Raw genomic sequence first — 288,358 nt, forward strand, 5'->3', positions numbered from 1 at the left:
CCTGAGTTATGTTAGTTATACATTAACTGATACAAGATCCCAGATAATTTGTTACTACCGCTTTGCACAAGCCTTGACCAAAAGCATAGTAGTTTAGTTTTGATATTAATTTTAATGGAAATCTGCCAGTTTCCTCATATACCATATAGTTTGGTATTGTTGATCTAACATTCAAGACTCTTTTTAGGAAACTCAAGTGCACCTTTTCAATCATGTCAACATTTTCATAACCCCAGATTTCCGACCCATAAAGTAAAATTGGAGCGACCATACAATCAAATAGTCGAAACTGCAGATCGGAAGGGATGTTTATATTTCTTAACTTATAGTATAATGCATACAGTGCTTTTTGTGATTGTTCAACAAGTTCTTTCTTTGATAAATTAAAATTACAATTGTATCTTATTAATAATCCCTGGTTATTATAACTTGGTGAGCTGTAACTCCTCGCCCCTTAGCATGAATCTCATATTTCTTTTACGCTTCGCCTTCTCAAACACCATTACTTTTATCTTTAATCAATGTTTACATTTAGTTTCCAGTCAGTACAGTATTCATCAAACTTGTTTAACATTATTTGTAAATCGTTAGCTGATTCTGCCAATAATATTGTATCATCAGCATATAAAAACAAGAAAATTCGAATATAAATGCCTAGTTCATTTAGACAGTATTCATTTACCTTTTCTAAACCTGTTATATCATGCTGAACAAAATAGATTTTAAGATCATTAAGGAAAAGAGAAAAAAGAAAGGATGATAAGTTTTCACCTTGCCTAACTCCAACTTCGCACGGAAAGAAATTTGAACAACTCGAGTTATGTCTTATACATGATTTGACATTAGAATAGAGGTTATAAATAGAGTTAAATATTTTGCCGGTTATGTTACTAGAAATAAGCTTTTGCCACAGTCCTACCCTCCATACAGTATCAAAGGCTTTCTTGAAATCTACAAATGTACAGAATAAACGTTTTCCAGAGAGTAAATAAATTTGAATCAAACAGTATAAACTAAATATATTATCAAGTGTGGAGTACCCTTTCCTAAATCCCGCTTGGCATTTTGAAAGTAATTCTACTTCTTGTGCAAACTTGTCTAGTCTGTTATTTAGTATAGCTGTAAATACTTTACCTAAACATGATACCAGTTTAATACCTCGATACGAGTCAGGATCGTTAAGAGCTCCCTTATTCTTATAAATGGAATTAATAATTCTCATTGACCAGATTTCGGGTATAATCCCTGTGTCGAATACAAAATTGAACAATTTTACGTAAAGAGGTAAACATACAGACATGGAATTTTTAATAAACTCGTTTCTTATTCCATCATATCCAGCGGCTTTGTTATTTTTTAAATTTTTAATGAATTTGATAGTTTCTTCCTCGGTAATAGGCCCATTTAAAATTTCGTCGAACTCATTTAACTCTAGGTTAGGTAATTGAAACTCTTCCTCCTCATTTGACACACTTTCGTTAAGCTTCTTAAAATGTGCATACATTTCTTCTAGTGAAATTGGACTTTCCTTTTTTTTGTTTCGGAGAGAATCTATTCAAAACTTTCCAAAATTCTTTCGGGTTATTTGTTGATATATTACGACGTATGACGTCCGTTATCACGGAACTAGTAAATACATTTTTGTTTAGGGGCCAGCTGAAGCACGCATCCGGGTTTGGGAGTTTCTCGTTGCATTAAAGACCCATTGTTATTCAGGTAAAACGTTTAAATACGGTGTATATACATTATATCAACATGATACAACATGAAATCAACATACCCAGACAAAGTTCGCTATCTTTTTGCATATTTAGATTTTTCTTCATGTCGGGTTATATAACTATCGGCTGACTTCGAAGGAGGTAGTTCCGAAAAAAGAAAAATCACAAGAAAACTGAACTCCGAAGAAAATTCAAAAAGGAAAGTCCCTAATCAAATGGCAAAATCAAAAGCTCAAACACATCAAACGAATGAATAACAACTGTCATATTCATGACTTGGTGCAGGCAATTTCTTATGAAGAAAAGGGTTTTAAAGCCATGGATAATTAGAGGTATCTGGTTAGTTATACTCACGAAATGCTGATACATAACAGCGAATCCATGCAGTTTGAATTGTTTCTTTTTGACTTTTTGTAATTTTGATATTCGTTTTGTAATAGGTAAAATAACAGAATTAGGGTCAAATCGGTGATCATGAGTTTGACAGAAAATGCCCCTTCATGAATTATCAATCACCGGCCAAAAAGTTCAAAATAAGACTTGAATAAAATATTGACAAAACTATTCTTTTACAAATGTAGAAAAGAGTTTGAATACCAATATTTTCGCCAATAACTTTTTTAATGTCGACTCCAAAATACACTTCAGATCTTATTCAGTGCAAACACTTGAAAGTTCCTGTCTGGTTTCCTTGATCAGTTGTTGATTTAAGAATTGTTATATTGTAGTCAAACTTTCATTTCAAAACTAAATTTCTTTACAAATTTTTAAAAGATTAAGCACAAATCCATAACAAAAGAGCTATGGGACATTGATTAAATCTCTGGTATATTTTTCTTTGATTAACTGTTCACCGTAGATATTGTAAAATTGCGCAGAAATAAAAGAGTAAGGGTTTGACAAATTCATATTTGAACCAAACTATACGGTACTTTGTGAATGGTAATTAATTTGTCAATAAAATCAGCTTTTGTGTTTTAAGGATAAAGTTTACATTGATTTAATCGATTTCAACACAAACATTTAACGGTTAAACTATACAATAGGAAACGGAAAGTAAAAAGACTTAAGTTAATTCTGCTCGCCGCTTCTGTTTACATAAGGGTCCATAACTCTACAGGATATATAGCGGTGTGGCGAGAAGTGTGTCGGAATTGTCATCTGGTATTAGTCAACTTTAAGCTACTATATAATATAAGTATTGTTATATTAAATCAATTTATTTGTCCAAGAGTCTTGAATTATGAAAATCTATGCCAAATAACATTATTATTATTAAAATCGGTCTCTTGCAAAGTCAAAAATCAAATTCTTTAGACATCGGACTAAGTATATCAAACACAAAGATACAAAATTAAGTGTATAACACCACAGCTGTCAATCACTATAGATTGTATACAATGCCACTATCTATCAATACATTACTTAGTTTAAGGCCACTTGCAAATTACTAAATCATATAGAACGCCACTTTCAATCACTAAACTGATATGCTAGATTGTATCCATCACACTTTCTATCACTCATTTTTACACAATATGAAATAAGAAGATGTCTTGATTGTCAATGAGACCATTTTCCACCAGTGAAAGGAGAAAGAAGATTTAAATAACCATAGGTCATCGTAATTATAATCTTTGTCAATGAGCAAAATTGATACCGATATTCCGATATGACAACATGGTGAAACAATTCAAACGAAAAACAATCCGGCTTAAATTATGACAAGTTATAAACGGGAACAAAAACAAGTATGACAAACAGCAACAAACACTTTAGTACAGTCTCCCTATTTCGTCAGACAGAAGGGCTGATCAGACCAAAAAGACCTAAAGTATAGACAAATCAGGACAAGTAATAAGAGCTGTGCACGAAGGAGACATATCCATTGATTTAAAAATTATTTACAATATCTCATAACAGGAAATTTCAATCAAACATTTCCTATATTTACATGCAAATATCGAAGTACTGGTTACTGGGCTGGTTAAACAAACTCATCAAAGATACAACTTTTATTTTTCAGAAACACCAAAAAAACGCGTTTCGTTAATTATAGTTTAATGTAAGATTATAAGATGCACTAGAAAAAAGTCAAACGGCCAAAACAATTAGAAAGCACTGAAAACCAAAAATTCCAAAAGGTTTTACATAACATAGAAAGTTTATTTATGCTTTGAAGGACACACATTTGCCTCGGGTTATTCCTAATATTTATTTAGTCAAAATTGACGGCATAAATGAAAATTGCAATTGCAAGAGTGCAACTACTTTACTGTTTATAACTGCTGGGACGAAGCGTCCACTAGCAGTGGCATCGACCCAGTGGTTGTAAAATCTTATCAAAGATACATATCATTTAGGACATCATACTCGTGTTACATCTACATTAGGACTCATCAGTGGAGCTCGAAAAATTCGGTAAGGGTTTTTCTCCTTGTTGTAGGCCATATGATTGCCTGTAATTGCTTACATTTACTGTATTTGAGCTCAGCTGGATATTTGTCTCATTGGCAATCATACCCCATCTCCTTAATCATATAAGGTCATGTGTGTCCTAGGGTAAAACAGTGTTACCAATGCTTTTAGAACTTAACGAATGTTGTGAATGACCAGATCAATGATAATAATATCGTCAGAGTGCTGACTACTGGACTGGTTATACCATTGGATACCAAACGTCTATCAGACGTATCATTGAATCAGAGCATGTAAAAACTCATCAACATATTAAGTTCTTCAATATAGCACGTCAGCCACACATTTCGATAGTGGCTCTGGAATAAAAACAACCCAATGCCTATTACTAATATAAAACTTGTGTTATATAAATTTGCAAAATTAAATTTCTACCGGTATCTAGGATATCACTGACAACTTTATATGGTTCCCGTTTTTTTTTTATCCTAAAATTGTTTATTTCAATAAAATAATTCAGATGATAATGGACAAGTTATAAAACAGAATCAATGACAATAATATACAATTTTGAATCTTTGTTCAGACTGTACGTAAATCAACAAAAAAATCTTCTCAATTATGATTTAAAATACGGGTAACTACCTTACAGAAAGTCCTATTTATTGATTTTAAATTATCGATACTGCTTTGTTATTTAGGGTTAGGGTTAGGGTGAAGGCAATTCTTTACTTCAGTGGGTATGTGTCATTGTGTTTTTTAAATATATTTTTTTAATTATTTTTTTTGTGCTGGAGAGTTTTGGGCTTCATCTGTTCTGATATTCATTTTATCTCTGAATGTCCTTTTCTGTATCAAAAAAATCAATGTGGTATTTATCAAAAGAAAGAAAGAAGATACCAAAGGAACATTCAAACTCTAAACTGTCGATATTAAGCTGACAACGCCATGGCTAAAAGAAAAGACAAACAGACAAACACAAAACATAACATAGAAAAGTAAAGACCAAGTATCACGAAGACAACCAAAAACTGGAGGTGATCCCTGGTGCTCCGGAAGTGTTATTGTGTCACCCGTCATGTTCATGTAAATACAACACGGTGATAAGTATAATTTGATGTGTCACATTCGGGGAAATTGGCACTTTGTTATAGTTACGACAATTGGAATATATTCGTCGTCATCTTTTAAACAGATATTCCATAACCTACTCGTGATGGCGTTCTTGAAATATACGTAGGGATGATTTCAACTACACCACTTGTAACTTTTGTTTTTTATCGTCCTTATGAGCAGCAATCCTCTATCAAGGAAATCATGCTAGGAAATATCAACCCAACCCTGGAATATCAACTTGGAGATTTATACTCCGTATGCAGGCGCTGATGGATTGTTTCAACATAGAAATGGAAAGTTCAACATTTGGAAGCTGAAATTATCTCAATTGTCGAACAGTTTTGTTTCCAACCGACCCTCATTGTCAACTTGTGGATATTAGTCAAGATATGACGCATATAACGGTATCAGTTTTCTCAAGTTCGATTTGATAGATGCGATCAACAAAGTCACCAAATTATATTTTCAGTACGGTGACCTATAGTTGTTAATGTCTGTGTCATTTTGGTCTTTTGTGGATAGTTGTCTCATTGGCAATCATACCACATCTTCTTTTTTATATCATCTACTTGACGTCATAAGTGGAAAATGCAGTTAAAGTTTCAAACTATAAAAGAAAGGATTATGTTGGAGAAGAGTCAATGTTGTATCAAATATCTACGAAATTTAAGCTGAATAAAAATCATAAACCTTTTGGAATATAAAAGGTTGGTGGTACTCTTCCAATTACGTATGAAAGACAATGTAAATGTGTTTTGTCTTCTTCGTTTTAATGGAAAATTAATAAATATTTATTTTGTTTTTGCATGGAAGCGCTTTTCTGGATTCAACTAAATCAAGAATGCTCAAACATAAACATTGAAAGCCAGGGCTGTACAAATATGTAGAAACGATTGGACCAACATGGATATAAAAATAATAGCCAAGGTTATCTATCAAAGTCAGCTTTGCCTGAGGGAGTTGCAACCATAGTTTCTTAACCATCTATATATATTAATTATAAATTATTCTTATAAACAGGGAATTTTAAAAACGAATAGGTGGGTATTATTAATCATGCCACTACTGCAGCAATGAATACTGAACTAATGATACACTCGGTAATAACACTCTTACTGGGGCTAACAAGAATAACTGTGCATCAACTCGATTTTACATTCATTTAGAACGCTTAAGCATAAACTATTAAAAAAAATAAGGTAATCATTCCTATTTCTAATAAAAATTAAGTCCCATTTTGTACTAGAAAGTGACCTGATCACACTGTATTATTATTTGTACTAAAACATATATACTTTTATTGGTTCTGTTCTTTAACCGTCTATATTTCATTTATTCACAAACAACCAAATTTTAAAACTATTTAAAGCTTTATATTTGAATCAATACCTAACTTTCGTTGATTTTGTTTTCAGTTTTCAATAAACAGTCGTGACTATATTTTCCATTTAGTATTGACACGTTTGACTTTTATACCCTTTATATACGAAAGCATTTCTCTGTTCTAATTGAAAGAATTGGTTCTGCTTTGTTTTATAAAAATGTATGGCCAACGTAGCTTTTCGTAAGGAGGGCTAGATCCATCTGATTCAAGCAAAACATTCTCTGAATGTGACATTATCAAATGCTAAAATTCTTTATTGTTAACATATTTTTTACGATTGGAGGACATTTTTCAACAAACAATCGGCTTCTTATGATAATCAACTATTCTTCTCTTTTTCTGACTTGTTCCTTTATTCATATAAGTTTGATTTCACAAGGTGCTTCTTGTATATTCAGTTTCACAATGTTTTTGTCTAATGATATTATCCTTTTGCCTCTCTTTTGTTAACATTATGAAGTAGCGAGCACATTTTGATCCTGTTTTCCTAATCATATGAAGTGTGTCATTTCCTTGTTGAATTCAGTGGCTATTCTGTAGTTAGCTGTACTGTGCATATTTGTCATGTATTGTAACGACTGTATGCTGAACTCTAGTTTTCGTCTTATTTCGGATTAGTGTCTCTTTTTCGTTTCTTTTTATTTATACTCAATATGTTAATATAGCACAGCGCACCGTGCTAGCGAAATATGATTGGTCGACGTTCCATTGACGTGAGAAGGCTATGGTTAGAAGTTCCTTCCTGCTTTTTCTTTTTTTCATTTAAAACCATCCACAAAAACAATGACTTGTCTGATCAATAGGTAAACATGTATTGATTGGTTAATTATTCCAATAAGTGCATGTTAAACTTACAAATGCATTAACTAGTATGTGAATCAGCAGTAAATAGAAATATATTTCTAAATAATTAATTTTTTATTTTTTTTTTAAACTTAAGGAATATATCCCCCATTCAAAACTCTGATTCCTTATCCTGATTTGGATATACTTTAGGGCCATTGGTTTGAATAGCTCTTGAATGTGTGTAACATGTGTATTATGTTTGGATTTTCAAATATTTCGGGCTCGTGTAATAAAATTGTACAATAAAATTTATTAACAATATAACTGACATTAATTGTCATGCAAAGTTTAATATTAAGTAATAAATTACAATGGATCAACAATGATAACTTAGAATCAATGTTGGTATAATATGAACACATTTAGAAAGAAGAACATCGCCCTAATTTATTCCTTTGATTGACTTTAATTAAATTCGTTTGATTCGCTGATAAATTTGTATCATTGTTTAACTATGATATCTATTTCTATACTAATAAAAAAAAAATGAAAATTTTAAATAAATTTCTTTCTTATTGGTATATATGATCATTGTAAATGCATAATAAGAATTTAAACATTTTTGAAACACATTTTAGAACAGTATTTTATTATGATTTAGCAATTTTACGTGATAATGGACATGAAATTTAGTGGAAATTCAACTCACGACAATGACTTGTATGAAATCTTCAAATTTCCCTTGTTCCTATCAATCAATGTTATAAACAATTAATGCCTTCGGCACTTTTGTGTTCTCTCAGTTATGACGGTTAAAATGCATGCAAGTACGACACCTTTTTACGTCATAGTAAACATTCTATTTCCTTATATCCGATTTTGTGTTTTTGATTGTATATAATAAGAGAAATGTTTTACAAAATTTAATTTTTCAATAACATATTCGGAATTTCAAATTCAAAACTATGAAGCGAGGTAAGTCATTAAATGTTTGATCGAGAATAAAATATTTAAAAGTATAATGAAGTATATCTATATACAATAAAGCTAGCATAATTCTTTTGAAAAGACCCCTGACTCTACAAACTTATCATTGATTTACAAAATCCATCTGTTTATAAACGGCGAAATAGATAAGACAACTATGCAACACTATGGTTTAGCTTCTTGATTTTACACCGTTGAAAAGTCGTTATTTGTCAAGCTCAAAATCTATAAGTTTGCCTTTAAAATTGTTCTTTTTACTATATTATTCTTTATTGTTCTTATTGGTGCCGTAATCATTTACATACTCCCCCTTTTTTAATAATGTCTCGTTGCCATTTAGACAACAACAAAAAAGATGCAGGGCCTATTTATTCGTTATAAATATTAATCCAACTTGGCTTAAAGGGTCAAATCTCAAAATTGTCAATTACTAGTAGAAATTGAATCTTAAAAGTCCATATCATACTTTTAAAATCATGTTTCAATTATTCAACGTATTTCGATCAGACCACAAATGTTATTCAGCACTTCATACTGCTTTTGAAAAAACAATTTATACAGAACTGCATATTTAACATGTATTTGCATCGAATGACGCCTCTGAAACAACATTCATGCTATGTATAGAAGAGAAAAAAAGATCCTTGGTAGATTAAGGTAAATCTGGCTACAGTTTTACAGACTCGGTGAATATTAGAAGTACACAGAACTATGATTATCACATCTTTAATAAGAGGCTCCTTTTCTTTCTTCTTATTTATAACATCAAATTTTATTTCAAATATTCTGATATAAATGTTTTTTATTATTTCAGAAATAATGATTGTTCCGTTTGTGTATTTAATCACCTTCCTGCCAGCATTAGGTAAGTCAATAGATAGAATCGGTAAGAATTCATATTGAAATGTCACTCATTTCAACTAATAAAGTTTCAGCTTAAAATAATTATAAGCTAATAGGAGATTCATACATATAAATCAAATTCATAAAGGGTTCTGCGGAACCATGCGTCTCGCCTGCGATCGCTGTTGCTAGAGTAAAATAGCTATGTTGATCGACAAAATTGATACCATATATGGAGGTGTGGTATGAAAGCCAATGAGACAATTATCCACATAAGACCAACTGACTTAGATGTTTGCATAAACTTATAGATGGCGATTTTTTTTTGTAAATTCTTTTATTTCGAAGAAACTTATTTCCATGTTTCTAAACTTTCCATGAATGTTTAACAAAAGAGGGACGAAAGATACCAAAGGGACAGTCAAACTCATAAATCTAAAACAAACTGACAACGCCATGGCTAAAAATAAAAAAGACAAACAGAAAAACAATAGTACACACGACACAACATAGAAAACTAAAGAATAAACAACACGAACCCCACCAAAAACTAGGGGTGATCTCAGGTGCTCCGGAAGGGTAAGCAGATCCTGCTCCACATGTGGCACCCGTCGTGTTGCTTAAGTGATTACAAATCCGGTAAATAGTCTAATTCGGTAGGTCATATTCATGAAAGGGAAGGGGATTGTAGTTACGACGTAAGGAACATATCCGATATCATTTGTGAAACGGTTATTCCATAACGGTCAACCAACTCGTGATGGCGTCCGTAAAATTTACGAAGGGATGATTTCAACTTCACCATTTGGAACTCTTGGTTTAATAGCTTCCTTGTGAGCAGCAAACCTCTATCAAGAAAATCATGATAGGAAATGCAAGCACGGGAATATCGTATCAATTGGGAGATATATACCCCGTATGCAGGTGCTGCTGGAATGTTGCTACTTAGAAATGGAAAATTCACAATTGGAAAGCTGAAATCATCTCTTTTGTCGTAAAGTTTTGTTTTCAACCGACCCTCATTGTCAATTTCTAGATGTAAGTCAAGATATGAAGCCGACTTAACTGTATCTGTAGTATCCTTTATCTCTAGTTCGATTGGATAGATGCGTTCCACATAGTCACCAAATTTTTAATTGTTTAGTGAAAGAACATCATCTATATAGCGGAAAGTAGAGTTAAAGGATATTGCTAACTTCTTATCGATGACTAAGTCATAAAACCCGAACTGTAGGTAATATTTATTCAAAGCCGGGTAAACAATTAAAAATAGAACATACTCTTTGAAGAGCTTTTAAACGATAAACATAAACATGATCAACACAAGACATAACACAGAAAAAAATCATGTATGTACAATACGTATTTGTTTCCTGCAAAACAAACTCAGTCAGTTTATCATGAAAATACAGAAGCATGACACAAGTTTATTTTCTCAAAATTTACTCTAGATACTGTCTTCTGATCATAAGTTTCACAAATGTCCTCGTAGGGTTGACAAGGTAATTGATGACTTAAAACATAAACCAAAAACTGAACTTAAGTTTTGATTCCGCCGTAGACAAAATGAAAGATCGCTTTGTCTCGCTTATGCGACAACATTTTCCAGACAGAAATAAACAAAAACAGTATAGCATTTCTTTTTGGCGCATTTAAACAATGAGAAATAGAAAATATCAAAACTGAAAATAAGTGTTCCAGACCTGGGCCGGCGTTAGAAAAGAGTTAAATGTACTTTAGATCCTATTAATTTAGTTTTACTGTATCTCGCGTCTTTACAAAATGAAAAAAAGGAAAAAGTTTTAACATTCAATAATGCAACATCTGTATTTATGTTTTAGCCGAAAACTCACACATATAACGACGAAGCATCTCAATTGAACTTTTACTTTTCAGCTGCAAATATTATACCCCTCGATGCTCCTATACCAACGTCTCCAAACAGCGACAGTACAAGAATTGTAGCATCGTCTTTCGATCACCCGCCTCTTTGGATAGATCCATTAGCTTCTGGTACCTTTTCTCAGTCAAAAACTCCATTTTTCAACTGGGAATCTCTTATGTCATCAAGTAATATAAACAATTTTCCACAGACTGGGGGAGATATAACCACTTTTCAGCTCGGGGAAGGTATACCGATGGACAGCGTTCAGGTTGTTGAGAATGTTGGGCAGATCACACAGGAGATAAGTGCAGCTGTTCAAACGGATACTAAAATCGCTCAACAAAAAGCTTCCTTAAACAATTTGTCTAATATGAATAATGTAAATAAACCTTTACATGAAATCTTGGATCTAACAAACCCCACAAGTTCTGTTGGAATGTTAGATCAGGATGCAACAAGGTTTAAGAATGATATGGGTATAGATCCTAGATTAATGTCTTCGGATAATCCAGCAGCAGTAAATCCTAATCTACTTTCACCAGACAATCCTACTCATGCTGATCTGATCGACTTTATGATTGCAAAAGATATGGCACAGGGAACAGAGAATGTTATACAACAAAAACCAACTGAAAAAGATCCATTCGCTGTAAATCCAGAACATGAAAATATCTTCGAAAAAGTTCCTTCACATGATGTTTTACCTCGCATCGAAACAAGCTCCAGTCGTTCGTCGCCTCCTGATATTACTCCAATAGGACAGGAAAATAAAAACACAAAAAAACAACAGAGACAAATGAAACAAAAGCAACGCAAAGCAGAGAACAAAGAGAGGAGAAAAATGCAACAGCAGCAACGGAAATCTAAACAATTAGAACGTCAGCAACTGCGACAGATACAACAACAAGAAAGAAAACAACTTCGCAAACAACAAAGACAAGAAAGAAATAAAAAAACAGTTGCTGAAAAATTAGCATTACGGCAACAAAAACAAAAAGCGAGAATACAACAGAAAATAGAAAATCAAATAAAGAAACTGGAAAATTTAGAAAAAGTTGGTCTTAATCAACAGAAAGCTGGTGTTGATAATCAAGCTTTTCGTGTAAACAATAAAATCAAAAGACTTAAGTCACGTAGAGCCCCGAAAGGTTCAAAAGGAAAATTCAAAAGAGGAAAAAGGACAAAAGGTGCCGTAAAAAAGAAATCAAAGGGAAAGGGAAAGCCAAAAAATTAAACAAGTATATGAAATAGACGTTTTATCATTACATTAAATGCTATTGTATAATATATGTACTTGTCTTGAAATCCAAAATGAAACATATTCGTTTGATCAGGTGATAAAAATGAATTGTATAAACTTATAACAAATTGTTTCAACACAATTTACAGTAATTGCGTGTTTATTTAATTCTTTTTTAAATTATTAAATTATTATGAGATTTCCATACATGTTTATTGTCGTTATTTTTCAATACATTGCAGAACTGAATAAATTATTTGAATATCCCGGTTTATGTATAATTGGATTTCTCTAATTATATCAATCGATCTATACTGGAATATCGTTTATGTATTTGGTATTGTTATCTTCTATAAATTATTATTTCTATATTATTTTAGACTATTGTTTTATCTATTTAGACCGTGTTGTTAATATTAGCATGTGCCAAAATTTCCGTACATGATAATTGTTAATCACATGTGTACCGTTACATTAGATTGTATAATGTCATAAAAACAAATGTCAAGGAATGATATACTCAATGTATAATCAAAATGTTTACCAACATTGAACACTCATAAATGAAGGACGAAAGATTCCAGAGGGACAGTCAAACAATTAATGTCATTCAGAACTCCATAATAAGCTTCTGTTTTCAAAAACAGTATATCTTTATATTTTTCTAAAAATAAGTACTAAAATATTTGAAGTATAAAGTAAAATCACAAAAATACTGAACTTAGAGAAAAATCTAATCGGAAAGTCCATAATCGCATGGCAAAATCAAATAACAAAACACATCAAAAACGAATGGACAAACATTGTCATATTCCTGACTTGGTACAGGCATTTTCAAATGTAGAAAATCATGTGGATTAAACCTGGTTTTATAGCGCTAACCCTTTCACTTTGATGACAGTCCCATCAAATTCCGTTATATTTACAATGATGCGTATATTTCATTACTAAAGTACTTATAATGTAAAAATAGAAATGTTTTAGATTGAATATAAATAAAAAACATGGTTTTTAAATCACATAAATGAAACACCTATCTACGATTGATATTATTTTTACTTTGCAACCATTTTCATTTAAAATTTGACTTGCAGGGAAAATCTTGGTTTCTGTCTCTGTTCTAAATCACGTTCAGACAGCTGCTCTTATTGCTTCATTTTGAACTGTTATTTAGAACAGTCCTTGGACAAATATATCATAATGTGCTTACGGTTCTATTGTAGAACTGTTGTAAAACTTCTCTATGCTAGAATATTTCTGACAATTGCTGTTATAACTTATCCTAATTGTACAATATCATTATGTATAACCTGTTTTAGTCCATACGCAAAAATTATATATTTAGAAATTATATAATTGTTGTTTACATTAATTTTTACAGCCCTTGATAGATACCGCTGCTGGTGGACTACCAGTACCCAATGGTATTATCACATCAGTAGTCCGTAATTTGGTTTAACAAGAACAAGACTTGTGGCAATAATAAATTGCTTAAATCTGCTATAAATCATGGAAAATTTTGGGCAAAAACTGACGTAACAACACAAATAATACAAAATAAAGGGATCTTTACTTCGTAATTTATAATGTGCCAAAATTTATCTAAAAAAAAAATATTATATTATAACTATTTTTATGTGATTTGTAGTATATCCGGCCAATTTTAACATCCCTACGTGCATCTACCACTTTGCTAATATACTGTATCATTCCATCGCGTTAAAAGTAAAATCACAAAAATACTGAACTACGAGGAAAATTCAATCGGTAAGTCCCTAATCACATGCAAATGACAAAACACATCAAATGAATGGACAACAACTGTCATATTCCTGATTTGGTACAGGCATTTTCAATTATAAAAAAACGCATTATCTAAAAAAAAAAAAAAAAAAGAAAAGGGAGAAATTAAAAAAAAACAAACTTGAAGGACTTTGTAATTTACAGTTGGCATTTAAAGTACATTTAAATTGGAACCAGGCCAATAACAACTAACCATACTAATTTGAAAGCAACAGAGACTCATTTTGACAATTAATGTCATTAAGTACTCCAGGCCAAAATATCTTTATTCCCTGGGTTCAGAGTTATTAGAAAATCCGTACTGAAGTTTTTCGGTGTTTTTATTTAAGCACTTATGTAAATCAACAGTTATCATTTTAAAGATCGACTTACAAAAAACATTGTAAGTTCAAGTCCTCATTCTGCAGCAGAAGCAACAAAAAACATAAAGCTGTGGCCTTTGAATTCGGGATTCACTAGCCAAAAGAAAAGTACCGATTTCGTAGATTTAATCCGGAAAAAACAAATTATTTTAAAGGCACACCACATTTCCGGCTGTGGGCACTGCAGATGAAATAGTTAACACAGTTGACATCTGCTGTACACGATCGCAAAATCCATTGTCTTGTGATCGAATAAGGAAACGTTGACAATAATCTGCAGCAAACGATAGCTAAAGCAATTGTGTTAATGGCAGTCGGCAACACAGATTATTTTGTTTCAGCCGTACAGAGAGAGGTAATTGAATGTGTAAGAAAACGATGACGGATTAAATATGTATAAAATAAGTAGATGCAGTGTATTTGCGAAAATGGGGACAACTGTCCACCAAATTAGAAAAGAGGTAAAATTAAGCAATCATAAGAAACCATATATGGCCTTCAACAGGGAGAAAATCCATACTGTATTGGCGACAATAAAAGACCCCGACATTAACATATGAAACATTTCAATTGAGAAAACAAACGGCCTAATTTACAACAAAACAGACTGTAGCTCAGCAAATCGCTACAACGACTGAACTGCAGGCTCCTGACTTGGGACAGGCACATAACGAATGACGCAGTGTTAAACATGTTGCTGGGACAGTGATGTTACAGTACAACATATAAGAACAAACTATAAAAATCAGTTAAAAAAGGCTTATCAGATGGATACATGTAGAAATACATCTAACAAAACCATAAAGTGGACGTCAATGGGTACTTGTACATCCCAAAAGCAAAAATATCTGAAAGTACTCGCAGTTGATGACATCTAGTTTAAAGCCAATAAAAACTAATGAAAACAAATCCTTTATCTAAGACTGAATATTAATGAGTACTCCTTTGTTTTCTTTTTAATGACAACTTAAAGGAACGTCATTATTATATAAAAAAAAAATGACATGTTCATGTTTATTGGAAGAAAAAATCTGGTTAGTAATGGTTGACCATTTATGAAAATTCGCTATGCGGTACATGCGGTATAATAAATTGAAATATTATGAATATACAACACAACTCTTGACTATGGTGATGCGTAATATCTATGTGAGAACGAGACATATTAGAAACAGAACAATACATCAATAAAAATATTTGTTTAGCTAAAAAAAAACATGTATGATTAAGCATGACTTTTTTTAAAATCTTGTACTTTTAATTTACATGTTATGACGCCTATCAAAAATAGTAGGATAATTACTAAAATGTTTCGAGAAGGTGTTTGGAATGACTGGTCATATTACGTAGTAGATTTTAAAACATGTTCTTGTAGAATAAATCATTTGAATATTAAGTAAGTTATTGTTTACATAACCAGCATTTACTATTATGTAATATGGATGTTGCATAATTTCACAAATTCAAAAATACAAAAGCATTTACTGAATTATAGCATGATCGAAATATATGAATTTTTTTGAAAAGTTATTAAGGACTCCATATCTATATGCAGTATGGCTGAAAAAATATCCTCATCTTCCTGTCCTAATTTAGCATTTTTATAGAATGGTTTTGGGGTCTTTGTCATGCTAGAAGCGATAGTTGAACGGTAGCCCATGCATATTTTGGTATAAAAGTTAGACGATGTGGTATGATTGCCACCTAGACAATCCTCCATCGTAGTTGTTTAATCAGATTTCTAACAATCTTTTCAGTATTTAGTGTTGTGCTATCTTTAGTTTGTCTTTCTTCTTTTATTTATCATGGCTTTTTCTGTTTTTTACAATTTTTGATTGCCCTTTTAGTATCTTCCCTCACTTCTTTCTGGTATCTACTCATATTTCAGAGTATTTTTTTATTTCTAGAATGAACCGAAAGAGTCTTTTCTTACATAGATATAGCTATAAAAACCTTATTTTATCTAACACAACATGAAAAAGTCAAAATCATCATTGCAAGATCCCTTATAACATGTATAACAAGTATAAATCCGTAGAATCTTCTAACATGTCACAAAGTTCAATTAAAGTTCAAGGAGAAATCGGATATTTATAATCTGTCTTTTTAGAAGCTTAAAGAATCGATATTACGAAAATGTTTATTGTGGGGTCTTTTAGTCCATTAATTGCATGAAAGAGGGGCGAAAGATACCAGAGGGACAGTCAAACTTATAAATCGAAAATAAACTGACAACGCCATGGCATGTGCCATTTTAATATCGTATATTGCATTATGCATTCATCTATTCTTACTATCTGCGTATCTGAAAGCACTTTTTAGTTTTCTTGAATTACTTTTCTGTTCCTTTGTAGATTTGCAGCCTTCTAGTCTTCTGTCTGAATTGCTTGCTAAAAATTGGCGTCCGTTAATTTAGTTCACTCGGTCAAACGACGGCTAGATAGTGAAACGCCGCACAAACCCACCTTAAAGATGACATCAAATCAAATCCTGATTGGACAGTTCATCATTGGCCTACCGACAATTAACGATTCAAACCGAGAATACAACATTTTCCCGGTATTCTTAGCGAAACGCATGAAAATATAATTATCTTCACTAATTCTTAAAAGTGAAACATAACACTTATGAAGTGTTTTCTTGTTAAAGGAAGACCACTCGAGTTTGTTAATTTACAATGTACAGTAAGTTTGTGAACGTTTTACATATAGATAGATATACAAGATAAAGTGTTGCTACTTTCGTTTTAGCAATTCCTTGATAGAATATCAAATTTTCAACCCAATTGGAAATTAATTAAGCACTACTAGACAAATTAATGTAACTACAAATTTTACCAAGCTGAATTATCAGTGCTTTCAGATGAAGTCAAAGCAAATAAAAATTATTTCCGGAAATATTTTGATGTCATGTAAAAATCAAGACGTGAGAAACCTATAAATTTTAAAACAATAGTTTTATACAGTAGTGATAAAACAAACATAATTTCGGGTATTTTGAAATCTTTTTAAATACCTTGGAAAATAGGTAAAGGTGTTGTTGTTTGTTTGTTTTTTGTTGTTTTTTTTTTTTTTTTTATCAAAACACATTATTCACAAAACATTATCAATAAGGTTAAAATGAATGCAAAATCATATAAAGGAGAAGGGTTTATTTTTGTATGCCAATTTTGAGATGGAACACAATTTTTAAATCACCACGAAATAGAGGGATATTTATTTGCCATGGATAATTATGCTAACAATATTTGTAATGAAGTCGTCTTTTTTTATTTAAATAACGTTATTGCTGATATCATGTTTTTTTTTTAACAACAACAAAAAGATATTACCCTGGTAACATATTATCATCTACATTTTTTTAAAGCCATACTTGTCGGACAAAGCGAACAATTTAAAATAAAATAAGACCCATATACCGTAACTTGATTATATCTAAACAAAGTAAAACCTATCAATATTAAACATATGCAATGTATTGTAATGTATTAACAATGTAACAACAATGTAATAACAAGTATAATCGAATAGCAAGACTGAGAAACTCCCAAAGATATATCACTTCTAATTTATATACTTAAAGAATGTTTGGTTGGTCTCACAGAAAATTAAACTTGCAGTTATATTTTTATTTATTGTATTCACCATGTGTTATTCTAAGTAAACTCCATTCGTGCACGGAAACTAATTCGTTAGCCGAGGATATATAAGAACCGAATTAGTTGAAGCACTATATGACAAAATATGACCTTAAAATAGCCAATATAAAAAGATAGTCAGCAAGCATAGATATCGACCTAGTGCTGTAAAATAATGAAAACAACAAGTTCAATCATTTCATACATCCGATGCGCTTTTCTTCAATAAACTGTTTGATTTTGTCGCATGAGCTACTTATACAAAAGGGACGAGAGTAAAGAAACATCTTAATAAAATTAAATGGAGACCTTACGAAAAGAACTTGTTCTCTTATAGTTGAAAATTAAAGTATATTTTGATTGAAACCAGACAAATAACAACTAACGGTACCAATTTGAATTCACACGAGACAATTATTATCCTTTCAGCACTTAAGGCCAGAATATTTTAAATTCCCTGGGCTTAGAGTTATCAGTAGATTCTCTGTGAAAGTATTATGGTATTTAGTTAAAAGCAAAACATAATGTTAAATGGTGGAAAAAGACAAATTTACCATTTGCATTTTGAAAATCGACTAACAAAAATCATTTTGCAAAGTTTACGTAATCACAAGTCCTAATTCTTCAGCAGTAACAAAAGCATATGCCTGTAGCCTATGAACTCGGGGTTCCCTAACTAGAAGAAAAACAACAATTTCATAGTTTAAGAAAAAGAAATAATTTAAAAGGCATACCATTTAACCGGCTATGAATTTAGTACCACAGTAAGCATCTGCTGTACACGATTAAAAAATCCAACGCATTGTAATCGCAATCGGAAATGTTGACAATAATCTGCAGTTCAAGATTGTTAAAACAAGTATTTTAATGGTCATCAGCAACATATATATAATATAATGTATCAGCCGTACAGATAGATGGTTAAAGGATTTGAAAACTATGACAGATTCAAAAATAATTTGTTTTCTTAAGGATCACAACTTTAAGGAAAGTCACAATAGAAATCTCATTTTCATGTGAATTGGAAGGAAAACAATCTGGTTGAATATGGTAAAATCTTTTAGGAAAATATGTTATGCGGTACAATAAATTGAAATGAAATAGTTTTAATATTCTACTACGCGATGCTTACATTTTTTTATGCCTTATATCTAGGCGATAACGCAACATATTAAATATAAATCAATATAAAAAATCCTTGAGATGAAAATAACCTGTATGACTAACCATGACATTCAGCAATTAAATTTATTTAAAGACGACCATCAAAAATAGTAGGGTAATTATAAAAATGTGTCGACAATGATTTTGACTGTGAAAATGACTTACTAGTATGACGTAGTAGATTTAAACACGTTATTGTCACATACATCATTTGTTTTAAATATTGCTTAAGTCAAGGTCTATATGACAGTAATATGTAGTTACGTCACCAGTATCAGCTGATATGAAATGTGTATTTAATAGTTTATACTGCAATAAAAACAAGGGGATAAGCTGAATCATGTGTGACTGTCGTCTGCTTATCTGACAGCACTTTTTGGTTGTCTTCAGCGGTATTCTTTTCTGGAATTCCTCAAGATGTGTATTACATAACTTATTCATGTTTTCAACAAATGATCCTATGTAGACTTTAAGTTTCTTTCTGTACTTCAGTCAGAATTACTTGCTACAAATGGACGTCCATTAGCTTACTCCAACAAACGACTGCTAGAGAAAGTGAAACTTTCACAGAAAACCATCTTAAAGATGTCATCCAACCAGTCCCCTAATGGGACAGTTCGACATCAAACTACTGAAAATTAACGATTGCATACCGAGAAAACACTTATACTGATCGCAACGCGGGAAAATATTATTTTCTTTTCTAATACATAGCACTTTTGATTATATTTCTTGTTAAAGGAAGACCACTCGATTTTGTATTAAAACTGATAACAAATGCATAGTACGTTTGTTTTCGTTTTCAGATAAAAAAAGTGTTGCTTCCTCCTTTTTTGCAATTCTATAATATCCAAATTTTTAACTCAAAAGATTAATCTATCAATACGAGACAATTAAATGTAACTTCAAATTTTCACATGGTTAAAGGGAAATTCCGCGATTTTTTACTTATCATCTAATTATGTTCATCTTAACATAAAAAACACATTTGCAAAGTTTTAAATTTATATTCCTTCTAATAACGGAGAAAATCAAGTATTTGTAACTTTTTTGGTTGAATTCTCGAGTGGGTCGTGACGTATTAGCCCGATTTATTGAATTCTGGGAAAAAATAAAATCTGTTTAACTCTTATAGCTTATCGACAATATACGTAATTAAAAGCGCACAGCTGACGAATGGTCGAAGTTATAAACCACAATATAAGAATGAACGAAAGTGAATATGCATATATATACCGTTTTGTATTGATTGAATTAAACTCCTATAAAATTATCTCTAGTAAATGTTTTTGAATAAATTTAATTAATTATTGTTGAGATTTTTTTCATAAAATATTTATTGAACATTTTTACTGATATTGAACTGAAAATATTTCAGTTCTATTTACCGTTATTGTTTTGATAATCATTTCAATGCAACTAATGTGTGAGCAGAGTGTGTATATTATTTTGTAAAGGTCACTGTATATTTCTCGGCTTAAGGTCAATTCGTTTACCTTGTAGCTATTTAGCCGCAGGTGTGAGTTCAAGCGTACACAGGTATAAATGTTGTTATTTGGAAAGGATAAATAGAAAGGATTAGAGTATATGCTGTCATGATGTTAATACACTAAGATTAAATACACGATGAGAATAAAGATACAATAATTAAATTGTGTAAATTAATTGAAAATAAAATTCAGATTCGTAATTCCGAAAGTGTATAAAAATAAAAGGAAACAATTTTTGATTACTTTCTTAGCGGCAATTGGCGTAAAGATTCAAATATGAAGCAAAAAATAGTAGTTTTAATCTTTAATAAAAACTAAATGCAATATTACCCAATTTGATATACCATTGTACATCTGTTTGATATCATTGACTTTACCGGAATTTCTTAACTTGTATTCAAATCTGGCTGTGTTTAAATGCTAATAAAACTATTGCAATTTTAAAGTTTTTAATTGAAAAAAAATACAACATACAACATGCATAATTTTTTTTTAGTTTCTTTTTAACATTTTATTCTTACATAATTAAATTCATTTGACAATCATTTACACGAACTTTTTGTGAAAAGAATACTAATTATCTAAGCTAAGGCATTATATCTTTTGAGGATTTTTGAGGATTTTTTTTTAAAATTCTATGATAATAGTTGTGCAATGTTGAACATGATAGCCGTCATTAATCCAAATAAGTAATACAGTTGTTGTAATAAAAGTTATACTTTAGTCATGCATTACAGATATTGACGAATTTATAATAGTTCGTTCATACATCGTTGTTCATGAAACAATCATTATTAGTATACATGTAAGTTTCCTGACGTATAAGAGCCATTGAGGATGAGCTCCAGAAAAATCAGACTAGTTGCGTTTCGTTCGTTTGTTTGTTGGGAAAGGAGAGGAAATGCAACCGCTTGTACAGATAAACGACAGAATTACCATACAAGCATTTATAGTCAACACAATCAGAAAGAGTTCCCATCGTTAGACGGGGAATATGAAGGCTTCCAAGAATGAACAAGTGACATGTCTAACTCTGAACAGTTAGAGAACAGACTATCGACATCGAACGCTTGTTCTTGATATTTGAAACTGTATGCATATATATACGTATACGTTTATGATATAGTGATGAGTTCTGACAAAAACTAAATTCCTTCATGGTTATATCTTGCCATACGTTTATATTGGTTTGTAAGGTGATTACTCAAAATCGTTATTTGAAAATCCTGTTTGTGAGATGTAGATTCATTTCAATACAGAAATTTCGTCTATATATTTCACAAGTGTATAACACGGAGAAGCTCTGAAGGTTCATTACTCCCATTTTGTTTGGGTGTGAACCATCGATGTTTACAGCAATATCAAGGAATAAGGTGATGATGGTAGAAAGAACTATGGGCGTCATGTGGCAAATATTACATGCATATCGGACAATGAGTTGTCAATCTGTATGAAAAGTTTTCCAATACAACCATATTATTGAGAAGGAATGTTTACATGCTATACTCTCGTACTAGTATTACAGGGTTCTTGTGGCGTTCACCTTAGACACACATCGTTTTAACGATGTTTAAAAAAAGACAGAACCAATTTAATGTCATATTTCCCTATTTTTTAAATATAACTAAAATTCTTTTATCTGACAAGAATATCCCTATTTAGCGAACAAGTAATTTATTCTTTTTTCGGTTATTGAATACCAAGAAAGAAAATAAATCCCGAAATTAATTTGAAACTTTGATACTCAAAAGTTTCCCAGCAAAATATTCACATCCCCTGGGGATAATTAGTGTTCGTCCAGTGGCATATATAACAATTGTGATGACGAATTCCTTCCATTGTTTGAGAACAATCTTATTGAAATATAAATCTGTGATTTTCCTAGGTCCACAGCTTCAATGAACCAAAGCAAAAGTTATACATCGACCTGTATTTAAATCAAATTGGTTCTCTTCTTCTTTTGGTATACAACTGTAGTCTATCGACATTCGATGATTACATACTGTTGGCATACGTTGGCTAGTCTATTTACAACACTTTTACCCCTATTTATTCAAAATATATGTTTTTTTCTTATGTTCAATGTATACACGTATATATTTTAAATTGCGCTATAGTTCCGTAACTTTATATCCAGTCGTATAAACGAATCGTCGGCAAGTGCGTACATTTTTTTAAATCAATATTTCTGGTCTGTTCCAATCTGTCCTTCACTATTGACAATGACTATATATTACATTTTCCCAAATTCACCCTTGGAAAAAATATTTAAATAGATTTTAATTTCATCAAATCTTATTTTTTGGGTATTATTTATATATTATGAATTATATTCTTTACACCAGAAATGTTATTTATAAACAAGCGTATGAGTTTAGTAATGACAAGTAAGACAGAGTTGTATATTATACATCTGATAGTTCAAAATGGAAAGTTATAAGTTATAAGTTATCAGCCGTGTACACTGATCAATACCTGCAGAAGTGAAACGATGCATGAACTTGCAAGCCCGACAGGAAATCGCTTGAATACCTGGACGTGTCACCTCACACCCCTCACAATACCTTTGGAAGTAATACCTTTAGCCATGCTGGTGATCAGATAAGGGAAGATCAAAATATATTTGAAAAAAGTTTATTACTTTAAAGAATTATGAACAAATTAGATTTTCGAAAACAATTTTCACGGAACACTTATTTATGATTTCAACTTTGACTTTTCACCTAATTCCAATATCAACAGTTTAAAAACAACAGACCATGGTAATTTAAAAAAAAGTAAGAATATTTTCCGTATCAAGTTAGTTAGTCGTATTAAACAACCGTACGATTGACAAGATATCGACACGCAATTACGACTACATCGGTTACTGTAGTTTTGTTTCTTTGTGGTTTATAGACATATCGTTTTTATTCATCGGGAAAGAAGACAAGATGGCGGATCTCGGAGAATTGATACTCTAAATTTAAAATCGATGGTGATCGCTTATCTAGCGGAATAAAACTTTAATATCTATGAATTTGAACATTTTTATACAGAATGAACATAATATCAATTTTTGATTTTTTTGCGAAGTTTCCCTTTAAGTATCAGTGATTTCAGACGAAGAAATAGAAAATACAACTTATTTCGGTGTCATGTAAAATTTAAAGATTTTAGAAACCTATAAATTTTCAATTAGTTATTTGTATCTTAAAATTATTTTAAATACCTTGGAAAATTATTTACCATTGTTTTTTTGTTTTTTTTTGTTTTTTTTTTATCAAAACACATTACTTTTCAAAGCAGTGTATCAATTAAGGTTAAAATGAATGCAAACTCAAATGAATGAAAAGGGTTTATTTTTGTATACCAATTTCGAGATCGAACACAATGTTGCAAGTGCATGAAACATTGAAATGACGAAGCGGACTGATATTTATTTGCCATGGATATGTAAATAATATTTGTAATCAAGTTGTATTTTCTAATTTCTACAATGTTTGAACGCCAAACTTGCCGTACAAAACGAATATTTTAACATAAAATGTGACCCATACCTTTACTAGATTATATTTCAAATAAAGTATCAAATCTCAAACATGTATGTAATGTATTGAAACAATGTATTAACGATGTTATACCAAGTATTATCTAATAGAAAAACTGACAAACTCCCAAAGATATATTTCACTGCTAATTTACACACTTAAAGGATGTTTGGCGGTGTCACAGATAATTCAACTTGCAGTGATATTTTCAATTTATTGTATTCACCATGAGTAAACTAAATTCGTGTACCAGAAACTTATCTTAAATATGATACCATGTTAGTGGAGCATACGTATATCATTTTAAGGAAAATTCACTCAAGTCGATAAGAATCTAAAAGATAAAAAATGAAAACAACCAATTGAATAATTAAATGTGTACAACGCGCTTTTCTGGATTTACCGTCATCAGGAAAGCTCAAAGCCGAATATTTGAAAGCCGAGGATGTATAGGGAACGAAACAGTTGAAGAGTTATATGAGATGAAAATGCCTATAAAGTAACCTAATCCATCTAAAGTCAACCTTGCCTGTGGGAGTTGAAAACTTAGATTCTTAAAATAAGTTCAATAATATGAACGGATAATTTTAGAATACTGTCATAAACCCATATACATTCAGGATCCTACTTCGTCAAAATTATCTCCCCATTACGCCAGTTCATTTTCACAATCGTAAAAATGGAAGCCATTGTAGCGATGACGCGCTACCAATTTTGCTCTTGGAAACCGATAAATTTATCCACATTGCACCAATACGATCCTTATATGTCAGTTATATTTTAAAAGACAAATGTATCAACTAGCTAATGAGCATCAGTTAATGATATTGTCTGCATTGATTCAACTTAAAACTATTGTCTGATCGGTTGTTAGGTGGAATTTTCGAAAAATCATAAACATTTAAAAAAAATCTAATTAAATATTTCGTGGAAGGGCAGACTAGATTTTTTAGTGGTTGAAGACTATAAACCCTAGTTATCACACACAAAAAATTAGAATTTTTCGAAGATATGCATTTTCATCATCCAACTTGTAAGACTGTCGTCAAGTACTTTCAGTAAAAAAAAATAGCTATTCGAACACACCTTCCCTGTTTTTGTGACTCATTAGATAGGTATTTCACTTGACCCATATATTTCATCTTTTAGTACTGTTATTGTTTTGTGTTATAAAGTCAACCTGTAGCTTTAATATATAAAAATGATAGAATCTGAAGCGAGACGATGTATAAAATATTCTTACTTTGAACGATATCAAGACAAAATACTCAACTCAAACACGCCCTAACATAAAAAGGTGCACTCGATTTTCTCTTTTCGATACAATTGTTACCTATTTTTTGGAATTTTTTCTTCAGTCACATAATAGAAGGGCAGACACGAAAATTACTGAACTAATAGATTGATATCTTTTCCGTCCGTGGTAATTTTTTCAAAAAAATCGGGGGTTATGCATTTTTGTCATCCAACTTGAAAGATACCCATGTCGTCGACTTGATATCTAATTGTTCTGCTTAACTATGTACTAGATAAATTGAAAACTTATGCAAATGGTGTTTTTGAAATAAAACACCTCGTAATTGAGAAGAAAATTGCAGTTTTGTTTGTTTCTATTAACTTTTTAAAAATTTGTCACTATAGTAAACAATACAGTAAACATTTATCGCCTTCTCTAATAGAGAGCCTCGATTCTTTTGTTTTATTTCAACCTGGTTTCCGACTGTATACTGAGCTGATTGTTCCCTCGGAAACTGATAGTCCATCAGCAGAGATATCGACCCAGTGGTATAAAAAATGAAACACGTCAAAAAACGTCATGCGTTCGAAAAGCTTTTCTGTCTTTTATTTTGTGACATGAACATTGAATAGGGCCAAGAGCGATGTAACATTTGATATTTTAACTGTAAACAGCATAATATTCTTCATTTTTACAAGTACAGTCTGCCTAAGTTGTTTTACTGTTCTTACTTTTTTTTTTACCTTAAAGTACGAGGAGACAAGCTTTGACTTTTTGAAATCGTTGCTTGAACGTGTTGTGTCCAGTTATATCCCCTACTTGTTAATGATTTGAATAGATTTTCTTGTTTGGCCTAAGTCAGTATGAGGGGATTAACCACGTTGTATAAATCGCAAAGAAGCAACTGCTTCGTGCTGAAAACATCAAAACGTTTGAAAGATCTATTGGCTGAATACTTCTACTGAGTATTTGGTTCAATAAGAAGTTTCATCTTTTAATTAATCTCATCATGTTTACTTTAATTGAACACATTTATAGATTTCAATCTCGGTTATGACAGTTTTAATGTAAATTTCAAGCTTGTCGATAAAATAAAGAAAAACACTTGAAATTTGATATGAAAATTTTTAGAGAGTGAAGAATATTCATAGGTTGATTTGAATAGTTATTTTTTTGTGATGATCACGATGGTGTATTGTTTCGATCATTCAGACGCTTTGTATAAATGAAACGTGCTCAGCAATATTAGCTCTGCATCATTGGTCTGTAAAAGAATGTATTTCACCAATAATTAACTTACGTTGATAGGTGATATCCACTGGGAAAAGTGACGAAATTCACCTTAGATTTAATCTGTCATTTTCTATTTTTAATTTCACTTTTACGCTATGTGGCAATAAATGCAGCACACCAGAAACTACTAATAGTGCTAGTGTAAGACTTTTTACCAAAGCAAGACCAAAACAAGACCAAGTACTGTACTAAGGTAGACCCTAGTACTAGTAATAGTTGTAACAAGCGACCTAATTTATATATTTTTTTACGAAAAACAAATATAACAGACATGACATGCCCTTATGTTGTGCTGTTACAACACTGTTCCATGTTTGGAAAGGGTTTAGCGTTCACAAACTTTTTGACCCCGACTCAGTCTGTATGTGCCTGGCTGAAGTCAGAAACCTGTATGTTTTGTTGTCGTTGGTTGCTTTCTTTTATATTAGTTATTCTTTTATATAAGTTATTCTTTTATGTTAGTTATTCTTTTTTATTAGTTATTCTTTTATATTAGTTATTCTTTTATATTAGTTATTCTTTTATATTAGTTATTCGTTTATTGTTTTTTTTGTATATAAACGAGGCCGGTGTTTTTTTCGAATGATTTTTTTCTTCTTCACATTTTGCAGTATAATAGACTGTTATAGCTGACTATTCGCTTTGCTCATTGTTGTAAGCCATAATGAGACCGATACACGCTGTATTTGGACAGTATTCTGTGTACCTTAAAAATGGAGATTTAATGCTTACAAAATACAAAACAACTTTTTTGTTATCCAAAATCTTATAATGATTGTGGTTTAAACGTGTTGTTCACTATTTTTTTGATTTTCCGAAAGACAAACAGTATGAAAATATTGTACATGTGTCCAACAACTGCTCTTCTCCGGTACAACTTACTTTTTCATATTTCAAATATCTTAACGTTTTTATATTTAAAATCCAGATTTATGGTAATCTAAGTATTTACATTTAAGTCATTGGTCCCAGATGACTAATATTGAGCGTGAAATGTGTCAAAGATACAACAACCCGACTAAGAGCAGAAAATACCCAACACCACCGATTGAAAGTGTCCTAACTGTCAATCATACCACATATTCTTATAAGTATTTCAACAATTTGACACAGACCAATCAGTAGATATATATAGGAAGATGTGGTATGAGTGCTAATGAGACAACTCTCCATCCAAGTTACAATTTATAAAAGTAAACCATTATAATATCAGGATCATTTAGTGTATTTGTATTACAACAGAATGGAGGTTGGATGATCAGACTTTGTATTACAACAGAATGGAGGTTGAACGATCAGACTTTGTATTACAACAGAATGGAGGTTGGACGATCAGACTTTGTATTACAACAGAATGGAGGTTGGACGATCAGACTTTGTATTACAACAGAATGGAGGTTGGACGATCAGACTTTGTATTACAACAGAATGGAGGTTGGACGATCAGACTTTGTATTTTGCCGGACAGGCCTTATCATTCTCAACATACATCGCCTAGTTTTACCACATGAACAAGTATAGAATTTTAATAAAAGGGTATGTTTGGTATGCATATACGAAACAGCAACCAACCAAAACTAAAATTCACAAAAAATCTTTGGCTAACTATGGTTTTCAACAATCAAATTTGTTTGTTATAACTGTTAAGCTCAAAACGCAACGATGCTCAACAAGATATGAATAAGATTTGATAGACATGCAGTGCATGTACCATATATCTGCCGTCAACACTTTACAATTATTTTTTAATCATATCATTATTTTTGTATATTTTTGAAAAATTGAATAAGATTCCATGATATTCATTTATGGACACATATTATTTAACCCTTAAAGTTAGTAACACATAATGAAAATATTCCGCTGGAAGATTTCTAAAAGAATAGTTCCAAACTGAACAAAAGGAAAAGAGAATTTACTACCACAGCACAAATAAACGTCATTTCTAAACAATTCAATTTCACAGTAATGGGCTCACCACAAAGAAGAGTTGCATCGCAATCACTTCATTCTCTTCGAACAAAAATAACAGTTATTTACGATCATTACTTGTATCAAAAACCAAGAAATAGTACATTCCTGCAAGTGTTCAAATGGTATAGTTTCTAGAAATAAATATCCACTTCTTACATCCTCATAGCATTGAAAAGAAAGGGGAATCCGTGCTTCACTACGTGAAAGATTTGTAAATGTTGTGAAGACGAGGATAATCACAAAGATAGGTTACGAAATGACCAATCAAACGTCTACATAGTATGTTACTTTCAACACATTTTTTGGTATTTTTTTGTTTTTAATAATAGAGTAACAAGTAATAAATAAAACAATAACTTAAATGTATATGTCATGTTCTACATTTTCCATGAAGAAAACCCACCGTCACGACACTGTGTACAAGTCTAAGTAGGCCTGTCAATTTGTAACTGTATGTCAATTCATTCCACCATAATAAATTAGCATTAATCAATTAGTATATTATGTTAGTGATTGAATTGTATAATTCGTACTTCCTTGATTTATCTTTATATATTAATTACGAATAATTTAAACAACAGTAGAAGAAATAAGCAGAACTTTTTACATCACTAGTGATTAAATATAGACTGGATTTAACTTACATGTTGTTAACATTTTAATCTAAAAGGATCTGGAGAAAATGAAAATTACCGAATTAAACGGTGAGTCTTTTTTGTTTCTTAACATAAGTAAATGTTTTCACATTTTTGTTTGGTGGAGTTGTTTTTATTGTGATTTTTTTGTTGTTGGTTGAAATGTCAGATATAAGTTATTTCAGTTTATTTCAAAGTTCTCAATTTTCTAACTATCTTATAATAATTTTTATATTGTATTCCAATTCTATTTATCTGCAACAAAAAGAACCGAAAAAAACACAAACACACTCAGTTGTATTTTGATACAGAAAAGATGTCTAGAGCGTAAAATAGAAATTGAATACGAACACAGTTTTAAAAAGACATCATTGACAAATGACAAAAGTAACTTTAAAGAAATCACTTTGATCAAAACAGAATGCAACAATACAAACATTTGTCCATATACATAAATATGTATAGTATTCAGAAAACGAACCTACAGATTGAGCAAAATCTGCACTGAAAACATATACCGATTTGACCTCTTGTCACCTGGTAGCATGAACTTTTTCTACACCCATCATGATCCTGTTTTGGAATGTTATTTTTCACACCATTTGGTGTTGGTAAATAGATAGAAATAGTAGAACAATCAGTTGTTGAACCCAATGACACACTTGCGTATCAGGGTGATCATATTTGTTAAAACAGATTTTGGGTAAATATCACATAGAAAGAAATCCAACAGCTAAAGGTATAACAAATAATAACGAGAGGTCAGTTAAATGAGCATTAACAATAACCAGACGACCAAATATAATATATGAATAAGATAAACGAGCAGCAGATGAATAATAACCGATAGATTCATAGTAATTTAAAACCTCTTACACAGTTCAAGATTTGAAACAAATAAACAACTATAAAATGTGTTTTGTACCTACTCAATTCCATCTTAATCTTGCTGGTTATTATCTGAAACATTTTTCGAGGATTGGAGTAATTCTAATCTCATGAAATTTCGTTATTTTGTGTTTTATAAGTAACAAATTGTATATGCCCGTTTTATGAAGATACAGGTCACTGATAATTCAAAGTAAACAATGCAATTAGGTTTTCTTGTTTTACTAAACATTGCTCAATAGACCTATCAAATTACCGACTCGGCTTTGATTTGATTTACAAAGGGCCAAAATATGTGATCCCTACACATTAAAAGGATTTTGCAGTAGTATGGTGTATTATCTAAGATATGACCCCACCCTCCCCCTCCCCCCCCCCCCCCAAAAAAAAAAGAAATTAAACTGACACTGCCAGTTCGTAATTTTTTTTATTGTAAAGAGGATATTTCGAATTGTTGATATTGAATTGAATTGAAAATTTATAGCTTTTCATACATCAAAACATGCTTCTTCGTTCGTAATGGTTGCTTTGACGAACCGTAACTTTGTCAAATATTCTTAAATTTGCGAGTCGGTAATAATGAAATAATTTTTTTCGCATTAGTAATACAAATTAAAATAAAACGAATATATTTGATTGATTTGTTTACCATATTGACATTTATGTAACTTAAGGTGTATGCAAATTAGATTTTGTGACACGAAATATGTCATCATGATACAATATGCATTCTGTTAAGATTTATCAAAATCAAACTTCTATTTATTCAGAAAAATCTTTACCGACAGTTATTAATATTTTTATGATGAAAGTATGTCAAATAATAGACAGGAAATATAGCTCTATTTCGTCTTTTCGTGTCTAACCGAGAAAGTAAAAAATCAGAGGACAAAGGACTAAAAACACATACCATTTGGGACAATGGTACAGACACATTCTTAATGTTATTGATGTTTTTGCAAATGAGACAATGAGACAACTCTTCATCCAAGTCACAATTTGTGAAAGAAAAACCTTCAAATGTCAAAGTACAGTCTTCAACATGGATCCTTGGCTCACCCCGAACTGCAAGCTTCAATGTACAAAGGGCCTCAATAATAACTAGTATAAAATCATTCCAACGGGAAAACCAACGGTCTTGTCTACGGTCTTGTCTATATAAAAAACGAGAAACGAGAAACATTTATGAACCACATCAACAAACGACAAATACTGTACATCAGGTTCCTGCCTTAGGACAGGTGCAAACAAATGCAACGCGGGTTAAAAAGCTTAAATAGGTACCAACCTTTACCCTTACCTGAAAAAATAGAGTAACATCACAACATGGAAAGCACATTGTAAAATATCAATTGAAATGGCTTGACGCAATCAAAAGACATATTAACATAAGTGAACATATACTGAGCGAATAAATTTGATCTATGACACAATATAAATACAAAATCAATAAAATAAGGGCTGATATGTTAAATAATTTCAGAAAGTCATGCATGTTTTTCATTCGACTATATGGAACTATGCCCCCAATATCACCACACATACACTCTGGACAGGGTTGACACTCGCAAAATAATTTAAGTAGTTGGTGTTTTTTTTCAAAGATGCAATAGAAGAGCAAATTAACCGATGTATTTATTCTCAGAATGTTCATTTTAAAATATCCTTGGTTGATTAATCCCCATGAAATCCAAACATGTCATCTTTGCTAGCCAAGGGTTACGATTCGGTCCCCTTTTGAAGAGAAGGGTTTTGTATCGTAACCCTTGGCTAGCTGAGGAGAAGGGTACTGGATCGTAACCCTTGGCTAGCGAAGATTCAAACATAAACACTTTTAGTGTTCTCGGTTAAAGCCCGTCAAACATGGCCACCACCATTACTTAATAATAATTAGGAAGTAAGTAAGTAAGTAAATTTTATTTAGAGTCGGGCATGATATGTACAATTCAACAAGGTAAACATGAGCTCTGTAGAGCTCTTACCCGACTTGATATTTAAAACAAATAACAAATTATAAGCACATTTGACAAACTACACATACAAATAAAACACATGCATACTATAATAGCAAAGCAAACATGCATAAATCAAAGCATGCAAGCTAAACAGAAAGGAAAAGCAAAGTTTGCTTTAACTGGCACACAAACAAAAGCTTAGCAAATAAATAAAATAAAAGCAAACAATAAACAGAACACGGGGCCAGAAGATTCCAGCTCTGAAACAGCAAAGTTATTGTCTACATGAGCTACAGAAGCAGTTTTCTGAAGAATACCATGTAGAAATAAAGTGTTTGAACTGTTCCAAAGTTGAGATGCTCCGTGCATAAAATGTGTTTTAAATATGTGTTATAGTCCCTATGTTGGTTATGTATGTTTCTATCTGATTTTCTAAATCAATTTTCACATTTCTTTTTTATTTCAGATATTCTAATACAAAGGGCGACTCTTTTCATAATATTGACATTCGTAAAAGGTAAGAAATATTTGTGTATATCTATGCTGAGATAGTTGTATTAAAGGCATGCCCGTAACAGTGTTTACATCCCAGCTCCTTTGTTCTAACAGGTATGATCTGAGCCGGATCACCCTTGCCAGATCACCCTAGTTTGAGTTTCTTTGTTATGCATGCTTTCCTTTGTTCTGTAACATTTTGGCGGGAATGTCAAATCCACTATAAAACTTATAATTAATTCTACGGAAAAGACTATCTATCAAAATTCACGTAGAAAAAATCCAGTAGATATGCTGGGATTCGAACTCAAGACCTTTAGCATATCAAGCCAAGACACATACCACTACACCAGGACGACTTGATACGAAATAATAGTAATTTGACATACTTAAAGGAAGCAAGATATTTTTATAAGTGGGGCGAGTTGTCAAATCTTTATTCAGTGGGGTTTTAACCTTTTACGTTAATTTGTGAGTTTTCAGACTGATTGTTCAGTTTGATTTTACACTTTTTCAAAGTGGGGCAAGTCGGTAAACAAGATTGGGACGATATTTTTATAAAGTGGCGATATAGTGTGGGCCGATTGGCAAGTGGGACGAGTTGACATTGTTTGATATCTACTCATCGTGTTTGGGGGTCAAAAAGGGTATACATCATATAGCAATATATAAAGTATATTGTGATGGTTGTGTGGCGTTCTAAACTAGATTTTATGAATTGTAAATGGTTTTTCGTCTAATCTAAAACAGCTGGGATGTAAAATAGTTATCCCAGTCGGACTTGGTGTGTCAGTGTTAGATCACCCTCTGGCCTCCGGCCATCGGGGTGATCTTACACTGACACACCGCGTCCTTATGGGATAACTATTAAGGACATCTGAAATACCTATGTGGGTAATCATACTGAATTATTTACCTTTAACTTGTGTTTTTTTGTGATGTTACACTCACTCAGTCTGTCAGAGGCCTTCCATTGGAAATTTAAATAGAATTGAAGAGTAAAGGACATGCATGTGCACGAGAATAAAAAAATGTTAACATGTATTCAACATGTATTCAACATTAAAATCAACACAAAAGGTTAAGTCCTCTGCTAGTTATTCGTTTTATTTGATTTAGGCATTTAGGACCTTTGGCGACCCCACAGTTTAAATGTCAATTACAAGTACGACGTGATAAGTGGACGTTACAGACGAACGTTTACCTAATCTGACCCAGTCAATTGACAACATGAGCACGCAAAGAATTCCAATTTTTTTTATTTTTTATTATGTTTCGGTTTCATTTTCTTGTTAAAGTTAGTGGTTATTCTACTGGTAGATGAACTGTACAGGTTTTTAAATATATGTTTAAGGAACCATGGATATATGGACCTTCTTGCTATAAAGGAATCCACTGCACTATGGAATATATTTAAATATATGACCTTCTTTCTTTAAAGTAATTCATTGCAATAACGAAGATACTAAAAGATACGGTCTTCGTACCGTTAAGGAATCCATTGCTATATGAGATAAAATGCACAATTTGACCTTACCATAAAGGAATCAATTGCTATATGAGATAAAATGCACAATTTGACCTTACCATAAAGGAATCCATTGCTATATGAGATAAAATGCACAATTTGACCTTACCATAAAGGAATCAATTGCTATATGAGATAAAATGCACAATTTGACCTTACCATAAAGGAATCAATTGCAAAATGAAATATACAGAAAGTAATGACTTACTTATTCATTATGAAAATCCTTCTGCTTTTTGAAAAATATCAACAAAATGTATCCACTAAAGACCTTTATGACGTAGATGTAAGATACTTCAGTAACATGTATGCACTTCCATAATGAACAAAAACCTATACCGCATAGCAAGCTGTACAATTCAAAAGGATAAAATCTAGTTTCTCATTTCTGTAAAACAACAACAAAAACAAATATGATATATACAGTAACAAACGACAACCCCTAAATACAGGTTTCTGACTTAGAACTGAAAAATACAGCGGGTGAAGGGGTTACACAACGTTACGATTCGACATTTATCGCAGTTACAAAAGTTCATTCAATTAGCAACTTTTTATTCCTTTTGGCATTCAGTTGTATCGAACTTAAAAGTCATTAAGATTAAATCGGGGAGAAAAGCCGACAATAGTGCAATCAATAAGACCAGATCTAAGGTCTTTTTTCAAACCACTGACATTATAATGGAATTGTCTACAGAGGGAGATTTTAAAAATGTGCACTATAAAGCGTTAGTGTGTCAACGATTAACACAATCTTCACATGATTGGGCATACAGTCATGTCGACTAGGTACGTTTTCTGTGATTGGGCACATTAGCGGAGAGGGATATATTTATGAAAGTTGCATAGATATAAGAAGGTGTGGTATGAGTGCCAATGAGACAACTCTCCATTCAAGTCACAATTTGTAAAAGTAAATCATTATAGGTCAAAGTACGGTGTTCAACAATACATGTTTAATCCTGTTTCATCAGAAGGTGGACCTAACATTTACTTAATTATATGTATTCTGATCTAATTCACTACATTCTGGAGTAAGTTCTTTCTTAGATAAAATAGTATTAACAAAAAGAATGTTATAGTTATTGATTTCAATGGTTATAGTAGTTATTTAATGGTATATTTATTCGTTTTTTTTTTCTCTTTCTTATATAACAATGCAAATTATTCAGCACTGTTGAACTTTATAGTATGTTCTGCATACACTTGACTTTAGTACAAAAAACATGTTAAATAACAAAAATATCGAATGCCTATAAAATTCCAAAACAGAAAGTCCGTAATCAAACGGCAAAATAAAAAGCGCAAACTATTCAATGGAATTTTTCCAGTTCGATTTTTTTTATACAATGCTTGTGCTGGTTTTTTTTAATTATTGTGTTATGATTTCATAATTCAGTGGATGTTTGCTTTCTATTTCAGTTGAAAAAATTTCAGCACAAAGAGAACAATTTAGAGTATTTAGAATAGAATCGAATCCACAACTACAAAGGCCCGAGCCGTTTTACTTTAGGCCTTCAGGTCAAAAAAATACACTTCACTTTAATGGTGGTTCCTTCAGAGTTGAAGGTGCTGTACCTCGTGAAATAAGCCAAGGACAGTCAGACCCAGGTCGATCATTTCAATCAAATCGTGCTAATGAATTACAAGGATTTGATAGACAAGTATCAATACCTATAGATCCATGGGGACAGATTGTGGCAGATGTTTTGCCTGATCATATGCGACAAAATGTGAGGTTGGAAAAAATAGCCCAACCAGATAATAGTCCGTCTGCAGTCTTACCTGATCATTTACGATCTACATCTAACAAGGAAAATAAACAAAGTTCGCAAATAAAGGAAAACCATAGACAAACAGGCCAACACAATGTTGATAATCAAAATATGCCTAGTAAGAACGCACATAACCCTAAGGAGCCAATGAATGCAAATATTGGGATTTTTGATGTGTTGATTGATCCCCAACAATCAAGACTGAATGGTGTTACACAGTCACCTTATGACACTTTCCAACCAACACCGACTCCTGCTGCATTTAATCCTGAAGGATATGTTCCCGTTTTATTCCCATTTTCTGGGGATAGGGAATTCGATCCAAGAGATTTCCTTATGCAGTCGGACCCACTGTTTATAGATGTAGGAATGGGCAATCCACAGCAAAACAACCAACAAAGTCAAACACAGTCCGGGAATAAACAGGGAATTGTGGCAAATAAAAATCAAAAGACACAATATATCGATTCTCAACTGAACAATCAACAAGATCAATCTAAAAGTACTGCTTTATTAGTGAATGCCATGCTTCAAAATACTAGGTTTATGGATGCGATGGAAGAAATACAACATATTTCTAGGTTGTCTAAACCAATTTTGAGACAATCAAATCAAAATCAATTCGTGACAGAAACACCCTTATATAATAATGCAAGACTTCAGGAATCACAGGTAAAAGATTCAAAGTCTCTTTTCCCACAAACACAAACCGAGAAACAGCCAAAAGAAATCAGAAATAAAAAATTGAACAACGCAAAACCAGAGAAGAAAGTTATTCAGCTTAATAAAAGTCCAAAACATGTTGCTGAAAGTATAAGGAATCAAGTAATGAATTTCGGAGATCCAAGAGCACCAAAAGTTGTAGAAATACAAATCGAGTCAGAAAGGCCCGAGTTAACAAAAAGTCTGTTGATGAATCTGCTTTCAGACCCTAATGTTCAGTTTTCGAATGGTCAATCTCAGAACAATATTGAGAGCAATGGAAACAAAAATTCAGCTACAACCTCCCTTTTATCTTTACTCTCTGGCCAGCAACAACCTCATCTACAATTTTCAGCAGGAATACCAAGCTCTTATTATACTCAGGAAATAATAACCCAACAAGTAACTAAACCCATATTTAAACCGCGGTTTAGAGCAGGAGTTCCAATTTCTCATTTTCCGGATAAACAATTTATAAAATCAGTTAAGCAAAATTCACAATTATTTGAAAAAAATGTAAAAGCATTGATTCCTAAGTCGCTAAAACCGAAATTCCAATATTCACCAAAGCAGAGTGAACCAACACAGAAAATAGATAAAATGAAAGCAGCACGATCAGATATGCGTATAATACCAACAAAGCAGATAGTTAATCAAATCGAAAATCATAAACAAAGAAAACATAAGGATCAAATTGAATTGCCTAATATATTTGTACCAACTATGAATGGCAACAATCAAGAGGTGTATGTCTCTGCTATACCATCATTTTCGATCTATCAAGGAAAACGAAAATTACCTGTACGCAAAATGCAAAATGTTCCACTAAATCATAACTTTGTTGTTAAAGGTAATGAGAGACAAAATGCATATGTACAGCCACCTGGTTTAAAGACAATAAGTCCAGTTAAAACTGTAAAAGAACAATTTGATTCTGGTGTACCAAAAAGTGTACCTGTACGCAAAATACAAAATGATCCAGTTAATCATAAGTTTATTGTAAAAGGTAATGAGAGACAAAATGCATATGTACAGCCACCGGGTTTAAAGACAATAAGTCCAGTTAAAACTGTAAAAGAACAATTTGATTCTGGTGTACCAAACATTTTACCTGTACGCAAAATACAAAATGATCAAATAAATCATAAATTTGATGTCAAAGGAAATGAGAGAGAAAATGCATATCTACAGCCTTCTGGTTTAAAGACAATTAGTCCAGTTACAACTGTAAAAGAACCATTTGATACTGGTGTATCTAAAATTAACCAAAGAGCTGAATCCGAAGCCTCAGTAAATATGCCACTAAATAAAGCACAACCAGAAGATCATGTACCTTTATTTAATGAAAATATTGGACAAAACATTAAATCTAAAGTCGAAAAAACAAAAAAGAACAAAGTAAGTCAGGAAGCTAGTTCTAAAACGATAACACCAGCTTCTGAAGTTGTTTCCGCCATTCGAAAGGATAAAAGTAGCAACGCTGAAATTTCCAATAAAGAGTTAGTATCCTCAAGCATTATTACGACGGATGCAAAAAAAGACATAAAGTTAAGAGAAAATGTGAAAAATGAAAAGAAGGAGAAAACGAAAGAATTGTCAAATAAAAAGGAGGATTCAAAGAGTAAAAAGAAGTCAAAAAGCAGAAAATCAAAAAAATCAAAAAAAAGTAAAAGTAAAAAGAAGTCAAGGAAAAGTAAGAAGAAATCGAAGAAGAGTAGTGCCAAATCAAAACAAGGAACCAATAAGGTGTAAATAAAAACACCACAAAACAAACAATCCAGAGAAAACACAAAAACCTACGAAGATGTATTCAACATTCACGATCCGGTTCCAGTTATTGCCCTTATGCCATACGAAGTGAATTTGAAATAGAACAAGAATATAACATGGCAATTAACATATATCTACGTTTAAAGTCTGCTGTAACATTACTCAAAGATTAGCGCATCACAATATTTACATAAAGTCAGCCTATGACATGACATGACATTTTGAACAGCGGTATACTACTGTTGCCTTTATTTGTATATGAAGGTATCTTCAGTCTCTGATATTATAAAATGGCTCAGCATCGACAGTCTTTTGTCTTTACATTAACATCTCTAATATTATAAATTGGCTCAGCATCGACAGTCTTTTGTCTTTACATTAACACTAGCCTCATGAATCTTGGTCAGAAGATTTTATGTCGCTAATCTTTTATTTGATATGAATGTAGAAAGATATACAATGCATTTATTTGAAAAGGATGGGAATATCAGCAATTGTACTGAATTAAACTAACAATTATTCATGATTAAATAGCTTTTTATTCAAGCTTATTTTTGTGGTTCGTCAGGTTTAAATTTCTGAATAAATAATAAGTTCTTTTTTATGAAGGGTTTACTATGTATATGGATCATTCGACCTTGAAATGGGTTTTTGAATGTATTACGGTTTATTTTGTTTCTGGGTTTTTTTTCACGAATACCTCAAAACTCTGTTTATTCACTCGAGAATGATGCAACCTATATAATCTTAAACGCTTTTTCGGTTTTTGTTTGTTTTTCTCACGAATACCTCAAAACTCCTATATGGTCTATATCAAGTAGCAAATGCCTCGTTTGTGTATATTTATGTTCATCGACATCCACATTTGAACTCTTGTGTATTCTAATAAAAGGAAGGGGCAATGTGATTTATGAAAAACCTCTGAAATTTTGTCAGAAAAGCAATCTCGGTTAATATCGTCAAGATGATCCTTTTTCGTTCGTCAATTTTAAAACTTGATGAAACGTAACAAAGGATGTTAGTCGCCATTACGTCTGCTTAGTTTATATGTTTATATTTTTTTACTAGAATTTTATTGTTTATTTACTTGTAATTTTACTGTACATATACATAACATGTAAATAAAGTATTCCTTTTATACATACGGTTGTTTCTTATTTTTATTACTATCTTACACAAGTAAACAGATGAGATGCTATGATGGAATGATAATCCATTTGGAATTATCTCTATTCGACAATATGCAGAGTGTTCTCCAATGTTGTTCCGAATGAATAGGTTTCCGTTCAACGATAGAATTAATCTTTGAAACCATTCGAACGCATGAAATTCATTACGTATTGTTTTTTTTTTTGTTTTTTTTTTGGAAAATAGAAACGATATTAAAAACATATTATTTAACTAAGCGCCTATCTATGCAATTTGGCATCAACTAAGAGTATCATTTTGCATACGTATTAGACGTTATTATTATTCTCATAATACTAACTGTCAGCTACATGAGTATAAAAATAATATCAAAATATGAATTGTTTTGTTAAAATAGATATAGGAAGATGTGGTGTGAGTGCCAATGAGACAACTCTCCATACAAATAACAATTTAAAAAGTAAACCATTATAGGTTAAAGTACGGCCTTCAACACGGAGCTTTGGCTCACACCGAACAACAAGCTATAAAGGGCCCCAAAATTACTAGTGTAAAACCATTCAAACGGGAAAACCAACGGTCTAATCTATATAAACAAAACGAGAAACGAGAAACACGTATATATTACATAAACAAACGACAACTACTGTACATCAGATTCCTGACTTAGGACAGGTGCAAACATTTGCAGCGGGATTAAACGTTTTAATGGATCCAAACCTTCTCCCTTTTTCTGAAACAATAGCATAACATCACAACAAAGAAAAACATACGATAAAATATCAATTGGCAGACTTAACTCAATCAAAAAACGTATGATTAAACAATGAACGAATAAATTTGATCTGCGATATCTGAATACAAATGCACAGTTAATTAAATATTAGAGACAAACATTCATGACCAAAAAGCTAACAAACAAATTCAAACGCAGGACATTTTGTTGCACTTTAGTGTTTCTGTTGTTTGGTTGTTTTCTTCTTATAGTTGATGTGTTTACCTCAGTTTTAGGTTGTAACTCGGATTTGTTTTCTCTCAATCGTTTTATGACTTTCGAACAGCGGAATACTACTGTTGCCTTTATTTAACTATAAAACCGAAGATGCATACCATTCTTCAATTCTTTTACATTCTAAACTAAAAAACAAGTTGAAAGAGTTGGTTCTATTCAGTTTCATGAAAAAGAAAGGCCAACATAGATACAAGTATCTTGTCATTCGGAAGAGATAAATCGTACTTTGTAAAAAAGGGAATAACCCAGATTCAAACAAAAATTATCTGAAACTGACATAAACAAGATGCTTGATTTCTCGATTGATATCATACCGGTATTTGTTACGTTTGAAGAACGTGTTTATCAACAAACAATCGGCACTCCCATGAGAAACAACTATGCTCCTTTTCTAGTCAACATTATTCATTTATTCATATGGACTGATGTTAAACGGGAGATTCTTCTGAAAAATGAAATGAAACATACATTATCCTTTAATTTCACTTTCCGCTGTATAGATGATGTCACATCGCTAAATAATTCCAAATTTTAGTGACTATGTTGAACGCATCTATCCAAACGAACATAAAATAAAGAATACAGAAGATACAGTTAAGTCATATCTTGACTTACATCTACAAATTGACACTAAGGGTAGGTTGAGAACAAAACTTTACGACAAAAGAGATGATTCACAATTGTAAACTTTCCATTTCTATGTAGCAAATTTCCAGCGGCGCCAACATATAAGGTATATATTTCCTAGGGCTTGCGTTTTCTATCACATGGAAGCTTTTAAACCAAGATTTCCAAGTGGTGAAGTTGAATCATCCATAAAAATTAGCCGGACGCCATCAAATTTTGTTTGCAAGCTTACGATAGATTAGAATTTGTAGTAGATGTTTTGGAATGTGTATTGGTTTTTATTTCAGAATAAAGAGAATGAAAAGCAAGACTGAGAGGAAAAACACAAGTTTTTCGAATATCTGTGTCACAGCTGACCACGACTTTGTTCCATTGGTTGTACCAACAAGTCCGTTCTATTTAATCATTTACGTCAATGATGAGTTATATGTAGACGAAACGCGCGTATGGCGTATAAAATAATAAGCCTGATACCTTTGATAACTATTTACACTACTCGGTCGATGTAACTGCTGGTGGACGTTTCGTCCCCGAGGGTATCACCAGCCCAGTTGTCATCACTTCGGTGTTGACATGAACATCCATTATATGGTCACTTTTATAAATGTTTTCAAAAGTATGGAATATTGGAAATACTTAGGATTTTCTTACCCAAGGCATAGATTACCTTAGCCGCATTTGGCACAACTTTTTTTTATTTTTTTTTATCTTCAATGCTCTTCAACTTTATACTTGTTAGGCTTTCTAACTATTTGAGCGTCACTGATGAGTCTTATGTAGACGAAACGCGCGTCTGGCGTATCTATACTATTCAACGAGAAGATCCCATTTTGTGTGTCGCTTCTCTTCCTTCCAAAATAAATTAATCATCATGACTCTTTCGGTGTTCTTTAGGTAACATGCATAGTCGCATTTGTTATTCATTCTTATGATTATTCAGCTTGAGTTATTTTGGGAGAAAAACGAAAAAATAGGTGTCCGGATATTGTTTCCGTTATCAGAATGACTTTTAGTCATAGATAGGACTTCCAGTTTTAAACAACCAATCGTATGATAGATTACAAAAATGAAAAATAAATAAGCCAATCAGAGCGTTCTCCATATCATGGTTTTTAGATAGCAAGAACCACAACTATTATACCTCCTTAGAGACAATTATGTTTTCGCGTTAATCCACCTGTAAACTACGATTCATACTACTATAATATACAGAGACTCTCTGTAGTCTAGCTTTTTTCCCTGAAATATTTACTATCTAAGGGTTCATACCAGTTGCATATATATTGAAATAAGTAAAACATGTGGAAACAAGAATGTATCTATAGTATACGGATGCCACATCGGCACTATCATTTACTATGTTTAGTGGACCGTGAAATGGGGTAAAATCTCTAATTTGGCATTAAAATTAGAAAGATCATATCATAAGGAACATATTTACTAAGTTTCGAGTCGATTGGACTTCAACTTCATCAAAACTACCTCGAAAAAACTTTAACCTGAAGCGGGACAGACGGACGGACGGACGAACGAACGAACGGACGAAAAGACTAGAAAACATAATTCCAATAAATAGGGCATACAAATTTATTGTTGAAAGTGAAAGTAGTGATTTAGCCAAAATGAAAGTAGGGTATACATTAGAGGGAGGCAGGACTTATTCGGGACGTCGGGATCGGGTGTTTTTAAGCTAGGGATTTCTGGATTGATCTGTACGGGATGCGGAAATATTTTTTTTTAATATCGGGATCGTTAAAATACGCACCTCGGGATTTCATGTTTTTAAGCCCGGGATTTCGGGATCAGGGCCCCTCAGACCACCCCTCAAATGAGCTTTAGTCATTTGAATACGAGATTCAAATGCTACCATTGTCATGTTAATAAGGCTCTCAAAAGGAAAAGCACTGATGGATTGTCCTAGAAGCACATTTTATTAGAATAATAATGGTCTACAAGCAGTTTCATTTATTTCATGTTTGGAGCGGTGCAAATTTTTAATTACATTTGACTTTTACCAAAAAATGCATTGTAGCAAAGGGGAAGAATAATTGTGGTATTAGGCCAGAAACACGAAAAATAATTGAATTTAACAGAAAGGAAACACATAACGGACTTTGGAAAAAAGGGAGTGGGCTTTTGATACTTTATATGAAATTCTCCAGTCATAATATCTTTTACAAAAATCCATCCTACAACAGTTTACTAGCTTTTTATGCCCGCGATTTCGCGGGTGTGTTCTAGTCAAATTATAATCCTGGAACCTTTGATAACTAATTACGGAAAATAAAATGCAACGTATTGCTAGTTTTTATTTGCAATGAGCAGAAATATGATGCCACTAGAGGAGCAGAAACTATTACCTTTTTAAAGCTCTTGAGTTACTGCTTTTCTTTTTAAAATGGTTTATTATGAGTTTGTTTTTGTTTTCTGTATTGGGTGCTAAATAATGTTGAAATATCTGTTTGTGCAAATTACGGTACTAGTATTAACAATAAGAAATGAGTTTTTATATCAAACTTCAAATTTGGACATGTTTTAGGGTTGCATGAAGTACATATACATATAGTTTATTTATTTTGTGATGTTAAAGACACTGAAAAGTGTTAGATACCAGACATTTACCAAGTTTCTAGTTCATGTCGCGTTATGATTTGAAAGGATTCATCAACAGAGCAACTAATATTGTCCTGGGATTTCGTAGGGGTTTGTGTTTTTCAATCTTTTTTTTCTAATTTTTGTTTGTTTGTCGTTCAGGCCTCTTTTTTTGCCATGTTGATACATCTTCTATCATCTTAAACTTTTTACCCATATAAAAGTCTGTTGCGTCTACCTGGAATAAAAGTTAGACCTTTGCCTATTGCATAGACACCTGTTTATGTTGCCATCGGAATGCCGTATGTTTTGTGTCGTTTTGGAAGTTGTACCATTTATGTGAAACTCTGGTTTTATTCACATTATACACAAAGACACTTTTTCCCTTGTTATAACATATTGTCATCAGATAAAGGAGAAATTTGGACTTAAGAATTTTGCAATGCTCATCATGAGATATTTGTACAGGGGTAAATTCATTGCAGTAATTTACGAATTTACAGTATTGTTTGTAGGAGAAAATTGTAAAACTGCATTAAAAGAATTTTGATAATCTGAAAACAGAATTGTAAATTGTCAGTTCACAAAATGGAGTTTAGATAACGGCAATACAATTTACATTTCAATGGGGAAACAAAAGGAAACAAATATAATGTTCAACTTTTTAATGTCATATCTCCATAACAAATAAAGTATAAACCTGTTATTATTCCTATAGTAATTTTTATATTCTGACATGATAATATCATAAACCAGACATAACTTTTTTTAACAACTGTAAATACTATACTATAACATATTGTACTACATTATTGTGTTAATTTAAACACTAATTTCTATAAAGATTGAAAATCATTTTTCCTACTTTCTAAACAATTTATTTGCACATGTGTACATTTCGAGATGGATTTTTGCCGGCATTAAAAGACTAAAATAACAATCGCCATTCTTATAGACCATTTAAAGTAGTATGAGATTTAAAATAATCAAATGTTGTCCGTCCATGGCTAATTTGTATTTGACAAATTGTGAAACAGGCACACATTGCAAGGGTTAACAAGGGAAAAGCCCTGTAAAACACTAGAAAGAAAACTAAATGATATTTTTTTTAATATCTGCTTTTTGGTCGGAATGTTGTCTCTTTGACACATTCCTTATTGAGAAAAAATGTTAACATACTCGCTTTATTATTCTATCTTAAAACAGATACATGTATATTAGAATCATTCATAAAAAAACGTTACCTCCCTTAAAAAGCAAACAATCAAAAGGTTTCTGTGTATGTATTTGTACACAAATTCTTTAATTAAAGATTTTTTTTTACTTCTAAAATCCAGCAAGTAAAGTAATTTCTCAAATATCTGGATCGATCTTATGCGATAGTGTGCGATCCAGGATTGCGGAAAACTTCCATACTACTTTAAACAAGTACATGTTTCCTCTCTTGTTTTGTAGACATTTTTACCCCAAAAGAGGATTTTTTTTGTTTGCTGGGAAAATGTCATTCAGACGAGATTAGTTTTAAAAACTTTAAAGTAAAGAAGATTTTTTTCTTCCATCTTTCAATGATTTTTTCAACATATTTCTCCTATAAATAATAGCACTTCTTAACAGTTACATGCATTTTGTTATGAAATGCGACAGTTCCCCTACTTTAATGAAACCTCTACTGTTTTAACCTTAACAAACTTGAATTACCGTTTGTAAGATGTTGAAAATAAAGAAATGAATGGTTTACATGAGATAAAAGTATCTAGGAAAATAATCACGAAGTGACATTTTGAACGGCTTTTTCAAACTCTTTGACTTAAATATCAAGAAATGCTTGTTTCACCTAATTGTGGTATTTCTGTTCTTCAAACACTTTAAAAGTAGGCGTTCAGCAACAAAAAATACTGAGTCCTCTAAAAATGTCTTAGTGTTTGACGAATCAGAGTACAGTAATTCAAGGCTACATCTAGAACAACATATCATTTATCTATCTTATAGAAAATAGAAAAGTATTGGTAAAAATATGGTGAAGCAAGCAAATCAGGCTTTGAACAAATATAACCACCACTTACCGTCCAAATTATACAATGTGATTACTTCCCTTGAATATAAATTACGGATCTTCAGAATGATAACAAAATAAAGACACTACGCACGATGCTTACAATACATTACCATTGCTAGCTAGACCTTGAAATGATTGAATCAGTAAAGTATTTCAAATCTAAATCGAACATTTATTTGTTCTCTATATTTAATCGAATTTGATCATAGTTAAAATAATTCAAAGTAGTTTCCTGACCCCCCCCCCCCCCCCCCCTTAAATGTTTAAGTCATTTTTTATGTACTCTTTAAGGGGCAAACGATTACCACCAAGGAATTTATCAGAATTTACGTTTAAAAAACATATTGATGATTGACTTCCAGGGAAAGGTGATTTATTCTGCAAACTTACTGACATCGTTTGCTTGGTAGACTAAGTAAGCCTCGATTGTTGCGAGTTGCATAACAAATCTTCACATCTAAGGTCTAAACTAAAATATCGGAAACCCAGAGGTATAAAAATATATGAGGAACTGAATTATCAGATTGGGTTTTAAATTATGTTAATTCTATTTTATAAGTATCTGGTGTTATGTAGATTAACTTTGTATTGAGAAAATCGATTTTAAAGTACGCATATTCTACAAATGTATGTCTCATCTCCCCCCTCCCTTATGCGTTATTTCTCATATTTTTCATATAACTAGTCTTGCTGCAATAAATCTCAATATGTCTTTATTTTACCGTCAATCTGGTGAATAATAAAATTGAGTTGAATGTGACGTTTTACATGATTAAACTATTGGAAAATGACATATAAAAATATTTTAAATTTATAAACTTAAAACATCTAAATAATCTAACATATTCAACATATAACTTCTCGTTTAATATATGTACATTCTGTAAAAAACAAATCCAGCAGAATCGTCAAAAACTTAAAACATCACAGTCATTATCACTTGACTGATATAAAAAGATATTTTATTGAGTTATACATGTAAATCAGATCAAGTTTGTTCATGGAAGTTTCACAAATTTTGTATTTACAAAACGTACATTGTGCGTTTGTGTAAACCTAAATGATAGATTCTCTATTGACAGGTTCTAACCTTTCTTGTCGATCATCCTGGCTGGTCGTACTGGCAATGCTTGAGCTAGGACACATGTGCATTTCTAGTTCAGATAACCTATTCTCAACGTCCCATTGCTGTTGATTAAGTTTTGATGTCATCGTTGCGTTTTCTGCTTCAAGTGTAGCTAGTCTTTCTCTTAATGTTGTAATTTCTTGTAATAATACATCCTGCGATGTCTCGTATGAAAACGAGGCCGGACTCCCCGATGGAACATTTGAAGGAATACCCGGTGATATCGAAACAACGGAATGCTGTGTTTGATAAAATGGACTCTGATACGTTTGGTTTTGAGGTGATGCTAAATTATTTTGCGATGATGCAAGATTGTCAGATCTTGTCAGTGCAAGACTTTGTGTTGACGGCATGTGTAAGGTATTTGAGGCACAATATGGGGACAGAAGATTCATTGGAGACTGTTGAGTTGATTGATATGAATACATTTGAGGAAACGGAAAATGAACTGGTGATACAGGTAATTGAGCGGATATTGTAGACGGAATGTCTGCTGGTTGAACGTCACGAGGTGACATCGGCGGACTTATCGTAAATTTTGCATCTGAAAATGAAGTAGATTTATGTGACGGTGATGGAACGGTAAATGATTTCATACTAGACACAGTTTGTGATTTTGAAAGAATTCCTGTGTTTTGTTCTTGAACTGGTGTATCATGTGTATTGGGAGGTAACATTTCAGCAGGTTGACACTCGGTTAATTCCAAATTATTGCCATCGAACTCTCCTTCGTGATTTAGAGTTTGTGCTTCTGGAGCCACCTTTTGTATTGGAAGACCAGCCGGAAGAGTATGATGTCGCGTCATAAACATAGCTTCCAGAGGCACTTTTCCTTGAGACTCGACCAGTCCTGGTGTACTCTTACTGCGGGACATAGCAGCTGAAATAGAGATACTGATAATAATTTTTAAAAATAACTCCGTTTCATTTATGAAAGTATATATTTCCCTATATATGTGTCTTTGTCATTCATTCAGTAATGATTCAATATTTTCTTTACGTTATGTCATTGTCATGTAAACTACAATGACAAAAACTTAAGTCTACTTGTCAACAACTGTCTAGGAAACTCAATTTTACAAATAACTTGTTCTCCATTGTTCTTGTAGTTTTTGTCTCGAAGTGCAAATATCTGAATCTAAAAAAACATGTTAGTACATGTTTAAACGTTCTACAAAGTTTCAAGTGGGAGGAATTTATGTACATCAATGTAAAAATATCGGAAATTGATGAGACTGTCATTAAAGTGAGAGGGTTAGCGCTATAGAACCAGGTTTAATCCACCATTTTCTACATTTGAAAATGCCTGTACCAAGTCAGGAATATGACAGTTCTTGTCCATTCGTTTTTGATGCGTTTTGTTATTTGATTTTGCCATGTTATTATGGACTTTCCCAATTGATCTTCCTCTAAGTTCAGTTTTTTTGTGATTTTACTTTTTACACACCAATTAATATCACATTTTAAAAAATTTTGTTGAAAAAATATTTACGTTCTAAATAATGGTTCTGTCTTTTGTTAATATTGCTTAAAATGACTTAGTTTTTGGGTGTTTTATTTTCTATGATATAAAATATAGCGTAGGCACATTTATAAAGGATGCTTGCAATTATTCTTGTGTGATACAAATGTATGTTACGTCTTATTTACAAATGTTATATATAGATATTTAATCTGTGTCATTGCGTCCCGACTATGTATTCTTATATCAACGAAATAGCTCTGGAAGAGTTCATGATTTTTTTTTTTTTTGGCATAATATTTATTGCATTTTGACATTTGGTCTTGAGCTTTCGTTGCTTTCCAAATATTTGACATTCAGCTTTCTGTGCTGCCCAGACATTTTGTCTCGAGCTTTGTTTGCGTCTTAGACACTGGTCTTGGGTTGTCTTTGCATCCGAAACAGTTGTTCTCTAGCATGGTTTGCTTCCAAGACATTTTTTTTCGAGATTTATTTGCTTCAAAGATATTTTATTTTTATATTTCTTTGCTTCCCAGACATAAGGTCCCGAGCTTTGCGTACTTCCAAGAAATTAAGTCTCTTTTTGGTTTGCTTTCAAGACATTTGGTCTCAGCTTTCTCTGCTTTACAGACATTTAGTCTTGAGCTTTGTTTTTTCCGTAGACATTTTGCCACGAACAAACCATATGATAGCTGTCAAGTCAATAATCCAAGTAAGAAGTTGATTCGTAAGAGGTTTGTTTTAATGAAAATTCCTTTCTACCTGGCTTTAAGAAATAAAATTTCGAAGCTTTAAAAAGATTAAAGCACACCACAATAGCTGCATCCCGAATATCAACGACCAGTAAATTTCGTTTTAAAAATATAAAGTGAATTCTAGCCACCGAACATGGTTCATCTTGTAAAGATGATCTATAACCAGGGTTATTCGTTTTCCCTATGAAAGGTTGTAGTGACTATGTTTATATATATATTTTTTTCATTTGGAAAACGTGTAACATTATATGAACAAAAGGTAATATGTGGTATATGGCAGAGAGACAATTATTGAGGAATTTTTCCTGGTGGTACACTCAAAATACTTCAGAAACGTTTCCTTACAAGATATTATTAGTGTGAAGATAATATCGATTGAACCTGATTTTTTTGGCCGAGTTGAATGAAGTACAAAACCTGCTATTATGAAATAGTTTCATGATTAGTTTTCTGACTTTGAAATTAATTATTTTGCATAAACAATTCATAATAGACAGTAACTATTTTTTAATTCCTCCTACTCATGCTTCAGATCTACCTGTACCAATAGGTTCCTTGCATTTTTTAATCATAATTTGCATGTTTTTTTCATTAAATTCAGTATAATAAATCACAACGTCTACTTTTGATTTTAATTTGGTATGATACATTACAACCTTATTTTTCATTCATTTTTTATGATGTGGTATGAATTATGTTATGATTTTTGTATGTGGATTAACTTGTTTAAGACTTTGTTTTGGGTAATGCTATCCGAAATATTTCCGAACTTGATATTTACAAATAATTATCTGTCTTCTTATTGCAGAATAGAAAAAAATATATATAATATAAGTTGTGTAGAGAGATTGAAAAGTGACAGTAACTGTTCCTCGTAACCATAAAACATTACATCAATGTCCTATCACTAGTGCTTTGTTTCCATAAATATAAAACATGTTGGACTATAGAGGTTAAAAGAGACAGTCTTTGGCCTTCCTAACCAATAAAATGTATACCATTGCCCTATCACTAGTAATTTGCTTCCATAAATCTAAATCACGTGGGCCTAAAGAGGTACAAAAGTGATATTAACTGGTCATCCTAACCATTAAACCTTATACCATTGCCCTATCACTAGTGATTTTTCTTCCGTAAATATAAAACATTTGGACCTATAGAGGTTCAAGAGTGACAGTGACTGGTCCTCTTAACCCTTTAACAGTGCAACAATGCCCCATCACTAGTGATTTGTTTTCGTAAACATGTGGGCCTATAGAGGTTCAATAGCGACAGTGACTGGTCCTCTTAACCCTTTAAAAGTGCACCGATGCCCCATCACTAGTAATTTGTTTCCGTAAACATGTGGGCCTATAGAGCTTCAATAGCGACAGTGACTGGTCCTCTTAACCCTTTAACAGTTCACCGATGCCCCATCACTAGTGATTTGTTTCCGTAAACATGTGAGCCTATAGAGGTTCAATAGCGACAGTGACTGGTCATCTTTACCATTTAACAGTGCACCAATGTCCCATCACTAGTGATTTGTTTTCGTAAACATGTGGGCCTATAGAGCTTCAATAGCGACAGTGAATGGTCCCCTTAACCTTATTAACAGTGCGCCATTGCCCAATCACTAGTGATTTGTTTCCGTAAACATGTGGGCCTATAGATGTTCAATAGCGATAGTGATTGGTCCTCTTAATCCTTTAACAGTCCACCAATGTCCCAGCACTAGTGATTTGTTTTCGTAAACATGTAGGCTATAGAAGTTCAATAGTGACAGTAACTGGTCCTCTTAACCATAAAAGTTTAGACCGATGTCCCATCACTAGTGATTTGCTTCCGTAATACTTATAATAAAACATGTGGGCTTATAGAGGTACAAAAGTGACAGTGATTTGTCATCCTAAAATGAACAATCACATTATGCAATACCACCACACACTATATATAGGGAAAATCTTTTTGAAATTTTAATATTGTTTGTATATACATTGAACGACAAATATGTGTGACGTATAAAATTTTCTGACGTCAGACACGCGAATCAATGAATGTGTTTGTAGATAGAAAAGGGACGAAAGATACCAGAGGGACAGTCAAACTCATAAATCGAAAATAAACTGACAACGCCATGGCTAAAAATGAAAAGGACAAACAGACAAACAATAGTACACATGACACAACATAGAAAACTAAAGAATAAACAACACGAACCCAAACCAAAAACTAGGGGTTATCTCAGGTGCTCCGGAAGGGTAAGCAGATCCTGCTCCACATGTGGCACCCGGCGTGTTGCTTATATTATAACAAATCCGGTAAATAGTCTAATTCGGTAGGTAACATTCATGAAAGGGAAGGGGATTGAAGTTACGACGTAAGGAACATATCCGATATCATTTGTGAAACGGTTATACCATAACGGTCAACCAACTTGTGATGGCGTCCGTAAAATTTACGAAGAGATGATTTCAACTTCACCATTTGGAACTCTTGATTTAATAGCTTCCTTGTGAGCAGCAACCCTCTATCAAGAAAATCATGATAGGAAATGCAAGCACAGGAATATCGTAGCAATTGGGAGATATATACACCGTATGCAGGTGCTGCTGGAATGTTGCTAGATGTTTTTGTGTTCTGTGAAATTGTTCCTTTTAAAATTGTTACACGATGATGACTGATGTACCCATATTTTGACTATTTTATTTATTATGTCTGTTTAGTTCACGCATCATTGTAAATATAACGGAATTTGATAAGACTGTCATCAAAGAGAGAGGTTTAGCGCAAAAAAAAAAACCCAGGTTTAATCCTACATTTTCTACATTTGAAAATGTCTGTACCGAAGTCAGGAATATTACAGTTCTTGTCCATTCGTTTGTGATGTGTTTTGTCATTTGATTTTGCCATGTGATTATAGACTTTCCGATTAGATTTTCCTCCGAGTTCAGTATTTTCGTGATTTTACTTTTTGTTGATAAATTATATTTAATGGTAACAATCTATAAAAAATTATGTAACAAGAGTACTAGTATCCCATTTTTGTTCAATAGTTTTTAAATCTGGACATACAGACGTTCAAATAAGACAGTGACTAAGTCTTTGTAATTATTACATAATACACCAATGTTCCAATACTAGTGATTTGCTTCCGTATAAAACATGTGGACCTTAAGACGTTCTAAAGTGTCAGGTATTGGTCCTCGTAACCATTAAACAGTACACCAATGCCCCATCACTAGTGAATTCCTTCCTTATTTATAAAACATGTAGACCAATGGAGGTTCAAAAGTGACAGTTACTTGTCTTCGTAAACATAAAATATTATACCAATGCCCCATCAGCAGTGATTTGTTTCCGTAATAATAAAACATGTAGACAAAAAAAGGTTCAAAATTGACAGCAACTGGTCCTCGTAACCATTAAACATAACACCATTGTCCCATCACCAGTGATTTTGTTCCGTAATAATAAATCATGTGGGCCTATCGAGGTAAAAAAGTGACAGTTACTGGTCTTCGTAAACATAAAATATTACACCATTGTCCCATCACCAGTGATTTTCTTCAGTAATAATAAAACATTGTGGGCCTATCGAGGTTAAAAAGTGACAGTAACTGGTCCCCGTAACCGTTAAACATTAGACCAATGCTCCATCACTGGTGATTTGCATCCGTAAATATAAAACATGTGGGTCTATAGAGGTTCAAAAGTGACAGTAAGTGGTCCTCGTTTCCAAAAAACATTCACCAATGCTATATCACTAGTGATTTGTTTCCGTAGATATAAATAAACTCATCATAGATACCAGGATAAAATTTTGTATTTACGCCATACGCGCGTTTCGTCTACAAAAGACTCATCAGTGACGCTCGAATACAAAAAAGTTAAAAAGGCCAAATAAAGCACGGAGGAACAAAATTCCTAAAAGTTTTGCAAAATACAGCTATGGTATTTATTCCTGAGGTAGAAAAAAACTTTGCATTTCAAAAATTCAAAAGTTTTGTAAACAGATAATTTATAAATATGACCATATCAATGATAATTCATGTCAGCACAGAAGTGCTGATTACCAGGCTGGTAATACCCTCGGGGAATTAAAACTCAACAAGCAGTGGTATCGACCCAGTGGTTGTAAATAAATTCATCATAGATACCAGGACTAAATTTTGTTTTTACGCCATACGCGCGTTTCGTCTAAAAAAGACTCATCAGTGACGCTCGAATCCAAAAAAGTTAAAAAGGCCAAATAAAGCACGGAGGACCAAAATTCCTAAAAGTTTTTCAAAATACAGCTACGGTATTTATTCCTGAGGTAGAAAAAACTTAGCATTTCAAAAATTCAAAAGTTTTGTAAACAGATAATTTATAAATATGACCATATCAATGATAATTCATGTCAGCACCGAAGTGCTGATTACCAGGCTGGTAATACCCTCTGGGAATTAAAACTCAACAAGCAGTGGCATCGACCCAGTGGTTGTAAATAAATTCATCATAGATACCAGGACTAAATTTTGTTTTTACGCCATACGCGCGTTTCGTCTACAAAAGACTCATCAGTGACACTCGAATCCAAAAAAGTTAAAAAGGCCAAATAAAGCACAAAATTGAAGACCATTGAGGACCAAAATTCCTAAACGTTTTACCAAATGCAGCTTATTTAATCTATTCCTGAGGTAATAAAACGCGTGGACCTACAGAGGTTCAAAAGTGACATTAACTGGTCTGTGTTACCATAAAACATTAGACCAATGCCCCATCACTAGTGATTTGCTTCCGTAAATATGAAACATTTGGGCCTAAAGAGGTTCAAAAGTGATAGTCACTGGCCTTTCTTACCAATAAAAACATTCCACCAATATCCCCACCACAAGTGATTTGCTTCCGTAAATAGACATATAGAGGTACAACAAGTACAGTAAGTGGTCCTCGTAACAATGATCTATCACATTATGCAGTACCACCACCACACACTATATATAGGGAAAATATTTTTGTTGATGAATTATAGTCAATAGTACTTAACCCATCTTCGCTAGACAAGGGTTACGATCCACTCCCGCTCTCTTCACCCTTGGCTGATTGAGATAAATTTTCGGAGACACAAGGTAAGGATTTTTATTGGTTGCAGTCAAAACTCGCTGCATCCAATCAAAAAGCGCCTATAACATGATCACATGTAAATGTAGAAATTGTTTGTAAACAATTACCACGTGTTTATTGTACAAGTCTTCACATCCCTAAAAATACGACTATTTAGTGACAACTTGAATGTTTTTAATCAACCAATAGAAGTTCCTGTGTATGTTTCATGCACAAATGCATGAATGTTGACGTATATTTTCATTTCCGGCTTTATCAAGTGTGTAGAATCTAGACGCTACCGTGTTTTTACCTCAAAATGGAAGAGTTCAAGTGCTACCATTGGTCAATAATAATGTATTCGGAATGGGCGTGATTTTTATCTTTCGATAGATGGCGCAACATTGTTATCACAAATGTTGGCTCAATCCGCCAAGGGTGAAAAGAGAGGGGGTGGATCGTAACCCTTTGCTAGCGAAGATGTACTTAACCGTACTTCTGGTAACAATCTATAATAATTTATGTAACACGAGTGCTAGTATCCCATTTCTGTTCAATAATATTCAAAAACACTATGAAATTCTGAGGGAAGATTTTAATCATGTTTAAGATTCTTTGCCCCCATATACTGTGGCGTTATCATGTTTTAACTTGCTAGTATTTGACCCTAGATATTGCGGTGTTTAAATCAAGTTTTAGATTTTTTGCCCCCATATACGGTGGAGTTTTATCGTGATTTAGATTCTTTGCCCTCATATACTGTGTAGTTTAATCGTGTTTAGTACCTATAGGTTGCACTTTGTAAATACAGCTGTTTCTCAAAACACGCCTCTTGTGGGGAGTAATTGAATATTCATAGAAAACTAATTTTGTTTACATACTGGTTACCAGTTATGCTTTCTGTGTTCCATATCGCAGAGACAGAACTTGGGAATGTTACCAGTAAATAAATACGTGCATATTGTTTACATTGAAATCTGTGGTAACCTTTCATTCGAGGTAGGGGTAGTTAAGAAAATTAGTGTAAGTTTAAACTCTGAGAAGTTCAGGACATATAAACGTTGAAAATATGCCGCACAGCCCTATATTTTGACCTTTGAAAAAAATTGTGGTGCATATGAACTTTCAATTCTAGGATAAGATTTTTTTCAAAACTTCATAGTAAAAGTGGTACAGTTTTAACCGTAAAAGGAAATTGCATTGTCAATATTTACAGAAATGAAACCTATATAGGGTGAATAAGGAGAACATTCAGAATTTAACCAAATTTGCTTTATTTCACAGATTTTAAAGAAATTAACTCAAATAAAAAGTTTTATAAATATTTAATGAAGATTGATAGAATCATGGGCCTTAAATATGATGACTCAGCATAAATTCACAGTTTACAGTATGCATAGTTTACTTAAAGTCCTGGATACAAAATTAAATCATAATATTTGCATATTTGTAAGTTAAATTGTTAAGAAGTGCTTATATTTACTCTTCGCAGTCATTGAAACTCATAGATCCTTCCTGAATATTATTTATGGGGTATTTGTGTCCTTTCGATAACCCAAAAGTAAGCCGCAACGCCTAAATCTGCTTTTTTGTCACCATGGCAAAATAAATACAAGCTAGAGAAACAAAAATATCTCAAGAAAACTTACAATAGTGTGTTCTATCCGGAATATGTACTAAATATTCCAAATTGCTAGAAACAGCAGAATAATTTAGGAAATTTGAGGCCCCAGGGGCAAAAAACATAGAAAATTGCCTACCCCCTGGGTCATAAAACAAATAATTTAACTTGTAAATGCTATGATTTTATGATTTTAAAGTTCTTGATATAGAAAACAATAACTATGCTTGGAAGTTATGCAAAAATCAGATGTTTGCAGTCATTTCTACAACATTTTAAGTGAATTTATATCTCAGACTGGTATCTGCATACATACAACTATTGCAAATATGGCTGTGTTTGAACACTTCTAGTACATATAGTAGCTAAATTGTGTCAGATATATGGTTACAGATGATACTGTTGTGACAAGAATTCTAAATTGACCATTTGAGGCAGAAAATGTGTTCTTTAATTGACAAATAGGCATACAGTAAGATGTGGACTGGAGATAGAGGCTGGATTGGATACTTTATATAATCTTGAATGTTGTAATGATTGACTGCTAAACATTACATTTATGATATTCTGATATGCTTTCAATATGTTATCAAAACAGTTTTTTTTTACAGAAATGCAACCTATAAATATATATTATTTAGATTTTTGACTTCATTCAAATAAGAAATTTTTAAAATGTTGATTTATATAGATTTTCTTTTATTATTACTCAGGGTCACCTCACTATTGACATTCAAATCTAGACCACATAGGACTTATTTGCCTTAACAAGAGAAATTGGATAGCTCTTAACCTTAGCAGAGAAGTATGCATCATTCCCATAATGACAGATGATATACTGTCATTCAAAGGCCTAAATGACAAATCCAAACTCATGAGACCAATTACAAATCATACTCAATTAATTAATTTTACAAAGTCATGGCAGAGGTTTCAATAAATAAATGAAATGTACACGTTATGTTGAAAATGAAGGTCAGAATCATTGATCTTGTTTGATATTTGATTATTTGTACAAAAATAAAACCCACAAAATATAGAAGTGTGTAGCGTAAAATTATGTGAAAACGAGTTATGTGAGAATTATTGTAACTAGACTCCAGACTAATGTCTGGAATGAACAATAATAACTAAATCTAAATGTAAGAAAAGTTAGACTATATGGATTGAACAATAGAAACCATTCTAGTTTTGTTAAAAGCTTATACCTCACTCTTGTTATTTCAACTTGAATCCATCGCTCATAGGTTATCTTAGCTGTATTTGGCATAATAATTTTGGTCCTTAATGCTCTTCAACTTCGTACTTTATTTGGCCTTTTTAACTTTTTTGGATTCGAGCGTCACTGATGAGTCTTTTGTAGACGAAACGCGCGTCTGGCGTATATACAAAATTTAGTCCTGGTATCTATGATGAGTTTATTTTCAATAAAACTAACCTTATATACTGATAACAGTAATCCTATAATATAAGACTTCGAAGGTTCATATCATTTACATTCAACGTTTTATATCGGATATTTTTTTTTGCTATCAATGTTGAACTTCGAACCTCGCTAAAACTTGTATTCTAGTAAATTAAATAAACACAAAAATAGCAAATCATTTGCAGGGAATAATTTGCATATAGACATGAAACACTTTTAGAATCCCCTGTCTTTTAAACTCACAAATACACTTATTGAATGCTTGGCTGTCAATACGTACCTTTCTCAAGTGGCATTTTTGCCGTCTTTTCCAATCGTTTAACAGCAATCGCTTCCAATTTGACTCTTGCAGTAGGATATTCTTTGAGGACGTCCCATAAGTCTTGCTTTGATAAACGGAATAAATCAGAATAGCCAACAGATCTTACGGAAGCAGTCCTTCTGTTACCGGAAGTGCCCATATTTAAAATACTAATTTCACCGAAATAACTTCCTGGTTTTAATGTTGCCAGAACTGTTTTGCCATTATCTGCTACCACATGCAACCTTCCTCTGTTAACTATATACATTTCTTTTCCTACTTCACCTATAATGGAAAAAAACCTACATTGAAATTTTGATATTAGATAACTTCAGTTCAATGTTCTTAAAAATAAATATGATAGTATGTATATACATATAAGGGTACTTTAGTAGAACAATATTTTGTCAAAATAGGTATTCAATTGTCGAGTGTGAGCAAGGGCTTTTTATTTTAGAAAGCAACATTCCGGGTACATCCAAAAAGGTTTGCGTAAACATAATTTAACAACGCAATCGTCCTTTTATAAATTTGTCAAGGGTCCCCTGATCCAGGATAACCAACCGGATAAGTCAAATAATGCCAGACGCGCGTTTCGGAATTAAAACTCCATCAGCAGTGGCATCGACCTAGTGGTTGTAAATAAACTCATCATAGATACAAGGATTAATTTTTTTAATTTACGCCAGACGCACGTTTCGTCTACAAAGGATAGCATACACATTATTTCCGGTTTACACATCAACTATAAGAGGAAAACAACGAAACAACTGAAACACTGAAGTGCAACAAATACAAACGACAATGCAATATACATAGAACCGACAGTCGTATCGGTTTCTGCTTTATTTTCATGAAGCTATATTTTTAGTTTTCTCGACAAGAATCTATAAAATTATAGCGAAATTCTGGTTAAAACTCTGAGTTCATGGACAAATTTTGTTATCTAGATATCTAGAAAATCGCCACAATTCAAGGACGACTTCGAATATAACAGTCACATTTAAATCTTTCAAGGATAGAAAAAAAGAAGATTTTAAAAAGAATTTAGTAGTTGAAAATGTAAAATATTAATTCAGAATTATGGTAAAAACAAACTCTGGAGATTTCCCTTTCTTGTCAAGCAATTTATTGATTTAATGTCTAGCAACCAATCAGATTTTACATAACAATTAATCCCGGTGGTTTATCCCATCTACAGAATTTCTTTCCTGATGTCAAGTCAAATATTTTTTTTTGCTTTAATCAATTTCTTTGTTGCATAATTTTACAAGCAAAGCTAGTATATTGAGTTCAACATTATCGGAAAAATGGGACGATATCATAGTAATGATTATGTCGTAATGACCTTGACAGGAAAAACATGATTTCTGAGAATATGGACTTTAAATCTTGATTAGAACATATTAGAATTTTCTTTAAACATCTTGAACTGCTTACACATTGACAAAACCCCCATCTGTAAATTACGGTTTTATTAGTTTTCGATCTTTACGGATGAAGAATCAAACACAACACTATTTCTTCCTAGTTCTTTGTTGAGGTATAAGTATTTTACGTGACAGATGAACTCTAAATCAGTGCCAGGTTTGAAGAACTGCCAGCCTGTCATATCAAACGAATTTGCTTTTGGTGAATTTGTTTTTGATGTGCTTTTGATATCATAGATAATTCATTGAAATTATGTGAAAAAATGAACCTTTTCTTGTTGTTTTATACATGTATAAACTTAATGAAATTTCTTCATTTTAGGCTGAAGCCTTCTAAGCTTTAGGCAACAACACATTCGTTCAATCATTCATTCACTAGAAGGGGCTACTCATGCACATTTAAGTGGAAAGGGATTGATATAAGTTGCAAAACTTGTTTCCCTGTCAACTATAAATAAATATGTTTAAACTAAACTAAGAGATTTATAAGTATTGTTATGCGTTTACTTTTCTACATTGGCTAGAGGTATAGGGGGAGGGTTGAGATCTCACAAACATGTTTAACCCCGCCGCATTTTTGCGCCTGTCCCAAGTCAGGAGCCTCTGGCCTTTGTTAGTCTTGTATTATTTTAATTTTAGTTTTTTGTGTACAATTTGGAAATTAGTATGGCGTTTATTATCACTGAACTAGTATATATTTGTTTAGGGGCCAGCTGAAGGACGCCTCCGGGTGCGGGAATTTTTCGCTACATTGAAGACCTGTTGGTGACCTTCTGCTGTTGTTTTTTTTTTCTATGGTCGGGTTGTTGTCTCTTTGGCACATTCCCCATTTCCATTCTCAATTTTATTGTATATTTACATATGTGTCGCAAACACGTATCTGACTTAACTATAAGGACTGCTTCAGGACTGTAATACAAGTGAGAGGTTTAGCTAGCTATAAAACCAGGTTCAATCCACCATTTTCTATATAAAAAAATGCCTCCACCAAGGCAGGAATATGACATTTGTTATCCATTCGTTTGATGTGTTTGAGCTTTTGATTTTGCCATTTGATTAGGGACTTACCGTTTTGAATTTCCCTCGGAGTTTAGTATTTTTGTGATTTAACTTTTTATTATTAGAACTTTCAATATTTTGCCAAAAAGTTGGAAAGTGCTATGACAAAAGTAAGATATGACTCTTTATTGCTTCTCTGTCAATTTTAAAAAGAAATTAGTGACAGCAGATTAAAATTTTGTTAAAAGAAAATAATTATACGTGCTATTGACGGAATGATATTAGAAGCAAATATGTCTATACATTTACTAAACCCTAAATGAGAATTTAAAAAAATGGGTTTCCACCCACCACTTCTTGTCTGAAATAAAGTAAGTTAAAATTATTACTTGTCCTAGTAGACACTATGTCAGATTTAAAAGTGCAAAACTAAAGTACAAAGAAAATGATCAATTAGGGTGGTCATTAAGATGAAACAGGAATAAATTACATAGACGTTTCATAAGGATTCTTTCATTTTGATCGGAAAAAAACTTGGTTTAATTTTGAATTGATATTCTATTTCCAAATAAATGTTACAAAATGAACTTCCTTTGGCTTATTTAATTTACAAGCATTTTTGAAATTATGAATGTCTTTTGCTTGTCTTTTGTCGTTGTGTTGCTGTCAAATTGACGTATACCACACCTATTTGGTATTCATCCTTATTATCTTTATTATGCAAAAATCATATTTATATATAACAGTCGATTTTGTTTTAACGGTACAACGGAATTTAAGTATATTTAACCTCTTAACCTGGTTCAAACCCTCATTAAAATTGGTTGTTTCTATGGTGACACAAAATGTTTGCTTACGTCATTCGAAATTACAGATTTAAGAAGAAGAGCGAAACACCAGAATCAGTTATAAGCCAATTTCATTTTACTTGACTTGATAGAAAATCCGAAAGAATGTTATTTTATCGATGTGAACAGCATTCTTTTTTTTAGTTAACAATGCCGGATTTTGCCAGGATCATAGTATTTTATATCTGCAAGCAGATGGACTTATAAAACCAACCTGTTTCAACACACGATTTTCATTTGAAAAAGTCTACTTAGTAAGGACTGACTTTCAGAACTAGCCAGTCGCAAACTGTTTAAATACCGATCATTTGAAGAGATTCCAAAACAGTAGCTAGTTCATACATTTGTATGTGATAATACAATGATGGTTAAAATGCATTTCCTTTTTTGTTCTCTATTCAACATAGAGAAATACAGATCTTGCATAAACATTAAGTTCTGAATAGACACAAAAAAAGGTCAAAGAAAGACATAAAGAAGGCACTGACAAGCTTCTTTACTTAGGGAGACAGACAGACTTACATTCTCGATTTAATAAGCTAACGTTTCTGGACAAATGGCTTCATTCGATTAATGATATAATAGTCTTCATCAAGTTTTACTTGAAACACACATTAAGGAAATATTGAGATAAGTAACTACACAGTACATACCGCTGTTTTAGGACTCAATGACGGGGATATTGAGATAAGTAACTACACAGTACATACCGTCGTGGCTGTTTTAGGACTCAATGACGGGGATATTGAGATAAGTAACTACACAGTACATACCGTCGTGGCTGTTTTAGGACTCAATGACGGGGATATTCCAAATAAGAATAACTGTACAGTACATACCGTCGTGGCTGTTTTAGGACTCAATGACGGGGATATTGAGATAAGTAACTACACAGTACATACCGTCGTGGCTGTTTTAGGACTCAATGACGGGGATATTCCAAACAAGAATAACATGCTGTATGTATTATATAATACATGTACATTCTCCTCAAATCAGGATTGCATATTCGTATCATTGTTTCAAATTCATATTTTAGAACAGTTGAACGTAAGGTATACAGCTTTTATAAAACGGCTGCAGTCGTGTTTTAGAAACTATATTTTCATGAATCTGTTCATGCCTGATAATTTAACAAAACTGACTCGTTTGGGATGACTGTAAGCTTGTTTTAAAATGATTAACGAAAAGTTTTGTGCAGTTTAAGTTCAGAAATAAAAGTGAGGACAATAATATTAGTATAGCATGTGCGGATATAGTGACTTTAAATGGGAGAAAGGAGAAGGTGTCACCGACAAGACAACGTTACGTCGTTTAGGAGTTGACTTTGTAAAACGTATACTCAGTAACCACAGTTTAATAAAAGGTTTCATCAGAACCATGACCCTTTAATCCGCCTCTGTATAGTGCATTTTAACTTTATTTTGATTCAGACGCGCCAACGATAAACGATTTTCAAGCGAGAGAAAATGGCTGATTACTATCTAAACTCACTATCTAAACAGCAAACGTCCGTGTATTACGGCGAATTTTAAGATTAATTAGATTAACGGTTGTTAAATAACATTTCAAGCCATTAAATCGAAAAATCGGGATACAATGCATGTCAGCCGAGTAAAATTACATTCATAACCGGTATTATCTTTAAATTATCTAATCCTATGAGTATTGGCCACCATTAGCTTGTAAAATGTTTCCTAGTTCAGTTTATTTCTTCTTAAAAGCAATTCTGACATAAATCTAACAATCGTGTTCTGATACTACTTGTACTACATGAAATATTGTATTATCCAATGGCATTGCAATAAAACGCTGATCAGTTGATCTGCAGACATTTTAACATGTTCACATTTTAACTCTATCGACGCACCTTTCAATCAAGAGAGGTTCTCTACGAAAAACGGACATTTTTAACATGTTCGCATTTTCACTCTATCGACACACCTTTCAGTCAAGAGAGGTTTTATACGAAAAACAGACATTCTAACATGATTAACTGTATTGACGAACGAGTTTTTGTCGTAATTTTAATCTGGGAGAGGGTTTATTATATGTGTTATTTTACGAAATAGCAAGACCCGACAGAAATGACACTTACAAATATTTGCAACTTCTTAATTTGCACATTGATCGTTCACATCATTATATTGAAATGAGTATCAATTAAGAATGAAACGTCAAGATAACTTGCAAGATTGAAAAACATGTGGTATCCCAACTATAATTGAGTTTGCATTATGTTACAAAATTTGAAAAATCGTAGCTGTATCGTTGGTATTTTATGTTATTGTTTTTCTTGTCCCACAACCGATAAAGGTGCGACAAACTTTATTGGTCTCTTTTCCCTTAATTTTTTTTGTCTTGTTTTCTAATGAAAAAAGCTGGTTTGGGTCTGTATATCATAGTTCTAGCGGTGTATATTGTTTATCAAGATTGTTTTCTTCTTTCGCAATGATCAAGCTGGTTCGGCACATATTACTACTACCGGTCACATTCTTTCTTTCGAATTACTTTCTTTCCACATTATATTAGACATAACTAGTTTGGCTAATAATACTTCCAACCGTCTCTTCTATTCTACCAACTTTGTTCTGTTGGGCCCATTGAAAAAGCTGGTTCCATACATCTTTCTCCAAACTGTCTCAATTTTCTTTCTTTTTTTTCTTGCCATGTTTTTAAGCTTGCTGATAGAGATTGTTCGGTATAACTTGATTTTGGCTATCTTCTCTTGATTTTGTTTTCTTGTTTACCGTTGACATGTATAGCTGGAACGATACACCTGTATGAATTACATAGGCAAACATCTAGTATAAATGTTTCGTGATGTGTTGAAGACCCATTGGTTGCCTTGAGCTGTATTATGCACTTTTGTCGACTTGTTGCACCTTTGCCATTTTCGCCGTTTCAATGTTATCAATGTCATTTTAAATGTTTCCGTTTGTGCATATATATGTCCAATCATTTGAATGCTATCAATTTGCGCAAAAAAGTCGTCTAAATAATGTTCTACTTCAATATTGGAAAACACTGTCTGAAGATAAAGTATTATTTTCGGACATTGGTTTTAACGTCCGTCATTCTAATAACTTAATTTACATATTTTTGTCATAAAAACGACCTGTGATTAACGAATGTCGGTATTCATGACAGCTCAAATGAGAATATAATTGATAAAAACATTTAAAAAGTTGTAAAGCAAGTCATTAGGTGAAAATATTCCGAACCAGTTTTAGCGGACATTATTTTGCTGAGTGAACCTTTTGTTCAATACATTAATTTCAAACCTAAAAGTATCATCTTTTGATGTAAATTTTATTTGCTATGACATAAATATCGACATGTACGCAAAAAAAAAAATGTTTTTATCGATCATTTATCTTTATTTTAAGCATTGAATTATTCAACACATTTGATGCCATTGTAGTGCAATTCAGTAATTTGTGAAAAATATGCACCAAATATGCCGAGTTATTTAAAAGTTAATTTCATGATTTGTTTGTTTGTTTTGCCTAGCTACTATTTAAAACAAAAACCAAAAGGAAGGTGTACTAAGATCGGCCATACGTTCGACTCGTCACTTTTTGTACCAAATTAACCTTATTTTGCAGTGATGTGCGCTGTGAAACTAGGAATTATGAAATGGAAGCATTGATGGCATACATATTTTGAAGACTTGGATGGAAAGTTGTCTCATTTGCACTGGTACCACATTTTCTTATATCTATATATTCCGACAACGTTAAAACAATACATACGAAACATAAGAATGCACTCCGTTTAAGTAAGCCTGATTACTCTGTTAGCTTATAAACTGATCATTATAGATCATAGTTAAAAAAACACTGAAAAACTTTCCTTTTCGTTAATTAACCTTGTCTATAGTTTCTTACTATCAATTGCTGACTATTACTACATTAAGACTGTTGCGTTCATTGTTTTAGGATTCCCCTGTAACTATATGTTTCTATTTGTTAAACCTTCCCTTCTATATTAGAAATGGAGATAATTGAAATAGTTCAACATGGAGACTTTCGAGCACAATAAATTAGCAATCAGTAGGACTGTGAGTATCTCTCGAGTACGAAAGAGGGACGAAGATACCAGAGGGACATTGAAACTCATAGATCGAAATGAATTGACAATGACATGGCCCTTCATAGCTTGCTGTTCGGTGTGAGCCAGGCTCCGTGTTGAAGACCGTACTTTGACCTATAATGGTTTTTCTTTTACAAATCAATATATTGTGACTTGGATGGAGAGTTGTCTTATTGGCACTCATACCATATCTTCTTACATCTAGATAATAGTACACAAGACACAACGATGATTGACCCCTCAGAAGCACTGTCAAGACCTGTCGAGTTCAATCAATGACGTCTCACTAGCCCTGTTAGAACCTCTCGAGTACAATGAATGACCACTCAGTAGCACTGATAAGACCTCTTGAGTACAATGAATTACCCCTCAATTGCACTGATAGTGCTCTCGAGTACAACGAATGACCCATCATAATCAAGTTTCAATGACCCATCAGTACATGTAGTATGTTAATTTACATGATTTCTGATTACTGTTTTTCATTATAAAACAACTTTGACATTGTCTCGATGTCTTATTAATATTTTTTACATAAAACCTATTGCCATTGTCATAAAACAAAATAAACAGAGTTTGTCTGACACGTTGTCATAAAGACACAACATAAAGCATATATTTAGAATGGAGTTAATGAGAAGATAAAAAAGATACTTTCGATATGTAAGGATACTATTGAACGAGAGGTTGAAGGTATTTATAGTCAATGTTACGCAGTTAAAACAAATACTGGTTACGAGATAATAAAAAAAAAACAAGTATATTCGTACATTCAGAAAGTGTATGGAATAAAGACTGAACACGTAAAGAAATAATATCGTATACTAATCGTTATTGCAACAATTTGTGATTGACAGACGGCATTAATTCAATTCATATCTAGTGATTGTTAACACTTTCTCAAAATGTTTACTGTCAAAGATAACTTTTTCTGTGGCTATAAAAATGCCTTGAGGAATCGGAATTGAACGTGAATAAAAGAAAATGATCGTGAGCCAAATGAATTATTTGTTATGCACCCTCCTTGTACTCATAGATATAGGAAGTGTGCTATGAGTGCCAATGAAACAACTCTCCATTTATGTCACAATTTATAAAAGTAAACCATTACAGGTCAAGGTACGGTCTTTAACATGGAGCCTAGGCTCACACCGAACAGTAAGCTATAAAGGGCCCCAAAAATTACTAGTGTAAAACCATTCAAACGGGAAACCCAACGGTCTAATCTATATAAAAAACGAGAAACGAGAAACACGTATGAACCACATAAACAGACGACAACCATTGAACATATAATTGCGGTCTATTCAGATTCCTGACTAAGGTCAGGTGCAAACAATTGCAGCGGGATTAAACGTTTTAATGGTACCAAACCTTCTCCCTTTTCTGAAACAGTAGTATAACGTCACAATCTAGAAAGACACAATATAAAATATCAATTGGAATGACTTAACTCAATAAAAAAAATGAAGTGACATAAATAAACACACAATGAACGAATAAATTTGATCTGTTACGGTAATACAATGTAAGTACAGAGTAAATGCATATTTACATTTATTTCAACCTTGGTCAAAGGCGATATCATTTTAGACATAAACAAAATGTTATTAGCATTGTTTATAATCAGTCAAATCATTTCACCGTTTCTGACAGCAAAAACAATATAAAGATGTAGCAGAACACAATTTTCTTTTGGAATTGACATAGTAAAAATGCAACCAAAAATGTATTCGTCAGGTAAGATGTTCTAAATTAGCCCAAACATAATGGAATGTATCACCAGATTATAAAAGTTCATGGTACTTAAATTATCCAAAATTAACTACTGAACTGAAGGGTTACGGAAATCAAAATCGCAATTTGTTGTCTTGTATAAGGTGAAATAGCAAAAATACCGAACGAGGAATATTCACAACAGAAAGCGTACCTAATCAAACGGCAAATCAAAAGCTCAAACACATCAAACGAATTGGTAACAACTGTCATACTCCTTACTTAGCACAGCATTTTTCTTGTATAGAAAAGGGTGGATTGAACCTGGTATTTTTCAATAAATATTACTTATTTCCTAGAAGTAACAGACTAATGCAAAGATATCATCTTTCAAGTGAATAATTCATTAGCGATGTTCAGCCTATATTACAAAATTAAACTAAACTGGATGCTACATACGAATTATTATTCACTCTTTCACTTTAATTATTGATTGAACAAAAAATATCATATTTTTTTTTTATATATCTCCTTTAAGGCGTTATTGTGACAATTTCTTGCGACAATCGTTGATCATTTAAAAACCTTAATATTTCAATTCTCGCAATTATTGTCGACCATTTTAAGGCCTCGACATTACAAGTTTTCACGATAATCGTTGTCAATTTCAATGCCAAGCTCAAATTGTTGAAAGTAAAACATGTATAAAAAAGAAAGACTTTCCACTGATGGAACTAAAAAGGGAAGGGATGCGTACAAATTGAAACTAGTTCATAATACAACCCGTCTCAAACATCTAAAACGTGTCTGTCGGGTGTCGAAAGAACTTACTGAAGATGATCTATTAAGTTTTAGCACACTTTCGATATCTGTTATACACAGATCGTCCCTTATAGGATATAAGTGTTCTTTATTTAAGAAATAATTGATGCAAGCTATACTTTATTGTAGTTTTAACATGGGTAGGCATTATATTTGTGATTATTTTTGCCCGAGCGATAGTGAGGGCTTAAATATCGCTCGGGCAAAAATAATCACGAATATAGTGCCTACCCATGTTAAAACTACAATAAAGTATAGCTTGCATCAATTATTTCGATTCTAAATAGAACAATTAAGGTAAGTTTCATGTCCGATAAGTATAAGTGTAAAAGCGTTCGTGTAGGCTCTTCCATGAACCTCCCTGTTTTGTTCGTAAAGAAGCAAACGGCTGACACTGCAATTTTTCAGAGGGAGGAGTTTGAACAGCCACCTTGAACGGTTGGCGTATCTAGGTCAAATATGTGAGTTTCGGAATGCAACACATTACAGCCGTAATAAATGAATTAGTAACATCATGTGCACCATTTAAGAGTTTGAAAGTGTTTTAAAGTTAAGGAAATATATTAAGTGCATGATAATTTGATAAAATTCATTATTCTGAAGAAGTCAATATACGCCTGTGCAAACACATTTTATTGGATTTAGAGCATGGGTTTGTTCACAAAGCGAAAGAAGCACATCATATTAGAATTACCACCATTCGATCTAATTCTCAGATCGCTTCATAATTTATCTAAATTCTATTTTTTTTTCACTTGAATAAATATGTGCGTACCATTTACTAGTATTATCAATGCATAATTATTGTTCTCTGAAATAAAAAGTAAGTAATTTTCAGCATAATCCTAATGCATTGGACGGACATTCAGTCATCTACAAAAGATTATATGTTGTTCGTTTTATCATCCGGCATCTGTCATAGGCTAAACAAAACGGCTTTATAAATTAGCTGCTTCGTCAAAGACGCACGTTCCTTCCCATCAAATGTGACAGTACGGGGAATAGGGCATAGATAAATTTTCAGTTGTCATGGCAACAAGGATATTGTTTCCATAAATATTGAACATTTTAAGCAAAGTGAAGAGGTATGAATTTTATAGAAGGATTTACATGATAACGTTAATACATTCAATATAGTTTATTTGTTTTCCGTATTTAATAGATATATTTTGACAGAAAAGTCCATATTTGAGTATCAAAGCGAACTGCAGTCGATACAATTAGTTTTGTTTATGCATTATATTTTAAAATGTGGATGTTTATCGAAGATAAGTTAGGGATTAAAAAGTCGATAATAAACAGGTTTGAATGATTTGACAATAGTTTTTGGGGCCCTTTATAACATGCTATTCAGTGTGATCAAGGGTTCCATGTTGGAGGCCGTACTATGACCTATAATGGTTTACTTCAAGTTACAAATTATTACATGGATAGATAGTTGTCTTATTGGCACTCATACCGCATCTTCTTATATCTAGGTAGTGTAAAACTAGTTAAGTCAAAGAGTACTGTTACATATGGCTCCTAGTCTCTCTCTCTCTCTTTTATGCACTCACGAAGTCAACTTCCGCAAGTTTATTAAACCTAGCATAATTTAATATTGACGAGTCTGGAAAAAAATACTTGAACTACTGACACAATTTTCCATATTTCAATAAATTAAATGATGTTCTGCGCTTTTTATTGCTTTTGAAAACATAGATGATAAAATAATGGAAATTCTACATATTTTTTAAAATTTAGCACGAAAGGACAAATTCTACTAAACTAAAGGAGTCTGAATTAGAGTACATATAGCCTTATTTCTGGTAGAATTTTTTAAAGAACGCCCTTCTCCAACAATTATTTAATAAATAGTTCGTAATATGCTCTGCCTAAACCGAACGAAATTTCTTGTTTGCAACATTTTTAGGTATTTATGGTAATGCTTCATGAAATAGAAGATGCTTTCTTATAAAAAAAAATGCACTATGTGAACCTGATTGACTGTTTAAAGACTGTACAATTAGAAATATAATCATGTTTTAATCTTATTTAATTACAAAAAGAAAATTGACCTGGATTTTTGATTAAACTGTTCAAAACTAAATAAATTAAAGTTTTATTTGAAAAGAAGTGCATTTATCATACAGAGGTTATCTTTTTGATTACTGAGGACGAATTTGTGTGAAACTAGTTTGAGTTTTGAAATGGTTTATTACAGAATTTGTTTGTTTTTTGTAAACTAGTTTGAATTTAATGCAACAATTTTATTCTTATTTGTTTATCCCTTTGAAAATCAACAAACCATACTGAACAGTTTGATCATTGACTATCCATATAAGATATGTTCGGTAAAAAGTAAATTAGCACGGCCCTAAAAGGCTTCCGTAAAAATCTTAGTTTTGAATCATATCTTTTTATTTTTCACCCGTGGTTTTTTTTCAGAGAAAATAATTGTACGGATGTTTCGTCCATTTTTTACAGTCACGTGTGAAATAATATACAAATTGCCAAGCACTCAGTATAAATGACAGTAATTTTTTTTTCCGGGCAGATTGTCGAAACGTAAAATACGGATAAAAAAATTCAGTAAAACGATCTTACCGCTAAATCGTCGATCTAAAGTAACATATAAAAAAACGCTAAAACACATCCAATGACTTGAATACAACTATCTTTAAAAAATTAAACATTGAAATGCATTTAAACAGCAATGCTTTTCCATTACTTTACTTCTTTTAGCAATGTCTTGTTGAATATTATTCGTAGTTGCAATTATTTTAAACTTGGCATAATGAAAAATTATATCAATCACAAGCATATTCAACATAGCCAAATTTTTTATTTGTCTGTCCCAAGTCAGATTGATGTAATTCAGTGGTAATCGTTGGTTGTTGTCTACCATGTTGTAAGTCAACTCTTGGAATTTGATTGATACTTTTCTGATTGACAATCATAACACGTCTCCTCATTTTATACTGTTTTTCGTCTTCTGGTTTATGCGTAAATCAAGCCTTTTGTTTTCTCTTTTAAACAGGTTTTGAATATTTCCATATCAGGTACAACCAACAACGGAAGTGCGATGAATAATTTTGCATTTAGAAACATATAGCTATTCTGCATAAGGAAATATCGAGGCCAATCAACCACATCATACATATATACGTCTGTTACTCTTTGAATACGCATTTCCTGGCGTGTTATTTTTTTACATTTTCTTCCTCTTTGCATATTCCTGTTTCTGTTTGTATACATCTGCATGTTTTGTTAGAATACGTTTGTTTCTGTCAACGTATGTGTTTTACTTTGTTTACTTCTGCTTGTATATGTTTATTCCTGATTTTTTTTTATATCGATTTCTATTTGTATAGGTACTTCGAATTCACTTATTAATGTGACAAAATCGATATCTTCCGCCTGCTATTCTGACAACTTTCAACTATAAACTGTTATACATATTGTATCTGCAAGGACGGAATGAAGACATTTCTAGTAGTGTCTTTACAGATTTTAATTTTGTACTTTTTTCACTTATCATATAATGTTTACATTTATCACATATGTATGACACACGCGGAAAGTACTGCATGTCTTTTAACAGCCATGTTGTCTGTCGTCAACAGAACTCAAAGTCGATTTGAATAAATTGATTCTGTGTTGATAATCCTCTGGTATAAACCAAAGCTTTATAGAAAAAATCTTTGAACTTATATGTGCGATTGATATGTTCGTTAGTCTCTCACAAAATAACTCATTAAAATTCTTATCTTGTTTTCAGTTTATTATGAATTGTTTCCACAATGTGAGTTTCTATTGAAGTAAAATAAAAAGCGACATTTACAGAAAAATTCATGACTCTTCTGACATGTTGTAATAGAATTTTACAGCTTCGCTGCACATCTCAAATATTTGATGTGAGCTGAATTTTAAAACTTTGAAGATAAGTGGTTCTCGAAAACTCATTAATATAGTAGTTTTCAATCATGATACGGATATGGGTACAATTAGATAAACGAATATGTGTGGCAGCGAATATGGTAGAGAGTTCATTTGAGTAACCGACCAATATTAATTACCTCTTTCTACACGATATCGCAAAAACGTATAAGTGTATGAAGGTAATGCTTACAGTCGGAAACCAGGTTGAAATAGAACAAAAGAATCGAAGCTCTCTATTAGAGAAGGCGATAAATGTTTACTGTATTGTTTACTATAGTGACAAATTTTTAAAAAGTTAATAGAAACAAACAAAACTGCAATTTTCTTCTCAATTACGAGGTGTTTTATTTCAAAAACACCATTTGCATAAGTTTTCAATTTATATAGTACATAGTTAAGCAGAACAATTAGATATCAAGTCGACGACATGGGTACCTTTCAAGTTGGATGACAAAAATGCATAACCTCCGATTTTTTTTTAAAAATTACCATGAACGGAAAAGATATCAATCTATTAGTTCAGTAATTTACGTGTCTGCCCTTCCATCATGTGACTGAAGAAAAAATTCCAAAAAATAGGTAACAATTGTGTCGAAAAGAGAAAATCGAGTGCACCTTTTTATGTTAGGGCGTGTTTGAGTTGAGTATTTTGTCTTGATATCGTTCAAAGTAAGAATATTTCATACATCGTCTCGCTTCAGATTCTATCATTTTTATATATTAAAGCTACAGGTTGACTTTATAACACAAAAAAATAACAGTACTAAAAGATGAAATATATGGGTCAAGTGAAATACCTATCTAATGAGTCACAAAAACAGGGAAGGTGTGTTCGAATAGCTATTTTTTTACTGAAAGTACTTGACGACAGTCTTACAAGTTGGATGATGAAAATGCATATCTTCGAAAAATTCTAATTTTTTGTGTGTGATAACTAGGGTTTATAGTCTTCAACCACTAAAAAAATCTAGTCTGCCCTTCCACGAAATATTTAATTAGATTTTTTTTAAATGTTTATGATTTTTCGAAAATTCCACCTAACAACCGATCAGACAATAGTTTTAAGTTGAATCAATGCAGACAATATCATTAACTGATGCTCATTAGCTAGTTGATACATTTGTCTTTTAAAATATAACTGACATATAAGGATCGTATTGGTGCAATGTGGATAAATTTATCGGTTTCCAAGAGCAAAATTGGTAGCGCGTCATCGCTACAATGGCTTCCATTTTTACGATTGTGAAAATGAACTGGCGTAATGGGGAGATAATTTTGACGAAGTAGGATCCTGACTGCTTAAAATAGTAAACACGATGAAATATAATCCCTATATTTAGAGATAAAAACTCGAAAGGAATACACGGAAGTAGTAAATATTAACAAAAATGTTTATACGCAGTGTTTCCATTTTCGAAAGATTCCTATAAACGTAATTTTAATCCGACCTACCTATATATTTCCTTGATTTATTACAGGATCAAAATGATAGCAACCAATTCTGGATAAAATGTAAGTTAATAGCAGCTTGGGGAAAAGTTCAACAGCACAGTGTTAATCATTCTCTGAGAAATGTTTTAATTACGAAAATAGAACATCTGTCAACGTGCATCAAATAAAAAGCAAACATTATTCGTTATGAGGTCCTATAGTAATATAATATTTGTGGATTTAATCCTTTAATTTCTTGATTGATGGATTATGCTTAAACTCATGTTTTCTTTCTTTGTTTGTTCTTTGTTACTTTTTCAAATACAACGAAAACTAAAATGTTAAACACAAACCGCTAAAGAACAGTGAAATGCACAACTGAAGAAAGGTACAATATGTCACTAAAGGTAGGCAAAAAAGGCTACCCAAAAAAGATAAATCATACCACTAAAAAGATATATCATACCACTAAAAAGGTTAGAATATAATTATCACCGAAGAAAGATAAAATATTCCACTAAAGAAAAGTAAAATATAGTTTTTTTTACCACAAATGAAAAGTAAAATATACCACAAATGAAAGGTAGAATATACCACTTATGAAAAGTATAATATACAACTGAAGAAAGCTAAACTATGCCACTGATGATAGGGCAAATATATCAGCGAATACAGGTCAAATATGCGAAAGAAAATATGTCATTGAAGAAAGGTAAAATATGTCATCGAAGACAGATCAAATATGCCACTAAAAAAAAATTATGCTATTGAAAAATAATTTAATATACCACTAAAGAAAGCTCAAATATGCCACTGAAAAAAAGGTTAAACATGCCACCTAAGAAAGCACATAAAATATATCATTAAAGGAAGGTAAAATAGATCTATGTCAACTAAAACAGCTAAAATATACCACTGACAGTCTGACGGTAAAATATGTCTTTCAAAAAATGTGAAATATGTCACTGAAGAAAAGAAATATTTCACAAAGGAAGGGTGAAATATGTTACTGAAAAAAGATAAAATTATGCCACTGAAGAAAGGTAAAATACGCCACTGAAAAAGAGAAAAAAAATATACAACTGAAGAAAGCTAAACTATGCCACTGATGATAGGGCAAATATATCAGCGAATACAGGTCAAATATGCGAAAGAAAATATGTCATTGAAGAAAGGTAAAATATGTCATCGAAGACAGATCAAATATGCCACTAAAAAAAAATTATGCTATTGAAAAATAATTTAATATACCACTAAAGAAAGCTCAAATATGCCACTGAAAAAAAGGTTAAACATGCCACCTAAGAAAGTACATAAAATATATCATTAAAGGAAGGTAAAATAGATCTATGTCAACTAAAACAGCTAAAATATACCACTGACAGTCTGACGGTAAAATATGTCTTTCAAAAAATGTGAAATATGTCACTGAAGAAAAGAAATATTTCACAAAGGAAGGGTGAAATATGTTACTGAAAAAAGATAAAATTATGCCACTGAAGAAAGGTAAAATACGCCACTGAAAAAGAGAAAAAAAATATGCCACTGAAGAAAGGTAAAATATGCCACTGACGAAAGGTAAAATATTTCACCGAAGAAAGGTAAAATATGTCACTGAATATGCCACTGATGACAGGTAAAATATCATTCGCATTCATTGGTAGTAGTAGTAAATACACACTTAAAACATCACAATGATGATATTACAAATAAATGAGTGGACATAAATTGTGCATCAGATATATATTTATATTGCATTAAAATAGGAAAACTATAGAAAGGTCACCTTGCTTTTGCATGTGGCTTCATATGAATAGCAATACATGTGTCTTCTGTCTGGCGACTAATTTTCAATTCTTGGCGATATATTTACTAGAAGTTGAAAAAATATAAATGATTTGGCATATAATATCTGTTAGAAATTCCAGTTGCCAAAGTTGGATCCGCTACCGGACGCCCCTGTGGCGTAAATTTTACCGTTTGTTTGTGTACTAAAACCAAGTTTTGTTTAACGCTGAAAAATGTCAAAGGAAATCAATGAAATTAAAAATCATGGTCAGGAAGAAGCAAACATACTACCGGTATTTATTATAGATTGTAACATTGTCAAAGGATGGGAAAAGTGCCAAGAACTTCAGGAAAATGAGACTACAAGAATTATGAAATACACGAGCGTTGATACTTAATGAAAATAAGGCGCCATCGCTAAACTTAACAGAGTCTGAATATCAAATACAAAATAAAATAATTATGATTCTTCATCAATAAGTTTAACCAATTGATTCTTCATCATTAAGTTTAACCAATTCATCCAAAAAGACAAGTATATTTGTACTAATATTCGAAATGTTTTGCTTAATCACAATCATATGTTCAATGAAGTATAACGACAGTCTGTGTTAAGAACCAAAAATGTTTCAAGCAATGATATACAAGTGTCATTTAACAAAGAAGGAGCTATTAAATTGTCAGCTAACTGGGTTTTCTGCTTTTTTTAAAAGGCGCTTACAGGCTATTTTTAACCTTCTATATGATATGCCAACTTTCTAATCTATTAGTATCAGGAAACATTACATGAACAGCAATTATTATACACATAATCGACGATTTTAAACTTGAACTCTGTTTCTTTATAAGTTACAACAAGGATTTATATAGTAAGTATATCAATCTTTGGCAACATCTTATATATAAATCTAAGAGCATTCACGGTTGAACAGACATAAGTAATTGCACTGAAATGACTTACAATTCCGTTTTTCAGTCTATCGAGAACCATAACTCATTGACAGCAAAGGTCAAAATCATCAATATTTAATTTGTCAATGATTTTAGGTTTTTCGTAAGTAACAACACATTATTTTTTAAAAACAAAATTTTAAAAGCACTGGTCAAGTGTTTTATAATAAATTGCATGGAAACGACAAAAGGTGCCATTTTCCAAAGATGGAGGACCTTTACTCCTGAACGGTTAAAGTGAATATCGTCTTTTTTATATAACTTGACCTCAATTTTGTTCTCAATAACAGCATACTTATAATCATTTTCCAATATATCAAAAACCACAACATATATAAACGTTAAGGTAAACATCGTCAATATCGAACTTGAACTCCATTCTATCATTAGTAACAATATTTTAAGATTTGAAAGTAATTGGTTGAATAGTTCATAAGTTATTGCACAGAAACTGTTGGCAAGCGCCCGCCGCCCACCGTTCTTCACCAAATTAATATTTTGTTCTCTCTCGGAAAAATCAAAATGTGGTCCAAACAAGAAAAAAGGAACCATAGATCACTTATAATCTATTTTTAAAAAAAGAATGCTACATATTTGGCTTTGAGTGTAAATTAAGAACATTTATAAAGTTTTCATTTATTTTACAAGTATTGATACGTCTAGCAATTCAGTAGACGCTTGCAATGGTTTAGAAATAGAAAGTTCAAATGGCGATGTGTTTATTACCATTAAATGAGTGAATTAAATGATTGAAAAAGAAAAAAAGAAATCAAAGCAAAGCAACCAAGTTGCTATTTTAAACATTTTATACAATTTGAAAATTCTATGTCTATCAAAAAACGTTTGATTTGTATGTTGCATAACATTTGCACTTTATTTACCGTTTTTATGTTGTTATTTTTAGCATTGGTCAATACTTAGTACGCAGTATTGTATTAAATCATACATTTAACTAAATTGCAGTTCCAATAAACTCTTTTTACATTAGACGAATTTAGCTATCTTTAAAGGCCCTTTATAGATATATTCTTTAATATTTGTTCCAACCATTGTCAGTGAGAACATCATTATCAAATAATTTAAATGCGCATCGTAGGAAGCAAAAACAGTATATTATTATTGGATACTATAATTGTCCTTTAGTGCACGCAAGGATTTATGATGATTTCATAAATAAAAAGCAAGCGAGATATTTTTTCTTTGATTGCGTGTTATTCCATTGATTTGGTGTCAAAAATTCCCCAACCATATGTTTTTGGTAAAAAAAAAGTTTAATTCTATTGTTTAACGTGAAAGGATATGCTAGGGATTGATGTAACAACATTTTATAAGAAATTTCTACCTATCTCGGGGCAAATAGAAATAACAAATAATCTTGAAAGTTTATTTGAACTAATTTGGATGGTTGTCTCAATTGAGAATCTCCTTATTTTATATAGAATGCTTTGTAATTTCCATCCATTGAATTTGATTTTAGATTATTGATACAATGTAAATATCTTTAACTATTTCAATATAAATTAAATGACCTTTAATTGTTTGTTGCTTTTGTCCTTTTGTTTTAATGAATAGTCTTAATGGCAATCATATCACATCTCCTTATCTGTATATTGAAAGTGGGTGTTGTTGTTAGCGGTGGATGGCTCTGTACCATTATTTTTTTATACAGATAAAAGATTAAATCATTTTTAGAAATAGTTCTTATTACATCCTCAATGGTTTACAATAACGGTCACCTTGACCTTTTCCGCTGAGTAAAGCTGTTTTACTGCGTGGATGTGTATAAATATACGTCCGGTTCGTATGGTGATCTAAATTCTGGGGATCTGCTTAGATGTGTAAATATACGTCTGGTCGGTATTGGGATCGGATTTCTGGTATTTGGAGAGTGTCATATTCTCTGCAAATACAAGATTTTTAAGCTTGTAAAATCTTGGATGGTCGGTCGGTAACAATAGTGATGGAATGTAGCTGCCCATACCAAATATTATAAATAATTGTTGCTCAGTCTTTAGTTTTCTGTTTTGTGCACTTTTGTTTGCCTGTTTGACTTTTTCTTCTTTTTACCCATAACCTTGTCAGTTTATTTTCGACTTATGACTTTGAATACACTTTGGCGTCTTTTGCCTCTCTTTTATTGCCATCTTCACCTTACACATTGGAAATCCACCTAGCTTTCAAGTGAAGTGAAAAGAAACTGGACTGACAACTTTTACCAAATTGAAGATTTCCATGATAAATCTTTTTGAAGGATATAATCAAAATCCATATCGATCGCAAAAAGGGTATTTTCTAAGTAATCAACTGAGTGCTTTATTAAAATTTAGTCTTACTGCTTTCACCTTTTTGCACTTTCTATTACTTACTTTAGTTCCTTTATATGCCATTATATGTCTATGTTATTTTTGAAACGTAAATTGTTGTATAAAAATAACTATTGAAAACAGACAATTCAACTTGAAACCGGAATGCACAAACAGATAGTATAAATAATTACGCACGCCTCTACGACACCTAACGTTTCTATTGTTAAAACATTGAAAACAGAAATACGAATTACATTATCTGAATTTGTGTTTACTATTTTCTTCATGTCAAACATTCTGCGACTCCCTATAGTATAATCAGAAAGTTTGTTCAAACGGAAATCAAAAATAGCTGCACGATTTCTAAAAAATAGTTTATGACATTCATTGATTCTTCAAATAAATACAATCATTTATATCAACAATTAATAAATTAAACGTTCCTATTAATTGTAATACAATTTAATGTGTATTTAGAAATGAATATTATTGTAATGATTTCCCTTAATACCATCAACCCATTAATCGTACTACGCCAAAAATAATTTTAGTTTAATATTTTTTTTTCAAAGATTTTTGTTATTATTATCTTACTGTGAGTATTCATCTCTCCCTTTACCACCATTACAATCGATGAAAGAGCAATGCACTACAAAAATTAATCAGGAAATATCGTTTAATTTGTTTAAATGGTGTATTACAGACGCACATAATAATGGTGATTTACGACGTGGGTAGCAATCAAATGCCATTAGTTGGATAAAATTGTCTACACTATAACCAAAAGAAAAACAACGAAACGACAAATAAACAGAACACGTTAAAACCCACATATATCAAGCATCACACACCTACAAATGTAAGTGTACAAATGTATTCCGATTTGCTCAGAAAAGGTCAGCATTGCATACTGTATACTGTGTCGATGTGTTACATCGTGTGATAAAGCATCATTCTTAAGCGAATTGGTTAAATAACTTGCGTCGAACCATCAAATTCATAAACCATCAGTACATGTATCTAACCTTAAACTTGACCAACGATGGGAAGGATTTGAAACGAAAACAAGGGTATTAACACAAGGAATATACAAAACTGTTTCGGTTGAAGAAATCACCAAGACGTATAAAACAAAAATAAAAACAAAAACAGTGAAATATTAAAATAAAAACGTCTATGATAATCTTGGTAATGTCACGATCGTGCAAAAGAGCGTGGGAATGTGACTACAGCAACTAGTCTAAGAACATATCCTCCTCCTACCTCTTGAGTATTTTGAAAGAATATTACAACTTAATATTTACAACAGTATCAAAACAATATCTATCAATTGGTGTTTCGTTGGGCCCATATATCAATATGAATTAAAGAAAAGTCTGGCAAAGACTTGTGATTCATGCCGTTGTATATAAACAAGAGTGCACACGCTGAAATGTCTCGCCTTCTATACTAATCATTGATATTATGTTGATAGTCCTAAGTATAAAGCTAAGCTTTATTACAACTGTCACATAAACTTAACATTAACCAAGATAACTCAACAAAGACCAATGAACCTTGAAAATGAGGTCAAGGTCAGATGAACCATGCCAGGCAGACATGTACAGCTAACAATGCTTCTATACAACATATATAGTTGACCCATTACTTATAGTTTAAGAAAAATAGACCAAAACACAAAAACTGAACACTGTGCAATGAACTGTGAAAATGAGGTCACGGTCAAATAAAACCTTCGCGACTGACATAAAGATCATTAAATATTTCCATACACCAAATATAGTTGACCTATGGCATATAGTATTAGGTAAAAAGACCAAAACTCACAAACTTAACTTTGACCACTGAACCATGAAAATGAGGTCAAGGTCACATGACATCTGCCCGCTAGACATGTACACCTTACAATCATTCCATACAACAAGTATAGTAGACCTATTGCATATAGTATGAGAAAAACACACCAAAACACTGAACCATGAAAATGAGGTCAAGGTCAGATGACACCTGCCAGTTGGACATCTACACCTTACAGTCCTTCCATACACTGAATATACTAGCCCTATTGCTTATAGTATCTGAGATATGGACTTGACCACCAAAACTTAACCTTGTTCACTGATCCATGAAATGAGGTCGAGGTCAAGTGAAAACTGTCTGACAGACACGAGGACCTTGCAAGGTACGCACATATCAAATATAGTTATCCTATTACTTATAATAAGAGAGAATTCAACATTACAAAAATTTTTCAAGTAGTCACTGAACCATGAAAATGAGGTCAAGTTTATTGGACATGTGACTGACGGAAACTTCGTAACATGAAGCATCTATATACAAAGTATGAAGCATCCAGGTCTTCCACCTTCTAAAATATAAAGCTTTTAAGAAGTGAGCTAACACCGCCGCCGCCGCCGCCGGATCACTATCCCTATGTCGAGCTTTCTGCAACAAAAGTTGCAGGCTCGACAATAAAAATGATATTGAACGGGGTTACCCGCTTATATGGTCTTGTGGTCACGCGTTCTAAGAACATGGGTTCAATACCCGTCAATTCAAAAGAAAACCTTTGTATTTTTCTGAATTTACAATTAATATTTGCCGCTGGACTTAACTCAAGCATATCATAGGGGTTCTATAATTGATATCATTTAGCTTTGATATATCCCCATTCCCTTGTGATATGGCTGATAATATATATGCTACATAAGGTTAGGTTAAAAAATTGGTTGAATCAAGTTTAGTTTTAAATGATTAAGATATCAGCTTTACCGTCCAGTGGCAGATATTTCATGAATATTGAAGACGACACTTAGATGGACAAATATGAATTAAATAATTAAATATTTGTCTTTTATGTGTAGATAACCTTCTTGTCCGATGTTTCATGTGGGAAAAGTCATATTTCTGTCTTTTTATTTTTAATGAATAATTGGCAATAATACACATCTCCTCATTTTTTTATTTCTTTGTCTTAGCAATTAGCCAGTTTTTATATTTGATTGTGTGATAATGCCAAATGGTTAGTATATAACACGGTAGATATCGAGATATCAAGTTTGCAAAAAAACAAACCATAGAGAACGGAATACATTACTTATCAACCAACAAAAGTCAGGATCCTTATATAAAATGTATTCGTTTAATAGATTAATAACCTTTATACAAAACAATGTTTACGCCATAGCAAACAAGCAATACAAATAGATTTTACAAGGAAAAAACGATAAAGCTGCTTGTAAAGAAAACCTTCCAGCCAAGACTAGCGACGAAAAAATAACCAAAATTAAACAAACAATTAACCTTACCAAGAGAAAACAACTTATTGCTGTTATGTTTAGCCTTAATAAGAATGTTAAATTTTTCATTCCCTTTTTTCTCAGAGACAGAAATTTCTACTAGATTCACAGCCAATGAGTTAATTTTAAGGTCTGGCGTAACAAATTATAAGCCTGGTATCATTGATAACTAATTATATCTCAATAAAAAAAATAGTCAAATTTGAACGACCAAACATAGAATAATGATTTCCATATATTTCAAATTTGTTTAGTTTGTAGTTTTTCAGTGAACTACAAGGAGACGAAATCAATTATCAAGGATTGTAGACAGAAAGCATGTCGTGACAGTCTAAGTAAATAAATACCTTTTGTTCAATATATGGTCGTCATTTTTGAAATTATATACGTCTCTTGACTTCATGCTAAGCTAAGAATTGCAACAGTTTATAGAAATGTTACCCACATTTGTACACATTGTCCTTTTAGGAATTACGACCTCACAATCTACTTTGATATATTCATTTACCTTTGTTCTTTCCCACGGACAACTTGTGTTATATTGTCTGTAATTACTTAAACACAAGCTGGATTACATAATTTTTATGAGTTTCTGGGTTTTTATTGTAAACAGTGCACAACAAATTCGTTACAAATTGAGAGCAAAAGGTTTTGTTACCTATAAGAATATCCCATTTCAACACAACTTACATAAAAAATGTTTAGCTGCAGAGAAAAGGAGTTGAGCGGAAGTACCGTCGAATTGATAAATAGCAGAAACGTATTTCAAAACTATGTTAACTTGATATGTAGAATTACAGTATGTTCAATATGTATCAAAACAGTTACTTCAATAACCATCAATACGTCTGCTGTATTTAAACCAAATAACATAGTCATCGTTGTGAAATAGCTGCAATTCTGTTTTCATTCATATCACATATAAATTCATTAAGTTTGATCAGCTGTCGCCCAATACACCGATCAGTTGATATTGTTATTAAGTCACAAAATGAATGATTTCATTGAATAATCATATTTCATAATCAAAGAATATCGATAATAAACCAGACATCTGATTATAAGATCACAATTTAGCATCGAATACATTTAAGAACCTCTGTTTGAATCAGTACAGTGTGGATTGATTGTATCAATATAATTAATGTGTATAACCTGTTGCAGCACAGTACATAGATGCGTCGACCGATTATCATGCAACTTCTGTGTATCAAAAAGCATAAAGAATCACGACCAGGAGACAATGCCCCGTTCGCCCTACTTGATTTCTAGGTTAAGTGAACAACGAAATATGGATCAAACCTTTTGACTTGAAACATTAGTTAAATAAATAGGTTTTATATGATGTAAACCCTTGAATATATATACCAAAGTTGACGTGAGCCACACACTCAAAGTAAACTATCTTAACCCTTAACTTTAACATGAAACATTGCAAAAACAAGGATGACATTTACACTGAGGTCAAATACTGACAAATGTTTAAAAAACTGTTTAACACATGATTGATATGTTGTTAAAACTGTCTATTAATATCATGTAATAGAGTTATAACTTTGCTGATATAAAAAAAATTAAGAAAAAAAATCCTAGTTGTAGAACACTAAAAGTTATATGTTTAGACGTTATCCACGTTACGGAAAACATTACCATTGTAAAGAGGCTTTGAATTTTCTTGAGAGGGTCCGAAAAATTGTACACAATAAAGAAATGAAGCAGTAAGAATATCTTAAAGTCGTCAGCGACTTATTCCCTTTTTTTCTAATCCTGGTTCATCTGTGAGTATGAAATATTGTATGGAATAACTTTCATCAGGTATTAAGTTATGACCTAAAGTTTTGTTAGACAAACATATAACACTCCATTAGAGGGAGTTGCAACTTTCGTTTTATATATACATTGAGAAATTCATTAAAAAAACTAAAAATCTATTCAAATAAAGTACACTGTGTGTCATTTTAATCATGAAGGTACCAATGGAAACCAGACGAATGTACCGATTTCAGTGTGCACGACACGTGTCTGTACTCAATTTTTATCTGGTGATTTTCAAAAAGTTTGAAAAGTAATATACGTAAAACGTTTAAAATTATCAAAACCCATAGAAAGGGATAACAGTCGAACCCGTTTAAGGTCAACTTCTCTTGATGGACTGAGATTACAAATCCTTATTACACAAATCCTTATCTACCCAAAACATTATAGATAACAGCAAATGAATTGAATCGAAGCCACAGCTAATGAATTGAATCCGTCGAACAGTCGAACCCGTGTAAGGTTACCTTCACTTGATGGAACTGCGATTACAAATCCTTCGTACATACTTCATCCATCTACCCAAAACATCATAGATAACAGCAAATGAATTGAATCGAAGCCACAGAAAAATGTCCCCGCTGTCTTTTGGTTAACCAGATTACACAAGAAACTTTATACATTCTTGCATCCAGTAAATGTTCAATTACAAATATTTATGCTTTGACGAATGCTACATAGACAGCTAAGGAACTCTAATTGCATCAAAGCTTATGTTAATAGCTGTATACATTGTTTCTGGGTTTTGAGTTAGCTTCAATCGTTTATCCTTTGTTCATTGGCTGCAAGTTGCCTCGGTTGACATTTATACTGTCAATTATCTGTACGTATTGCAGAATATTTTGTGTCAAAATCAATATTTCTTATGTAATGAATTAGTCTTTCGATAGATTTGTGTGTATATTTGTTGTGAAAAAATATTCATAAAAGTAAAAATATACACTTATTATATATGCTTCTGGTATTATTCGGAACAAGTAAATAGTTCTTTTGTTGTTCTGCTTTAAAATAAATGCAATTTACACACTATCGTGTCTTCATGTAATATTTTTGACGTTGTTTTTTTAAATCTCTAGATCACTGTCTCATTTACGTAGGTCCGAATCTCCTTTTATTTATAGTAATATGTTTATGTTTGGCTTTAGAATGCACTATAAATAATTGCAAATACTTTGATATATTATCATCAGAATAAGTAAATCAATGTTACAACCAATTTAACCCAATGATTCATTAATAATTCAATGTTTATTTTAAATTTGCCATGCCATTAAATCAAAAAGGTTGTAGATAACTTCACATTTTGGTTTCAATTCCTTGTAGAAGCAATGAAACTATCAACCTAAACACGATTGTGAAATTTTTCACAAATATAGTAATGAAGAGAACATTACTCGTGTATTTTGTTTTGGTAATATACAATTGATCTACGTGAAATTCATAATACATTGAACGTTTGATGGCATTTTATTCCTTTTTGAGTCTTGATATTTAAAAATTGAAAAGATTGTCTACCAAAAATAACGACAATGGAACGATATCTCCTTTCCTATCGTTTATTTTTCTTTCCTGTATGATGAAATCCATGGTCACTTTCCATGGTGTTCACATTTTTCAATAGATGTTAGATGTCTACAATATAATGCATTTGTAAATTTGAAGCTATTTAAGGATCATTTATCTTCTTTTGTCTTGTGCAAGTTATTCTGTGCAAACTTCATTCAAAAAAGGAATATACTATCGGACATGATAGGTTGTTCAACTCAAAAGAAAGTAGTTGAAACAAATGAAAGTTTCCTCTTACTAGCTTCCAGTCCATACCACTCCTTTGTTATGAAATTCCATGGCAATTGTTGTCTGAGAGTCATTTGATACCATGTTACATTTTGTTTTCTGTTAATACTAGTCTGGTTCTTTTTAAACTTCCTCAATATTTACATATATTCAAACATGGATCGGCAAACCAGCTAAATGATTTGCAGTTTTGATTTTCCACCGATGTTTGATCAGAGATAACCACCATTTGAATTTTACGTGCGTGATTCTGGTAAATAAGTTATTTCCCCTTCTTTTTTAAAAGCTTTATTTTTTTCTACAAAATGCTCTTAATCAATGAATTGCAGATGTTAGTAGAGATCTACAACTGCTTGATTTTTGGTAAATACTTTGAATATATACATTTAATTTAAAAAACTTACCTTTCCTGCATATATAATCCCCGGGAGAAAATAATACTGGTTTAAGACGCAACACTAATTCACATAAAAATCCTGATTCAGTATTTTGGAAGATCTCTACTCTTTTTAATGTATCCAAATGAACATGAATTGCTATTTCCGCTTTGAGCTTATCCGGAAGTAAACTGAGCGTTTTTTCTTCGTCAGTCGATTTATTACAATACCACAAATAATCGAACCATTTGATGACTCGATCCTGTAGTCTCATTGGTACCCGTCTTAGTGACATGTAAGTTTTTACTCCATCGAGTTTAGCTGAAATACAAAAAGAAAGTTGTAAATAGAAACTATATAATTAGCATCTGGCTTTATTATTTTATCCTAGATAGTGAATCATGCATCAAAAAAATCTACTTTTGGCACATTCGTCTATCAAGTAAAATGAACACAGGGGGTTTAACTCGAACAAATCATAGCATTGCAAACTTTGATGTCTATTGGTCGTTTACTCCTTTCTCCCGTTTTATATTTATTATGTCTCTTTAGTTCACGCAGCATTGAAATATAACTGAATTTGATGAGACTGTCAACAAAGTGAGAGGTTTAGCGCTATAAAAACCAGGTTTAATCCACCATTTTGTACATTTGAAAATGCCTGTATCAAGTCGGGAATATGACAGTTCTTGTCCATTCGTTTTTTATGTGTTTTGTCATTCGATTTTGCCATGTGATTAGGGACTTTCCGATTTGATTTTCCTCTAAGTTCAGTATTTTTGTGATTTTACTTTTTATACATATCAATAAGATGAAACAAAAAGAAAACAAAGACAACAAAAAGTAAACTCACAAAACACTGAACTCCTAGGAAAATTCAAAAAGTCCCTAATCAAATGGCAAAATCAAAAGCCCAAACACATCAAACGATTGGATAACAACTGCATTATTTCTGACTTGGTACAGGCATTTACTTATGTAGAAAAAGAGGGACTCAAGAACTACAACTTAAAAAAATCTTACAACATCATGCAAAAAAAAAAGAAAACCACAAATAGCTATAATAGACAAACAAGCTTACAAAACGCTTATTAAAAGCTCGATAAATATTAACCCAACCCAAATACTGGGGTGAACTTAGGTGATTGTTGTAAGTAGTTCCTTCCTTTAATGACATCTGTTGTTTTGTTCAATGCAGTGGAAAACGGGGGAACAACTTGTTCGGTGATGTCATATTCAAGAAAAAGAGGTTGGGATTGTTACAACGACAAATCTTGTAATCTTTGATACAGTTGCACGCGTCTGTAAATTTTTACCATTTGAAACCCTTGGTTTAAACGCTTCTATGTTAGCTAATGATTTATATGGAAATGTTTCAAAGGTTTTATGAAATTAAAAAAAAAGGATTTGCCGAATATCATAAAAATGTCTTCAAATCTGCATGCAGTTTCCACTTAAAAAATCGCAGTTCTCAATGAATAAATAGTACTTCTTTCATTTAAATTTTGAGTTATTTAAATAGAATTTAAAACCGGAATTATGTTCCCTGATTCGCCAACCCTCAGTTTTGCAATACTTTGTCGTTAAAATATATAGGGAGAGTTAACGTTCTTACATCGAAGAATAAGTTTTAAAACTAACTTAAAACTAAACTTTAAGATCAAGGGTGACTTGTCGTCGTGTTTTGAATATAATTAGTAATATGACTGTCAATCAAATGTTTCATGGTCAGAGCTTTTCTAATCAATTTGCTTATCAATTCAAAGACTTTTCATATCTATTATTAATAACTATTCCTGTCAAATATGAAGTCTTCAAATCAATATTTTTTATAGTTTTCCAATACTTATTTTAAAGGGCTAGACTATCGCCACGCCATGGACGACGTCCTAATTACATTTGACTTCATGAATAACTCTTATTTATAATAGCTCATTAAAAATTAAAAAATGACTTTACAGATGATATAGACAACATCAGTTGTATAGTTTCTTCTAAAATAACTCATCGATGTCCGCTTGATTTCGATCATAAGCAGAAGCTCCTTCAAAATATGATTTATTGTCATGCTTGAGATTTTCCTGAACCATTTTTCATGTAATACAAATAAAAGCTGCATTCGTTTCCCTAGACAGACAATGTATGTTCCAGTAAAAGGCAACAGTATAGTAATGTGCGTTTACCATATGATGTTCGTCATTTTTGTATAAATTTCTTACTCTGATCAAGATAACTAGTTCAGTAAATTGTATTGTAATATCCCATAATATACAGGGTCAAAACGTTCAGTTATAATTTTTTTTTCGTTCCGAATTATAACATATTCTAAAGACAAAATAACCGCATGTAATATCATTTCATTTTTAAACGAAGTAATGCGGACACTGGCAAAGGGAAAAATAATTGTCCATGGTGATATTAACAATAATAGTACTAAAGTACTGAACATCGGATGATCACAAGTTCTTGGGGATGGTCACAAGAACTTGTCTTTAAAAAAATCTTATCTCTTTACCTAAAAACTGACAACGCCATGGCTCAAAATGCTAAAGACAAACAGACAAATAATAGTACACAAGAAACAACATATAAAGTGAGGTTAATGTACAGATATATGTTGGGTTTTTTTCGTGCGTGGATGATGAATAAATGACAGGGAATTCAACCTCACCGTAATAACTATTATATTGTAGTGATACAAATCAGTCTACTCTGGTTTGTTTTTGTATATATTATATTAATAATTATATATAACAGTTACATGAATACATAATTTTCATCCATTTGTATATCATTATAGTCTTCTATTCTTATAATAGTGTAGTGCAAGTGCATGGTTGATGGTGGACACTCTTCTGAGAAGGGATTCATATTATCTGCAAAACGTTCTTGAAATATTCTTCCGCATGCGTAAACACATTTTTTTTGTACGTGTGCATTGATATTTTAAAATGATTATTTACTGATATATATTTCTAACGTTCATGTGATTAAATTATGTTCTAAAAACATATTTTAGGAATATTCATTGAAGAAATTAATTTATAACAAGCGATCATGAATTTTACTTGCACTCGATAATGTCCGCGTATTTATAAATCGGTTACCAGTCAAAAACGAAAGTAACGTAATTAGAAATCTCTGTGGCAACAATGCACCGGAATGCCCTAACGGTCATTGCGATGTAAAATGGGATGTGAAAGGATTGGAATAATCTGTTCGCTGTCTTTTTTTCTCAAGATTTTATTTGCTTACTTTCTTTTCAATAAACCTATAAGATTTCGAAAAATTCTCAAACAACAATATTGTCGTATGAAATTACATACTTATCCAACATATAACTGTGAAAGGTCCTAGCTCGTGTCACAAATCATTTGCTTGTGCACATCATGTAGCGTTTTTCGAATGAAATCATTTCATTTTTAATAGATGGTATTTTCAGTTATTATGTTTCCTTGCTCATAGGTAAATAGTCCTAATAAAAGGATTTTTTTTATATTTTTTGTCACACTTTGAACTAAAGGAATTTATCTATTTTTTAGTAAAACAACATTTATGGTCACACATTGAGCATATGTTTTACATAAATGTCTTGATGTTCCATTCTAAATAAATAAAGTACGACTTTTATTAGACTTGAACAAACACCATTACACTAATAACCTATTTTTATTGTTCATTACTTGTCATTGAAGGACGCAATGTCCATAACCAATTAAATCAACCAGAATAGGTAAATAGTCCTCCTTTCATTATACTTTGTTCATTACATTAGAACAAGGCGCCTTTAGACCATGCTTGATTTCAAGCAAACTACGTTTTCTTTTCTTTTTTTCTAAAACAGTAATAACAACAGTTTTGAAAGAAGGAAAGAAACCATAAACGAACAGGCAAACAAAAAAAAAATACGATAAATCAATTCAAGCATATGTGTTTGTTAATTATGTGTTTGACTTTTATACTCAGCTGGTTTTATAAGTTCATCAAACTTATTGGATAGGATTATTGGAACTGTTGGAATACTTTGTTTTGCTTTCGTTCAACTTTTCATAAATTTCTGCACCTTTTTATGCAGCCTTGCCTAGGCGAGTTTCATTGTTTATCATTTGAATCCCACAATTTTTAAGTGTCAAAACAATGGCATTGTCATTTAAAGAAGAAATTCGTTATTCAGGATCTCCCTATAATTTTATTCGTTTTTGCATCAATTGAAACAAATAAATGCTTAGATTTGTAAAGGCGAATCGAATTCTTAATTTTAATCCAATAAAACTGTAAAGCCTTTATGTTTCCCGATAAAATATGATGTTTTCAAGGCACATATTCATTGTTTAAAAAATATGTATATACTTTATTCTATATCCTGACTGTTGTTTCTATAATAGCTGGCGACAACTTGACACTGATAGTAAATTTATGCATACATGTATACATCAAAGATCTATTCAAAAGTTGGTACATATGATAAAAACATTTAACATAGACTGTTAACCCATCACCTTCGTTATTGCATATTGTTTAACAATATAAGTTGGTACGGTAAGCGAAATGAAAACTTATCATCTTATCATCTAAAATCACGGACGTACATTTTATTCATAAAAGTAATATAAATTCTTGCTATAAAATTAAAGTTTTCGAAAAAATTCCAAATCAAACAATCTTAAAAATAATGCCATAAAACAGATAAATGGGTTTTTTCTAAAGGACACAAGGAGGTCAGCTACAAAAATTCGTATTAAGTAATTTTAAATGTAAAAACAAAACACTTTAACTACGCCTTGCATGAAAGTGTATTAATAATTTCTACGAGAATTGATTATAAGATTGATTTTAATTTCTTAAAGTACAATGCAACAAAAGATTTCATATGAAAACATGTAAGTTATATTATTTCTGACAAGTATTGACTTTGTGTTTTATCATACTGAAGATGGCTTCCATTTTATGGCAGAAGACATGCTAATTATACATAAATCTTAATAGTATCCATGTACATTTCACATCCCTAATGTAGACACTCACACAGGCAATTGGATGGATGTCATTTTCGAAGTATATCTTGGCGCCAAATGTCCCTATATTTTATTAATTACTAATAAATCTACACTTTTTCTAGAAATTAAAATAGATAAGGTCATTTTATTGATTTTGTACGTGTATTTAATTTCACAACGTCAGCATTATTTTCCATTAATTCATCTATAAATGTAACCTTATATTTCATATTTTTTTTCAAACATCAATTTTGCATGTTAAAGGTACAATTTATATGTATTTTAGACAAAGATTTAAAGCAATTAGATGTTTTCGAATTACCAAGGGTCTTTTAAGACATTAAACAGAAGAGAAAATATTGAAAAGAAGAATAGGTTATACCATGGAGAACTCTTGGAAGGTCAGCAGTTTATTATCCGCATATGGCCCCCCGCCTAGTTTTTTTATTTTTACAGTGAATATTTTCTATTTTCAATACATTAGAGATTGCATCAAACAATTTCCAAACATTGATGCCTACATTCTACTTTGATATTTTGCAATATCAGTAAAAAGTTAAATCAAATTTATTCAAATATCACAGAAAAATTTACATGTTATCACTATGTGTTTTGAAACGTAAAATTTACTAATTGTATTTCAATGTTCGCAATTCTTTTGTGCATAATTATTCAAAACCATCAAAATTTAATTATGTCCTGTTCAAATGACAAAAACGTTGATGTCCATCAAGAGAATGTTTATAATTAATGCTTTATCTACATAATCATGCAGTTGAGGTAAAACTGACGCACTTTTATAGCAGTGGTAAATTTTCCACATGGTAAACCAACTGCTTGAATTTTGAATACCATGTATAATTTACATTAACATATATTTGTTTAAAAGTACAAGTATAAACTTAGATTAAGTCTGGTCGATCCGTATACGTACTAAAGCAAAAATAATTATTGGGGGAAATCTAACTTATACTTGGCTGGACCCTTTTTAAAGCCGAACATAAATAAATGAATTCGGAGGATATGTCAATTGGTTAGCAACACTTTAAATAATCAAAATATCAATGCCGTTGATTTATCAATATAAGGTCACCAAGAACAGACTTTAAACAGAACAATTATTTGAAACCGTATAGCAAGTTTTAAATACTAGCTAGTAGCTCCAAGTCTCAAAACGTTCTGAAGGAATACTGCCAATATCTACATCATCTTCAAAGAATAATCATTTACAAAAACTAAAAATGAAAAAGCAAGATGATATGGTGAATAGTTATCAAAGGTACCAGGATTAGGATTATAATTTAATACGCCAGACACGCATTTCATCTTCATCAGCGGCGCTTATGCCGGCGTCACACATTGGCGTATAGACCGGCGTGCACCAAACGTACAGAGAAAATTGACAAAGTCGGTATACGTTAGTTGCACGCCAGAGGAACGCTAAGCAATCGTTAAACGCGCGCTGCATAAGTTTGAAGTACGTCGAAATATAAAGGTATATGCTTGGTGAACGCTACAACTCGTGGAAATTTTAATGCAGCATAAAAAATTTCATCCAGCTCAAGCGTGTGTCTAGCGTATACATGTACGCTACACGCACGTTATACATACGCTTCAAGCGCGTTTAACGCGCTACATATAAGTTTCAGACACGTTTAAGGCACGTTGTGCACGCTTCAAGATCGTTCGACTTTAACTAAAACGTATGCGGGTGTGTTTGTAACAAACACCCATACAAACACCAAATAATAGAACGTCCAAGACACGATCGGGACGCGTCTCAAATACGTTCAAGAAAGTTTTTTTCGTCGTAGCGTGCATTCCATTTACGTTAGACAAACGCCAGGCATACGTCAACATACGTTTCTTGAACCCCGATAAACGCTTAGGTACGCTTCTCGTACGCCAAATACACGCTTAAACCTCGATGTGTACACGTTATAGATATAATTGACAGGTTGAATGCATCCAAAATTACTAGCGTATTGGCAGCGTACATGTTTTTTTTTTAACTCGACAAAGAATGGTATAACATTTTTCTAATATTACAGCCAGTTCAAAGCACTGAATTTAATCTGCTGGTAAAGAAATCGCATAGATTTCGTTGGTTTACCTGAAGAACAACAAAGGATATTTGTTTAGATTTACAACTCTTTTTAAATCGCAACAAAGTAAAACTGCACGCATTCAAACTATCTGGGCCATGCGTTTTCGATCTTTTTTCCTTTTTAATACGGATAATTATATAACAGGAATCATCAAAATATCACACAGTTCAAAGTGAGGTGATTGTCTTATCTCATAGAGTTCCCACCCAAAACTGTTCGTAAATAATAAGTCTATTTGGTCCCGTTACTGTGGCTACAGTTTCCTACCCTACCTAACTCTTTCTGTCTCGACACATTTTTCCCAATTTTTTTCCAATCATCCTATATTTTTTTTTTCATGATAATTTTATATAATCTTTTACTTTTTTATTGGCTTGAAATCCGTTCTTGTGCTGTGTTGAGCTAACCAATCAATTAATCAATCATATACAAAGATTAAAAAAATTATGAAATATTTGATTTCATTTTAAACTATCCCCATGCCTACATGGCAGATGTAAATTGTTTTTGATCGCAAAATGTACACAGCTGTCCATGGAGTGGTTATACATTGTATTTATTTTTTTGGATGACCCACATAAACTGAGTACTTATGGCAATAAAACTTAGATCATGAACTTTTCATGACAGTTTCTGACTAGTATTTACAAAATGAAATAATGAAAGCATTGTCTGCAAAGATCATGTCTAACATGTTAAATTAACGAAAGTGTCAATATTAATTTCAATTGATGTGAAACAGACAACTTTATATAACTGCATATCAGTCAAAGCAATCGTCCTTCTCACGTCTGTAATAATGTATTAACACCAGAGCTCCCAAGAGGTGGGGGAATAATTTGGCCAGTACCTTTGATAATTTGACCAGTAGACGTTGAGAGGATTTTGCTTCGAATTATTCCATAAACTTTTATGACAAATTGCTTGTTCATTCTAAGCACCTCGACAGTACCAAATGTATCATAAACCGTACAATTTTTCCCCACAAAGTTGCAACAATCATCAAGATCATTTGTTTGCTTCAAATTATTCCATGACCTTTTAAGACAAATTGCTTGTTCATTCAAAGCACCTCGATAGTACCGAATGCCGTACAATTTTGTTCTCTCACCAAGTTGCAGCAAACATCAAGATCATTTTTAGGCTTTTGCCAATGACAGACCAACAAAAACAAAACAACCGATTGACAAACCAATAGAATTACCGCTGATTGACAAACCCTGTATATGAATTTAATTTGCCACCCTCTATCCATCATCCTTGTACAAAAAATCAGAGCCAAAAAAAATTATGCTACTAATCGATCTTGATCTTCGTATCACTTTTACCACCATGTAAACTAGCAAGCAAGCTATTATGATTCTTGTATGTTAACTGCTATAAAAACTAATATAAAATTATATTAAAACAAGTTCACTAAACTAATAGATCCCTCATGTTATAATGTGTCCTTGGTTTGTATATATTATCCTTAGCTGTGTTTGGACACTTTTAGAATTCTGCAGTAAATGTTGAGTTCTGAATTATATTACTTCCTTCTAAGATTTTTCTACTACAATCACAAAATTAAACTACAAACAAAATACTGAGTCAATCAAATAATATAAAAAAAAAACCATGTTCGTTACTTTTCCTTTTAATATCTTCAAGCACAACATGACGGAAGGCTTGTTTCTCCCTATTTCTGATATGTGAAATCGTCTTCTTGTTTAGCCAGTTCTTATTAGTGACATGTTCGAAAAACAACTATTGTTTAGAGACGTTAAATCAGAAAGTATTACTGCATGTATTTGAAACTATGCCAATCTGAATAAGACATTGACAAAAATCTTTGCTTATTTCAATTTAGTCTTCCAAAAATGGTAATGTGGGCTGTAACAATTACAAAATAACTGTGTACATCATGCATGCTTTACACTAACAATATGTTCTTAGGGTTGTCGACAGTCGTTGTAACGTTTGATTTTTAGGTGCCATTACTGGTATAAGCTATTATATGGTAGTGAATAACTTCTACAATACTCTAGTTTACTACCACTTAGACCATCTACCATTCATAAAATATGCAAGTCATTTAATAATTTACTGCTTAAATGTAGTTGAACAATTTTTAACATTAAATATATACTCAATGTATACGACAAAGATAAATGTACCAAACATTAGTTGAGAAAGAGGTATTGTAAGCTGTAAGTTACTGTAGTCTGTCGACGTTTTTGTGCATTTCTTTGGACGTACAAAACTAAAATGAAAACCAATCTTTTTCCAGACAAGTCAAAACAGTGTAAATTATTCGATTATATGTTTTTCTTCGTTTCCTTTGCATATTATCATTATATTTTTTGATACAGGAAAATAAGGTAATAAACAACAAAAAGATACACTGCAACAATACCCGACTGAAAAAAAATGATACAATTGGTTTGACCGTTTTTACACCAAAGAAACTGATGTTATTATAGACTAGTATAATGCACCATCTTTATTGTTTCAAAATTGATATAGATATTACTAGTATATAAAGATAAGTATATTTTTGTATGTTACTGTAATAGTATTTGAAACTTATTTTCATTTTATTTCGATTATTCCTTTTCCTGTATGATATTTAATCAATTAAGAGGAAATAAAGACATGAATGAATGATACTTTTGTCGTTAGACAGAAACAGAGAGTTCACAATTGGACAATCAACCTTTCCCTCGTTTAGTTTTATCGTTTGCTCTCGTTTGCCAATAAATGAATCCATGTTTAAGTAGGAGTATGAATTATTATTAACTTGATCACTGAGTAAGAAGTGTGTAAGCAAACAAGATTTGTCCAGACAGCACAACAATGTTTAAGTTTCGATGGACAATATTACAGTTAGTAACTACTTCCGTCTGGATGAGACACATATTTAAGCACAGTATTTGCGTGTATTGTACCAAACCAATTCACCATGATCCCTAACCATATTACAGAAACGATAAGAAATATGACAAGATATGCACTATTATTTCTATGCCACAGAAAGTGTTTCTGTACTTTGCATTTAACGTTCACTTTTCTTGAACTTTATGCCATTTTAAATCTATTATTTGGTAGTTAACATTGAGAGATCAATTATTGTTGGAATTTCAAGCTCGTTTTTATATAAAGTACATCTTTATTAAATAGGAGACATATTGTTCTTTATATTTGCCTAGAAATGATTTAAAAATAAAAAATAGAAAATTTATAGAGCAGAAATTTTGGTTATAATAAATGTCCTTGTAAATGAATATAAGTTTTAAAACTAGAAATATTGATTTCCTTCGTACCTTAACGGCTTATATAAATTACCCCTTCAGGTGCAAATGCGTACACTTAATCCGTGTTAAAAAGATGTTTCAGTAATACACACAATTTGTGGAACTTAACTTCCTTATAACTGATTTCTATGTGCAAATTACAAGTTACCAGTACACAAAACGCATATAAAGTCTCAGTAATATTAATATTTACTGCAAGCATTCCTATAGATGATCAGTGTAAGATTACCATTCATATAACCCATTCAGGATGATCAGTGTAAGGTTACCATTTATAGACTTACCATAGACTATCGTATTTTATTAATATCTACTGCGAAGCTTTTGCATTTTATCTATGATTTTTTATTTGAATTATTTTGAAGCAAAAACTACAGTATACATAGATATATGCAGATGTGATATGAGTGCCAATGAGACAACTCTCCATCCAAGTAACAATTTATAAAAAGTAAACCATTGTAGGTCAAGGTACGACCTTCAACTTGGAGACTTGGCTTCCACCGAACAGCAAGTAATAAAGGGCCAAAAAAATACTAGTGTAAAACCATTCAAATGGGGAAATCAACGGTCTAATCTAATATATAAAAAAAAAGAAAAAAGAAAATTACGTATTAACTACATATATATATAGTCATCAAAGGTACCAGGATTATAAATTGATTTGATTATAAATTGATTATAAATTGATTTTCCTCTAAGTTCAGTATTTTTGTGATTTTACTTTTTACTACGCCAGACGCGCGTTTCGTCTACATTAGACTCATCAGTGACGCTCATGAATAATCAAAATATTTATAAAGCCAAACAAGTACAAAATTGAAGAACATTGAGGATCCAAAATTCAAAAAGGTTGTGCCAAATACGGCTAAGGTAATCTATGCCTGGGATAAGAAAATCCTTAGTTTTTCGAAAAATTCAAAGTTTTGTAAACCGGAAATTTATAAAAATGACCACATTATTGATTTTCATGTCAACACCGAAATGTTGACTACTGGGCTGGTGATACCCTCGGGGACGAAACGTCCACCAGCAGTGGCATCGACCCAGTGGTGTAAATAGTTATCAAAGGTACCAGGATTATAATTTAGTACGCCATACGCGCGTTTCGTCTACATAAGACTCATCAGTGACGCTCATATCAAAATATTTATAAAGCCAAACAAGTACAAAATTGAAGAGCATTGAGCAGAGGACAACCTCTGTACATCCAATTTCTGAGTTTGGACAGGTGCAAACATTTGCAGCGGGATATATATTATCTATATTATTATTTAAAGTGTAATTTTAAATAAAAATGAAATGGTTTACCAAAATAATGTTGAATTCTTCTTCTGGGTTTTTTTTTTGCCTTCCTTTGCATTTGGTTCATTTTTGCCAAGGCCATATTTCATGGGATGTAACATATTTTTTTCTTTATATTTAATCCTATAAAAGATGTGCAATCTCAAAGAAAACTATAAAACAAAAGAAATCTGGAAGTAACTGAAAGCAAGTATAGAATACTTAATATTTTGATATGAAAATCTTAACGTCTGACACTCTAAAATGATGAAGGACTCCTCACGGCAGCGACAATAATAGCATATATATATATATAGCTACAACTTTCTAAAATGTATTGGGTCGTGTTTACCAAACGAATACATAAAGTACCAAATTTTGATAATATTTATCGATATCGATAGCATAAATAAATTATTAACAATATTGCTTTCCATGTATTGCCATTTCTTTAAGCATGATGAAAATTCTACGAATCTTTTTACATATATGGTAATGTTAAATGAACTTTTTCTCATTGTTTAGTCCTTTCAAACATTGTTCTACATTATCTTTCTTCGATATACGATATTTATTTATCAATGCAACACCTGTTTGACCAATTAAACTTGTCGATATGATAAGTTCAAACATTACTATACATTAATTATGTAGATATGCAGCAAATGGTGTTCAAATGATGAAAACTTGTGTCATGAAAAATATTCCTTTTTCTATCTTTTAAAATATCTTGAAAACCCAGAGCGTTATGTTTTATTCTCGTGTATTTCATTTTGAATGAATTTAATGTTTAATCTCATTTGGTACACATCTTCTCTTCAGAATAATGTGAAAGACATTTCCTATAACCACTGAATTGATTTATACAGAAATTTGGTGTTGAAGGTAGATTTTGTAGTCTCTATTTATAAGTGGGGGATTAGCCAGCTATAAAACCAGGTTTAACCCACAAACTTCTATAGACAATGAATGTACCAAGTCAGGGAAATGAGAGTTGTTTTTCATTCGGAACAAGTTTTTATTAACTGCCACATTTTTTAATTTACCCTGGAGTTGGGTATTTTTATTATGTTTTTTCCCAAAAATTCAGAAGATTTGTTGTTACGATTATCTGGTCACAAAGGCTAAGACAGTCAGACAAACCAGAAAGCTTAGGGATATTTAAAGTACTCAACCCAACATACGTACAGATCTTCACAACAAAAAAAAAAGAAATACTAAATTAGTAATGCAAAAGAATTGTAAAGAAAGTTTCTCCAACCTTTGTAAGTGATATGAACAAACATGAATTGTTATGAATAAATGCAACAGTAGTATACCGCTGTTCAAACTCATAAATCCATGGACATTCACATTGCGATAAGATATGTCACGGTACTTGTCTATCCCAAATTCATATATTTGGTTTTGATGTTATATTTGTTATTCTCGTGGGACAACCACTGTACATCCGATTCCTGACTTTGGATAGGTGCAAACATTTGCAGCGGGATGTATATTATCTATTTTTACATTTAAAGTGTAATTTTAAATAAAAATGAAATGGTTTACCAAAATAATGTTGAGGTGTTCTTCTGAGTTTTTTTTTCGCCTTCCTTTGCATTTGGTTCATTTTTGCCAAGGCCATATTTCATTGGATGTAACATTTTTTTTTCTTTATATTTAATCCTATAAAAGATGTGCAATCTCAAAGAAAACTATAAAACAAAATAAATCTGGAAGTAACTGAAAGCAAGTATAGAATACTTAATATTTTGATATGAAAATCTTAACGTCTGACACTCTAAAATGATGAAGGACTCCTCACGGCAGCGACAATAATAGCATATATATACATATAGCTACAACTTTCTAAAATGTATTGGGTCGTGTTTACCAAACGAATACATAAAGTACAAAATTTCAATATCGATAGCATAAATAAATTATCAACAATGTTGCTTTCAATGTATTGCCATTTCTTTAAGCATGATGAAAATTCTACGAATCTTTTTACATATATGGTAATGTTAAATGAACTTTTTCTCATTGTTTAGTCCTTTCAAACATTGCTCTACATTATCTTTCTTTGATATAAGATATTTATTTATCTATGCAACACCTGTTTGACCAATTAAACTTGTCAATATGATCAGTTCAAACATTACTATATATTAATTATGTAGATATGCAGCAAATGGTGTTCAAATGATAAAAACTTGTGTCATGAAAAATATTCCTTTTTCTATCTTTAAAAAAAAAAACCAGAGCGTTATGTTTTATTCTCGTGTATTTCATTTTTGAATGAATTTAATGTTTAATCTCATTTTGTACACATCTTCTCTTCAGAATAATGTGAAAGACATTTCCTATAACCACTGAATTGATTTATACAGAAATTTGGTGTTGAAGGTAGATTTTGTAGTCTCTATTTATAAGTTGGGATTAGCCAGCTATAAAACCAGGTTTAACCCACAAGCTTCTATAGAAAATGAATGTACCAAGTCAGGGAAATGACAGTTGTTTTTCATTCGGAACATTTTTTTTATAAGTTTTTATGAACTGCCACTTTTTTTTCATTTACCCTGGAGTTGGGTATTTTTATTATGTTTTTTCCCAAAAATTTAGTAGATTTGTTGTTACGATTATCAGGTCACAAAGGCTAAGACAGTCAGACAAACCAGAAAGCTTAGGGATATTTAAAGTACTCAACCCAACATACGTACAGATCTTCACAAAAAAAAAAAAAAGACTAAATTAGTAATGCAAAAGAATTGTAAAGAAAGTTTCTCCAACCTTTGTAAGTGATATGAACAAACATGAATTGTTATGAATAAATGCAACAGTAGTATACCGCTGTTCAAACTCATAAATCCATGGACATTCACATTGCGATAAGATATGTCACGGTACTTGTCTATCCCAAATTCATATATGTGGTTTTGATGTTATATTTGTTATTCTCGTGGGACAACCACTGTACATCCGATTCCTGACTTTGGATAGGTGCAAACATTTGCAGCGGGCTGTATATTATCTATTTTTACATTTAAAGTGTAATTTTAAATAAAAATGAAATGGTTTACCAAAATAATGTTGAGTTGTTCTTCTGGGTTTTTTTTTCGCCTTCCTTTGCATTTGGTTCATTTTTGCCAAGGCCATATTTCATTGGATGTAACATATTTTTTTTCTTTATATTTAATCCTATAAAAGATGTGCAATCTCAAAGAAAACTATAAAACAAAATAAATTTGGAAGTAACTGAAAGCAAGTATAGAATACTTAATATTTTGATATGAAAATCTTAACGTCTGACACTCTAAAATGATGAAGGACTCCTCACGGCAGCGACAATAATAGCATATATATACATATAGCTACAACTTTCTAAAATGTATTGGGTCGTGTTTACCAAACGAATACATAAAGTACAAAATTTCAATATCGATAGCATAAATAAATTATCAACAATGTTGCTTTCAATGTATTGCCATTTCTTTAAGCATGATGAAAATTCTACGAATCTTTTTACATATATGGTAATGTTAAATGAACTTTTTCTCATTGTTTAGTCCTTTCAAACATTGCTCTACATTATCTTTCTTTGATATAAGATATTTATTTATCTATGCAACACCTGTTTGACCAATTAAACTTGTCAATATGATCAGTTCAAACATTACTATACATTAATTATGTAGATATGCAGCAAATGGTGTTCAAATGATAAAAACTTGTGTCATGAAAAATATTCCTTTTTCTATCTTTAAAAAAAAAAACCAGAGCGTTATGTTTTATTCTCGTGTATTTCATTTTTGAATGAATTTAATGTTTAATCTCATTTTGTACACATCTTCTCTTCAGAATAATGTGAAAGACATTTCCTTTAACCACTGAATTGATTTATACAGAAATTTGGTGTTGAAGGTAGATTTTGTAGTCTCTATTTATAAGTTGGGATTAGCCAGCTATAAAACCAGGTTTAACCCACAAGCTTCTATAGACAATGAATGTACCAAGTCAGGGAAATGACAGTTGTTTTTCATTCGGAACATTTTTTTTATAAGTTTTTATGAACTGCCACTTTTTTTCATTTACCCTGGAGTTGGGTATTTTTATTATGTTTTTTCTCAAAAATTCAAAAGATTTGTTGTTACGATTATCAGGTCACAAAGTCTAAGACAGTCAGACAAACAAGAAAGCTTACGAATATTTAAAGTACTCAACCCAACATACGTACAGATCTTTACAACAAAAGTAAGAAATACTTAATTAGTAATGCAAAACGATTGTAAAGAAAGTTTCTCCAACCTTTGTAAGTGATATGAACAAACATGAAATGTTATGACCTTGATATAAAACATGGTACAGGAAAAATATTATGTTGTAGTTACTACGAATAAAGTCTGCAATAACAGCATTGGCGGTGCCAATTTGTATTCAACAGAAACGCATTTCGACAATAAATGTCTCTTCGTGTTGATGTCATGCTCGAGGCCAAAATATTTAAAATTCAAAAAATGATACACAAAATGAAGAGCTAATCAAACAAAAAAGGACCTGAAATATAGTAAAATCAGGACAAATGAATGATTGATATATTGGTGTATTGGTATTTGCTTAGCGTCTTTGATGGCAAAAATTTCATTCATATTCAGATCTAGTTCAAATAATTATGACGTCTTGCAAGGCTATTTTTTTTTCTGGGACGTCTTCCTACCTACTAAGGCGTCCCAGAAAAAAAAATAGCCTTGCCAGACGTCGTCCCAGAAAAGAAAAAAAATAGCCTTGCCAGACGTCGTCCCAGAAAAAAAATAAAATAGCCTTGCCAGACATCATAATTATTTGGACTAATTCAGATCGAGGAAATGTAGGGCAACTGTACGTTTCGCTATCGGTTTTAGTCAATACTGGTTACACGTACTGGGAAAGACCAATGAAATGTTCGCTATCGGTTTTAGTCAATACTGGTTACACGTACTGGGAAAGACCAATGAAATGTTCGCTATCGGTTTTAGTCAATACTGGTTACACGTACTTGGAAAGACCAATGAAACAACCAGTGTATAGGAATAAGTAAATTAATAGAACAATATTTAAAAAGAAATAAACATTATATTAGCAATGCAATAAATCATTACATTGGAGCCAATTACGATTGACCCAATATTCCCAAGGAAATAGATTAAGGGAAACAAATATATCGGATTGCAATAAATAAAAGATTTGCCGTACGTATTCATTTATCAATGACTAATCCATAGCCTTTTTTTCTTACTTAAAGCAAAAGTACATTATCGCAATACATGGTAAATCACGGTAGAATCTTTTTAAGACTGGTTCCATATTTGTGTAAAGTTAATTTACAGACACAGTTTTGGATTTAAAATAAACATTAACTTTATTCGCTAATAATTCAAAATAATTGTTAATGAATTTTTTTTCTTTTAAATGACGAAAACCCCGAAAAATGTAAGTATACTTATTACTGATGCCGGGGCCATGGATAGTTTTTATTGCAATTAGGACAATAGATATTTTCAATAATACAAACAGCTGTTGGACGAATACTGCTGCCCTTCAACAATAAAAATCAGAAACAACACACATATCAGTTGACACCAACATATCTAATAGCGTTGTTAATATGACAGTATTTTTGAGAAAACAGTAAATATTAAAAAAATGTCAGATGACCATTAGAAGAAAGAACAATTTCAACCAAATTAGTAAATATAATGTATATTGTCCTGTTTTGTTGAAGAATGTACTAACTATCCTATATAAAACTAAGTAGATCACGTATGAATTGACCACGGACTAAATGACTTAAAGCAAACACGCAAGAAACAATTCAAAAATATAAATATCATACTGCTAGTTTGCTTGAATTACAAAAAAAAAACTGAGATAATTTGGAAGTTTACCATTATTTTCGGATATTGAACCAGGTTGATATGCAGTAATGTTTAAAGAATGCTGTTATGTACATTTCTTATTTTTTGTTTTCAATTGTCTTAATTCGTTTTAATAACTGTTTCTGTTGGTTTTATTTACATATTTTTCAACTTTAATTTGCTTTTGTTTTGATATGTGTATTTTCAAATTCAATATTATGATGCAATATGATGTTCTCGACTTAGAAAACAGAATCAGACCAAAATTTCCTTAAAATCATAATGTCACCACCAGTATTGGAATGGGTGGTATTTGTATCCTATAATTAACGCTTGTCCTAATATAAAGTATCATAGTATAAGTGACCTTGTACAACAATCCGTGGTACCTAATGATCCGATTTTTATTTCTTATTTTTACGTACTAATTATTACTTTTGATTGCCTATTATGAATATTGAATTTTTCTATCTACAAAAATATTATTTAGATTAACAACTTCCAATCACATTTGCAAAATGAAATGATGAACTTTAAATCTCAAATTTGAAATTGAAGACAATAAATTTTGAGTCCTCACGAATTCGGATATCAAAACTGTCTTAAAAAGTAAATCAATCATCTTTTCAGTTCAATATAAAGATTTGCAACAAAATTCTAAAATATTGTTTAAAATTTAATTACAGAAAGATGATATTTTTATAATAGTAAGTACTTTTTTGTTGTAAATAAGCCAGCTGTCGACTAGGTAATCATTTGTAATGCTAACTAATGACGAGAACATGTGGTACTGAGATGTTTTAAAGATTCTATTTCGTTACTTAATTTCTACATTGATTCTTTAATCATTTAACAATCTATAATAGTGACAGAAAAACAAAAGTTTGTCGTCGCTTAAGGAAAATCGTCCAAAAGAAAATAAAGATTTCTCCCTACGGGATACTACAGTTGTTTCTGTGAAATTATATCATTCGTTACCCAAAGGCATTCGGATTTTTTCGATAATTGTCCTGTCAAAAACAGGCGTGAGATATGGCGGCAGCTTTGGCACTTAAGGCGCTAGCATTAATGATCATATTTATTCAAATTTATTTTCGTAAAAAGAAGAATTGGTATTTGTCGAAGACAAAATTGGAAGAAATCGTTTTCTGTTTATTGCCGTTCTGGAACGTTAAAACGACAGACGATAATAAACAAAAGATATATATTCCAATTAATGTAGATTACATTAGATTTTGAAAACATCTTGAGATGCAAAAAGAAGTTTTGTTTTGAAGTTTTAATGAAGACTGATTTAAATGTTTGATATTGATTCTCCAAGTTATTTTTTTGTAAATTAAGGTTGAAATGACAATAGGGGAAGATGCGTCGCATCTAAATTGTAAAACCTATGGTTAAGCATAATGAAATTAAAACCATCTCCATTGATATAAAGTGTAATCAAACAGATATACCATATTCAGGAGGAATATAGGATATCAAATAGCAGTCTTAGTATTTAATATATATATTTATGTCTAAATAAAGGCAACAGTAGTATACCGCTGTTCAAAACTCATAAATCCATGGACAAAAAACAAAATCGGGGTAACAAACTAAAACCGAGGGAAAAGCATTAAATATAAGAGGAGAACAACGACATAACACTAAAATGTAACACACATAGACAAAATCCCACGAGAATAACAAATATAACATATATATATATATATATAACATCAAAACCAAATACATGAATTTGGGATAGACAAGTAGCGTGACACGTCTTATCGCAATGTGAATTTACACTCAAAAATAAGAAAAAACAAACGACACAACGTTATAATGTAATACACGTGACCAGTGTTATAAATGTATATCAAATCTGAGAATACAAAATACAGAAAGCAGATTACGCACCAAAAAGTGTACACAAACAAAAATTCAATATTTCCTTTTATTGTATAGCAATATAATATTTCCCACAGAAAGTAACCAAAAGTTAGCGTGCAAAAAATTCTAATATTGCACTAGTGCAATAAATCTTCAAAATTCATGACGTCACCAACGACCAAATTTTAGTTTAAAACAATTTTTACTTTCAAATATTATATTGCTATACAATAAAAGGGTTATTGCATGAATATTTGGGAATATTGTCCCTCGTAGAACATATATTGCACTCGCAAGCTCGTGCAATATAAAATTCTACTCGAGACAATATTCCGCAATATTCATGCAAAAACCCTATAATATTAAAAATTATTTCGGATGATACATATCGTTCATCAGTACCCTTTATAACAGACTTTTCTTCCGCAGGCTTTTGTAAGTGTTGTGTCTCTGACATACAAGCAAATATGTCATAACCATTCTTTACCCCCTCCACCCTTTCCATTTTCACTAATAAACCATATTTGTAATTTTTCTTGCAAGACTACAAATACGGAGCATTTCAACAGTGTGTTGGTGAATTAGATCACCGTTGAAAAAAACTTATGAACGGCATCGCAGTGCCATACCTTCTTCCCAGTCGACATTTGAGATTCTCTTTGCCACGTTATGGCAGATCTCAATCAACCTAGTATTACCATCATTGATCATAATACTGCTTGGTCTAGTTGAGAATCAGTAGGCAAAGATTCTGGCAAACGTTTGCACCATATAGGATCAATAAAAATGAGTTGTTTAAATTTCACAGTGCTTACAACAGCAGTCGGATGTGTTCTATATTAAGAACACAACTTTACGTGTGAACTTCCGAGATTTTAGAATTTTACAAAGGTGGTTCGGTTTTTAATGTATTACTTTTAAGATTGTTTTTGTAAAATCAGCATAGATATTGACAATATTCATTTTACTTCATACTGATGAAGGATATCTATTATCTAAAATATAAAGTTTGGCTTCATTCGTGACATGCTTAATAAGATTTGGTGTTTTGGTTATGTTGCTGTGATGAATAATTATCTTTCACTTATGTCTGATGGGTCAAGGCACCATTATAGTAGTAATAGAATTGTATCAAACAAGTTGACAAAATGTCGATATCTGAAACAATATAAAAATCAGTAAGTCTAAAAGTTCATTTCTGTGTTTCTGTCATTCAAACATAAGAGCTTATAGTGTCTGATAGACAGATTGTTTAATGATATCTAAGTTATCAGATAAAATAAGTACTTTATAAATTCAAAATGACATTGAAAAATTATAAATAATTTTATTTCATTAAAAAGAACTGATTCTTAGATCCTGGGATACAATGTCAAGTATAAAATACGAATAATCTAATTTGTTAAACAATGCATGCATTTAATTTAATATGATTCTGTATTTAGATGGACGATGTTAACAGTTTGAACATGTCAAATCAAACTAGTAATGCAAACTCAATAAATATTTACTGTCAAATACATGCAATATATAAAAACACTCTGTTATTATATATGCGTTGTCTGGGTTTTCAGATATTTTCTACTGTAAACTTTATGTCAAGACATCTAGAAAGGTCGGTTATTTAATCGATTATTCAACAGTTGGTGTTATTATGAAAACAAAGATAAACATACAGATTTCACCGTGTTTGTATGCTTTATCTGTATTTATCTATCTATATAATTCTCCAGTAGGAACACGGTCAATGGTTTGGAAAGCAAATATATGTATACAAATAAAAAGAGCAATATATATAAATGTATTTTAACATATTCATAAAAATCGTATAAAGTTGGGTTTTTTTTTGTTGTTGTTTTGTAAGAATTGGACAAAACTTTATGTTTCGCCAATAGATAATAGCCATCATTGAAACACTGACTACTGGTTGGATAAAACACATGTAATATTGACCACGTGTTCGTTCACTCAGGTTGAACAACAGTGGCATCAATCACGTGGGTTTACCAGGTTTCAACATCAGTGACGATGTGATAGTACCAATGATATTGACAATGTGATACCCAAAGTAACCTGGGATACAAACACACAAAGTCCACGTTCTGTCATGTTGAACTTGAAGGTTAATTTAATAACACTTTAACTTATTTTTCAACTGAGAAGCACTTATACTCATTTACAAAGTTTATTTTAAGGTAGCACAATACAAAGATTTTTTTTACTTCCAATCACTAACCTTTAAAATGGTGTAACTTTCTAATGAATGCATAAAAAATAATAAAAGAGGTATATATAGATAGATAAAAGATTAATCTTTTAAATGGATGCAATATTTTTATTATGCAATTATTATGTAATCAATTATTACGTAATTAGTGGCAAAATCTTGGTCAGTTCACTTGAATGAATTTAGCTCTATCATATCTTTAACTATACAGAAAATTTTAACGAAATCTTAATCAACACATCATGGGCTTCAAAAGGGTGTCTCAATTGTCCCTATGGTATTCCATTCTCTCATAAATCTCTAATTAGTGTAAACATCCTTACCACATAAAAGAAGATAATGTTCAATTAGGTGTAAAATTTGTTCTATACATTCTATCTTAAATCTGAGACACCCTTTTGTAGATAATGGCCATAGGAACAACATATAATAAAATCAACCCTCTAGGAATACCTATGCAGAAGCTAATTTCAATTGAAAGTGTAAATTTGGTGAAAAATATTTTAGACACAGTTTACATTATAATTGGTTTCATAATTGTTGCATAATACTAACATTGCATTAATTTGAAAGAGTAATCTATTAACTATCCATAACTACCACTGTTATAAATTTCCAAGCATTATTAAGAAAGTTACAGCATTTTAAAACTTGGGAGTTGGAGTTATAAAATCTTTGTATTGTGCTACCTTAAATCACAGTAATGCACAGCTCTACAATGAACTCATAATAGATACCAGGACTAAAGTTGGTTTCTTCGTTTTATAGTTCTGCTTAGTACTGCTGCAAAAGTTGGTCTATTACTTTGATTTATGATATAAATGATCTAAATCCTATATTCCTGTAAGTTTAAATCATGTGCAAAATGATTGCTTATAAATAAATGTATGAATTTTACAGATCGGTGCTAGTTATACTTAAAAATTAAAAAAGAAAAACAGTACTTTTTCAATACACGAATTTAGAATTTGGTGCATTTGCAATTGAAGGATTTTTTTAAATAACAAAATATATAGCTGTAGATGCTATTTTAACTGATATTTCACCAAAAATAGTGACCAGTGTAATGACCTGTAAAAAAATCGTATCTTCATTAGAATTTAAAAATATAAATATCTACTCAGCAACTATCAAGTGCAATTAACGTAAATCGTTTCCGGTATATTGTCTCCTGCAGTTTTCAATTGTGTTCTCCATAATTTCAACTTGCTGGTAATCGATGAATTCGCAATCCGGTCCGTATCTAATTAAAGGTGTACTTGAATAATAAAGGCAATATAGATTTTTTTCACTGATGTTATTAAGCTTTTTTAAATATCTGACCTAATTGTAAGAAAAATCTCACATATTTTATTGTGTAAAGCAGCTGATTCCGAAACCATTGTATGAATGATTCTTGTTGACAAATTATTTAACAGTTATTTGTATGTGCAATTTACGCTAAAGTGGCACAAAGATTTTTTTATCACTTAGTATCAAGAACAAATTATAAAATGATATGAACATGATTTTGTTTACCTCTAGTAAAATTATGAATTGATGCCCCAACAGAGAGCTTGTCCTATTTGATTCTAGATATATTTGATGAATTATGTTTTAATGGTGCTGATCTTATAAGTCAATTTCCTATATATTTTGGCCCCTGATAGATAGTTTTCTAATTGGCAATCATAACACTTCTCCTTATTGTTATATTTGAATTTGGGGATACCATAGACATTTAATAATCTTTTCAAAATCTATATTTTTTACTTACAAACCAACCTTGATGGATAATTAGAGTGATGAATTATGAAAAATGAAATTATTCGTGTTTTCCATTACAGTTTTTACTTCGAATATCTGCAAAGTTACTAACCAGCTGCGCAGCCTATGTTGTTTATTTATCATTTGAAACAATATGCCACATCATCTTTTTTATCATTGTGGCGAGTCATTTTAAGGAGGTAAATGACCATACATTCTTCAATAAATTCATAAGAGCCATTGAAATTTCGTTGATTGGTTCAGCTCATCAGTTGATAATATAACCTCTAAATACATCCATTAAAATCTTGCAGAGAATCCTATATTTCTACGATGATCCATCTGTTAAAATCCGTCGAGAATTAAAATTTAAGACGGAAGAAATGACATGAGTTTCATAATGTGTACTTTCCCTTGGAAAAGCAACGTTCAAGTAAAATTTATATATCCTGGTTGATTAGTCATTCCAGGGCTTGATATCACGATAAACTTGATCATGAATTTTGAAAAAAGGTCAACATTACACCATTATTCTTCAAGTCAAGTTAAATTTGCTTATTTTGTTTGTTCCCTAAAATATCTTATTCTTTTATCAAATTGTAGCCTTTTGCCTTGATGCCTTGATTTGAAATGTGCTCCAACATATGACTTTGTTTATACAGGCGTAGAAAGCCTGTGATGTTTTAGCACATGACATCACTGCTTTCAGAGCTAATACCAAAACGGAATATGTCCATTCCCTTGATTGTCTGTATTATACTGGGTCTAACTTATTTTAACCTGATGAAATATCTCTGAGTGTGTGTTTAATAATTTCAGGAACGTTACTAGTATGGCTTTATACAGTAAATATTACGGCAATATTCAGCCGGAGAATATAGTTTAAAAAGTAAGAAGTTCTCATTAGAAGGTAGACGTTCTAAATGAATGTACATAAATCAATTGACTTGTTAATCCTTATAAAAACATGTTATGTAAAAAAAAAATTAACTTTCTTTAAATTTTCTCCATGCTCATCTATAATCAGTTGAATTATTTTATTTCAAAATAGCACATGTTTGTTTTGTTAACGCATCGTTGTCAATATAACGGAAGTTGATGCGACTGTCATACAAGTGAGAGGTTTAGCTAGCTATAAAACCAGGTTCGATCCACCATTTTTTACATAAGAAATGAACGTATACCAAGTCAGGAATATGGCAGTTGATATCCATTCGTTTAATGTGTTTGAGCTTTTGATTTTGGCATTTGATAAGGGACTTTCTGTTTTGAATTTCCTCGGAGTTCAATATTTTTATGATTTTACTCTTTATGAAAATAAAGAGGTTTGCCGTTTTTTCCTTTTTTTCGCCAACCAAAGAACGTCTACAGGTTAAAAGAGATAATCAAGAAAGAAAATCAACTTATGAATACTTCATTCAAATATCTTCTTTAGATTAAATTGTGTGAATCTCTAATAAACACATGTTTTCTTCTCTCGTGGTACATAACATAAATACCCTTTGGCTGTCGGTCTGATTATCAAATTGTTTTCTCAGATTAAAGCTTCAGTTTGGTCGTTATATTTTAAGTGCTAAGAGATTCGTAACTTGTCTTTATAATGAGATATGGCCGCAAACTATAAAGACAGTAAATCGATTGTATTGATCGAATGACCATCATTTCCAATCATCCAAAAGCCATCGTATGGTTGCTTTGATAACTGGCTTTGACGCATATTTCAAGCTCCATATGTGTCCTCTAATTGACAGCAATCATTGTCTTGTTACTTTAATTACAATAAATGGTCAATTTATGTCGATACATTATAATGTACTTCGATAAGAAAATATACTGGAAACATTAGAATATTGGCGTTAAACTATGATTTCATATTTAATGGCGGAGAATAAATGTGTCAATTTAATATTCCCTCTCAATTACAATATTGCCGGAAGTCAACGTATTCTTTTATCCCTAAAATGCTCAAAAATAATGATTTAAATATGCAAGGTATGAAAGGTATTCCAAATCCATATTCTATAAAAAATTATGTTGGATCAACAACCAAAGTTTGAAAGCGTGTTGGAACTGTTTCTTCAAAAAAGTTCTTTTTGTTTTTTAACTTTATCCTGGTATTCTATTTTAAGTTACTATGTGATGACGGTTGATTCGGCAATTATAGTTTGTAATAATGTGTTTTATCAAGCTTTATGAATCAAATATTCACACTTTAGGCTTTACAACATTTCAATACTTTATTTATTATCAGTTTATTGTTAAATGTGGTCAAACGACTCGATCATCACACTGAATTTTAAATGTTTTATTACTTGAGGCATGGTAGATGTATTGCACCAACGTAGAACGACGAAAGCACATAGTATGCCATTTTTTCTAAAATAAAAAAAAAACCGCGGGGAATTCAAGATATCAAGGGGACATTCAAAACTCATAATTCGACATAAACTAGCAACTCCATTCGAAAATTATGAAAGAACTTCAAAGTAGACATAAATATAATTAAGTACACAAAACACTATACATAGAAAACTAAAGAGTTAGCAACACGAACCTAACCATACACTAGGGGTGATTTCAGGTACTCTGGAAGAGTAATCAGATTCTCATACACTCGGGGTGATTTCAGGTACTATGGAAGAGTAATCAGATCCTCATACACTCGGGGTGATTTCAGGTACATTGGAAGAGTAATCAGATCCTCATACACCAGTTGGCGATGGGTTTCATTTTAGAGGTGTCATAATCAAGAAAAAGAAGACGGATTGTGGTTACGACATGAGCATATTTGAGGATCTAATGTTGATTTCGTGGTCCCATTGTCGCCAGAAAATCTCCAAAAAGGTCGTTAAACGTCAGAACAATCTCCGACTATATTATCATGACTGCATATAAAATTACTAGTTCCAAACTTATATACATACTCATATCGGGTTTGTCATAAGACTTACTTTTAATAATGTGTATCAATGAACTTTTTCTATGATGTATTATTCAGTGGAGTAGACAGGAGATTTCATTTTACCTTCTTGTATATTTAAAATATCATCTAAGATTGACAGTATCAGGCATTTGTAGTAAAAAAAAACATATATATTACATGCAGCATTCCTGCAATCCACGAATTGGTCAAGACCAACATATCTAAAGCATTACAAAGACAGTCACGAGCACAATTTGTATCTAAATGATATATTATAAATAAAAATGAAAAATGGAGGGACTGCACTTAATTTGGAAAAATACAAACGATCACCCGACATAACTAAAGTTTAATTGTCTTCAACTTAAATAAATACATGTTTAAAATTCCGGTACGACTATATTCTTTTGTTATTTTTCATTGTTTAATAGCAATTGAATCTACATGCAGCCTAAAAAAATCTATTAATGATGAATTGTATATCTGCATAAAAACTAGCCACGTGGAAGTAAGAAAATTGTACAGTCGAGTGATCACGGATATTTATAGAAGAAACTTTTAGAAAATCAAAAGTATCAGAACGACCTTCCAAGGTCTTTTCTAACCTAATAACAATTTATTACTTAGTAAAAAATACCGCCAAATCAATTTCATCAACAAGATCCAAATTTGATTTGTAACTTTGATATGTTGATCAATAGTAATGGTTCTTGTGTTCATGGAACTAAGATGGCCTTATTCCATTACCATTTCTCTCCTGCTATTCATAAAAATTGAGACATGAATTAATGAAACGAATTATCGTATCTGTTCAAGTTGTGAGATGACGGACAGTGATTGCGGATTCAAAATGTCAAAAGTTACACATTGTCTGCACTGTTAGGTTGATAGCTTCATACTTTGCTTTATTATCTGGACGTATGTACGTGCGTCATATAAAGCTATATATTTTTTTACTTTTCGTATCAACGGAATGTAAAATTCAAGAAGTGAATATTATGTGAAGTTAATGTTAAGGGCATACGATACAGTTTTGATCCCGTATTTACATTTTGATAAAAATTTCCATATAGACTATTTTTTACCTGATTAAATCAATTATGTGATAAAAAAAATTTACCTTCATGTGCTACTTTTTGAGTAAAATGAGGTCGAAACTTTGTATATTTGCTCAAAACTCGAATTTGTGGCCGTATTTTCCCTTTCCAACGAAAGCCATAACTTTTTTTGTATTAAAAGATTAACACAAATTGTTTTATGTTAAATAATATGTAATTTCTGTATTTTATAAGCATTTTAAAAATGTATACATTTTTTATTCAGAAATAACTCATATTTATCAAATGTTCATGAATGTAGAAAAAAACATCATTTTTTCTGTCTATTTACCAAATTTAAAAAAATTGCACTATTTACGTTTTCATGAAAATTGGCACAATTAAATAATCTTCTCGCGTAATCAATTCAAATGGCATTTTGAAAAAAAAGGGGTCCATGCACTTGTTTTTAAGTTAAATAAGTTTGAATTATAAAAATCAGTCGAAAATTGAATCTTTTCCCGATAAGTCATAGTTTCACGTCGCGAAAAATAACAATTTACGTTAGCAACGTCTTTTAAATTACCTCCCCTGTAACTGTATCGTATGCCCTTAATTAATTTCCCTTTTACTAAAGACATGTTATGCCGTTAATAAAGTAACTCGTTTTAAGGTGAGGTACGACAAAAGACTTCCAACATATAACCTGAGCTTAATACGTAAATAGGAAATTATTAAAACGTAAAATCACAAAATACTGAACGCCGAGGAAAATTCAAGTCGGAAAGTTCCCAATCAAACGGCAAAGTCAAAAGCTCAAACACATCAAACGAATGGATAACAAAAGCCATATTCCTGACTTGGTACAGGCATTTTCATTTGTAGAAAATGATGGATTGAACCTGGTTTTATAGCCAGCTAATCCTCTCACTTGTATAACAGTCGCATCAAATTCCATTATATTGACAATGTTGTGTGAACAAAACAAATAGACATAAAAGGTAGAAATGTCAAAAATTAAGCAGTAAACACAAACTTATTTCTGAAGATGTATTATTTAAAAATGTATGCTGTTTGTATTATGAACTATGTTGTAATTAATAATGTATAAAATTGAGAATGGAAATGGGGAATGTGCCAAAGAGACAACAACCCGACCATAGAAAAAAACAACAGCAGAAGGTCACCAACAGGTCTTCAATGTAGCGAGAAATTCCCGCACCCGGAGGCGTTCTTCAGCTGGCCCCTAAACAAATATATACAAGTTCAGTGATAATGAACGCCATACTAATTTCCAAATTGTACACAGGAAACTAAAATTAAAATAATACAAGACTAACAAAGGCCAGAGGCTCCTGACTTGGGACAGGCGCAAAAATGCGGCGGGGTTAAACATGTTTGTGAGATCTCAACCCTCCCCCTCTAGCCAATGTAGAAAAGTTAACGTATAACAATACGCACATTAAAATTCAGTCCAAGAGAAGTCCGAGTCTGATGTCAGAAGATGTAACCAAAGAAAATAAACAAAATGACAATAATACATAAATAACTGACATGCCAGCTCCAGACTTGAATTAAACTGACTGAAAGATTATGATTTCATCAAATGAATATCAGGCACAATCCTTCCCGTTAGGGGTTTAGTATCATACCATCATAACATATATGAGAAGAACATAACCCGTGTCATGCCAACAACTGGTTTTTGAATAAATGTGTTTAGTTCCGATGCAAAGACCCTATAAGTGAATCAATATTAACGCCAAAATATGCAATCTTTAATGACCTGACAACAGTATCGTAACTATATCTCTTCTTAATAAGTCTATTCAAAGGTTGTTTTTTTTTGGTGAATACTGACACCTTTGTGCTTAATAAAGAATATTTCCATAAAAAATTGGATGTGAAATACCTGAACGTATTAGAAGTCTGCATGTTGAGCTATATTTACGAATGATGTCTTTATACCGATGATAAAATTTAGTAAATGTTTTGACTAGTTTGTGATATCGAAAACCCTGGTGTAATAATTTTTCAGTAATACATAAATTTCTCTCGTTAAAATCTAAAACATTGTTATATACACGAGCGAATCGTACAAGTTGAGATATATTAACAAGCATATTAGCAAAAGTTAAAGACAAGAATACACGAAGTTTTACAATAGCACACTAACGGGATGTATAAGTACAGTATGTATCGAAGTAACACCAAAAGGCATATAGACAAAGCACATTAGCAAAAATGAAAGACAAGAATACAGGAATATCATAAACAATAATGACGGGTTGTACAAGGACCACGAGTCTCTTAATCACAATAAAAATAAACAAATATTTAACAAAGAAGCACATATCAAACTAAACAACCTCATTCATTGCTTTCTTATTTTTTAATTTTATTTATGTATGTTAAATCCACCAAGAACGATTGAAAGATTTTTTAAGTACTGGGACATAATGGTTAGATTAACATTGACCTTAACGTAGAATCGAGCATCTATGTAAACAAGTCAAATTGTCATCTGTCTTGCTCACGGTATGGAATTTTCTTAAAGTACATCCTCCAATATTAGAATGCAAGCTAGCATGATTATAATAAAACGGATTAGTAAGTTACTAGATGGCCTTATTGTTTATCATAATATTGATTGTACTTTTTCTCTACTGTTTGTTTTTCATTGGTCGACATTAAAACCAAGAGAGAAAAGAGATTTAAGAACACAACACATTGTTTATGGTTTAGACAACCTGCCTGTACATGTTCTAGACATCTCATCCAATGCGGCTCTTTCGTTGTTGTCTTTTGTTATAGATTAATATATTTGGTCATTTCGAGATTTAAGGTGTTAGATTTGATTGCAAAAATTTGAAAGATCCCGAATAAACTATAGTAGTATTCTTCACAAAAGATGACTAAAGTCATGCAGAAAACAAAGTTATTACCTGTGACTCATACTACTCCAAGAAGAATATGTATCAACTACCACTAGCGTTATGTGTGATTTTTGTAGAAACAAGAAGGACTACAATTCACTCAATCACTATAATGCAGACTGCACCATAACTCAGGTCTTGTTTTAAATAATGGCGATATATTTGAATGCAAGGTATATTTTTTAACGAGGACAATAACAAGGCGCAGTTAAAACAAAAAGTAGAGGAAAAACAAGCATCACCATATGACAAACAGAAAAACATAACAAAAAGACCAAAACCTGTCAACAAACCATTGCACAGTTTAATAACCATTGTATAACATGAACCCTCCAAAACAGAGTATGAACTCATACGTCAGAAGCACTAGAAGGTCAGTATAGTTCTGACTCAAATTTTTTTAGTAAAAATAAACATTGCTGTTGCGTTAAAAGTGAATCAAATTTCCTTTAAGTGAAAGTTATTTAGATTATTTACTTTGGATATTGGGCAATATATTTTCTTAAATTTGATTTAATCACGCCTACGCTTTATATCAAATGCTCGTTCACTTGTCACTTTCCATATTAATCGGTCCAATAGAAACAAATAGAATAGATTCTGTTCCATTCCATCGTCTTTGTTTTTATGAGTCATAGCTTCATTGGTTAGTCGTGCTTAAATCTATTTTTATTATGAAACCCATAATGTTTGCTTAAAACAATAAAGAAGACAACAGCAAATAGACTAAAGGCGTCAAAAATATTCCACCCAATTTAAACGTATAAGAAAGGTTTGAACAAAGGCTATAAGTCTATATTAACCCTATAATTAATTTTAGTTTCATGTGTCCTTTTTTCTGTAACAAATTGGTTTTCCATGTCACCATTATATATATTATCTGCTTGCTAAATCAATAGGGTAGCAATCCCGGGAGAGACTAGATTAAACCCCTGGCTATGTTCAAATTCAACACGATGTGCTACACGATTAAACGATTACAGTGCTAATAGAGGTCATATCTGATTTAGTGTCCTGTAAGTCTCAGTGATATTACATCGTGATGGCTTAGGCTGCAAACAATATTTCTACGTAAATGAAAATATCTACTTGATTACGTTTGCAATATTACAGTAGGTTCACTTTAGATAGCCTTTCTAGTACAACACAAATGTTTCGCATCAATGAGTAGATAATTTATCACATTTCTATAATTGCTCATGTTCTGATGATGATAAGTGTCATTTAGGAACATAAAAGTCTTAATTCCATAACTTAAGAGTTTCCAACAAGAATGTAGAAAAAGCTTTCATGAAGGGGTTGAGTATTGAATAGATTTTTACTTCAACCAGCTTTTCTGGATTATGATTGCTATGCCGATGTTCTCGAGCAATCGATACTGGTAACCAGATGGAAAATCAACGGGAATCATAGCGGATTTGTTGTATTTTGATTACTTTTCTGGACTAGACTTCATTACGAGCACTCAAAAATAAAAGTTAAGAAAGCACTAAATATACAAAATGTGGAACCTGTTAACTCAAAATGGACTAAAATGGTCTCTGGTGGAGAGTTGTCTCATAGACAATCATCCGACATCTTATTTTCGTATTTATAAAAAAAAACCTCACTAGTTAGCTTTACCTTATGGAGTTTAAGTGTAAATAATGGAGAAAGAAGGATACTTATACTTGAAAATAAAATAACGCATGACTAGAGCTGACCATTTGACGGATGTCAGTTGCTCATTAGAAGTATTGACCCAGTAATATCAAAATGAGCGAATAATACAACTTCCTGCACATGTAGATTTAACCTATAAGTATAATTTCTAATAGAAAATAATATGCAATGTATAAAAAAAAAATATGACACATGTGTGTCATGTTGGTTCAGGCTTCAAAACACACAATACATAAAACCATAATTATAAGTTTACTAGTAACCACGGATAAGAGATACTACTAAGATTGGTTTAATATAAAGGGAGTATTATGATGAGACCTATATGTCACCGTATGTATGCGTAAACCCATACCGCATAGTCTTGTCGACTTTCATTGTGTTTCTTTCCCGGTCTTTTGGGCAGTTTGCTGGTTTATTTGAATTCACCACTAAGCGTCTGTAACATATGCGGGAAGGAGAGATTATAGTTTTCGCTTATAGTTTCACTTTATCGGAAACCTTTAACCTTTCATTGTGTTTCTTTCCCGGTCTTTTGGGCAGTTTTCTGGTTTATTTGAATTCACCACTAAGCGTCTGTAACATATGCGGGAAGGAGAGATTATAGTTTTCGCTTATAGTTTCACTTTATCGGAAACCTTTAACCTTTCAAGTAAATTAATTTTAGAATTACAAAATTTCATTTCATTGAGTTCGTCATGCAGTCGTATATAACCAGAATAAATTCAATTCAATTTAAATAAACTGGTTAACCACGTTCTCTTGCGAAGCTGTTTTATATCATAACACTCCAAACTACATTAACTACTCAAATGAATATCAGGTTCCTACTGAGGGTCTAGATGTTCCAATATTTGGTCTTCGTGTGATCCAATTTCATGCAATATGGATGTGACAATAATGAATGGTGATGAAGTTTAAATTTTGAACTTAAATATAATTTTGTGCGTAAAAAAATAAATAATTTAAACTGGTACGATGGCGCAAGAAAAGTAATCTGTATATAAATTAAAACTGAATGAAACAGCATTCACGAATTGATTTTCATCATAAAAATTCAATTCGATATTATTCGAAAGTAAATAATAAGTAAATATGATAGGAGCTATATATAACTGAAAATGGCAAAAATATCACACCGTCCAAGTTGTAATATGCATATGGGAGTTGCAAGAAATAGTAAGTCTTGTTATATTACAGCTATTAACACCATCATTTAGATCTACACAGTAGTTGTATTACAACAACATGGCTTTTGTTAAGAAGTTGTGATGATATGAATACAGAGAATGTGGAAATAAGAAGGAAGATATCAAGAGACAATCAAAAATCAAATCAAATAAAACAGCAAACACAATTGCAAAACAGAAAAACAACAATGGAAGCTAGGCAATATGATAGTCTAAATGTGACTTATTAGTTTTGTAGAATACTATAAGATAGAAATATAAACTGCTGTAAAGTCATTAAGTTTCCTTGATTGGAGTAATTATAAGATTTTAAAAGCAGCTCTTGCAAACAGTCGAATTGCCATGGAAATTTGTATGACATTTCAAGATGAGAACGTCTGCTGCTCGTTCTGATTAAAACATACAAGGTCAAAGTTTATGCACAATAACCAATGAGATATTCAAGAGAAAAGTTCAAGAGGTAACGGGCGAAAATTGCAAACTATTGGATAATGGTTAAACTATAGGTCTTTCCTCTCCAAGAGTGACTGGAGAATAAAATTTTGTCATTTTGTCTTCTCTCCGACCACATTAAAAGCCTTGCCAAAGTGGGGCTTCCGTTTGGCTGTGCGGGATGTACAAGTACGCAGCCATGTTCGGTCCTAATGGAGACGCCAGATCCAAAGTGTCGTGCAGATTTGGTGCAATGCTTTCTGCACGCTCAGAACCCTTGCAACAATCCTTAGCGTCGGCAGAAGGCGGCTTGTTGCAAGGCAATATTTCTATCCCTATCCAATATACCGTCAATTTACATTGGCACTTCAAATTTACCCGACGTATATCCCGGACGGTGTCTATTTCAGGAACTACCAATTGTATTTATTGTTAATTTGTTCTCGTCCTGAACATACATGAAATATTTGCCACTTGATGTGAAGCAACCAACCATTAATCATAATTGGTCTTAGGCGAAGTTAATTGAAAAAGTAACTTTGTCAGGTAAGAAACTTAATGCAAACACGGTACATACAAATTGAAAATAAATGGTATAAAAATAAAAATAAATTATTATTATTCAAGAAGTAAATGGATTTAAATTTTAATCAGTAGTTCATTTACATTTCAACACGTTACCTTGTCAGTGACCACGAAGACGTATACAAAAAGTGAACTAGCGATACACTGTGATATACTTGGTTTCTGTATTTATCGACTTTATGTCAAGTGTCAGCATAATGACGTAGTCTCCCGCGTTATATTTTCCGAATCGTATGTCACGGTCGTCGTGATAAATGCACTTAAGAAACTCAGTGTTAATTGTTTATTAACTGCTTTGGTAGTTAGTCTTATATTGTCTCTTTCGTAGCAAGTACTTGGTTGTTTTCTTTGTCGCGTGTCATGTTTTAGAAATAAGAATAGTCCAAAGACCGATGACATTTAACACAAAGTACGCACAGCTGTATACTCAGTTGACTTTTTTTTATATTCTGAGTTCAATTTCAAAATAACAAAGCTTTATTTATCCTTGAATGAGTTTGAAATAAAATATAAACACTGTTTTCCAATCGTTTAACAGATATTTCAGTAATTGACTATACTGTTGGTTATTTGAGGGAAATAAATAAAGACGGAACATTGTATAGCCATATCATGTTAACGCGGGTTTTATTTATGAAAAAAGTATGCACCAAAATATAATATATAAATCTTCAAAAAATCTATTTAATATATTTCAATGAAATTGATTTCAGAACTTTTTTGAACTTATCTGATATCGTTTTTATACTTTATCATTTAGTATTTTTCGAAACATAATTTATTCAAATGAAATATCGTTTCAACATATTATTTCGTTCGTTTGATATGTATTTTCCTTAAAAATAGAGTTTAGATCATTCCCTCTCTATATCATAAAATATCATTAAAAGATTAATTCATTTCCCTCAACATGCGTTATCATGTAATATTCGTTTTTTGTTATAACATTTTTCAAAATGTTTTGAATTATATTCCCCTTGCTGAAGAGTATCTGTCATTGCAAATATATTACAGAAAATCTTCACAGTCGCCAGGAGGTGATTACAAACATATGAACTCGGCTATTGTCGAGCAACAATAATACGTGCAACATATCACGAGAAAAACAAATATTTCGAAATATTATTTCTAGAAGGCGAAATCCACATTGAAGACGCGAAATGTATTTCAAGGGAATGATATAATGTTGTTTTCTATATTATACATTTTTTTTAAATTGTCAGTTTAAGCAAGGCAGTATTAATTCATTGTTTAAGCGAAGGAACTCGTGCAAGTGGTAAATCATTTATTGAAAAATAAAAGACAATATATAAGTTTCAAAGCACCTTTCCCCATTTCATTTAACAGTATTTTTATCATCTTTTATAGGCCGTTGTATGTTTGTCAGAAAATTATGTATGTCGCACAAATATTATACTGACAGTTAAATTACATCGTATCTTAGTGACAACTGAAAATGTACACAAACATAATCTATTTTCGATTTGCATATTTATTCAACATTACTATATTTCAGCTGAAAATATGGTCCTAATAGCTGTGTATTGATTATGATGCCAAGGAGAGTTGATTGATCCTGTGAATGAAAGTTGATTGATCTTATCACCTGTATGTACAAATATCAGTAATGTTTTGTATTGAAAAACGAAAATTTTGGTTCTAAAAGACCCTGCTTTTTTCTTTGCATCCAAACCGAGTGCTTTTGAATAAACACAAATAACTAAAAAGACCATGAGAATATTTAATATTGTAAAGACGTTTATTATACCTCCGGTAGTTTATTTACCAGTCCCTCACCAGATTAAAGTTCATTTTTCTTGTTGAGACTGTCCTTAACGTCTGTTCTGTGGATAGGAAATGTTGTTTCGCTTCTTTGTGCCTTGGAATCCGTTCTTTCGAGAGAAAACAATCTTTCTGTTATGGATGTCTAAGAATTTGTAAGTTTGGGTTTTTTTGTGGTTCTTTCATCTAATAATTTTTATTTTTTTTTGGATTTTTTGAATGTCCAGAAGGCTTTTTTTATGGAAATTTGTGAGTCTAGAATGTTTTTCTTTGTTTTGTGTGGTATTTTTTGTCAGAAGTTTTGGGTTTTTAGTTGTTCTTGGTGTTCTTAAAGCCCTCTGCAAAAACTATCAAGAATACCGTGTTTACACATCGCAAATTATTTACAATTTGGTTACAGCCATGCTTAAAAAAAATAATTTGTGAACTTCAAAAAGCACACAAGAAGCTGTGAGACTTTTGTAAAATTGACCTGGTGTGAGAGAAATAATGTGATATTAGCCCATTTTCTTTTTTGAGTGCAGTTCTCTAAATAATTTTGAGATATTATCAGATATCACACTACGATAGCCTTCATATATAGGATAATATATGTGCCAACTATAAATGACCATAATGCATATTCATTATCTTTATACTGTCATGCTATTATTTATAGCATTTATTTAAGCTAATTAACACTCCGAATACAAAATAATTAACCTAATTAATTCCCAATAAAACGTCACTTTGTTGACGTCACTGTGGTCACGTTGAGGTTGACAAAGATCCCTTGTCAGTTTAGTACAATCATAACCAAATTAGCTTTGCTATAAGTAACCACCAAATTAACCCCTAGGGTAATCAAAGAAGTCTTAGAATATCTTCTGTCTAACAAAGAGAAATGGACTTATATATCATCTGCCAATTTCTGTCATTATGAAAGTGGACAATCATATCATTCTTGCATATAACTGTCACTGTAAAACATTGTTTGTATCTAGACTTCAGCATATGGAGTAATCGAATAATTTTCTGGCCTTTCTCCTCCATACATTCCACACTTGTGAAATGAATGGGTTATTTAGACCAAATTGACAATGACTTGGTCAACATACATAATACACTATATAACATATCCAACCCGTAGAAAATAATGAGTTACAATTTCATAATGTATGATATGTTAATTTACTAAATATAGACCCACTTCTTTCAACTTAATATGGATTATACAAGGGAACAAATTAGGTATCTTTATTGAACAATGAACAACTGCCCATAAAAGAGAGGCAACTACCAAAGGGACATTCAAAGCAAACTCTGAAGTCGAAATTATAATAATGTTTAACAATGGCAAAACAAGAAAAAGACCAAAAGACAAATAAAGGCAACAGTAGTACCTATACCGCTGTTCAAACTCATAAATCCATGGACAAAAAACAAAATCGGGGTAACAAACTAAAACTGAAGGAAACGCATTAAATATAAGAGGAGAACAACGAAACAACACTACAATGTAACACCAACAGACAAAACCCCACGAAAATAACAAATATAACATCAAAACTAAATACACGAATTTGGGATAGACAAGTACCGTGACACGTCTTATCGCAATGTGAATTTACACTAAAAAATAAGAGAAAACAAACGACGCAACGTTAAAATGTAACATACACAGAAACGAACTATAATATAACAATGGCCATATTCCTGACTTGGTACAGGACATTTTTAAAGAAAAAAATGGCGGGTTGAACCTGAACAAACAGTATGCAAAACACAACATAGAAAACTAAAGACTGTACAACACGAACCCAACCAAATTAGCTAGTTGATCTCAGTTGCTCCGGAAGGACACGCAGATACTTTTCAATGTAGCTCTTGTCGTGTTACCTATGTTAGTACAATCCCGGTATTGTTATTATTTGGTTGGTCACATTAGGGGAAAAGGAGGACTAGTTTGTGGATAGAAGGATTGGAAAATATCCGTCGTCATCTGTGAAATAGATATTCCTAAACGGTCTACCCAATTGTGATGGCGTCCGTAAAATTTTCGAAGGAATAATTTCAACTTAACAACTTGGAACTCTTGGTTTAATAGCTTCCTTGTGAGCAGCAATATACTTCAAGGAAATCATGAAAGAAAAAGAAAGTTCAGAAATTGTAATAACTGGGAGATATAGTCTTCATATTCAGATGCTGCTGGGATGTTGCTACTTAGGAAAGTTAAGAATTACAAAGCTAAAATCATCTCTTTTGTCGTAAAAAATCTTAACCCATCTTCATTAATGTAAGTCAAGTTATGAGGCACACTTAACTGTATCTGTTGTATCCTTTATTTCATTTCAATAAGATAGATGCGTACAACATAGTCACCTAATTTTGAAATATTCAGTGATAGGGTATCATCTTTATAACGGAAAGTGAAGTTAAATGATGATGCCAGCTTTTTTTCATTAATCATATGAAGCTCTTTTATGAATTATGCCTCAAAAGGATAACGGAGCAAATGGACAAAAATAGAAGCACAATAAGTTCCAATGGAAATGCTGATGGCATGTTAAAAAAAACTCCTCCAAATGATCAAATATGTTATCAAAATCAAGAAATCTAGCATCCAATGTCAATTGGAGGTTGTATTTTTTTATCAGAGTATTATTTTTACAAAATAGATTTATATACGTTGACTGATCATTTTAGGAACAAAACAGTACCAACGCGTTCAATTTGTCTTTTAGTTTGGAACGGCACATACTTGTGTAAAGTGTAGAAAAGTCAAACGTGTTATTATTATAGCATGATGAAAGATTTGTGTATGAACTTAACAGATCTTTGGACTTGTCCACAACTGAATCATACACCCTCTAGAACACGTAAGTTTACAAAAACTTATATTCCCGTTTATATTGATGAAACAATTGATGTTAATAATTTAGAAAGAGATTTCATGGAGAACATGAAAGGCCTAGCTATATAACAAGGTTTAGAAGGACGCTTATGTAATTTTTGTATCCTAGTATACAGCTATAAACTAATCATAGTTACCCGGATTGAATTTTGTATTTGCGCCTGACCGTGTCTACAAAAGTCTCATCAGTGACGCTCGTATCAAAAAAAGTTTAAAAGGTCAAATGAACTTGTCGAATTTGAAGACCATTGAGGACCTAAAATGCCAAATACAGCTAATGTAATCTATTCTTGAGGTAGAAAAGCCTTAGTTTTTCAAAAGTTCAAAGTTCAAAGTTTTGTAAACAGTTTATAATTATGACCAGATGAATGATAACTCACGGTCAACACATAATTTCTGACTACTGGGCTAATGGTCCCCTGGGGGAATTAAACATGTCCACTAGCAGTGTCATCGACCAAGTGGTTGTAAATAATTTCATATATACCCGGATTGAAATTTTGTAGGGAAGTTCCAGTTCTTCAGTGTTGTTGAAATTCCATAGGATCATAGGCCTAACCTTTGATTATGCAGGATTTTCCCATTGGTAACTGTCGGTGGCGTATATGTTGAGTTTCCAAGTGAATTGTCAAAAGAATAATCACAAAAATACTGAACTCAGAGGAAATTCAAAACGGACAATCCCTTAACAAATGGCAAAATCAAAAGCTCAAACACATTAAACAAACGGATAAAAACTGTCATATTTCTGACTTGGTACAGACATTTTCTTATGTAGAAAATGGTAGACTGGACCTCGTTTTATAGCTAGTTCAACCTCTCACTTGTATGGTAGTCGCATATAATTTTCATTATATTGACAACGATATCGATGTGTTAACAAAACAAACAGACACAATAGGTACTACCTAATTCATTCATCAAACAGGTTATGGAATAGGGTTTATGATATCAAAATAATATTTGACGATATTGCCTTTATTAAGCACCACAATGATATCTTCGATACGGCACTAAAATAATATCCTCGATATATCTTTGCCATTACATTATTTGTATTATCTATTCTTATTGTAAGAATTGCGATGATATTCTCTTTATCGTATAACTGATATATCACTAGAATGATGTAATGTTTATCATATACTGTTTCATGGATATATCACTACAATGATGTCATCGATATATCACTACATAATATTATTTGTACCATGTACTGATCTAGCTTGGCAATGGTATCATCTTTATCATATATTGTTCTAGCACTGTAATGATATCCACCCTATAATTTACAGATATAGCACTGCAATGTTAACATCATTATCATACATTGATTTAGTATTACAATGGTATCATCTTTATCATATATTGATCTGTACTAAATGATATCCACTTTATCATATATTGTTCTAGAGCTTCAATATTGTGATCTCTATAATATACTGATCTTGGGCTGTAATTTTATCATCTTTATCATATTTTATATAGCACTGAAAGGCTATCATCGTTTTCATATTTTGATAAAACACTACGATTACTAGCACTACAATGATATTATCTTTATTATATACTGATATAGCAATGAAAGGATATCGTCTTAACCTTATTCTGATCGAAAAAGCATTGCAATAATATCCTCTTTATTATATACTGATATATCCCAGCAAAGATATCATCTTTATCATATACTGATATATCCCTGCAAAGATATCATCTTTATCAAATACTGATAGAGCACTGCAATGATATCATCTGTATCATATACTGGTATAGCCCTGCAAGTATATCTTCCTTATATTTTTTTATATACTGATATAGCCATATTAAGATATCATCTCTATAATATACTGATATAGCCCTGTATGTAACAGGTTTATCATATACTGATAAATCATTGTAATGATATCGTTTTCATAATATACGGATAAAGCACTGCGATGATATCTTGATCATGTTATGATATTTTGCTGTAAAGATATCTCCTTTATCCTGTATTATTTACAAGAAGTATGATATTGATTTACTTTAATCGTTTCCGATTCATTTTGATTTTATGTATGCCAACTACTTAAAACACACAAGAGATCTAACGTGACGGTACCCAAATTGCACCTATTTTGACAGTTTTTTCACCTACGTTTTTTTATGATCAAGAAAAAATTGTCCATACTGTGTTTATTTTGTAGCCCTACCCTTCTTTATTGTATAGGTACACCGATTTAATTTTGAATCCATATTGAGTCATACAAAAATGGGTTTAAATCAACCTCCAAACTATCCATGATTCTGTAATGAGGAGTACCCAAATTGCATCCATGCTTAAATTCACATCGTCAAAAGTCTAATAACCGAGCTTTTGTTTAATTTCTTCAAATATTTTGAACAATTGGATATTAGTCCATGCTTACTCTTCATATTTTACGAAATGGATACTTATAATATATTGTATTTGCTAATTTTAAAAAGATGACGTTTAGATGACGTCGCATGGTGACGTTTTCGTACATTTTGCTTTTTCAGTAAACAGTCCATCTGTTGATAAATACTGTGCACGTTTTGTGTATATCTAAATATGTTTACCTATGTAATGAAAGACGTGCATAGTATCAAATCATAAAAATACAATTGTTTAGTCTCTAGGAAATCTTGTAAGATTTCCGTTGCTATTTTTTCTAAATAGGTGCAATTTGGGTACTCGGTGCAATTTGGGTACCCTTACGTTAGAGAGAAAATTTGAGCTGATATGTGGTGTGTATTATTTGCATACTTTCACAATAATATATCAGACACAACTTTCAAGTTATGCCCAAAACATAGGATTGAAAGATATTGTTGATTGTTTTGTGATCCGCATATTATACATTTCATACCACATACATGTATATGCCATGACGGATAAATCTATAACAGCGAATGACCCCCACGTAGAATTAAGGAACAATTGTTCACTTTGTTGAAAATTGGTAAGCAATTAATATGTGCAGTATCTCGAATACCTGACGTTGTGTATATCTAGTTTAAAAATATTTTATTTGCTTGAATGTGCAAAAGGGATGGATGAGACACAAATTAATCAAACAACATATGAACCCATTGCAGTACATGTATATGACTATAAATGAGATGTGGTACGAGTGTTAATGAGACAACTCTCCATCCAAGTTGCAATGTATAAAAAAAAAGAATAACAATTGAATTGTAGATCAAAGTATGACCATCAACACGGAGCTTTGACTCACATCGAACAGCAAGCTATAAAATGGTCACAAAATTACTTCAAACAGGAAAACGAACGTTCGAATTAAACAAAAATAATTAAAAACGATTAACGAGAAATACATATGAACTACATCCCCCTGAACAATAGGCTTCTGACTTACGATCAATATATATAAGCGTGCGTCATGAAGTAAAATATTTATACACTGACAATTAAACTGTGAAATCCAACATAGTATGTTAAAAACTTAGATGTTGGTTGTATGTAGTAAATTGGAGTAACTGACTATATGTAACACACGAACACAAATGTAAAGTATCCCTTCATCTGTGATGCCGACTGTGTGAGGGTTGTATAACCAGTCAATTGCGTTAAAAACTTCCATCTTCTTCATCTGTGTAGTGAGAACACAGAACTATATCAAACATAGAATCTTGACACTCATTCTGATATGATTGATGCTTTAAATTTTTACTTTGAGCGTTAGCTTGACAGCCGGAATTTATTTGGTAGAAGGTTACAGATTCAGCAGACAGGGTAAGGGATTCAAGTAGTCATTAATTAAGTCGACAATGGTTTATTGATGTTTAAATCTCGTTAGTCGATTCAAAAGGGACACAATCGAGGTTACAAACAAAAGCCATCTTACAGACATAACATGTTTTACAATGCTTAGCACAGCTTAATGAACATAACGTATACCGAATACATCTGACCGCCTAACGGACATACCATGAAGTACAATGGTTAGCACAGCTTTATGAACATAACGTATACCATACACGTCTAACCGTCTTACGGACATTAAATGTGAGCACAGCTTTATGAACATAACGTATACGAAATACGTCTGATCGTCTTATGGACATAACATGTTATTCAATGGTAAGCACAGCTTTATGATATATATCACGTATACAAAATACGTCTGTCCGTCTTACGGACATAACATGTTCTACAATGGTCAGGGTGGATTTATGAACAGAACGTATACCGAATACATCTGACCGTCTTATGGACATAACATGCTCTACAAGGGTCAATACAGCTTTACGAATATAACGTATACCGAATACATCTGACCGTCTTATGGACATAACATGCTCTACAAGGGTCAGCACAGCTTTATAAACATCACGTATACGAAATGCGTCTGACCGTCTTATGGACATACCATATAGTACAACAAGCAGCACTGAGTATAGCAAATGAATCTGTCCCTCTTACGGACATACCATGTAGTAAGGGACCGTTCAATATTTATCAGATGGATGGGCCGGTGCATTCTTAATATTGATTCATTAAAAAAGTTAATGCCCATCCTTTTAAATTCTGAAAAAAAGTCCTCGCCCATCTAAAAAAATCTATAAAAAAAAGTCCTTGCCCCTCTAAAACTTAAAACAATTAAAGTTTGCAAGTTTATGTCTTCAAATCAAAGAATAGACTTTGATGTTAATACAAAATTTAAATTGTGCTAGTTAATTCCATTTATATATAAATATTAATGTGTTTATCAGAACCATACATTTTATTGTTTTTTAAAACCAGTATGAATATACATGTATATATTTGATTTTATATTTGCAGCCTAAGATACAATATTGATTTAAATAAAGGAAATAATTTAAACTAAAGGACAATAACTCTTGGACTAGTAAAAATATTATCATATGCTGAATAACTAATTATTGTCTTAATAAAACAGCATGTTAAGTATAGTTCAAATACCAATGTCCCTTTATCTAATCTACTTTTCAAAAAAGAAATTATGTTTTTTTAAGCAATTTAGGCAGACATATTATTGCTTTTGATGCACCCTTTTTCACCTATTAATTAATTCCGTAAATTTGACAGTAAAACTACTAAACAACCTGGCATTCTGTAAGATCAATATATAAATGAGATAGCTGTAGAGTTATTTGAAGATCTAAATTGATTTGAAAAAGTTATAAAAAAGTTTAAAGATGACTATCCAATGATTTAGCCTAAACTGAAAATTTAAGCTTTTTTAACCTTTTTATTAAATCCATTAGAATGACACCAATTCACCAAACTACCAAACATTCTGTAAGATCAATATATAAATGAAATAGCTATAGAGTTTTATGAAAATCCATGTTGATTTGAAAAAGTTATAAAAAAAAATAAAGATGACTATCTGGATTTAGCCAAAACTGAAAACTTTAGCTTTTATTAAACCTATTTATAAAATCCATAGAATGACAGCATTCACCAAACTACCAAACAACCTGACATTCTGTAAGATCAATATATAAATGAAAAAATTGTAGAGTTTTATGAAAATGCCAGTTTATGTGAAAAAGTTACAAAAAAAATTATAGATGACTAACTGGATTTAGCCAAGACTGAAAATTTTAGATTATTTTTTCCTATTTATTAAATTCATAGAATGACAGCAATTCACCAAACTACCAAACAACCTTACATTCTGTAAGATCAATATATAAATGAAAATCCAAGTTGATTTGAAAAAGTTATAAAAAAATTTAAAGATGACTATCTGGATTTGGCCTAAACTGAAAATTATTGTTGAGACCATGTCCCTTATGTTTTTTGTGCCTGCAAAAGGAATTTCCTACACACTGATAAAATTGATAGCAATTTTTTTCCAATAAAATAAGTTCTAGCCCATCCACTATATATATTAAAAAAAGTTCTCACCCATCCAAATATTTCCACAAAAAAAGTGCTTGCCCCGCCCCATTTTGCACCGGCCCATCCATCTGATAAATATTGAACGGTCCCTAACATCGGCAGCACTGAGTATAGCAAATGAAGCTGACCCTCTTATGGATATAACATGAAGTACAGTTCGTTGCACCGCTTAACGAACATAACGTATATCAAATGTATCTGACCGTGTTATGAAAATTACATGTAGTACAATGTGTTCCACCGCTTAACGAACATAACGTATTACAAATTAATCTTACCGTGTTATGGATTTTTATATGTAGTACAATGTGTACCATCGCTTAACCAACATCGCTTTTTAGATATAAGATAATACAAATGAGTATATGAAAGTTTGTTCACAACGGCCTGTATATAAAAAAATGTGTTTGCTGTTGTTAATACTACAGTGGCAATGTTCTGAGAAACAACACCATAATCACACCATCATTGTTTGTTGTATCCTTTCCTCCATTTGTTCTTTACTAGTGAATGGTTGGCTATTCGCTATTACTTCTTGTACGTAAATCGTTTTTTTATAATTTATTTGGAATCAGTATAGGCATCCATACAACGTCACATAATGTGTTAAAGTTTGAATAATTCAAAAATAATACATACGTACTTCATCAAAAGAAACGCCAAGAAGTGACAAATGGCATTAAACAACATTCAACAACCGTGTCAAATTTTAATTCAATATACAATTTTTTATAAATTTTCCTACACAATCCCATTTTTGCGCTTTATGTTTTTATCATTCTGTCTCAAATTTTACAAATCTATAAGCAAAAATTGTAATGATTATTCTACAGAGGAATACGGTGAATTGGAGTGGGATGATATATATATATATATAATGATATATAAATATCTCAGCCGACAAAATATAAGAATTATATCACATCTGATAATGTTTTTATAGACTAGTATTGTTTATGACAAGTTTTATTTTAGCGACGTTTATATACAAATCTAAATGTCAACTTAAATAAACGTCGGATTCGCATCATTTTCTCATTTATTTTATTCACATTGCAACCAAATAATAATATCTTGCACTACAGTGCCAAATATTTTTCTAGATTAATATATTGCAAGGTATAAGGAACACGAAGTAAGTGGTGCCTTTTTCCGTCATGAATATTTCTGATCATAATAGATACAACTTTTAAGTAAACATTATTATGGCAAATTTCGTTTCTTGTATTGTATATTTTTTTTATAATTCCAAAACGAACTTCTGAATTTCATAAAAAAAATCAAAAATACTTCATCCCAAATATTTTTATAAAAAAACGGTAAACAACGGGAAAAAATTACGAGTTACAAAAAACAAAAAATATATGTGCTATTAGCTCCCATTATCTAAATTGAATATTTGCACGATTAACAGAACAAGACCAGTGTTGAAATATATATATTTTGCAAAATGGATCCTTTTCATGATTTTTACTTGAAGGACTTGAGAACACCAATTGAAAGTGACAGATTGTGAACTTGTATGCAATCAAGCAAGTACAGTTTTCAGGATAACTTCGTAATTTGCTTCTGACTTGGAAATAAACCGAATTGACAACATGCTCGTATTAAGACCTCTTGACATTCCGTTAAATGTTTATCAAATAAGCATAAATAGTGTTCAAATAAGAAAATCGAAAATTTCGACATCTAAATTTAGTGGTATTCAAGGTATTTTTACCAGAATAAACACTTCTGTTGACATATTGTCTGAACTTTATGACTCAGATTGATGTAAACCGATATGAAATGAATTAAAGAAGGACAAACCACAATATAATTTGAATCCCTTTTGTTTATTTAAAGAAAATCATAGACAAAAAAAGAACATGTATTTGGAATCCAGAATAGGTATTCCTATATCACAATGTGACAGTTGTTGATACAGTTATTTACCAATTTCTTCTCATGAAAGGAAAGCATACCGCGGATAGTTGTGTCGAAGTGTCTCTTTTACGATTCAGTACTAAAAAGGGTATTCTAGAAGTATCAATAACACTTGTAAAAAGGAACAGTTTGTGTTTTTTTTAAATCACAGTTACTCCAAATGTGATTTTCTTCATGGTTCAAACATTTTCATAAAACACCTAGTAGTTCATCTAATAAAATTGAGAATGGACATGTGGAATGTGACAAAGAGTAGAAATAGCCTACGGCTGACAATGGGATTTTTCCTAGAATAGCATTATGTAAGCAGTTATCTAGAACGAAACACCATCATCGTAATTCAAGCAGTTGTAAATTTTGTCTTGACCTTTTAGTTGTATGGTTTTTTTTTTCCAATTTAGATTTATGAAAAATATATCACGGGTGCCACTATTGAAGCTAGAGCTATTTACCCTTTCGTCGCACCAGAGTTGTCTTTTGAGTTGCACACGTTTTAGTCGACTGTGGAGTATTTTGTGAATAATTGTTGACATTTATTGGGAACCGTCGTTTCGTTTGCTTTTTGTCTACGACGTTTGTTTTTTTTATTTCCATTGTTTATTTGTGAGTTTAATGTATTATATCATTGGTAAAAGCAGAGCGAAATCTAAACTTTGCCAGCAATAAATAGCACAAAATCACACACGTGTAGAAAATGCAACATGAAGCCATTAACAGTGAAACAAGTTATAAAACATGGCTGCTTATTCCTGGAATAAGTGCAGAAATATGTCATGTAAATAATAAAGTGCTTATCATGTCGTATATTTCTGATATTAAAATACATAGCAGTGCATGTTGACTGTAAAAAATCAGTCAATCGATTATTATATCTTCAACCAGTAGTAATACTTTATCCCGGAATCATGCTAGATATTGTCAATAAATGATGGTGACAAGACGGAGATAAATCTTAACAACAAAAACATTCTCTGTACAAGAAAAATATTTGTAGAAAATGTAATTTCAAAAATAATTTCTATAACGTGAAAATATGAAAATGTCATTATCTCTTGTCATCTATCAAAATAAATGAGTGCATATTTTCTTGTTGATCATTTAAGAGAGGCGTGATTATTTAATTTATTCCTCTCTGTAGTTTTCTAACAGTTTAGTGGCACTAATTTTGGCTCGTCTAGCAATAAATGTTAAAGAACTCTATGCATTTAAAGATTTTTACCTTACAAATTCAGTCGAACAAGTTAAATATTCTACAACCATTAGTTCATACAAGTGCAGGAAAAAGACATATATATGATTTCATTAGCCGACGCATGAAATATGGTTTCCCATTTACCAATGTAGAAGGTAAAACCGAAACACAGATTTCTTCAAATATAAATACATTCCGAAGTGAAAGATGAAAACTAACTGAATAATAACCACCCTTCTACTTCAGTTGTGGTGATACAAAATTAAGTATCATTCATACCACGACTTTGGTATATGGTTCCGTTCTTTTAATCTAATCTGCACTGGTCTAATATCGAACAGAATACCTCGCAATGTTAAAAAATGAAGGCAACAGTAGTATACCGCTGTTCGAAAGTCATAAATAGGTTGAGAGAAAACAAAGCCGGGTTTCAAACTAAAACCGAAAGAAACACATCACCTATAAAAACAACGAAACAACAGAAACACAAAAGTGCAACAACAAACCAAACTACAATGTAACACACACAGAAACGAACTATAAGATAACAACTGCCATTTTCCTGACTTGATACAAAACATTTTAAGAAAACAAATGGTGGGTTAAACCTGGTTTGTGGCTAGCCAAACCTCCTGCTTTTATTGCAATGTTAAATATAACACTAAAATGACAACATTACATGACAGGACTACAGTACAAATAAATGCAAGAATATTTAGGACAGAGAAATACACAAATAAACAATACAATGATACATTTCGACATGCTAATAGTTATCAAAGGTGGTCAGAAAGCGCATAGGTCAGCCGTAACTTAGGAAAATCAAGAAATTTAAACAGAATGCCTTTTTGAAATTAAACTGACACAGAAAATTCGTTGTCAGAAATTGTGGGTGACCGACTTTGCCAAAATCTTTGCGTTTTATTCCTATACTTTTTCCGTCTCTTTTTTTAATTAAGTTAAAAAAATTATCATATCTACGTTAGACAACAGAAAGGTTTACCACTTTTGAAATGATTTTAATAAGAAATGTAAACGGATGCTCTTGAACATGAATCGATCTAATTAAAATCTTATCTTCAAATGACAAGGTTCAGATTTGAAAAAATGTGGTCTGGAATTTCAACATGATCATCAATTTTTTTTTTTAAATGCCAATTTGGTTCTAAAATGAAGCCTTAATGTCAAGTATACAACATTCTTCATATAAATACATAAATCAGCTAAAAGTAAGTTCACATTGTGACAATCATCTTATAATATCTTCATTTTTACAAAAGTTTAGCTTGTCGTATCGATAAGGGGATAGTTCCCTTTTAGGTTTTAAAAGTTTACCATCATGATACTGCTGTTCTTCAAGTTTGTGTTTGACCTTTCCATCGTTGTATTTGAACGCCACTTGCGAGTCTTTTTTTTATACGAAATGCACATGTGGCGTACCAATTTATAAGCCTCTAAGTATCTTTGATAAGTTCTTATAGTTCTTTCTATGATTGTTTTGTATATTCCTTGACATTGCGATTGTATGTTGTTTGCACATCAATTACTATCTTGACACTGATGCTATGGTTTTGTTAATATTTGATAAATAAATACATTCTGATCTGTATTCGGTGTCGATTTATTTTAAATTATTGATGTTTGCGGTTTAATGGTTTGTCTTTTGGTTATTATGTTTTGCTTATTTGATTGTTTTGACGACGACCATTCCATGCCATGAGATGTTTCTAGGGTTTTTTATCCAGATTTTAACAGAAATGTGACCTTTAGGTTAGTTTGTAACTCATGATTCATAATTCTTAACTGCCTTTACTCACCAATAACTGTTCAATTTGTATTCTAAGATATTTTGTAATCATGTTAAATTTAGCTTTCAGATTGATTTTTTTATGAAATCTTTATTTAATGTTGATATTATTAACAAATGAAATAAATTTGTTATTCCAAAAATAAAACTGGGTGAATTAGTTAATTATTGTTCCTTGACAAACGATATATATTTCTTCATGCTTTATATGTGATGTCACCAATAGAAACAACATTTCATTAAGTTAATTTATCCAAAAAATAAATACCCACTTGTGAGTATAAAAAAGCGAAGTTCTCATGACTAATGAATGTTAAAGGTAATAAGAAACATGTAATGACGGGGTTTGTACGGGGTTTAAACTGATAAAACGTAAATAACAAAAACATGTACCCATATTGAACCTCATTTATGATGGATGTTGTTTATATTTATAGAAACAGTTATAACTCACGGGCTAAGGAATATGGACAAAGTAATTCCAGTGTGGATCTCAACAAGAAAGAGATTCCATGAAAGGCGTTCGTATAGAGAAGCCATAATTAATTACTTGTTGTCAGGCAATAGAAGACGAGGGAAATTCAGAGTCGGAAAATAAAAGGATTTATGACATATATGGACTAATATGGGTTCAAATATGGAATATGACAGTTAAATACTCATTCTGTTTTTATTTTATTGTATTATGATTTACCATGACAGATAATTGTCTCCTACACTATACGCAGAGACAGTCATGTGTTTCTGACCGGGCGTTATTGTGCATTAATAATACAGTCAAACTGAGCCCCGAAGCATTTTTTTAAACGAAACTGGAAACAACACAGACAACTCTTTAAGCCTCTGTTACAAGAATAGAACACTGGGATTGAAATGAGATCATGTCCTTATCACGTAAATTTTGAAACATTTGTGAAAGGGAGTCAGATTTACTTATGAAGAATATAAAAAATCCTAATGTCACTACATCAGCTTTTGCATAAAGATTTATGACATTATTAAACGTTAAGTTTAATTAAACTCGACATAACATGACTATAAAATAATAATATATATATGTGTATATTGTTGCATGTTTCAGTCTGGTTATTTGTGGCAGTGAATGAAATTAACTGGATATTGTATGCTATAAAATGTGAATATTAATCTTTGAATGGGTCGAATATGATCCTATCATGTCACAGTTTTAGCATTAAAAGCTCTCTAGAGGTACAAATATATTTTTATACATGCAACATTATATGGCATATTACAATTGTAGCCTATAACCGATTCATAACCAAATCACATTGTATTACTGTAAATTGCAATCCCAACAGAAATTCATTTTAAGAACAGTACAGCTTGACAGTAAGTATCATATGGACTTATAAATTAAAGAATTCATATTGATTCTCGTCTTATGGGTTTTTTAAGACGTTGATTGAAAACAAAGACAGTATATCATTCAAATATAGTGCTCAATATGGCAAACACATTTAACTTTAAAAGATATATAATATAATCTGGGAATTATTTAATTTCGACATTCGTATGTATATTCTTATATGCATAAAATATAAAGACAGTTCAGAAGTAGTTGAAATGAAATATTTTTCTATAGCCATGTTTGAATTCTCACTCTGAACACAGAAATTTGTTAAAGTAACCAAAACTTATATAAATCAATGGTTGGAAACAGATATTTTCCAATATGATTTTATTTAGTTTGAAACAAAAACTTCATTTACCTCCGCCGTAACCACTACTGAATAATCGGTATAATTCAGTTTGTATAATACTTGAAGGGAATTTTGAAGTCATTTTTGAAAATACGTCAGACAAACTTTGACGTCAATATAACCACTCCTTTTTAACTTTGCATCATTTACAAGAATGAAAAGTCACTGGAATGAGTTGTTATCGTTGTCAAGAAGCATTTAAATGACTATTTGTTATCTACCTATCTCCTCATTATAGTCAGCTAATATGTATTCAAATGGAAAGGAGAGTTGATGTGCTTTCAGTTCGTATGCAGATTACCAGATGCTTCTACTCCCTATAGACCTTACAACTTTTTAACGTCTTTGTTTGACAAATGCCATGATTCCATTCCTCAATTCTATATAGAAATCGTTATAAATAGCATCGTTTTTCAACTTCTGCCTTTTCATGTGCTTTCGGAATTCATCTGGGATTACATTACTAATAATGCTTGACTGCTTGACTACACGAATGAACTCTTTGAGAATTATAACAAAATAAAAATTATTGGAATTCTATTTTCTCGGATTTACAAAAGTCATGAATAGTGAAGACAACAAATAGCCCTTCTACAGGATTGATTATTAATATTTTCATTTTGACTTCCTATTGATTATACCGTGGCTGTCTGTGTCTATGTTATTAATACAGCACTTGTCTTAGACGTTAACGTGTTCATCTTATTAATTTATATAATGCTACAAATATATAGAATGTCTTGATATGTACTTCTAAATTGAAAAGAGGAAATTGACATTTATTTGAAGAAAAAAAATATCAACTTTCAAAAGATATATCAAAAAGGATATTATGATTTTTTTAATTATTTTTTATGTTCATCTTCTCTTTTCTTGTATTCTGTTTTCAGAGATTAACTGATTTATAATCTTGTTCTTTTCAATAGAAGTCATTTATGATTTTATATGTAAAAATAAGAAGGTATTGTATGGTTGCCAGTAGACAACTATCCACAGTTCCTTTTTCAGATTGGCGATATCTTTTTTTTTTAAATTATTATTGATACTTAAATGCTAGCATATCTATTTTATTAATTGATTATGAAGCCTGAATTTCTTTTGATTAATTGATTGGTTGGTGCTTGCTTAACATCCAGTGGCAAATTTTTATTGTATATTCAGGACAACAGCACATTACACTATATGATATTGGTAACCAGAATGAGAGGATGGCAACCGGAAAATGGGGGTATGTTTGGACAAAGGCAGAAATAATGCCTTTCAACCGGAAACTTACGGTCCCATCAAAGAGTTATTCCCACGTTCTTTTACGTGCAAACCATGCACCCATCCTACGCGAAGGACACGGTTTTCTTCAATGCTCTTCAACTTCGTACTTGTTTGGCTTGATAAATATTTTGATATGAGCGTCACTGATGAGTCTTATGTAGACGAAACGCGCTTCTGGCATACTAAATAATAATCCTGGTACCTTTGATAACTATTATAACGTCTTGAGAAACATATATTTCTATAAATTTTGCGATATTGCAAATAAGGACACATGTTAACTAAAAGTTAAGAGTTACTATCGACTGGAAAACCACTATGCATTCAAACACTGTAGTTTCAAATTTCTAGAGAAAAAATACGGAGATTTAGTATGTAGCAGAAGATTGCTATTATAAAAAAATATGTCCACTCAAAAATACTTATTTCTATAGATTTTAGGAAAAAACAACGACAACAAAATGCAAACATTTACTTGTCATTGTATTGCTTAGTTTAGACAAACCGTGCCAAGTCATGTATGCAGGAAAACATTACTTCAATGAGTTTATAGAATCTCTCAGACAAAATTGGTATACGACGGTTTTTTGGCAATTCTGTTCAGGCTATATTTCGTTGATCCTCTGAATTGATTTAGAATGAAATGGATGGCATCTACTCTACAAACACGTATTTTATTTGAAACAACTAATAACGGACAGTTGAATTAAAGATCGGTATTGATTGATTGAATGATTGATTTATTTATTAATTGATTGATTGGTTGATTGATTGATTGATTGCACGGAGTGTTTGGCATATCAATAATGATATAGTAATTAAAATGTAAACATTTTGTGTACCACTAAAAAATGATAAATATATGGAAATTATCATACATGATATATTTAACACAGACGACCAGTATTATATTATCAGTTATGAAACTAATAGCATTGTCCCTCTCAACATTAACAAGTCTGTCTTGTGCATCAAGTAAACCTGACTGAGATTTTTATGAATGTTTAAGACATAGACAAAGATTTCCTCTACATCTTATATAATCGTGCAGTCAAACTGTCTCGTAACATGACGGGAAAACATACTCTAAGGAGATGCTAAGTTGCTACTAGAATGTCTTATTTTATCCTAGTGAAACAAAACTCGTTTTCTGTCTTGCAAAATTATATTTCATAAATATTTCCTTACTACAAGATGTTGTACTGATTCGCGTAGACTATACGGTAGATTTCTTAGTCAGCTATGAAATATAAATCAACAAAAAATAGACAGGTTCTGTCAATTACATTTGTGAGTAGTACTTTCCTTCTACATTTATGCATAGGTAGGCAGTACCCAAAGGGATCAATTCAAACAAGAAATTCGATATCAAAAGTGGCAATTTAGACGTTTTTAGGTTGCGAAACTTTCAAGCAAATTCGGTTATTTCCCAATCGAGGAAAAGGGGAAGGGTTTGTGGCTACTATAATTGAAACATATCTATATGCGACACAGATAAGTTTAAAATGTGAATAAAATCGATTACAAATGCATAATTTTGGGGATTCTGAAATATTTATTTTTAAGTAGAAGGAGGGCTTTAATATATATTTATGCAATTATATATATATTTACAAATGTAAAGTTAAAAGAAATATGTTGTATGCTCTGCAAAGGTATAATTGACTCGTTTACCTTTAAATGCATTGCGGCTTTTGTTTTGTTTTTTGCAATTGAACACATAACAATGAGAAGTAAAGATGGACATTGAGCAAAAGAAATGTAAGCAATATCCATGTATTAGGGTGTTTTTTTTCTTTTTCATCAAAATATAAACATGAAATCTTTTATATAAATAGCTTGGTGGAAATTTTCTAGAAGACAAGATAATTGTGTATTGAAAATACAAAGTAAAATCACAAAAATACTGAACTTAGAGGAAAATCAATTCGGAAAGTCCATAATCACATGGCAAAATCAAATAACAAAAACGCATCAAAAACGAATGGACAAGAACTGTCATATTCCTGACTTGGTACAGGCATTTTCAAATGTAGAAAATAGTGGATTAAACCTGGTTTTATAGCGCTAACCCTCTCACTTTGATGACAGTCACATCAAATCCGTTATATTTACATTGATGCGTTAACTAAACAGACACAATAAATAAAACAGTCAAAATATGGGTACATCAGTCATCATCGTATAACAATTTTAAAAGGAACAATTTAACAGAACACAAAAACATCTATCTACAAACACATTCATTGGTTTGTGTGTCTGACGTCAGAAATTGTTGAAATCACCAATTTCTTGGACAACCAGCCCAGTAGTCAGCACTTCGGTGTTGACATAAATATCAATAATGTGATCATTTTTTATAAATTTCCTGATACAAAACTTTGATTTTTTCGAAAAACTAAGGATTTTCTTGTCCCAGGAATAGATTACCTTAGCCGTATTTGGCACAACTTTTTGGAATTTTGGATCCTCTATGCTCTTCAACTTTGTATTGTTTGGCTTTATAACTATTTTGATATGAGCGTCACTGATGAGTCTTATGTAGACGAAACGCGCGTCTGGCGTACTAAATTATAACACTGGTACTTTTTGATAACTAACTACAACGACTAAAGATGTCATAAAACGATACATGTTTCTTTTTACATGTAATGTGCTTGTTTTTAAAACATTTATATATCAATGAGTACTTTGGCCTACATTACCTTAGCAAAGCGACATGGATCAATGGTGGACAGACTCAAAGCTGTGTATATGTTAAAATGTACCTGTTGAAATATACTAATCACCCGAAGATTATTCTTTACTGTTTGTTCAACATATTGTGAAGTAACGATTCTTTCCCATATGAAACTATATATAAGCATCGTTATGTTCAAGACTAGACCTATTAGTCACTCAAGATGACCTTTCAATACATAAAAATAACTTGATTTAACTGGAGACCTTTCATTAAGATTTTGACGATTAAATGATAATGGCTAAATCAGCCATACGGAATCCGGGAACTGGGATATGTGTTCAGTTAATTACAGCCTCATTACGGGGAATATTAAACGTCTAAAGAGATATCGTAACGATCATTCGAAGATAGATTAAACGCTCAACCTTCCCAAACCTCGGACAGTGGTGTAACAGCACAACATACGAACAGCAGTGCCAACGCTCTCAAAAGATGTATATGTAAGAATATAAATGTTTAGTGCATCAGTTTTAATTATAGTAATGCTATAATACAATTTGTTTTATTTCTAGGCATGAAGCATGTAATCTGAATTGGGTATCAAAATAGTATTAAAATTGTGTACATGCACAGCTCTAGAAATCGGTCGACTCCATCTGTCCTTCCGAAAGACTTTGGCTGAAGAAAGTTATATCGGATTCTATAAAATGGAATGATGAAATATATTTGGTCTACAGCTTCATAATGTTGAGTTGTAGTATGTAAGCAATTTGTGGAGCAACCACTTCCTATTTCGCAATAGTTGAAAACTTTACAGAACACATTGTACAAGGACAATTTTCATGAAAGTTTTCTATCTTCGTGATTATTTTAGGGTATGGTCAAATATGCTTCAGTAACTTATTTTTCTATCAATTTCATGCATCGAAACGGTATTAGTCTTGTTAAAGATTGAAGCAAATCTCAATCATAAAATAAAGAAAGATAAATTTAATGATTTGCTTTTCTAACATACATTTCCCTATCTAATCCTGGTATCTATGGTGAGTTTATTTGTGGTTCTTGTTATGGATCTCTTTTCGTTTTTCATCAGTTTCAGCTTGTTTGTATTAAGTTATACTTTTTGTTTGTTACTGAGATAACATTAAAATTTAAGCGGGGAAATGATTTTCACATGGGTTTTTAATATTTTGCAAGGAACCGTTATCATTGACAAAAACTTTTAAGGAATAACAAGGAATCACAGTTTGTATGTTGCTCCGTTGTTTTTCTCTTATATGTGCAGTGTTTCCCTCGGTTTTAGTTTTTCGCCACCTGGATTTGTTTTCGCTTTATCGATGTATGACTATTGAACAGTGATATATTACTGTTGCCTTTATTTTGGCAGGTTATGATGATGTGTTTCTGCATAATGAGATGTGATATACTTTATACGAAATTCTCTATACATTTAATACATTGAAAATATGATAATAAGCATATTGTACTGAATCACAGTCACACATAAATGAATATTATAACAACGGGTGTAATATTTCTAGTTTCAATGTAAGTACTATGTGCAGTTAAACAAAACTTGATACCCAATGCTCAATGCAAGTATATTTTTCTTTTATGAAAAAAAAAACCGAATCTAGTGATGTGCAACACATTTAGTCTTGTTTTTTGTTTCGAAATATACGTATCGTAACTCGTTGACAGGGATGTAGTGGTCGACTAAAACATGTGTCAGTCGTTGATGTTTGTCAAGGCTATCATCATTAGCAGCCACGAGAAACGGATCAAAGTCTGACTGATTCCTGTTGCTGTATTTAATTATCTTTTCAATATCAACCAAAGAACGTGCTGTTAATAGTAGGTTTGTACGAAAAAAAACTGTATGTAAAATCACACGATACAACAACCTTTTGTATAATAGTACACGTATAAAGTGAGGTCTCACTAAGTTCACCTTATTTGTATAGATAAGTAAGATGTGTTTTTACATAGTGGTAAAATCAACTTGCCTTTGAATGACGTTTAAATAAATCCTCGACATTTCCCCTAGCGAATGAAATGTAACAGCAGGCATTTTTGTGTTATATTTGCTCGTTAAAGGAGAAAAACCAGAGGGCACAATCCAAATCATTAGTCGATTGAGTTAAACATATAATACCATGACCATTAGTCGAGGAGTTATAGATATCTCACCATGAAAATAATGACGAAAAGATAAGCCGTCAAAACAAAACACGGAAACTGACTACATACATATTAAATACATGAACCCAACTATAAACCGTGACGTGAAAGAGTAAGCAGTTCATGCTCCAATAGTGCATGCATACGGGGCACCCTTTGTATTACCCATACGCGAGTCTGGCGTAAATACAAAATTTAATCCTGGTATCTATGATGAGTTTATTTACAACCACTTGGTCGATGCCACTGCTGGTGGAGGTATAGTTGTGCTGACATGAATTGTCATTGATATCATATTTATAAATTAACTGTTTACATCACTTTTGAATTTTTGAAATACTAAGGCTTTTCTACCTCAGGAACAGATTACCTTAGCTGTATTTGGCAAAACTATGATGAATTTCGGTCCTCAATGCTCTTCAACTTTGTACTGTATATGGCCTTTCTAACATTGTTTCGTTTGGAGCGTCACCGATGAGTCTTTTGTAAACAACACGCGCATCTGGCGTAAATACAAAATTTAATCCTAGTATCTATGAAGAGTTTATATACAAATAAAGCCGCAATACATGACATCACAGTATTGTGGTTACGACAAGTAAAACATATATGTATATAGTAATCTCAATTAGTATTTCATAAAAGTCTACCAAATAAGATGTTCGTGTATTTGTTTGCTGCATGGTGTGATGACTTATTGTGCTTTGTATGACACATCGTGTTTGGCACATGAGTATGAATTTATATTCTACAACAGAACGTGACACTATTTCCAAAGATGAATATGTTGGGTTTTTTTTCAATTTCAAGTATCTTCAACTTGGTGTTCTTTTATTTTGTTAATTTTTGAGTAAAAAAATAATCAAAATAATGCAATAAAACAAAAATCAAAAATACTTGTATATTTTCTTTATACATATTTTTATATATACGTTCTGGTTAAACTAGGGCGTACTAATAAAATGCTCTTTTTTGCAGGGAGATGTTTCGTAGAAGACGATGAAATAATAATGATATAAACTCGTGCTGTCGGCTATTTAGAGCAAATATTTATTACGTTTTAGAAATGTAGAAACTAATTAAAACAAAAGAATCGATTATACATTACGTCAGTGTTAAGAAACATCACAATTATTGAATAAACTTTGCAATAAAAAGCAACACGTAATGTATAGTTCGTTCTGAACATGCTTTAGATATTCGCCACCGAACTTAAAAAGAAAAAAACAATCAATCATAATCATTATATTTCGTAAAGAAAAAAACAATATATGCTCGTTTCCTTTTTCCATATTTCGGAATTTTGCTTGCTTTGAGAATATGAACTAAATAAATTTCAACATTTATATAAACATATAAATTTCTTTATTTAGCCTTATATCTTTGATATTTCTTTGAAGACGACACGCGCGTCTGGTGTACAACATTACAAGCCTTTATCTTTGTTGAGGGTTTTTTAAAACTCATATTTAGTATTTTCATGCTACCTTATGTATGGAATCGAAATGAATGACAAGTATATTGTCGGAGGATAATCCTGTTCATTTGGTAATCTGAATCCTTCACCAGTTACCTTAACCTTACGATTTTTTTCGAAAAATTATAATAAACAAAAGATAAGGGTAGTGAAAGAACTGTGTTGTCATTCTATGAGACGTTTGTAGGAGGCAATTTACTCTTTGTGCATTCACTATATTCAATACTACCCATGCAACTCGTACCGACTGTGCAAGAAATGCATTCGATGTCTACTAACATAACTACGCTGCTCAAAAATAGCGACATAAATAATTCTTTCAGCGTTTTTGTATGTGTTTATTTTTTGTGAATGCGTTTGTGTAAGTACAATTGATACGTAAAATTAGATTCTAAACTTTGTTTTTTATTGGTTCCATTTTAAATTTATTACTTTCAAAACAATTCTAATCTTTCTTAAACGCCTCAAAATGAACGCGTAATTTGTGGCTTTATTCTTAAACTTGATTGTCTGATAGACATTAAAATCATTTAAGCGCCTTTCAAGGGTATATTTTTCTTGAATTTTATTTCAAAGTTCAATAGTCCTAGGGTCATTTAGACACTGAAGGTTTTGACACGCGAGTGGTCGAGATGTTGTATAACATCTTACTGCAGCTACATGTAAAAGGTTCATTTGTGCTATTCTTCTTGGGTAAAATGAATAGTTATAGGAATCTTTTGTGGTCTGTGTAGGTCTGTAAGAATGATTGTGTGAATTATTTCGTGGTCTAGTGTCGGATTAGGTAAGCAAATCTTATGATGTAAGATTTTGTAGCAGATATACGTGTTATTATGCGCCTTTTCTCTAGGGTTGTCCAGTTGTTTGTATTTATGTAGAATTCCAGTGACTGGGCTGGTGTTTTGTTACCTGGTGCAGGTGAACCTAGCTGATCTACGTTGGACCGTTTTAAGTTTTTGTGTTTGTGATTTGCTATGCGGGTCCCAGTCGCAGCTTCTATATGTTTTGCATTTAATGCTGTCATGTTTTAATAATCTAAGTGCGCTGTGTTTGGTGCATTCACTGAAGTCATTCCTTTACATAAGGAACAAGATAGGACCGAAACCGTTGGTTTTTTTTAATGTATTATCAACCGAGGACAGTTTTTTCTTGTTTGTGATTGTCTTCTGATTAATTTTTCTGTTTGACTAATTTGTGTATTATGTACTCTTCTGTTATTTCAATGCTCAACATATGGACATTTTATAGAAAACCGACGGTCTTTCCCCATTATACTCTTATATTTAACAATGATGTACTTAGTATACAGAGGATACCTATATGCAGTAACAGTAATTTTCCCTAAATAAAGGCAACAGTATTATACCGCTGTTCAAACGTCATAAATCGATTGAAAGAAAACAAATCCCGGATACAAACTAAAGGAAACACAAAGTGTAACAAAGAGAAAAAAAGTTTGCAATTAGTGCTTGTCTTATGTTATTAATATGAGTTAATGAAATGTAGGTATACATCTTTTTTATAAAAAATACACCCGTCCATGTTTGAAATGGTGTATATTTGTGATATATAAAGACATTGAAGGTACCAAAGAAACCAATCAGCTACTGCATAAACACATTGTTACTTATATTCAGAAATATTGATCGGCTGTCATATTGAGGGAAAATATTAATAAAATATTACGTTTTGTAATTATTTTTTTTGGCGAATGTAACACTTTTCAAACAATCTTATTTTGTTTGAATTAGCACGTGATACAAACTCGTTAAGGGTCACTCAGACTTCAAACATTTTTTGAGAAAAATTTCTTATATCCTATTAGAGAATAATGACTTGGTCTTTTTTACTGGACTTTGTATGCAAATTAATTTCAAAAGAGGTTTTATATTGAAATATAATTACTCTTACAACATTTGTCTCTAGATATGTCAACAGTAGTTTTTTAACAATAATTGTAGGATTTATTTTTTAATTTAGTTCAATACGATCATTCATAGAGATTCAGGTAATTGATGATTTATCAACTTTGAGGGAAATTGCTTCTTGCTGTTAACTCATCATAGATGCCAGGATTGAATTTTGTATTTGCTCCAGACGCGTGTTTCTCAGAAAAAGACTCATCAGTGTGGAATAAAAAAAAGTTAAAAAGGCCGAATTAAGTACGAAGTTGTAGAGCCTTGTGGACCAAAAAAAATCATAAAAGTTTTGCCAAATACAGCTAAGGTAATCTATTCCTGAGGTAGAAAAGCCTTAGTATTTTTTTTACCATAGCAATGATAATTCATGTCGACACAAAAGTACTGACTACTGGGTTGTTGATACACTCGGGAGGGGACCCTTCACCAGCAGTGGCATCGACACAGTGTATCTGTCCATTAATATGGTATTTCCTTTATTTTAGTATTTTATACAATGACTGAGTAATAGCTATAAATTACACAACCTAAAATGTTCAGTGTTAAACTGTTGTGCTACCTAAATAAAGACTGGTAAAAAGTGTTAAAAAGGATAAAAATGATACTTATACAGTAGATAGTGCAATTTATCGTAACACACGAGTCTTGTGTCCTACTCTGTAATTATATAATAAATAACGTTTGCGTGTCAGGAATAGAAATATTTAATTCAAATAATTATTGAAGACAATGATTCTTTGACATTTAAAATGTTTAAATGTTATATGTAAACACTCTTATGTAAACAATAGATCGCTTTCAAGCCGACTTATTGACGGAAATATATGCGTTCATTCACCATCGTTTGAAGTGCTCATTTATTCTGTTAACAAAAAACTGTGTTTAGCTCTTTAAACTTGAAATTAGTGTTTCACTGTCTTATATTTATAAACTGAAATTATCGTCCTACTGTCTTAGATTTATAAACTGGGTATTAGCGTTCTATCACTTTTTTGAGGGCCTACGTGCATTGTGATATAACTCAACCCACACGAAAGGAATAAAGAATCTTTATTCTATATCTAGTTTCAAGAATAAATATGACAGTGCGCAAGGAAGGCAAACAAAGTGGCTATTTTGTTCAATATGCAAAGGTTTATGATTTATGAATGACAAAATAGAACTAAAATAAAAATCTATAAACTAGGCTGGTTTTTAAATGTTTAAGGTATAATCGCAAAAGGACGATGTTCATTTTATTACTTCTCTGGTGAATTTTCTAGCATCTTATTAATGAAAAAAGTTACCTGTCAACCCTTCTTATATTACCTCAGAAAGGTGGATTTTAAAGGGAATGTTTAGAATAAGATCAACTTTTAACTGAAATCTACTAGTTAAGTTGAGTTTATGTTTGAAAAGTTGAAGATAACTTTACCCCTTTAAACTATATATATATATATATATATATAACTAATAAACCCTGGATTTCTGCATCATTGATATATAAACTATGCAGTTGAAAAGGGTGTTTATCTCTGTTGACTGTCAACATCTGTCACCACACCATTTCAAGTTTTGTAATACTCTTGCATTTTACTGTTAAAATCAATATTGTGTTATTAATACCGTCATGCTGACTTGGTAATTGTTTACTTTTGGTTCAGTGAAAATCCATTTCTTCATGACAATACTTGAATAACAAGTTTAAAAAAAATCAGATTAAATAATAACATCATTTCTCATACACAAAATAAAAACAACCGATATTTGGCTCACATAAAACGGCATAAATGCCAGAGAAAAAACATAATTCTGAGAGACATCTAAATAATGAAATAGAGAATGGAAACAGGATATATGTCAAAGTAAAACCAACCCGACTAAAGAGCAAACAAGCATGCACATGCCTTCTGTTTTTTTGGCACTTGTCTACTTGTATTTTAGGTTTATGTATTGGTTTGCTGTCTTATTGTGATATTCATCGCATCTCATTGTTGTGTTCATCTAGTCTAAAAACAAAACGATAACACATACCTCAGACTATATGAAAAATATATCAGACAAACATAGAAAACTAATTTCAAGCTATATCAATAGAAAATAACGTCCAAATGTTGTGACAAACGTTTTGATATGATAATTATTCTACAAATTTCTCTCTAAATCTAAAGACTTACAGCATCGGACAATACTTATTATTCATATGCCGACTTTTCTAACATTATCAGCTTTTCTCCCTTACCATGGTAATTTTCTAATTATTTTCTGTTGAATAATTATGCAAAAGATTTAAGCGATGACGAAGAACAATTTATCGTTAAAATGTCTTCAACTGAAATACACAGAGAAAGGAGTAGGTACAGTAAGGCCCCTTTTTGGCACCAGCATATAGCAGTTTTACAAAATTGTTAAAATATAAAATTGTAGTTATTTTTTGGAAAGTATAATGCTTCTGCTACATGAATATGGGCTGCTTTTGACAATACAATACTAATATATCGGGTACTAGCATCATTAAGTCATGCTAAATTACTGAAATCTTAACAATTTTAGCATTTTAGTTAAATTTTAGACGGTTTCCGTTTTAAATGGAAATGGCCGCATTCGTGTTCATTCTTAATATTGAAATGTAAGTTGTATTTGATGATAATACATAACATATATCAAGGTTGAGGATGAACACGGATGCGGCCACTTTCATTTTTGACAAAAACTATCTGAAAAGTGACATTTTTTGACATATTCGATAGATTTTTCATATTTAAGCTTGAATCAGAGCGTATTTAATGACTAAATCAGCTAAAAACTTTCACACTAACTAATTGAATCAACTGAAATAGACATTAAACTGTTTAAAATGTGTTCAAAATCTTTCCATAGATCAAGGACGTATATTATCCCCGTTAGTTATACGTCCTTGCATAGATGAACCTGAAATTTGAGGCCAAAATCGGCCCTTACCTGACCTACTTTGAGCCTGCTTTTACCAATTGAATTCCTGTTTCAAGCTTACACTTTCAAAGTTTCGGTTTGAGCGATCTGAGTAAATGTAAATCCCGGAAATCGCTTTAGACAAATACATTTGTTTTCATTTTTCAAAAGGCTATCTGAATTTTTTTCTTAAGCCTACATTATTATTTTACTATCTTAAAACGTCAAAATAGCTTTGAAATCTGTTAAGTATAAGATAAATAGGAAAAGAAAGGATATTTAATTGGTTCACAAAGCTATTTTTTGATAGGATATGGGTTGGATGTTCGTAGTTTTATGGTAAACCAACATAGGATATCAGGTTGGTGTGCATAATATTTTAAACGGATACACATAGAATGTAAAGTTAGTGGACATATATATGACATGGAGTTTGCGTACACAGGATATAAGTTGGATAAACATAGGTTATGTGGTGAATTCACATAGTACAGTATGTATTTTGGTGTAGTATATGAAGTTATTCATAATATCTTGGGAGGGAGAGAGGATATTAATTTGTTTACATAGGCTATTGGTTTTATGTTAGTATCATATCGAGTTGGTGTGAATAAGATGTTGCTTGAATTACATGAAATATGGGTTGTGTGTGTACAAGATATAGTGCCATATACATATGTAAAAAATTGTTGTTTAAACAACACGCAAAATGTTAACGGAGATGCACAGACATACAACACCATAACTATTAGCAACAGGCGAAAAAATGCTACTCGGCAATCTTAAGATATAGTAACTCGGTTTTTTTCTATTTTTAACATGCGTTAAGTAGGGCTTCTTGATTTGATGTCCATTGAAATATTTCTGTGTTTATGACAGATCGCCAAACGTCCCTGTTAAATCATTTACTTTTCCTGTGCTTAAAGGCAAAGATTTAGATCCTATCACATGACATAGAATATCTTTTTGTTATTTGAATCGTTGAGTTACCGTGTTATTTACATTTACCAGCATCTCGTTTTACTATTTCTGAACTTTACCAATAGCAAGTTAAACCGTATGAAGGCCTCTTGATTATTTCTTTGGTTTGTTGGTTTGACGTTTGTTATTTCCGTTTTTTTTTTCATTCCACAAGGCGTGTTACAATACTGTCAATATGTTCTGTTATTCTATAATCAGCTATCATTCCAATGCCCCAAAGAGAGGCTTTTATGAACAATTTTATTTCTTCTCATTTTACTTTGTGCGCAGGTTTAATGTTTTGCTTGGTACTAGCAGCGGAAGGAGAAAACTATTCAATTTGGACCAATTGATTATACCGAATGTTTCGTTTGAAAGATTTGTTTATTCAGATTTAATTAGCAGTGAACAAATTAAAGACGGATGCTGAACTATGTATCTCTATATGTAGCCATCAGTGTTTTATATCTGATTGAATACGGAAAAATCTGCCTTCGTTAATAAAGAATTTATTTTGTATGCAATTTCTATTTTCTGACAAAGACATCTCATATGGTTCCCTGTTTAGTTTACAGACGTATGTCGTATAAATGGCAATATCGATTCATGGGCTATATCAGACAGAATACCACTGCTGTAAAGATTTTATCCTTGAGGAAGGAAGGAAATTCCTTCTTCATTTTTACACAATAACTTATTGGTTTATTTCCAATAATTGTTTTTATCCAATAAAAAGGATTTATTTAAGTGTCTGCAACAAATGTTCATGCATTGTCTCCGTTTGACCTATACCTTAAGAACGGGAAAGTGCGGAAATATTAGCAAAAATATGTATGATCAACTTTAATGAGAATATGGTGTCGTTACTTGTATTATTCTTGAAGAGGTTAGGTTATAAGAGGTCTTTACTTTTTTTAAGACGTCTCATTGTTGATTGCGGTGACCTATTCCTTTTTATTGAATAAAATTTAAACTTCTGTTTCACGTACTTTGGCCTTTTGAAAACGTAATTTCTATATATTTAGTAGTTGATTAAGTTAAGATGTATTATAAGCTGCAAACGACTCTAAGTCACGCATTGTCGCATGATTCACATAGTTTCTTCCTTTTATAGCTATAATTGTTCTTTGTATCGACAAACCTACTCAATATTTATCAAAATAACAACAAAAATCCCAAAAATAAAGTTTAAATAAATTATCATAAAAACGGGATAAGTTTTCTACAAATTTAATAATTCAAATTTTATACGGTTACCGTTTAATTCAAGGGCTACAGACATAATATACTACTTTATTCATTTGCGGTCAATCTTTCCTTACTACAATCTTACGAGTTTAAGGAATAACTGACCTCTCACACTAACAGTAGAGTTCTCATCTCTCTTTTGTCGGAACTATTCATCCAACAGTTGAGCTAAAGCGTAAACAATCTTCATGTAGAAGGGAGCACATTTTTAACCCACTTTCGAATGAATTGCCTTTGAATTCCATGTTATTTATTCAGTAGTAAATTTCTATATTGCGTGATTTACTTTTAGACCTGTAGACTATTTTTGTGTAATTGAGAGGGAGGATTGCGGTCGTGAAACATGTAGGCTACTTGTTTGTACCCTGGCATTTGTAATGGATTGGTACTTGCCATTAAGACCATGTGCTTTTTAATGCCCGAATATATGTGTTAATCTTGAATAATTCCTGCATTCTGGCAATTTCAAATACATAAGATGCAGCTAAAACAAAAACTCGACTATAATCTTGCTTAATAGTTTTAAAGGGTTTAATAGTTCGTAAAAAAACAACCCCTGGCTACTGATTGGTTAAGAGGAGTCGGTTGTTGGTGGCCGATTAACACCGGTATACTACTGTTGACTTTATTAGTCTCATGTTATTATGTATCTTAACTACATGATGTTACATCGATTTGTTCACATTGCAACAAGTGACGTCACTCAATACGAGTTTGGTGACGTTGAATCAGACGACCTACCGACTGTCACCTGCAATTTATATTTACCTGCAGTTGATATGAAGGTAATCGATGAGCTTTACAACACCGTTAATGTGATGAACGACACTGTAATAGTTATTAATTGAAAAACAATTTAGCTATCCTACAACATTTAACGTTTTTAGAAAAAAATAATTTCGTAATGTTCTCATAGGTGTTGTTGCTGTTGATATCATTAGCGGTAACATATTGATTTTATTATTGCTTTGAATTTACATTGTTGAATGGCTTAATGTATTGAATATCGAATTAAACATACTGATCAGTCAACGAGTGTAGCGTATCGAATTGGAAAATTGAATTGTGTCAAACAACTGAACCGATATGCTTCACTTAATATTGGTAAACATCATAATGAAAACCGAAGTAAATTTTGAAAAACGTGAATACTGAGGTTTCAGATTTTATTTTCAGACAAGAAATTTTAAAATTTCTAAAAAGATATTTGCGTTGATCATTTGCTGTCTCATTAATGTTGATCTTGCTAAAATCAAAGACCCTGTACGTTGTAGAACACACAAAAAAAACCCTTAAAAACGATAACAGGTACATCTGGATTTTTATTTAAAAATTCCTGTAGTTCCCACCTTCTTTCTTATGTAACGTAAGTATCAAATCAAGTTTTAAGTTGTATTTGTTAGCACTTTCCGTTTATAATCAAGTGACATACGCTAAAAAACAAAATTTAAGACACTCTCAGCAATTACATCTAGACATGACTAACACCTATAATTTACAATGAGTACATAGGGTAGATTTTTTTCATTATTATATCAACTTAATCATTCTAGAAACGAGTAAAATCTGTGTTCATTTACTGAACGAGTTGTTATAAAAATGGGATGCATGAATTGTTTCTTAAATCTTACAAATTTAATGTTGATGTAATAAAACTGTTTATTGAACTTGTAGTATCTGATGCATTTTTCCTGTTCTGATACAAATTATCAAATGTTGTAATACATGATTGCACCAATTGAAAAATTGAAAAAGGTAAAAATCGTTAATGCACATGTATTGTTCTGTTATTAAATCAAACAAAGTAATGTATTTGAAACATTACATAAAAGCCCACAGTTGTATAAGAGAAGGTCACATTAATTCTTCTAGTTATGTAACTTGAATTAAGTCAGTAAACACGCTCTATGATTAAGGAAACACATCATTATTATATTTACTTTGCTGCTGTTTCGTTTAAAAATAAGCAATATTTAAAAGAAAAATAATACTAAAGGTTCTCCATATAAGAATGTGCATCCTTGGCGTTATTCTTGATTTAAAGATTTTATTTGTAATTCGTTTCTTAACCTTTCCCACTAAACAAATATTCCCACGCAAATCTTATCGACATATTTTCGAGCTTAATTAAATACACCATATGCACTTTTCGAAAGTTAAGTGTCCATCAGTATTCCTCGACGCCAATTATTGGAAATTTGACAATATCAAAAGTTGAAAAGGAATTACCCAAATGTTCGAAGATAACGTCGAAAAGGTCAATAAAAATTAATTAATTAAAAACTTAACTTATAGTATAAGTATTATAGAGTACTCAAATTCCCTTTATTCATCTCGATCAAGTACTTTAACAGTTCAACTATAAATCAACTAAAACAAAATTCAGTATGTATTTTAGTTTCGCAATGTTAGACGTTGAAGAGCTATTGATTTACTATCAACCCGACTGGTACCTAAATATACATTGTAATATATAGGCACTGGTCATTAGATAATAGAGGCTATTGCTTAGAGTGTCTTCATTAGAATGTATGGCAATAAGGATAGCGTCTGTCGTCAAACCAAAAATGGAAATAAGTACAGCTAAATTGGATTTTGGTATTTTCGTTTCAGAAGATTGAATTTGTATCTTTTGTTGGAAGAATCCCCCCTTTTTTTGAGCTACCGGTGTTGGTTTTATTTTTATTGAAATACAGGTATTCTAGTATCAGTTTAGAAAATGATTGTACAATATATTATCACTACTCTGAATGCATTTCGGAATAGAAAAAGTAAAAAGTCAAGTTATCCAAACAGATTTCAACTAGTCAAACAAGTGTTTTACTACAAATTCCCAGATACAAACAGACCTCTCAATTCCCTCAGATGTGTAAAAGGTGTGAAACAGTTATACATATGGTTCTTTAATTAAACCAGACTATTAAGCACTGTGATACCTAATAGTTCAAAACTTTGTATTTTAATAAACTGGTCACAAGTGTGACGCTAGTAACATTCATTTATGTATTGCGTATGCCTCAAATCATTTGTCACTTTCAGCTATTGTTCTATTTGTTTTGGTTGCCAAATTCAAAATATATCCACAAAATACAGAAGAGGCGAGAGACTTTAGCATGCAATAAATTCAATAGTATTTGACGTTAAAACTTTGTTTTCTCTAGACATTTGTTTGCGTAAATATCCTATATAATGTACTACTGCCTTATACTATCCGTTTGTATTCTGGATCAGACTTAAAATTCTTATATCATGTGTTATATGTATCCTGATTTATATGTCAGGTCATCTATTGATTTAGTACCCACATGCCTAGTACCCACATATTCGAGACAGATCAAATATACAGGTTTGGTAATAAACAAAGTCGAGTAAATTCATTTAAATAGAATAATATCAGAAAATATGATAAAATAATGTACCTTTATGGTGCGTTTTTTTTTCCCTCACAGTTTATCAGTGTTTTAGTATAACTGTGATCTTTAGAGGAAAGTGCTTACATAGCTCCCTATCACTTTTTCTTCATATAACCTGTCTGACTTTGGAAATAATACTCGTAAATTAAGTGTACTTATAAGTAGTTTGAGAGACAGTTTGTTTTACAAAAGACTAGTAATTACATGAAGATCGATGAACCGAAAAAAAGATGTCCTCATTAATTAATCATTTTGAAAACTTATCAGTTGATTTATTTCTGAAAATGCATACTCTCTTATTCATAAGGCTTATTCACTATCGCCCTGTGTTTTAGAAACCAATTAATATTTTCTTTGTGTCAATTTTCAAGTATATCAATGAATATTGATGTCAGTTAATGTTAAAAATTTCATTAAGTATTGTTTAATATTCATTGGACGGCATGCTATCCATGTTATTATAAAGGATGTTTCTAATAAAGGAATTAAAAAAAATGAATCTAAAAATTTAACGCTGCGCTCCATGTATCATTAGAAAGAATGTTCATAGCAAGCAAACCAATTTTTGATAAAAATCGATTTTCATCCTGAAATAATAATTTTATATTCTCAAAGCAATTATATACCATGAAAATATTGCACTTATCGTAAGTAATTAAAACAAAGTTGACTATTTTACAGTTATTTATACAAAATCAAGTTATTACTCGTTTGGGATTACTTTCTCTAATTGTATTGGTTAGTATAGTATTTACTCCTAACCCTATAACGAGGCTTTCTAAAACATACAGAAAGGTTTTATTATCACAACTTTGCTAAAGGTTAAACATTAGAAAATATATAGACAGAAAATTGCCTTGATAAATATGTCGTGTATTTGAGGGGGTGTCCCAAGAAATGATAATATGTTTGAATTTCATGTTTTGGTTGCTGAAAGGAACATTTGGTGTTGATAACATAAGTATGACATCGAAATATTTCATTATCGCCATTGGTTTTCACATTATCATGATATTTCTTGACAACATTTTAATTATATTATGCAAATATTTTAGAAAAATATATTAGAAAACGTTTTAGCAATATACACCCAACCATACATTTTAAGTTTTCTCACGTTTTTTGGTGGTATTTTCAAGACATTAGACACAACATTTTAATAACATTTTAAAGATGTTACTGTGTTTGCTTGGTTTATACTCCAATCAAATTTTATAGGTCTAACATTTATATTTTCTTGAATAATTGAATTGTATTCTGAAATGGATCTGTAAGATACAAAATATAGCCTTTTGTTTATGGTATGGACTACCAAAACCTTTTTATGACTGAAGGTTAAGGTAAACCCTTACTAGAAAGGTAATGGATGCCCATAACCTTATGAAGATAAATGAATAATAATTTCTCCCACCCTCAAAATGCACAGTTATGGATATCCATAACTATGAAGGTTATGATTTACCATAACATTGTAGAGTTATGGCTTGCCAGGAATTCCCAGACTGATTATATTAGCTATTACAATTAAAAACAAACCATGTCTTATATATCACCTTGATTTTCTACACGCGGAAGTAAGTCAAGTAATGACCATCAAACAAAAAAGGAATAGACCTAACACTATGATGTTTCATGATTTATTGAATTCCAAAACATGTTCAGATCTAGGTGAGTTGTGTTAACTTATTAAAATTTAGATCAACAAAAAAATGAACTCTTCTTATTAAAATGTTTCTATCTACTTTCGTACGTTATTAATTTAAATGTGTAGAAATATGCATAATTATCTTTTATGTCTCTGTGATTTGGTTCGAGAAAATAAAGATGTATATCCAGAGAATATATCCAGAGAATATATCGTTTTAGAATATCTACTTTTTTGGACTCAAGATTCTTAATAGAGTAAGTGTTATACATTTCAGAGGTTTGGCTATCTATAAAACCAGGTTTAATCCACGCCCCTTTCCTACATATGAAAATGCCTGTACCAAGTCATGAATATGACAATTGTTATCCAGTCGTTTGATATGAGCTTTTGATTTTGCCCTTTGATTACGGACTTTCCGTTTTGAATTTTCCTTTGAGTTCGATATTTTTGTTTTTTTATCGCTGGGTCCTCTAGTATAAGGACAAAACATCCTTACTTATCTTACTGTCTATATATATTTTTTCCCTTTTTCGTTCACCAGTTATTGTACTTCACTTCCTTTTCAGATGATTCAAGATATTGCGTCAACATATGTTTGTTCCGCCTAACAGAATGAAATTCCCCTGGAAACTTCGTTATGAACAATGTCATAATATCTGTTCCTATTGGAACAAATAGTCTATATCCTTTATTTTGTTAGAAAAGTATACTGTAATATTTGTTCCAGTAAAAATAACATAACAGAATATTTCTTCCACTTGGAACTTATATTATGACGGAACTTCTATTTCATGATAACTGTACACTTCAATATAATACGTGAGCATTCTTAAAGTGTGTTGTCATTTTCATTGTACTGAGGAAAAGCTTCCATAAATATGTTTGTTACATATATTCATTTTGCCTTTAGCGAAATACTGTTACTTAGCTTTAAACTCTTACAGATACACTTAGGTGTTAATAACAACTAGCAGAAACTAAAACATGTGTTTGTACATATTTTTGAGACATAAATCAGTTTCCATTGATAAGTTAACGAGTGACCAATATATCTAGGTTGATATGTTACAATATACAATTCTAAGAAAAATAAAGTCAAACGCTAAATTCCTCTGAATATTGAGACACTTGCAATCAATGTAGTCTATGAACTTAGCATTTTTCGAATCTGAATATTGACAAGCGAATAGTGGATGAATGTATGGCGAAAGGGTTACATTATATCTGGTCTAATGAGATCTACCTGTACTTAGATGAACTACGAGACTTACTGAATAGTAAATAAAACGTTGCAGCCTTTGCGTATGATAAACCTGTTCACTATGATTTTCAAACATAAACAGAAACTTTAGTTTTTCACAAAATCTTTATATAATCATGCAAATGTGTCACATGAATGAGAGAAATCAAACCTGAATATGCAAGTGAACAAAGTCCCATAACTCTGTAAGTGATAAAAGTTATACATGTTGAAATATAATGAGAGCGTCAATAATTGGAATTATTAACTATATAACAAAAACTAAAGATAAAGATGTCATCAGACGGACATACAATGTCGATTCTACTATTGACCTTGTTCTGTAAATCTGCAACTACTAATGTCAAAATCGTACAAAGCACTCGAGGGTTGTCTTATTGAAACCGACGAAATCTTAAGATTTTGTCCAACTTTTACAATGTTTAACATGGTAATACAATCAGAGAAGTTGCGATATGTGATCTGTCGAACAAACGGACAGACATACAAATGGGAACTCGGACAACGATTTACCGTATTACGCCTAACATTTTAAAGATATATACTAGTAATGAAAATGCTTACCTTGGAAGTCTTTTCTAGCAGCACTTATGTTGGCCACAATATTTGAAATATGTCCTAAAACAGTCGCAAACAGTAGAAGTCCAAAAATCATCTCAAAAATTATGAATGAATAATCCGATACGGTTAATGGTCTTGGTAAGTTACCAAATGTAGTAAGTGTAAGTGTACTCCAGTATAGTGCATGTAAGTATTTCTTAACAGTTGATCCATCGTCTTTTGGCATTGTCCATGTACTTGATGCGTTTTCATGTGTTGCAACAATATTGTACAGACAAGCATTCCAGTGGAACAGGGCAAGCAGATAATGCATTAGAGTGACTGTTCTCATAGCGTTTGGGTAATTAGTATGCCTTTCCGTTCTGTCTAAAAATGCCCAATATCTATATACTTTCACTAATCTAAAACAACGCAAAATTGAGCAGAATCCAATTGAAAGATAAAGAAAATCTAACGGTAACAAACATAAACAATCTATATAAAACATTGTTGTATTCATATAATGTATTCTTAACTTAATAGCATCTGTCTGTAGAACCCCATCGTCTAAATATCCTGTCCGGAAGTGAAATACTATGTCCAAAATATAAAGAAGATCTGCCGTGTAATCTAAAGCGAACCAAACACCGTAATTTTCTGTATCAATCTCATGAAATGCATATCTATATATAATAACCCAAAAATTATAGAGAAATGCTAAACTGACCACTGATGACCACCAATAGGCTAGCCGCCCTGATGGGTCAAAAACAAAGGTCCAGTTACACCCTTCGTGATCAGAAAGGGTTGTGGTAGTTTCCAACCTTTCTGTTTTCACTATTTTGCTTTTCTTTCCAAATTTACTTTCTATATCTTTCTTGCGCAGCTTTCGTATTTCTCTTGGTGTCATGACCTCAGAAGATCTTACTTTTTTCATCAAAGACAGATCTCCTCGAGCAGAAAAACTTTTTGCTCGTGACTTACTTCTGTCAATTCTACTGCCAAATAAATCCATTAAACTTTGCTTTGACGTTGATCTTGATTTTTGCTCGACAACTTTATTCGAATAAACAGGGGACGATAGACTGATTCGCCCCCCTTTACTGAGGCGTTCTCCTATTGACATTGTTCTGTCGCGTGTATTTATCACCTGAAATAATCCCATTCCACCCGAAAGTATATGAGGTCCATTTGCTGTGGGCTTCCCGTATTCTTTTGATTCTGACCTCTTGTTATCGTGTTTATCGTTCCCCATTATTGCAATTTCTTCCAATTCATCGTCAGTGTGTTCTGTGTCACCTTTTGAGCAAGGTATATATTTCACTGCTACATTTGGTTCGTTGCCTTTTCCTTTGGCCGAAGAACTGGACATATTTCCTTTAATTGCCTCCAATCAGTTAAAGCACTACTTTAATTAATTTTTTAACTAACTTTCACAAATATCAACTTCCATCAAAATTGTGTTATAGTATTTCACATCATATTACGCATTGGTTTATTTCTCTCATCCTCATGTATTTTGTAGAAAAAAATATCCTGCTTTAAATTAAGTAAGTCTGCCATTTCGCATCAAAGAGTCAGTCTAAAGAAGGGTAGATATACCTTTTGTATCTAATAGCATTTTAATAAACTTTCATTTATTCCTTCAAAGTAAATCCATGCCACGAGAAAAAGGAGAGAATAATTTGAATATTTCTTTTTGTTTTCCATTCCACTACATAATTCCGCATCATTCGTCAATGGTCTTATACACTTCTCAATCTGTACATTGACGTTAATCCGATGCTAGGAAATTGTTATTTGTTGTCTGTGATTCCTATTATCTTCTTTCTGTAACATATGGACATGTAAAGAGGTTCATTTCCATATATAGAAGTTATATGAAGATGAAGGCATGTCTCTCTTGTATATGTACATATCATAAAAATAACTTCAATCATTGAATAAATTCAACAGCTGTGAATAATGATTTTGTGGGAACATAGGAAATCGACAGTATTCATTATGGTAATGTTACACTGTGTTTAGTCGGAATTATCTTATTTTTAAGCTAATCAAATAGCTTGGTCATTTAAGTGCACATTAAGAGACCAGATACTTGAATATATTTATTGTATTGTATATTATACTATATAGTATTCTAATTCTTTGTCGTCAGTTATTGAAAATCGCTTAATGTATGTATGTACTTAATTTATTATAAATATGAATTCGACATAACGTTTTGTGTTTTATTGTTTCTTATAATAACTTAGTATACAAATGCGAAAAGAAAATCCTCCCCTTCGACTTAAAACGTGTAATTTCTTCTAGGTCCATGCTCTTCTGTAGAAGATGTTTCAACAGCTGTCGTGAAAGCAATTAACGTTTTAATGTGCAACATTGCACCATATCATGAATTAATAAAACAAACCTCTAGCAAAATTATTCACGTTTCTACAATTTGATGTCTTTCGGAATGACACTTACCTTATTAAATATTTAAAAACAACAAGAGCAATTAACACAATAGTCGGCATATCAAACACATTTGTTGATAAATCGGTCGCCTTCATCTTTTACGGAATGTCAATTACCATGATCATGAAGAAAAAACACATAAAACTGTTCCGTTACAAATACTATGAAATTAACAGTCGTACGTTTTATTTTGTCCCTAATCAATTTCACACATGAAGCTGGGATAATTAAATTCATACTTGCTTGAAAATAGATAAATTAATAGTATTGGAATAATTTTTAAAAGACATATACTCACATATAAGGATAAAGTTTTCCGTGTCGGATCCAATACGAAGGAAATAGTAATGAGCCATGCGCTCAGTCAAAATCGCCTTCATCTTCACATATTGATTTTCGGAGAATGTGTCTCGGATCAGCATAGAATTCAGTTCCTTTCCTCTCGAAGATCAGCAAATACAAACAGTTGGAAAATGCTACGGAAATAACGGTGATTTTTGTAACCCAATCTTCTATCGATTTAATACAACTATTATTGAGTAAAATTGTCATTGTTTAACATAAATCTGTGTATATTTTGATTAGCATCAATGTATTCATTATTGACAATTTTTCTAAAGGAATCTTCTCAATTTGAGAGTCAATAAGCTAATCCAGAGGGTAATTATCCCGTAAAAGACTACATATTTATTAGTATAACTAAATGATTTGAAGATATAATTGTGTAGAGAAACAATTTTACCATATGTGTTTTTCTTAAACCTTAGACTTTTGCAAGTAAAGGACATCTGACATATTTACTACACGGAAGTTGTAAAGAATGATTTTTAAATTCTTTTACATGCAAGGCCGTGCGCTCGACAGATAATAAAATGTAGTCAATCTTAACATTACCACATCTCAGCTTAGGTCTCTTCTGGACATGTGAATACCTCTGCAACCTAACCAAATATCTTTATATCTTGGCTTCTAGCAAGTGTTGCAATGTTTCTGTACTTTAAACTAGTTCGCTGACTTCAATTCAAGAACCTGATTATCAAATTATGTAATAAAACAACAGAAAATAATGAAATGAATTTTTGGATGATAAATTACTCTCTTTTCATTTGTTCATTTAAGTTGGTTGACAGCATCACCCCATAAATTAAAATACGACCATGCAAACATATTGAAATTTGAATACATTTGTTCTAAAAGGCTACCTACACACAAGACTGAATATTCTTTGAATATTATTTTCCTATGATCTACACCAATAAATTAAAACACAACTAAATATAAATAGTTGCTCTACAGTAATATGCACATAGTCTCATTCATCCTGTTTATATTTTGGCATTACTCAATGGCGTTGTGTTTTTTTCCTCAGACTGTGTATCATGGCTGTACACTAAATCCATTAGATGTGATCTGATTGATATTTTATTCTTGGAAAACATGGTTTATTTATAAGTTGAAATTGGCTTTGAACCAGCATTCAAAAATTGCGGGTACTGTAAGATCGGTACCTTGTGTTTTGTCTTTTTGTTTGATTTTTTTTTTTGTTATATTGTTCTGGTATACAACTGTTCCAGTTTAGAGGGTTGGGGGCCGACACACACGTTTAAATCCGCCATATTCTGTATATGCCATTCCAAAGTAAGGACCTGATTTTCATTGGTTGCAGTTGGTTGTTGTCTGTCATTTTTTCCGTTCTTTTGTTTAGCATTAATTGGACCGTGGTTTTTATTCATTTGAAATGTTTCTTCTTTTGTAATGCTGTACACTTTTTATGCGTACTATACGATATGAAGTTTGCACATTGTTGAAGGTCGTACGATGGTGAATTTTAGTTGTTAGCATTATCGTTATCGGGTTTCTAGTGAAAGTTGTTTATCTTATTGACAATTATACTAAATCTTCTAAATTCTTATTTTCATAAGGTGGTAGATTATCCATATATTGTTCAAGTTGATGCACTTTTGACCTCATTCCCAACTTTTATTTAGAATTAAAGAAGCAAATATACCTTTTTAGCCTTTGTTTAACATTTTGATCTGATATTTTGTTTCTAATATTGGGTATTAATATTGCTCTATGGTGGGGTTGTTGTCTCATATACACAAAGTGACATTCCCAATTTCCATTCTTTTTTTATGAACTACGTTTAGCATAATTATGATCCATTTCCGTACAGCGCTCGTTTCCTTTCCGTATACTTAGTACACTACAATACAATGTCATTAAGTGTAACGAAGTAAGTACGGAACGGGTGTGAGCTCTGCGGTGTTTTATAATATTGCTGTTTATCTAAAAATCACAGTGTGCAACATGGAGGAAACCCTAACTTATATATTTTAGAATATAACAACAAAAGAGCATAAAGAAGGAACAGTCTAAACTGTATAAGGTCATCTTTGAAAGAGGGAATAACACTCTTAGTTATATTATCATTCTATAATTTTATGGACTGGAAATTAACAGCCATTTGTATCATTTTAATCTTACCAATTCTGAAGCTCTTGATACTATGCAGATTCATGGTTCCTTACCCATTCCAAAGCTCTTGTTTTTTACAGATGGTTCCCTCTGTGACTGAAAGTCAAACCGTTGCGACCCTAAACAAATGGTACATGTCATCACCAAAGCGTATTGGCAGTATTAATACATACCAGAAGTGTCTGAAATTCAGTTCATTGACAATGCAATGTTATTATAAGACCATCGATGCAACGAATATTGTCATCTTTCTTTTCATCCTTTCTTTTCTTAATTATTGTCCAAAAGATGCTGTGCATATTTTTTTGGCTTCAAACCTACACGGAAAAAAATAGCATGTTTCCTTATAGATAACTGTAACATAAGAAATAGACCCATTCTTTAATAATCAACGTTGCGTGCATCCGTTTTCAGTCAGAGATGTTACAATTAAGTCATATGATAGATTTAGCGTTTTACGGTAAAAATTCCAGTACCAACCTGATAATTGGTACTCCTCGAATTATGGTTAAATAAACTATATGGTAATTGACTTTCTTGCATGACACCCACTTGCACACTAGTGATTAACTCGAAGATTTTACACTTGCTAATTTCTTTCACCAGACAAACAGAACAGGATGCCTTAAACTAGCTATTTGTATTCGGTGGCACGCCATTCTATTAGCTGATTGTATGCTGAATAATACATTGTAGGGATAGTTTCAAAAGTAAATATTGTTTTATCTCTCCACAGAACGTTATCCAATAAAACAAACTATCAAATTGAAATTATTTCTTTGGTTCTTTATAGTGTTGCAATCTGAAGAGGAGAAAAGAAATAAGGAGATCATAAAGGACAAGATTGTCAACGTGAATCAAAGAAATAAAAACTTTTTTAAATCTTCCTTTTATTATTGTATCATGATACATGTGTACAATAACCTTTATGCTGCATTTGCAGTAGCCAATCTGATGAGAATCTGATTCTGGTTTAGGAAGCAACATTTCGTCACCACGAGATTTAACCATGAGATTTAACATGACGACAAATGACCCGGATGAATGTCACGATCAATCTTCATTTTCAATTTCAGACATTTTCCATGATCAGAGCTTTAAATCTTTCAATAGTTGTAATGCTCTTATATAATTCGGGAAAATATATTGACAATTTTCTTAATTAAAACAGATGAATGGATGAGAAATAGGAATAATAAGATTGTCAATTTTTAATTTACATGTTTTACTGAATGAACATTATTAATTACAAAAAATAAATGAAAAACGTAAATAGGGATGTTTTATTTCATTAAGTCTGAATGCATGATGTCTGTTATTAAGATTTGGATTCAATTTGTTCGATTAATCATAATAGCATGACATTGTCAATTGAGATACACGTATATTAAAATGAAATTACAAAAGTACAAGAAAGTACAAATTCTAACATTTAAATGAAGTATAGTGGGAGTCAATGTATTTAGCATTTAAAGAAATTATTGGTGGTATTTTATGGGTATGTACTTTATAGTTTGATACTTATATATATTTCATTCCGGGGCCATTTATAGCGATAAGGGGTTTGCTCATTGTTGGAGGCCGTACGGTGACCTATAGTTGTTAGTTTCTGTGTCGTTTGGTCTGTTTTGTGGAGAGTTGTCTCATTGGCAACCATACCACATCTTCTATTTTGTAATAACGTGTAAAAAATAGCCGCTTTATGAATTGAATAATGTAACTAATTTTTAATATACAAACAATTATTGAATATTCAAAAAATTGAATCATTATAAGTTCTCGCAAACCATTCATAGATTTATGTGTGTTTATGGGTTTTTTTTAAATCTCTTAGTGCGTCTTCAAATAGTTGCTGTTCCGAAATACAAATTAATAGTAGGTGCCCATCAATTGACCTTGGAAATGCTGAAAACACGTTCATTTCAATTTGACGTTTTCAAAAGTTGCTTGGCAATTTGACTCGAACCCGTCATCAAAAAATTGACTAAAACAAGCTGTAAGACTATAGATTGTTCGCACTTTAGAGAAGATGTATTCAGCGGATTATATAAATTTTGAAAAATATGTTATTAGCGACAGTTTTTTTTACTGAAGATACGGTACAATATATATGATATATAGCGAAGTTTATCCAGGAATCCAGACAATAACAAATACGGTCGGTCTATTCTATTGCACCTAGGGTAATTGGATTGACAGGACCCCATGGACAGTTGTTGTACACTGATGTGATTTGACATGCAGACAGTCCAACTCCATCGTGGTATTTCACGTCCAAGTCCAACAGAACGCAGTTTACATAGGCGATGCTCATGAATTGTAAAATGGAAATCAGGTGACTTGGCATTTCACGGTAATATATAGTTCAACATTTCAAATGCACTCTTGTAAAATTATAAAAACAAAATGCAGAAATCTATATATCTTTATAAACCATGTCCCTTTCTTCAAATTGTTTCTCAACGAAATCTAACGAATAGTCGGCGCAGGGGGGAAATGCATACATATGGGAATCTTCAAAACTATCGTGAATGATCTATGGCTTCAACTTATGACGTTAACGTGCTTTACAGGGAATATATTACAATCTTCATATAAGAAATGAGAAACCTCTCATAAACAGAAAACAATGGAAGACATAGCACTTGAAAATATCGGAGATACCTCACTCAAACATTCAATTGTCTACTTCATGAGTTCATCGCATCTTGCATAAATAGTGCTAATGAATTCCCTGATAGATTGTCACTGATCTACATAACTTTGCACAACACGAATATGCTACAATTACAGCTATTCTGCGATCAATATTGCACTGCAATTAAAGAATAAACTCTAAATGACAATGAAGGGAGATAACTGTGATTTAGAAAACATCGTCTTGAAATAAATCAGTGTAGTAAGTCAAGTTAAAACACATTATTTGATATTGTTTTTTCCCTCAAAGGGCTTCGGTCAGTGTTTCAACACACATAATTGCTAAAATATTAAAAGATCCCAAAGGGGAAACCAACAATAAGATATATATCTATAAAAAAAACACCGTCTTTACACTGAATAAGAAAGGATGAACTAACAAAACACTTTGCAAAATACAATAGCCTGGGCAACGTTGCACATCTACCGTTAAAAGACATGAATTGAGAGGATGTATAGGGAAATCAATGTCTTAGTTACATCTTTACCAAAAGGGAGATAACCAAAAGTATATAACCTAGCATGCTGCTACTCAGTAAAAGATCAAAGGAATACGCATTCAGTCACATTAAGAGCGATATTTGTTCTATTTGTGGGCATGTTAAGATTGATGTCACGCGATCCTGCAAATCCTACACAACTACTATATTTTTATACGTTAGAACTTATATATATCACAATCTTTCTAATTCATAGATACTTCCACTGGCATAAAATTGAATCCACAATTTAGTTGAGTATAGTATCGAACCGTGTTTCCTTATTATACGTCTACAGCTGTTATAAGCTTCTGTAGAGTCCCACAATACCCGAGATCCAAATTAGACTGAGAAACATTTTGCTGTTTGCCAACAAAGTTTTTGTCACATAATGTAACTGTTATATGTCAAGATAAGTTTTAATTGATTAATATTCAACTTTAAAACATTCATTATCATTGCCTATTTTAAAAAAAAAGGATGTAAGATTTACCGAACTTTCATAAAAATAGATTAAAACGCATGAAAAATATGTGGAGATTTATTAACTTGACCAGAAACATCCCAGAAGGACAACCTTTAAATGTAGTCTTAGCAAAAATACGCTACATACTATGTGATTCGGTCAAACTAATACTGTATTTTGGGGTGATTACAAATTCGTGAAATTACAAATAAATCAATCAGATATACCAAATGGAATATGTCCATCAAGTTTGGTAAAATTGTACGAAATGTGTAAATAAAGCAGATAAAACCTCACATCTCAAATAAAATGAATGTCCCTAATTCACCTTTTTTAAATTGTGTATACGAAATATCTTTTGTTTTTCGTTCATTGTTGTATTAATCAGGCTCTTTTGATTTGTGTCACATTTTTTCATACCGGCACTAATACAGCCTTCTATTCGGGAGTAAGGGTTTTCGTCACAGCTGAATGCCGTGGTGACTTTTTAAAATTGTTTATAGCTTTGTTCCTTGGTCGATATCGATACCCATTTCCTTTGCAATCATAGCATTCATGGTTTCTCCAAGGGTGTTTTCATATTTATTTAGATAAAATATGGGTGTGAACTATCGTTCAGTAAAAAGGGATACACAGCCCAGTAGTCAGCACTTCGGTGTTGACATGAATAGCAATTATGCGGTCACTTTTATAAATTTTCTGTTTACAAAAATTTATTTTTTCGAAATACTAAGGATTTTCTTATCCCATGCATAGATTACCTTAGTCGTATTTGGAATTTTGGGTCCCCAATGCTCTTCAACTTTTTACTCGTATTGGCTGAGCGTCACTGATGAGTCTTATAAAGACGAAACGCGCGCCTGGCGTATTAAAAAGTAAAACCACAATCTATGTAAGCATATACATTGTAGGGTTAAAAAGTCAAAAGTATGTAAGAATAAATTTCAGAAATAGGCCGAGATTTAAAATAGTCCAAAAGTTGTATATAGAATTTATAAGAATCCACAAATAGTTAATTTCACTACGCGATCGAATGATTTTGACGTTCATGGTTCAACGTATTTTGTAATTCATAATAGAAATATATCATAATGACATAAAATAGAACAATATCATACTGACGGGATCTTTTAAAGTACAGAGTCACGTTATAAGAACCAAAGAAATCCAAAAAGTCGCATATACAAAACACGCCACCAAAAAATGAAAGACAATTTACTAATTATAAGAATGGTACCTTTGATAACTAATAAGATTGACGCTCTGGGACTTTCGCCTTTTTGTTATTTGTTTTTGTGCTTATTCCTATCGGATGAGCCAAGTTCTGTTCAACTAATTTTACAGTGAGTGCTTCTAAGAAACAAGAGTTCAATAAATCCTTGGTAGCTTGGACTACCCCGTATTTTAAGGCCTGATTATAATGACATTATCGATGCACCTCGCAGTCTCATCATTTGAGCCTGAAGTCATAGAAGTAGAACACGGAGCCCTTATGTGGCAGCTTTTTTAAAGTCTGATAAATATTTACATTTTTTTCAGATTCGGGACGATTTAGAGTTTGATATGCTAGTGTTGTAGGACACGTTTTTCTATGTTGATCTCTTTGAAGTCCTTTGAATGTATGTGATATGTGACGTTATGTTGCATTCTCATTGAAGTATTATCAACATCACTTTCTATTCAATGTGTATAAACCATTGTAATGGTGCACCAAAATTCCATACCATATGAACACTTTATTCTAGCATAGAAAACTCCAAATTGAATTGTTCACGAACTATCCAAATAATACTAGACCAGTATAGATGTCACAACATTAATGTATGCATGTACATTCGAGTAAAAGATAAAAAGACAGGAATAAGTCAAATACAGTACAATTAATTGTCGCAACAACTCTGATAGATTATATGGTAATAAATAAATTTGGTGTATTTACTGTATTCTGATTGGTTCAAATTATTAGTTTTATTTTCAATGTTGTCAATTTTTATGGCGACACGCCCACTCTGACGTTGTGTATTCATACGCCAACATGTGTTTACGTTGTTATTGTTAATATAAATAATATAAAAAGTTCTTTGAGCTTTATTTTTGATAGAAATTTATTTATAACGAATGGCAATAATTTATTTTGAATTTATTGAACCACAAAGTTCATTTTTGACTCTTCACGTTTTACATAATACGCTTCGCGGATTATTCAATGTGAAGAGTCAAAAAATAATTTTATGGTTCAATAAATTCAAAATGAATAATAGCCGTTCATTAAATAATTACATTAGATGTATGTTTCATTATAATACGTTATTCTGATTGTCTAACTAGCAATCCCGTGATATTCCTTAATCAATTGCATTACACAATAATTACATTAGATGTATGTTTCATTATAATACGTTATTCTGATTGGCCAACTGCACATCTCGTGCTATTCCGGAAACAATTGTATTAGACAATATTAACATTTATCATTCATGATGACACGAGGTCCCACAATAAAGTGCACAGGTAAATTAAATGAAAACTTGATAAAAATCGTGTTTTCATGATTCTAGCTAAAAAAAATGTAATTAAAAGTATTGAATGCTTCTTTTTGTAACTTTATAGGGTTGTAAAAGCGTTGACCGTGCGCACATTTTTAGTATGAAGCGCTTCCGCGCTTCATACAAAATGTACTTCGGTCAACGCTTTTACACCCCAATAAATTTACAAAAAGCAGCATTCAATTCTTAAATGCAACTTTCATTCATGATGACACGATTGAATGCTTTTTCTTGTAACTTTATAGGGTTGTAAAAGCGTTGACCGTGCGCACATTTTTAGTATGAAGCTTCTGCGCTTCATACAAAATGTACTTCGGTCAACGCTTTTACACCCCAATAAATTTACAAAAAAGAGCATTCAATTCTTAAATAACAAATGAATATGGCGATAAATAACTTAAGTCCTTGTACTTGCACACAAACACTGAGAAAAACAACTTTAGCCCATATGAGAACACAGTCAACAAGAACATCAAACGGAGTAATGTAGATACTGCGAAAGGGTTAAACATTTGCTCTGCAGCGAGAACTCTTCATCAAATCATGTATTTGAATCTGCTCTTTTCTAAGTAATGGAAACTGGTTCTTCATGACATAGAACAGTCTACGTTTCTTGTTATAATAATGATAAATCTTATACTAAGAAATGCGATGTCCATGTCAGCTAGGCTTTACTGACAAGAGGGAGGCAGAGTCTGCGAATCTGCTTCTTTTCAGTTGTACGCGCAATGGAAAGAGACGAATCTCAATCCCTTTTATAGCAAGTGAGAAGGACTTTTTTTAGTCTCTGTCTCTCTTTTATGGAAGATCGGGTTAACTTCCTTTTCTTTTGTGGTATGAGGGAGAGAGTTGGATATTGTGATTCTCGTAAGTGGCACGAGAGAGGGATAGCGCGGGAATCTATATTTCTTATATATGGCACGAGGGAGAGATATTTGGGTATCTGTTTTTCCTTTATGGCAAAGATAGAAATTAGGGTAATTTACTTCGATTTTGCGGCTCGAGGAAAAGAGACCAGAGGAATTTGCTACTCTTTTGAAAACAGGTAGGAATCAACTTCTCTTACACTGTATGAATAGCACTTTTATTTTTTTTAAAAGGCCATTGATTAAACACTTAATGTCGATAATCTCGACTAATAATTCCCATCTGACACCAGTTTTTCTTTTCATGCACTAATCATATTTACACACTTGATTCACTTCAAAGACGGAAATATTCTGTAAATTATGGATTTGAAAATGTTCCATAATTAAGGTATTAAATTATATTGTACTAGTCGTAGTATACCTGTTAATAGACTATTAAGTATCATTTACATTGATATAGTCACAGATGGCCGTCTAATGGCCAAAATAATAGATCTGTTCTGCATTAAATCTTGATGAAAGGACAAATGAGTTATAGCGTTGTTGCATTTACTTAAATAACTTTTAAAATGCATTGATTTCTTTAAAACTGTTTGGTCTGTTTTTTGTGATATCCATTTGACGTGACTCTGTACTAATTTTTGTATTCTTGTCTTTCATTTTTGCTAATGTGCTTTGTCTATATGTCTTTTTGTGTTTCTTTGATACATATGACGTGGCTCTGTATACGTACTTGTACATCCCGTCATTGTGTTATTGTTTTCTGATAACTTTTTTATTCGTGTCTTTCATTTTTGTTAATGTGCTTTGTCTATATGCCTTTTTGTATTTCTTAGATATATATGACGTGGTTCTGTACTTGTACATCCCGTCATTCAGTTATTGTTCTATGATAGTTTTTGTATTCTTGTCTTTCATTTTTGCCAATGTGCTTTGTCTATATGCCTTTTCGTGTTTCTTTGTTACATATTTTTTCTGTTTGTTTTGTTCACACATCGTTGTCAATAAACTGGAATGTGGTGCGACTGTCATACAAGTGAGAGGTTTAGCTAGCTATAAAACCAGGTTCAATCCACCGTTTTCTACATAGGAAAATGGCTGTACCAAGTAAGGAATATGACAGTTGTTTTCCGTTCGATTGGTGTGTTTGGGATTTTGATTTTGTCGCTTGATTATGGACTCTCGTTTTTTAATTTTCCTCGGAGTTCAGTATTTTTGTGTTTTACTTTTTGATACCTTTAGAATCAGCTTCCTCTGTGCAGTATGTGAAGCGTCTGGTTTCGGGGGTTAGACACCCCTATTTTTTGGATGATCAATGCATTTGAATGGGAACATATAGTTGGAACCCCCCTTTACTCTGGGTTGGGACCCCCCTTTTTAAAATGGCGGGAGTCCGCCCCTGATGATATGATAGTGGTTCAGATTCGATAAACTTCGTTATTTAATTTGCCATTACCCAAGAAACCCTTGTTTCCACCTCTTTTTTGCCTCCAATTTCTAAACGTTTTGAGCCTTATCACCTCCCCCCACCCAACTTTCCAAGCAAATCATAACCATCCTTTGTGGTATGGAAACTTGTGGATTAATTTAAGAGTGATTTATACACTTAAGGACTGGAAACTACAAAAATGTTTATCTGGACCCCTTTTTGGCCCCTTATTCCTAAACAGTGGAGACCATAACCCCCAAATCAATTCCAAACTTTCTTTAGTTGTTATAAACCTTGTGTTAAAGTTTAATTGATTTATATTTACTTATACAAAAGTTATTATCCGGAAACCAACTGTCTTCGGCGACACCGAAGACGACAACGGCGTGAAAGCTATATACGACATTTTTTTTTTTGCAGTCGTATTAAAACATATAGGATCATATAGATTTATACACATATATAATAAATGATTGTGCATTTCTGATCATTTAACTCTAAATAGACAAGACAAGACAAATACTTAAATAAATATCTTCAGATTACTCGGGACTGCAATTAAGATATGTTATGACCAAGTATTTTTTCAAGGAGAACCAAATATCTGTCAGAAGTATACTGTTCATTGCATTTTTTTTTATTATTATTAATGTTGGTCAGCGATCGATGTTATTCGAAGTAGAATTTTACTTAAACATTTCCGATTTTCAATCTAATTTTAAAATGCAATGTTTAGTGCAAAATAACCATGATAACTAGTTTGTGAATTTAATTTCGACAATTTTCCAATTTTTACCTCGTTAGTGATCCATATACAGGAGAAAGAAACCCCACAGAAACAATCAAGATCCATCGTCAAAAGTAACTTTCCAGATAACGAAAAATATTCAGATATGAAATTTTCTACCTCTTACATTGATCCTAACATGTATATGAATAAAAAATTGTTAGCAAAAAATAACAGAAATCCCCAGACTATAGACAAGCTTGTATGTGAGAAGAATTAGAACGCCAATAACAACAACGAGAAGAATTCACAGTAAAACAATACTAGTAGTTCTCCATTAATATAATTATATTACATGTACAATTGTATATTAACATAATAACGAGTATCGGATTTTTTTTTTGTGCTTCTGTAACAAAAAATTTGTGTGGACCTTCAATAAAATCAAAGAAGATCCTCTTTTATGTGTTGTTGTTATCATTTGGACCTTAACACAAATTTTAATCTTTTTTCAAGGTTCATTGTTATCAAAGAAGTGCGATCTAAAAGATATCATTCTTCTATGACTTGTAGTTGATTAGATTTTGTATCTTGATGTATCTTAACCAGAATTAATTTAGGTCAAGATGACTCTTTTTTCATGGACAATCGTTACTATCCAATAATAGTAAATCATTCTTTTTTACTCACAGTTTGTTTCAATCTTTACCTAAATGCAAAACTTAGATGCATGATTTTTTTTTATTAGTTGTTAGTGGATTTGAACTAGCTGTCAGTAACCGCGAGTACTCTCAGATCAGTCCACGTCCACTCTGTTTTTTTGTTAGATGTATTAATATTTGTATTTATCTGATGAGTTAAGCCTTTTTCAACTGATTTTCATAGTTCGTTCTTATGTTGTTCTGTTACAGCACTGTCCAGGTTAGAGGGAGGGTTGGGATCCCGCTAACATGTTTAAACCCGCCACATTCTGTATATATGTGTCTGTCCCAAGTCAGGAGGAGCCTGTATTTCAGTGGTTGTCGTTTGTTAATGTGTTACATGTTCGTTTTTCGTTCGTTTGTTTGAACATAAACTAGGCCGTTAGTTTTCTCGTTTGGAATGTTTTACGTTTATCATTTCGGGGCCTTCTATAGCTGACTATGCGGTATGGGCTTTGCTCATTGTTGAAGGCCGTACTGTGGCCTATAGTTGTTAATTTCAGTGTCATTTGGTCTCTTGTGGAAAGTTGTTTCATTGGCAAGCATACCACTTGTTTTCATGTTTACCGTGCAGACTGACGAACAAACGTAGTAAACGTTTTATTCACCCCACAAACTTAGTTTTCATAAGAGATGCTAATTATAAATGAAAATGTTAAACTGGGTTTTGAAAGGGTAAATTTTTCTTATGAAAGTTTTATTATATCTCTATATAAAACTGCTGGTCATTTTTAGAAGACAAACTGCTTGACTGGCGTGCTTAAAAGCTTGTAACAAATTGGAATAATTGATGTAAAGGTATGTTAAACACCTACAATGAAATGCTTGAAACTGCATTTTCCATATCTGTTAGATACTTATTCTTGTAAAAATGCCAAATTCTGAAAATCGATGCCAATAATGACTCTATCATGACTTATATATGTTACAGTAAATAGATGAAATTAGGAATTACATGTAATTACTAAACAATTCAGTAAATACCTGTAATTACTAGTCAATTTAGTAATTACATGTATTTACTGATTGATTCAGTGATTACAGGTAATCACTGATTTTTCTTGTCATTTTTACAGCTATTTACTAACTTGATATTTTTGTTTTAATATTTTTGACATAATTCAAGAACCCTTATATTTTTTCACTTTATAAATTTCAAACGTCCGAATCGCTTTTCTGGATTAACTTCATTAGGAATTCTTGATCACTTCAATATTTCTTAAAGAGAGACAAAATACAAAATAGGATTTTCATTGTATGTGAATGATTTTGAAATGGAATTTTTAAGCAATGGCAAATCCCCCTTTGCAGTACAGGAATTGTCTTTATTCATGTATGCCGATGATATCATTGTTCTCGAATTCTGTAAAAGTTACTTGTATAAATACGCCGACCCATTAGTGACCAGCACTTGTTTTTTACTCTTTGGTAGGGTTGTTGTCTCTTTGTCAGATTTCACATTTCCATTTTCATTTTTATTCGACACAATCACAACAGAGAAAGACACGCTATAAAATATCAATATCAAAGATACATATAACTAAAGACTTATGAAAATGAACGACACAACAGTATGTGGTTGACCCTAGGTACTGCTGGTGGGTTAGCAGATCCTGCGCTACTTGTAGCACCTACTACCTAGGAATTATAAACGCCACCATTGTCTACACAGGGAAATTTATTACATGTTCCAAGTCAGGATTATTACTGTTTGTTTTCTATTCATTTGATGTGTTTCAGCTTTTGAATTTACCAGTTGACGGTAAAAGTTAGAGGACTTTACGACACTAAATATCCATTAAGTTCGGTATTTTTATTCTTTTAATTACTTTTAAGATAGGCTCCAAACTGAAACTGCCAAAAGAAATAACATCTCTCAAACAAAATAACACTGCTGAAACACAGGCTTTTGTCTCAGAAATGTTATATTAAGGTATATATAGGAAAACAAATTTCTGAGACAAGTGCCTGTGACTAAAAACTACATAAAAGTTATAATGTACTGACATGATAATGGGTGTTTTTTTTTATTCAAGAGTGTTTATAGATACAAGAAGATGTGGTATGAGTGCCAATGACAGAACTCTCCCTCAAAGCCACAATTTGTAAAAATAACCCATTCAGTGGCGGATCCAGGGGAAGGGTTTCAGGGGTTGGAAACCCCCTTTTTTGGACGATCAATGCATTTGAATGAGGATATATAGATGGAGTCCATCCCCTCTTTGTTCTGGGGTGTGGAACCCCCTTTTTGAAATGGCTGGATACGCCCATGCCATTAAAGGTCAATGTACGACCTTCAACACGGAGTATTGGCTCACAATGTTTTAACCAATTGCAGATATTTTAGGATATAAGTATAGGTTACTTCTTAGATAGCTGCAATCCCTAAACAGATTCTGGCAATTTTTAAGTTATTCTCCTTTTTGTCTTAAGATTTATCCTCGTTCGTGTTAGTTTTTGCGTTTTAAAAACAAAATTTGCTTGCTAAACAACTAAAGATCGCTTCAATGGAATTCAGTTAATTAACACAGTTTAATATATGTTTTTAAAAAAGATCTTTGCATAGCAAGTGCTCAGCATATGTTAAATAACGTATCACAGAAATAAAACATTTCAAAAAAATCATTTTTTTTTTCAAATATAGTAATATATTTAGCAAGGGTACATTATGTTTGTGTGGTTTTTTTTTTAAACTGATATCCTTAAATCACATAATAATGTGCTGATAAGCATCATTTGCTTAAAGTATATAACAAGAATAGAAGAATAAATGTCGTTGGCAAGGTTAGTAAATAGCTGTAAAAATTCGTTTTAAAATTAGTAATTACTGGTAATAACTGGGCAGTTTCAGGAATTACTTGTATTTACTAAGTGCATCAGGAATTACATGTAATCCCTACATTTTAGTGATTACATGTAATTCCTAATTTCACCTATTCACTGTAACATATATAAGCTAGCGTAGTATGGCACTTAGTTATAGACAGCTGACTAATTTATTTAAAAGGTAATTAAGCTTTTTAAAACTGAATACTGACTATAAAGTGGCACATTGTTAAAATTCTTCAGTAAGAAATGAACTCGAGGCATATATAATACAAATTTTCCTTCGATATTTCATCAATTAAAATTTTCATTATTTAACTTACATTATGCCATACGTATTTCTTATGACGGACATAACTAGTTCATTCATTCACCTCTTAGTTTCATCTTTTCCTAAGAATGAACTTCCAATAAATTAATAAAATTATAACTGTCCAATTGCAGACAATAGCAGGCGTTATTTTTTTTTCTGATATAGTTTTCAATCGAATTGCCTTGATAACATGACTTCAACAACTGTTTCAATTTGTTTGCGGGGCACTATCAATTATGAATGTATTCGGTAATTTCCGATAAAAAAACCCGAAGTTTACCGAATCTGAACCACTACCATCTCATCATACATCAATCTCATCATACATCAATCTCATCATACATCAATCTCATCATACATCAAACATCATCAACACCATCACCGATCATCACCTTCATCAATAAAAAACGTATAATTGTTGTGAGCACTTCATATAATATTGTGAGCACTGCATATAATGTCGTGAGCACTTCATATAATGTTGTGACCACTGCATATAATGTTTGGACCACTGCGTATAATGTTGTGAGCACTTCATATAATGTTGTGAGCACTGCATATAATGTTGTGAGCACTGCATATAATGTTGTGATCACTGCATATAATGTTGTGAGCACTGCATATTATGCTGATCATTAACATAAGTCACATAAGGCATGCAGTCATTTTATATATAATTTTAATGCAGCATTGACTTGTTATGAAAAGTGTCTTTAGATTTTCCTTTCTTGTAGAATATGTAGGCTGGTTTAAATGACGTGATACATATTAGGGTTGTTCGGTTAGTGTGTACTTACAAAAGGAATTATATTTTCATGCTTTTTTTTTTTTTTTACTGATATTGACTTGAAAGTGGTAAAATACTGGTTAACCGTTTCCCTTTAAACGTGTTTGTTTATATATAAGCGTTGTTATCCTTTTTTTTTTTTTTTTGGTATTGTATATTATCGTTTTGTTTTTATAAATTTTTTGTGTTGTTCAACTCATTTGGAGTATATAAGTTGTCCAAGTTTTCGGTTTCATTCTCGTACTGTGAGCCTCTTGTTTTATATTCTGTTGATTTAATCATTTAAATTGTCTTATGAACACTGTCGCTTTGAATAAATCTAAGTGCAAACAATTAAGAAACAGTATAGCAGTTTGAATAATAACGACAATGAAAACACAGCACTACAATAGAAGTCGAACACTAACAAGAAAATGACAAAACGAACAGATATTTATCAATCAAAATGCAGAATCTATACCTTTCCACTCCGAAAAAAAAAGCAAAAACTAGAATCTATAACCTTTCACTTCAAAAAAAGAACAAAGACTAGTATCTATAACCTTTAATTCATTAAAAAAAAAAAGAACAGAGACTATAGTACATATAACTTTCAATTCCTAAAATAAAGAACAAAGACTAGTTTCGATAACTCTTTACTCACACAAACGAGCAAACTAACAAAAAACGGAAGCTTCAATGCAACGAACATTCAATGGAATACCAAGACTCGAAAACTAGTAACAATGTTTAAATGAAAATCCACATAAGAGTTTTTATATAGCACTAGAACACACCCGTGATATCGCGGGTCCGTGGCTGAATTAAAGTATATAACTAATAGTTATTAACTATGCGTATGCATTATTTTAGTATTGGTATTGTCATCTGATAAAGTCATGCCGATTACAAGATGCACAGTTTTCTCTGCTTTCAAAATCTTTCTGTTTGAACCCGTCGACCTGAAATCTATCAATTATTGGTAATATTATTTTTTTGGAAAACAAAAGGGCCTGGAATGGAGTATTTTTTAATCAACAGCATTGTTCTATATTTATAGTTATAAATAAAGTTGAATTCTTTGATTCGCTGTTTTACGTCATACCGGTTAACAAATTGAAAATTGTACCTCTGATACGCCTTATTTTAAGTCCAGATTTTTAGTATTCGTATTGTCATCTTAGAAAGTCAAACTGATTAAAATACTACAATAGGGAACACTTCATGACAATGATTGATTTTAGTAGTGTCAACCAGGAACATATATATGTTAGATATACTGTTCCCAGTGTCAACCCTGTGATTATGACCCGTATATAGCAAAATCCTAAATACACCGTTTGCTGGTGCGCCTGTCAGATGCGGAACGTACAGATTAGGTAATAGGTGACAGGTGAATATACTATTGGTATCGGTATCGGTTTCGACCCGGAACTTGTTAATTATTTATAAAGTTGAATTCTTTGATTTGTCGTTTTTACCCCATGACGGCTGACAAATTGGACCTCGTTATTTTAGTATTATAGATATTAACACACGTTGTCGATATTTAATTTGATTTTTCCAATCTATGGCTTCCATCACCGCTTCTTCAACTTCAACCAAATATCTGTTGGAGAGTCTAACCTTTTCAGAGGGCATTAACTGTTTTGAACTGATAATATTAACACGAAGAAAATTACACCGTCACTTACATGTAATTAATTCTCATTGCCCACGTTCAAACGTGAACATAAATGAAACCCGCACGCACAGTATTAGTTAAAGGCGTATTTCATTCTCATTATAACGCAATAAGTTGGTTCGGTTTAGTAATGGGTGAAGAAAAAGGAGAATGAATCGCACATGTTATGAGTAAAATGCAGTCAACTAAATAATGTTCTCTTTTCCTAAGCTTAAGTTATATTCATCACGTTTTAATTCTGCAGCTTTCACTCTTTTATTAAATCTTGTTTCTACTCAAAATCGTAAATTTAAAAAATACATTTACATTAATTCAAAGAAATTACTCTTAATTGACTTTCTAATTATATCCGCTATTAATAATACAACGACAATCCGTGTTAATTTTACACGATCGCTTTTCTTGCACATTGAAGTCGGAATTAATTCAATTGATTTTATTTGAAACATCACTCTAAAATCATTTTAATTATATTGTTCAAACGCAATGGCTTTAATAACAGATACCTGCAAGATATGTTTGACAACTCAGTCAGTCAGTTCATTGTGGAACCAGAAGCTGACAAGCTTTACATAAAAAGTAGTCAAGTTTATCCTTAATAAAACAAAAAGCTGTTGGAAATGAATAATAAATGAGATGCAGAGGAAACTTATAAATTGTTCTACGAAAACAACCCATTCACAATAGTGTCAAATATATTTATACAAAAGATTTTTTTTCTTCATATTTGCACAATGTACATTGTAACCGTAGACAGTGTTACAGTGATATTGCGATCTCATCATCTGATGAGTCAATCCCTTTATCCCTGTTCAACTGATTGTTCTAATGTTGTGCTGTGTCACCTTTTGGCTCAGCTTAAAGGAATGGTTATACTCTTAAAAACATGTTTAAACCTGCAACATTCTAATATAAGAAAAGAAGATATGGTATGATTGCAAATGAGACAACTCTCAACAAGAAATCCAAAATGACACAAAAATTAACAATATAGGTCACTGTAAGGCCTTCAACAATGAGCGCAGCCTAAACCGCAAAGCAGCTTTAAATGGCCCCGAAATGACAAACATAAAAAACTTCAAGCGAGAAAACTAACCGCCTAATTTAAATACAAAATAATGAACGAAAAACAAATATGCAACAACCGACAACCACTGAATTACAGGGACAGGCATATCAAATGTGACGGGGTTAAACTAGTTAATTTTGTCGGATACAACCCCCTTACCTGGGACAATGATACAAAGGCACATTACAAGAACAAATTATACAAAACAATAAAAGAAAAAACAAGTTTGAGAAACAGTGTGATGGTTCTCCTATTAATCTGTGCCTCGTAGTTCGGTTGAAAATGTTCAAACCATAATTTTTTGTTTAATGAGTTTTTGTACTTTACAAACAAACCTTTAATACATTGAAACGTTCTTTCGTAATTTAAGATATTATAGAACCCCAATCAGGTTTAATATCCGATTGTGTGCTGGTCGAAGGTAGTTCGAAGGATGCTTTCAGATGTGTTTATTGCTCTTCATTGTAATCTAAGCGCTGTAAAGGAAATTTGTTCTGCTCATTTTTGTCTTATTTTGTGAACATAGTGAATATGATGTTTCAACTGACTGTTTTAATATTAATCGAATGACTTTGAGAAATGCAAGTTTAGATGCACAATAAGAATATATCCCTCTCAATTACACTGATCAAAGTACCAGTGCAAAAGCAAATATGTTATTTCATAATTAAGACACTTGTTACATATCAGAAGATGCAATAAATTTATTTTCTTGGAAAGCTACAGATACTTTGATAAATGAGTGCATGCACTCCATCTGGATATAACATAGGGCAAACCCCAATCCGATTTTAACGAATCAACGATTTAGTAAACTGGGGAATATTACTATAGTACCTTTAGAGATATGTTAAAAAAAAAAGACTTGTGAGTGAGAATGGAAGTAAGCACTTCACCGTAGTAAATTTAACATGTTCCCGAAAAAATTACCGCGACTGTTCACACTTATAAGGAGATATTTATTATTTTTTTGTAAAAAAAATAAACTAGGCATGCTTTCAAATTGGACATATTTCTGATCCTACATAATCATATGTCTGACAGAATCAGTCACAAATGCAAAAATATATAACAAAAAGAAATAAAGGGCTGCGCTTAGGCGCATGATACGCCCGTTGCTCTTTTAACTTGTCTTTTATGCTTTAAATGAATGTATATGATCAACTAGAAATAGTGTGAGCCCTGTCAAATACAAATAATAAATAAAAATGCACAAAAAAATTGGCACTATTAAGGCTACCTCAAATTTAACTAAGTTTGTTTTCTTAATTTTTCATCCATACATAAAATTTGTGAAAGTGTTAGTTATAGTCCCAAAATTGGAAAAATCCCCCCTTTTTTAAGCATAAAAATTCATAACACGGAAATGTAAAATCTGAAATTTATAAAAATTGAAAGGGAGCTTACATTAATAGATATAAACAATTCACCAAAGTTTCATGGACATTGGTGAAAGCCTTTTTGAGTTATTGTCCGAAGTGTTAAAAATCACCCTTTTTTTATGAATAAAGCCCCATAAATCCAAAACTTAAAATCTGAAATTTATAAAAATTGAAAGGGAGCTTACATCAATAGATATAAACAATTCACCAAAGTTTCATGGACATTGGTGAAAGCCTTTTTGGGTTATTGTCCTAAGTGTTAAAAATCACCCTTTTTTTATGAATAAAGCCCCATAAATCCAAAACTTAAAATCTGAAATTTATAAAAATTGAAAGGGAGATTACATCAATAGATATAAACAATTCACCAAAGTTTCATGGACATTGGTGAAAGCCTTTTTGAGTAATTGTCCGAAGTGTTAAAAATCCCCCTTTATTTATGTATAAAGCCCCATAAATCCTAAACTTAAAATCTGAAATTAAAAAAAAACGAAAGGGAGCTTACATCAATAGATATAAACAATTCACCAAAGTTTCATGGACATTGGTGAAAGCCTTTTTGAGTTATTGTCCGAAGTGTTGAAAATCCCCCCTTTTTTATGAATAAAGCCCCATAAATCCAAAACTTAAAATCTGAAATTAAAAAAAAACGAAAGGGAGCTTACTTCAATAGATATAAACAATTCACCAAAGTTTCATGGACATTGGTGAAAGCCTTTTTGAGTTATTGTCCGAAGTGTTGAAAATTCCCCCTTTTTTTATGAATAAAGCCCCATAAATCAAAAACTTAAAATCTGAAATTAAAAAAAAACGAAAGGGAGCTTACGTAAATAGATATAAACAATTCACTTAAGTTTCATGGAAATTGATGAAGGTGTTTTTGAGTTATTGTCCGAAGTGTGGACGACGGACGGACGGACGGACAGACGGACGGACGGACGGACAGACGGACGGACAACGGTATACCATAATACGTCCCGTCCCGGGCGTATAAAAATGAAATAGTTCTTAAAATTATATTTTCTAAATCGTTGTCCGAAGGTAAATACATGGAAATTATCCAATGAAATCAAGAAAGATGCATTCCTAGCTTTTATCGAGCAACATATAACTTTTACAAACGCTAATTCTTAAATTATGATTACTTGTAGTATCTTTCTCTTGAATTTAAATTTAAATTGACAGTTAACACGTGCTATTAAAACTTTTATATTGAATTGAAAGTAAAAGGTTGCTTAAAAGAACATAGGGCTAGGTTTTGATTTTGAACATATTTTATTCATTAAGATATGAAAAAGATTGAGCAAAGCTCTCCATAATACATGTACATGGTATAATTCAATTATAAAAACTGTATTTAAAATAATGCATTATAGTAGAACATGCATGCTATTTGTGAGCAGACACGAGCAAATATATGTTAACAGTGTTACTTACTAAATGCAAAGTATATTTAAATATATATATAGGCAATTAATCATCAGTTATTTAAAGTACATTGAAACATGCACATATCCTTTAAAGGATACTTACTTAATTTTTGTTTCATTTATTTTTATTTTTTATTTCTTTTCTCCTACACTCCAACATTAATTCATTTATTCCACTAAGATATATATATATATATATATATTTCTAATGACTTATACTAAGCAAGCTTATACTTTCAAGCTATATACTTTCAAGCTATATATTTCTAATGACTTATAATTATAAGTCATTAGAAATATATATATACATATAGCTTGAAAGTATAAGCTTGCTTAGTGGAATAAATGAATTAATGTTGGAGTGTAGGAGAAAAAAAATAAAAAATAAAACTAAATGAAACAAAAATTAAGTAAGTTTCAAACAAAATGTTGAGTGTCAATGATATATTTCTGAACAGATTTAAAAATAACAATATTCATATCATATGCAAATAATCTATTTCCAAAAAGTAGCAATTCAATATTTATGTCAACATTATCAACAATGCATGGAGTAAATGGAATCAAGAAGGATTTGTCTTACAGCATGATACTTAGGGCAAATAAAAAAGAAATGTTGGTTATCCTCAACAAGATGGTTACAGTTTGCACAAAAAGTTTTCTCGGATAAGAACTGATTAAACAAATGAGATTTAAGGTTGCTAGCATTATTTCTGAGTTGAAAATGACTTATATTAAGTCTCCATATCCCATAGTTGAAAGGTTTAAATATATCATCAGTCCTATAAAACTTATCCAGTCCACTTCTAAATATACCCAAACTTGGTGATTTTTGTAAACTCAAAGGAAGGGCCAGGTGTATTTGTATGTGTCGGATGTTTAGACAGATCTATAACTAATACGACCATGTCATTACAATCATTACCACATCATCGTTCAAGACCATGACACATATTAAAAAGGCCAAAATAATAATAAAAAAAACCATTTTGGATATTTTAGTTAAAATTCTTTGCTTTGGATGATTTCAATAATTCACTTTTACAGGTGAACTTTTCCTTATCGGACGATGAGGGTTCTTCTCCTCTTATGATGTGTACATTTTTACAATGTTTACTTTATGGGCCATTTAAAACAGATAACATATCTGGCATTTCAGATATAGAGAAATCGTGGACTAAACTATACTTTACACTAGACAGGCACTTACCGTGGCAAACCCTCACTAGATACCATAATAAGTCAGTAAACAGTATGTGAAAATATTCCAGATTTTTTTAGGAAAATATTAAAAACAACATTCCTCATAAAACATCGTGTGGTAAATATGAACGACCAAATAAACCAACTCATAAGAAAACGGACAGGTACAAAAATGTGCAGAATGGTGAGCCTTACCTTTTGTCTATGGACTTCAAAACTGTCAGACAAAATTCTTATTTGAAGTATTACGATTTTTACTATTTCCCCCTTTTTCATTGCCTATTATTTTCTAAACTATAATAGACAGAGAGAAACTATTAACAGCAAAACTGATAATCAAGACAAGAGCTTCAAAAAATTTAAATAAGCGGAAATCGTCAATCGACTCCTTATTAGAATTATTGCTCTTTAATTACTTCTTTTTTTTTTTTTTTTTTTGGCGTTTTTGCCGAAATCTTAAAAATCTGCAATAGATAGAACCAATCAACATCAGAAGTGATCAGCAAGACAAGATCTACAAATTAATCCAATAGTCTAATTCTTCAGTCGACTGCCGGGTTCTTGCTCTTATCATTTTTGAGGGAAAATAACAACAGTAAACAGTAGTTTTCAATGTCGAAGATGCAAATAGACCTAAGTGACCGATGCATCCTCTTCACAGCATCTAGTTTTTGTATTATAAATATGTTATTTAATGTATGCTCAATTCAATTTTGAGAAGACCTTAAACAGAGTGAATTCTACACACAGAATCAATGAATAAGGCCGAACATTCGATATACTTAAGAGCAGATGTAAACAAGCGGAACTAAAAAAGAAAGGTGCTAGATGAGAGGAAATTTAACAGCTATTCAGTTCTAAATGACGTATATAAGTGTACTAAACTTTCTGATCCTGATATAGATCAAGAGCAGTTACCAGGGATTTTCTCAGGAAGTCAAATTGAAGATATACAAAAAATATTAAAAAAATACATAGTAAAGAACTAATCAAAGTCTTAAGTGCATGTTTTAATTCTGCTATTTCTTCATATTTATAATTATTTTCTAATCGAAACATTTTTTTCAATATAATGATGCTTAGGCAGTGAAGAAATGACAAATGTACTAATATTTCCGTAAATATTAATTGAAATAACACTAGTTATATATACCCTTTATTCTCTTTATGAAGAAGACAATTATCCAGGTCGATATTAATCACTTGTTGTGGAGTTGACTTCAGGTAAAAAAAATGATTATATAGAGACCATATCATTTTCTCTAGGGGTGTTTTTTAACATATAAGTTATCTAACATTATACAATCTTTTGAGTCCGGATTTTATCGATATGCGCTTTTTTACGGCGGTCGTTCGATTTATCGAGAAAAATCATTGATCGGTTCTCAATCATTGCGATCGGATCGTGAAAGATCTGGTATCGTGTCGTGAATGTAATTAATTGTAATTCTACTCCAAAATCTTTGAAAAAATCTGCTGTATTTTCAAAACGCGGAACAAATCGGCAAAAAAAAATATGTCCGTAAAGAAAAAAAAACACCGTAAGATGGTGCCAAAGGAGCATCACCATCCAAACAAGACCGGACGGACTAACGGACGGACGTAGGGAGGGGTGTCCGGTATTTCCATATCTCCCACAACGCGTAGCGCGGTGGACAAAAACATCTCTTTTGTCGTAAATTTGTGTGTGGAGTTTCCCGTGTAAACATGTTTGTGAACGCTCCACCCTCCCCTAACCTGAGACAGTGGTGTTACAGTACAACATAAGAAAAACTTTAAAAATCATTTGAAAAAGCTTAACAGATTGATACAAAGCAGAAACAAATATCAAACCAATGGTAAGATAGTGCCATAGGAACATCACCAGAGGAAAATTTACAATAGGGACAGAAAAATCATCCAATTTTGTCAAATTTTTTTGTGTTGAGTTTCTTGTGTCAAACTGAAATGTCTAAATCTAGAAAAAGACAACTATTGCTGTTAATATTTTATTTATTCAAGGTAAGTTCCAGTGGGTATATTTCGTCAGTATATTTAGAGAATTCTTGATTATTTAACGAAAACAAACCATCAAGACAACGGAATTTAAAGTGTTGTTCATTTTGCTAATTGGATGGAAATTAGACGGGTCTTTGCTGAGTTTGGCCGTAAAATGTGATTCATTATAAAGTTTATTTTCAGTAAATACTTAAATACATGTCTAATTTTCAGTCTAAAGACTTAAATTCAGCTACATGAAACTACACATACTGAAACAGAATCTCCGCGTAAAAGTCACAATTATGGTGGCCATCAAACAGAGAAGTATGCCAAAAGTATTGAATTTTATTACTCCATTTGACCTGAAACTTGATTTTTCCAGAATGCCTGAGTTATACAGAGTATTTTGTTTGTAATGTTATGTACATATATATATTGTATGACGTATGCTAACAAACTATGAGGCATAAATAATTACACTTTTTCAATGACATTTATGCGTATAATTGCTCTTCATCTGCCTAGCACCCTGCCCTTTTCAAATCCTGGCTAGAACACTTATTAATATAGTCTGATATTAAAGGGACAGAATTGGTGGCCAACGGAATACCTACAATCTGTCGCGTACTTAAATATTGTCAAAGAGCCCCCAAAAATCTATTGTTTTTAAAATCATAATCATCTCGTACTGTTTACCCTGCAGTTCCTGACACATATAAACGAGCGACCGTTGTGTACATCCTTGGTGGTTTAAAATCTTATAGTAAACCATACTGCATGTTAATAAACTTTTCGCGACCTACATCCAACATCTAAAATAGCCCATGTTTATAGTATTTTCTGATCGATTTGGTAACCTTCTTAAACGAATCATTCCATTGATTTGCTCATTTTATTACCAAAAAAAACTCATCTATAACCAAGTAAATATTAAATGAACACGTCTTTTTCTTCTTATTTTATGAGAATTCTGATACATTGCATTATCAAGGGCTTATTGAAAATGTATTTTCTAGCTATTTTTGTCCTAATTCGTTCTATTTAGCTTTCGATTATTGTCCCAGTTTTCGGAAAACGATAATTTACATGCACGTGACGTCATCACAGCAGTCTACTAGAACACGTAATTAAATCAAATAAGATGAAATCATTGTAGATCTCAATGTAGGATTCTGCAAATAATTGTCTGTTGTCACTGAATATTTACCAAAAGTACACATTCAACATTTATTTTCTGCCATTTAGTTACTATGGTAATCGATTAAATCATTTCAATGTTTTGACCAAGTGTATGTGGGTCATTATCAAAAAAAGGTGCAAATTTCGACGAGGTAAGTTTTGAAAAATGATGTCATAGTTTAAAACATTTCAATGTGGCCCTCTATTCTATGATCTTCTATAGTATGGTAGCCACGATATTCAGAGATATGCAATGGGGAAAATGAAGAGTTCCTTCAATTTTAACTATTTAAGGTCATCCTTTGATAGACTGATCGTGTCAATGGTGTTACCAATTTAAAACATATATTTAGGTACTAAATATTATTGTTAAACATCAAACAATTGTTCCAATTTGTTGTTTATGTTTAAATTACGACTTATTGACATTATTCATATAGCTGTGCAATCTATAATTCAAACATAAATTTCAGAATACATTGTCATAAAAAAGTTGGCTGTCGGCCTAATTATGGCCGTTGTAAATACTAAAAAATACACTTAACTGAATATATGTAAAATGTATAAGATTAAATGATAATAATATATCTAATCATTCGTATACGACCTAAAAACACTTTCATTTATGAATAAAAATTAAAAAATGTCGCATTTTTATATAGTATAAACACCACTGACCCTTCAGTAACTCCAATGACACAAAAGTATCACCATTGACATCACATTTCAAATTTTACTTTTATTAAGTACTGAACACAAAGCCAAGAACACCGAGCAAAAGAAAAAGATGAAAAAATACTTCTTAGGCTAAAAAATCTCAAATTATATAACATAACATCCATAGACTAAAAATGTCAATAGTGTTACTAAATAGTGTCATTGGTGTTACCAGCATACATCAGTTTGTGAAAACCTTGTATATGTAATACATGATATTGTTAAAACATTGTTAAATAAGTTTTGTTTTTCAAAAATAATATGCTGTTTCGCTTGTTAAACATGAAAGAAACACAAAACAATGCTGATTGTCATGATATATTCAGTGGTGTTACTAAACTGGTCAATGGTGTTATTTTAACAAAATGGTCTCACCATTGACAGTAACACCAATGATTTAAGGTGTATTTTAAGATTCAGTTACGAAATAAGTGCTCCATTCCCCTATTATATATGTTGTTACTGGTGCATGTTTCTATAATCAATATATTTCATAATTCAAAGATAAGGAAATGTTTTCAAATCTTGCGAAAGATAACTCTTATCCTATACTAATTTGTCCTTTGGTTACACCATTGATTTAAAAAATGTTACATTTCCTTTTGGTGAAAATTTTTATTATAAAACCAACATACACCTCCTTAATCCTTAAAAAATGTTTGTATGTATCAAAATGCAATAAAAAGTGATAAATCATATTAACAAATGATATGAATAATAGTCCTATTTCAAGTCTGAAAGGATTTATAGTAAAAAAATAACATTTAATTCTGGCTATCTCCAAGGGTTTTAGAAAACATTAAGAATGTTTTTATAACATTTAAATTCATACTGTAAACTGTATATTTTGTATCACAAAACATTCATATCTAACATATGCAAGTGATATTTTGATATATTTTCATGTCTGTGACTTAAAAATACCCAATTACATAGGTTTGAATGTTTTTTTGATTATGACCCATATAGCAGTATGAAGTTTAGAACAAGAAATTGGTTCTAGGATCTTCTAAATTAACTATAGACAATAGACAATACATTTATTAGCACACATGCACTTATAACAATCTATAAAGTACTTTCTATTACATAAAATATATGACTGACTCATACGAACTCTTTATCATTACGTAAAAATATATGCATTAAAATACTACTTTCTCTGCGTCCAATAAGCATAGTTAAATATTATTTTAAAAAAGTATTCGTAAGTTATGTCTTATATATAGTACCCTTCACAGTGCCTGATAGTAAATATTGCCGCTTAAAAAAAGAGGAAAATTCTTCTGTGCCATTTCTTTTTAATGAAAAATGTATCCATGAAATTTTATTATTCTTAGGGGAATAAACAGCTATCAACTTTCTTCAACTTCGTACTGATTAGGCCTTTTTAACTTTTTTTATTCCAGCGTCACTGGTGAGTCTTTTGAAGACGAAACGTGCGATTTGCGCAAATACACAATTTCATTCCTAGTACCTTTGAGGAGTCTATTTACTACCACTGTTTCAATGCCACTGCTGTTGGAGTTTTCATTCCCAGAGAGTATCACTAGCGCTGTAGTCAGCACTTCTGTGTTGACATGAATTATCATTGATATGGTCATAACTATAAATTAACTATTTACAAAACTTTACATTTTTGAAACACTAAGGCTTTATTACCTCAGGAAGAGATTACCTTAGCCGTATTTGGCCAAATTTTTAGGAATTGTTGGACCTCGATGCTCTTCAACTTCGTACTTTATTTGGCTTTTTTTTATTCGAGCGTCACTGATGAGTCTTTTGAAGACGAAACGCGCGTCTTGCGAAAAAAAATGTCAATCCTAGTGTGCTATCTATGATGAGTTTATTTACCACTGGGAACAGTATAACTAACATTAATAACAAGTAAATATATATGTTCCTGTTTACCACTACTGGGTCGATGCCACTACTGGTGTAGTTTTTATTCCCCGAGTGTATCACCAGCTCAGTAGTCAGCACTTCTGTGTCGACACTTTGTTTTCTTGTCACTTTCAGAAGTTTGCCATCTCTCATACTTTCCGGTCCCCTCCTTCGCCTCGCCACTGTTTTCAACGTTAAATTGTGAGAGGGACAGGTCGAGGCATGTCAAAATAAGTGGTTTTGAGGGCATGTATTTTTAAGCTGGTACATAATTAAAATATAATTTGTAGTCAAAAATAAGAACCACAAATGTAAAAATGTTTTTTTCTGGAGGAAGTTTACACATTATTGTATATAACTTTGTTTCTAGACTCCTTGTGATAATTATCAAGTTCAATCATATACATTAAGTGGAAATCAGAGTTTTATTCCCCTGTTCAAAACTTCATTCTCTGTTCAATTTATTTTTGGAAACCACCGTTACAAACCATCATTCAAACCAATACAAACTTACAGCGATCATTTCGGATATTGCAAGTCACAGAACTTTCAAACCAGTTCGCATTGGAAAAGATGGAAAAAAGAAAAGATATTTTCTTAAACTTTCCTATGCCAACAAAGGTCTCGATGGCGTCAACTTTGGCAACATCATTCATCATAAATAAGTTCACTCGAAAAAAATACCTCCTTATTTTAAAGATCAGTCTGTACCAATCATTTCTTGAACCTATACCAAACCAAATGCAACTACATTTTTTATTACAAACAAAACAAAAAATTCTCTGAAACCGACATTATCAAGATGCTTGATTTCTTGATTGACATTGAACATATTTGTTACGTGTGGAAGACGTGTTTTTCAACAGACTGTCGGCATTTCCGTGGGAACCAATTGTGTCCTTCTTCTTGCCGGATTTTTCCGTTATCATTATGAGGCTGACTTCATACAGGAACTTCTTAGGAAAAAAGATAAGAAGTTAGCAATATCCTTTAACTTTACTTTCCGCTATCTCTCACTGAATAATTCAAATTTCGTGACTATGTTGAACGCATCTATCCCATCAATGTAGAGATAAAGGATAGAACAGATACAGTTACGGCTGCCTCATATATTGACCTACATCAAGACATTGACAATAAGAGCGGTTGAAAACCAAACTTTACGACAAAAGAAATGATTTCAGCTTCCCAATTGTGAACTTTTCATTTCTATGTAGTAACATTCCAGCAGGGCCTGCAAACAGAGTATGCATCTCTCAATTGATACAATATCCTGACAGGCTTGTATTTCCTATCATGATTTCCTTGATAGAAGGTTGCTGCTCACACAGAAGCTATTAAACCAAGAGTTCCAAGTGGTGAAGTTGAAAGCATCCCTTCGTACATTTTACGGAAGCCATCACGAGTTGTTGACCGTTATTAAATAAATATTCGTTTCACAGATGATATCGGATATATTCCTTATGTCGTTAATAAAATCCCGTTCCCTTTTCACGAATATGACCTTCCGAATTCGACTATTTACTGGGTTTGTAATATCATTAGCAACTCGAGGGGTGCTACTTGAGGAGCAGGATCCACGTGCCCATGGAGTACCTGAGATCACTACCAGTTTTAGGTGGGATTCGTGTTGGGGAAACTTTAGTTTTATATGTTGTGTCTAGTGTATTATTAATTGTCTTTTTTTCTTTTTTAGCCATAGTGTTGTCAGTTTATTTTCGATCTATGAGTTTGGCTCTGGTCCCTCTGTTATCTTCCGCCCCTCTTTTCTAAGTCTTGGTTTTATCCAATTTGCCCAAAGGCAGAAGTATGACTTCCATCAGAACCATAGTAATAACATATGGTTAACATCGTGAAAAGAATATTTCAGTATGTGTTTTATGTTGCTTCATCTGCAGACATAACAGTGTTCAAATGTAAAAACACTGACTTGAACTTTATGGCATTTTCGATAAAGTTTTATAATCTATTTTACAGTTTATGATAAACAAGGACAGACTCCAAGTAATAACAATATAATCATCATCTTACAACAAAATGCCTTGAGTGTATATGTAAAGGTAATATCTTTGGTTAGCTTTGCTGCCAGCTAAACCCTGAACTCATTACGTTAGGTATACTACCCTGCTTCAGAAAATTCTTGTCCTACAGACAGATAGATTAGTTATCTGACAGACTAGTCTACTCTTTGAGGAGGATAGTATACCGAACTTTATAATGACTTCACGGTTCATCTAGCAAGCAATCTAACCAAAACATATTACCTTTACATACACACTCAATGCTTTTTGTTGAAATTTGTGTATATCATATCAACAATCAATGGTCAACTATTGAAGAAGAAATGCTGGTAACCTTTTCAAATAGATTTTGGAATAACTATGTTCCACCATAGCAGCCATGTTGAAAACAAGAGTGCACACACTGAAATGTCTAGCCTTTAATGTTATACTTAGCATTGAACCTATACTCTGTAATATGAAGGTTTACACATAATCTTAAAAATTATGAAAATGAGATCATGCCGTCACAGTCAGATGAACAATGCCAAACAGACATGTACACCTTCCATACACTAACCATAATGGTCCTATAACTGCAAGTATATGTATCAGATAAACTGAAAAACGGATTTAAACCACAAAATCTCAGCATTCACCAATCAACCATGAAAAAAGATAAGGGTAATATTAACCCTGCCAGACACACAATATAACTTACAATAATTCCATACACCAATTATAATTGACCTAATGTTAATAGTATCAGATGAAATGAGAAAATTTTAAAAACTCATCATTGATCAATGAACCATGAAAATAAAGTCGGGGTCATTTGAACCCTGTCAGACAGACATACAACATACATTTGTTTTATACACCAAATACAAACTACAAAAGCTGAATATTGTCCAATGAACCAAGAAATTGAGGTCAGGGTAAGATGAAACCTGCCAGTGGGAGATGTACACCTTACATTCATTCCATACATCAAATATAGTTGACATAAAGCTTACATTATCTGAGATACAGACTTTACTACACAACTTTAACCTTGATCATGGATCACTGATCCATGAAATAATTTTTACCCGAGGATCATACAAGCTTTACAAGGAACCACTATGCCAAATATACTTATCCTGTTACTCATAATGAGTGAGTATTTCACTTGACAAACAAAACTGTATTTTTTTCCTGCACAATGAGGTCAAGGACAATGACAGATTAAAACTTTGTAACATAAGGTATCTTTATACAAGGTATGACGCATACAGGTCTTGTTCCTTCTAAAGTATAAAGCTTAATAAAAATAGTTTAACTGTCTCCGACAGATTGTATTATCTATGTCTGACATTCGTTGCAGGCAAGGCAAAAATTAAATTATGAATGTGAGTCCATAAGTGAAAAATCCTGCCAATTTGAGTTCGTTTGGTCCAGTAGATTTAGTACAGATGACCAAATGCATCATGTTGGATATGGAGAAATCTGTGCCAGATAACCGAAAACACCTGAGGAATGGAATACATGTAGCTCATTTACAGAAAACAAGTACTTTTATTCATAAAATATGATTCAGACAAATTAATGATCAAATAAGTACATATCATCTGATTTTCTACTTGTGATAATTTCCAAATATCAACATCAAGCTAAAATATGAGTTTTAATAGCAAGTTAGCACAGCAAACAAAACTAAAAATCTCAATATTTCTTCATAGTGGGAAATATTTGATCAAAACAGTATTAAAAATTCAGATAACAAATCTATTGTATTGTTATCTATCACTCTTCTTGCTCATGTTGTGTTTATATGTTTGACATGCTAACTATGAGTAAATCTGGTGATTTTAAGTCAATAGTTAATAATTTGGGGTGGATTTTATTGTAATGAATCCTCATTTGTCAGTTATTTTCTTTGTGATGTAAAAGCTAATGAAAATTCGGTTCCCAATTTTCCTTTCAAATTTTCTTCTGAAATATCATTAAGTTAGTTCATGTCATGTCAAACCTTTTCCACATTTTGCTACATTGATGTTGTGACTTTCACATAGCTGAGCATGGTCGAAACTTTCACATAGCTGAGCATGGTCGAAAAATTAATGGAAATACAATAAATTTTCTATACTTTTACATTGTTTGAAATATTTCACTCATAACATTGATATCACTTTCATTCCTTCATATAACAATGAGATTAACAGAATTCTTCCCATGTTTCACAAATTGTATGATTATGTATGACAAGTGAAAATAAAATGTATATATATACAGATGATAAGATGTTAGAGATAATCTATGGCCTGAGCTAATCTCCTATGGCCTGACATTGCCTGTAGAGTAAAACTTTGGTTGGCCTGCTTACTTTGTTTGTATAAAACGTTTACCCAAGCTTTGTAATTATTCAAACAATATATTATATATAGGCATAGTTAACCTGTATATATATACTATATTCAAATTTGATTGGGCGTTATTCCAATTACATTTGTACAATATAAAAATAAAGCAAGCAAGGTAACAAAATTCTAGCTATACATTCATTAGGAAATTACCTCTAAACATAAAATATTTTCAATATATCTTGAAAATTATGGTCTGATTTCTCTTTTAAAAAGAGAAGTTGTGTATTTGCAAAAGGTAGAAATTCTTATAAAACAATTCAAAAGAAATCATTTAATTATGTACACAATCTAGACAGCAATGAATAATATATATTCCAAAACAGTAATGAATACAAATAAGGACATCTTGATTCTTATTTTAAACTTCAATTAAAAAAAATATAAAAATAATCCAAACCCAAAATAAACAATTTGTATTGGTCAAAAGAAAAAGAGCTAATAACACCTTCCCTTATACACTTTAAAAAAAAGATGAATGAAATTCCATTTCAAGTAGGTTAAATAAACCTATTATGGAATGAAAATTTAACCATTGACCAAATATTTTAGTTAAGAAAATAGTTTTTGATAATTATTCACCTTATGTAATGGTATGACATATCTTTTTGAGAATGCCTCACTGAATTGCGTAATGGGCCTTATGTTGCTAGAACTGAAGAAGAGGGCTTTATGTCAATAAGACAGCAATCCAGCAATACAAACAACCAAAAACATTTTGTAGAGATCAACAAAGAGATTACAACCATAATCAAGGGTCTACACAAAATGTCCATCTCTCAATCTTAAAAGTAAAGAAAAAAAATAACAAAGATTTCTGATCAACACCTTATTCTCTAAATAACAAAAAAAAATAAAAATTGATATACGTTTATACAAGTAAGACACTCACTGAAGAGGTTCCTGACAAAGCACTTATATATCATGTTTCAATGGTGAATTTAACATACATTCATTTATTTGGACAAACTAGTAATGTGTTGAGTGTTGAGTGGAAATGACGTCTCTGCATTCAACATTTACAGCTGAAGACAACAGTCATTTAATTGTTGTTTCTCATGTTTGTCAACAAAACATTTGCACCAAGGCTTTAAAGTTAAGCTAGAGTTTCTAGCTGTACATGTGTATGGCAATAATTAGAATACTTGTATCTGCCATCTACACTGAATCCTTGGTCTTTATTTTTGTTGCTATTATCTGTCCATAACCACCCCGACCTTCGTCAAAATCTGTCCTGTATTCATCTCGAACCTGAAGTGTAAAGTTACATATATACAACAGTTTGGAATTAATTTTCCTAACCACTTTTGAATGGTACAGCCCCACACCTTCCTTTATCAACATAACTTACCAACACTATTTCTCATTAATAGAATGTGTCGTTAACATGAAAGCACTCCTTATAACATGAATTCATATATTGAATGTAACTATTTCTCATTTATGAAGTGCATATATATAAGGGTTGGTTTTTCAAACAGTTAAATGTGTAATATAAAACTACGTGGTTCAAATGACCAAAGTAAATCAAACAAAAGAGCTTCAAAGATGTATTACAAGCTTTAGATGTATATAATATCAAAGTTTAAGGGAAAGAATCACTTCCACATAAAGATTCATCTAGTATATATTTTTCTTTGCAGTCTTCATTATAAAAAAAAAAACTAACAAAAAACTAAAATCAAACCATTTTATCTAAATTATTGTATAATAACTTTTTTAATAAGTTCTCAGAATTCATTTTTTTATAAATAAAAACCTCACAGAATTCCCAAGCAACAATCGACAAATTACACCATCATGACCATAGAACGATTCCCACAAAGTTAATCTTTGCTTTAACAAGAACAAGAATATTTTGTTATAAAGATAAAAGTACAGCACCTTTGAGACAATCAGGTATGACTTTTCAATGTTTCAATACCGATCAAGTATACTTTACAGTGAAATTATCTATTCTAACTTGTTCTAGTTTGCGACTTATTTGATAAGTCTATGATGGAAAAACATTTTTATACTGTTCCACACAGTCTTTGAAGGTGTAGTGCTAGACATGTAGATATTTAAATCTACTGATGACACTCTACATTTTGTACAATGTCAATAAACATATCTATATAAATTTATAAAATTAATAATTATCTATAACAAACCTGTCCACCACTTTTACCACGTCCATACTGTCTGCCCTCTTTAAACCCTGCATCCCAATCTGTTCTCACAATTCTGTCATCTAATCGTGTTCCATTTATATATCTGATGGCATGCTCTGAATCTTCCCTGGTATAATATCTTTTATAGTTAAGGAAACAGATTATCAATACAAACCATAAGAACTATTTTGCTGAAAATGTTAAATTTATCAACAGCTTTAGGCTGACAAAATTCACTATGGGCAGCTACATGTACAAGAGACAAACTTAACTACATTGTATGGGACAGCTACAAGTACAAGAGATAACCTTCACTATGGACAGTTACATGAGATAAATTTGACTATGGGCAGCTACAAGAGATGAACTTTACTATAGGCAGCTACAAGAAATTCTACAAACCGTTTTTAGTCATTTTCATGAGTTCTAAATTTTTAGCATCTTTTTTTTAAGATCTTAAACACATGGTTCACATATACAACCATGATCGTGATAACCCTAAGAATTAGTAAATAAACCAAAAGAGAACTGACCTACGGTGACCTATAGTTGTTAATGTCTGTGTTATTTTGGTCTTTTGTGGATAGTTGTGTCATTGGCAATCATACCACATCTTCTTTTTTATATTTAAAGGTGATGTGAAACTACTCAATAACAGTCATATCTACTATAAAAGGTGCTAAAAACAGAAATAGAAAACTGCCATTTCTAATCTTTAATTGTCTATGTCAAAAGTAAGTTTACTTAACATACACAAAGGTATATTTGTTTCTCAAATAAATGTAATAACGCATTACACAATTAAAACCAAAGTTTCAGCACTCTATCCTTAACAGGGCTAAAACCCTAGCAGAATAAAAACAGTAATTTTCGTAAAGCACACATACTTGGCATACAATATTGTACAGTTGTACTATATAACTATAAAATTTGAGTCCTGTGTATATATATTTGATATAATTTGTAAAGGATACTCTACAAAACAAAATCCACATGGTGTCTTTCTGACTTTATCAAGCCCCATGATAATTCTTTTGATGTCTCCACATTTTGAGAAGAGTTCATGGATCTGTTCTTCTGTTGTATAAAAAGACAGGTTACCAACATATAAAGTTGTGCTCAGCAATAAGAGGTGTTCTTGGTCTGTTCTGTTTCCCTAAAATTCATGCGAATTTTTTTTAATCAAAATTATTATACATGTCATGCATGTTGTAGGTTTTCAACCTCAGTATGCATGTAACTACAATGTAAAAAACAAATATATGTCAAAATATAATCTTGTTAAATTTTTTACCAATATAAAGCAGGGTTGAAGACTTTTCTAGATTGGGGAAGATTCACATTAAAGGGTATTATATTCCCAAAACAGCATTCCTTTTTCAGAGAGAAAAACATAAACTTTGGATTTTGGATCTACTGGCCTGGCCTGGTGAAAACATTCAGGTATAATTGTCAACATTTTGCCAAATGACTGAATTATCATCTACGTCATCTAGTTAAAGTAATTGCTGTGAAACATTAGATTTATGGAGTTCATTATCTGAGTATTAAGTTGTCATTCGAACCATGATCTCATAGGGAAACATGTTGCCATTTATATGTTTATGTTCGCCATGAGTACTGCTTTAGCTCAGTCAGTTAAAGACAAAAAAGCTGCCTTGTAACACAGAGGTCCCCTTTTTAAATACTGGAGGAAACAAGATGCTATTGTAAAAGAATCACGCTCTCCCTGTTAAATTGGGCACCCAACAATAAAAACCCAGTCAGAAGAATTACCTAGCTAGGGACGCACTGATGATATCACCATTATAGTAAAATGACTCTTGACATGCTTGGAGTGGGGGAAATGTGATGGCAATGCAGCCCTTAGTATACTTATTTTCACAAGCGATTTATTTTTCCGACTAGAAAAATAACGTTATTATTAATTGGCGCCATATGTAAAACTTGGGATCTTTCCTTATTAAACTTTATAAAGTACATCAAGTAAATTAGAAAACCGTAAAATTAAATACCCACTAAGTGGACTAAAACGGTAAAACGCGAGAAAAGTATCCACGAAAATAAGTTGGATTACAGTATGTACATGTAGTAGAAACATGAAGTTAAATGGTTGCTCCCAAATTACCTATGTAAACAAGATTCAAAACCTTTAAGAAGGGTGCATACATTACATGAAAGGGGGTGAACGAGAATTGGAGCAAACATAATTTTGCTCAAACGGACCCAGATTCCCCAGATACAGCAAGAAATGAAAGTACGTTGCAGTATATGATATTTGCTGACGAAGCCACAGACTTTGTTTCTGTCAATGTGGGGTTTACTATCAACACCCGTACGAAACCTCACATTGTCATTGACAGAATCAAGTGCCTGTGGGTAAAGTAGGAAGATCAATCACATATTTCTATCAGTTGGAAGTTAACCATGAAACTTTTATGTATGGATAGTTGACCTTCTCATTAATAAAACTTAGAAACTAGTCTAGTGTCTGAGCACATTGTCAATGTTTAGGTATATTTTATACATCTTTGTCATCTAATTTTATACAACAAATTATAAAGATTAGAAGAACAAGGACATGTGTCAATTTTCATATTTGATCAATTTCTACCTTAAAATGTTGGTCTCTGTAAGAACTAAGTCCAACTGCTTGTGAGTATTTTCTTTTTAAGGACGTTAAAACTGTCCCTGACATGTTTAACACCGGCGAATAGCGTTTTTTTTTAAACCGGAAGTACTGTTTTATTTGTAATTTTAAAGAAAATCCGGATTGAGACAGTACTCACAGGACTTGTTTGAAGCTTCCAAAAAACGACACTGGTCAATATTTTCTGATCACATCATGATAATGGATAGGCATTAATATTTCCAGTGTATGATTTCATACATAATTAAGAAAAAGGTGTGTACAAATGCGTATAAGCTCATTTAAATTAGTAATCCTTATTACGGAGAATGCTGGACAATTCGGCCCTTGGAACAAGTCGGACCGAATATTAAAGTCAACTCGGACCCCCTACAGCTTTCAACAAAATATTCATGGTACGGACGGAGGAACTTTCAAACTGACTGACGGATTGGCGGACGGACAGACAAACTGACTGACGGATTGGCGGACGGACAGACAAACTGACCAGTTGACAGATTGGCGGACGGACAGACAAACTGACCAGTTGACAGATTGGCGGACGGACAGACAAACTGACTGACGGATTGGCGGACAGACAGACAAACTGACTGACAGATCGGGGGACGGACAGACAAACTGACTGACGGATTGGCAGATGGACAGACAGAGGTAAAACAGTAAAAAATTTTTGTATTTTTTGAGTATCTGACATTTTCTTGGAAAAAAAGTTTGTTTCCAGTTTTTGGAGAAAAAAATAATTTGTTTTTATCCCTGAGAAAAAAAAAATGTTTGTTTCACGAAAAAAAAAGTTTGTCCGGGGAAAAAATCCATAGCCCCCCCCCCCCCCCCCCCCCCCGAGAATCAAATGGTTGCTGCCTAAGTTAGATAATTTAATCTCTTTTTGTAGAAATTATATACTGGAAAAACATGTACTGACCAGACCATAGAAAAAAATATAACTCATCTTACTGTTTAGATAGGCATCTTGCATACATGTATATTAAATATTCAATGTATCATACATGTATAATATTCAATCTTTCAATATAATTGAATGAAGCCAAACTCTTCAGAACCCTTTTAATAGCCAAACAAGTTGATCAAACCCCCAATAAAGATATCTATAAGGAGATAATACCTGCATACGCCATAGAGTGATAACCCTTCCATATATGATTATAGCAGAGACATATATCTCTGATAATAGGTATCAATTATTTCACTTTACTAAAAATTGGAATGCCTAGTTTTCTGCTAAAATAGCACAACTTTTAATCTAGTTGGGTACCACCTGACCCACAACAACAGTGACAGTTGAACTTATAATTTGATGACAATAAAAATATTTATTTGTACAAACACATTTACATTAAATGAATATGTTAGACTAAGCATTATATGATAATAATGAAAGGTATCAAATAGTATACATGTTGATTACTGTTAGAAAATCATACGTTTTATTATAAAATTGTCAAAAATTATAATTCATATTTTCCAGGTATGGATCCTTTTTACATCGCATTACTTTTTCTGAGATTTTTACTAGTTTTTATACCACAGTACGGATATATACACCCAGATGAGTTTTTCCAAACAGTTGAAGTCATTTCAGGTTAGTTGATTGTCTCCCCTTGTTTTACAAACATTATTATCTGTATTAACATTTAGCTTCAAAGAGAAGGACTTAGATTTTAAACCTTAAACAATATTTAAAAAAGAAACCCTTTCAGCCACAAATATTTACTGATAATCTAGATAAGATAGCAATAATTTTTAACATCTTTTCCTGGCTTTTAGTATATTCAATTAAATGTTAATCTCATACATGTACAGATGTATCTAAAGATCTGCAAACAGTTTTTACCATAGAATTGATCTTCAAAAGTTAACATTGTGAAATATAATTTCTTTTTTGTGTTTCCATGGCAAGTTCAGCTATATTTAACAGGTATAATTCATGGAAAGTCCTAAAAAAAAAAATTCATTTCATTTAAATCTTATAAAAAATTAGTTACCATATGTTATGATAGCCAATCTTTGATTTTGATTAACTTTATTTTCTCTTCACTTCTGAAACACTACATATGGATATGCTACAAGGCAACAGATTATGAAAGACTGATCTTTACAAAGCATCCTCATGGAATGTTGATTGAGTCACAAAAATGGTAGCATTGATCATGAAATCTTTATGACCCCTAATCAGCTCTTGAAAACCAGTTTATACTGAATTAAGGTTTTGTCATAATACCTCATTTATCTGCAGAAATATATATAATGTATATAGATATAAGAGTCTTAGGGACGACATCAAAAGATCAATGTAAGATAAAAAACTTAATTCAAATAGTTTGGGGGTGGGGGGGTTGAACTGCTGCAAGATTTGGTTATCCGACATTGATTTTTACATATATCCATATGGGTCAATAAATTTTTCCCAAATTAAGTTAATAGGGGGGTAGGGGGGGTCAGTGAAAAAACTATTTGAATTAAGTTTTTTATCCTTCATTGAACTTTTGATGTCGTCCCTTACATTAGCAACAATCAACACCAATCTATCTTGAGATGGATCAGTTTGAAATGGCTAAGAATGTAACTTTAACATGCTAGTGAGAGTTATAAAAATAATTGCTATATTTATAGATTCACACAATATTTTGCTAGACAAAATAGCTTTATCATGTGTGCAGCCATCCAGCTGTATCCATTCCCCATTTCCATTCTCAATTTTATTATATATCTATAGTGTTATATACCTGAAAAAAATACACAGCTAGAAAAAGAAAATTATCAACATATATGGAAATTATATCATCTATATATGATACATTACAATTCATTGTCTTCTTCCATTTTTAGGTGATATATTCAACATTGAAGTAAACAAGCCATGGGAATATACAGTACTTCCAATAAGGAGTGTCTCATTAATATACATCTTTTTTGGGTTGCCGCTGAAATTTTTGAAACTTCTTGGAGAATTTCAACCAGCAGTCATTTCTCCATACTGGATTATTGTTATACCTCGTTTAGTTATAGCATCTCTGAGTATTGTGTTAGATTATACTTTATGCAAACTTTGCAAGTGTTTTGATTTAAATGAGCAACTAGGATTAAGATTAATGGCAGCATCGTATGTTATGTTGACATACATGACAAGAACATTTACTAACAGTATTGAGGCAGTACTGTTTGCCATTTTATTACTCCTGGTGTTTACAGATAGAACTATTCAATTTTACGTTAAATCCAGATTTGAAGAGGAGGAAAAAGAGATTCAGGAAAATCTACAGCGAGTTTCAATGAAAGATTATCGCTTTAAAATAAGAAAACCTGCCGAAGCAAAATTACACTACACAAAGTCTTTAACAACAACATTTTATGTGAAGGCCACTTTAATTGGTATTGTAGGTATGGCTGGAGTGTTTAACAGACCTACATTTGCTATAATGGCTTTGTTTCCAGCTTTGATGTATTGCGAGGCTAAACAAGAAAAGATAACTACTCATGCAGTGTTTGTCGGAGCGGGAGCCACAGTTTCATTTATAATACTTACTGCAGTTGATACCCTGTATTTTGGTGAAAATTTCCAAGAGTTATTAAGCCAGTGTGATAAAGAGAAGACTTCTGAGTTCATGTGTTTGTTTACAACATTTCTTCGATGGGTGGTTATAACACCATATAATTTCCTGTTGTACAATATGAATCCACATAATTTAGCAGAACATGGTATTCATCCAAGATATCTTCATTTTATTGTCAATCTTCCTCTTTTATTTGGACCTCTAACTGTGCTCATTTATAAAAAACTTTTACATCTTTCAGTACTGTTATGGAGACAGGAGAAGTTTCACAGGAGTTATCTCCCATTTGTAATGCTTTTTATACCAGTAATACTGTTATCAACATTTCCACATCAGGAACCTAGATTTTTGTTACCCGTTTTACCTCTAGCAGTTATGATTGGAATTGAACAAATTCAGGAAAAATCAAAGCTGAAGAAATTATTTGTATGTTCTTGGTTATTTTTTAATATTACTATGACCCCAATATATGGATTTTTACATCAGGGTGGAGTAATTCAAAGTTTATTGCACATTCAAAAGGATTTAAAGTCTGGGACATCTTTGTATAATATAAACGATAAATTTGTTTATCATCGAACATACATGCCACCACATTGCCTTCTGCTAAGCAAAACTTCAAAATCACAAATTCTTGATATACAAGGTGGTAATATTCAACATTTTTTAAAAATAGTCCCTAAGAGATTATCTAAAATAAAAGATTTTCAGGAGAACAAAAATTCAAGTAACATTTATGTAGTTACTCCATCAGCTTTTGTAGATGAGTTGAGAGAAAATGGTGTAAAATTTACAACTGTAAATGTTATATATGGACATTTGACTACTGAAGATCCACCTAATGTAGCAACTTTTTCCAATAGTTCCATGAAACATCAAGACATTAATATAGAAACAATAAAAGAATTTTTAAATCAGATGACATTACATATAATTAAAGTGTCATATACAGAGTTTTTTAACGATTAAAAAATGATATACTCAACAATATAAATGCTTTAATTTCAGTGTAGATTCACTTGTATTCATTTTTTTTTTAGAGATATTTATTTTTTTGCATGTAATTAACAACAGTCATTTAATTGAAAGGTTTAATTACACTTACAATGCACAGTTACCTGGATTTTATTGTATTACCTTGAAATATCAATAAATATTTTATTATACTGCAGACATTTTCCATCAAAGGGAATGGACTTAAATAAATCTTATCAAAAGAAAATTCATGTCCTTTTCTAGTTTTGTATATTTTAGTTCACAAGGTCACCTATTCAAGAAAGACTTATTCTTCATTTCCATGTTCAATTTTTGGATGGTGATGTTCCTTAGGCAACTTCCCAAGGATGTGTATATTTCCATATTTTCAAACTTGTTCACTATTCCATTTGCTTATAGTGAGGTTTTAGATTTCAATGAAGGTAATTTTTTAACAACTGGTGAGTTAATTAGTCAGGAATTTTACCACAGATCATCAAATGTCTTAAAACCTTTTCTAATTTACATGCATTTCATAAAGATTTGGTTTGGAAGCTTGACTGTACCTGTAGAAACCTTATTACAATTATATCACATCCTGGATTTTCAAGGTTTTGTAGAGCCTGTAAATCTAGATAGGATCATTCTAAAGTTTTAAAGCTATTGATCTTTGAATAACTGATTTTACACTAGTAAGAATTTTGAATATTGTCTTATCAGCAAAAGGTCAGGGTAGAGCTCTTAAAAACAAGTTTAACCTGCCGCAGTGGTGTTGTTGGTTGCCGTCTTGACACCATTGATTTTTTATAATTCAGGCTTTTGGTCTTACTGTCTGAAATGTTTCACATCTTGTCAGGCCTCAGCTTTTTTATTACTTAAAGAGGTATCAGTTTTGCTCATTGTTGAAGGCTGTATGGTGACCAATAGTTGCTTACATCCAAAACGATTGGTCTCTGGTGGATAGTTGTCTCACGCACATTACATATATTCACAGACAGACATGTACACCTTACAATCATTCCATACACCAAATTAATATAGTTGACATATTGCTTTTAATATCTGAAAAAACAGACCAAAACACAAAATCTTTACATTGTCTAATGCACCATGAAAATGAGGTAGAGATCGGATCATACCAGCCAAATGCACACCTTACAATCATTATTTTACATGCATCAAATAATGCTGACCTACTGCTTTTAATAGAAGTAAAAAAAAAAAACCAAAACACAAAAGCTAAAAATCTACCAATCAACCACGAAAATGAGGTCAAGGTTGGACGATACCTGCACACCTTGCATTAATTCCATAAACTCTTTATATTTGGACCAATACTAATAGTACTTGATAAACAGACCAAAACACAAAAGCATTGTAATTTTCAAGGTCAGATGAAACCTGCCAGACTGACATGTACCCCTTACAATCTTTCCATACACCAAATATAGTTGATCTACTGCATATAGCATACCTGCCAACTGTCACTATAAAAATGAGGTCAAAGTTGAATGAATATTGCGGTTCCGAGACCACAATTATTTTGTAGTGCATTTCTTTAAGACAATAAATGCAAATTAAAAAAATCCCACCTGCACTTTCTCAATAATTTTTTTAGTGTGTTTTACTACTTTTGGGACAACTTATATCAAAATTATAGAAAACTTTATCAGCTCCAACTCAAAATGTGGACAATTTTGTGTTAAGGGGTCTTGAAATCTTTTGACAGCTTCCAAAGTTAGTACTAATTTTTAACCTTTTTCAACTGGACCAAATCACTACTTTACTTTAAAATCCATTACCCCAATTTTTTAGACGGAGTCATTTCATCCCTTGACTAACTATTTGAGGCATAAAACATGGAGAAATACATTTGGAAGGGGTATAAAAAAAAATTGGCAATTAACAGACTTCATTCGTGGACAACGAAAATCAAGGGACAACAATTGTGGTCCGGATCATTGTCTGGTGGACATGAAGACATTTCTAGGAACTCGTATACTAAATATTCTAACATGACGTCCTTCAAACGCTTTGAGTACACACCCGTGGTAAAATATAAATATATTGCCAGTGCTGTTCCGATTGTACTCCCACGTCATATGCTTTTTTATGAATGAGATACCCGACGTCATAGAACAATGACAATAGAATGTAAGCATTTTACGGGAAAATACACGCTTGTGAATCCGAAAATCATCACAAGGAAACATACACAAATGATGCTAAAATGTGGCAAAAGCCCTTTATTGTACATCATATAAGACATATAAATAAATTATCATTCAAATTCATCCAAAACTGTCTAAATACATTATTTTAAATAGTTTAAGCATGTCACTAATGCAGTTTGTTCCGTTCTTTTACGATAGTTTATTAGTGCGTTTATTTATGGGAACGGCAAATATTTACCTACACCTAGAGCGCTTCGATCCAAAAGAATTGCCGTATGTGTCCTATCAGAATCGAAATAATTCATGGGGGCTTGAATATATCTAGATTTTACCACGGGTTGTCCCTTTATGCCGATATTTTACCCCTCGCTATCGCTCAGGGGTAAAATATTTGTCATAAAGGGCCAACCCGTGGTAAAATCACGATATATTCAAGCCCCCATGAATTATTTCTTAAGTAATCCTATTATGCATAATAAGTAAGAAATTCACACAACCAAACTTTTTCTCAAGCAGTCAACCATGAAAATGTGGTCAAAGACAATGTACATATGACAGACCGAAACTTTGTAACATAAGGTATCTATCTGTACACAAGGTATGAAACTTCCAGGTATACTTCAGACTAATAATACTGCGACTTTTGCTGCAGGCAAGACATAAAATATAAGCATCCTGCTCTGATAAAGCAATACAGCTTCTGCTGTAATGTCAAAAATCAAAACTTCAAGAACTAGAGGCTCTAAAGAGCCTGTGTCGCTCACCTTGGTCTATGTGAATATTAAACAATGGACACGGATGGATTCATGACAAAATTGTGTTTTGGTGATGGTGATGTGTTTGTAGATCTTACTTTACTAAACATTCTTGCTGCTTACAATTATCTCTATCTATAACAGTACTTTCTGTGGAAAATGTTATTGAAAATCTTCAAATTTTAAGAAAATTGTTAAAAATTGACTATGAAGGGCAATAACTCCTTAGGGGGTCAATTGACTATTTTGGTCATATTGACTTATTTTTAGTTCTTACTTTGCTGTACTTTATTGCTGTTTACAGTTTATCTCTATCTATAATAATATTCAAGATAATAACAAACAAAAAAAACAAAAATTTCCTCAAAATTACCAATTCAGGGGCAGCAACCTAACAACCGATTATCCGATTCATCTGAAAATTCCAGGGCAGATAGATCGTGACCTGATCAACACTTTTACTTCCTGTCAGATTTGCTCTTTATGCTTTGGTTTTTGAAAACTGCATTTTACCCCCATGTTCTATTTTTAGCCATGGCGGCCATCTTGGTTTGTTGGCCGAGTTACCGGACACATTTTTTTAACTAGATACCCCAATGATGATTATGGCTAAGTTTGGTTAAATTTGGCCCAGTAGTTTCAGAGGAGAAGATTTTTCTAAAAGATTACTAAGATTTACGAAAAATGGTTAAAAATTGACTATAAAGGGCAATAACTCCTAAAGTGGTCAACTGACCATTTTGGTCAGGTTGACTTATTTGTAGATCTTACTTTGCTGAACGTTATTGCTGTTTACAGTTTATCTCTATCTATAATAATATTCAAGATAATAACCAAAAACAGCAAAATTTCCTTAAAATTACCATTTGAGGGGCAGCAACCCAACGACGAAATGTCTGATTCATCTGAAAATTTCAGGGCAGATAGATCTTGACCTGATGAACAATATTACCCCTGTCAGATTTGCTCTAAATGCTTTGGTTTTTGAGTTATAAGCCAAAAACTGCATTTTACCCCTATGTTCTATTTTTAGCCATGGCGGCCATCTTGGTTGGTTGGGCGGGGCACCGGACACATTTTTTAAACTAGATACCCCAATGATGATTGTGGCCAAGTTTGCTTAAATTTGGCCCAGAAGTTTCAGAGAAGATTTTTCTAAAAGATTACTAAGATTTACGAAAAATGGTTAAAAATTGACTATAAAGGGCAATAACTCCTAAAGTGGTCAACTGACCATTTTGGTCATGTTGACTTATTTGTAGATCTTACTTTGCTGAACATTATTGCTGTTTACAGTTTATCTCTATCTATAATAATATTCAAGATAATAACCAAAAACAGCAAAATTTCCTTAAAATTACCATTTCAGGGGCAGCAACCCAACAACGAAATGTCCTATTCATCTGAAAATATCAGGGCAGATAGATCTTGACCTGATGAACAATATTAACCCCATGTCAGATTTGCTCTAAATGCTTTGGTTTTTGAGTTATAAGCCAAAAACTGCATTTTACCCCTATGTTCTATTTTTAGCCATGGCGGCCATCTTGGTTGGTTGGGCGGGGCACCGGACACATTTTTTAAACTAGATACCCCAATGATGATTGTGGCCAAGTTTGCTTAAATTTGGCCCAGAAGTTTCAGAGGAGAAGATTTTTCTAAAAGATTACTAAGATTTACGAAAAATGGTTAAAAATTGACTATAAAGGGCAATAACTCCTAAAGTGGTCAACTGACCATTTTGGTCATGTTGACTTATTTGTAGATCTTACTTTGCTGAACATTATTGCTGTTTACAGTTTATCTCTATCTATAATAATATTCAAGATAATAACCAAAAACAGCAAAATTTCCTTAAAATTACCATTTCAGGGGCAGCAACTCAACAACGGAATGTCCGATTCATCTGAAAATTTCAGGGCAGATAGATCTTGACCTGATGAACAATATTACCCCCCCCCTTTTCCCATGTCAGATTTGCTCTAAATGCTTTGGTTTTTGAGTTATAAGCCAAAAACTGCATTTTACCCCTATGTTCTATTTTTAGCCATGGCGGCCATCTTGGTTGGTTGGGCGGGGCACCGGACACATTTTTTAAACTAGATACCCCAATGATGATTGTGGCCAAGTTTGCTTAAATTTGGCCCAGAAGTTTCAGAGGAGAAGATTTTTCTAAAAGATTACTAAGATTTACGAAAAATGGTTAAAAATTGACTATAAAGGGCAATAACTCCTAAAGTGGTCAACTGACCATTTTGGTCATGTTGACTTATTTGTAGATCTTACTTTGCTGAACATTATTGCTGTTTACAGTTTATCTCTATCTATAATAATATTCAAGATAATAACCAAAAACAGCAAAATTTCCTTAAAATTACCATTTCAGGGGCAGCAACTCAACAACGGAATGTCCGATTCATCTGAAAATTTCAGGGCAGATAGATCTTGACCTGATGAAAAATTTTATTCCATGTCAGATGTGCTCTAAATGCTTTGGTTTTTGAGTTATAAGCCAAAAACTGCATTTTACCCCCATGTTCTATTTTTAGCCATGGCGGCCATCTTGGTTGGTTGGGCGGGGCACCGGACACATTTTTTAAACTAGATACCCCAATGATGATTGTGGCCAAGTTTGGTTAAATTTGGCCCAGTAGTTTCAGAGGAGAAGATTTTTCTATAGGATTACTAAGATTTATGAAAAATGGTTAAAAATTGACTATAAAGGGCAATAACTCCTAAAGTGGTCAACTGACCATTTTGGTCATGTTGACTTATTTGTAGATCTAACTTTGCTGAACATTATTGCTGCTTACAGTTTATTTCTATCTATAATAATATTCAAGATAATAACCAAAAACAGCAAAATTTCCTTAAAATTACCATTTCAGGGGCAGCAACCCAACAACGAAATGTCCGATTCATCTGAAAATTACAGGGCAGATAGATCTTGACCTGATGAACAATATTACCCCAGTCAGATTTGCTCTAAATGCTTTGGTTTTTGAGTTATAAGCCAAAAACTGTATTTTACCCCTATGTTCTATTTTTAGCCATGGTGGCCATCTTGGTTGGTTGGGCAGGGCACCGGACATATTTTTAAACTAGATACCCCAATGATGATTGTGGCCAAGTTTGGTTAAATTTGGCCTAGTAGTTTCAGAGGAGAAGATTTTTGTAAAAGTTAACGCAGGACGACGACGGACGCCGGACGCCAAGTGATGAGAAAAGCTCACTTGGCCTTTCGGCCAGGTGAGCTAAAAAATGCCTTTACTTTAAAAGGGTTATCTATTTGCTTCTGTATTGTGTGCTTGAAGCAGTGATACTGATTAGAGGACTTCTACAACTGTAGTCAGGAGTTATAGGGTACCATCCATCATCTTCCTCCTCTAATTATTTTATCCTGGAATATCTGGTATCAATCATTGTCATGCCTGATAAACATTAACACAAACAAAATGCATTGCTCATGAACAAGCAGAGTATGGAAACTTTTTTCAAAGGCCACAAACATATGATGTATAAAAAATAAAAAAATATGTTCAAAATATTTATTTTCCAAAAGTAACAAAAATGACTATCTACTTTTTAACAACAAAGACTAGAAAATTAACAATACTGATACATTTGATTCTGTTATACAATGCAGTGACTTCATTCTTGATATTTATGAAAGTAATTTTATTCTTATTGATCAAAATATCCATAAAAGGAATGTGATAAATATAGGAAAACATCCTAATTTTTTGAGGTAGCGACATTGTTTAAAATCCCAATTTTTAAAAGAAATGTAGTTTCATAACATATTTTGGATCTGTGGTCGGTACATTCAAATGCAATGCATTAATACCCTTTCTATTTTTTTGGCCAGCATTTCATCAAGTACTAAACCCTTGAAACATTAAAAAAAAAAACGATTGTGTAAAAAATTATAATAAAATCAACCTTTCTTCATAAAAAAATATATTAAAAAGTAAAAAATGAATGACTTTTCTTTTGCTTATCAATTTGATGTTTAATCTTAAAATAATATGTTTCCTAATTTAGAAATAAGATACAATGCAATTAATTCTAGACAAACTGTATCATGTGTAGGCTCAACAATTAAAAAGAATTTGTAAAAAATTAATACAGCACATATATACTTTTTGCATTAGGCCAAAAAAGATATTTTTGGTTTTCATGTAAACATAATTTTTAATACCTCAAAATGCCTACAATAATGTATTTTATTGGCACTTTTTGATTATTAATCCTAATAAAATTAGATCTCCTTATATATTCCTGGAAAAGATAATTCAGTTATAATTTGACAGAAGCAAGATAACATGCTGTTCTGGTCTCACACAAAATCAAAGATAGGGACATACATTAATATAATATAAGTTCCACCTGAATACAAAACTATCTTTTTTTGTGAGTGCATGCATCTTAAAATGTTTCTTTCAAAACTATTATCAAATGGGCATATTTTCAATGTATTTTTTTTTATTTCTTCTAATATCTGCCGCAGCTGAGGTTTCAAGTAATTAAATGTTGACTGAATATCAAACATTTGTTTTACATATCAGGAATATCAAACATTTGTTTTACATATCAGGAGCATATTGATTTCATTGAAAAAAACAGGACCATTTAATAATTAAAAAACATACATTTTTGAGTTACCTTTCCTATATTGTGCAATAGAGAGGAGAATACAAGGAATGTAAATCAACCTAAAGTACACATATAAAATAACTTGCCCTATGTATAAAAAGCACTAAGTAATCACATGGACCAATGAACAGTGAATATGACATAAGAAATATCACCTTTTTTATAGCACCATAAAAAATTGCATTCAAACCCAATAAAATATATTAGTTTCCACAATTGTTACCTACCTAATGTAACAAATATGTAAACAAACTAATTAACATTACAAAATGTCCAATCTAATGAATGGCATATGATGGTGATCACTGTTAAACAATATGCATAAGACATGTTTAACGATATGTATAAGACATGTTGTACAATATGCATAAGATACCCTATACAATATGCATAAGACATGAAGAGTTATTTCCTGCTCAGGTCTATTGTTTACATATCCATCAAAGCTTTTATATCTTGTATTCGATTTGTCCTCTTTTCCTCTGCACTTTGTTTCTTGCCAAAAGCCCCCTGCATCAATTTCCTCTTTTTGTCCTGTAAATCCATCATTCTGCCTTCTACAGAGTCATCAACAACAAACTACAATGATATTAAAAAGCAAATATTTGATACAGTTTCATTAAACTTTTTCTCTCATAATTAGTTTTTCCTTATACAAGTAATCTGAAAATATGCACTTTTTTGATTGTCATTTTTCATGGTTTTAACCCTTTCCTCCATAGTGACGCCTTTTGACGCCTCCCCCTTTACTCCATAATGATGCCTTTTGACGCCTCATTTACTATCTATGATGAAACACATTGTTCTCGAGTAATCCGTGTCAGATTTTACCCAAGTTGTATCCAGAATAAGAAGTAGAAATTCGTTAATAAAAGGTGTTAATTGTGTTGATGAACTAATTGTTTATCAACTTGAACTATAATTTTAAACTTGTTGTTTTCTTTTTTTTCTTTTAACACCGTCGTCATTTTGTCTCTCTTTTTGTTGACAACTTTTCAAAGCAGCTGAAATTGCATTAAATACGATTTCTGTCATGAGTTATTAATAAAGCTGTTAATTGAATGCACTATCTTCATTTTGTACGATATAGTTTGAAGTGAAATGAGTGCTGGTATGATATTTTGAATTTCAAAAATGATGAAGATCAAGTCAATGCGAGTCCAAGTTTAAAGCAACAAGAAAATTGCAATCAAATGCTCTATATTACATAATTGTGCTTAAAATAACATTTGGAATATCAGGAATTAATTTAAGAAATGAAAGATATGCAGTCGATGTCATACCATTCTGTTTTCCGACACATTTTGGACAAGAAATTGATAGTGTGTAAAATGTAAACATGTGAATTCTTTGGGGAATCCCTTTTCTGACTTTTGGCCATTACACACCAACGAGTCATACAGTGGGCGAGAACATATAACTATTATCAACCAGAAAAAATAAACCTTTCATTGCATTTTTATTATAAATCTTATTGAAATTGAATCATTTAAGCCTAAAAATCATTTTCTTGAAAAATTTATTTGTAAATTAATTGTTTTTCAACTTTTTCTTCTCGGACTTCAAAACCCTGCCCACAACTCGGAATCAACAAAGTAGTACCCCACTTGCACGCTGTTTTTGCATAAAAAAGACGAAAACCTTTTATTCTCGTACTTTATTTCAATAAAAACACCCATATAGTATTCCGCGAACTTCCATGTTCATGATATATCATATTTATTTAATATTGTTTAAAAACATGGAACAGATTAGATTAGTATATATACAATCCTTACAGAAATATTGTTGTCCTAAAATAATGTAGTAATGTAAAATCTATCATAAAAATATTTACACCTACTATTTTATGTACATAAAGCATAAAATATTGGTAGTTACGATATCTTTAAAAGTAGATTTAAAAGGAGTGGAATAGATTTAATAGCAAAAAGTAAAAGGGCACAGTTGTGTCTATTTATTTCTTGACAGAAAAAATAAAAGGATTAATACAAATATAGATAACTAATTAATGGTCTGGGATTTATTGTTACTATGTACACCACTAAAATTAATATTAATTGTTATTTTACGTAAAGAATTATGACGACATGACAAAGGCTAATTCAATAAAGACAGAGAAGATCAAAAAGTTTTCATCACCACTTGTACCTTTGGAGTAACGGATAATTTCAACAGGGAACCTTTCAACACTCTATTTTAAGAACGAAAGGACATTTCCATTTTAACTATTTACACGTTGACTATGTAATAGATAAGGATGAACTACGCACACGATTTATCTGGAGCTCTGATGTGATTAATAATAAAATACAATAAAACCAAAAAGTATATGCAGTCTAATTAATATTTATGTCAAAACGGATTATCTTGCAACTTGGTGCATTCTTACTTTATGGGACGAGTAATCTTAGGCCATGGGCCACCCTTAAAAAATTGTTTGGCATTGCCGACCCACACTATCAGCAGGTGGGTAGGTAGGTAGGGATTTTTTTTTTTTTTTTTACATTTAAAAGCTTTATACATGTAAATCATGAAGTCTCTAGACCAATGTTGTCTAAAGCATTGCAGCATTGTTGTTTGTACATGCTGGTGGATTCTTTGAAAGGGGTCAACCGTCAATGTCACATTCTATATCATATGGATAATTTCATGCAAGAAATTAAAGTCAGTTTTATTGGCAGAGTACCCGGAAAAAAACACAGAACTGAGGCAGGAAACTGACAAATTAACCATATAAGATGGATGACATGAAAATTGAACGTTTATTGTGGGACTGCCCATTGAACAGAGGCCTGATGTCACATCTTGAAGTTGTGGTCACAGTTTGGTAAAATTACCATAAGTTAAATGGCTCAAACACTACGGCTCCTTGTACAAATGGACAAAGATTTAAAACTTTGATTGTTTGCCTTGGTTTTATAAACATCACTTTCTACACCATATGGGTAATTTCATGGCAGTCAGTTTTAGTGGCGTACTAAACCGTAGTACTTGAAGGAAAACGCCAACCTGCGGTAGGAAACTGACTAACCTTACCACATACGACATGAAAATCAAACCTTAATTTTGCAACTGCCCAACTAGGCCTCAAACCAATACCTAGAGGCTAGTAATCATACATGTAAGGTGTGACAAACTACCATACAAACACGCCTACTGCCCCTGATAAGTTTTGAGGATAAAGGATCTGTACCAAATTAGGATAGCAAAATATTAAAAATTTGAAAGGTTGGCACAAATAGACATGGTGTTTATACTATAAATATACTTAAGTGCAAGGTTTATCAGGGCTAGGTTTAAAACCGTTATGATAAATTCAAAATGGAAATATGCAGCAGGACAGACAATTTTTGCAGATAAATAAATTATGGGTTGTAATGCTTGTTTGATTAACAGAAATCTGGACATGCATTACATGAATACAGATAAATTAATGAGCCCTTAGAATTGTGGAAAAGGAGGGGACTTTATTCATCACTAGTACACAAGATACGTTTATAAATATGTTTCTGTCAGTATCTTTTATGTTTTAAGAATTTTTTATGTTTATTCATGTTAAGAAGAAAAGGGGGGAAGTACTTCAATTGACACAAGATGCTAGTCTTTAAAATATGTATGTTTTGTACCAGGCTAGCATCTACTGGTACAAAACTACTATAACCTGTAAATCTGGAACCATTTTGGTCTTTAAGATTTGGTGATTACAGCCATAATTATCTTGAATGCATCATTGTGGTTCTGACTATAGTAGATATTGTTCTCTGGTTCAAGGGAAAATTTGTCAATGATAAATTTCAAATATTTAATAAGTTCAACAAATGTAAGAGCCAAGCATATTCAACAAATTTAAGAGCCACGCATATTTGTTCTGTGATGTCCCGGTGAAAAACTTCTATCTCATGAAGTCGAGCAGACATCATCTGTTTCTGCTTTACAAAAGATAAAATTTGAGTCCTCTACAAGGTGTCTCAGAACGTTTCTTTCAAAGAATAGCTGAAAATTTGATTTTTGATTAACTCCATCTCCCTTAACCAATGCATTGCAGCATAGGGAGATGCTTTCCCCTGTCGGCCTCTTTGACATTACTTTTGGCAGACTTTTTCTATTCCATGTCATTTAAATGTTTGCTCCCAATACAGTGTAAGGCAAGCGCTTTAAAGATTGTGATTTGAAATAAGTAAAGCCAGGAACAAACTCGGCGGATACGATCAAATTCCGGCACAATTTCGATTTTTTTTAAATAAAAAAAAATAAATTTCTGAAACGCAAATAAAATTATTTGGGCGGCAAGTTTTTCAGTGGGTCGGGCGGCAATGCCAAACAAATGAAATTTTATTTTAGGCCATGTATATATATAGTGACTGGTTTACTGTAGAAATTTTACGATCCAGTATCTATATCTGTATGTAAATAAAGAGGTCGTGGAACCAGTGTAGACAATATTCGATGAAGTTGTCAGATATGACTAGAGTTTGGACTATACTTTGCCGAAAGTACAACAGATTGATGTTCAATGACAAATAAATTTACTACCCCTTGGGCTACCGCGCTACAGACATTTACTAGCCTGACACAAAAGCTACTAGTCTTGGGCTAGCGTTAGTGTGGTACCCTAATCTTGAACTTAACATACAAATTCAACCTTGTTTGTAATGTTCCCTTTGGTGTCGAGTAACAATTTACATCAAATTATATCATTAATATCTTTCAAGACATTACAAAGTTATATCAGATTACACATTGTAATTTGAATATGAGGAAAAAAACTAGAGGCTCTCAAGAGCCTGTATCGCTCACCTGATTCTACTTGGATTTTGAAATCATATAAAAATATAAAATTTGGCTACAAAGTAACAACACTTGGCCAGCACCTCATTAAGAAAGGAACATTTATACTATGTTTGCTTTCATTCAATTCAGTGGTTCTATTTTAACCAAGTCCCCTGCTGGAAGCCATCTTGGATGATGGATTGGCTACAAAGTAACAACACTTGGTCAGCATGTCATAGGGAACATTCATTCCATTCAGTGGTTCTCTAAAAGAAGACATTTGTATGTATTTCCCATTGGGTCCTATGTTAAACTAAGTCCCGGACTCCCCCTATATTTCATTTGATTTGTTATATTGTCCCATACATGAATATATATTGTTTAGGGATGGGGATCTCGACCGTTTACAAGTTCTCAAACAGGAGGGGTGGGTGACCATAGGGACTCCCCAATAACTCATTTTATTAGCTCACCTGGCCCGAGGGGCCAAGTGAGCTTTTCTCATCACTTGGCGTCCGTCGTCTTTAACTTTTTACATTTTGAACTTCTTCTAGAGAACCATAATATGGAATGAAACCAAACATGGCATGAATGTTTCTTATGAGGTGCTGACCAAATGTTGTTACTTTGTAGCAGATCCATCATCCAAGATGGCCGCCAGGGGGGGACTTAGTTTAACATAGGACCCTATGGGAAATGCATACAAATGACTTCTTTTAGAGAACCACTAAATGGAATGAAACCAAACATAGCATGAATGTTCCCTATGAGGTGATGACCAAGTGTTGTTACTTTGTAGCCGATGCATCATCCAAGATGGCCGCCAGTGGGGGACTTAGTTTCATAGGACTCAATGGGAAATACATACAAATGTCTTCTTTTAGAGAACCTCTGAATGGAGTGAAACCATTCATAGCATGAATGTTCCTTATGAGGTGCTGACCAAGTGTTGTTACTTTGTAGCCGATCCATCATCCAATATGGCCACCAGCGGGGGACTTAGTTTAACATAGGACCTTATTGGTAATGCATACAAATGACTTCTTTTAGAGAACCACTGATGACTGAATGGAATGAAACCAAACATAGTATGAATGTTCCTTATGAGGTGCTGACCAAGTGTTCTTACTTTGTAGCCGATCCAACATCCAAGATGGCCACCAGTGGGGTGACTTTGTTTACCATAGGACCCTATGGGAAATGCATACAAAAGTCTTCTTGTATAGAACCACTGAATTGAATGAAACCAAACATAGCATATAAATGTTCCTTTCCAAATGAGGTGGTGGCCAAGTGTTGTTACTTTGTAGCCAAATTTTATCTTTTTTTATATGATTTCAAAAACCCAAGTAGAGTCAGGTGAGCAATACAGGCTCTTGAGAGCCTCTAGTTTGTTATATTGTCCCATACATGAGTATATATGGTTTAGGGGTGAGGATCTTGACCATTTCCAAGTTCTCAAACAGGAAGGTATAGTGACCCCAGGGACTCCCCCTATATTTCATTTGAATTGTTATATTGTCCCATACATGAATATATATGGTTAAGGGGTGGGGATCTCAACAGTTTTCAAATTCTCAAACAGGAGGGGGTGGGGTGACCCAAAGGATTCTCCCTATATTTCATCTGATTTGTTATATTGTCCCATACATGAATCATCTTCGCTAGCCAAGGGTTATGATCCACTCCCGTTCTCTTCACCCATGGCGGATTAAACTAACATTTGTGATAACAATACTGCGCCATCTATCGGGTGATTAAAGTCACGCCCATTCCGAATACATTATTCTTGACAAATGGAAGCACTTGAACTCTTCAATTTGGAGGTAAAAACACGGTAGCGTCTAGATTCTACACACTTGGTAAAGCCGGAAATGAAAATATACGTCAAAATTCATGCATTTATGTATGGAACATACACAGGAACTTCTTAAAGTTGATTAAAAACCTTCAAGTTGTCACTAAATGTAGTCATATGTTTAGGGATGTAAAGACTTGTTACACAATAAACACATGGCAATTGTTTGTGTCTCCGAAATTTTATCTCAATCCGCCAGGGTGAAGAGAACAGGAGTGGATCGTAACCCTTGGCTAGCGAAAATGTACATGAATAAATATGGTTTAGAGGTGGGGATCTCAAACTTTACCAAGTTCTCAAACAAAATGGGTTGGGGTGACTCCAGGGACTCCCCCTATATTTTATTTGATTTGTTATATTGTCCCATATTTGAATATATATGGTTTAGGAGTTGGGATCTCGACCGTTTCCAAGTTCTCAAACAAGAGGGGGTGGGGTGACCCGAGGAACTTGCAAAATATTTCATTTTATTTATCATATTGTCCCATACATAAATATATATAGTTTAGGGGTGGGGTGGGGTGGGGATCTCATCTGTTTCCAAATTCCCAAACAGGAGGGGTTGAATTGACCTCAGGGACTCCCCCTACATTTCATTTGAGTAGTTATATAGTCCCATACATGAATGCATATGGTTGAAAGGTGGGGATCTCATCCATTTCAAAGTTATCAAACAGGGGGCCCAAAGGACGCCACCTATATATCATATGATTTGGGTACATTCAGGTATTCTATAATATAGTTGCATTATTTGTGAAAATAAAGTAAGAAACTTCCAGCTTCTTTAACCATCGTGTATCATCGTACAACGGATATAGGTACTAACCAAGCGGGCGTGAGTGATTTTGATCTTACACGGCAACGAAAAATCTATGTTTTGTTCACATAATATCAATGTGTACTTCAATCTAAACATAATTGCTGTTTTGAGAAATGATTTGGTCGTAGGTTGGTGATTAGAGATGTCTCATTATTTTCCCAAAACAAGAGGGATTACTAAAAGCATGTGCAAATACTTGTAAAAGAAGTTGGCCCTCGTCTCATCCGATATAATTTTATATTCATTGCAACTCTTTTTCTGATAGAAGGTCAATGTGTGTGTGTAATAACTTATAAGTATAGCTGTTTCAATAATTGGCATTGAAATCTTTCATACATATGTTATTTTTCGATATTTTATCCCTAAAGAAGCATTGTGTACGGTGTTTAGCTGACCACATAAATCAGTATGTACGGTGCATAGTTAAGTTGTTATACACCGTACACAAAAACTTTATTTTCATACTCGTTTATTACCCAAAGAGTTTTGAGGAATGAGTTATCACAGGTAGGTTTATGATTGGTAACCATTACTTTTGCCCTGTATTAGGTTATTTTCAGATAAAACATGTAAATGTCTCAACAAATGTATCGAAATTGAAAGTTGGTGTAGACATTCACAACTATTTGCGCAAGTACAAGTTAATTGTTCTTATTAGAATATCAAAGTTGTTTTATAAATAGGAAAAAATCGATGCGAAAATTATTTGGGAGCAGGAATTTCAAATGTTGAGAAATGTACATTGAATATTGATAAAGCAAAACGAAGATTTTCGTTACCGTGTAAGGTCAAAATCGATCATGCCCGCTTGGTTAGTACCTATATCCGGTGTACTGATGATACACGGTGTTAACTGACACTTCAAAATTGAGAAAAAAATGCCCCTTAAAAATTGCAATAATATATTTACACTATAAAAGCATCTTACATGCATTATCAACATTTATAACTTATAATTTATTTTTTTACTGTGACCAGGAACATTTATATTGTTAGATATACTGTTCTCAGCTGTCTCATTATATAGGATTTTGACATTAATATTTGTCAAAAAGTAATTTTGAGTTTCTGTATAAAATATTTTCTGCTTTTTCTTTCTTTAACATATATCTTTTGGTTTTCAATTCTAGTGTTTATATTCATTTACCATGCATAGATATATTTTGTCATTTGCCTGGATTTTTTTTGTAGTTGAACGCCAAAATCCTGAAATCACCCTTATCCGCTTTCAGAATCGGATCCGATATTGTAATTTAATCACGGCATCCATTGTTATTGTGTTTACAATATTGATTTTGTCAGTCAGATACGATTTTACATGAATTTACACATTATTTGTCCGCTATTTCCTGTATAAAGTGAACTGTTGAACAAAATGAACATGGCTGTCATGAATAATAAGGATGAAAATAAGTTTTGAGATCGTTTATTTGGAGACTTTTGTGAAAAGGTTTGCAAAGTTATTTTTTATTTTCTTTCAAGTGGACTGAAAGGTCCGTCGGGCATAGCTAGTAACCAAGTCGAAAGTCTGATTGCAAAAGTGGAAGGTTGCAGACCTCGGACCACCGCTAGATTGAAACCCTGCCTCCAAATTGAAAAGATACGAAAATTTTGTCTTCTAATTTGAAATGGCCACCAACAGCATGAACAGTTGAACTTATTATATAATAGACTACTGACGTAGTTGCACTACGTTTGAAGACAAACAATATTCCTACGACTTTTGCCTTTTGGAAAATCTAAACTTCTGTTCTTTAGAGATTTTCGGCAATTAAATGTTACAATTGTTCTTTAACATCTTAGCCAAAAGCACAGGCAATAATAAACTACATAAGGATTCATAATGAGCACTACTTCTTATGTGCAACTTTAAAACTTTTGGGTGATTCGACAATCATTTAAGGTTTTTCTGGTCCAGATTAAAAACTATTCAAAAAGTGTTCAATTAGTTATATAACATAGTAGCCAGCTAGATAATAACAATGGCAAGTATTTCAGCATTTATTGGGTAGAACACAAATCTAGGGTGCTCGCATAATGCAGATTAACTGCATAATAATATCTTTTTTAGCCCAAAAAAAAAACGTATTAACCACCGACAGATTCCTAGATACCTCACATGCATAATTTATCCCCAAAGTCATTGCAATATAACCCCTCCAAGTGATTCCAGGTGGTGTTTTTGAAAGATCTCTGATACATTTAGAGCCTAATTTATATGTACATTATTTAAGAAAAACTTCTGATGAATGGACTACCTTCTTTTTTAAAATCATTTAAATGAATTATGTGTATGTTAATACAAAGTTGCTCTGAATGGTCATCTATTGCAAGCTTGAGTAGAACCAAACAAATGAGGTAAATGTTTTAACTTTTATACATGGATTACTTTCACTGCAAAGTACATCTGGAAGTTAATTCTATTTATAAAATATCCAAGTAACTTTGAACAAGTAATTATCAGCCTACTTTTGTTATTGTTACATTCCTGGTTTGGCCAAGTCTGTGACATCTATCAAAACACTGCTCCTCTGTAGCTGGATTCCAGGCCTAGAAAAAGAGAATTCAAAATACATAATTTCAATGAAATATATATAACTAATTTTAGACTAAACTTGTGTGCGATAACTTTTAATTTGTATAGGAACCTATTGAACATAGGAATGATTTATAAGACATCCTTATTAGCTTTACTTCCTGTGCCTTAAAAAATACTCTGAATATCTCTTCATAAAATTGCATGTCACTGCATTTTGACATCAGATTATGCTTGACAGGGCCTTAAACACAGATGTCATAATGTTTGACCTTAACGTATCACATTATCTTCTAGTTTGCCGACTCATAATCAATAGGCTACTTCCCCATTCTAAAACCTGTATAGTAGGGGCTCAATTAGTGACTAAGAATTTGGTTGTAATTTCTACCCCTGCAATCAAGTATAAAAGCTTTCTGTTTGACAGTCTCAAAGTTGTATTTTACAAAGCATGCAATAGCCAAGAAACAAAGTAACATGTGTTTACATTTTGATTAATAACAAAGTAACAAATATTAATTCTCACAAACATGTTTAACCCCGCCACATTCTTTATGTGTCTATCTCGAGTCAGGAGCCTGTAGTTCAATGGTTGTCGTTTGTTAGTGTCCATCACATTTTTCTTTTTCATTTTTTTGTTATAAATTAGGCCAGAAAATTTTTAATTGAATTGTTTCAAATTTTTTATGTACATCTTTTTATAGCCAACTATACATTTTGCTTTTTCTCATTGTTGTAGGTCATACAATTGTTTTTAATTGCTTTCATCCATTTCATTTGAAGTTGGGAGGAAATCTATCTAATTGCCAATCATACCACATCTCCTTATTCTTATATAACTAATAACTTGTTATTATCAATATAGAAGTCTTACAGGGTCCATTAGGAATACTCTGGAAGCTGCTATCAAGTTGATTCCAACTCCACCAGCTTTAAGAGATAGCAACATAATGGTAGGTGAACCAAAACTGCTGTTACTAAATTGGGTTATAGCTGTCTGTCTCTGCTTCAAACTCATAGTTCCATCCAACCTCACAAAGTTAAATCCATGCATACTACAAAAAAAATTATATCACTGTTAATGTTTATCTGTTCAGAAGTGGGCTGTTTTGATTGCTTTCAAATATTTCTACTATTGAGATTTCCATTGCCCAGCTTGCCCTACTTGGCATTCTATGAAAATGTAAATGCATGCATGATAAATTATCTAATTTTCCATTTAAAACTTCTTTCAATAGACAACTTTGGAGTTTGATGCATTTCCGTCAAAAAGTCTGGTTTTAGTGAACATCATTAGTGTGTTTAGGTGCATCTTCACTTCCGTTCCAATGTTGAGAAAGTGGTTGGAAAACTGTAATGCTATATTGCATGTATTATTCGGCAAACTAGATTTTCATAAATGACAATCAGCACTGCTGTTGTTGGGAAATTGTAATTAAGTACCTACAAAACAAATATTATTTCTAGTTAATCCTGCACAATGACGATCACTAAGACGCTTGATGGACGTAAATAGTGCAGATCATTGGACTATTCAATGATTAAACTTCCAATAAAATAATACATGTCATTCCTTGCAGCATTTATTATTACTAATATAAAATTAAATATAATCAACATTTCAAGAGGCATAACTTTTTTAACAATACTTGATTGGAACTGATTAGTTTTCTTGTCCTTAAGGCACTGCTGATATAAACCTTTGATATAAGTTTGATAAAACTCTAGAGAATTGTATAGTGAGAGCAGCTGCAATGCACTTTTCAATATAATTACTATTTCCAAGGGGCATAACTCTTTTTAAAATAGTAATTCAATAATGATTTTTAAACTTGTCCTAGCCATTGCTGAGATAAATCTGTATTAAGTTTAATATAAAGATGGCATAAAAATTTATAAAACAGCTTCCCAATCCATACAATAAGCTATTAAATATTAACTTTACTTTTGTCAGATCTACAACAATTACATTCACTGTTGCACCATACTTACCCTAAAGGTATTTCTATAAGTGACAACAAAGATGTGAATTGTGAAACAACCAAACTTTTAACTGTGGGGTCCTCTTGTCTCAACTTCAACAAAGCATTGATCAAGGCATCAACCTGATGTAAAAGAATTTTTGTTATTTTCATTGAGAGAGAAAATTTATGATAATTCAAAATATATTGATAAGAATCAAAACTCCCTCAACACTATGTGATAAATGTTTCAAACTAATGTCCTATCTCCAGTAAAATTCCAAGCATTTGTACATATATCCTATCCCAACCTTACCTTAACTTTAATATCTTATCCAGCTAGGTTTTTGAGGATTTGTAATAATATCTTATTCAAACAATACTTTAGCATGATATATAAGCAGTAGTAATAATATGTAATATTGTTGAATTCTGCACATTTTAGCACTGGTTTTCAAAGTATTGTCATGATGATTCAATAAATCTTTCTGGTTGCTAGACACAATATGTAGCCTTTTTGAACACCTGTGCTCACTCGACAGAAAGCTTCTTATTGTGACTAGCAGCTGCTATTTAACAATATCAATATGCAGAGAATCTGAAAGTCAGTACATATTAGCACTAATATCCTATTACCATCATACCCTAGCACTAGTTCTTAGTATCAACACTAATATCATATCCCACTTTTTTTTCTAGCACAATACAATAATACTCCAAATTGACAACAACACTGGAGTTTAATTTAATATTATTTATTCGTGAACCCCTGCATCCGAAAGGAACCGCCTTGCCACACGCGCCGATCTACAGGCCACCAGCATATACATGGACCAAGGAATATTCCATACTTGCAACGAAATAACAACAGAACAAGATGACCACAAAGTCCGATACCACCTTAACATCTATAAATGATAGCAGAAGAAACGTACCACGGGCGCCGATCTTAATAAATCAACTAGGAATTCACAAGTCAACCATGCCATTAAACAGACCAACTACTGCAGACGATCCAAAAATTATAGAGTCACCAAATAATGAACAAGGGAACATTTTTTGACAATTTTATTATCCATAGCAGCGACCATAATCTTCCTATTGTTGCCGACGCGCAAGGAAGTAGTAACCTCCAACAATGGCCGGGTTGGAAGAGAAGCCTTGTAAAGTGATAGGAACCATGGGAAGTTCGTCCAATTAGATACCCAGCCTTAAGAACAATTTCATGTATCATATTATAGTAAAACGAACTCAAGTTACATTGTAAACAAACTCTAATTTTCTATATTTATCTTATCTATTTATAACTCTGTATTGCTACTCTCACTTTTCATTGTTTCTCTCACCATGACGACGTCAAATTCAATGCACCACTTTGAGTACTTCAGGGATTAATTTCTGTATAAAAATTGTCTTGATGAAGCCGGTCTTGCAGGCGAAACCGGTAGACCATAGCAAATAAAATTGCAGACAATTTGAAGTGTTGTTGTCAATTTGGAGTATTATTCTAAGGTTGCATTCATTTGCATAATTTGACAACCCTGCATACCAAGGTATCCACTTCAGGGACTCTATCGAAACGATTCACACAGGCGTTGGTTCAACTCATGGAGTTTAATTTTCTAGCACAAGTATTGATATTCTATCCCATCTTACCTTAGCACTAGATTTCCAAGTACTAGCACTAATATCCAATTGTTCTGTGTCTTTCTGTTGATTCAACTCTTCAACTGAAGGTGAAAGCAATTTGTCTGTATCTACATTTCCTCTACATAATGGGCAATGTGGATGTGGCTGAAAAGATAAACATGGATATTCAATCATCGGAGGTAAGATATATAACAATTCAATACAGATAAGACATATTTGGAGATCTGGAAGAATAGGATTGCAAATCTTTGTCTATTATGATAAAAAACAAATCTTCAAATAGTACTCTCACTTATTTCTCTTTTTCTCTTTACAAATATGTGCAAGAACTAAATTAACTTGTGAAAAGAGGCAATTGTAAAGGCAGTCTTTACTGTAAAAATATATATGGAGTCAGGATATTCCCATTATGTAATTGTGATACACTAATCTGGTTCAGGGTCTTTTCATTTACTGTGGATTCATTTTTTTTCGTGAATTAAGGAAAACTTGCATGTTCATGGATATTTGATTTCGTGGTTTAGCAAAAGTCTGCATACAAGCCTATAGAAAATTTGTAATTAGTTGAACATTTAATTTCTTGGTTCACCTTTACCCACAAAAATTGGTATCCAAGGAATAATAATGAATCCACAGTAAGTATGAAATATTTCTCAGAAGTATACCTTTTCTGCCTGAATCACAGTATCAATGCATCTCTTACAGAAGACATGTGCACAATGAGTAATAACAGGTTCCTTCAGACCATCTAGACAGATAGCACATTCTTCATCCGAACCAGATCCTAAAACCAACAACAATTTGCCGATTAATTTTTCTCTCAAATGATCAGGAATGGCCTGCCCTGGTTCAAGGTGCCCAACAGTCTCCTGAATTGCTGCTGCTGCTTTGGCAACAAGCAGTGGATGGCAACACATCTGTCTTAACCGCATCAATATAGCCAAAACATCGCCATAGTTATGAAGCAATGTACCTTGAGTGAAGTACCTGAAATGTTAAAATATAATGCTGTTAACTGTTTTAAATATCCATTATAACACTATATCTTATCATCATTTTTGTCGAGCCTGCAACTTTTGTTGCAGAAAGCTCGACATAGGGATAGTGATCCGGCGGCGGCGGTGGCGGCGGTAGCGGTGTTAGCTAACTTCTTAAAAGCTTTATATTTTAGAAGGTTGAAGACATGGATGCTTCATACTTTGTATATAGATGCCTCATGTTACGAAGTTTCTGTCAGTCACATGTCCAATGTCCTTGACCTCATTTTCATGGTTCAGTGACCACTTGAAAAAAAGTTCAGATTTTTTGTAATGTTGAATTCTCTCTTATTATAAGTAATAGGATAACTATATTTGATATGTGCGTACCTTGCAAAGGTCCTCATGTCTGTCAGACAGTTTTCACTTGACCTCGACCTCATTTCATGGATCAGTGAACAAGGTTAAGTTTTGGTGGTCAAGTCCGTATCTCAGATACTATAAGCAATAGGGCTTGTATATTCGGTGTGTGGAAGGACTGTAAGGTGTACATGTCCAACTGGCAGGTGTCATCTGACCTTGACCTCATTTTCATGGTTCAGTGGTTATAGTTAAATTTTTGTGTTTTGGTCTGTTTTTTTCATACTATATTCAATAGGTCTACTGTATTTGTTGTATGGAATGATTGTAAGGTGTACATGTCTAGCGGGCAGATGTCATATGACCTTGACCTCATTTTCATGGTTCAGTGGTTATAGTTAAATTTTTGTGTTTTGGTCTGGTTTTTTTCATACTATACGCAATAGGTCTACTATATTTGTTGTATGGAATGATTGTAAGGTGTACATGTCTAGCGGGCAGATGTCATGTGACCTTGACCTCATTTTCATGGTTAAGTGGTCAAAGTTAAGTTTTTGAGTTTTGGTCTATTTATCTAATACTATATGCCATAGGTCAACTATATTTGGTGTATGGAAATATTTTATGATCTTTATGTCAGTAGCGCAGGTTTCTTTTGACCATGACCTCATTTTCACGGTTCATTGCACAGTGTAAATTTTTTGTGTTTTGGTCTATTTTTCTTAAACTATAAGTAATAGGTCAACTATATATATTGTATAAAAGCATTGTTAGCTGTACATGTCTGCCTGGCATGGTTCATCTGACCTTGACCTCATTTTCATGGTTCATTGGTCTTTGTTTAGTTACCTTGGTTACATACCTGCCAAGTTTTGAAAGTGCCCATGGGGGTTTTAGTGCGCGACAACAATTTCAAAGGTTACAATTCTTTGCGACGACTATTTTGCATGTGCTGTTTTGTGGTCTAGAAAAGGTGTCATATTTGTAAGATGAGCTTACATGCCTTTTTCTAAAGTTTATTTGCATGATTCTAGTTATTAAATATCAGTAGAAAAGATGATCATGTAGCTGCAAGACCAGGAATTAATTTCATGTGTTAGGATATTAAATAATTGTTGACTTTTTCAATTTAAAATTATGCACAAAGAAAGACCTTTATCAGGTTGGGAACAACACCTAGGGGTTCCCCTCAATGTAAGGACATTAAAAACCACTTTTTAAGTAAAAATGAGCACATTTTCTGAGTGATATTCATATTATTTGAAGTAACTTTCCCCAAAGAATTATACATCTTATGATCTATCTGGTATATGGTCAACACATGGCAAAGTATTATGGTATGTTCATGGCCTAATATATCAAGTATATTAAATGATTTGATATTTTAATTAAATACATATCATTTGTTACAGCAAGTGAAATAATTCACTAAATTAGTGAATAAACTACTATTTATTATCTTTATGGTAGTACTACATCATTGAAGTTTGTCAATCAGCCATGCTGTTGTTTTTATTCTGTGTAAGAACCTCCTTGCAGATGAAAAACCATTTGCCATGTTCACGATTTAAAAAAACAGAGAAAATCAACACAAGTTCAAAATCTAGGATGTTAGAATTATCTTGAGAGAAAACGTTTTTGATTGGCTGATTAATTTGATCATGAGAAACATAGAATTTGATTGGCTGAACACGAATGTCTTCCTTGGACACAGTTCAAAATGGGGAACCATCATATTTTTCGTGTAGATTTTCACAAAATCGTGTTTTAGAGGGTTTTTCACGATCACGATCGTGCAATCGTGACAAAGGGTCAAAATCGTGTAATACACGCCTAAATCGTGAAAGTTGGCAGGTATGTGGTTAATGTTAAGTTTATGAGACAGTTGTAATAAAGCTTTATACTTAGGGCTATCAACATAATATCAATGATTAGTAAAGAAGGCGAGACATTTCAGCTTGTGCACTCTTGTTTCTGTAAGAATGTGCTTTGATAAAATTGATTTCTTTATCTTGGTAGAGAATGATAATTCATTTTGATGAAAATGTTCAATTGGATTTTGAAAAAATTGCATGGTTTCAACATGGAAAGGGATATATGTGGTTTGAGGGACTTATTGCAACTCACCAGATCCAAACTAACAAGAATATTGTATTTTGAAGAATTTTTACACCAATGCACAAAAATTTCATAACACCTAAAAAATCTGATCTAGGTTTTAAAATTAGACTCAGAGAATTTTGAATTCATTTCTTCTACTACCTATATTCTACCCTTTGGATTCTCCAATGTATAAGAAACATATTTCTGTACAAGTGAAAAAATTAAAAAAATTATCATATATGAATGTCATTTTACAATAGATATTCTGTTTAAGGCACTCACTGAAATTAAAAGTAATTTTCATTCAGCCAGGACAAGTATGATGTTGAAATATTATTCCTGTCAATAGTTACAAATTATTTATATAGTTTCACCTGCTGACAATTATTTTTCCTTCCTTCTGCATGGCCTCGTAAACTGATCTTTCCTCTTCACTCAACTGGACATGTTCAATGAAAACATTCCTTTCAGGTAGATCTACAATTGGTTTATCATTTATCTTCATGGTCTTTGTTCTCCTCATAGCTATCGCTCCCATAAGATGCTGGACTCGTCTATAAAAATGTGTATCATAAGACAACAAGAAAATCTTTCAGCACAACCAATAAGTTCCTAGACTCGAATATCATCTGTATTTGTACTTTGCTCCAAATAGGAGTTATAGCTGGCTGATGCTCCCATTAAACCTATTCCTTAGTCTCGTACAAATACAGATAATATTTCAAGACACTAAACAGTTATTGTCTATATATTTTCATTGGCAATGTTTGAGACATATTCTGTGGAAACATTGAAATCAAGTCAGCGATTTAGAAGGTAAAAAAAGATGTACTACGCATACACAATGCATTTCCTTTTTTGTAGGTTTTGCATTGTTGATATAACAGATGTATTTCATTGCTTCCAACACAGTAATGAACTGTTGACAGAGGTTTGCCTTAATTGTATGCCATTTTGATAGTGGTACATGAACTGACCTAAATAACAAAATGTTGATGCTGATAATGGTAACAGCACACCTAATTCTTGCTCTGAGACTCCTTGTGGCCTGACATAAACTATTTACTTGTGTTCTAGTCTTTTCTAATACATGAAAAATTTACTGCATAAGAATCTGTTCTCTTGAACTAAGCAATTCATCTTAGTTTAAGTTTAATATAAAGTTCAGTTTATGTTATAAGGTTTATCATTCAATAGCTCTGTGAATGTTTTTTATGCCCCACCTTCGATAGTAAAGGGGCATTATGTTTTCTGGTCTGTGGGTCCGTTCGCCCTTTCGTCCGTCCGTTCATCTGTTCGTCCGTTCGTCTGTCCAGTTTCAGGTTAAAGTTTTTGGTTGAGGTAGTTTAATAAAGTTGAAGTCCAATCAACCTGAAACTTAGTATACATGTTCCTTATGATATGATCTTTCTTATTTCAGTCTTCACGCCAAGTGGCAGCCCAGGCAGGTAAAATTGCTCTCGGGCCTGTAAAAATCAGACCTACAGGCCAACAGAATCTAAATAAAACTTTTCAAAAATTGAGCTGCGGGCCTGTAGATTTAGCAGTTCAGCGTGAAGACTGTAATTTTAATCATTTTAATGTCAAATTATAGTTCTGACCCCAATTTCACGGTCCACTGAACATAGAAAATGATAGTGCGAGTGGGGCATACGTGTACATTCTTGTTTTATATCTGTTTTTTTCCCACCTTATTCTAAGAAAAGGGTTGCATAGTAAGAAATTTATAAATAACAAAATAAATAATAATTTGATATACTTAAGAGCATTGTCATTTCCCTCGTTTAGTGGTCTCTCTATTGCTCTGTTCCACCATTGTTTATCTGTAAATGGACTGATCTGTAGAAAGTTTACCAATGACCAAAGATCCTTCATGGAATTCTGAATGGGAGTACCTATAAATAGACAGATATTTATCAAATACATAGTTGTAAATACAAATACAATTTATAGCAGTTACACAGCCTTTAACATACCCCTTTTAAAAAATCTAAGTATATTTTCTGGTTATATGAATTACCGGGTGTGTCTTTTTTCTTCAATAAAACATGCTATTTAAACCTTAAACAAATTAAAACCCTTGAGCAGAGCTCTATGGTTTATATTGATCTCTCAGATTGATTTTGAAAAAACAGATAACAAAAGGATTAGATCTTTCATGAAATGTGGAAATTCCGAGAGAAGCATGTAATTCCTGTTGAGAACTTTTCTTGTGAAATATAGAAAATTATGTGTTTTATCATATCTTTGGCGGTCTTTAACAAAAAACAGAAAATTCATGTTGGATTAAATTTTTTCAACTTGGGGCCATGTGAGCTAAAAATGTATAAGAACAAATTAAGAAATGCAGCAGTTAAAATTCATAAAGGGTTAAAAAGTTCACATCGTAATAAATATGTGAAATAAGTTATAAGTTGATGTGACCTTCATGGTAAAGTATCTTTCCAATTTTTTGTTGTCTAAAGCTGATACAGGACCAACTACCAGACTGACACAGACCAGAAAACAAAATGCCACACTACTATCATAGGAAGGTGGGTCATAAAAGATATAATTAAAACTGGTCTCCTAAATTTAGTTCCAAGAGTACTCCAGTATCGATTCCTTTAAAATTGCCATCCCCCATTAAAAAAAACCAAAAAAACAAGTTTTAAGGATAACCATTGCATATAAATCAAAATTAGAGAACGGCAATCTTTGAATCTTTACCTGTCAAAATCCATTTTCTTTCTGCTTTGAGAGCACAAATAGCTTTTGTCTGCTGTGCATTTGGATTTCTTATAGCATGTCCTTCATCCAATACTATCCTCAACCATTCCACCTTCTGAAGTGGGTTGTTTTTTCCCTGAAAGATAACAATTTTGATAAAAAAAAATTAAACAGGAAGAACAAGTGAAACTGTGAGCTACTGCTCGATGATGATACCCCCATCCACTTGACGTTACTTGACAGTAAACAGGACGTTGTTGAGTGATGAATCTAAAAACACATCACACAGTATAGTTGACTTATATAAACCCTGAAACCAAATTTCAGAAATCCTTGTAATGTAGTTCCTGAGAAAAATGTGACGAAAATTTTCAACTTGGATGTCATGTGTAAAATGATGTAAGTGTTCCGTAAACAGGAAGTTGTCAAGTGATGAATCTGAAAATCACACAGTATAGCTGACTTATATAAAGCGTGAAACCAAATTTCAGATATCTTTGTTATGTTGTTCCTGAAAAAATGCGACGAAAAATATTCATAGGACGGACAGACGGACAGATTGAAGGACAGACAGAGGTAAAACAGTATACCAGTATAAACATGAGAAATAATCTCATTTTGGATGAAAATACGTAAAAATACAAAAATCAAGAAAATGAAGCTTCCAGGAGCATGTCTCCCAGATTTAAATCTTATGCAAAACAATTCAAAACAGAAAATTCTTTACAAAAATAATACTGGGTTACAATATTCTGAAGGAGATCATCCTTTAACTTAGCTTCTTCGCATAATTTTCAAATCATTTGCCAAATTTTAACAGTCATTTATCACTATAATTTACATTTTCAGAGTGTACTAGTCCCTCTTCCCACAAAATGATAATAAAAAAATCCATCATTTTTTTCCCCTAGAGATGTAGTTTTAAAGTTTGAAAAACTGATGTTTAGTTAACCTTGTCATACGACAAGACAAAATGACAAAAGACTTACCTTTGCATCAGCAGTAACTGTAGAGTAGGTAGTCAGTACTATGTCTTGTTGACCAATAATTTTGGGATCTTTAGTTCTACTGGCCCCATAGTATGTGTATATATCAAGATGCACATTTTCATGGATATGATCTTCAAACTGGTCCTATTAATGATTGAGAAAAAGATGCAGGTAAGTATAACCTAGCGTTAAAGTACCACAAAAGACACTGACATGCATTAATAGAATTGCAATGGTTTTTAATTACAATTGTAAGATTTGATCATATTAAAATTCAGGAGACATAGTTCTGGGCTGACCGCCTATTTAACAAGAAAGAGTAAATATTTCTTAGAAGGCTTACTTTACTTTATGTTTTTTTAATTTTCTGCAAAAAGTCAGAAGTATTTTGACATTAAACACAAGACTGTATAACAATTGTGTTGGCTAATCCAAAACTTGCAACTTCTTCGTGCCAGAAGCATTCAAAATATATGAGTAAGATTTTCATGACCTGGTGTCATGTTAAAGTTATTACAAATTGACCTCTTTTCAATATAAGTTAATAATCAATATATGTATACATAGATAATCTCTTTATTATTCCTTTTCATAAGAGCTTTGTTTCACATCTTACCAGCCAGTTGTTAAGAACAGACAATGGTGAAATAATAAGAGTACTTCTTGGTCCAGTTGTTTCAGTTCTTCCTGTACCAGAACCACACTCACTAGAGGAGGCATTACTACCTAAAACTTCTAAATCATCCAAAGGATCTAAAAAAAAAAAAGTGAAATTGATAAATGATGCTTACCAATATCAAATAAGTTATATAATCGTTTAACAAAAGAAACACTGGCAAATATTATAAAGTGAGATATGATCTTGGGGTTATGGTACATACTGGAATAAAATAATATTAATTTTGATAACTAGCTTCTTCCTTATAAAAAAAACTGTATTGTCTAATTCAAATAATCAAATAAAGTTTGAAAATGCGTTGTAAATGCTTTTATGAATGTAAGTTGTGAAGAGAATCAACAAGACAGCAACCCAACAAAAATTGCCAGGTCACTTTTTCTGCAATGTTCTCTTAAACTATCCTCTTTAGTTATGTAAAAAAAAATGAAATTCTAGGCCAATGTCGTTTTAATGACACCAAAAAGTGTACCGGTAATCAACAATAATATACAACTTTCAATCCTATTAAGAATAAACTGTTAACCCAGAGATATGTCTCAATTGTGTTCAATGGTATATATAATATTTGCCTAATTTTTCTTTATTCATACACCGACTATTTCAATGAATTCTATGCACCTACTATAGAAAACATTTTGTTTAGATGCAGAAGTCTCACTTCTGCTACTTTGTAGCTGAATGAATTTCTTCCGTACTATACAATCAATTTAACGGTTAGATTTTCCCTGTAATTTAAAATTTGTAAATTCTTTTACTGTCAAGATGTCTTTTTTGTTACTGGGTTCCAGTTTCATAACAGTTTGCCTCATATTTCTTGTTCATATACTGACTATTTCAATTTATTTGAGAGACCTCAGATAGAAAACATATTTTTTTTCAATTTTGTCTGCTAGCCCTCATTCTTAACTATCTATCAAATTCACTATGCTACCATAATACTAATTATTTTGGGTAAGCATATGTTCACTATAATATAATTAGAACAGAATTTATACCGGATTCCAAAATCATGACAGGTTGTTCTGCAGGGTCAGGTAAATCATCACAACATGTTATTGAGGCTTGTACTTTTACAGACTTGATAGGTTCAGTCTTCAGGTTACATCCTGTATTTTGGTCAATATTTTTAGACTCTAAAAATATATCAAGGTATATAAGCAGTTTAAAAATAGGTTCTCCATTGTTTACAGTATGATTGACAGATTTAGACAAACTTCTGCTGTATTTAAATTTTGATAACAAGCAATAACATTAGGGTAAATTAAAGAAGTATTTAAAGATGTGCCATCTTTATCTATACCTATCAAAATATACCAACCTCTAATGTGTGAGGCAACAAACACATATTATAGATGAAAGAATGGATTGTGATTCTCTTTTAAAAGTAACCAGGGTAATTCTATTTATACAAAATAACTTGTACCAGATCATTTTTTCCTGCATGCCCCAAATACTTTTTATAAGAGGTGAAAAATTGTGCCTACTTCATTAATGAATTCCATTGGGTTTAAAATGTTTAAATGATTTGTATTTAGTCAGATAAGATGATTACATAGGCCTTCAACATAGTAAACCATTGTTTTTTTGTGATGAAGGCTATATTGTTTATAAATATTGAACATCTTCTAAAAATAACAAATATGACAAAATGTAATGTTACTGTTTTGCTTTTGTTTTATATCTTTAAAGTATGTGTTGTTTACTTAAGTTTCCCATTGGTTATTCATTTTCTCAACTCCAAACATCTCCTTTTTATGTATTGCAATTACACATATTTACCTGAACAAGTATTAACAAAGTTTTTAGCAGCTTTGATAACTTTATGTCTTTGTCCAAATGCTTCAATACCAATACTCTTTAAATCTTCATGCCCCATCTCAACTAAAACATCTATTGTAATCTGTTCTCTATCAAATATTTCTTTTAAGTGGAGTAATTCTACACTTTTCAATAAAGTCAGTATGCAGTCTTCTTTGACAGAACCAGGTTGTTTTGTGGATTCATCAACAGTTGGAGAAGGCTTTTGCTTTTCACAAGGAATACTCGCAGTCGGCCCTGTTAAAGGTAAAGGTATGACTAAAGGTATCACGAAAATCTAAAGAATATCTTGATAATCTATCAAAATGAGGTTAATGTCACGTTATCTCAATCAGATGGACATGTATCCTTACTATAATTCTGTATAGCAAACATTATAAAATTTTTAAAAAGTTACTCAAATTTTAAAACATAAAAATACCAAAAGCTAATCAATGAACTATAAAAATCAGGTTTAAAGGCAGATGAACCCAGTCAGAAAGACATGTACACACACCTTCCTTCAAATGATCCACCTATTTAGAATACCTACTGGTTTCCAAGAAATACTCATGATTTCAATCAAATCTTAGGATGAGACCTCATGAAACACTTAATGAGTGTTGAATCTGATTTTTTGAATAGTTTTCTTCAGAGAAGTATTCAACCAACAATTGAGGCTACCTTAGCCATGCTAGCATATTTTTTTTACCCTGCTTTCTAAATTCTGCCCAGTAACTTTATTTCCTTGTCCAAATGCAAGGATTCTTGTTTGTAGCCACATTTTGCAGGTTTTTTTTTAAATATTGTTTTACATTTACTACATTTATAGTATAGATAGGCAATAAGGGAAATGTGTGCCTGTGCCAAGTCAGGCAAAACTTTTAGAAATTTTGGTCCTCAATGCTCTTCAACTTCGTACTTTATTTGGCCTTTTTAACTTTTTAGGATTCGAGCGTCACTGATGAGTCTTTTGTAGACGAAACGCATGTCTGGCGTATATACAAAATTTAGTCCTGGTATCTATGATGAGTTTATTTATCCACAATGTGTTATGTTGGTGAGTTCTATTGTGCTGATCAGTACTTTTTGTAAATCCCATTCTTTTTTTTTTACATATACTGAGCGACAAAAGAAAGGATACACTTTTATTTTTTTGATAATTTAAAAAAAAGTAAAGATATAAAAATGAAACTTGATACACGCGTTAATTAGGTAAAACTACGTCCCATACCTATTGATTTTTTACCTGTACAACAGGTGAGTTCTTCACAGTTTTTAAATTCTAATTTTGGAAAATTTGCACGTGCAGAGAAATCTGTTAGTAAATTTCGACTTAATTTGATGTTGTTCAACACCTGTTACTGTATCCAGTCGTAAGTTCACAAAATTTCAAGAAAACATTTTAAAAATGACACGTCTTACGCCCGCACTACGGGAACGTGCAATTGGCATGATTGAAGCAGGCATGGGTATGACTGCCGTGTCAAGAGCAATTGGCTGTAAACGTTTGACATTATATCGGCTACAGCAGCAATTCCAAGGAACTGGATCTACGGCGGATCGACCTCGGTCTGGGCGGCCACGGGTAACAACAATTGCTGACGACAGATTCATTCGTATACGGCATTTGAGGGATAGGTTTATGCCTCCTAGGGCATCGACTGGTGTTGTTCAGGGCAGACGTATCAGTGCACAAACAGTCCGTAGAAGACTTCGGTCTTTTAATCTTCGTCCTAGACGTGCTTATAGGGGACAGACACTGACACAACGACACAGACAAGAGCGGTTAAGATGGTGTCAAGCTCGTTTACGATGGAGACTCAATAATGAATGGAGCAATATTTTGTTTTCTGATGAGTCCAGATTCACTCTCCAGCATTCAGATGGTCGAGCAAGAGTTTATAGACGATCAGGTGAATGATTTGCAGATTGTTGCGTCCAACAGCATGACAGATTTGGTGGTGGTAGTGTCATGGTTTGGGGTGGCATATCTACGTGTAACCGGACTAATCTCGTGATAGTCAATGGAACACTAAATGCCCAACGCTATAGGGATGAAATTCTGTCAACGGAAGTGGTTAATTTCATTAACAGATATGGACCTGGAATAACATTTCAGCATGACAATGCCCGTTCCCACACTGCTCGTGTTTCAAATGCCTACTTGCAGCAACAAAACATCGATGTGTTGCCATGGCCATCGAAATCTCCAGACATGAATCCCATCGAGCACATATGGGATGAACTGAACCGCAGAGTTCGCTCAAGGCAACGCCAACCTGTTAAACTGCAAGATTTGTCCCAAGCATTACAACAGGAGTGGAACAACATGCCTCAGGCTAAAATTTCCAAAATTGTCTTGTCTATGCGACGTAGGCTCCAAGCAGTAATTAATGCCAATGGTGGACACACAAGATATTGACTTTTCAAACTGTAAACATCTGATGAAACGTACTGTTATTCCAGATTTTTGATCTCATCTGTTGTTTTTGAAATTGTGCCAAAACTGTTACTCTGCTGTACTTTATTTTTTTAGTATGCATAATTCATTGTCAGTCATTCATACATTTGTTATTGTTAATTTTTTTATAAAACCTATTTCTTGACAATTTGATAATAAATAAGTGTATCCTTTCTTTTGTCGCTCAGTATATTACTAAAAACAAAAGTAACTGTTATCTTCAAATTTTGCAAGATAAAGATTTTCTTTTCAATATCTTAAGCATCTGAAGCATCAAAAGCATGATTGACAAAAATCAACTCTTAACTTGTATTCACAATAAGTCCATGCATTTATATAATATAACATGAATTGTTGATCAACTTTCATTATACCTGGTGATTGTGCTGGTGAAATCAAATCAATAACTTCTTTCTTTGTTTTTACAACAACTTGGGATTGCAGAATAACTTGATCAGTAGGAGATATCTTTTTACATTTGGAAATTCCCTTTCCTTTCTTTCCGATTCCTTTTCCTTTTCCAATCATTGAGTGGTAGGGCTTGTCATCACCTGATTGTTTGGCCTTTACTGTAAGAGAAAATAGTAATTTGAGATGCCTGTTTATTTCATGAACAAATCTCAACTATCTAAGGCAATTATACAAGACCCTTAGACTTAAAATTTCCTTGTTTTTTGCTTTTCAGATTTCACTATACAATATTTATTATGTACATCAATGAATGCCTATGTTTGTCTCATTGACATATACACACATTAGTTCATTCATGTATCCTGTAATGTCTTGCAATAGGAGCAATATTTTAAATTATTAAAGATCAACACAATTTGGAACTTAGATCACTGTTAAATTGACCCTTACAGATGTATATATGTAATTCTTATTAACAATCTCATATGTAAAACATGACTTACCAATCATAAAATTCATATAAAATTTCAGAGATTTGATAGACCTAATCTAAACACTTAAATCTGACCAAGTGTGATATTGAAGTAAAAACCAGTTTAGTTTACCAAAAAGGCTTTCCTGAATAAAATTTATTCAAAAGAAAGCGATGAACACTTGGCAGTAGGTGCAGGCTTATATTCACTACCTACCTTTCTTACTTGGAGTTTTAATTTCACCAAAATCTTCATCTGATCCACTGTCTTCTTCATATCTTATTGGCCTTTTCACTTGTCTAAATCAGTATTAAATTCGACTCTGATTAATATTTCATATACATCTTTGAAATTAAATATTTTCTAGTCAGTGGAAATGTGATTTCAAAATTTGCTACTTTAGGTGGTTACACATTTTTGAAAGTGTCTTCCCTGGGTTCAATGTATGTTTAAAGTGAAGTGCCCTTAATGCATGTAATAAATCATAAACATAGAGTAATATACATCAGGAGCCTCTAGCCTTTTTTAGTCTTGTATTATTTTTAATTTTAGTTTCTTGTGTACAATTTGGAGTTCATTATCACTGAATTAGTATATATAATTATTTAGGGGCCAGCTGAAGGACACCTTATGGTGCTGGAATTTCTCGCTGCATTGAAGACCTGTTGGTGACCTTCTGCTGTTGTCTGTTCTATGGTCAGGTGGTTGTCTCTTTGACACATTCCCCATTTCCATTCTCAATTTTATTTACACTGATATAAAACCAAAGCTTTTACCACACATGGGAAAGATGGTATTGCCTATTGCTTTACAATTATGATTTTTTTCTCAATACGAAACTCTTTTCCTCTAGAAACAGAAGTTTCATACTAAATATGATGATCTCAATACAAAGAAATAAGAAAGACATATATGCAAGATCTTCAAAATTAAAATGACTTTTAAAAATTTGAAATAGCTGAACAGACTTGTACCCTGCAAGAGTGTATACTAGCCATAGGTTGGTTCTACTGCCTTTGAATGCTAATTAATATTAAATCCTTCCAATTTATAGTTCTGCTCATCATACTATTTCTGAATTTTCTAAGGGGTTTTCCAGATTTTTATCACTATTCAAGCCAAAACAACCTCTTAGCAGAACCTTGATAAATCTCACTACAAATTAAAATAAATCTATGTTTTATCAAATTCATCAATGTTTTATATCTCTTTAATGGGAAAAAAATCATCTGCTGGAGTTTTTAACATACAAACCTTCTTGGTCGTCTTGTATTTTGACATGGTGATGAATTTTCTTTAGACTCCTGTATATCTAGTTTAAAGTCTGGATCCTCTTTCTTTAACATACAAGCAGCATCTCCCTCACATGTTACTGATAATATAAAACTTATTTACATTTAATGATAGCGACCTGACCTATAGTATCATAGGTAGTGTACTAATTTAGTTGAAAAAAACTTTTCCATATATTGAACTGACAGAGGGTTCAAATCATACATCTCTAAAGTCAAAAAGATTACTATAAAAGTAAATCTGATATGTTTAAACTCAGCTGATCAAAATAAATATATTACATTAATGTTTTCACTATTATATAAAATTGCTGAAAAAGCTATGAAACAGTACTCACAAAGTCACATTCTTTAATCAAAGCATTATTCCTTGAAATCGCAATTATAATAGTATCCAGCATTAATGTCAATTGTTAAACAATCAAAAACATTAATGCATATACAATTTCTGATCAATCAACATGGAGATGTTCAGGAAATTTAGTATCGATGATATTTATTGTATAAATATGTCTTTTATTAGCAATTTATAAGATATAACAGGACAAAAGTTCAACAAGAGCATTATCCGATTGTAACTATTGCATGCCCCGCCCTTATTCTAATCGAGCTAGCCTCCACATGTGGTTTTGTTTAATCTATATACCTTCCTCCAGATCAGATTCTTCTTCAGAATTAGTATCAGTGCTTTCTTCTTCCTCTGGAAGATTGGAATCCAAACATAATCCTAGCACTTTCTTTCTAGATATGGTTTTATTAATAGGCCCATTTTTATATGGTGAAGATTCACTAGTAAAATTCATTTTCAATTTCTTAAAAGGTTGAACACTTTTTTTAACATCTTGCACCATCTGGAATATATGGGGGAAAAAAATTATGAATGAATTATTGCAGTTCCATACAATTTAAGAAATTTTTCATTTGACCAGTCAATACACATACTATTTGTTCTTCCTAAACTTAAGTTATTCAGTAATCATTTATACTGCTTTCAATTTCTTTCTATCGTTTATATAATTTAAAGTTTTCAAGAGAATTTCCAAAAACTTGAGAAAAGGGTCATTTACTTAAAACAAACACATCATTTCGAAATACTAAATATTTATGACCTGTTAACCCATTCAAGGCGTATGATGCCTTAAGACATCCCATTGGTACCGCCTTATGATGCCTGAATGCATCATGGACAACGAAAAATGCTCTGGCCTACTTTCAGTTTTAATATCAGATCGATTACATAAAGCTGTAAAGCGTAAGTTACTACAATGTGTTAACAGGTTTCAAATTTTAATATTATGTATAAATTTTGACAATAAAAGTCATAGTTATATAATTTCTTCGTACTGTCGATTTGCGTTCATGATAAAATAATATGCCTCCATTGTTCAACTCTGTTGACATGTGCAGTCAACGTGGTCGCTTTAAAAAATGAAAGTTCATTACTTGACACACAAAATATTTAAACCATTTATGTATTGCTGTTTTAAAAATTAAGAATATTTACTTAGGACTGTTAAGTGTTTAATAAAAAAGGTAAGCCGGTAATGGCCGTCTCTTTCTGTATCATCAATTTTGCATGTTGTTGATTTATGCTCTGTTGACGATCGGAATTAACGATTTTTGCCGACAAATAAATTTCACACGACCTGCAGGTGTTCTCCCAACTAAGGAAATCCATATTTTTGTGCAGCCAATCAAATTTTTCTAGGCTAAAAGGCAGTTCCATAGTAAAATTGCAGTGAAAAATGTAGTATTGTTGTCTGGGTGAAAAATTAAAAAAAAATGTCTGAATCTTCGGATGGAGAGTTTGAAGGATTTTCACAAAATGAAGTTGATGCAGCTGCACAGCAGTACAATCATAGGCTTGAACAAATTGGGATAGGTGAATTAGATGTCGTTGATAGTGAAAATGAACCCCTTGTAGATGAGGCTGGTGACCGTCCTGCTGAAGCTGATGGGTGGCATGAAAATTTTAATTATTATGAGAGGGGATTACCATGTGGAAATACTGGTCCTACCACAGTTTTAGATCCAGATAATGAGCCTGTTGATTTTCTCATTGCTGTTTACCAATGCCATTTTGCAATACATCATACAGGAGACAGACGCTAATAAACAAATTTGTGATCATCCTGATGAAAATAAATCCCCATGGGTTACGCCAAATGTTGAAGAAATGAAGGCATTTCTAGGTTTTTGTTTCTTGATGGGTATCAATGTAAAACCAGATATAAAATCCTACTGGACCACAGATTTTATGCTGGAGACCCTGTACTTCAGTAAAGTCATGAAAAGGGATTGCTATATGCAAATTATGCGGTACATCCATTTTTCAAACAGCAAGCAAGCCCCACAGCCAGGGTATCCCAATTATTCAGCTTTATACAATATTAAATCGTTAATGAATATGTTCACAGATTCTATGGTTAACCAGTACATCCCTAAAAGGCAATTATCCGTTGATGAGGTGATGGTTCCATTCAAAGGACGACTGTCTTTTAAGCAGTATATGCCAGCCAAGCCTACCAAATGGGGAATAAAAATGTGGGCGATAGCGGAAGCTAATACAGGATATGTTTCCTTGGGAGGATAAATGGTGCAGCTCATGGTCTGGCAAACCGTGTAGTCAAAAATTGCATTGAAAAGGCAAATGTTATAGGGCAAGGGTACTATATTTATATGGACAATTACTTCACTTCTCCCTCCATATTTACAGACTTGTTTGAACATTATAACACTGCTGCATGTGGTACTGTACGACTAAATAGGAGAGAGCTTCCTATAGATATCATGAAGAAAAACCCAGAAGGTGTAACTAATCGTGGGAACATGCAGTTTAGACAGAAGGATGCAGTGACTGCTGTTGTATGGAAGGACAAAAAAAATGTAAACTTAATTTCAAGTTTACATGATTTCTCAGTTGGTGCAGTGCAGAGAAATGTGCAACAAGCAGATGGTATTTTTCAACGACAAGCAATACCATGTCCACAGATGATTTGTGACTACACACAATACATGGGAGGGGTTGATAGGGCTGACCAGTATATCCAGTATTATGTTTTCCAACACAAAACACTGAAATGGCCTAAAAGGCTTTTCTTTACAATGATAAACATGTCGAAATTCAATGCCTTAAGGCTTTTTCTGCTCTCTCCTCATCATCAACTACGACCAGGTAAGAGACCAACAACCTTTTTGAAGTTTTCTAAGGCAGTAGCAGCAGGACTGATAGGTGGATACGCAGGTGGTTCAGTTCGTAAAGGCTGTCCATCACTTGTCCCGGTTGATGACCGTCTTACACAGAGACACTTGCCAGGTTCCTTTGGGAATAAAGTTGGTGCCATGTCTGTCACATGAGAGTGAAAAAAAATCAACAAGACACACATAGACAAACAAAATATGGCTGTCTAGATTGTGGAAAGCACCTCTATCTACCGGAGTGTTTCACTGTGTTCCATTCTGTTAAAAATTACTGTTAGTGTTATAGCTATGTTGTTAATTCCAGACAATTTTGAATTTATTGACTTTACCGTTTCAATTAGCGAACTTATTTATTTATAAACTATGAACAAAACTAAAGAATAACTGATGAAGGATATATTTAAAAAGATAGTATCAAGAGACATTGTAAAATAAAGAAGGAATGTTATAGAGAGATCAGGAGGACAACAAAATGTAGTAAAATGAACACTGATTTTTTTTTTAAAGACTTGAAAAGAGGCAAGTAACAAAAATTTTAATATTTTTTGTTTGTTATATAACCTTATAGCAGTTTAAAAAAGAAATCAAAATAATATCAATACCTTTAGTAGTTGTTATTTTCAAATATCTAATAATTTATTTGATTTCGATTTTTTTTAATGTACTTTTTTTATCTGCTTAAATTGTTATTAGGTTGCATGCCTGTTACTTAGTTTGAAATGAATGTTTTCAAGGAAGGTAATTTACTTTGACAAATACAGAGATTATTTGTATAATCACTGAACAAATACAAATTTTTATTTGTCATAGAACTGTAACAAGAATTTCTGTTATACCCTCAAAGTGATACGGCAATGTATTAAAGAGTTGTCGTCCGCCAACATGAACGACGCTTTGCAAATGGCGGATTTCAATTGCTGGTACTTCTCATGTTGTCGGTCATTTATCGTCTTCCTAATCAGTTATGGAGCTGTCATAGACATTTCATTTTATTCTTTGTAACAAAAAAAAACATCGAAAGTAAGTTAATAGCTCGGAAAGGGAACGGTCAGAAGAAACTCTCCCCTTCGCAGACATGTATTTGTAAACATTCAGTTATAAAAAAAACTGTTAATATTGCTTCTTTTTAATATCGCTCTAACCACACCACAACTCAAAACAAGTAGGGTACGACTAAACCTAAAATGGTTTCACAAAAATCGATCACAACTAGCGGTTATTGTCGTTTGAAGTTCTGAGACGATTTTTTTACGAGCACATGTCAAATTAATCCCTAATAAATCTCTGGCTATACGAACGCGCCAAAAAAAAAACCAATTCCGTACTGAAAGTGTTAATCATAAATACTGATGAAAAATATGACCTCTTTACTAATGTAAGAAATAATATTCAAGTATGTCATATATTCATGATATTGTTACTCAGGAACATACCTTGTTCTGAAAGTTTAACTTCCCTTTGGAATTTAAGGAATGACTGTAATATTTTTTCTGTTTATGAAGAATAACATAAAAAAAAATATTAGTCATTCCTTATAATTTATTTCAAAATTTCATTTTAAGACCGAGTAAATCATAAAAAAATGTTGTCAACGTCAGGGTCACATGACAAAATAATGACATAAGCTGATAGACAAAACACTGTCAGCCAATCAAAGAAATCAAAATTAAATTATTGAAGAATGAACATGAAATCAGGGTAAGATGACAGTTACTGTCAGAAAAGTTCTTAATATAACCAACCTCAATAACATTTTAGTTAACAATGGTGAAAATATAACACGTAAGATACAATAACTTTAAAACTGCTGCACCGGAAAGAGAAAACCAAGTCTCAATTTTTAATGATGCAAATGTGACAACTATCATGACTATTCTTTGAATAAAGTACCTGTTGTTTTTTAAGAATACTTAGATGTTTGGATTTTCTGATATGACCAGAAACTGGTACTGCTATGGGTTTGTTATCTTTGAAGTTTGTCACTATCAGAGCAATCATTTCTAGAGTTTTCCCAAGACCCATATCATCTGCTAGGATACCTGAAATTATAATCATACATTAATTTTCTTTCTTTATCATGTTGATTATTATCAATAAATACTATTTTTTATGTCTGTAATTTACAAATACCTTAAAAATTCTGGGGTTTTATCCAAATGAATAGTGTGGGCAATTCTGGAGATATTTACAGATTGAAAATCATTTCAAATTCAAACTGTTACATTTAGAAATTCAGTGAGAAATTACATGAGATTAATTCACTAAAACCGTCAATACAACTTTATTGAGCCTTAAATCTAGTATATTTTGAACTAGACAGTTTGAAAACAGGACTGCAACTTTCAATTCAACTCAAAATAAATATCAAACAAAGATTGTGTGAAAAATTTCTAGTTGCTCGTCTTTGTCTGCACAACTTATTAATACCTAAATTGTATGTGATTGTCTGCTGTCTTTCCATGGAAAACCTTATTTTTCATCATTAAAATGTAAAAATCATGTAAATGATGAAATGTTTTGAATAACCACCATTGTTAAACAAGCAAAAAAAAAAACATTGATAAAGTTGTGCTCGTCATTAACCAGATATAGAAAAGAGTGTGTAAATCGCAAACAAATGCTGTGAGAGTGAGGCTGTAAATCAATACTAATAGATATTACAAAGGACTACAACTTTTGAAAGTAAATCAGACCATTGTCCTTTTAGTAAAATACTGTTAATTTAGCTAAAACAAAAAAACAGGCAGCGATATTAAACACCAAATAAGAACGAATAACCAGTTGTTTAGTAATTTAAACATTGTTATGATGATTTCAATCCGACTACTACACTGTTTATATACATAAATCCAGCACTGTTTTGGTGTGTTATTTAAATTGTTTCACATTTTGTTATCCTGGTGGATTTTTTTATAGTTTACTATACAATATGGGTTTTGATCATTAGTGAAGGCCTTACTGTGGCTTACAGCGACCTGTAGAAAATGACATCCGTATCTTTTGATGGATAGTTCGTCTCACTGGCAATCAGACCAATGTTTTCTATTTTGATAAACATAAATATTAGTTGTTTCTTCAAAAGAAATTTCAATCAACTTTAACTGTTACAGTCACATTCTTATCTCTAGTTTTCTCATAAACAAGTGATACATGTTTGTCAAACTTTTTAATTTAGTACATTAATTACCTCCTCTGACACTATTTGGTCTTTGATTTGTTGTGAATATTGTAACAGAATTATAATATCTCCCATTTTTCTCTTCCCAAAATGGTGGAAGATGTGACCCCTTTTCTCTCTCTATCATCCATGATAGTGCTTGTTTTTGGTGGGTATACATAGTAGTTCCTATTGCCTAAATATATAAAGTACTTACATTCATTATATATATATATATACAAATACAGTTATTTGTAGAAACCTAAATATGCAAGTCAGTCATAATCAAAGCTAAACAGTTGTAAATTAAGTTTTCATGTCAACACCTTAAGCCATGACAGAGTATAATACTACCTGTTTAGGCTCAACATGCATCTAAGGTTGAACAGAGATATCAATTGTAACAGTTTACAATATCTTTCACATGCCTAAAATTTACATTATGAGGGTATCTAGGTCACTTGGAACTGAACACAAAATATTACCCTTAACTTAAGTTATATGTAAAACTTAACCTGGCAAATGAATCATGATATACAAGTGATAGTTGTTCACAACTTTGTCATGATATACAAGTCATAGTTGTTCACATCTTTGTCCTTTGATCTTTGGTGGATAGTGGTCTCATCTCATTAATTTTATATAAATTATTCAGGACATCAAAGTCAAGAATGCACTTTAAGAATGAAGTTAAAAAAAGAAACACCACTTGGGCCACACCAATTTAATTTCTTGTTCTACGGATTTTTGGACTCCAAAATTTGGGGCGAGCGAGCGATTTGAAAATTTTAATAAAAAAATATTTAATTTGCAAATTTTTGAGGCGAGCTTGAAAAGTAAAGGTGAGCGATTATAATTTTTTTTTGTAAACATATAATAGTAGGTTTTGACAATATTAAAACTTGATTTATCACTTGTACTTTAACATTTCTTTAATTTCTGAAGTATTTTTTCCTGTTCACCAAGAAATAATTAAATCTGGTCTATGTATGTGTGACTGACAATGAGACAATTCTCCATCCAAGTCATAATCAGTTTGGGGGCAACCCCTTAATGTTATAAATATCCCTTTTACATGTTTTATGAGGGATCAATATAAGTTATAATATATTTGTTTGTACAAAAGGGCTCATATTTTCTCAAAGAACTATATATCTATCTGGTATTAAATGGTCAAAACATGTCCAAGAATTTTGCAATGTTCCTGGACTTTAACCATGTTAAATTAACACATTTACTTTAACACTTAAATATTTATTCAAAATAAGTGGACCCCTCTTTTAGAAAAAGTTGTTTAACATATGATGTAACTCTCCTCTTTTTGAGTACAAAATTCTAAGTTTTCAAAGGTTTTGTATAGAAGAACTATACACATCCTTGGTATTTCTATTTTCTTTTCTACATCAGTAAAATAACCCCTTGTTTGAGGGAGGGTTGTTCTCAACCTGATAATAACAAACACAGTTCAAAGTACGGCCTTTTACACAGGGCTTTGATACAGACCAAACAGCAAGCTATAAAGGACCCCAAAATTATTAGCGTACACAATTCGAACAGGAAAACCAACGATCTAATTTATATATCCAAACGGGAAAATACCAATGAACAACATCAACAAACGATTAACTGCTGAACGACAGGCCCCTGAATCAATCAGGACAGGTGCATAAACATGCAGCGGCTATAGATAGTTTTGTCTCGCCAGCATACAATATAATTGCAGTTGAAGGCAAATCCTTCAGAGGTTCTTTGTACTTTATTCTAACAACAAACATTTTTTGATAGGGAATATAAGTAAGGGGGAAAGAAACCAATTTTTTGTTCTTTACAGGTATTTCCGCTGTTATAAATTTATATCGGAGCACTCCAACTTTGGATAAATAGGTTTCATGCTGAAACAAATATTCTCACAGATATTTACACAGTGTGGTGTTGTGCTTTTATGTTTAAAATCATTATATACAGGTTAGACTGATTTTAAAAACAAATGTTGATATCTTTTTATAATATTTACAAAAAAAAACGGTGCGGGAAATGGACATGATTACATTTCCAGATGCGGGAATATAAAAAAAATAAAAAAATTATGTTTTGAAAAAAATAGGTGCAGGCGGGTCTGTCGAACAAAGAATCAATTGGTGTGGCCTTGGATTACTAAAAATAATTTGAATCTAAGAAAAAGATACCTTTGCTGGATCAGAAGTACTAGTTTTGTCACCTTCAGATAGATTTTCAAACAATCTGTCCAATTCATTCTTCACCTAAAACAATACAAAAGTTGTCTTAAATAAAATAATAAATAAACATTGACTTTTCCCGGAATTTTGGGAAATGACATTTTACTTCAAATTGGAAATCTTTATCAACTGAACAGTCATTCTTGGGAATTCAGAGTTTGCGAAAACTTTGTTTGACCCGTCGGTCATGGGACCGACAAAGCAAGATTATTTGTCAGTCCTACAAAAAATCTGTCAATTTGATCCTAAAATAAAAATAATAACATATTTTATCCAAAAGTAACTTTATTATTATTAGTTTTATTTTTCACAGCCACGGACAAATTAATAAAGAAGGACCAGTTCTGATCTTCTGATTGTTCTTAATTAAAGTCATTTTCTCTATCCATTTCATCATCTGAATCATTTTCTCAGTATTTGTTATCTTATTCTAACATTTCAATCGCTGATTGTTTGCCATGAACAAATTTAGCAGGCCAAGTGTAGATCGGCACTTTGGTTTCCAAAGGTTTCAGTTTGTTTATAACAGGAAACCAGTACCGGAAATTAACAGCAGGTACATCTGAAGACCGATGTTAACACATATTGGAATTAGTTGCGGTACAACTAATTACCGATAAAAAAAAGGCACTGCAACAACGGTTTTGACATCAGTCATCGGGACCGGCACTAGCTTTCAGAGTACTGGTCCAAGCCTCATTTTGACCGATAGGACCGACCATTTTCGCGAACTCTGGGAATTTCTAAGTATCATTACCTCCATAAAATATTGTCATCCCATTCCAGACAGAGGATTTATTACTATAAGTTATTATATTGATTGCATAGTATTTATATCACCCCCTATAAGGCTTAACTATCACATTTTTTAAAATCTTTATATTTATTAAACTCCAATACTATTTTCAACAAGTTTGACATATTATCAGAAGACAGTCCCTATACTACCATTCTACAGCATTCTTTCATCTTACAACCAATAACAATCACACAAATCCTAAATTTACTTCATTATATTAATAACACTGTATTAAACTTTTGTTTCTGAGTTACACAGTGGTGTAATAAAATGCATCCAAAATCCAGATCAAATCAGAATCTGAATTAGTGTTAAAATAATCGAAAACAAACCAAGAGAAAAAGGGATATATAAAAACTATGGAAAATAATTTCTCTCTAAAGTAGTTATTCCCTTTCAGAAGTTTTTGGCTCATGCATACTTTTTTTTTAATAAATTTAATTTCACCCATGAAATTAAATGCTTACCTCAGCAGGTGACAAGAAAGTCCTTTTAGGAGTAAGATATCCCATACTGGAAGATGGTATTGATTCCTGGTATGTAGGAGTATAGCCTGTAAAGCCATGTAATCTTAACTTGTTCATCACCGTTTCCTGGTTCTCTTGTCTCCCCCATAACGATATATCTATTGGCATTGAATATGCATTTGTTGCTCCAAAAGGGACAACCCTGAAAAAGTTGACAGACATCTTAGAATAATTACATTCTCTCCTTTTCACCTTTTGCAATATTTTGTAACTCATATTATATTAAAGTTCATTTAGAAATAGGAAAATGCAAATCCAGTTAATTTATTTATTGATCTAGGGCATGTATGCTTTAAACTTTTCCAGATACACAGGTTTGTCTGCACTCTGAGTAACTTTCGACTTGTATACACAGCCTTTTAAGCCATCTAGATCTTTTATAGTTTTGAATATAATAAGCAACAATTGTCATAAAGGACCAGTCTACGCCAAACGCCATCGGTCCTGACCGATGATATAGACACAGGTCTGCCAAATCATATGTCAATTCCCATCCGTATGTCCGGTGTTTCCCCATCTCTAAGTCTGAATCGCCTGAATTGGTAAAAAAAAATTGTTTAAACCAAAATTTTTCATATCAACAAAGTGACATATCCCTGTTTTACTTAAATCCAATTGCTTCAGACGATTTTGTATACTCCCATCTTAAGTAACAACATGCAAATCATCGGGGTATACCCATTTCTATTTATTTACTTAGTACCAAAAGTTCAAGGTTGGACAAGTCAAACATTGTATGACCAAGTTCCTTCAAGTTGAAAATTTAAAATAAAATGTATGCAAACTATTTTATAAATGCACATTCTTGACTGTACCATAAATTGAATTTCTATATCCAAATCAAATAAATAAAATCAGTAATCCTGCAAACAAATCATCCTCACATGCAAATTTTGTGTGTTTACATTTGTTGGAAGACAGTCCAAGTCATGTGCTTTTTGGTGGGAAAATAGAAAATACAGGAAATCCCTAGATTAATAACTATTTCTGGTTGTTTTTAGCCAGCTAAGAATTCCTATCTCATACACGACTGAAATGGGAGTGTTATTAAAATTTAAATCATGCACACTATCTTAGGGAAGGAGTGAAACTGCAAATAATTGTACATACTTACTTTTACATACATTTAGGTTTTTTTGGGGTTTTTTTTTTAGGGGGGGGCAGGTTTGTGGGATTTAATATTGTCATTTTATACTAATCGTGACAATATTATAAAATACACACACCCCATAAAATGTTCTTGCCTGAACCTTTGGCTCAAAATTACTTTGCAATTAGTAATGTCTGTCTTCGAGATTCAGTTGGTTTTTTTTGTCAGTTAACTAAAATTAAATCTAAATTTGTCATGTCTCTATCAGAAGTATGTTCATGGGGGTATCCATAGTAAGCCCTTGAAATGTAACATGAATAAAAGACAATTTTTACCATTTATATCATTAGAATTTGACAGAGTACATTCAAAACATACACATTACAATAAGCTTTATTAATTGATTTTTTTTTCTCGGACAGACAAAACCTACAACACTAGATATAGGAAGATGTGGTGTGAGTGCCAATGAGACAACTCTCCATCCAAATAACAATTTAAAAATTAAACCATTATAGGTTAAAGTACGGCCTTCAACACGGAGCCTTGGCTCACACCGAACAACAAGCTATAAAGGGCCCCAAAATTACTAGTGTAAAACCATTCAAACGGGAAAAACCAACGGTCTAATCTATATAAACAAAACGAGAAACGAGAAACACGTATATATTACATAAACAAACGACAACTACTGTACATCAGATTCCTGACTTAGGACAGGTGCAAACATTTGCAGCGGGATTAAACGTTTTAATGGGCCCAAACCTTCTCCCTTTTTCTGAAACAATAGCATAACATCACAACATATAAAAACATACGATAAAATATCAATTGGCAGACTTAACTCAATCAAAAAACGTATGATTACACTGTCTGACCTAATGTCAGACACAAACCAAAAGAGTTTTGCACAGACTGAAGGACAATAGGTAAATAATATGAAAATTCTTGCACTTGTCATTTTTCTCAATTTCTTGCAGTTTTCAAAATAACATTTAGCTCTGAGTTCTATTTTGAGCCACTGGCACATTTTTTTAACTAGATACCCTGAGGATGATTGTGGCCAAGTTTGGTCAAGTTTGGCCTAGTAGTTTCTGATAATTATTTTATAAAAGTTAATGGACGACAAAGGACACCAAGTGATGAGAAAATTTCACTTAGCCCTTTGGTCCCTGTGAGCTAAAAATAGTCATGCAATGGCAATAACTATTGAAAGAAGTTGTCCTTGTTACGTTTAATTTAGCAAGAAAAGACCTAAAAATTTTGTACAAAACAGATCCTCTCTAATCTATAAGAGCTTTAAAGATACAAGGCAATTTCTTGCATATACATTTGATACACTAGAATAATTGTGACAAAGTTTTGGCTAGTAGTTTTTAAGGATAAGATTTGTGTAAAAGTTTGTCAACAGAGGAGATGTTAAGGCAATAACTCGCACTCCCACTAGTGCCCTTAGGGTCATTTGCACATATATTAATTCAGCTTAACTCCATACCCTTCAGGTCTTGCCAGATTCCTATCAATAATATCTGCCAGTGGTTTAGCCAGTTCTCTTTTGATATGGCCAACTTGTATACTGTCAACGTTGGTTACTTTTATGGCATTACGGTCATACTTATTTTGTTGCTCTCTCTCCAAAGCCACCATCTCGTTGTTATTTACCTATGAAAACATAATACTCAAAATTCTAAATTTTATTGCAGTCCCATATTTCATTTATAGCATAAGAGAATAGATCTTTTTCATTTAAAAAGCCAAAACAATATAAAGTTATACAATGACTGAGTCAATAATCATGATAAACATTAATGTCACAATTTCACTTGTAAAGAACCTTAGTGAGCAACTCACAATACCCCAGGATTAAATTTGCTTTAAATAATGAAAGATCTATGTCAGTTTGAATTATCAAGAGAAAAGTCCACCTAAAGCAAGTCATCACCCTCTGTAGGGCATCAATAATCTATATGTAGATATGGACATGCCCCCCCCTCCAAAAAAAAAATCAAAATCCTGTGGCAATGCACACCTCCATTATGTGTTTGAACATTCTATAAAATATTAGAGCTGTATTAATAACAGTATTGCCAAAACTGTAGGAGGAAGTAGCCGTACAAACCATGATCTCCTTATGCAGCTTGTACCAAAAAGATGACCAAGTCCAAATACCTGTGGTTTTCAGAATATTTAAAAGAAATCAAAATGCTGTGGACATGCACACCTCCATTATGTGTATGATTTTCCTACAAAATATTAAAGCTGTACATCCAAAACTGATGGGGAAGAATTCAAGATAGCTGGACATAATCTATTTATGCAACTAGTACCAAAAAACCCCAATGACATGTCATTTTCCAAATATTTAAAAACTAGAGACTCTAAAGAGCCTGTGTCGCTCACCTTCATCTATGTGAATATTAAACAAAGGACACAGATGGATTCGTGACAAAATTGTGTTTTGGTGATGGTGATTTGTTTGTACATCTAACTTTACTTAACAGTCTTGCTGCTTACAATTATCTCTATCTATTATGAACTTGGCCCAGTAGTTTCAGTGGAAAATGTTAATAAAAATTTGACTATAAAGGACAATAACTCCTTAAGGGGTCAATTGACCATTTCGATCATGTTGACTCATTTGTATATCTTACTTTGCTGAACATTATTGCTGTATACAGTTTATCTTTATCTATATTAATAATATTCAAGATAATAACCAACTAGAGGCTCTCGAGAGCCTGTATCGCTCACCTGATTCTACTTGGGTTTTTGAAATCATATAAAAAAATATAAAATTTGGCTAAAAGTGACAACACAACCTCATTTATAAGGAAAGGAACATGTTTAATTTCATTCAAAAGTCCCCCACTGGCGGCCATCTTGGATGACGGATCGGCTACAAAGTAACAACACTTGGTCAGCTCCTCATAAGGAACATTCATGCCATGTTTGGTTTTATTCCATTCAGTGGTTCTCTAAAAGAAGTCATTTGTATGCATTTCCCATCTAGGGTCCTATGTTAAACTAAGTCCCCTGCTGGCGGCCATCTTGGATGATGGATCGGCTACAAAGTAACAACACTTGGTCAGCACCTCATAAGGAACATTCATGCTATGTTTGGTTTTATTCCATTCAGTGGTTCTCTAAAAGAAGTCATTTGTATGCATTTCCCATAGAGTCCTATGTTAAACTAAGTCCCCCGCTGGCGGCAATCTTGGATAATGGATCGGCTACAAAGTAACAACACTTGGTCAGCACCACATTAGGAACATTCATGCCATGTTTGATTTCATTCCATTCAGTGGTTCTCTAAAAGAAGTCATTTGTATGCATTTCCCATAGGGTCCTATGTTAAACTAAGTCCCACGCTGGCGGCCATCTTGGATGATGGATCAGCTACAAAGTAACAACACTTGGTCAGCACCACATAAGGAACTTTCATGCCATGTTTGGTTTCATTCCATTCAGTGGTTCACTAGAAAAAGTGATTTGTATGCATTTCCAATAGGGTCCTATCTTAAACTAAGTCCCCCGCTGGCGGCCTTCTTGGATAATGGATCAGCTACAAAGTAACAACACTTGGTCAGCACTCCATAAGGAACATTCATGCTATGTTTGGTTTCATTCCATTGAGTGGTTCTCTAGAAGAAGTCATTTGTATGCATTTCCCATAGGGTCCTATGTTAAACTAAGTCCCCCGCTGGCGGCCATCTTGGATGATGGATCGGCTACAAAGTAACAACACTTGGTCAGCATCCCATAAGGAACATTCATGCTATGTTTGGTTTTATACCATTCAGTGGTTCTCTAAAAGAAGTCATTTGTATGCATTTCCAATAGGGTCCTATGTTAAACTAAGTCCCCGGCTGGCGGCCATCTTGGATGATGGATCGGCTACAAAGAAACAACACTTGGTCAGCACCTCATAAGGAACATTCATGCCATGTTTGGTTTCATTCCATTCAGTGGTTCTCTAAAAGAAGTCATTTGTATGCATTTCCCATAGGGTCCTATGTTAAACTAAGTCCCCGGCTGGCGGCCATCTTGGATGATGGATCGGCTACAAAGTAACAACACTTGGTCAGCACCTCATAAGGAACATTCATGCCATGTTTGGTTTCATTCCATTCAGTGGTTCTCTAAAAGAAGTCATTTGTATGCATTTCCCATAGGGTCCTATGTTAAACTAAGTCCCCTGCTGGCGGCCATCTTGGATGATGGATCGGCTACAAAGTAACAACACTTGGTCAGCACCCCATAAGGAACATTCATGCTATGTTTGGTTTTATTCCATTCAGTGGTTCTCTAAAAGAAGTCATTTGTATGCATTTCCCATAGGGTCCTATGTTAAACTAAGTCCCCTGCTGGCGGCCATCTTTGAAGATGGATCGGCTACAAAATAACAACACTTGGTCAGCACCACATAAGGAACATTCATGCCATGTTTGGTTTCATTCCATTCAGTGGTTCACTAGAAGAAGTCATTTGTATGCATTTCCAATAGGGTCCTATGTTAAACTAAGTCCCCGCTGGTGGCCATCTTGGATAATGGATCGGCTACAAAGTAACAACACTTGGTCAGCACTCCATAAGAAACATTCATGCTATGTTTGGTTTCATTCCATTTAGTGGTTCTCTAGAAGAAGTCATTTGTATGCATTTCCCATAGGGTCCTATGTTAAACTAAGTCCCCCGCTGGCGGCCATCTTGGATGATGGATCGGCTACAAAGTAACAACACTTGGTCAGCACCCCATAAAAATAATTCATGCTATGTTTGGTTTTATTCCATTCAGTGGTTCTCTAAAAGAAGTCATTTGTATGCATTTCCCATAGGGTCCTATGTTAACTAAGTCCCCGGCTGGCGGCCATCTTGGATGATGGATCGGCAACAAAGTAACAACACTTGGTCAGCACCTCATAAGGAACATTCATGCCATGTTTGGTTTCATTCCATTCAATGGTTCTCTAAAAGAAGTCATTTGTATGCATTTCCCATAGCATCCTATGTTAAACTAAGTCCCCCGCTGGCGGCCATCTTGGATGATGGATCGGCTACAAAGAAACAAAACTTGGTCAGCACCTCATAAGGAACATTCATGCCATGTTTGGTTCCATTCCATTCAGTGGTTCTCTAGAAGAAGTTCAAAATGTAAATTGTTAACGACGACGACAACGGACGACGCTGGACGACGATGACGACGGACGCCAAGTGGTGAGAAAAGCTCACTTGACCCTGCGGGCCAGGTGAGCTAAAAACGGCAAAATTTCCTTAAAATAACCAATTCAGGCGCAGCAACCCAACAACGGGTTGTCCGATTCGTCTGAAAATTTCAGGGCAGATATATCTTGACCCTGATTAACAGTTTTACCCCTGTCAGATTTGCTCTAAATGCTTTTGTTTTTGAGTTATAAGCCAAAAACTGTATTTTACCCCTATGTTCTATTTTTAGCCATGGCGGCCATCTTGGTTGGTTGGCCAAGTTACCGGACACATTTTTTTAAACTAGATACCCCAATGATGATTGTGGCCAAGTTTGGATTAATGTGGCCCAGTTGTTTCAGAGGAGAAGGTTTTTGTAAAAGATTACTAAGATTTACAAACTAGAGGCTCTAAAGAGCCTGTGTCGCTCACCTTAATATTAAACAAAAGAAGCAGATGGATTCATGATAAAATTGTGTTTTGGTGATGGTGATGTGTTTGTACATCTTACATTTGTACTTTACTGAACATTCTTGCTGCTTACAATTATCTCTATCTATAATGAACTTGGCCCAGTAGTTTCAGTTGAACATGTTAGTAAAAATTTACAAATTTTATGAAAATTGTAAAAAATTGACTATAAAGGACAATAACTCCTTAGGGGGTCAATTGACCATTTCGGTCATGTTGACTTATTTGTAAATCTTACTTTGCTGAACATTATTGCTGCTTACAGTTTATCTCTATCTATAATAATATTCAAGATAATTACCAAAAACAGCAAAATTTCTTTAAAATTACCAATTCAGGTGCAGCAATCCAACAACAGGTTGTCCGATTCATTTGAAAATTACAGGGCTGATAGATCTTGACCTGATAAACAATTTTACCCCATGTCAAATTTCCTCTTAATGCTTTGGTTTTTGAGTTATAAGCCAAAAACTGCATTTTACCCCTATGTTCTATTTTTAGCCATGGCGGCTATCTTGGTTGGATGGCAGGGTCACGCCACACATTTTTAAACTTGATACCCCAAAGATGATTGTGGCTAAGTTTGGATTAATTTGGCCCAGTAGTTTCAGAGGAGAAGATTTGTGTAAAGGATTACTAAGATTTACGAACTAGAGGCTGTAAAGAGCCTGTGTGGCTCACCTTGGTCAACAAAGGACACAGATGGATTCATGACAAAATTGTGTTTTGGTAATGGTGATGTGTTTTTAGATTTTACTTTACTTAACATTTTTGCTGCTTACAATTATCTCTATCTATAATGAACTTGGCTCAGTAGTTTCAGTGGAAAATGTTTGTGAAAATCTACAAATTTTATGAAAATTGTTAAAAATTGACTATGAAGGGCAATAACTCCATAGGGGTCAATTGACCAGTCTGGTCGTGTTGACTTATTTTTAGGTCTTACTTTGCTGAACATTATTGCTGTTTACAGTTTATCTCAATCTATTATAGTATTCAAGGTAATAACCAAAAACAGCAAAATTTCCTTAAAACTACCAATTCAGGGGCAGCAACCTAACAACAGGTTGTCTGATTCATCTGAAAATTTCAGGGCTGATAGATCTTGACCTGATAAACAATTTTACCCTTTGTCAGATTTGCTCTAAATGCTTTGGTTTTTGAGTTATAAGCCAAAAACTGCATTTTACCCCTATGTTCTATTTTTAGCCATGGTGGCCATCTTGGTTGGTTGGGAGAGTTACCGGACACATTTTTAAAACTAGATACCCCAATGGGTGCAATCAACAGTTTTTTTCTATGACATCATATTTTGAGGGACCATGTATAAGTGACCCTTAGTGGTGGACTGATTAATAAAGATACTTATATATAAAACTAGATATCACTGGAATCAGAATGTTCTGTAGTTTATAATGGAATAAAAAAAAAGTGTACTTTTAATAGTATAAAAAAGTTTTATCCAGAGAAACTGGGAAAAACATTGCCTAATTTAAGCTTAAATCAAAGCGCTGTAAGCGCTGAAGGCAGTTAACCAAAAACCAAAGCAACCGTAATTATGAAAACTGTGGCAATGTTGCCTCAACATTAAACATTCATATATAGTCTGAGATTACTCTGACGTCCAACGGCTGTTTTGCCAGACAAGCTGGGGCTGTGGGACGACAGAGCTCGTCCCATATCAAAAGCCGAAATCGATGGGTCACTGTGAAAACTGTTAAAATATGGAAAAATAAAGGTTCACAGGTAGGTGAAACTTACATAAATGAAGAGATAAATGAAAAATGAATAGATTGATGCCTGATTTATATAATTCCAAGGCCGTCAGTCGGCATCAATAGCGACGAAGCAGCGCATCTATTTTGGGTGGGCAAATATCCACTTTTTGATATGGGACGAGCTCTGACGTCCCACGGCCCCAGCTTGTCTGGCAAAACAGCCGTTGGACGTCAGAGTAATCTCGGACTAATTCATATATAGTACATTCATGTTTATCTAATGATTTATCTATTAAGGCAAATAATTTATATGTTATCAAGGTTTCAAAAGCAATGCATATATCAATGTATATTTTTTTATGGTGAGTCTGCAGTGTTACAAGTTCCCAATGATTGCAGTTGTTCTACTTGGTAGTTAACCTTGATGGACTGCTAGAAGTTCAATTTGACTTAGTATGAACATGTAATAGTATGAATGGACTGGTTTCCCTGGAAAGAAAACTGAGTTTGTGTTCTATAGCCGTGACAAAAGTTATGAGACACGAATCTGACAAATGTTCACTACAACAGGGATCAAAGGTGAGGTCTGACTGACCTGCCCATAGTAAATGTAAATGATTTGTTATTTTGTCCCATACATATGAATATATATAATTTAGGGGTGGGGATCTCAACGGTTTTCAAGTTCTCAAACAGGTAGGGGTAGGCAGAGGATTTAGGGGGGCAGCCCCCCAACCCCCCCTTTTGGGGAAAAAATTGGTTGCTTATATAGGGAATCACTGAAGCGTGACTGGAGCGGGCCCCACTTAGGTCGGTCAGTGGGCCCCACTTATGAAAATTTATGGATCCGCCACTGGGGGTAGGGTGACCCCAGGGACTCCCCCTATCTTTCATTTGAATTGTTATATTGTCCCATACATGAATATATATGGTTAAGGGGTGGGTTTCAAATTCTCAAACAGAAGGGGGTGGGGTGACCCAAGGGACTCCCCCTATCTTTCATTTGAATTGTTATATTGTCCCATACATGAATATATATGGTTAAGGGGTGGGTTTCAAATTCTCAAACAGAAGGGGGTGGGGTGACCCAAGGGACTCCCCTATATTTCATCTGATTTGATATATTGTCCAATACATGAATATATATGGTTTAGGAGTGGGGATCTCGACCATTTTTAAATTCTTAAACAGGAGGGGTGGGGTGACCCCCAGCAACTCTTCCTATATTTCATTTGATTTTTCATATTGTCACAAACATGAATATATATGGTTAAGGGGTGTGGATCTCGACCGTTTCCAAGTTTGTATAAAGCTAGCGGATGAACAAAATGAACAAGGCTGTCGTGACTAATAATGATAAAAATAAGTTTTTAGCTCGTTTAATTGGAGACTTTGGTGAACATGGTGAAAAGGTTTGCCAAGTAATTTCTTATTTTCTTTCGATTGGAAGGTGACTACGTCGGGCGTAGTTAGAAACCAACTATCCATTCGAAATTCCGCTTGCAAAAGTGGAAGGTCGCGGACCTCGGACCACCGCTAATTTGCACCCTGCCTCCAAATTGAAAAGCTACGAAAATTTCTTTTTCTTTAATTTGAAATTGCCGCCAACAGCATGAACAGTTGAACTTATTATATAATAGATTACTGACGTAGTTGTACTACGTATTGATGACAAACAATATTCCTACGACTTTTGTCATTTGGGAAATCTAAACAACTTGTCTTAAGAGATTTTCGGCGATTAAATATTTCATACAATTGTTCTTTGACACCTTAGCTAAAAGCACAAGTCATAATGAACTACACAAGGATTCTTAATAAGCACTACTTCCTATGTGTAACTTTAAAACTTTTGGATAAATCGACGATCATTTAAGGTTTTTCTGGTCATATTTTTTGTAATCCAGAATAAAAAGTATTAAAAAAGTGTTCAATTAGTTATATATAACATAGTAGCGAGCTAGATAATAACAATGGCAAGTATTTCAGCATTTATTGGGTAGAACACAAATCTAGGGTGCTCGCATAATGCAGCTTAACTGCATAAAAACCTGAAATCAGGTCATGTGCACACCCCTGAAGACATGACACCTGCACATTTTTCATAATCAAAGTTGTATGAATTTCATAGATTTTTACCTGGTCTCTCAAAAAATTCATGCTTCAGGGTACGTTCGCCTGCTCCGAAAAGAGCTACAGTGGCTGCACATATGTTTTCAATTTTCACTGCCAAAAAAAGACTGTTTACAGGGTTGTTTCCCCTCAAAACATGTATATTTAATCTAATTTTTTAAATTATTTTAATCATTCAACCTGCTTTAGTTGAAGTTAATTAACATATCTTTACAACCAAATACAAAAAACATGATACTTTTTCACAAATTATGTTGATAAAAAGGGACTTCCCTCCATGTCTATTTTTAGTTGGGGAATAACCCCTAGTTTTTTATACGAAACTGTTTATAGCACCCTTAAGCAAAACCTTGTATGTGATATATAAAAAATTCTCAGCTTTTCTGAATCTGTACACTATACCGATTAAAATGATGTCTTACTTTAAGGATTGTGACCACGAATAGTGAAACTACAGCTCTTTTTTTATGTCGCGCAGTAGTGGCATATTGCCCAGTGGCAAACAGTTTAACTGGCAAATTCCAAACATTTTCTGTATCACATTTTCATCAGTTTTACAAAGAAAATAAATCATAAAATAAGGTTTCTTTTGAATAAATAGAATAAAAACTATGAAATAGGCATGAATAAAGTTACTTTAAATAGATTTTGTCCCTAGTACTATATGAACTAAGTTATAGCTGAGTTTTTCTTAGGAATGGCATGTGTACCTTTTTGACTATAAAAAGTACCAAATATATACTATAATGAATGAAAATTTATGTTACACTGATCAGGAGTAAAGATCAAAGTAGAAAAAATCTACACTTTTCATATGCAACTTTTGGTTCCAAATATATGAGAGATTGAATGAAAATATCATGACGTCGCAAAAAATTAAAAAACTTCAATATTCGCACAGAGTCTGGTTTTCTTATATCTGGTTGCTATGTACAAATCTGTAATATTTGCATTAAATATACCAAACTGATGCTTTAAAATTAATGTATACATGCCGTACAATATTTTTCAGAATTATTTTACTCCATTCGCTAACACATTTCTATGCTAAAACATCACTATATTTTATATTTGTCCCTTAAGGGTGCAATCAACAGTTTTTTTCTATGACGTCATATTTTGAGAGACCATGTATAAGTGACCCTTAGTGGTGGACTGATTAATAAAGATACTTATATAAAACTATATATCACTGGAATCAGAATGTTCTGTAGTTTATAATGGAATAAAAAACTAGAGGCTCTAAAGAGCCTGTGTCGCTCACCTTGGTGTCTGTGAATATTAAACATAGCAAAAGATGGATTCATGACAAAATTGTGTTATGGTGATGGTGATGTGTTTGTAGATCTTACTTTACTAAACATTCTTGCTGCTTACAATTATCTCTATCTAAAATAAACTTGGCCCAGTAGTTTCAGTGGAAAATGTTAGTGAAAATAAACAAATTTTATGAAAATTGTTAAAAATTGACTATAAAGGGCAATAACTCCTTAGGGGGTCAATTGACTATTTCATTCATGTTGACTTATTTGTAAATATTACTTTGTTGAACATTATTGTTGTTTACAGTTTATCTTTATCTATAATAATGTTCAAGATAATAACCAAAAACAGTAAAATGTCCTTAAAATTACCCATTTAGGGGCAGCAACCCAACAACAGGTTGTCCGATTCATCTGAAAATTACAAGGTAGATAGAAATTGACCTGATGAACAATTTTACCCCATGACAGATTTGCTCTAAATGCTTTGCTTTTTGAGTTATAAGCCAAAAACTGCATTTTACCCCTATGTTCTATTTTTAGCCGTGGCGGCCATCTTGGTTGGATGGCTGGGTCACCGGACACATTTTTTAAACAAGATACCCCAAAAATGATTGTGGCCAAGTATGGATATATTTGGCCCAGCAGTTTCAGAGGAGAAGATTTTTGTAAAAGATTACTAAGATTTACGAAAAATGGTTAAAAATTGACTATAAAGGGCTATTACTCCTAAAGGGGTCATCTGACCATTTCGGTCATGTTGAATTATTTGTAAATCGTACTTTGCTGAACATTATTGCTGTTTACAGTTTATCTCTATCTATAATAATATTCAAGATAATAACCAAAAACAGTAAAATTTCCTTAAAATTACCAATTTAGGGGCAACAACCCAACAACGGGTTGTCCGATTCATCTGAAAATTTCAGGGCAGATAGATCTTGACCTGATTAACATTTTACCTTTTTTGTCAGATTTCTTCTAAATGCTTTGGTTTTTGAGTTATAAGCCAAAAACTGCATTTTACCCCTATGTTCTATTTTTAGCCATGGCGGCCATCTTGGTTGGTTGGACGGGTCGCTGGACACATTTTTTAAACTAGATACCCCAATGATGATTGTGGCCAAGTTTGGTTTAATTTTGCTCAGTAGCTTCGGAGGAGAAGAGTTTTGTAAAAGTTAACGACGCCGGACGCCGGACGCAAAGTGATGGGAAAAGCTCACTTGGCCCTTTGGGCCAGGTGAGCTAAAAAGAAAAAGAAAAAAAAAGAAGCTTAATCCTGTTGCCATGCGCCCTTCATTATGCGTATGAACATCTTTCAAAATATTAAAGTTGTACCTCTAAAACTGTAGAAGAAAGCCTGACAAACATTTTGTCACAGAAGCATAAAAATAATTAATTTTCAAGTTAATTGGACTTCAACTTCATCAAAAACTACCTTGACCAAAAACTTTAACCTGAAGTAGGACGAACAAACGTACGGATGAACTGACAGACAAATGAAAAGACAGACAGACAGACGAACGGATGAACATACCAGAAAACATAATGCCCCTCTACTATTCAGTCAGAGCTCAGACATAAACAAGTCGATTTTTGTTTTTGACTTAAATAAGTCAAAACATGTATTTATTATAAAAATGTAGTTTCAATTTTAGACTTATCTAAGTCAGAAAATGACAGACTTGTTTGGGTCTATTTATGTTGGTGAAAAAACTTAATGTTACTTTGTGGCCAAACTACACCACCTATGACAGCAAAAACCTGTATGAGAGTTCACAAGGACTTGAGCTATCTATATTTAATTATCTAAGTGGACATCCTTACTAAACACAGATGTTTTACCTCATTAAGTGTGATTCCAGGTGGTTGCATTGTAAGGTTAATTAACATTATCTCCGATTTTTTAGACTCTCATTCATATTTTTCTATAGAAGACAAAGTATTGGCTTTCAATGTTGTCATTATTTGATTTAGATGCATGACCTCCTTATAAATATGCGTGGGTCTTGAAGTTAACCAATTTTGATCACTCATCGACTTGTAGGAGTCAATATTTGCAACTTTTTGATTCTGGTCAATTATTTCTTGTTTAACAATATTGGACTTATTCAAGTCGTATTTTGTCTTACATTAAAGGGAGACAAATCCTAAAACTTACAAATTTAGACCTCTATGAGTCAAAAGCAGATTCAGACTTATTTATGTCTGAGCTCTGACTGCTATTGTAGGTGGGGCATAAAAATTTAAAGAGAACTTTCTTCCATCAATTATGTTGTGTTCAAGTTATAGGAGAATGAGTTATCGTACTCAGTGCTGATGGACAGTTTCAAGCAGTTACTTCCTTTTCAACAAATTATTGGTATAAAATTTTTCCCCTCTTTTCTATTTTGGTATTGTTGAACACTTTTAACAGTACATTCAATTTATTAACTATGTTCAGTATCGTTTTTCATAAAAATTCCAAACCCTTGTTAGAAAGATCATCAACTATTATCTAGAAGTTTTATATTTACGCTTGAATCTGTGACAATTTTACAACAGATGTTCTTCTTCATTGTGCTTAATTTCAGACAAACTTTATGTATATATGTGATAACTTACGGAACCACGGTAATATTGTATTCCTACAATATTGCCACGTATACTACCAAGGAGAACTTCTGAATCCAGTTCGTCATAACCCATTTCATCAAGGTCAATTACAGGACTTGAACTTGAACTCCCTGCTCCTCCATAACTCATAAATCCTTCACAACTCCTAATATCACCATAGTTCATATAACTTGAACCGCCCATTCGAAATGATGCTCCAGATTCCATCCATCTCTTTTTTTGTTTTGGCTTCTTTTTCTTTGCCTGACATGATAAAAAATTAATATGATGCGATTGGTTCTAAAATTACAATGCAAAACGAACAAAAAAATTAAGCAAACAGTTTAGTTTATATTGAGCAATATTAATGAATTTTAGTACTTAATTAGTCAGTAACTGAAGGATAAATTACACAAAGAGTTCGGACTATTGGTTCTGTAACAGGTATTTTTTTTTTAATGTTTTTCAGTCTTTATATTTTGTTTTTACAACCAGTTTGAGTGGAATTATCAGTTAACATGGTTGTAACTTGATCACGCTAAAAGTGTACTAAATACAACCCTATTTGAAGTTAACATACTTTTCTAGTATTTGAAAATGTTGCCCTTGAGTACTGTGATCCTCCAGTGCTTGCTTTGCAGGTCTGTTTTGTTCTAGCCATATTTTACTCTACAAAAGAAGAATGGTAAGTAAAAAAATACCAGCATTTTGAGAATATTGGGGGAAAAAATCAAAATCCTGGGCATACACACTATAATGTAAAGAAACATCCTATCAAATCTGTAGCTCAAAAAACTGTACGAGGAAAAAGCTGTACATATCATGTTACTATATCAGGACGGACAGAGGTGAATTTATATACCCCTAAATATTTTGTCACAGGCACATAAAAAATATTTAAGGCATGTATCTAATTAAACATTATACTATAGCATATGGATGTACCTCTCCTTTCATTAGCAGTTGAACCAGAAAGTTAACCTTTAAAACATCAACAAGAGGCTCTCAAGAGCCTGAATCGCTCACCTGAATTTTTTTGGTTTAATCTCTCATCAATGATTATTTTGTTTTTTCAATTTATTTAAATGTTCTTTGAATCGTCCTATTTTCTTCAAAAGCAAAAAAAAATCATTTTCTCCTATGTTCTATTTTAGCCATAGGAGCTATGTTTCTTGACATACAAGGAAATGAAATATAAAATTTATACTAGATACTCTGAAACTCTGAAACTCATTTAGCCTAAGTTTGGCTGAAATTGATACAGCAGTTTCATAAGAGAAGATTTTTTAAAGTAAGTCAATATGATGAACAAATTGTGAAAAAAGTCTTTAAAGGGCAATAACTCCTAAAGAGGTCAATTGACAATTTTGGTCAAATTGACTTATTTGTAGATCTTACTTTGCTGATCATATTTGCTGTTTACAGTTTATCTTTATCTATAATAATATTCAAGATAATGACCAAAAACTGCAAAATTTCCTTAAAATTACCAATTAAGTGGCAGCAACCCAACAATTGGATGTTTGATTCATCTGAAAATTTCAGGGCTGATAGATATTGACCTAATGAACATTTTTACTCCATGTCAGATTTGCTCTTAATGCTTTCGTTTTTGAGATATAAGCCAAAAACTGCATTTGACCCCTATGTTCTATTTTAAGTAACGGCGGCCATGTTTTTTGACGGATCAAAAATCAAAGCACACACTTTGTGCAGTATAATCTAAGGAACAACCATGCTAAGTTTTAACCAAATCCATTCAGTAGTTTCAGAGGAGAAGATTTTTTAAAGTTAGCAAATATGATGAACAAATTGTGAAAAATTGTCATTAAAGGACAATAACCCCTTAAGGGGTCAATTGACAATTTTGGTCATATTAACTTATTTGTAGATCTTACTTTGCTGATCTTTTTTGCTGTTTACAGTTTATCTTTATCTATAATAATATTCAAGATAATGACCAAAAACTGCAAAATTTCCTTAAAATTACCAATTAAGTGGCAGCAACCCAACAATGGTTTGTTTGATTCATCTGAAAATTTCAGGGCTGATAGATATTGACCTAATGAACATTTTTACTCCATGTCAGATTTGCTCTTAATGCTTTCGTTTTTAAGATATAAGCCAAAAACTGCATTTGACCCCTATGTTCTATTTTAAGTAACGGCGGCCATGTTTTTTGACGGATCAAAAATCAAAGCACAAACTTTGTGCAGGATAATCTAAGGAACAACCATGCTAAGTTTTAACCAAATCCATTCAGTAGTTTCAGAGGAGAAGATTTTTTAAAGTTAGCAAATATGATGAACAAATTGTGAAAAATTGTCATTAAAGGACAATAACCCCTTAAGGGGTCAATTGACAATTTTGGTCATATTAACTTATTTGTAGATCTTACTTTGCTGATCTTTTTTGCTGTTTACAGTTTATCTTTATCTATAATAATATTCAAGATAATGACCAAAAACTGCAAAATTTCCTTAAAATTACCAATTAAGTGGCAGCAACCCAACAATGGTTTGTTTGATTCATCTGAAAATTTCAGGGCTGATAGATCTTGACCTAATGAACATTTTTACCCCATGTCAGATTTGCTCTAAATGCTTTCGTTTTTGAGATATAAGCCAAAAACTGCATTTGACCCCTATGTTCTATTTTAAGTAACGGCGGCCATGTTTTTTGACGGATCAAAAATCGAAGCGCACATTTTGTGCAGGATATACTAAGGAACAATCATGTTAAGTTTCATTCAAATCCATTCAGTAGTTTCAGAGGAGAAGATGTTTGAAAAATTGTTAACGACGACGACGACGACGTCGACGACGACGACGTCGACGACGACGACGACGGACGCCAAGTGATGAGAAAAGCTCACATGGCCTTTTAGGCCAGGTGAGCTAATAAATACCAAGCAATAATAAATACACATACACTCATCTGAATAGCTCATCATTAAAATAGTTCTCAAAAACTGACAAACAAAAAGTACACTGAAACATCTTTCCTGTTTTACTGATTATAATTGAAATTTGAGTTCTAAATTTAAAAAGTTTTCAAAATGAGATTTGACTTTAGGCATCACAAAATGTACTGTGAACATCAAAATGAGGTCACAGTCAGAAAAACCCTGCCAGTCCAACAATGGCATCATGTCCACCTTACAATCATTCTATCTATAGTTACACTAAATTACTTGAACTATTCAGTATTCTGCTCAAGGTGGATTTCATGCACCTGTTTTCATCATTAAGCATGAAAATTGAGTAACTTAATAACTAATATTTTTATGCAAATATTTCAAGTAGTCAACATTACCACTCTGCTTGTAGATACTAGAGCAAAAGCCAATAGCTGTCATGTCTATTGAGAAAAAAAAATGTCTGTATGATGGATTCAATTTCTTGTATTGTCTGGTTTGAAAGATACAAGTATACCTGATGAGACCTGATAAAACTACAGAATTGCTTATTGGTACCCAATAGCTTTACAGTCTTAAAACAAGAGGCTGTCACAACGACAGCAAACCGGATTTATTAACATTTATTTGTATCCTGTCAATATCACAAGAACCATAACTGATGAATTGTGAAAGTGAAAATCATCAATATCAAATTTGATCTCCATTTTGTCATCAGTATCAACATATTAAAATTTGAAAAGCTTAGGTTGAATGGTTCATGAGTAAATGCACGGACACGACTGGAAAAGCCATGTTTCAATCTTTCAAGAACCATAACTCCTGAACGGTAATAGTCAAAATCGTCATTATTAAACTTGACCTCCATTTTGTCATCAGTAACAACATATTAAAAGTTGGGAAGCTTTGGTTGAACAGTTCATGCGTAAATGCACAGACACGACTGGAAATGCCATTATTCAATCTTTCAAGAACTATAACTCCTGAACGGTAAAAGTCAAAATCGTCATTATTGAACTTGACCTCCAATTTGTCATCAGTATCAACATATTAAAATTTGAAAAGCTATGGTTGAACAGTTCATGAGTGAATGCACGGACACGACTGGAAAAGCCATTTTTCAATCTTTCAAGAACCATAACTCCTGAACAGTAAAAGTCAAAATCGTCATTATTAAGCTTGATCTCCATTTTGTCATCAGTAACAACATATCAAAATTTGGGAAGTTTTGGTTGAACAGTTCATGCTTAAATGCACAGACATGACTGGAAATGCCATTTTTCAATCTTTCAAGAACCATAACTCCTGAACGGTAAAAGTCAAAATCGTCATTATTGAACTTGAACTTCATTTTGTTGTTTGTAACAACATATTAAAATTTGAAAAGCTTTGGTGGAACAGTTCATGAGTAAATGCACGGACAACATTTGGTTGCCGCCCGCCCGGCCGCCCGCCGTACATCCCCAAATCAATAACCGACATTTTTGTCACAAAAATCCGGTTAAAAATCTTCCCAATCACCAAGACCAACATGGCAGGAAGGAGATGCCATGGTCACTGTGTGTCATCAGTACAGCGGATATAGGTACTAACCAAGCTGGCATGATCGATTTTGACCTTACACGGTAACAAAAATCTTTGTTTTGCTTTATCAATATTAAATGTACATTTCTCAACATTTGAAATTCCTGCTTCCATGTAAATTTCGCATCGATTTTTTCCTATTTATTATTGTAGAGATGCTTATTTAAGAACCTTTCAATATAAATTTTTGCATAGAATTATAGCAACTAATACTTTTTTGTACAAATTCAAATTAAAAGATACCAAGTTATGTACTTTTTGTAAACTTAGAGAAGAAACCATTGAACACCTGTTTTTTGAATTGCCCAATAACTTTTAATTGTGGCAGTCTTTTTCCAATACATGTATTGTGAAACTTTTTTTTGTAAATTTTGATCTCAACAAAGAGAATGTGTTTCTTGGTTGCAAACATGAAAGTTTATTATTGAATCTCCTAATCATAATTACAAAGAATTATATATACAAATGTAAATTAAATGAAACAAAACCAAATATGATTGAGTTAAAGAATAAAATAAAGAAATACCAATTTCTTAAAAATCATATTGCAAAGAAAAATGATAAAGTTCAAGTTTGTGAAAAATTTTGGTCTCCTTTACCATGTTTACATGTAATATTTAACTAAGTGTTGTTTTCATATTATCTATGTTTAGTTCAGAGAAAAGAAATAATTAATAAATTATGAGCAAATTTATTTCTTTAAAAAAATTGTATTAAAAAATAAGTCATGATACATATTGTAGCAAAACAGATGAGTGAAAGTATTAGTGTTGTATGTGAGTAAGTCAGAGAGAGAGAGAAGAGAGATAAATCAAATACAATTTATATGTAACCTAAAACATTGTTTAAAATTAATTAGTCAGATATTCATTTTGTATATTGCTATTTTTTTTCTTCTTCTGTATTTACCCCTTGATACCATTGTCAGGTGGTAGTGTAATGGGGTGTGTAAAATCCTGACTATTGAAAAACAAATAAAAGATTAAAAAAAAGTTTATATCAGAGGCGATCAAACTTCTCACTTGATGAATTAAATGGTTACATATACAACTATAAGATTTAAAATATTATTTTGATATCTATTTTGGACAAGTGGTAGACATTTCAAAATGAGGCACTTGGGAAGCCTTGTAATAGCTGTATGGTCTTGTATATATTCCTGTTTTTGTTAAATACTTTAGTTAATACATTGTGAAGTGAGGATTGGTGAGTATTGTCTGTAATTTCCAATGACAGATTTTTTTTCCTGTATATAAAAATCAACTGATATTTTATTTTGTGGTAAAAAGCTGTAAGGAGCATGCATATTCCCGTATTCAAATTACCTTTAAGTATAACTAACCACATGACAGTCATGTGACTTAATGGCCTAGAAGTTAACTTTGCATGCAAAAAGACCTCTGCTATGTTTTTTTAGAAAATTTGTTTATGATAGATGGAGTCTGATCGTTTCTTTTGGAAGGTAAAACTAGTATTCATAGTCACATAGTGAAAGGGTATAAAAATGTGATATCAAATAATCGTAAATACTTAATTATAATAACTTTATTTGGAAAACCTTCACCACACGTGGTATTTGCTATTGTTACTAAGTATAGCAGCCAAATATGATGTCACCAAGGCATGCACAGCATACATGGCATACGGGGTGTATTGTAATAAACGAATAAAACTCGATACTTTGCGTTGTGTTACTTTTATGCTCAAAATCTATATCGAAGGCGCCCATACAAAGGTACAAAGTAACGTCATAAACATAAGACGTAAATACAGGAAACATAGAAAAGGTTACATCCCCCCCACAAAAAATCTCTGTGTAGTGATATTTGACACATTTCTATGATAAACAAATGACTGAGCTGAACCATTAGTGTTAACACATTTCTATGATAAACAAATGACTGAGCTGAACCATTAGTGTTAATTTAGAAAATAAGGGAACACAGAATAAATGTGTAAAAACCATGGAGCTATGAAATGTGTTCAAAGTATTAAAATTTCAAAGAACTTATTGTGTTAAAATTGGGATTTTTTACCATGAGGAGCGACATCGCAAAAGGATACTCGGGGTTTGCTAAATTACGGAAAAATGAATCACACTTCGTACCCCGAAAATTTAACCACATATGTAAAAATGTCTCAGCTTCGAAACAAGCCATCATACATATACAAGTTTACGATATGGGCTGAGCAACAGAAGAAAACGTTACCATTACGGCCTATGGAGAAACAATTGCGCATATTGCCCCATATGTAGAATCTTGGAGTCGGGGTAAATATCACAAGAGTGCACACGCTGAAATGTCTCGCCTTCTTTACTAATCATTGATATTATGTTGATAGTCTTAAGTATAAAGCTTTATAACAACTGTCAGTCACATAACTTAACATTAACCAAGATAACAAAGACCAATGAACCATGAAAATGAGGTCAAGGTCAGATAAAACATGCCAGACAGACATGTACAGCTAACAATGCTTTCATACAACAAATATAGTTGACCTCTTACTTATAGTTTAAGAAAAATAGACCAAAACACAAAAACTTAACACTGAGCAATGAACCGTGAAAATGAGGTCGAGGTCAAATAAAACCTGCGTGACTGACATATAGATCATATAATATTTCCATACACCAAATATAGTTGACTTATAGCATATAGTATTAGATAAAAAGACCAAAACTCAAAAACTTAACTTTGACCACTCAACCATGAAAATGAGGTCAAGGTCAGATGACATCTGCACGCTAGACATGTACACCTTACAATCATTCCATACAACAAATATAGTAGATCTATTGTGTAAAGTATGAGAAAAAGAGACCAAAACACAAAAACTTAACTATAACCACTGAACCATGAAAATAAGGTCAAGGTCAAATGACACCTGCCAGTTGGACATGGACACCTTACAGACTTACAGTCCTTCCATACACCGAATATACTTGCCTTATTGCTTATAGTATCTGAGATATGGACTTGACCACTAAAACTTAACCTTGTTCACTGATCCATGAGGTCGAGGTTAAGTGAAAACTGTCTGACGGCAGGCCTCTACAATAACTTTTTTTTCAACTTGTCCAGTAGGACAAGTACCTACCAAAACTTACTCGTCCGAATGAAATTGTTACTTGTCCAAAAAAAATCTTGATAATAAACTTTTTACATTTTCAATTGATTAAAGGAACAAAATGAATTAAAACCAAAAGGGGGGGGGGGGTCCGGCGGTTGGAACCCCCCTTTTTTTTGGCCGATCAATGCATTAGAATGGGGACATATAGGTGGAACACCCCCCCTCTCTTTGTCCTGGGATGGGACCCCCCCCCCTTTTTAAAATGGCTGGATCCGCCCCTGAGTCTCATCAGACTATGCACACAAGGCGCCATCTGACAGGCCTGTCATTTTACACATATTGGATTTGTATCCTTTTTTTTTAAGTTGAAAAAAGTTTATTCAAATGCAATCAATTAAAAAAGAAGATGAGGTATGATTGCCAATGAGACAACTCTCTGCAATCTTGAGACCAAATGACACAGAAATTAACAACTATAGGTCACCGCATTGCAAGTATTTTTCTACTTATAAACAAATATGATTTTGTGAATTTTATGGTATAAAATAATTTATTTAAAAAATATGTTTGTTAAAAAAAATTACTGGTATGGTATTTATTATAAGGAACAGAATAAGGTAGAAAAAGGAGGTACTGATTTGTCTTGGTCCTGGAATGTGTCCTGGGTTGCCAAACTGTCTATTAATCATGTCTACTAAATATGTCTGACCTACGGTGCCAAACTGTCTATTAAACTTGGAGCTGAATCTTTGGAGCTGGTGACGAGCTGTCTTGTAAAGTTACCAAATCTACAAAGTGTATCACTGATTCGGATCAGTAAGACTGGTTTACGAGAATAGTATACTTTTTACCTGTTAAAAAGTACCTGACAAGGAACCAGTATAAAATGATCGATTGCTAGTAAACATTTTGCAGAAAAAAGTTTTGCATTTGAAAAAACAGAATACAGACACATGTCAAATTAATACTTGTTTTCTTGTTTGTTGTTTATAATTTCTTTATTCATCAGGGTTGGATTAAATTTATTTTCTTCAGAATAGATTTACTTGTCCCATCGGACAAGCTTGATATAGCTTTTACTTGTCCAACCTTTTTTCCTCTGGTACCGGACAATGGGACAAGCCTTATTGTCGAGGCCTGGACGGGCATGAGGACCTTACAAGGTACACACATACCAAATATAATTATCCTATTACTTAAAATAAGAGAGAATTCAACATTACAAAAAATCTTTTTTTCAAGTGGTCACTGAACCATGAAAATGAGGTCAAGGACATTTGACATGTGAACGACAGAAACTTCGTAACATGAGGCATCCATATACAAAGTATGAAGCATCCAGTTCTTCCACCTTCTAAAATATAAAGTTTTTAAAAAGTTAGCTAACACCGCCGCCGCCGGATCACTATCCCTATGTCGAGCTTTGTGCAACAAAAGTTGCAGGCTCGACAAAAAACCGACCAAGCGTAAAATCTTGATTTGGAAACAAGCCAATATTGATGCAATGCGCTCAGATTTTACCAGTTTTGCAGAGGAATTTAACTCTCAATATACAGTATCCACAAACATAAACTCTCTGTGGTCAACATTCACAGATAAATGCACAAAAATAATGAAAGAACACATTACCGTCTAAAATGTCTAGCCAGAGATTTAGCCAACCATGGATAGACAAAGAAGTAAAACAGATGGCGCAAAAGAAAAAACGATCCTACCAAAAAGCAAAGAAGAGTGGAAAAGTTAGAGACTGGAACAAAGGAGTAGGTCCGGTAAGGACCGATTTTGGCCTCAAATTTCAGGTTCATCTGACGAAAGATTTTGACCACTTTTTAAACACTTGTGTCTATTTTATTTGAATTAATTAGTTTATGGGAAAGATTTTAACTGATTTAGTCATTAAAAACGATCCGATTTAAGCTCAAATATGAATATCTACCAAGTATGATGAAAAATGTTACTTTTCAGATGGTTTTTGGAAAAAATGGAAGTGGCCGCATCCGTGTTCATCCTCAACCTTTATATATGTTATGTATTATCATCAAATACAACTTACATTTCAATATTAAGGATGAACACGAATGTGGCCACTTTCGTTTTACACGAAAACCGTCTCGAATTTAACTAAAATGCTAGAATTGTGAAGATTTCAGTAATTTAGCATGACTTAATCATGTTAATGGTGCTAGTACCGTATATATGTGCATTGTATTGTCAAAAACAGCCCATATTTATGTAGCAGAACCATTCTACTGTCCAATAAATAACTAAAAGTTTACATTTTAACAATTTTGTAAAACTGCTATATTTTGGGGCCAAAAAGGGGTCTTACTGAACCTACTCCTTTAAGAAGGTAAAAAAAGATGCCCAGTCAACATGCAGGAAAACCTATAACAAGTACATCTCAGACATGTTAAGTGATGACAACACTAACAACCCAAAACGATTCTGGAGTTTTATTAAAGGCAAATCATCCAAATGTACTGAGACAACAGGAGTAGCACCTCTACATAAAGAGGGCATATTACACAGCGACACAGACACAAAAGCCAATATCCTGAATGACCAATTTACTTTAGTATTTTCGTCAGAAAAAGGAGGAGAAATACCAACAAACTACTCAAGAACATCAACCAACATAAAGCGACTGGTCCAGACACTATTGAATAGAATAGAATAGAATATTTTTATTTCCCAAATTACAGGGCCCTTAAAGGGCATAAAATCAGATACAATTGATTTACATAATTGGTAACAACAATAGAGGCATATACACATATATATTTGGAATATAAGCATTGGTCAGAATCAAGCTAAAAACCACATACATTGTATATATTGTGAATAAAAGAATAATAAAATTACATTATACATGTATATATATTTACTTGACTTAGTGTCAGTGTTCATACCTGATCTCCTTAATTCAAAACAGTCACAAATATAACAGCCCAGTTTTTCCATAAGAGTAACATTTTCTTGGGTCAAGAGCCATAAAAATTTAGAAGATTGATTTAAATTTATAAAATTACAACAATTGTTAGAAATGTCTTTAAAAAAATCGTTCCTTTAAATATCATAAAGAGGGCATTCTAATAAGAAATGAAGCTCATCTTCAACTTTACCAAGTGAGCAATTAGAACAAAGACGCTGAGATCTTTCTATATGCTTTTTTGAATATCTGTCTGTCTCAATTTTTAAAGAGTGAGCACTTATTCTTAATTTACAAATTGACTGTCTTTTTTTGAAGTCCTGCAATTCTAAATATTTTTCTTTTTTAAAACAATTTTTTATAGAAAAATAAGTACCAAGCTTCCCTTTTTGGGAGTTAATTGTTTGATACTTAAGTTTATTCCAAAATGTGAAATAACTTTTACATAGTTTATTTTTAACATACTGACATAAAGAACCAATTGATTGGTCAAAATTTGGTAATTCAATCTCTCTCTGAATATAATCTATACTAGAATACCATGTATTTACATTAGAGCTATGTAACTGTTTACAACATATAAATGCATCAAATAGTAATCCTTCTTTCAACTGTTCCAGTCTATGACAATATTTTAACATTGATAAAATTATAGTAAAATACATAGGAAATCTACCAAGCTCATGAAGCTCTGACATTACAGCAATATTACTTGACTTTCTGTTTACACCAAGAATATATTTCATAAATTTGGTATGAGCTTTTTCAGAAGAATCCTGACCAAAGACTTTTTCTAATATATAATCATTATCTTTTTTACAAGCAGCTGAATCCGTTCTAAACATTCCCCATATTTCACTGCCATATAATAGTATGGGTTTAATTGTATGATCATAAAGATGTAAAAAAGTGACAATACTAGGGTTAGATGATGACAAGCATCTCTGTAGCTTAAAACAAGCTTTTAAAGATTTGTTGTATTATTCATCTTTACACTGCTTAAATATACCACTAGGAGTAAATGTGATTCCAAGATATCTATATAATTTTGCACTTTCAATCTCTTTACCTCCAAAATGTAAACAGCATTTTAAAAATTTTCCTGGCTTACTATACCAGGGAAACTACTGAAAGAATTCGCAAAAGAAATAACACCAATTCTGACAGCCATCTTTAATGCATCAATTAAACAAGGCAAAATACCAGATCAATGGAAAGAGGCTTTAATAACACCATTATTTAAATAAACAGCTCGACGTCCGACGTCTTGTGTGGAAGTTTTATGCAATAATCAAATAGTTTCTGAGAAAGTTTTAAGCAATTACCATTTATTGCTTTTGAGACACGGCGGGACATGTGAAACCCCCACCCTGTTTTTTTTTTACAAATATCACTAAAATAAAATTTTGAATCAAACCAAAAAGTATACATATCTTAAGATTAATATAACAAAGAAGTGTGTACAGTTTCAAGCAATAATCAAGAATCGTTTTTGAGATACGGTGCGACATGTGAAAAAAAAACCACCCCTGTTTTAGTTACAAAGTGCCGTAACTCAAAAAGTTTAAATCTTATTTTCACCAAAAAGTATACAGATCATTTGACCATCATAAAAAACAACTATATTAAGTTTCATGAAATTTAGATAAGTCGTTCTCAAGTTACGGTGCGACATGTTTACGCCGGACAGACAGACAGACGGACGGACGGACAGACACCGGACATTTGTATACCATAATACGTCCCGTCAAAATTTTGACGGGCGTATAAAAATTTGTAAGGGTTCAGCGGAACCCAGTGTCTCGCCTACTCTTTCTGTTTATCGCAAGCTCAACAAAAATGAGGAAACAAATCAATAAAATATTCCTGTTGATACTATCTTTTGATTGTAAGAAGCTTCTGTACAAGATTGGTAAAAATCCAGGATAGTTTATGTAAGGCCAGAATTTTTTAATTTGTTGGTTTACGGATCCGCCGACCCGATTTTGCTGATTTCCAGAATAAAAATAAAATTCACTTTTCATGCTTTTTTATTTCCGCCGACCCTAACAAATGCATTATCCCTGAAAAATAATTAAAATATTCTTTTTTTTATGAAATGAAATGCATTTATCGCTATCAAAATTGATAACACTTTTTGTAGTGAAAAAATAAAACTTCCAGTTTACGTTTCTAAAAATAGACAAATCAATTATAACTGACCTTGAAATGTCGTTTGCGCAAATAATTTTGTGAAACGAAACCTGTGTTTAAAACCAATTACACAATAAGTTCGTTTCCCGTATTTGTTATCAGTCTGTAAGATGCATCTTCTGATAGAAATAGACTTGTCCAAATGTCCAAATGTGGACAGGTGGAAGACGTCAATTTAGGGTACTGAATATTAAATAATCATTTGGAATTTTCTTGTTTCATAGATAATTAAAAAAAATCGTCCATTTGGATAAAAAAAACGGGAATGCATGACAACAAATTAACCGGATATAATTTCCCTTTTCAGTGGTCGAGTCTATTACGTTTGTTCACACGTGTGTTGGAACTTATTTTCTTACGACGTTTTTACATTTTTTTTCTTTATCAGTTTTCGTGCTTGAAGATCATAGTTTTCTGGAATTGATTAAGTGCTACGCCTCTCGTCTTTGTCCGTGCACACCCCCCCCCCCCTTTTTTTTGTTTACAGGAAATTATTAGAATCTCATGCGATGTTTATGACAGCTTATTTCATTGAACTTAAAATTTAAGAAATGATGACAAAATAGCATAACAAACATATTGTTAGAAAGATAAAATATATATTTATTTTGCCATATTTTTCTGTCTTGAAAGGTATTTTTTTTCTTTTTTTTTCCCGACCGACCGACCCGACTTTTTCATGGGGAAAATCCGTAAACCAACAAATTAAAAAACCCTGGCCAAATAAATGTTTAAAAAATTTAACTGCACACTGAATGTAATGTTAACTAGAAGAAAACAAAATTTCCTTCTAGATACTAGCTTTTGATCATAAACAAGCTTCTTTCCAAGTTTGGTACAAATCCAAAATAGTATAAGAAAGTTATTAAAATTTTAATAAGTTAAACCACAGAGTGAATGTGTTGTTTCGCAGCAAATCTAAAGTCACTTTAAAAGTAAAATAAAAAAAAATAGATTTATTTTTTTACAAAATTTCCTTATAGATACTAGCTTTTGGTCATAAACAAGCTTCTGTCCAAGTTTGGTACAAATCCAAAATAGTATAAGAAAGTTATTAAAATTTTAAAAAGTTAAACCACAGAGTGAATGTGTTGTTTCGCAGCAAATCTAAGTCACTTTAAAAGTAAAATACAAAAAAATGATTTATTTTTTTACAAAATTTCCTTCTAGATACTAGCTTTTGATCATAAACAAGCTTCTAACCAAGTTTGGTACAAATCCAAAATAGTATAAGAAAGTTATTAAAATTTAAAAAGTTTAACCACAGAGTGAATGTATTGTTTCCTGGCAGAAAATCTAAGTCCATTTAAAAGTAAAATACAGAAAAATGGATTTTTTTTTTTACAAAATTTACTTCTGGATACTATCTTATGATCATAAACAATCTTCTGTCCAAGTTTGGTACCAACCCAGGATAGTTTAAGAAAGTTATTAAAATTTTAAAAACTTTAACCACAGAGTGAATGTAATATTTCCCAGCAGAAAAACTAAGTCCACTTATAAGTAAAATACGGAAAAAATTGAATTTTATTTTTACAAAATTTACTTCTGGATACTATCTTTTGATCTTAAACAAGCTTCTGTCCAAGTTTGGTAGAAATCCAGGATCGTTTGAGAAAGTTATTCAAATTTCAAAAACTTAAGCCACAGAGTGAATATTTGTGGACGCCGCCGACGACGACGGAATGTAGGATCGCTTAGTCTCCCTTTTTCGACTAAAGTCGAAGGCTCGACAAAAAGGAGACAGAGGAAAAGCATCAAACTATCCTCCTGTATCCCTGACGTCGATTTGTAGCAAGATCATGAAACATATTATTCATAGTAACATCATCAGTCATCTTGAGGCAAATAACATCCTGTCTGAAAATCAACATGGTTTCCGTAAAAATAAAACATGTGAGAGCCAGTTTGCTATTACTATACAAGACCTAGCAGATGGACTCAACAGCAGGGATCAAATTGACAGTGTACTGCTAGACTTTTCAAAAGCGTTTGACAAAGTGCCACACCAACGCCTGTTGAGCAAATGCAGATACTATGGTATAAGAGGGAACACACTTCAATGGATAGGGAGTTTCCTTCAGGGCCGATCACAACAGGTTGTTTTAGATTGAAAGAAGTCAGAAACATCTGGGGTTTCCCAAGGAACTGTAATGGGGCCTCTTCTCTTTCTCATCTACATAAATGACCTGCCAGAACTAGTAACATCTAAAGCTAGATTATTTGCAGATGCTTGTTTACTTTACCAAAAGATATGTACACCATACATGGAAAAACATTAGAAGTAGTGAAGAATGTTAAATACCTAGGCCTTAACATCAGCCACAACTCATCATGGAACTACCATATAGGTACAGTAACCAAGAAAGCGAACATCAATTCTTTCTTGAGAAGAAATATCAGCTCCTGTCATAATAAGATCAAGGCCCAATGTTATACCACAATAGTAAGACCAATTATGGAGTACGCTTGTATCATTTGGGACCCAATAACGCAGAAAAACATCAGAGAGTTAGAAATGGTGCAGAGAAGAGCAGCACGCTTTGTAACTGGGGACTACAGAACCACCGGTAGTGTTACCCAGATGCTTAAAGACCTGCAATGGATTGAATTACAAGAATGTAGAAAGAGAGTAAAGACCATCATGCTCTACCGCATAATACACCCATCTTGTTGCAATACCACCTGAGCAGGGACAAAACTTAAAGGAAGCCCAGTTGCCCATGGCTTCTAGATTTTGAGCTGGGGCCCTTAACTTTCAGGTAAATTTCAGTTGAACATATAGAAACTAATTATGAAATATCTGGTCTGGGCTCCCAGCTTGAAATTCCCAAATTCAGTTCGGGAAAGATACAAATTTGTTAACGCATACGAATTCGTTAACGTTAACAAATTTGTTAGCACAACATTAACAAATTCGTTAACTTCACAAACAAATTGAAATCGGCACTTTGATACAGAAAACGGCATCGCAGAATATGGTTTTGCAATTAGAATACTAACTTCCTGTTCTTTTTGACCGGGAGAATTTAACGTCTGACCAGAAAATTAGCAGAAATACCTCAAGGTTTGTATATTCTACCTCTCCTTCTCCGTAAAACAACATTGTCGGCCATTTTGTTATTGGGACAACTCGACCCTTGTGGATAACCGTTCGTCCCTTAGCTCTTACGTCACACAATTCCGTAAAGAATGCAAATTAAAATACAAACGTTTAATGAGGCTTCTAAGTGAAACTTTTTAGTTTGAGGTCATTGTAGTTTAGTTAGTATTAATTTCAGTTTAATAACAGATTTAGTTTTCATAAAAACGAAATATTTCCATTTTGCTTATATATATATTCTTTTAAACTAATATTATCAAAGACTGATTCAGGGGGGTGCCTGTGCCCCCTCCCCTTTTAAAGGAGCTCCAATCGTGGTTAATTAAGACTTTTTATTGGTTTTTATTTTGTCTGTGGGTCCCTTTTAAAATCCCGTTACAATAAATCCTAATTTTAAACCTTGTACATTTTTTCTCTCATTGAATTAAGATGACTTTTGAGCAGAAAACATATGTATCATTGCAGATGGATGAAACAGAAATTGAATATTACAGTAACTTGCAGAGTGAAGTTAAAAAAATGAAGGCATCCTCCTCTATGTTATATTCACAAAAGCAATAGTTTTATATGCATATAACATTGGTTCTATTGGTGCTAACAAATTTGTTAACGTTAGCGAATTCGTATACGTTAACGAATTTGTACCTTTCCCGAACTGAATTAAGTCCCTGCTGAGCAATCCTTAATACCGAGGGGTGTAGCATTAACAACTAGAGGACATGACACCAGATTCCTACTACCCTACTCAAGAATACAAAACCACCAGCAATCATTTTTTCCATCTAAAATTCGTCTGAGGAATGAACTACCATATGCTGTCGTCACAGCTTCCACTTTGGAAGGATTCAAAGACAGACTCCAGACACCTGCTTTATGTTAGATATTACAGTTTTAATATAACACCACGAAGGCACGATGGCTTTTAACCAAATTTTTGTATATAGTATGTCGGAAAGGTGTTTCCTTTGGGCATAGGCAAATAGTCATTTGCGACAATACACCAGAGGTGGTATGCAAATTATTGGAAGAAGAAGAAGAAGAAAATAATAATTCTAAATTTAGCAACACAACACGGACGGAGGTTTGACAATAAACAGGTAAATGTTAACCCCAGCAAATGCCAAATGGCAGCATGCAAGTACGTCCATATCTTACTTACACAATCTAATAGACCAACTCGTAGTAAAAAAAAAGATTGCTATAACAGCACCTCTGTTGTGAATAGTGCACTAAAATCCTGTTCGTCTGCAATAACTTCAATTTAGTTCAATACGATTTCCCGCCAATTTTCATTTTCCGGGCATACTAGATTAAGTAGTGTGACCCTGATCTCAATTGGTCGCATTCGATTCTTTGAATTAAACAATTGTAACATAGTAAATTTAATGTTCGTCTCATTTTTCATTATACCATGGAAGTATTTTTATTTAATACTTCCATGATTATACCAAATAAAAAATCATGTAACTTTAAAGGCTGTTATTGTTTGTTGTCTGAGTAGGATATTTTTTTGGTAGGAAAACAGAAACATTTTGTTAGTTTTATCACACAATCATTTTTTTCTCTACAAATTTAACACTTTTTAAAAGGTATGGGGAAATCTGGATTTTCAGAATATTTTTTTTATTCATCTTACTTGATCACAATATTTTTATTCATCAAATTGGGGATCAGAAAATTATTTATAAAAAAATTAAACCCCAACCTCCTCTTTAAAGTTTAATGGTTATTTTCATAACAAAAATAAATGCATAAAATTTCTATTTCTATCATTTAAGATCATTTAATAGTGGATCTAGAACTTAATGTGGCAGTGCAGACGGTTTCAGAATTTTTTCAAAAGTGGGCCCCACTGACTGCCATTAGAGGGCCCTCTCCAGTCCTGCTTCCCTGAATCATCATCCAAATTTTCCTAATATTGATTGTCCCAAATATAAAGCTTTACCACAAGTATCATATATATATATACTATCTTGATTCAAGAAAAAAAAATCAAGGTCAGATTAACTTAACCAGAAATACAAGTACCCTTTACAATAATTTCGTCAAGGATTTGTATAGCAAGACTAAACAAACACAGACACTTGTTTCTGTCAATGTGGGGTTTACTATCCACACCGTCACGAAAAATCATGGGTTGACAGAAACAAGTGCCTGTGTATACAAATCCTTGATTTCATACACCAAACAGGTGCAGATCCAGCCATTTTTAAAAGGGAGTTCCCAACATAGGATAAAAGGGGGGGTTCAAACTACATGTTCCCATTCAAATGCATTGATCGTCCAAAAAAATGGGGGATCCAACCCCTGGAACTACCCCTTAAAAACTTATCATTGACTTATGAACCATGAAGAAGAGGTCAAGGTCATATGATTCCTGCCAGACAAATATAAACACCTAACAATCATTCCATACACCAAATAAAGTTGACCTTATGCTTATAGTTTAAGAAAAACAGACCAAAACATAACCAGGTGCTCCGCAGGGCGCAGCTTTATACGACCGCAGAGGTCGATCCCTGAACAGTTGAGGCAGGTATGGACAAAACATTTAAGCGTGATACAGCTCTGAATTTGGATTGTGATCAAATTTTTGACATTATATGGTTTTTTTTACACAAAACAAATGTCAAGATTTTACAAATCAATTAAAGATTTCTTCTTCAAACTTATTTAAATCTAAAATTAAATAGTTGACACAGCACAGTGGCGGATCCAGGGGGGGGGGGGGGGGTTCCGGGGGTGCGCACCCCCCCTTTATTTTTGCCGATCAATGCATTTGTATCGGGACATATGTTTTGCACCCCCCCTGCACCCCCCCCCCCCCCTTTGCCCTGGGTTAGCACCCCCCCTTTCGAAAATTCCTGCATCCGCCCCTGCAGCATAGGTTTCTGACACAGAATGAATGTGGTCTAATGAACTTAAATTTTTTTTTGCCTTTGAGCAATTCACTATGCTGTTGAATATTAATCCTGTCAAAAAAACGTTTGAAGAAATTTTCTTTTTATTTATGAAATCTGAAATGAGAACAAGTATGGACACAACTTTTAAGCTAAATATATTTTAGATAAGATAAGGAAAAAAAAAACTTCATCAGCAACATTTTATATTGGCAAATTTCCAATGAAGTTATTTACATAAAGTTATTGGCAAATAAAAATAGAAAATGACATCATAGTCATGTCTGGGAAATGTCCAACATACATTATCTAAAAACATTTTAGATAAGATAAGGAAAAAAAGCTTCATCAGCAACATTTTATATTGGCAAATTTCCAATGAAGTTATTTACATAAAGTTATTGGCAAATAAAAATAGAAAATGACATCATAGTCATGTCTGGCAAATTTCCAACATATATAATCAACTACTATTCTATACAAAGAAAGATAACTCCAATTGAAAATTAATTGCTATTGCACAATATTGTGCAATTAGATATTTCTTTCTATTGTGCAATACTGTGCAATTGAAAATTTCTTGCTATTGCACAATACTTGATATGGAATCCTGATTTGGACCAACTTGAAAACTGGGCCCATAATCAAAAATCAAAGTACATGTTTAGATAAAGCATATCAAATAAGCCCAATAATTCAATTTTTGTTAAAATCAAACTTAGTTTAATTTTGGACCCTTTGGACCTTAATGTAGACCAATTTCAAAACTGGACCAAAAATTAAGAATCTACATACACAGTTAGATTTGGCATATCAAAGAACCCATTTATTCAATTTTTGATGAAATCAAACAAAGTTTAATTTTGGACCAACTTGAAAACTAGGCCAATAATTAAAATTCTAAGTACATTTTTTTTAAATTCAGCATATCAAAGAACCCCAAGGATTCAATTTTTGTTAAAATCAAACTAAGTTTAATTTTGGACACTTTGGACCTTAATGTAGACCAATTTGAAAACGGGACCAAAAATTAAGAATCTACATATGTTGTGAATTAGTTATAGTTTCAGTTTAGTATTTTATACTCTTTTATTTGCTTAACGTTTTACCGCCATTTTACGTAACAATAAGCCCGCAACGTCGTCACTTGACGACGTCTCTTTGTATATCTTGGACTCTAGTAAAGCATACGAAACATTGAAGACGCTTTTGTGTTTACTCGCCTTTATTATTGATACGTCCAAAACATTGGTGCCGTGACAAAAACAGAAGAATACGAAAGATGAGTACCGCGACAACGAAGATGAAGACCAGACGAGCTGGACATCGGGGAGTTCTTACAAAGTTACTGAAGAAAGTGGAACCGAGTTCCGAGGAACTTTTGCAGGAATATGACGTTAGCGAACTTTCTACCATTCGAGGACTTATTGCTAAAAAGCAGGAAACGATCGACCAACTGAACGAGAAGATTGTGGAGGAATTATCAGAAGAAGAAGTGAGCGAAGAAATAGAGGAAGCCGACAGATACACGTATGACATAGAAATGGCTGTAACCAAACTTTCAAAAATCATTAAGGAATCGGAAATCACAGACAAACAGTCAAGTAAGTCATTGCTAAACCCAAATGCACACGAGTTTATTAATTACACGAATCATCAAGAAAGTCAGCCACAGCCCAGTTTCATGCACGCAAATACATCAGCGTCCGTTTTTTCAAACTCCAGCATGTACCACAAACTTCCCAAATTAAATTTACCAACGTTCGGCGGGAATATGTTAGAATGGCAACCCTTTTGGGATTCGTTTAGTGCTGCCGTACACGATAACCTGTCTTTAAGCGATGTACAGAAATTTAATTATTTGAAATCTCAACTGTTCGGAGAAGCCACCCAATGCATAGCAGGTCTACAAATAACTAACACAAATTACGGACAAGCATTACATGTACTGAAACAAAGATTCGGTCAACCACACAAGATAGTACAAACATACATGCAGAGTTTAATCAGCCTTCCTAGTCCAACGTCAAATATTACACATTTGAAATTTTTTTACGACAGCATGGAAAACTACATCCGTGGCCTTGAAAGTATAGGAGAGTCTCAAGAGTCGTTCGGAAGCCTTTTAGTGCCCATAATATTAAATAAACTACCTGGGAATATACGAGAAAACATGGTACGTGCCCACGGAGGCGACCACTGGAACTTGCCGTCGTTACGGCAAGCTATTCAACATGAGATAACGATTAAGGAAGCAGGTCAGTCGGTAAACGGGGATAATATAGAGCCAAATTACACACCCACATCAGCATTCCTTACGGGTACAAATCGTAACTACGCTAATCAAAAAGGGAAAAGAGACATAACCAAGAAGCCGTGCATCTTTTGTCAAGGAGTTCACGCCCCGTTAGCTTGTAAAAATGTCATGGAAATAGAAGATCGAAAACGAATTGTTAAGGAAAAACAGGCATGTTTCAATTGCTTAGGAAATCACAGAGTTGCCGATTGCAAATCCGATAAAACATGTAAAAACTGTAATAAACGACACCATACTAGTATTTGTTCAAAGAATGAAACACACTTGTATACCAAGTCTAAAGATAGCAGTACATCAAAACCAGATACCGATGCCGCAGTCGCAAGCATGCATTCATCCACATCATCGGTTAGATCGCAAGTATTGTTGAAAACCGCGATAGCACCTATCACGTATGACAAGACACATTTTAACACCGCCAATATACTATTCGACGAAGGAGCCCAGCGAAGCTTTATCACTCAAGAGATGGCCGATTTATTGAACCTGAGACCACATAGGAAAGAAGCGATAACGATATCCGGTTTCGGTGAATCCAACAAGAAGGTTAGAAATTTACCAATTGCTACTATCTATATAAAAGGTCTAACGAATATACTTATCCCTATTGAAGTTCTTATAGTACCACAGATTGCTTATCCGATACATACATACGCAAGGAACCAGTCGAGTTTTACGCATTTAAATGGATTGAAGTTAGCCCACCCAGCTTTACAGGACAAGGATTTTGAGATATCAGTCTTAGTTGGCGCCGATTATTATTGGGATATAGTTGGAGACAGAGTAATTAGAGGTTCCGGACCAACCGCTGTACAGTCCAAAGTTGGATACTTGCTATCAGGACCTATACAATTGAACACTAACAGTAATAATCAATCAACGTCATCGATTATGAATATTTTGACCCCACACAGACTAGAAGAATGTGAAATACATAAATTTTGGGAAATCGAATCCATAGGTACAGAAAATGACAGTGAAGTGAGAAAATCACATTACATGTCTTTGTTGATGCCAGCCAACGCGCTTATGGAGCCAGTGCCTACTTGTGTAAAGGAAACACTTCTTCTCTCGTAATTGCAAAAAACCGGATCGCTCCGCTCGCCAAAATGACATTACCAAAGCTAGAATTGATGGCTGCAGTAATAGGAGCTCGAATGGCTAAAAACCTCACGAAAACCCTAAAACCACAACGCACAGTACTATGGAGTGACAGTCAGATCGTTCTGCACTGGATTTCGTCTTTAAAATCATTTGGAAGATTTGTTCAGAATCGTGTGATAGAAATTAAAGAAACGACACAAAACTACGACTGGAAATACGTACCAACAGACTCAAATCCAGCCGACCTTCAAACTAGAGGAATATCATCAACGCAATTCAAAGAATCGACTTTGTGGATGCAAGGACCGTCGTGGATATCAGATGAGAACAGTTGGCCTACATGGACCCCACAAATTAAACAAGAGACTCTTTTGTTAACGACAACAGATGACAGCGAAAAGACAAAACCGTGTGCTTTAAATGGAATTTCGAAAATAATCGATCTATCAAGATTCTCGTTATTGAAGAAGTTACTACGAGTTACATGCTACGTGTTTAAATTCGTTAATATATGTAAAAGTAAGCGACCGTATAACTTGAGGAAATATGCTAGACACGGAAAAGATATTACGAAAGATGAAATTGACCGCGCAACTCGTACATGGATTACAGATATTCAAAATGAAAAATTCAGTAATGAAAAGCAGCAACTCGCAAACCCGTCACATGACAAGAATCTACCGTTAGTAAGACAACTGCGCTTGTTCATAGATACAGAAGGTGTCATTCGATGCGCCGGGCGCATACACAATTCACAGTTAGACGACTCCGCGAAGTTCCCAGTGTTACTACCGAAGAAAAATCAATTTACGGACTTAGTTATATTGAACGCGCACCTGCAGATGTTACATTCTGGTGCTGGACAGACAATTACGCAAATCCGCCAATCATATTGGATACCTTCCATTAGACAGTGCGTAAACCACATCGTACAAAAATGTGTAAAGTGCCGAAAAGTGACAGGAAAAGCGTTTCCACAGCAAATTTCACCTCCGCTTCCGAAAGATAGAGTCACCAATACGATTCCGTTTACGACAACTGGTGTTGATTTCGCTGGACCACTATTCGTTAAAGATAATGGACTTGTTACAAAATCGTATATTTGCCTATTCACATGTGCTTGTATTCGTGCCGTACACCTAGAACTTGTTACAGATATGACAATCGAATCATTCAAATTAGCATTTAGACGATTCGTTAGTAGGAGAGGAATTCCCAGTACTGTGTATTCCGACAATGCACCAACCTTTGTTTCCGCTTCACATGATATTCCGAAGGAAATGAACATTCAGATTAATTGGAAATTTATTCCGAAAGCAGCACCGTGGTATGGTGGATGGTGGGAGAGACTAGTTGGAATTACGAAAACGACATTGAAAAAAGTGCTCGGGAAATCTCAAGTAAATTCTGACGTATTACGAACAACTTTGATAGAAATTGAACGTGTAATCAACGATCGTCCGATTACATATGTGTCGTCCGACATCCGAGATCCAGAGCCGCTAACGCCGTCCAATCTACTGCAGGGAAGAAGATTATCACAAGAGAACAATTCTTATTCAGAGGACAATAATTTAAATTTAGATTTCACAGAAGCAAACAAACGTTTTAATCATAAAGTAACTTTGATTGAACACTTTGCAAAACGATGGAGAATGGAATACCTCACCGGATTAAGAGAATTTCATCGCGTCGCCGGAGACCAAAGCGCACATGTGAAAATCGGTTCCGTCGTACAAATCATGGACAATTCACCGAGAATGATGTGGAAACTAGTAGTAATAGAAGATTTGATCACCGGGAAAGATGGAGCAGTGAGAGCAGTCAAACTTCGTACATCAAATGGACTGATAACAACAAGACCAATTGTGAAACTGGTGCCATTGGAAATATGAACTTTAATTGTTTTTTCAATACCCTTTTTTATGAACAATACATGAACAGTAATTGCATTTTGCGGCCCCCAGAATGTTGTGAATTAGTTATAGTTTCAGTTTAGTATTTTATACTCTTTTATTTGCTTAACGTTTTACCGCCATTTTACGTAACAATAAGCCCGCAACGTCGTCACTTGACGACGTCTCTTTGTATATCTTGGACTCTAGTAAAGCATACGAAACATTGAAGACGCTTTTGTGTTTACTCGCCTTTATTATTGATACGTCCAAGGATTCAATTTTTGTTAAAATCAAACTAAGTTTAATTTTGGACACTTTGGACCTTAATGTAGACCAATTTGAAAACGGGACCAAAAATTAAGAATCTACATACATAGTTAGATTCGGCATATCAAAGAACCCCAATTATTCAATTTTTGATGAAATCACACAAAGTTCAATTTTTGACCCTTTTGGCCCCTTATTCCTAAACTGTTGGGACCAAAACTCCCAAAATCAAACCCAACCTTCCTTTTATGGTCATAAACCTTGTGTTTAAATTTCATAGATTTCTATTTACTTATACTAAAGTTATGGTGCAAAAACCAAGAATAATGCTTATTTGGGCCCTTTTTTGTCCCTTAATTCCTTAACTGTTGGAACCAAAACTCCCAAAATCAATCCCAACCGTCCTTTTGTGGTCATAAACCTTGTGTCAAAATTTCATAGATTTCTATTCACTTAAACTAAAGTTATAGTGCGAAAACCAAGAAAATGCTTATTTGGGCCCTTTTTGGCCCCTACTTCCTAAAATGTTGGGACCAAAACTCCAAAAATCAATCCCAACCTTCCTTTTGTGGTCATAAACCTTGTGTTAAAATTTCATTGATTTCTATTCACTTTTACTAAAGTTAGAGTGCGAAAACTAAAAGTATTCGGACGACGACGCAGACGACGACGCCAACGTGATAGCAATATACGACCAAAAAATTAAAATTTTTGCTGTCGTATAAAAACTTAACACTGAGCAATTAACCATGAAAATTTCAAAGAAAACCTGCCAGGCTGACATGTACATCATACAATGTTTCCATAAATTAAATAAAGTTGACATTTTACATATAGTATTAGAAAAACAAGAATGTGCCCATAGTACACAGATGCCCAACTCGCACTATCATTTTCTATGTTCAGTACT

General features: G+C 32.5%; 8 protein-coding genes across 10 annotated transcripts; 5 read left to right on the forward strand and 3 right to left on the reverse strand.

Annotated features, from left to right (window-relative positions):
- Positions 1-8,280: 8,280 nt before the first annotated feature.
- On the forward strand, positions 8,281-13,729 carry LOC139514531 (histone-lysine N-methyltransferase, H3 lysine-79 specific-like). The gene is made up of 3 exons (XM_071303891.1): positions 8,281-8,400; positions 9,227-9,277; positions 11,152-13,729. Exons 1-3 carry the CDS (start codon positions 8,391-8,393, stop codon positions 12,372-12,374), a joined length of 1,284 nt encoding a protein of 427 aa, XP_071159992.1. The 5' UTR covers positions 8,281-8,390; the 3' UTR covers positions 12,375-13,729.
- A 15,731-nt stretch (positions 13,730-29,460) lies between these two features.
- Positions 29,461-39,760, forward strand: LOC139517597 (ankyrin repeat domain-containing protein 12-like). The gene is made up of 3 exons (XM_071308821.1): positions 29,461-29,574; positions 32,815-32,865; positions 35,794-39,760. Exons 1-3 carry the CDS (start codon positions 29,553-29,555, stop codon positions 38,598-38,600), a joined length of 2,880 nt encoding a protein of 959 aa, XP_071164922.1. The 5' UTR covers positions 29,461-29,552; the 3' UTR covers positions 38,601-39,760.
- A 6,976-nt stretch (positions 39,761-46,736) lies between these two features.
- LOC139514526 (cyclic nucleotide-gated channel rod photoreceptor subunit alpha-like) lies at positions 46,737-161,218 on the reverse strand. Its single transcript, XM_071303885.1, has 5 exons — positions 161,057-161,218; positions 158,323-160,128; positions 85,432-85,725; positions 57,792-58,097; positions 46,737-48,060 (listed from the first exon to the last, which is right to left on the reverse strand). The coding sequence occupies exons 2-5, from the start codon at positions 159,668-159,670 to the stop codon at positions 47,111-47,113; spliced, it is 2,898 nt and encodes a 965-aa protein (XP_071159986.1). The 5' UTR covers positions 159,671-160,128; positions 161,057-161,218; the 3' UTR covers positions 46,737-47,110.
- Positions 161,219-193,120: 31,902 nt separating this feature from the next.
- On the reverse strand, positions 193,121-198,924 carry LOC139517600 (nuclear cap-binding protein subunit 2-like). Its single transcript, XM_071308827.1, has 4 exons — positions 198,753-198,924; positions 197,113-197,294; positions 196,139-196,277; positions 193,121-195,236 (listed from the first exon to the last, which is right to left on the reverse strand). Exons 1-4 carry the CDS (start codon positions 198,834-198,836, stop codon positions 195,144-195,146), a joined length of 498 nt encoding a protein of 165 aa, XP_071164928.1. The 5' UTR covers positions 198,837-198,924; the 3' UTR covers positions 193,121-195,143.
- Positions 198,907-203,579, forward strand: LOC139517599 (GPI mannosyltransferase 4-like). Its single transcript, XM_071308826.1, has 3 exons — positions 198,907-199,043; positions 200,272-200,385; positions 201,633-203,579. Exons 2-3 carry the CDS (start codon positions 200,274-200,276, stop codon positions 203,324-203,326), a joined length of 1,806 nt encoding a protein of 601 aa, XP_071164927.1. The 5' UTR covers positions 198,907-199,043; positions 200,272-200,273; the 3' UTR covers positions 203,327-203,579.
- Positions 203,580-209,795: 6,216 nt separating this feature from the next.
- LOC139517598 (helicase-like transcription factor) lies at positions 209,796-280,246 on the reverse strand. 3 transcript variants are annotated; one of them, XM_071308822.1, is made up of 25 exons: positions 280,122-280,246; positions 263,742-263,830; positions 263,171-263,425; positions 251,276-251,442; positions 248,631-248,832; positions 247,314-247,388; positions 245,158-245,323; positions 243,861-244,009; positions 239,416-239,620; positions 238,732-238,849; positions 237,694-237,776; positions 236,968-237,162; positions 234,112-234,387; positions 233,328-233,465; positions 232,270-232,406; positions 231,654-231,797; positions 230,665-230,800; positions 229,715-229,850; positions 228,330-228,509; positions 225,181-225,502; positions 224,522-224,659; positions 222,897-223,009; positions 221,779-221,959; positions 220,838-220,918; positions 209,796-211,496 (listed from the first exon to the last, which is right to left on the reverse strand). In XM_071308822.1, the coding sequence occupies exons 2-25, from the start codon at positions 263,820-263,822 to the stop codon at positions 211,347-211,349; spliced, it is 3,828 nt and encodes a 1,275-aa protein (XP_071164923.1). In that variant the 5' UTR covers positions 263,823-263,830; positions 280,122-280,246; the 3' UTR covers positions 209,796-211,346. The 3 variants fall into 3 exon arrangements, with proteins under 3 accessions (XP_071164923.1, XP_071164926.1, XP_071164925.1); XM_071308825.1 differs by having other exon boundaries at positions 280,173-280,206; XM_071308824.1 differs by having other exon boundaries at positions 280,118-280,142.
- A 2,919-nt stretch (positions 280,247-283,165) lies between these two features.
- On the forward strand, positions 283,166-285,256 carry LOC139515449 (uncharacterized). The gene has a single exon (XM_071305019.1). It carries the CDS (start codon positions 283,166-283,168, stop codon positions 285,254-285,256), a length of 2,091 nt encoding a protein of 696 aa, XP_071161120.1.
- A 32-nt stretch (positions 285,257-285,288) lies between these two features.
- On the forward strand, positions 285,289-287,178 carry LOC139515450 (uncharacterized). The gene has a single exon (XM_071305020.1). The coding sequence runs from the start codon at positions 285,289-285,291 to the stop codon at positions 287,176-287,178; it is 1,890 nt and encodes a 629-aa protein (XP_071161121.1).
- The last annotated feature ends 1,180 nt before the right edge of the window (positions 287,179-288,358 follow it).

Source organism: Mytilus edulis, chromosome 3 (assembly GCF_963676685.1).
Source record: "Mytilus edulis chromosome 3, xbMytEdul2.2, whole genome shotgun sequence".
NCBI classification, from domain to species: Eukaryota; Metazoa; Mollusca; class Bivalvia; order Mytilida; family Mytilidae; genus Mytilus; species Mytilus edulis.

What these genes read in the sequence shown, in the direction of transcription:
- LOC139514526 (XM_071303885.1), bottom strand. Translation starts at nt 159,670, where the DNA reads ATGTCCAGTTCTTCGGCCAAAGGAAAAGGCAACGAACCAAATGTAGCA. An exon ending in TGCTAGAAAAGACTTCCAAG is followed by an intron (nt 85,726 to 158,322) that starts GTAAGCATTTTC and finishes TTTGTATTTCAG; the next exon opens with CTAAACTCGATGGAGTAAAA. An exon ending in GGATTATATATGCAGGAAAG is followed by an intron (nt 58,098 to 85,431) that starts GTAAGTTTTTTA and finishes TTTCCATTATAG; the next exon opens with GTGAAGTAGGAAAAGAAATG.
- LOC139517600 (XM_071308827.1), bottom strand. Translation starts at nt 198,836, where the DNA reads ATGTCAGGGACAGTTTTAACGTCCTTAAAAAGAAAATACTCACAAGCA. An exon ending in TGTGGATTTTGTTTTGTAGA is followed by an intron (nt 196,278 to 197,112) that starts GTATCCTTTACA and finishes TAACTATAAAAG; the next exon opens with ATATTATACCAGGGAAGATT. An exon ending in GTGGTAAAAGTGGTGGACAG is followed by an intron (nt 195,237 to 196,138) that starts GTTTGTTATAGA and finishes TTTACACTTCAG; the next exon opens with GTTCGAGATGAATACAGGAC.
- LOC139515449 (XM_071305019.1), top strand. Translation starts at nt 283,166, where the DNA reads ATGAAGACCAGACGAGCTGGACATCGGGGAGTTCTTACAAAGTTACTG.
- LOC139515450 (XM_071305020.1), top strand. Translation starts at nt 285,289, where the DNA reads ATGACATTACCAAAGCTAGAATTGATGGCTGCAGTAATAGGAGCTCGA.
- LOC139517597 (XM_071308821.1), top strand. Translation starts at nt 29,553, where the DNA reads ATGAAAATTACCGAATTAAACG. An exon ending in GAAAATTACCGAATTAAACG is followed by an intron (nt 29,575 to 32,814) that starts GTGAGTCTTTTT and finishes TTTTTATTTCAG; the next exon opens with ATATTCTAATACAAAGGGCG. An exon ending in AATATTGACATTCGTAAAAG is followed by an intron (nt 32,866 to 35,793) that starts GTAAGAAATATT and finishes TTTCTATTTCAG; the next exon opens with TTGAAAAAATTTCAGCACAA.
- LOC139517599 (XM_071308826.1), top strand. Translation starts at nt 200,274, where the DNA reads ATGGATCCTTTTTACATCGCATTACTTTTTCTGAGATTTTTACTAGTT. An exon ending in AACAGTTGAAGTCATTTCAG is followed by an intron (nt 200,386 to 201,632) that starts GTTAGTTGATTG and finishes TTCCATTTTTAG; the next exon opens with GTGATATATTCAACATTGAA.
- LOC139517598 (XM_071308822.1), bottom strand. Translation starts at nt 263,822, where the DNA reads ATGGCTAGAACAAAACAGACCTGCAAAGCAAGCACTGGAGGATCACAG. An exon ending in CTTTGTTAATACTTGTTCAG is followed by an intron (nt 233,466 to 234,111) that starts GTAAATATGTGT and finishes ATATATTTTTAG; the next exon opens with AGTCTAAAAATATTGACCAA. An exon ending in CTGTTCTTAACAACTGGCTG is followed by an intron (nt 231,798 to 232,269) that starts GTAAGATGTGAA and finishes AATCATTAATAG; the next exon opens with GACCAGTTTGAAGATCATAT.
- LOC139514531 (XM_071303891.1), top strand. An exon ending in CACCTTCCTGCCAGCATTAG is followed by an intron (nt 9,278 to 11,151) that starts GTAAGTCAATAG and finishes TTTACTTTTCAG; the next exon opens with CTGCAAATATTATACCCCTC.